At 46.0% G+C, this 288,358-nt stretch overlaps 2 protein-coding genes across 4 annotated transcripts; one reads left to right on the top strand and one right to left on the bottom strand.

Moving 5' to 3' along the window:
* Nucleotides 1-22,723: 22,723 nt before the first annotated feature.
* Nucleotides 22,724-168,982, top strand: SIDT1 (SID1 transmembrane family member 1). 2 transcript variants are annotated; one of them, XM_077479648.1, is made up of 27 exons: nt 22,724-22,925; nt 27,327-27,684; nt 96,387-96,508; nt 98,567-98,737; nt 103,860-103,905; nt 108,624-108,725; nt 127,917-128,000; nt 130,204-130,297; nt 133,110-133,175; nt 135,306-135,399; nt 138,259-138,302; nt 139,037-139,108; nt 141,014-141,153; nt 141,281-141,354; nt 142,486-142,552; nt 142,952-143,025; nt 143,115-143,238; nt 145,512-145,629; nt 148,168-148,304; nt 148,447-148,555; nt 149,861-149,875; nt 154,940-155,016; nt 155,832-155,878; nt 161,017-161,122; nt 161,438-161,548; nt 164,185-164,298; nt 167,239-168,982. In XM_077479648.1, the coding sequence occupies exons 2-27, from the start codon at nt 27,493-27,495 to the stop codon at nt 167,299-167,301; spliced, it is 2,463 nt and encodes an 820-aa protein (XP_077335774.1). In that variant the 5' UTR covers nt 22,724-22,925; nt 27,327-27,492; the 3' UTR covers nt 167,302-168,982. The 2 variants fall into 2 exon arrangements, with proteins under 2 accessions (XP_077335774.1, XP_077335775.1); XM_077479649.1 differs by lacking the exon at nt 149,861-149,875 and having other exon boundaries at nt 22,725-22,925.
* Nucleotides 168,983-207,405: 38,423 nt separating this feature from the next.
* On the bottom strand, nt 207,406-244,285 carry USF3 (upstream transcription factor family member 3). 2 transcript variants are annotated; one of them, XM_077479651.1, is made up of 7 exons: nt 244,155-244,285; nt 241,728-241,836; nt 236,525-236,593; nt 226,238-226,266; nt 220,556-220,638; nt 219,157-219,253; nt 207,406-214,951 (listed from the first exon to the last, which is right to left on the bottom strand). In XM_077479651.1, the coding sequence occupies exons 3-7, from the start codon at nt 236,569-236,571 to the stop codon at nt 208,725-208,727; spliced, it is 6,483 nt and encodes a 2,160-aa protein (XP_077335777.1). In that variant the 5' UTR covers nt 236,572-236,593; nt 241,728-241,836; nt 244,155-244,285; the 3' UTR covers nt 207,406-208,724. The 2 variants fall into 2 exon arrangements, with proteins under 2 accessions (XP_077335777.1, XP_077335776.1); XM_077479650.1 differs by having other exon boundaries at nt 241,720-241,836.
* Nucleotides 244,286-288,358: the final 44,073 nt, after the last annotated feature.

Below are 288,358 nucleotides of genomic sequence, written 5' to 3' on the forward strand. Positions count from 1 at the left end.
ACTGAAACGTGTCGCAGATGTGGGGGGAGGGGCATCCTTAAAAATAAGTTGCATCGCTGTGCAAAAGGGCAGCGCGTTTCTGTGCCAAGACATCGCATCATCGAGCGCATGATCCGGCAACACAGATGTGCGCTCTATGCATGAGGAACGCACAGAAGAACTCTCTCATCCTTCTGAGATATCGCACCAAAACACACCACGGTGCTGCAGTTCCAGAGCCAACCAGTGACAGCTCTAACCAGTGACACCTCTAACCAGTGACACCCCTAACCAGTGACACCTCTAACCAGTGACACCTCTAACCAGTGACACCCCTAACCAGTGACACCTCTAACCAGTGACACCCCTAACCAGTGACACCCCTAACCAGTGACACCTCTAAACAGTGGCACCCCTAACCAGTGACACCTCTAACCAGTGGCACCCCTAGCCAGTGACACCCCTAACCAGTGACACCTCTAACCAGTAACACCTCTAACCAGTGACACCTCTAACCAGTGGCACCCCTAGCCAGTGACACCCCTAACCAGTGACACCTCTAACCAGTAACACCTCTAACCAGTGACACCTCTAACCAGTGACACCTCTAACCAGTGACACCCCTAAACAGTGACACCTCTAACCAGTGACACCCCTAACCAGTGACACCTCTAACCAGTGACACCTCTAACCAGTGACACCCCTAACCAGTGACACCTCTAACCAGTGACACCCCTAACACCAACCAGCAACACCCCCCAAGGGCTGTACTGTCTTATTTCAGACACCGATCCTACTGTGCCTCCCCCTGCAATGCTACCACCTCCTCCTCCTCCTCCTCTCTCTTCCTCTGGCTGCACTGCAGGGGGATCGGTATCTGTGCCCCCCCCCCTACTCTGCTTCCCCCTGCTATGCTACACACTCCCCCTCTTCTCCCTTTCTCTGGCTACACTGCAGGGGGATCTGTATCTATTGTGCCCACCCCCCCCAACTGTGCCTCCCCCTGCAATGCTACCAGCTCCTCCTCCTCTCTCTTCCTCTGGCTGCACTGCAGGGGGATTTGTATCTGCATCCCCCACCCCCTACTGTGCCTCCCCCTGCTATGCTACAGGCTTGTCCTCCTCTCCCTTCCTCTGGCTACACTGCAGGGGGTCGGTATCTGTTGTGCCCACCCCCTCAACTGTGCCTCCCCCTGCAATGCTACCGGCTGCTCCTCCTCTCCTTCCCTCTGGCTACACTGCAGATGGATCAGTATCTGCACCCCCACCCCACCTACTGTGTCTCCCCCCTACAGCGCTACCAGCTTCTCCTCCTCTCCCTTCCTCTGGCTGCACTGCAAGAAGGTTGGGTTCTGCACCCCCCCCCCACTGTGCCTCCCCCTGCAATGCTACTGGTAACCAGTGACACCCCTAACACCAAGCAGCAACACCCCCAAGGGCTGTACTGTCTTATTTCAGACACCGATCCTACTGTGCCTCCCCCTGCAATGCTACCGGCTCCTCTTCCTCCTCTCCCTTTCTCTGGCTGCACTGCAGGGGGATCTGTATCCCCACCCCCTAATGAGCCTCCCCCTGCAACGCTACCAGCCCCTCCTCCTGTCCCTTACGCAGGCTGTATTGCAGTAGGATCAGTATTCTTCACCCCCCCCATCTGTGCCTCCCCCTGCAACAGCGCTACCAGCTTCTCCTCCTCTTCCTTCCTCTGACTGCACTGCAAGAAGAGCTGTATCTGCACCCCCTCCCCCCCACTGTGCCTCCCCCTACAATGCTACCGGCTTCTCCTCCTCTCCCTTCCTCTGGCTGCACTGTAGGGGGATCAGTATCAGCACCTGCCCCTGTCTGTGCCTCCCCCTGCAACGCTACCAAATTCTCCTCCTCTCTCTTCCTCTGGCTGTATTGCAGGAGATCGGCATCTGCCCCCATCCCCACTGTGCCTCCCCCTAAATGCTACAGGCTTGTCCTCCTCTCCCTTCCTCTGGCTGCACTGCAAGAAGATCTGTATGTGCACCCCCCCTCCCCCCCCCAACTATGCCTCCTCCTGCAACGCTACAGGCTTCTCCTCCTCTCTCTTCCTCTGGCTGTATTGCAGGGGGATCGGTATCTTCTCCCCCCCCCCCCCCACTGTGCCTCCCCCTGCAACACTACCGGCTTCTCCTCCTCTTCCTTCTTCTGGCTGTATTGCAGGGGGATAGGTATTTGCACCCCCCCCCCCCGGTTTCCCCCTCCCCCACAGAGATGCCTTCCCACCACCTCTCCTCTCCTGCTGGCAGCTACTTCGGGTACACAGGGGGAAGTTTCAAAATAAAGAGCAGGGAAAGGGGCCAGTAAATATGTCCTATGCCCTAACATAGTGAGCGATCGGTACCGATCATTCCTGTGTCCATTCACCACTGAAGCTTGGTAAACTGTGTTTATTATGCTTCAGTTTGTGAATGAACAGGAAGCCTCAGAGGACTTCCTGTTCAATCCTCTACAGTGAAGCTAAGGCTGCAGAGAAAGGAGCTGAGGAGTCCTCAGTCCTCAATGTCCACATTCCCTTTCCCTGTCTCAAATGAGACATCAGCGCTCTGATCCCTGATATCTCATCGAAACAACCCCAACAGAACACTTAAAAAAAGTTGTAAAAAATTTAATAAATACAAAAAAAATTCTGAAAAAAGTAGAAAAAAAAATAAAGTTAGAAAAAAGTGTAAAAAATAATTTTTAACCTCCTCACGCCCGCCCGCCGTCATATGACGTGACGGACTTTGAGCGGGTTTATATAAATGACGGGTGTAGCTACAGACATCATTCAGATACTGCCGTTTTCAGCCGGCAATTCCCTACACCAGGGATATGCAATTAGCGGACCTCCAGCTGTTGCAGAACTACAAGTCCCATGAGGCATAGCAAGACTCTGACAGCCACAACCATGACACCCAGAGGCAGAGGCATGATGGGACTTGTAGTTTTGCAACACCCGGAGGTCCGCCAATTGCATATCTCTGCCCTACACCATAAAAACGATCATAGCAGCTGTTCCGCCACTTGATCGGGGAGAGGGGACGTCCCCCCCGCCCTCCGGTGCTTCTACCGACTCACCACTACGATCGGTGAGTCGGACAGAGGATCCGTCGCCCCCCCCCGGATGTTGATCATAGAGACTTCCGGCGGACCAGATGGTCGCCGGAGTCTCTATGATCGTCGGAGGCCGGGCGCGATGTTATGACGTCACGCCCGGCATCTGCATTAAAAAAAAACAGCGCCACTTCAGCTGGGAAGCGGCGGTCGGTTTCTTTTTATTTTTATATTTCAGGCTTCCCAGCCTAGTGGTGAGATGCGGGGTCTTATTGACCCCCCCCCCATATCTCACTGTAAAGAGGACCTGTCACGCCATATTCTTATTACAAGGGATGTTCACATTCCTTGTAATAGGAATAAAAGTGATCAAAAAAACTTTTTTTTTTTTTCAAAAAAGTGTCAAAATAAAAAAAAGAAAGTATAATTAACAATAAAAAAAATGTTTTTTCTAAAGCGCCCCTGTCCCCGTGTGCTCGCACGCGGAAGCGAGCGCATACGTAAGTCCCGCCCACATATGAAAACAGTGTTCAAACCACACATGTGAGGTATCGATGCGAAAGTTAGAGCGAGAGCAATCATTTTGTCCCTAGACCTCCTCTGTAACTCCAAACATGTAACCAGTTAAAAAAATTCAAACGTTGCCTATGGGGATTTTTAAGTAGCGACGTTTGGCGCCATTCCACAAGTGCGTGCAATTTTTAAGTGTGACATGTTAGGTATCTATTTACTCGGTGTATCTTCATCTTTCACATTATGCAAAAAAATTGGGCTTACTTTACTGTTTTTTTGTTTTTTTTTTAAAAGCACAAAACTGTTTTTTTCTCAAAAAAAAAGCATTTGAAAAATGACTGCTCAAATACCGTGCAAGATAAAAAGTTTCAACAACCGCCATTGTACATATATAATGTTTGGGGGGTTCTATGTAATGTTCTAGCAAAAAAAAAAAAAAATGATGATTTTTACATGTAGGAGAGAAATGTCAGAATTGGCCTGGGTGGCAAGGAGTTAAAAAGTTTAAAAAATTTAATTAATATATACTTTTTATTAAAGTAGAAAAAAATAAAATAATAAAAAATAAATAAATACAATTATAAATAAATGTAGAAAAATATATAAATAATAATTCAAAGAAACGTATGGACTCGTTTAAATGTGCTTTGTGATGTATTCACCGGCGGTGAATGTTTGATGACTGCTATATAAATACCCCCCTCCCTCCCCCCGCACCGTATTTTCCCGGGCAGACAATGGCGGTGCTCTCAGTGTTTGTGCAGTGATATAGAACGATATAATGGAGGAGAAATCTGTGTTTACCTCCCAGTAACCTGAACATTCATCATTGTTATCCCCGTCCCCTACACAAAGCCCGGCCTATCGTGGACCCGGGCCGGGCTTGGCATTCATACAAATACCAAATCTCTGATTACATTGTACATTCGATGTTCTGTCGTTGTAACATTTTCTTATAATACAACAAGCTGTAATCACAGGGAAGAAAAATGGGTCTTGATATTTCCAGTGTGCTGCCTGTAATGTGAGATTTGGCAGGACACTATAAAAAAAAAAAAAAATCCCAAAGCTATTTGTCCTTTAAAATTTTATTTATGTTTGTTCTGTGCAAGATCGAATGTTACAAAGCTTTTTTCTCTCCGGGTCAGATGTTATTTATTCATAAGAATAGCGTGAATAAGGAAAATGCTGCATTATGGCCATTGACCATTAGGTGGAGTTGACAGTCATTGTAAATCTTTTGATCATCTGCTTCATCTACAGCAGGGGGTCTCCAAACTTACTTTCAAATCCAAGTGCCAACTTACTGTCCTTCAACCTTTAGGGCCGGACTGTAGCCAGCAGGAGTAGAAAATGTCAGTGGGAGGAATAGTGCCCCATCATTGGTGTCAGTGGGAGGAATAGTGCCCCATCATTGGTGTCAGTGGGAGGAATAGTGCCCCATCATTGGTGTCAGTGGGAGGAATAGTGCCCCGTCTTTGGTGTCAGTGGGAGGAATAGTGCCCCATCATTGGTGTCAGTGGGAGGAATAGTGCCCCGTCATTGGTGTCAGTGGGAGGAATAGTGCCCCGTCATTGGTGTCAGTGGGAGGAATAGTGCCCCGTCATTGGTGTCAGTGGGAGGAATAGTGCACCATCATTGGTATCAGTGGGAGGAATAGTGCCCTGTCTTTGGTGTCAGTGGGAGGAATAGTGCCCCATCATTGGTATCAGTGGGAGGAATAGTGCCCCATCTTTGGTGTCAGTGGGAGGAATAGTGCCCCATCATTGGTATCAGTGGGAGGAATAGTGTCCCGCCATTGGTGTCAGTGGGAGGAATAGTGCCCCGTCATTGGTGTCAGTGGGAGGAATAGTGCCCCATCATTTGTGTCAGTGGGAGGAATAGTGCACCATCATTGGTATCAGTGGGAGGAATAGTGCCCCATCACTGGTGTCAGTGGGAGGAATAGTGCACCATCATTGGTATCAGTGGGAGGAATAGTGCCCCGTCTTTGGTGTCAGTGGGAGGAATAGTGCCCCATCATTGGTATCAGTGGGAGGAATAGTGCCTCGTCATTGGTGTCAGTGGGAGTAATAGTGCCCCATCATTGGTGTCAGTGGGAGGAATAGTGCCCCGTCATTGGTGTCAGTGGGAGGAATAGTGCCCCGTCATTGGTGTCAGTGGGAGGAATAGTGCCCCATCATTGGTATCAGTGGGAGGAATAGTGCCCCGTGTTTGGTGTCAGTGGAAGGAATAGTGCCCCATCATTGGTGTCAGTGGGAGGAATATTGCCCCGTCATTGGTGTCAGTGGGAGGAATAGTGCCCCATCATTGGTATCAGTGGAAAGAATAGTGCCCCATCATTGGTATCAGTGGGAGGAATAGTCCCCCATTATTGGTGTCAGTGGGAGGAAAAGTGCCCCGTCATTGGTGTCAGTGGGAGGAATAGTGCCCCATCATTAGTATCAGTGGAAAGAATAGTGCCCCATCATTGGTATCAGTGGGAGGAATAGTGCCCCATCATTGGTGTCAGTGGGAAATGGAGGAGCTTGGGTTCAGTCTGAAACTGGGAATTAGATGTATTATTGGTCGGGGAATCTCCTGAATGGAGTTCCATCCATAGTGGGAAATCAGGGTGGCAGGTGGAGTGCCCCTTTAAAACCTAAAGGGGCAGTCCACACCACTGCCCCACTTTCCCATCATGCATTTGCCAGGCTGAAGCAGAGTCACATAGGAGGGCAGAGCAGTATTAGCAGTCTATGGTAAAGCTTACCTGTTACTTTGTAAACTATGGGCAAACCAAACTTTAACTGGTAAATGTGGGACTGACTACACTTTCCATCGCTCTGCTACAAAGTCTGACCGCATCCTATTTAAAGAGGAAGTAAACCCCTTCAAACCACTTTGACCTACAGGTAAGCCTAGATTAAGTGTAGATTAAGGCTTACGCGGGACTCCGCGTTTTTTTTTTTTTTTTAAAAGCCAGCAGCTACAAATACTGCAGCTGCTGACTTTTAAAATAGTGACACTTACCTGTCCAGCGCGCCCGCGATGTCGGCACCCGAAGCCGATCTCTCGATCGTCTCTCAGATGCTGCTGCCGCCATCTTGGGTATGGGAATCAGGAAGTGGAGCCTTGCGGCTTCATTTCCCGGTTCCCTACTGCGCATGCGCAAGTCGCGCTGCGCAATAAGGAGGGTCCCCGCTGTCTCTGGGATCCGTGTGTTTCCCAGCAGGCAGCGGGGGACTTTCGGAAAGGGGCGTAATCTACGCCCCTTTCCGCAGAGAGCTATCCCAGAAGTGGGTGCAGATACCTGTACTGTACAGGTATCTGCACCCCCCTCCCCCCTGAAAGGTGCCAATTGTGGCGCAGGAGGGGGGAGGGTTCCAATGAGCTGAAGGTCCACTTTAGGGTGGACCTCCGCTTTAAGTATATAAAACATTCCCAGGCAATGTAGCAAATACTCCAAACAATTACTGGTTCAGAGAGGTGTGGCGACATTGCGTGAGTCAGATGTGAGCAACCTTTACAGAACCTAAGACTATATTGTTCTCCTTATATTGCCAAATAAGCTTTGAAGTCCTGGCAACTCTTGAAGATGTCTTCATACTTTAAGTAGGTTCAGACTGTCATGCCAGACCTTGGGGGAAAAAGCAACTAAACAGGTTAAAAAAAATGCACTTGGCATGTGGTTCTGTCCATCATAAATTACTTTTTTTTTTATTGGTACCTACGACATATTCACTGTGGCCTATCAAGGGTGATCTGTGGTATCATGGACCTCCCATGGACCTCTCATGGTTCTCCCATGGATCTCTCAAGGACCTCTCATATACAGGGCCGTCTTTAATATTGATTGGACCCTGGGCAAAAAATTTCTTGCCCCCCCCCCCCCCCCCCCATGCAATTTCACTCTCCATCTGCTCTGAGACATACAATAAATAACAGCTAGACTTAATTCGACTTAGTTTACTGTATCAGATCAGGCAGAAATTGCGATTGTTTTTCAGAAGTTACAGCATATCATTACTGCTTACTGACTGGTTGCTAGAGGTTACAGCACACATTATGGCTCACTGATTCGTTGCTAGAGGTTACAGCACATCATCACCTCACTGCAGGGGAGCATGATATACATATGAATGCTGCCTTCATTTACATATCAATGCCGCCGGCCGCATCTATTTACTTACTAATGCTGCTGCTATTTACATATGAATGCCGGTTATTTACATGTAAACAAAGGGTCTACAGGTGAGTTACTTGTATACAACAATAGGGCAGAGCTGGGCAGCATTAGTACCAGATATCGGGACACAGCACAGGACTAAAACTTCAAGGGACAAGGGAATTTAAACTGGTACAGTTGGCAAGTATGAAGCAGCTGCTTTGGGCCCCCAACAATGACAGGGCCCAGGGCAGCTGCCCCTTTTGCCCTGCCTTAAAGACGGCCCTGCTCATGTACCTCTCATGGATCTCTCATAGATCTCTCATGGACCTCTCATGGATCTCTCATAGATCTCTCATGGACCTCTCATGGATCTCTCATGGACTTCTCAAGGATCTCTCATGAACCTCACATGGGTCTCACTTGGACCTCACATGGGTCTCACATGGACATCTCATGGGCCTCTCTTGGACCCCTCATGGACCTCTCCGCATTAAAATTTTTTTTTAATGAAGCCCAATGCATTATGGGCTTCAACCAAGAACTAATTGTTGGCAGCAGGAGGGGGGATGGCAGCAACTCAGAACCTCCTGGGATTGTCAATCCGCAGTGTGTAGGGTTTGCAGAGAAAGGTGCATTAAGCACACTGATCCTGCGGGAGATACCCCTGATGATATGGGGCCTATTGAGGAGAAGGATCTGACTGTGGGTCCAGGCCCTGCTGAGAACGTGGATGTCTACAGACAGAAGATCATTGATCGTTTTCGAGCAATTGGAAGAGCTGAGGAGAAACTTAAATGTTTAAAAGCTGAACATAAAAACTTCAGGGCCAAGTATTTCCAGGCCTGGAGTAAGAACCGTTTGGCCATGAAGCCAAAGTTACAGCAGTTGGAGGAGAAGGTAAAGAAACAATCTTTATTTTTGGAGAAATTGAAAGAAAGAAGTGGAGCTTTTTCAGAAAAGTTTAATATGAGAGGAGATTTGCCAGCCAGACATCGGTGAGTTCTGTGGATCAGAAGCCGCAGGTAACAGACAACCCGGCTTCATCTGTCTCTGCACCTCTCCCCCCATGTCGGGTCGGGAAATCGCCATCGGCAACCAGCCAAGGGGTTGAGAGTGAACATGGCACCCTGAAGTTCATCCAGCAGATGGAGTCACCACTAAGGGCAGACGGGTCTGTTGGTGAACCATCGGAAGTCCCTGAGGATGAGCAGAGGAGTTACAGACCGGCAAAGCCAGCACTGTTGGAGAAATCCCAGTGCACCGTGCTGCCTCCTTCCAACATGTCTGGCCCACCGGCTGTGGTGGAAGGTGTCCCGGTAGGGTTGTCACCTTTTCTTCAAGTCAAACCCGAACACTTAAGCGGTGCATAGAATTTTTTTTTTATAGTATAAACTATACATATATTTTACAATAAACTAACATTTCTAATCATATGAAATTAATCACAAGAATCCCCCTTTACATCAGAGTCCACATAGTTCCCCTTTTACATCTGAATCCACTTGCAGAGTTATCTTACATTGTAAGAGGGGACTCTGCAGACTCTGATGTAAGGGAGAACTCTGGGGACTCTAACATAAGGGATGCTCTGGAAACCCTGATTTAAGGGGAAACACTGAGAACTCTGATACATGGAGAGGACTCTGATGTAAGGGGGGACACTGTGGCCTCTGGTGTAAAGGGGAACTCTGATGTAAGGGGTGCTCTGAGAACCCTGAATTACCTTAGTGTACTCATTCAGAGGCAGGAGAGAGAAGGGGGGGAGACTTCAGTTACAGACAGGGATGGATGGTGAGCTCACTCACTCCTTGGCAGTCAGCAGCTGTCATCCAGATGTATCTGAGGCTGCTGGACTTCAAATTTCCGGCTACCACTTTCGTTTTCTGAGGCACGGTGTCAGGGACTGGAATGTGGGCAGACACAGAGGGGTAGGGGTGGGATGGAAGAGGAACAGATCAAGCCCTCTCTCCTCTCCCATCTGTGTGTGTGTTTGGGGGGGGGGGGGGGGGGGGTGTTGCGCTGGCTCTGTGCAGTGTGAAAGAGAGTGTAACAGACACTCTCGGCTTCGACAATTGCAGCCAGCAACCCTGCTGGGAAGCCATAGCCTAGTCTGAATAATGTGTCCGGGTTTCAGGCGGTTTGAAACCCAGACACATGATTCCAAACCCGAACTGTCCGGGTGAATCCTGGACAGGTGGCAACCCTATGTCCCGGGTGTAGTAAATGGTGTCCCGGCTGAGAAATAGAAAGGGAAGAAGCTCTGAGAACAGATGTCTGTTGGAGCTTCTGCTATAGAAAAACCCTCTGCAGACATGGAGGGAAAACCCCTGACAGAGGTGTCATCAGCCCACCAGTGCAATGTGGGTGGATCTGCATCATACAACCCGGACATGGATTTGGCTGCTCCTGCTGAGACCTGTAGTTCCACAAGCAAGATGGCTGCCAGTTCCAAAGAGCCTGGGCTGATTGATACAGGTGGGGGAGGGGATCAGCACAGTGCAGCATGTGAAGTGGAAGTCTCCTGCAGTGATTCACCTGTTGCTGTATTAGAACAACATTCACTCTGCTCAGCTGAAAGTTCTGTCCTGATGGAGGAGAAGAGTCTGCCTGGAGGTAAAATGTGTATGGGGACAGCAGTGCGTGAGGACACGGCAGGAACTATGCGCCAGAAAATAATGACAGCAATAATACTGATAAAGCAAAGGATGTGTTGGAGGTGGGTGGTGGTGAAAGGGTTAATGTGGCTACTCTAGGTAAAAATGATATTTCTCCTGCTCAGCAGAGTAAAGATTCATCAGGTGTGCAATCCAATCTCGAATCTGTGCCATCGTTATCTGCCAAAGTTGTTTTAGATTTTTCTAAACGCACAGATGGATCCTCTGCTGGGAGGAATGTGGGGAGTTGCACATTTGTTTTGGGGAATCGCACCAAGGACGGTGGGGGGACTTTTGTAAATATTGGTGGTCACAATTTGGGTAGTTTTGGTGGTGGGATGGTTGGTAGGTACAGGAGGAGGAATGTGGTTCAGTTGAAGTGGGAGGGGGAGGAGACCCCACCAGTAAGGGGGAGGGTGGCTGAGCTGGTTTTGAAAATGGGGCTAAGCCTCAGATACATTTGCTTTGATTTGCCCAGTGGGGAGTTATGAATTTGATTTGTCCTTTCTAAAGCCTGAGTGTCTGGATTTATTTTGGGAGAGGTATAGGAGGTGCTCACTATGCCAGGATTTGGGCCATTTGGCTAAGGATTGTACTGAGATTTGGTGCAATTTGTGCCAGAAGCTCGGTCATGCTTATAGTCAGTGCCCAGAGGCATTACATAACTTGCCAGGATTGGAGGCTGAGTTGCAGAGGCTTGATAAGGAGGACGAGGCTGCTAAAGTTAAGGAGGAAACTGTTATTGCCCCTCCTGTGTCTGTTACATCTGTTTCAGATTCTGTTTCCCCTAGTAATGTGGTCCCTGAGCCTGTCCCCCATGTGATAGTCCCTGGTCCTGCTGTACGTAGATCCTCCAGACTAGCAGAAGCTGCTGGGGGGGGCGGGTTTAGTTGATCTTCCCTCTCAGCCTCCATCGCTGTCCCTCAGCAGTGCAAACATGGTCAGGGGAATGTGGGGGTGCTGGGTGGGGGTGTGCCTGATGAAAGGGTTTTTATATCCCATGTCTCACCCTCTGTTGAGGGGGATTCGGATGATGAGGGGTGGGAGAAGTTTAGGAGGAAGAAAAAGAAGAAGAGGAAGCCAACTAAAGTGGTCATTTCTTCCTCAGAGTCGGACCCAGGAGGGGTTCCTCATGGCAACACTTTTTCAGTTATATCAGACATCTCATCACCTGACAAATCTTTCTATTTATCATCCATGGATGAGGGGGAGTCACATAGTTTGAAGAGAGCTGTTTCTGGTGATGAGAGTGTGGTAAAGGTTAAGAAACGACTACCCCAATCATCCTGATGGCCGTTCCCACTCCGATAAAGGTGGTGACCATTAATGTCGCCAGCATTAAATCTGCAAGAACTCGTGATATTGCCTTATTTTTGCTCAGCGATTTTGATGCAGAGATTTTAATTTTTGCAAGAGACCCGGCTCAATACTTTGGCCGATGTCCATCTAGCAAAAAGGGAGTGGAGATGCGGTCCCTCCTTTTGATCTCTTGCGGCTGAGCCCTGCAGCAGAGTTGCAGTGCTTTTTTAAAACCGATAGGGTAGCATGCCCATGGGTAATTGAGGTAGAGATTGGGAGATGCATGGTCTTGGACGTCTCTGTTAAGGGGCAGGACCTGCGCCCGATCAATATCTATGGACCGCAGTAAAAATGGGGCAGGAAATGCCTCCTCACGGAGATCAAGCCCTTCCTTTTTACGTCCCAGCAGGTTGTCTTTGGAGGAGACTTTAACACCATAATTTGGCCTGAAGACAGGAGAGGTTCCATAGACAGGCTGGGTTACGATAGGGTTTTTCTTAGAGATATGGTGGAACAAGCAGGCCTGGTAGATGTGCATATTACGGGATTCACAATTCAGAGAGGGAATAGTCACAGTAAAAATAGATAGTTTTTTTTTTTTTAAAGGAGAACTCCACTTTCTCGGCTCCTGAGTTGAGGGTGGTGGAGTTCTCTGACCACTGTTTGCTGTCTGTGACTCTGAATGCCTCGGACATTCCACCCAGGGGAAAGGGTACCTGGAAACCTGAATTTGGCTCTCCTGGAAGATGTAGAGGTAAGTCAATGCTTTTGAGGATTTTTTCAGGTTTCTATTCTAGACTTTTTCAGCAGTAAGTCAGAGTGGTGGGAACTTGTGAAACAAAGGGCAATTGGACTTTTCAAGGCCATAAGTGAGAAGAAGCAGCTTGGTATCTACATTGCCTACCAGCATTTGTGGAGGAAGCTTGATCGTCTTGTCTCGTATAGAGGAGATCCAGGGGAGATCTCTGAGGTGAAGTTTCTTCTTAGGAAGTGTCAATACGACCGGCATGCCTCCTTGGTTCTGGAGAGGGATTATGGAAAATATCACTTGCCTGATCCTTACCAGAACTGTAAGCAAGGCATAGCAGTTAAGACGGGCATAGCCCTGAGGGATAGTATGGGTTCCCTGGAGAAGTACAGATCAGGGATCCTGGAGATCTTCAGATCATATTACACATACCTTCTGGGAAGAAAGGACCTTTGTCGGGACAGGATGGAAAGCTTTTTGGATTCTACTCCAGGATTGGGAAATGGCGTGTTGCCTCTGATGGATTTGACAATTTCAGTGGATGAGGTAGTTCATGCTATAGAGAAGCTGGCTACCAAAAAATCGCCTGGGCCAGATGGGTTGACAGCTGAATTCTACAAGTGTTTTAAGTCCATTCTGGCTCCCCTTTTAGCAGAGGTTTCTAACAGCTGTCTAGAAGAGGGTTCGCTCCCTCCCTCCATGAGGCAATCCGCTGTGATTCTTCTGTCAAAAGGTAAAGGGCCCTCAATGATTGAGAACTGGCACCCCATCAGTCTTCTCAATGTTGATAGAAAGATCTTGGCGAAGATTCTTTTTCTTCTATGATAGAGCAGTACACAGTGGCTTCTGGCTCTAAAGTCAACCATGAAAAGAGTGAGGTTTTCTGGATGGGTGAGGAGGGTAAAAGCTTCAAACTTCCAGATGCCTTTCCAGCGGCCCAGCAGGAAATTAAAGTGTTGGGCATCAAATTTGGTCCTGGTGACTATGGTTATCGAAATTGGGAAAGCAGGTTGGTGTGTTCCAGTGCCAAAGTAGCAAGCTGGAATGGAAATGGAAGCTTTCCAAAACAAGTTTCAGGACAGCACCCGAGAGATCATGGCTCCTCCTCCCAAAGGAAACACCTCCTCCACCAGGACTTTAAAGGGAAAGCCTCCACTCAGCCTCCTCGGTTTTTTCGTGTTTCCTCCAGCTGGAGGAACACCTCCGGCGGGAGCCATGATCTCTCGGGCTGGTCCTGGGAAGGAGCTGGTTCTCACCCCTCTTTTCTTTTTCTTGGAGCTGACCCTCCCATCTACCTCCTACCGGAACAGTGCCATTGGCTCTCTATCCCCCTTCAGTGCTTGGGGAGAGCCCTATGTCCATTTTTTCCAGTCCCCTCGTTTTTTCTCCAGACCGGCGGCCGTGGTGTTTTATTTTCCCACGTGCAGCGCGTGCTGCATCACGGAACTCCATCGATCTGGTGGCCAGGAGAGCCCCTCGGCCACATCCTTCAGGGAAGGGCCGGGACTTCCGGGTCGGCGCGCAGCATCATTTCCAGCCGCAGAGCGCAGGGGGAGAGAGGAAGTTCATCTGGTGCCTTATTTCCGGGGCGCCATTTTTGAAACCCGGGATCAGCAGTAAACTACTACAACGCTTCTGCTGAGCTAAGGAATGGAGAGGGATGCAGATAAGGGGGCAAGCCAAGGCACCAGCAAGGTGAAGGTAAGGAGCTGAGCCTCTGTGATGTCCTGAGCCTTTTCTCCAGTGGGGGAGGGAAGTTGACTCGCCCTATCCCCCCCCCCCCCTGTTTTTCCCCGCACGTCTGAGGCTTAAGGTGTAGGGGCGGTGTTGGCTTGCTGGGCACTGGGAAGTGTGTGTTCTTTCCTAGATGCACCTGGGTGTCACCTGCTTTAAATTGCAGAGTTTTTTAAAAAAAGCTTGGTTTATTTTTTCTTGTCTCTTTTCTGTGTGTCCAGGCCAAAAGTGCTGCCCAACCAGTTAAGAGGAGGTGCCCTGTTTGTAAGGAAAAACTAAGTGAAACATGGGTCAAAACGCTCTGTGCGTCTTGTATTTCAAGCTTGGTTAGGGAAGAGTCCCCATCCATTAAGGATGAACTCAGGGCTACATTCCAAGCATTCAGATCTAATTTGACAGAGGATCCGGGAACGTCAGGAGAGCCTAGAACCCTGCATCCATCCCTGGAGTCCCAAGAGAGCTCTCAGTTGATGATGGGGGGTATGTTATCCCAGGACACTTCTCAGGAGTCCGTCTCTATGGCATTGGACGAGTCATATTCGGAGGAAGAGGAAAATGATTCGGAGGCCACCTCTAAGTATAAATTATCCTTAGAAGAGGTGGGGGGACTCCTTAAGGTGATCCATGCGACCTTAGGAATAGAGGAAGAAAAGAAAGAACTCTCCCTGCATGACTGTATGTATGCGGGGCTAGGGGATTCTAGAGGTCACACCTTCCCGGTCCATTCTTTAATTTCAGACGTGATCAAGAAAGAATGGTTGGAGCCCAAAAAATAAGCTATTTTTTTCCAGGGCACACAAAAGGAGGTTCCCTTTTGAAGACAATCCAGAATTTGTTTGGAACAAAGTCCCAAAATTAGATTCAGCCTTTTCTCAAGTCTCAATTAGCATTCGAGGATATGGGCACATTAAAAGAGCCCATGGACAAAAGGATGGACCTCCTTCTAAAGAGAGCCTGGCAGTCAGTAATGAATAATTTGAAGCCGGCAATGGCAACGACCTGTGTGGCAAGGAATCTAGACCATTGGGTTAACCAATTAAAAGCACACATTACGGCTAATTCCCCAAAACAGGAGGTATTACACTCCTTTTCTACCTTATCAGCAGCGATTGCCTATATTGCAGATGCCTCAGAGTTGGTTCGCATGACAGCCAGATCAGTAGCCCCAACTAATTCGGTAAGAAGGGCCTTGTGGCTGAAAACGTGGCCAGGGGATGCAGCATCTAAGAATAGGCTATGTAGTATCCCCTTTGCAGGGGATCTTTTGTTCAGCTCAGAGTTAGAGTCTATTCTTGACCGGACGGCGGACAAAAATAAATAGTTTCCGGTCAAGAAGAAACCAGTGCAAACCCATAGGCATTTTTTTCGGACCCCAAAAGGGCAACCCGAAGATAGATCGCAGAACAAGAGGAAGCTGGGGGCTGCACAGAAACCCAAGGGAAGTGGCGGAGTTCTCCTCAATCCTCCAGCGACCACCAGCAAACCACAATGACTCACCCCTCAAGATGGGAGGGAGGCTCCAGGAGTTTCTCCCTCAGTGGAGAGCCATCATTCAAAGCCAATTTATTTTGAACATGCTCTCCCAGGGTTATGTGATAGAATTTACGGAGGACCCTCCGAAAAGGTTTTTGGTTACAAACATCCCAAGGGATCCGGTTAAGGCTTTCGCCATGAAGTCCCTTATTCGGGAGCTGAAAAATCAGAAAGTCATTGTGCCAGTCCCGACAGGAGAATTAGGTCAGGGGTTTTACTCACGTTTTCCTGGTTCAGAAGCCTTCAGGAATGTTCAGCCTCATTTTAAACCTCAAGGTACTGAACAAATCGGTACAGTACAGGAGGTTTTGGATGGATTCTATCTTTTCTGTAAGGAACCTCCTGAATCAAGGGTGCTATATGGCATCAATAGATTTGCAGGATGCCTATCGCTATGTTCCTATTTCCGCCAGGTCACAGAAATACCTGAGATTAGCACTGAGGAAGGGGAGCAAGGTAGTACATCTACAGTTCAGAGCACTCCCTTTCGGCCTGTCTTCGTCCCCAAGGGTGTTCACCAAGATTATGGCCGAGGCATTGGCGCCCCTACGACTAGAGGGAATCTCAGTGATTCCTTATCTGGACGACCTGCTGTTTTTTGCCCAATCCAGGGAGGGTCTTCAAAAAGACCCGTACAGAGCCTGCACCCACCTAGAGGCTGGATTATAAATCTCCAAAAATCTAATTTGACCCCCGCTCAGGAAGTGATCTTCCTGGGATTTTGTATCGGCTCCCTGGATCAGAAGGTTTTCCTGCCAGAAACGGGAGAAGTTGATACAATTAGTTTCTCAGCTACAGTCCAATCAGCCTCTGGCCATCAGGAAGATTATGTCAGTGTTGGGAACGTTGACTTCTTCCATACTGGCGGTCCAGTGGGCGACGCTCCATTTCAGACCTCTGCAGACTTTTCTATTGAAGGGTTGGGACCACCAGCAGAGTTCGTTGGATTCTCTGGTAAGGATCCCCACCACAGTAAAAAGAAGTCTATGGTGGTGGAGGAACCGGGAGGTTCTTTCAGAGGATCTGTTTTGGTCCTTCCCAGTCCAGGTACGGCTAACGACAGATCCCAGCTCCTGGGGTTGGGGGGCTCACATGGGCAGTCAGTGGATTCAGGCAGGGAGGTCCTCAATTTGGAGTGAGCTGAAGGCAGTGGAAATGGCTGTATTAGCCTTTGCAGTTTGTGTCCAGGGACAACATGTTGAAGTCTTGTCCGGCAATGCCACGGCAGTGGCTTACATAAACAGGCAAGGGGGAGCCAGAAGCAGGGCACTACAGGTCTTGGCAAGAGGTATTCTGGCTTGGGCAGAGCGGCATACTCTATCCTTGTCTGCGGTCCACCTAAAGGGAACTCTAAATGGAATAGCAGATTTCCACAATGGCAATTGAATCCAGAGGTTGTCAAGTTGATCGCAAAAAGGTGGCGGCAGCCAAGAGTGGATCTATTTGCAACCCAGGGAAATGCCCAGGTCACTCTCTTCCTCTCCTTGAACATACGTGAGGTGTTACTGGGAGTGGATGCCTTCGTCCCCCCTTTTCAGTTGATACCTCGGGTCATAAGCAAAATCAGGAGAGAGAATACGACGATAATTCTGATCACTCTGCTTTGGCCCAAAAGGCCGTGGTTCTTGTCCTTGCTGCAGATGCAGCTAAAACCATACTGGTATCTTCAATTAAGGCAGGATCTCCTTTTGCAGGGCCAGGGCCGTCTTTAATATTGATTGGACCCTGGGCAAAACTTTATTTGGGGCCCCCCCCCCTTCCAGTTTCGCTCTCCACTTGCTCTAATAAATAATAAATAGCAGCTAGACTCAAAATCAGTTTACTGAATCAGATCAGGTAGCTATTGTGATTGGTTGCCAGAGGTTACAGTGTATCATTACCGCTCACTGACTGGTTGCTAGAGGTTACAATACACATTATGGCTCACTGACTAGTTGCTAAAGGTTACAGCACATGATTTCTGCTTGTTGATTGGCTGCTAGAAATTACTATGGATATAACATCAGGGAGGCATGATATACATATCAATGCCGCCGGCCACCGCTATTCACATATGAATGCCGGTAATTTGCATGTAAGCACAGGGTCTGCATGTGAGTCATCTGTACACAACAAAAGGGCAGAGCTGGGCAGCATTAGTAGCAGCACTTCACACTGAGATATCAGGACACAGCACGGGACTAAAACCTCAAGGAACAAGGGAATTTAAACCAGGATAGTTGGCAAGTATGAGGCAGCTGCTTTGGGCCCCACAACAATGATAGGGCCCATGGCAACTTCCCCTTTTGCCCTGCCTTAAAAACGGCCCTGTGCAGGGCCCTCTGGTTCATCAAGATCTAGCAAAACTAAGGCTCACAGCCTGGTTTCTGAGGAGCAGCTCTTGAAGAGAAAGGGTTTCTCAGATAAGTTGGTAGCTATACTGGTTTCCAGCAGGAAAAAGATAACCTCCTGGTGCGCAACATCTGCAAGATCACCAAAACAAATTTCTTCGGTGCTGGAGTTTCTGTAAGAAGGGGCAGATAATGACCTAGCGATCAGTACCGTCAAGGTTCAAGTGGCTGCGCTAGGGGTTTTCTTGGAAAGGCCTATTGCTTCAGACCCTTTAGTGACCAGATTTTTTAAGGCACTCTCTCGGTCTAGACCAGTCGTGACTAAAAATTGCCCAGTGTGGGACTTGACAATCGTTCTACAGGCCCTTACTTCAGCTCGCAGAGTCAGTGAGTTGCAGGCCTTGTCAATCAGGGAGCCATTTTTTTCCGTTTTTCCAGACAGGATTGCTCTAAAAATTGATCCTAATTTTTTTGCCTAAAGTGGCGTCAGTTCAGAACCGTTCTCAGGAGATAATTATTCCTACATTCTGCTCTAACCCATCGGGTAAGAAGGAAGAAGAGTTCCATACCTTGGATGTTAAGAGAGCAGTCCTTGGAAGCCACTAAAGACTTTAGACGTGCGGCTGCACTATTTATTTTATTTTCAGGCAATAAAAAGGCAAAGCAAGCTTCCAGAGGAACCATACTAAGATGGTTAAGGATGGCTATTGCGGAAGTCTATTCCTTTGGAGGCTAGAAGAGTCCAGTAAGAATCTGGGCTCATTCTGCAAGGGCTACAGCGGTGATTTGGGCAGAGAAAGCTGGCGCCACCCACGAGCAGATATGTAAGGGAGCTACTTGGACAAGTCTGACGACATTTGCCCACCATTACAGATTAGATCTCATGGCGGCTGGGGATCAGGCTTTTGGAAGGAAAGTCTTACAGGCTGTTGTCCTGCCCTGAATGGAGTAAGTCTCGGTAATCCTCTCGGGTGGCTGTCCTGAAAGTCGTTTTGGAAAATTTAAAGTTAGACTTAAAGGTAACTTGTTTTCCAATAGACTTTCAGGACAGCGATAACCCGCCCTGTTACTATTGCTGTAATACTGTGATATAACTGTCGCTTGTGTGTTGCAGCTGGGATTGGAGAGTCTGTACAAACAACCGAGGAGGCTGCGTGGAGGCTTTCCTTTTAAAGTCCTGATGGAGGAGGTGTTTCCTTTGGGAGGAGGAGCCATGATCTCTCGGGGGCTGTCGTGAAAGTCTATTGGAAAACAAGTTACCGGTAAGTTTAACTTGAGATTTTCTTTGAGGGAGAGGGTTGACTTGATCAAAACGTACCTAGACTCAATCCTTTTATATGTCAGCTTCGTCTGTATCTTGCCAGTATCTCTATATGCAAGGGTGTACAGCTGTTTTTCTTTTTTTTGTCCAACTGTTATGGGGAAATAGGCTGAACCTGATCAAACGCAATGTAACTTACCTGTCTAGGTGGGAGGGTGGCCTAGGAATGGTCAACCCAATCGTTTTCTTTTCGCTGCTCTTTTTAAAGTACAATCTTGGTAACATGCTAGCAGAGAACCCGCCGGGATGGGTGGGTATTTTTCAATCTTGTTTTAGGCCTTTTCTGTGATGCTGGGAAGATGGCGGGCCAGTGAAAAGTCTGAGAGTCCGACATGGCAAGCTCCCGGCTTATGTTGCCCCGTGTCTGAAAATACTTCGGCAGTGGCAGGTGACAGTGGAGGATATCAAGTCCCTCCCCAGGAAGCTTCTGGAGAAGAGGATTTTGAGCTCTGCTTTCAGTGTGTCACTGGCCTTAAGGGATTGCCCAGGCTCTGTAATGAGGGAGGGGTTGCGTTTAATCTACTTAGAAAGAATACCTTTGAAGTTTAGAGATCAAGCCTGGCTCGCCTTCCATGGAAGGCTCTATGTGAGAGGGAACTTGAAGCATCGCCCTGTGGATGATCGGGATTGTCCTAGAGCGGAGTGTGTTGGTAAAGTGGAGTCTATGGACCACTTTTTGCTGCAGTGTCCCTTTAACATAGAGGTGTATAAAAGGGTGGGGGGGCTTTAGGTATCCCCCTTTTCTATTGCATGAGTTATGCGGAGTGGGTGTATGGGGCATTCCCGACTCACTGGGATTTTGATTTGGATACACTGTTTTTAGTTAGTATAGTTGTCCGTTACTTCACATGGAATGCACGGTGCCAGATTACCCTGCAGAAGAAAGTCCTTTCTGTTGAGGTGGTGGTGCACGATATTCTGGGTGAGGTTGGGAAAATTCGGGGTCTTGAGAGGGGCAGGGAGCCTCAGGCAGTCTGGATAAGGGCGTGGAGGAATATCAGACCTGCCTTTGGTGAACTGCCCATCTCTGGGTGAGGAGCTCTTTTCTTTTTCTGTTTCTTTCACTCCCTTAGCTTTTGTTGGTTAGTATCTTCTTTTTGAAGAAGGGCTGCATGCATAATGGGTGCGGGTTTGTTTCTTAACCTCACAAGTTTGATGTCTGGTGTAATGTTGTGAGTCGTAATAGGATTTATGTTATTGCTGTAAAGTATTTTTTTTTTTTTTTTGGTTTGAGAGCAGATTTGCTATATTTATTTTAATTTATGTAAATATGTATATATTTATGTATATTTATATATTGTGATTTTATGCTTATTGATTGCAAGACTTTTAATAAAGAAAAATTGGGAAGAAAAATTGGGAAGAATGTTCCTTACATTGGTGATCAGTGGGAAGAATGTTCCTTACATTGGTGATCAGTGGGAAGAATGTTCCTTACATTGGTGATCAGTGGGAAGAATGTTCCTTACATTGGTGATCAGTGAGAAGAATGTTCCTTACATTGGTGATCAGTGAGAAGAATGTTCCTTACATTGGTGATCAGTGGGAAGAATGTTCCTTACATTGGTGATCAGTGAGAAGAATGTTCCTTACATTGGTGATCAGTGAGAAGAATGTTCCTTACATTGGTGGTCAGTGAGAAGAATGCTCCTTACATTGGTGATCAGTGAGAAGAATGTTCCTTACATTGGTGATCAGTGGGAAGAATGTTCCTTGCATTGGTGATCAGTGAGAAGAATGTTCCTTACATTGGTGATCAGTGGGAAGAATGTTCCTTACATTGGTGATCAGTGAGAAGAATGTTCCTTACATTGGTGATCAGTGGGAAGAATGTTCCTTACATTGGTGATCAGTGAGAAGAATGTTCCTTACATTGGTGATCAGTGAGAAGAATGTTCCTTACATTGGTGATCAGTGAGAAGAATGTTCCTTACATTGGTGATCAGTGGGGAGAATGTTCCTTACATTGGTGATCAGTGGGAAGAATGTTCCTTACATTGGTGATCAGTGAGAAGAATGTTCCTTACATTGGTGATCAGTGAGAAGAATGTTCCTTACATTGGTGGTCAGTGAGAAGAATGTTCCTTACATTGGTGATCAGTGGGAAGAATGTTCCTTACATTGGTGATCAGTGAGAAGAATGTTCCTTACATTGGTGATCAGTGAGAAGAATGTTCCTTACATTGGTGATCAGTGGGAAGAATGTTCCTTACATTGGTGATCAGTGAGAAGAATGTTCCTTACATTGGTGATCAGTGAGAAGAATGTTCCTTACATTGGTGATCAGTGGGAAGAATGTTCCTTGCATTGGTGATCAGTGAGAAGAATGTTCCTTACATTGGTGATCAGTGGGAAGAATGCTCCTTACATTGGTGATCAGTGGGAAGAATGTTCCTTGCATTGGTGATCAGTGGGAAGAATGTTCCTTACATTGGTGATCAGTGGGAAGAATGTTCCTTGCATTGGTGATCAGTGGGAAGAATGTTCCTTACATTGGTGATCAGTGAGAAGAATGTTCCTTACATTGGTGATCAGTGGGAAGAATGTTCCTTACATTGGTGGTCAGTGAGAAGAATGTTCCTTACATTGGTGATCAGTGAGAAGAATGTTCCTTACATTGGTGATCAGTGGGAAGAATGTTCCTTACATTGGTGATCAGTGAGAAGAATGTCCCTTACATTGGTGATCAGTGAGAAGAATGTTCCTTACATTGGTGATCAGTGGGAAGAATGTTCCTTACATTGGTGATCAGTGAGAAGAATGTTCCTTACATTGGTGATCAGTGGGAAGAATGTTCCTTACATTGGTGATCAGTGAGAAGAATGTTCCTTACATTGGTGATCAGTGAGAAGAATGTTCCTTACATTGGTGATCAGTGAGAAGAATGTTCGTTACATTGGTGGTCAGTGGGAAGAATGATGATGTGTATATTTATATATAGTGATTTTATGCTTATTGATTGCAAGACATTTAATAAAGAAAAATTGGGAAGAATGTTCCTTACATTGGTGGTCAGTGGGAAGAATGTTCCTTACATTGGTGATCAGTGAGAAGAATGTTCCTTACATTGGTGATCAGTGGGAAGAATGTTCCTTACATTGGTGATCAGTGAGAAGAATGTCCCTTACATTGGTGATCAGTGGGAAGAATGTCCCTTACATTGGTGATCAGTGGGAAGAATGCTCCTTACATTGGTGATCAGTGAGAAGAATGATCCTTACATTGGGGGTCACTCTCAGACATGATAATGGTTGGCTGCTCTTTGCTCATAGATGTCACAGCAGCACTCGGTATCCCATACGTCTCATGCTGCCTTGCCGTCTCTTCTTCCACCACTAGATGGCGGTGAAGTCCACCTGCAGCCCCTCCGCACCTGCCACCTTCTGCTTTCGCCCGATCTGAGAACAATGCCCGCAGCGTGATTGGTCACCTGTCGTGCAGCTCTGTCCCTTGCCTGGTCAGCCTAACCAATCAGCAGGCGGCAGGGTGTGAGCAGTGGTGGCTGGGGACTGAGCGCTGGGCTGGGAGACGATCCTGGGCTCTGGAGATGGGTGAGAGCAACACTGCTGGGGGCAGAAGAGGAGCATCCTAACCCCAGGACACCACAGGTACCTACCTGCACCCCCTCCCCCCCCCCCACACCCTCTCTATTAGTATTATGGGTGACACCTCACCTACAGCTCAGCACACTCCCTGCATTCCCAGTGTCACTGCATGGAACCAATCTGTGTACAGACACTGGGGGAAGGGGGCTGATAGATAGATAGATAGATAGATAGATAGATAGATAGATAGATAGATAGATAGATAGATAGATAGATAGATAGATAGATAGATAGATAGATATTGTATGTTGCAATGCTAAAATATATTGGACCTTTCCAATAAAGATTATTTGAATTTCTCTTTGCTGTATAGATAGATGGGTAATAGAGAAATTGATTTATAGATAATAGAGAAATATGGATACAGAGAAAGAAGGAAGGCTAGATAAATAAATAGAAAGATAGATAAATAGACATATTGATAGATTTTGTGTGTTGGCAATGCTAAAATATATTGGACTCTTCCGGTAAAGACCATTTGAATTTCAGTTTGCTGTATAGATAGAAGCACAAGAGAGACGTGTGGCAATAGATTGATTGACAGATAGAAGGATATATATATATATGTGTGTGTGTGTATATATATATATATATATTGACATAGATAGGATGGCTACATATATAAATAGATACATAGAAGGATAGAAACAATAGAGAAATGGATAGATACATAGATAGATAGATAGATAAAGAGACATTAAGGACAGCTAGATAAATAGATAGATAGATAGATAGATAGATAGATAGATAGATAGATAGATAGATAGATAGATAGATAGATAGATAGATGGATAATTTGTGTTGGCAATGCTAAAATATATTGAACCTTTCTAATAAAGATTATTTGAATTTCAGTTTGCTGTATAGATAGAAGTGTGAGAGAGATGTATGGCAATAGATAGATTGACAGATGGAGGGATATATTATATACATAGTTACATAGTTAGTCAGGTTGAAAAAAGACACCAGTCCATCCAGTTCAACCACCAAAAAAAAAAAAAAAAAATATATATATATTTAATTGAAAGATAAGATGGCTACATATATAAATAGATACATAGACAATAGAGAAATGGATAGATAGAGAAATAGATGGATAATTTGTGTTGACAATGCTTAAAGCGGTAGTAAACCCGCAATTTTTTTTTTTTTTTTTTTTTTAACACCTGCAAAGCAAAAGGCATAATGAGCTAGTATGCACCGCATACTAGCTCATTATGAAATACTTACCTTAGAACGAGGCCCCCGACATCTGGCCCGATCCACGCCGAGGGAGCTGACATGCTCCCTCGGTGTTTCTTCCGGGTATCGCGGCTCCGGCGCTGTGAGTGGCCGGAGCCGCGATATCGTCACTCCCGCGCATGCGCGCGGGAGATTTCTTGCCGGCCACTGCCGGATTTTCAGGCCAAGAATCCCCTTGTGCGCATGCGCCGCTGCAGTCAGCGGCGCATACCGAGGGGAATATCTCCTAAACCGTACAGGTTTAGGAGATATTTTTTTTACCTACAGGTAAGACTTATTATAGGCTTTCCTGTAGGTAAAAGTTACAAAAAAGAGTATACAACCGCTTTACTGTCTATTGGACTCTTCCAGTAAAGATTGTTTGAATGTCAGCTTGCTGTATAGATAGAAGCATGAGAGAGACGTATAGCGATAGATAGATAGATAGATGGGTAATAGAGAAATTGAGTTCTAGATAGATAATAGAGAAATATATGGATAAATAGAAAGAAAGAAGGACGGCTGGATAAATAAATAGATAGACTTATTGATAGATATTGTGTGTTGGCAATGCTAAAATTATATTGGACTCTTCCAGAAAAGACTATTTGAATTTCAGTTTGTTGTATAGATAGACGCAACAAGAGAGACATAAAGCAATAGATAGAAAGATAGATAGATAGAAGGATGGCTAGATATATAAATAGATAAATAGAAGGATAGATACATAGACAGACTATAGAGACACGGATAAATACATCGATAGATATTTATTTGTGTTGGCAATGCTAACATATATTGGACTCTTACCATAAAGATTTAGAATTTCAGTTTGCTGTATAGATAGAAGCGCAAGAGAGACGTATAGCAATAGCACACAGGCATACCCCACTTTTAAGTACATAATGGGGTTTATTTACTAAAGCTGGAAAGTGCAAAATCAGTCTCACTGATTCAATTTCTGCATAGAAACCAATGAGCTTCCAGCTTTTATTACCAAAGCTTAATTGAACAAGCTGGAGTTAGAAGCTGATTGGTTTCTATGCAGAGGTGAGCCTGCTTTTGCACTTTCCAGCTTTAGTAAATAAACCCCATTGTGTACTTAAAAGTGGGGTATGCCTGTAGATTGACAGATAGATAGATAGATAGATAGATAGATAGATAGATAGATAGATAGACGGGTGGCTATATATAGATATAGATATATAGATAGATAGATAGATAGATAGATAGATAGATAGATAGATAGATAGATAGATAGATAGATGATAAATAGAAGGATAGATATATAGATGGACAATAGAGAAATAGATAGATAGAGAAATAGATAAAATAGAGAAATAGATTAAATAGATAGAGAAATAGATAAAATAGAGAAATAGATAGAGAAATAGATTAAATAGAGAAATAGATAAAATAGAGAAATAGATGAAATAGATAGAGAAATAGATAGAGAAATAGATAAAATAGAGAAATAGATAGAGAAATAGATGAAATAGATAGAGAAATAGATAGAGAAATAGATAAAATAGAGAAATAGATAGAGAAATAGATGGAGAAATAGATGAAATAGATAGAGAAATAGATGGAGAAATAGATGGAGAAATAGATGAAATAGATAGAGAAATAGATAAAATAGAGAAATAGATAGAGAAATAGATGGAGAAATAGATGAAATAGATAGAGAAATAGATGGAGAAATAGATGAAATAGATAGAGAAATAGATAGAGAAATAGATGGAGAAATAGATAAAATAGATAGAGAAATAGAGAAATAGATGGAGAAATAGATAAAATAGATAGAGAAATAGATGGAGAAATAGATAAAATAGATAGAGAAATAGATAGAGAAATAGATGGAGAAATAGATAAAATAGATAGAGAAATAGATGGAGAAATAGATAGAGAAATAGATAAAATAGATAGAGAAATAGATGGAGAAATAGATAGAGAAATAGATAAAATAGATAGAGAAATAGAGAGAAAGAAAGGACAGCTAGATAAATAGATAGATTAATAGAGGGATAGATAGATAGATGGATGGATGGATGGATGGATAATTTGTGTTGGCAATGCTAAAAGATATTGAACCTGTCTAATAAAGACTATTTGAGTTTCAGTTTGCTGTATAGATAGAATCATGAGTAATGCCCCGTACACATGAGCGGATTTTCCATCGGAAAAAACTTGGATGTTTTCTTTGAATAAATGCATACACACGGGTCATACAAAAGTTCTCTGAACTTTCGACCGTCAAGAACGCGGTGACGTACAACACTACCACGAGCCAAGAAAACGAAGTTCAATGCTTCCAAACATGTGTCGAATTGTTTCCGAGCATGCGTAGGAATTTTTGCACGTCGGAATTTGTACAGACGATCGGAATTTCCGATCGGAACTCGAGAACCTGCTCTCAATCTTTTGCTGGCAGAAATTCCGCCACCAAAAGTCAGATGGAGCGTACACACAGTCGCATGTTCCGACCAAAAGCTCTCATCAGACTTTTGCTGGAGGAATTTCCGATCGTGTGTACGGGGCATAAGATATTTAGCAATAGATAGATAATAAATAGATAGATATTAGAGAAATGGATGGATAGATAGAAAGGCTCGGCCATTCATTATATCATTTTCTTTTAGATTTACCAAAAGCATATAATATGAGGTCGCACCTAAACGCTTTCAGTTTGCATGCAATCAGGCAGGCCCCTGTACTACATATTTGATGGTAAATCTAAAGGAAATTGAACAAGAAAAAATTGTATAATGTATTGCCAGCTTTAGATAGACTAAAAGAAGAAAGACGGATAGATAAATGCATAGATACCCTGTTTCCCCCAAAATAAGACATAGCGTGATTGTCGGTGATGGCTGCAATATAAGCCCTACCCAGTTTCCCCGAAAATAAGCCCTACCCTGAAAATAAGACCTACAATGACTTTAACTAGGGCTTATTTGGGGGGTAGGGCTTATATTGCAGCCATCACCGGCAATCACGCTAGGTCTTATTTTCGGGGAAACGGGGTAGATATACAATTTAGGATAATAGATCTGAGAAGCAGATGTGGAGTGGCAATAGAGGGACATTTAATTGATCGGTGGAATTATGGAAGGTGGTAGATGAAATCACACGGACTCGTTGGAATGTTCCATCTATCTCATCTCTTTTCTTCTCATCTCTTAGATCACATCCAATCTGGTCTGCACTCCCCACATGGAGACAATATAATTGATTGCTGATAAATGATCGCGACCCATCGGTATTGTCATCACACCTGTCTGATCGATGGAGAGAGCTCATTGGAGGGACTGAGGGCGTTCTCTAAGGTGGGATAAGACCCAGCAGGGAGATGAGGACCTCGGGGGCGGTGATCTGGCTCAGCCAATGGCTGCTGCTCTTTGTTACGGTGATTGAGCTCGTCGGTGGAGTGAGCCGGCCGACAGACATCAAGCCGGGGCAGTTAGGGTTGCGATACTTTGGCCAGATTGACAAGAACACAGAGGAGGTCTACGCCTTCAACTACACCAGCAGCCCAGGCAAGGTAGGGATCCCCACCCAGGGGGAACATTCTTTGTTTCCATTGATGTCGCACGTTTGAAGTTACTTTTGAAACCTTCCATCCTGCTGTCACTATTGATGCGACCCGCCCTTACATTTTTACATTTTTACATATTTCTTACACATCTTTATAATAGTTTGCCATATATAGGTTTTGTAAGGGAGGGGTAATAGGGTAGACAACGGGTGTTACCTCCTCCATGTTTTCCCTACGCACTGGGTGCCCAGTAAGGGTCACATGTGAGGCCTACTCTGGGCTGGGTTCTTCTGGGCTAACGCTGGGCACTTTGGGCAGGGTCACTGCCTTACACATGGGGTACCTTTTACTTGAACAGGCTGCTGAACTCTAAGAAAACTCTCTCCATGTAATATACACCACCACATAGATGCATTTAGGTGGGACATGCTGAGCCTAAGCCCTCTTCACCTGTCCAGCGTATATCACTGCTACCTCACTCCCAGTAATGGAATGGGGTCCCAGCACAGGTAGCAGTCCAAACATAAAGTGCAGTCCTTGCCTAATATCCCTAGTCCCTAACCTCAGGCTTGTTGCTGCCCCAGCATACCTGCATAGGATGAGAGTCCGTTAAATGCGGGAACTCCGATATTGGCATGACACTGGTGATCCAGACTCCGGCAATGGTGATGAGCAATACTTCTCTCTGGCTCTGAGCCCCTTTGGGTAAAAGGGATAAAAGGACCACTGTTCCTTTTATAATACACGCAACCAGTGGGTTGGACCCAGCAAAGCCCACCAAATTGAAAATTGGAGAATATAATTAACCCAACCATTCCCAAACCGGGGCAGCATTAACGTCTACCTGCCTACAAGTTTGTAGATTCTTTATCTAGCGCTTAACTTTGTATCAAAGAATGTGATTAGAAATTTTGCCACCTGTTGTTTTACATCATAGTGGCTCAGTGGTTAAAACAACATACATACATCATGTTGCATTGGTGGTCAGGGTTATATTAGGTTGGGTTAGTGGCTAGCATTATACCTCAGTGGCCCAGTGGTTATGTGAAGGTAGCTCCGTGGTTAGGATTAAATCATGGTGGTTCAGTAGTTAAGGTTATACTCTGGTGTCCCAGTGGTTATGGGTACATCATAGTAGCTCTGTGGTTAGGATGATATCCTGGTGGTTCAGTAGTTAAGGTTATCCCTCGACGTGCCAGTGGTTATGGTTATATTATGGAAGCTCTCTGGTTAGGATTATAAAGTGGTGGTTCAGTGGTTAAGATTATACCCCAGTGCCCCGGGAGTTATAGTTATCTCATGGCAGCTCTCTGGTTAGGATTAGATCATGGTGGTTCAGTGGTTATAGTTATACCCCAGTGCCCTGGGTGTTATGGTTAAATCATGGTAGCTCTGTGCCTAGGATTATATCATTATTTCATAATAACTCAGTGGTTAAGACTATGCCATGACGGTGCAGTGGCTAGGGTTATATCATGGTGGTTAAGGGTTTTTTTTTTTTTTTTTTGGGAGTTTCCATTTATACAGAAACATGAATGATACAGACATTGTGCAAATGTTATATCTAAAAGACCATAGAAGAATAAGACTAGTACAATGAAAGAAGGTTACATCATTTTGGATCAGTGGCTAAGGTTATTTATTGGTGGTTCACCAGTTAAGGTTACACCTCAGCGTCCCAGTGGTTATCGTTACACCATGGTACCTCAGTGGTTAAAATGTATATCATGATAAGTCAATCATGTTGGCTCAGTGGTTAGGGTTATATCATGATGATTCAGTGGTTAAGGTTACACCCCAGTGCCCCAGTGGCTATGGTTACATCATGGTAACTTAGTGGTTAGAATTACTGTTTGTCATGAGGTCAAAGGTTAAGACTACACTGTGGTGGTGGTGTAGTGCTTAGGATAACATCCAGGTGTCTTTAGGGTTACATCATGTTAGGTCAGTGGTTAGGGTTATATAATAGTGGTTCAGTGGATAAGGTTACACCCCGATGACCCAGTGGTTATTGTTAGATTGTAGTGTCTCAATGGTTAGGATTCTACCAGGGTGACTCAGTGGTTAAGGTGGTTATGGTTACATCATGGTAACTCAATGGTTAGAATTACTGTATATCATGATAAGTCAAAGATTAAGACTACACTGTGGTGGTTTAATGGGTTAAATGTTGGGTCAGCGGTTAGGTTGGGTCATGGTTAGGGTTATGTAATGGAGGTTCAGTGGTTAAGGATACACCCCAGTGCTCCAGTGGTTAGGTTTACATCATGGCAACTCAGTGGCTAGAATTTCATAATAAGTCAAAGGTTAGGGCTAGTGTAACGGTTAGGGTAATATCCTGGTGGCTTTGTGTTTAGATTTACATCATGTTAGGTCAGTGGTTAGGGTTATATAATAGTGGTTCAGTGGTTAAGGTTACACCCCAATGACCCAGTGTTTTTAGTTAGATTGTAGTGTCTCAGTGGTTAGGATTCTATCAGGGTGACTCAGTGGTTAAAGTTACATCATGGTAACTCAGTGGAATTACAGTATATCATGATAAGTCAAAGGTTAAGACTACACTGTGGTGGTTTAATGGGTTGCATCATGTTGGGTCAGTGGTTAGGGTTATGTAATTTGGATTTAGTGGTTAAGGATACACCCCAGTGGTTAGGTTTACATCATAGTAACTCAGTGGCTAGAATTATTTCACGATAAGTCAATGGTGGCTACACTGTGGTGGTGTAATGCTTAGGGTAACATCCTGGTTGGCTTTGTGTTTAGGGTTACATAAAGTTGAGTCAGTGGTTAAGGTTATATAATGGTGGTTCAGTGGAAAAAGTTATGCCCCAGTGGTTATGGTTACATCATCATAACTCAGTGGTTAAAATTATACCATAATAAGTCAGTGATTAGGGCTACACTGTGGTGGTGCAGTGCTTAGGGTAACATCTTGGTGGCTTCGTGTTTAGGGTTACATCAAGTTGAGTCATTGGTTGGGGTTATATAAATGGTAGTTCAATGGAAAAAGTTACCCCCCAGTGGTTATGGTTACATCATGGAAACTCAGTGGTAATTATATCACGATAGGTCATTGGTTAGGGCTACACTGTGGTGGAGCAGTGCTTAGGGTAACATCTTGGTGGCTTCGTGTTTAAGGTTATATCATGTTGGGTCAGTGGTTGGGGTTATATAAATGGTAGTTCAATGGAAAAAGTGATGCCCCAGTGGTTATGGTTACATCATGGAAACTCAGTGGTAAAATTATATCACGATAAGTCATTGGTTAGGGCTACACTGTGGTGGTGCAGTGCTTAGGGTAACATCTTGGTGGCTTCGTGTTTAGGGTTACATCAAGTTGAGTCAGTGGTTGGAGTTATATAAATGGTAGTTCAATGGAAAAAGTTGTGCCCCAGTGGTTATGGTTACATCATGGAAACTCAGTGGTAAAATTATATCACGATAAGTCATTGGTTAGGGCTACACTGTGGTGGTGCAGTGCTTAGGGTAACATCTTGGTGGATTCGTGTTTAGGGTTACATCAAGTTGAGTCAGTGGTTGGGGTTATATAAATGGTAGTTCAATGGAAAAAGTTATGCCCCAGTGGTTATGGTTACATCATGGAAACTCAGTGGTAATTATATCATGATAGGTCATTGGTTAGGGCTACACTGTGGTGGCGCAGTGCTTAGGGGGACATCCTGGTGGCTTTGTGTTTAAGGTTATATAATGGTGGTTCAGTGGTAAAGGTTACACCCCAGTGGTTATGGTTAGATCAATGTGCCTCAGTGGTAAGGATTCTATCAGGGTGACTCAGTTTTGAGGGCAACATCATGGCAGTTCAATGGTTTGGATGGCATCATGGTGGATCAGTCGTCACGGTCACACCATGGTGGCTTCTTGCCTTTATGCCGTATTTGTAACAGCATTGGCAGCATTTAAAGGTCTTGTTTTGACTTGATGAGAAGATTTCTCCAATCCCTTTTTTCGAGTCCTTTTGATAATACAGAATACACTTCTCAGAATGTTAGTTTTGGCACCTTGCACTCATACCGCCCAACCCTCACAGATGAAACCTCGGGACTTTTTTAGCACAAAATATGTAGGCAGAGGAAACATTAAGTGGACCAGGAAGAATGAATACTCCAAGAGCAAGTTCTTTCTTGACTTACCTACTTCTCCTTAATTCCGACTGTTTTAAAATGACGAATCAAATACTTTGGAGGTTACATGAAAGGTCAGAGTACATCTAAAGGCTCCGCCAACCCAAACCAAATCCAGTTACTACGTCATACACAACCAGGGCCGTCTTTAATAATAATTGAACCCTGGGCTGACATTTTCTTGGGCCCTCATGGATCCACTTATCAACTATTTGCAGGCAGTGGGTGCTCAAGCTTGCTTTGGGTCCCACAACAATGACTGGGCTCGGGGGGCAGCAGCCCCTTATGCCCTGTGTTAAAGACGGCCTTGTACACAACCCTTCATCTTCCTTGACCGAGCCAAATCCTCCTTCATTTGTGTCTCACAAACCCCCCCCCGGACACTGCAGCTCACAATAGGAGGGTTAGCCACGCCCCCTGCAACATCTTCTCCTCCTACTGTAGTGCAAACAGGCACAGCCTAGCTGAAAGTGACAACGCTGCTCTGAATTTAAGAGCAGTGCAGCATCGTTGCCCCCCTCCTCCCCATTACAGGACACTGCAAAAGTTTCACTTCACTGGCAGGATCACCAGGTATTTGTGGGGCTAAGAGAAAACCGAAAGTGCCGATGGACTTAAAATTAAGTGCTATTTTTTTTTTAAATGGGAGGCCACAGTTCTATATTAAAGGTCTATATTAAATAATAAACAGATATGAAGAAATTTGCATAGCAGTTTGTCCAGTGAAGGGGCATGTACATTCGTTCTGTGCGAATTGGGCAAAAACAATTGTTTATGATATTTTCTCTTCTCATTTTTTTTGTTTTGTTTTTATTATGGACACTAGTAAAAGAAATACAATGCAACAATTCTAGAGAATGCTGTAGGGAATAAGCAAATGATTGCAACCATTGATTATATTTATTTTCTAATTCCCTCTAGCGTTCTCTAGTAGTGCAGGTGTGGATAATTAGTGGTTACGTTAAGCCCTCGTTCAGACTGAACACGGCTTTGAAATCGTGCAACTTCATCTGAAATCGGTACCTATGGGCAACAGGTTGCGGGCCCCTACGGGCTCCTGTGGGTGGGTTTCAGGCTCTTGTGGGTGGGTTGCCGGCTCCTATGGGCAGCGGGTTGTGGTCTCCTATGGGCTGCGGGTTGCGGGCTCCTATGGGCGGGTTGCGGGCTCCTATGGCCGACGGGTTGCAGGCTCCTATGGGTGGTGGGTTGAAGGCTCCTATGGGCGGAGGGTTTCGGGCTCCTATGGGCGGCGGGTTGTGTGCCCCTACGGGCACCTGTAGGTGGGTTGCCAGCTCCTATGGGTGGCGGGTTTCGGGCTCTTATGAGCAATGGGTTGCGGGCCCCTAAGGGCTCCTGTGGGTGGGTTGCGGGTTCTTGTGGGTGGGTTGCGGGCTCCTATGGGCGGCTGGTTGCGGGCTCCTATGGGCGGCAGGTTGCGGGCTTCTATGGGCAGCGGGCAGCGGCTCCTGTGTCCTCTCTGCAGCACGGCGGCTTCTCCCACCTCCTCCTAGGCATCCAATAGGATTGTCCATCCTTTCAGCCAATCAGGTGACCGGTGTTAAAACCCGCTTCCCGATTGGCCGGGAAGAGAATCAGTGTTACAACAGGGAATATTGATTCGCTGTTGTAACACACCTGGGTGGGCTCGAAGCGCACTCTCTGCGACCCAAGCCCACCCTATATTGAAGCCTATTAGAGCCCCCGGCATTGGAATCCATGCGCCAGTGTCCTGAAAGGGGTCAGATGCATGGATAGGGGGGGGCGGTGATGGACGGGGGGGTTTCACCCGTGGGCCCTTAATGGACGGGCCGCCTATGATTGTGACCCTGGTAGTTCCGCTACTGGTGTTAGTAGATTTTTATTTTTATTTTATTTATTTGTTTTACCATTTTATTAAATGTTTAGGGGGTTAGGGGGCTTTATTGAGATTATCAGGGGTCTAGACAGACCTCTGATGTTTCACCTTTTGAGACAGAAAAAGGAGATTGATCACCAGAGCCACTGATAAGGCAGTACAGCTGGCCCTCCTGTATCAGGCCCGGGCCCCATCAGTTCAAAAGGGGGGCCCAGGCACATGCTGAATAGGAGGGCCAGCTGTACTGCCTTATGGAGGAAACCGATCCTCAAGTCTAGTATTTGTGCCCCCCCCAAACCCCTGCTGTCTGGGCCCCTCTGCTGCCCCCTTCACCTGCTGCACTTCCAGCGTCCCTCCTCTCCCGCTGGCAGCTGCTGCAGGCACACGGGGGATTTGTTTCAGGATGAGTGGGAGGGGGGAGGGTCTTGTCAGGTAGTCTCATGATTACGGGGTCCCATGATTTCTAAATTCAGCATTGTTAAGGACACAGCCCTCAATCTCCATCTCAGCACAGAATGAATGGACAGGAATATCTCTGTATGGAGCTTCATGTTCATTCATAAACTGAAGTATAGTAAACACAGTCTACCATGCTTCAGTTATGAATAGACCAAGTCCGTGATTGGTACCAGCTCCTGCCCCACCGCTGTCCATCCTGACACATCCCCCGCAGCAGATGATGGTAGAAGGGAGAGGAGGAGGATCAGGGGAGCACACAGGAGCCCGGGGACAGCAGGTTAGGAGGGGCATATAGAGGAACCAATCTCCTCCATTTTCCTCCTCCAGCCGCTGAATGCCCGCAGGAGGGAGAGGAGGAGAAGAGTGCTTTCAGTGGCTGCAGGGGAAAAAAGGAGGGCCTCCCCTCATATCCAGGTGTACAGGGGAGCAATTGTGACCCTATAATTACTCCCCTGAACCTCACCTTTTTTATTGTACCAAAAAATTGAGTAATACAGTATCTCACAAAAGTAAGTACACCCCTCACATTTTTGTAAATATTTTATTCTTTTCATGTGACAGCACTGAAGAAATGACACTTGTCTACAATGTAAAGTAGTGAGTGTACAGCTTGTATAACAGTGTCAATTTGCTGTCCCCTCAAAATAACTCAACACACAGCCATTAATGTCTAAACCGCTGGCAAGAAAAGTGAGTACACCTCTAAGTGAAAATGTCCAAATTGGGCCCAATTAGCCATTTTCCGTCCCCGGTGTCATGTGATTCGTTAGTGTTACAAGGTTCTCAGGTGTGAATGGGGAGCAGGTGTGTTAAATTTGGTGTTATCGCTCTCACTCTCTCATACTGGTCACTGGAAGTTCAACATGGCACCTCATGGCAAAGAACTCTCTGAGGATCTGAAAAAAAAGAATTGTTGCTCTACATAAAGATGGCCTAGGCCTGTGATGGCGAACCTTGGCACCCCAGATGTTTTGGAACTACATTTCCCATGATGCTCCACTACACTGCAGAGTGCATGAGCATCATGGGAAATGTAGTTCCAAAACATCTGGGGTGCCAAGGTTCGCCATCACTGGCCTAGACAATAAGAAGTTTGCCAAGACCCTGCGATTTAACAGGACAGGTTCCACTCAGAACAGGCCGCGCCATGGTCCACCAAAGAAGTTGAGATTACGTGCTCAGCGTCATATCCAGAGGTTGTCTTTGGGAAATAGAGGTATGAGTGCTGCCAGCATTGCTGCAGAGGTTGTAGGGGTGTGGGGTCAGCCTGTCAGTGCTCAGACCATACGCCGCACACTGCATCAAATTGGTCTGCATGGCTGTCGTCCCAGAAGGAAGTCTCTTCTAAAGATGATGCACAAGAAAGTCCACAAACAGTTTGCTGAAGACAAGCAGACTAAGGACATGGATTACTGGAACCATGTCCTGTGGTCTGATGAGACCAAGATAAACTTATTTGGTGTCAGATGGTGACAAGCGTGTGTGGGGGCAACCAGGTGAGGAGGACAAAGACAACTGTGTCTTGCCTACAGTGAAGCATGGTGGTGGGAGTGTCATGGTCTGGGGCTGCATGAGTGCTGCCGGCACTGGGGGGCTACAGATCATTGAGGGAACCATGAATGCCAACATGTACTGTGACATACTGAAGCAGAGCATGATCCCCTCCCTTCAGAGACTGGGCCGCAGGGCAGTATTCCAACATGATAACAACCCCAAACACACCTCCAAGATGACCAATGCCTTGCTAAAGAAGCTGAGGGTAAAGGTGATGGACTGGCCAAGCATGTCTCCAGACCTAAACCCTATTGATCGTCTGTGGGGCATCTTCAATAGGAAGGTGGAGGAGCGCAAAATCTCCAACATCCACCAGCCCTGTGATGTCATCATGGAGGAGGGGAAGAGGACTCCAGTGACAACCTGTGAAGCTCTGGTGACCTCCATGCCCAAGAGGGTTAAGGCAGTGCTGGAAAACAATGGCGGCTACACAAAAAATTGACACTTTGGGCCAGGGCTGGATTGGGACAGAAATTTGGCCCTGGACTTCATCCAGACCGGCCCACTTACATTTTGAGTGTCCCATCAGCACCACCTTACATCAGAGTGGCCCACTGAGCCATCGGCCCACCGGGAAACTCCCGGTAGTCTCGATGGCCAGTACATGCCTGCTTTGGGCCCAATTTGGACATTTTCACTTAGAGGTGTACTCACTTTTGTTGCCAGCGGTTTAGACATTAATGGCTGTGTGTTGAGTTATTTTGAGGGGACAGAAAATTGACACTGTTATACAAGCTGTACACTCACTACTTTACATTGTAGCCAAGTGTCATTTCTTCAGTGTTGTCACATGAAAAGATAGAAGAAAAGATTTACAAAAATGTGAAATATACAGTACTCACTTTTGTGAGATACGGTATATTGCATTTGTGTCCCCCAAAATTAACTTTAGTGATTTTTGCACTTGATAAACCGCTGCGCTAATATTGTCTAACATAAAAATTTGGAACAACCGCTATTTTATTCTCCAGGGTCTATTCATTCAGAAGATTTACATTTTTGGGTGGGTTTTAAGTAATATTCAGGCTTCACATGATTATTATTATTATTATTTTTTTAAACATGTACAAAAACCGCAATAAAAGACAATTGCAGTTGGAGTTTTGTGTATGGTACGGTTCTGGATAAAAATCAGATGCTATTTATGGTGTTCTCAGATATCTAGGAAGTCATCTATGACCAGGAAAATAACTTTCCTCCGGGCAAAGCTTTATCTTATCTTGTCAGCTCTGACTTTATCGCGTTACGTGGCAGCAGGATAAGAATACCTACCTCCGGGTAGGAGGGTTACTATATAACTATATAGTATAACTATATATATTTTTGCTATCATTAAGCATTAAGCCGAATAAATCGCAGGAGTGTGAATGGGCCACCCTTCCCCACCCCCCCACACCCCCCCTCGCAATGTTGGCTTGACCGGTAGTGCAGCTTTAACGCCGTGTTTCGAGCCGCACAGCCCGGGGTATATCCTGAAATCCCAGCTCTCCTCTAATCAATAATGTATCGTTAGTGATGGCTCGTTATCTGGAACGCTGTCTACGTATCCAGGCCAGTACGGGGGAGAGTGATTATTAGTATACGGGGTTCTTCCACTGACAGATGGCGAGCTCCCCGCTCAAGATGTTTATCTTCTCCTCAAACGTCTTTTATTATTTTATATTATATTTTATATTATTATATATTATTATTATATCTTATATTATATTATTATATATTATTATTATATCTTATATTATCTATTATTATTTTATTTTATTTTTTTATCAGTATTCCTCCAGGACAACCAAATCCAATACAAATTCATTCATTTCAAAAACGCCACAAAGAGAAAAAAAAGACAAAAAGATAATTTAATAACAAAAATATTATATATTCACTACAAACAAGACATTTCACGTGGGCGGCAGTAAAAACAGGCGGATGAGCTACTGTTATACTGGCCACGGACAACAAATAAATAAACAAATAAGTAATAAATAAATAATAAACAATAGATAAATAATACAATGCATAAATAACAAATACAACACAATGCAATAAATAATAAAAATAAATACATAATACAATAAATAATAATAATACAATACATAAATACAATAAACAGTAAATCAATAATACAATAAATAATAAATGTGATACAGTAAATAATAAACAATGAATAAATGATACAATAAATAATAAACAATAAATAAATAATACAATAAATAATAATACAATACAATACATAAATACAATACAATATATAAATACAATAAACAGTAAATCAATAATACAATAAATAATAAATGTGTTACAGTAAATAATAAACAATGAATAAATGATACAATAAATAACAATAAATTAATAATACAATAAATAATAATACAATACATAAATACAATAAACAATAAATCAATAATACAATAAATAATAAAACAATGCAATAAATAATCATAAACAATAAATAATACAATAAACTGTTTACAATACAGCCGGAGGGGGCTGGTTAAATAGCGCGGCCGCATGCTTCGCATCGTGACCATGGCAAATTTAAAGTGGTATGTCAAAATGACAGACGCCACTGCCTGCCAAATCCAGCCAATGAGGCCGTGCTGCAACTTTAAGCCAAATGCTCAGCTCACTGTTGTAGCTCATTGTACCCAACCATTTGGCTGGCCTCCACCCCCATTTTCTCCTCATTGGCTCACTGGCTGTGATTGACAGAAACGGGAGCAAATGGCTCATCCAATGAGGAGGGAGAGTCCCCCCAGAGAGCCGAGGCTTTCGTGCACATCGCTGGATCAAGATGGAGCTCAGGTAAGTATTAGGGGGGCTGCTGCTAAGAGGAGATTTTTTACCTTCATGCTTAGAATAAAAACCCTTGAGCCTTTTGAACTACTTTGAACTACTTTAACTGACTTCATATACAGATTGAAATTTTATCTTTTTTTGGATCTGCAGGTGAGTGAACAGAATGATATAAAAGTAACAATATGTTACACTGTATCTTTCTGTAGTGTCTGAGCATTGTTATTTATAAACATTGTCAGACTGTTTTTTTTTGTTTTGTTTTTTCACAGTTGAAAGATGCCGATCTCTGTGTACACAACAATGCCAGCTTTGATTAACCGCTTGCCGACCGTATAATGTATGTATACGGCGGCAAGACAGCTCTTCTGCACAGGATCACGTATCTAGTCTGTGACCCTGCACTTCTGGGTCTGGGGCACGTGCACGCCCCACTGGCGGCCCGCTCCCACTGTAATTAGACACAGTCAGAGATAATCGGTGGGAATGGCAGACATCGATGTCCACCTGCAACTGCCAATGCTTCGGTACACAGCTGTTCTGCCTATGTAAACAAGGCAGATCACTGTTTTGTCACTACAGAAGGCATGGATCCTGTAGCTCTGCTAAGCCGGGGGACCGATCCATGCCTTCTCCTAGTACAAGAACCTCCCCCACAGTAGTAAAGCACCGGTTAGGCATACAGTTAACCCTTTGACAGCCCATGATGTTGACCCCTTTCCCAGCATGTGTCCTTAGTACAGTGACAGTGCATATTTTTTTAGCAGTGATCACTGTATTAGTGTCACTGGTCCCCAAAAAAGTGTCAGTTAGTGTCCCGATTGTCTGCCTCAATATCACAGTACCGTTATAAGTCACTAATTGGTGCCATTACTAGTAAAAAAAAAATTAAATAAATATCCCATAGTTTGTAGACGCTATAACTTTTGCGCAAACCAATCAATATACGCTTTTTGGGGATTTTTTTACCAAAAATTAATAGCAGAATACATATTGGCCTAAATGTATGAAGAAATTAGATTTATTTTTTATTTTTTTATTTATATTTATTATTATTGGGATCCAGGTCTGGGCTCTGGCTGGACCATTCCAAAATTGTAACCTTCTTCTGGTGAAGCCATTCCTTTGTTGATTTGGATGTGTGCTTTGGGTCGTTATGCTAAAAGATGAAGCTCCTCTTCTTCGTGTTCAGCTTTCTAGCAGAAGCCTGAAGGTTTTTTTGCCAATATTGACCGGTATTTGGAACTGTTCATAACTCCCTCTACCTTGACTAAGGCCCCTGTTCCAGCTAAAGAAAAACAGCCCCAAAGCATGACACTGCCACCACCATGCTTCACGGTGGGTATGGTATTCTTTTGGTGATGTGCAATGTTGTTTTTGAGCCAAACATATCTTTCGGAATCATGACCAAAAAGTACAACCTCGGTTTCATCAGACCAGAACACATTTTCCTACATTCTTTTGGGAGACTTCGAGAAGTGTTTTTGCAGAATTTAGCCGGGCTTGGATGTTTTTCGTTGTAAGAAAAGTCTCCCGTCTTGCCACTCCACCCCATAGCCCAGACATATGAAGCTATATGGTTGTCACATGGACCACACAGCCAGGACCTACCAGATATTCCTGCATCTCCTTTAATGTTGCTGTAGGCCTCTTGGCAGCCTTCCAGACCAGTTTTCTTCTCGTCTTTTCATCAATTTTGGATCGACGACCAGTTCTTGGTAACGTCGCTGTTGTGGCATATTTTCTCCACTTGATGACGACTGTGTTCCTTGGTATATCTAATGCCTTGGAAATTCTTTTCTACCCTTCTCCTGACTGACACCTTTTAACAATGAGATCCCCCTGATGCTTTGGAAGCTCTCTGCGGACCATGGCTTGTGCTTTAGGGTGCGACTAAGAAAAATGTCAGGAAAGACCTACTAGAAAAGCAGAACTTTATTTGGGGTTAATCAGAGGCACTTTAAATTATGTCAGGTGTGTCCTGACTCTTTTTTTAACATTGAATGTTAATGAATGTGTTTTCTTAATTCTGAACACAGCTATATCCCCAGTTATAAGAGGGTGTGCACGCATATTCAACCACATTATTTTATTATTATTTTATTTTTTACCCCCCGCCCCCCAAAATATTTCAGCTTGTTTTTCAACTGAGTTGTACAGTTTAAAGGTCACATTAAAGGTGTTTAAGATGGAAAAAGTTCTGATTATTATTATTTATCTTTGTATAAATTTTACATCAAAGAAGCCTGGCATTTTAACAGGGGCGTGTAGACTTTTTATATCTACCGTACATACGTTGTTCACACGAACATTCGATCTAGTGTAAGTCCTTTGTAATGATCGAAACAGGAGAAAAACACGACCTGTTCTCTGATTCTTCACTTTCTGATATATCTATCTATCTATCTATCTATCTATCTATCTATCTATCTATCTATCTATCTATGTACAGTGCCTTGCCAAAGTATTCGGCCCCCTTGAACTTTTCAACCTTTTGCCACATTTCAGGCTTCAAACATAAAGATATAAAATTTTTATTTTTTGTGAAGAATCACCAACAAGTGGGACACAATTGTGAAGTGGAACGAAATCTATTGGATTTTTGAAACTTTTTTAACTAATAAAAAAATGAAAAGTGGGGCGTGCAAAATTATTCGGCCCCCTTGCGTTAATACTTTGTAGAGCCACCTTTTGCTGCGATTACAGCTGCAAGGCGCTTGGGGTGTCTCTATCAGTTTTGCACATCGAGAGACTGAAATTCTTGCCCATTCTTCCTTGCAAAACAGCTGGAGCTCAGTGAGGTTGGATGGAGAGCGTTTGTGAACAGCTCTTTCCACAGATTCTCGATTGGATTCAGGTCTGGACTTTGACTTGGCCATTCTAACACCTGGATACGTTTATTTGTGAACCATTCCTTTGTAGATTTTGCTGTATGTTTGGGATCATTGTCTTGTTGGAAGATAAATCTCTGTCCCAGTTTCAGGTCTTTTGCAGACTCCAACAGGTTTTCATCCAGAATGGTCCTGTATTTGGCTGCATCCATCTTCCCCTCAATTTTAACCATCTTCCCTGTCCCTGCTGAAGAAAATCAGGCCCAAACCATGATGCTGCCACCACCATGTGTGACAGTGGGGATGGTGTGTTGAGGGTGATGAGCTGTGTTGCTTTTACGCCAAACATATCGTTTTGCATTGTGGGCAAAAAGATTGATTTTGGTTTCATCTGACCAGAGCACCTTCTTCCACATGTTTGGTGTGTCTCCCAGGTGGCTTGTGGCAAACTTTAGACGAGACTTTTTATGGATATCTTTGAGAAATGGCTTTCTTCTTGCCACTCTTCCATAAAGGCCAGATTTGTGCAGTGTACGACTGATTGTTGTCCTATGGACAGACTCTCCCACCTCAGCTGTAGTTCTCTGCAGTTCATCCAGAGTGATCATGGGCCTCTTGGCTGCATCTCTGATCAGTCTTCTCCTTGTCTGAGCTAAAAGTTTAGAGGGACGGCCAGGTCTTGGTAGATTTGCAGTGGTCTGATACTCCTTCCATTTCAAAATGATCGCTTGCACAGTGCTCCTTGGGGTGTTTAAAGCTTGGGAAATCTTTTTGTATCCAAATCCGGCTTTAAACTTCTCCACAACAGTATTACGGACCTGCCTGGTGTGTTCCTTGGTCTTCATGATGCTCTCTGCGCTTTCAACAGAACCCTGAGACTATCACAGAGCAGGTACATTTATACAGAGACTTGATTACACACAGGTGGATTCTATTTATCACCATCAGTCATTTAGGACAACATTGGATCATTCAGAGATCCTCGCTGAACTTCTGGAGTGAGTTTGCTGCACTGAAAGTAAATAATTTTGCACGCACCACTTTTCAGTTTTTTATTTGCTAAAAAAGTTTAAAATATCCAATTGATTTCGTTCCACTTCACAATTGTGTCCCACTTGTTGGTGATTCTTCACAAAAAATTAAAATTTTATATCTTTATGTTTGAAGCCTGAAATGTGGCAAAAGGTTGAAAAGTTCAAGGGGGCCGAATACTTTCGCAAGGCACTGTATATGTATATATATATATATATATATATATATATATATATATATATATATATATATATATATATATATATATAGTTTATTGGCGATCTTTGTGAAGAATTTGCTTACTTCTTTTATGATCTTCCAGCTTGTATGTGTGTGGTGTACATTGTATACATAGCTGAGTCACTTGTGTTTTTTATATCATCTTGTTCAGCCCATCCTACACCTGAGACATTCAACTGGAGAATGTGCAATTAAAAAAAAAAAAAAAACAGAAGAAAAGGGAATGCGGAAAAACTTGTTTTAAAGTTATTAGCAGATCTGCAAAACTTTTTTATTTGAGTGCCGGCTCACACTACTGCGCTCTGCAAGATCGCATGTGATTCGCACCACCTCAGTGCAAATCGCATGCGATTTCAGCCATACAGATAGTATGGCTGATATCACATCGCATTTGGTCCAAACTCGCACAGGACCCCTTTTTTTTTGCACCGCACCAGAATTGGATCGCATGGGTGTGAACGTGTCCGAACTGACACTTAGCAGTGCGATATGCGAGCTGAAATGAGGGCGTCATTAACAATGTATTGATGCTCCCGGCTGGTCGCACATGGCAGTGTGAACTGCCGATGCGAGACAGGTGCGATGCGGGAACCCTGCATCGCACCTGGATTTGCAGGGTTCTCGCATCGCACAAGTGCTTCCAGATGGTGAGTGCTTGTTGGAAGTCTCCTGAGGAAGCCATTGCATGGCGAAACATGTTAGGCAAGAAGTCACTGCTGGTTACTCATATTATGGTTACTGTATGATGATACTGTGATGTCTTTTATACATTTTGTTTTAATAAATGTCTTCTTTTTTTTTTTTTTTTATATATTTGACTAGTAATTTTTCTTGGGCACCCTAAAAATCCCATATTTCTTCTTTTACCAATATTTAAAATAACGCTTTATCACTGATCAACATTATGAGCTGAAGCTCAGAAAATCGACAGAAAAGTATTTTCTAACCACGGAAGAATAAGAATATTCAAACCTTAGAATGCAGATGTGGGAACCAATTAGTAATAATGGAGGGTAGCTTAGCAGTAGGTGCTTCCAGACGGTTAGTAGATCTGAAGGCAGACTTTCCCAGAGGAAACGTCCAAGCAGTCAAGTATCCTAATCAACAACCGGCAAACATGAAAAAAGAGACATTCAAAACCAACCTGCTAACTTCCAATCGAAATAGTTCCTACAAAAGTCTAGACGTTTTTACCTTTCTCAGATTTGAAGCATCACATATCGCCTTGCCCTCGACTGAAAAAGGGGATCCTTTTATGTCCACTCCACGGCGTCCAATGGCGCCCATGAGGCGCGGATGCCAAGAAATCGCCACTGCGCATGCGCGAGTGGCGCCGGAAGTGACGCAACGCGCAAGCGTGAAAATCACCCGGCACCAGAAATTATGTCACGTGCAAGCGCGGCATCCACACAACGCCATGATGGAAAGTGTGCCCACAACTAGGTGCAACCTCTGGCATAAAGATGGGGTCTAAATTTTTCTCCATTGGGCAACAGTATTTGCAAAGCACTTAACGGGTACCTACAGAAATCTCAATTTCTGCAGTGTCTGGTCCCTGTTGTTTTTTTGAGCAAGGCTTTTAGATGTACTCGTTAGGTGACTATGTACAAGATGGTCTCTAATCGATTGGGATTGCCTATAGGTAATTTGAGAATATGGACCTATGTATGTTCAGACAGCATCGTCGGCGACTAATAGATGACAATATTTTTGAATGACATCCTGTATCTGACAGTGCTGTCCAGAAAATCTAGTTATAAATTGGACCTTTTGATCTGCGCTTTGAAATTTTTTGGAGCAAATGAAAGCGTCTCTTTCCTTTTGATTGGCCGTATGATAGGCCTTTTTAAGACATGACCAATCGTAACCTTTCAGTAAGAGATGGTCTCGTGGGTCTTTAGCCTCGACCTCAAAGTCTTCCTGTTGACTGCAATTCCTTTTCAGCTTGAGATACTGGCTATAAGGTATGCTAGGGACAAGAGATCTGGGATGGGTACTGCTAGAATGTAAAATAGTATTACCCGCTGAGGGTTTACAATACAGTGAAGAACCAAGACTTCCATCATCATTGATGAAAATCAAGATATCAAGAAAACTGATAGTTTTTTGATCATAATGCATCGTAAATCTGAGATTAATTTCATTTTAAAGTTTCCAAACAGGAGATCAACTCCTCCCTTAGATCCAGTCCATATTAAGGAGATATCGTCAATAAATCTTTACCAAATGAATTACAAGATAGCTTAGGCACTGGTGACATAGCCTTCCCAGGGGACACCTGAGAGATCTCCCTGATGTGCACTGGTAACATAGCCTTCCTAGGGGATACCTGAGAGATCTCCCTGATGTGCACTGGTAACATAGCCTTCCCAGGGAACACCTGAGAGATCTCCCTGATGTGCACTGGTAACATAGCCTTCCTAGAGGATACCTGAGAGATCTCCCTGATGTGCACTGGTAACATAGCCTTCCCAGGGAACACCTGAGAGATCTCCCTGATGTGCACTGGTAACATAGCCTTCCTAGAGGATACCTGAGAGATCTCCCTGATGTGCACTGGTAACATAGCCTTCCCAGGGAACACCTGAGAGATCTCCCTGATGTGCACTGGTAACATAGCCTTCCTAGAGGATACCTGAGAGATCTCCCTGATGTGCACTGGTAACATAGCCTTCCCAGGGAACACCTGAAAGATCTTCCTGATAGGCACCGGTGTCATAGCATTCTCAGGGGGCACCTGAGAGATCCCCCCGATGGGCACTAGTGATATAGCTTTTCCAGGGAGAACCTGAGAGATCTCTTTGATGGGCTCTGGTAACATAGCCTTCCTAGGGGATACCTGAGAGATCTTCCTGTTGGGCACTGGTATCATAGCATTCTCAGGGGGCACCTGAGAGATCCCCCTGATGGGCATTGGTGATATAGCTTTTCCAGGGGGAACCTGAGAGATCTCTCTGATGGGCATTGGTGACATAGCCTTCCCAGAGGTCACCTGAGAGATCTCCCTGATCAGAAGTAGTGACATAGCCTTCTCAGGGGAGACCTGAGATATCTCCTTTGAAGGAACTAGTGACATAGCGCTCCCAGGGGACACCTGAGAGATCTCCTTGATGAGCATCGGTGATGTAGCCTTCCCAGAGGGCACCTGAGAGATCTCCTTGATGAGCACTGGTGATGTAGCCATCCCAAGGGACACCTGGGAGATCTCCCTGATGGGCCCTGTTGATGTAGCCTCCCCAGGGGGCACCTCTAATATCTTGGAAAGCACTGGTGACATGTAGCCTTTACAGTGTGCACCTAATGCCGCATACACAGGAGCGGAATGTCTGACAGAAAAAGTCAGACGGCAGCTTTTCATCGTATATTTCAATCGTGTGTATGCCTCATCTGACTTTTTTTTAACAAAAATTCTGAAGGACCTAGAAATAGAACATGTTTTACATATTTCCAACAGAACCAATTTGTATCGGGAAAACCGCTTGTCTGTATGCTGTTCCGACGGACCAAAAACGACGCATGCTCTGAAGCAAGTACGAGATGGAAGCTATTGGCTACTGGCTATTGAACTTCCTTTTTCTAGTCCCGTCGAACGTGCTGTATGTCACGGCGTTCTTAATGATCAGACTTTGGTGTGATCGTGTGTACGCAAGACAGTTTCAGCGCAACTCTGTCAGAGTTTATTCCGATGGGAAAATAGGTTGTGTGTATGCGGCATAAGAGATCTCCCTGATAGGCACTGGTGACATTGCATTCCCGGGGGCACCTAGAGGTGCAGCCACCCATGGCACAGCATCCTCATAAGGGGACGGTTTTGTATGGTGAGCACTGCTTGCACACTCCAGATCCATGTTTATCAACTAGTGATTCATGGCCTCCCCAATACCAGGTTATGGCTTTCTGTCTGCTCTGAGAGATCACCCTCCAACACACCCGCTTCACCCAAATCGCCCACAGCTAACACAGAAACCACCCCATGCATGGACAACTAACTGCCCATGCACCCCCTGCTGCTCGGAAGCAATTGAATGGAAATACATGTGCTTTTCATTCTTCAAGTTAGCTATGGGCAGCTGAAGTCTGAGAGGCAGAAAGAAGGCACGCCAAAGCACACAGGGTGGTACACCCATCTACGCCACAGTTCCACACTCAGCACTGTATGACCCTGTCACAGCACTGATTGGCAGAGATCTTTCTAACCAATTTTTTGCTAAACATTAATACTTGGCTTGCCCAAACATCACATGCTTTGGCAGCCCATAGTTGTCGTGAAGGGTGCACAGTGGTATTGCCATTCATTTGCTTTCTACCAGCTGAGGGTGGATGGGCATGTTGAGTGAGCATGTTGGGTGAGCATGTTTGGTGGGCATGTTTATGCTGTACAAGTGAGAGGGATGGAGCGTAAATGCTTCTAAATGGAACGGTTGTAACCAGATGAGCTTCATAAGCCTGTAGGGTAGGCATGTTGGGTGGACATATTGGGTGAGCATGTAGGGTGGACATATTGGGTGAGCATTTAGGGTGGACATATTGGGTGAGCATGTAGGGTGGACATATTGGGTGAGCATGTAGGGTGGACATATTGGGTGAGCATGTAGGGTGGACATATTGGGTGAGCATGTAGGGTGGACATATTAAGAGAGCATGTAGGGTGGACATATTGGGTGAGCATGTAGGGTGGACATATTGGGTGAGAATGTAGGGGGGACATGTTGGGTGAGCATGTAGGGTGGACATATTGGGTGAGCATGTAGGGTGGACATATTGGGTGAGCATGTAGGGTGGACATATTGGGTGAGCATGTAGGGTGGACATATTGAGAGAGCATGTAGGGTGGACATATTGGGTGAGCATGTAGGGTGGACATATTGAATGAATGAATGAATGAAATACTTGTATAGCGCACAATGCAAACTGAATCGCTTCTAGGCGCTGTGGCGAGCTTTGATCATCTGCTAAAAGAGGAAGGTCTTGAGTTTTTTCCTAAAAGCCAGGTGATTTTCTTCCAGGCGGATGTTGATTGGTAGAGCATTCCATAGCCGAGGCCCTTGGACAGCGAATCTCTGATCCCCATTGGATTTATACCGGGCTTTGGGCACGAGGAGGAGGTTTTTGTTGGATGATCGAAGACTGCGGTTTGGTGTGTAATGATTTATTTTCTCCATTAGGTATTGCGGAGCTTCTCTATGCACGCATTTTCTGGGTGAGGCAAAGGGTTTTGAACGTGATCCGATTTTTTACGGGTAGCCAATGTAAGCTCCTCAGCGAAGGAGAGATGGATTCCCAGGGTTTTTTTCCTGTTATCAGCCTTGCCGCCGTGTTTTGGATCAGTTGTAATTGCGCAAGTTGGTATTGTGGTAATCCTTTGTAAAGCGAATTTGCGTAGTCCAGTCGTGAATTAATGATTGTTCCAATATTGGGTGAGCATGTAGGGTGGACATATTGGGTGAGCATGTAGGGTGGACATATTGGGTGAGCATGTAGGGTGGACATATTGGGTGAGAATGTAGGGTGGACATATTGGGTGAGCATGTAGGGTGGACATATTGGGTGAGAATGTAGGGTGGACATATTGGGTGAGAATGTAGGGGGGACATGTTGGGTGGACATGTTATGTATGCATTTTGGGTGAATATGTTGTTTGGCCATGTTGGGTGAACATGTTGTTTGGCCATGTTGGGTGGACATGTTGTTTGGCCATGTTGGGTGGACATGTTGTTTGGCCATGTTGGGTGGACATGTTGTGTAGGTATATTGGGTTGACATGTTGAGTGGGCACGTTGGGTGGCATGTTGAGTGGGCATGTTTATGCTGTACAGGTGGGAGGGGTGGAGAGAGGATATACCTCCAGAATGCAACTGTAGTAATCAGATGAGCTTTATAAGCCTGACTAATCTTCCTCCTTCATAGTGGATGTGTTTGAGTGGTGATGATTGAGGAACACAAGATAGTCAACGTGTCCACCAAAGTTGGTGCAACAATTATCTCCCATCCATGACGGTATTTGGTGGCTCTAAAGTTCACATAGATCATATAACACCAAGATTACACTTGACCAATAATTGCCCTTTACCAGTCTATATCCCGGTAAATTTCATGTTATTATGAGATTTCCTTCCATGTCTTGGTGAAAGGTTAGGTCAGCCATGATTGCAGGGTTAATATTACCGCTCATAATTCCATTATAACACATTGTAGCCGTGTCAGCCGTGGTTATGAAGAACATTATCTCTTGGCAAAGGTCCCGGAACAGCTATGGATATCGGTGTGAACATAAGCCGATGGATTGGTGCCATTTGTCTTACCTTTCTTTTATCTTCAGTAGCATTACTTTGGGTGACATTTATCAGGCTGTGCGTCAATCGGTACGAATATTGAATATATGATAATGTGACCGACAAAGGAGTCATAGAGGACTTATAGAATCGTCCACAATTATTTGATTAATTCATTTAATTTATTCATGGGAAAATTTTATTGTAAGCACTTAAACCTGATCTTCAGGATAAGCAAATATCATCTAAATCCATTTGTCATGTGCATGCTTGAATCTTGGCGTGCTTTGTGAATTTCCATACTCGGGACAGGGTTTTCCAGTGCCCAGGGCAAGGATCCGAAACTGCGCCCTCTTTCCCACTGTAAATATACGCTGTACAATGGTTGTAACATCCTGTCTCTATTCTTTGCCCCCCTGCTTCACCGCTCCTGGGGCAGCTGCCCCTCGTGCCCACCCCTTGTTCCCCCGGCCCTGTGTATTTCTTTCAGATATGTTGGGTAATCCATTGTGAGACTTCCTGTAGTAAAGATCTCCTTGTGCAGGGTGACTGGTCTTGTCTCCACCCCCTTCTATAGTTTTCTGCAGGCAGCTTCTATTGCGTGGAGCCTGCTGGGCCCCTCCCACAGCCTTGCTCAAGCTATGTACAGCACAGTGATGATGTAGTCTCTGTTACATTTGCAAGGTAATATCTGGGTTTGCAAGGGCATTTGGTTCACACACAGTGGAGTTGCAGCCTCTGTGCTTATTGAGGAATATATTTCAATGAATTTCACATGGGCGGCAGTGCTGGCGACTAGTGGTGTAGTAGCAGCTGGAGATTTTGTACTTGCCGCCTGCAATAGGTATATTGTGTATACGTCGTGGCTTGCAAGTGGTTTTCCTGGGTTATGGCTGAAGCTATCAGCCATAACCCCATGTTTTTTTTTTCTTGAAAGTGGTCCAAGTGACTAATTAGCCACTGGATTGCTTTCATATGCAGTGGAAAGGGGTCCCCCCCTCCCACTGGTGTTTCTCAGGCTTACCGTTTTTACGAGCGAGCCCGGTTCACGCAGCAGTTCGTCTCTGATTGCCTCTATGATTTTGGAGGACCATTTTATTCTCTAGGGTCTCTGCTAAAAAAAAAAAATTATATATATATATATACGCACACATATGTACACACATACATATATACATACACAGATACACAGTGCCTTGAAAAAGTATTCATACCCCTTGACATTTTTCCAAATTTTGTCATGTTACAACCAAAAATGTAAATGTATTTTATTGGGATTTTATGTGATAGACCAACACAAAGTTGCACATTGTTTACAAATAAATATGTGAAAAGTGTGGCATGCATTTGTATTCAGCCCCCTTTACTCTGATACCCCTAACTAAAATCTACTGGAACCAATTGCCTTCAGAAGTCACCTAATTAGTAAATAGAGTCCACCTGTGTGTAATTTCATCTCAGTATAAATACAGCTGTTCTGTGAGGCCCTCAGAGGTTTGTTAAAGAACCTTGGTGAACAAACAGCATCATGAAGGCCAAGGAACACACCATACAGGTCAGGGATAAAGTTGTGGAGAAGTATAAAGCAGGGTTAGGTTATAAAAAAATCTCCCAAGCTTTGAACATCCCACGGAGCTCTGTTCAACCCATCACCGGAAAATGGAAAGAGTATGGCACAACTGCAAACCTACCAAGACATGGCCGTCCACCTAAACTGACCGGGCCGGGCAAGGAGAGCATTCATCAGAGAAGAGCCAAGAGGTCCATGGTAACTCTGGAGGAGCTGCAGAGATCCACAGCTCAGGTGGGAGAATCTGTCCACAGGGCAACTATTAGTCGTGCTCTCCACATATCTGCCCTTTATAGAAGAGTGACAAGAAGAAGGACATTGGTGAAAGAAATCCATAAGAAGTCCTGTTTGTAGTTTGTGAGAAGCCATGTGGGGGAGGGGGCAGCAAACATGTGGAAGAAGGTGATCTGGTCAGATGAGACCAAAATTAAACTTTTTGACCTAAAAGCAAAACGCTATGTGTGGGGGAAACACTGCACATCACCCTGAACACACCATCCCCACCGTGAAGCATGGTGGTGGTAGCATCATGTTGTGGGAATGCTTTTCTTCAGCAGGGACAGGGAAGCTGGTCAGAGTTGATGGGAAGATGGATGGAGCCAAATACAGGGAAATCTTAGAAGAAAACCTGTTAGAGTCTGCAAAAGACTTGAGACCGGGGCGGATGTTCACCTTCCAGCAGGACAACGACTCGAAACATACAGCCAGAGCTACAATGGAATGGTTTACATCAAAGCATATTCATGTGTTAGAATGGTCCAGTCACAAACCAGACCTAAATCCCATTGAGAATCTGTGGCAAGACTTGAAAATTGCTGTTCACAGACGCTCTCCATCCAATCTGACAGAGCTTGAGATATTCTGCAAAGAAGAAGAATGGGCAAAAATGTCCCTTTCTAGATGGGCAAAGCTGGTAGAGACATCCCCAAGAACACTTGCAGCTGTAATGGCAGCGAAAGGCGGCTTTACAAAGTATTGACTAAGCCCCAGTTCACACAGGGGCGACTTGTCAGGCGACTTAGCCGCCTGACAAGTCGTGTTCCGTTCTGTACAATGGAACCGTTCTAATAGGAACAACTCAGGTCGCCCCGACTTAAAAAAAAGGTTCCTGTACTATTTCAGGATGACTTCAAGGCCACTTGCATTGACTTCTATACAGAAGTCATTTTGCAAGCCGCGGCTGAAGTCGCGTGCAGATCGCCTTACAGAGTCGCACTGCAAGTCGGGCTGCCCCTGTGTGAACCGGAGCAGCCCGGGGGGGGGGGGGGGGCATTCAAATGCACACCACACTTATCACATATTTACTTGTAAAAAAAATTGAAAACCATTTATCATTTTCCTTCCACTTCACAATTATGTGCCACTTTGTGTTGATCTGACAGATATCTCCAAACTACGGCACTCCAGCTGTTACGGAACTACACGTCCCATGAGGCAGTGTAAAACTCTGAAAAATTCACAGACATGACTAGGGCATGATGGGAATTGTAGTTCCTGAACAACTGGAAGGGCCATAGTTTGGAGACCTTTTCTATCACATAAAATCCCAATAAAATACATTTACGTTTTTGGTTGTAACATGACGACATGTGGAATATTTCAAGGGGTGTGAATACTTTTTCAAGGCACTGTGTATGTGTGTATGTATGTGTATATATATATATATATATATATATATATATATATATATATATATATTGTGGCAGCACGCAGGTAAAGTCACCTGGTTGTATCCAGGATGGGAAATATGTGTGCCCTAGATTCAGGCTTTACGCAGACTTGTACAACTAGAGGGGAAGAGTTAATGAGCCCAGCTGAAGTAAGTGGGCTCATTAAGACCTCTACAAAAAACCCCAGCATGCTTAGGGAGATGCTCCATCCTGGAACCAGTTTTGTGTTTGTATAGACTGGGGAGTGTGACACCTGTTCTGTGCGGTGAGTTAACGCCTGTGTGGCAAACCTCTACAACAGAGACAGGGACTGGTGCAGCACAAGGCCGCACTTAGTTGTTAGACAGGGAATCTAAGTGTGTAATTAGAGGTCAAGCTGACCAGGATTTATTTTCATGTTTTATTTTTTTGTTTGGCTGTTATATGTTTCACTGCATGTAGCATAAATAAACCGCATCTTTTGTTTTTTTGCACCTACAACGCTGTCTGCTGTGCCTGATTTTGTGTTGTGAACCCATCCAGGGGGTCACACACACGCGCTGCCGAGCTAACCCCTCACAATATATATATATATATATATATATATATATATATATATATATATATATATATTTTTTTTTTTTTTTAATTATATATATATTTATTTATTATATAATATTATGTATATATATATTTATTTATTATATTATATGTAATGTTTGGGGGTTCTAAGTAATTTTCAAGCAATAACTACTGATTTTTTACTTGTAGACAACAAGTACCAGAGAGGGCCTAGTCAGCAGGTGGTTATGATAATTAGGGGAGGCAGGGGCCACGGTGGGGCCCTTGGTCCCTGGGACTCAAGGGGCTTTTTTCTGCCTTCACACCTCAGCACAGTAGACAAGCAGTGTAGTTGCACCCTACATTCCTGACCCGGCCAGGGCTGATCAGGAGCGACAATAGTAGACAGACGGAGTATGCACAAAGGGCTTTCCCTCTACTGCACGCTGTTCAAACAAGTGACATCACAAGAATGAGATATAACAATGGTTCCCATAATAGCCCAGCTGTAATTCACACTTCAAATGCCAGCAGACTGAACCACACCCGGCATACTTCATAGAAGTGGCAGCTGTTACCATGGGGTGACAGCCATGTTTGCAGCTGGGCAGCACTTTCCTAAAAAGAAACCCATGCCAGGATGTGTATGAGGGCTTCTATGTGACCGGCCTCCTGAAGATGCCATCTGTCTGGCCTTTCCTGGTCAAAGAGCATGCAGCCAGTGAAGTCAAAACTCCTCATCTGAAAACTTTTTGACACCAGCCCAGTTAGAGTTTTAACCTTGGGCTGAGAACAACGTGCACACACACACCCCACGCATGCACAGGATTTCCGCTGGTCACTGCAAAGATTCTCCAAATGGGCGCAGTCCTGCAAGCTGCCTCCTGGGATTCCTACGCCATGCACCCTAGGAGGCAGACCGCATATGCCCAAAAAAAACAAAACGGCACACGTGTCTGCAGTGTCTTTGATGTGGGGGTGCGGACCACACCCGGTGACACCCAGCAGAGGGGTGACACCACCAAGGAGGAAGTGATTTCCGACCGCAACAATGTCACCCCCCCCCCCCCATCTGTGACAGCACATGGATCGGAGCGCCGGCACTGACCGTATCATTTACAGGGGCCGGTTTGGGGTGTGACCGTGCGCTTCTGGCCCCAAACTAGCCTGCCCATTCCTGCGTCACTCGTCCTAAGAGGTAGACCGCAGGATCTTGCGTATGTGCAAAAAACGGTATCTGCAGTGGTATTTCTATGGGGGGGGTGCAAAGCGCACCTGGGTGACACCCGCCAAAGGGGGTGACACCATCAAGTAGGAAGTGATATCCAACCGCGATTGTGTCACCCACATCTGTGATGGCGCACGAATCAGTGCACCAGAACCGAATGTATCATTTTACAGGGGCCGATTTGGGATGCGCACTGTGGGGAGGTGGGTGACACCATGTTTTACCACACCAGGTGCCACCAAACCTAGTGAGGCCACTGGGTGCCTGCCAGTCTACTGGCATGGGTCCATGATGAGTCCATGCTTGCGCAAGGGGTCTGGCGCATGTGCAGAAACGGCCAAGGTGATCCGGTCGGTCCCAGAGACCTGGGCTAAGATCCCTGTGGTGTGAGAGCCCCGCAGCACGTCTGCCTATGTGCCGTTTTTTTCCACCACCCACGCAGAAAATAAGTCTCTTGACCACAGACCATCACCAGGAGAGTCCCAAACCTTCCTTGTCTTTGCACATGCATGGAAAATCCCCTCAGTGCCAGGACAAGATTATCTGGAGCCCAGGACGAACATGCCTCACTGCCACACCGTGCCCCCCCCCCAAGATGTATGTGCATTAAGTGTGAGCAAAAAACCCCCCCTCCAAAAAAAAAAGAAGAAAACTGGGCACTAATCTGCGTGATTACCCCCTAAACATAAATTTCCCCTCCTAGCAGTCCAAATCCATTCAACTGCTGCAATTCCCTTTCCCAGAACACTTTGCCCCTGTCAGGGCTGGGCTCGGCCCTTCCTTCTATGAGCTGGCCGCTCAGCTGTCGGCTAATTGCCAGCTCCTATCTCTGCACAGTTACTCAGCTGTTGATGATATCCTGCTCGTCAGTCCTGCCTACTTAAGTCATCCAGTCCAGTGGATCTCGTCCTTCGCCTTGGTCAACATCACAAGAGACTATCTCCTGCATTCCTGTTTAAAGACTGGCTTTGCGGACATCCCTTCTGGCTCCAGATCTTGCTTCCTGTTCCACTACATTGATCCCCAACGTCTGGCTTGTCTGACTATCCGTTCCGGTTACTGAACTTTGGCTATGTTTTGACTACATTTGTTCTTTTTACTTTTATTATTAAACAAGTGTGATTTAACTGTACTTCTGTCTCTGTCTGATTTCATGGTTTCTGACAGCCCCCCATCCCACAAATCCCCCCCAGCACAAATTCCTCCCCCCTCCAAAAAAATAAATAAATCACCCCTCCTAACATAAATCCTTTGTCACTCTTTCCCCTCCAAGTACACATCCTTGCCCCCCTGCCAGCACCCAGCACAATCACCTCATCCCCAAATTCCCCCTCCTAGCATAAATCCCCCCCCAAACAGCCCCATTAGCACAATTCCCGCCCCCCCATCACCACCATATTCCATATAAACTCTTCTAGCACAACCCCCCCCCCCAATCCCCCCTTCTAGCACAAATCCTCTTTCCCCCTCCCAGCACAGATTCCCCCTAAATCACCACTCCTAGCACAACCCCCCGAACCCCCTTCCTAGAACAATACCACCTGCTGTCCTCCAAACCCCCCTTCCAAAATAAATCCCCCCCTCCAATTTTCTCACGGTGCCTTCCCACTTCAGATGATACCGCAGTGCCCCTCCTGCCCACCCCTTGCCCCGGCCCTGAATCCCCTGCATGTGTGCAGATGGTCTCTACCAGGACCCGAAGGCCAAGCAGAGCTCATGGGTATATTTGCGAATGCACAATAATTGCAGCTCTGAGGGGAGCAGAGTGTGTATGTATGTGAGATAGGGACCTTCGTAGAATGTAAGCTCCTTGGGGTAGGGACTGATGCGAATATACAATATATAAATCGGCACTATAGAAATACATGTAATAAATTTATTATTTTACATTATAGTACTATTAAAGAGGGTTTACTTCCTCTTTGATTCCCTGCAAAGGTAAGCATAATGGACTACTATGCATCGCATCGCATCGCATCGCATAGTAGTCCATTATGTGTCACTTACCTGACACAGGAGCCAGCGAAGTCACCGCTGCCCCCTGTAGTTCCGAGCGTCCATCTTTTTGGTGGGTCTCGCTGCTCCGGCGCTGTGATTCGCCGGAGCAGCGATGACGTCACTCCTGCGCATGCGCACGGGAGCCGACACTCGCGGGATGTCACCGCGATCTGCGGCTTGGTCAGTGCGCCTGTGCGCCGTAGACAGCGGTGGCTGTCTTCAGGTAAATATCTCCTAAACCGTATAGGTTTAGGAGATATTTCTTGGACCTACAGGTAAGCCTTAATCTAGGCTTACCTGTAGGTCAAAGTGGTTTGTAAGGGTTTACAACCATTTTAATGTATTATTGTACATTTTAGAAGATTATTGAAGAGTTGAAGTTTTATGGCCAGAATTGTCTTCTTCTGTTTTCCATATTTTGATATCAGACAAAAAAATAGTTTCCTCGTGTCTCCAATCGCCTTCTCTCATTGATTGTAGCAATCAATGAAAGCTCCTCGTTCCTGGAAAGCCGGTGTCCGTCTTCTGATTGGCCGTTCCCTGGCCGGCCCTGCAGGATGTATTGTAATTAGATTGTAGCGGTCGCAGCAATCTGATGGTGGCACCAGATGTAGGAAGTGTGATGGAAACAGATGAAATGAGGACATGAAGATCCCTCGTTCCCAGCGCCCCGGGGAGGGCGGCTCACCATCCCACCATTGTGGGAGATCTGTGAACACATAACACTTAGATCTGCAGCGATAAGAAGGAGACTGCACAGCTGCGGAGGAACAGGCCAGGGGGGGCAATGAGGGAGCAGATGGGGGACATCTGGTAGACAGCAGTCCTTGAGGTCATTCTGAACACACATGTACAGAGATAAATCTTCTGATAAAACAGTTATTCCCGCATAACGAATTTAAGGCTGCGTCCACTGTAACTGTTAGCGGGGGGAACATAATTATTTGATCCCTTGCAGATTTTGTACCTTTGCCCACTTATAGAGAAATGGAGGGTCTATAATTGTTATCATAGGTGTATTTTAAATGATAGAGAAAGAATATCAACCAAAAATCCAGAAAAAACACATGATAGAAATGTTATAAATTGAGTTGCAGTTCAGTGAGTAAAATAAGTATTTGATCCCCAAGCAAAACATGACTTAGTACTTGGTGGAGAAACCCTTGTTGGCAATCACAGAGGTCAGACGTTTCTTGGAGTTGGTGACCAGGTTTGCACACATCTCAGGAGGGATTTCGGTCCATTCTTAATACGGGTCTCCTCTAAATCCTTCAGGTTTCTTCGCTGTCGCTTGGCAACTCAAAGTTTCAGCTCCCTCTATAAATTGTCCATAGGATTAAGGTCTGGAAACCTGCCTGGCCACAATAAAGGCACAAGCTCTCCTTCCTCCTAAAACAGGGATCTCAAACTGGTGGCCCTCCAGCTGTTGCAAAACTACAAGTCCCATGAGGCATTGCAAGGCTGACAGTTGCAAGCATGACTCCCACAGGCAGAGGCATGATGGGACTTGTAGTTTTGCAACAGCTGGAGGGCCGCCAGTTTGAGACCTCTGTCCTAAAGGTTCTCTCATTTGCAGAGAGACGCGTGAAAACCCAAGTCTATAACTTTAATGTGCTTCTTCTTGAGCCACTCTTTTGTTGTCTTGGTGGTATGTTTTGGGTCATTGTGATGCTGGAAGACCCATCCACGCCCCATCTTCAGTGTTCTGGCTGAGGGAAGAAGGTTCTCACCCAAGATTTTACAATACACGGCCCCATCCATTGGCCCCTCAATGCGGCAAAGTCGGCCTGTACCTTTAGCAGAGAAACAGCCCCAAAGCATAATGTTTCCACCTCCGTGCTTGACTGTAGGGATGGTGTTCTTAGGGTCATAGTCAGCATTTTTCTTCTTCCAAACACGGCAAGTCCCCCGTCTCAAGAAGGCACATGTACAGTCCTGCCAATGACCATCTAAGGAGGATTGGGAGAAAGTGCTGTGTTCAGATGAGACCAAAATTGAGCTCTTTGGCATCAACTCAACTCGCCGTGTTTGGAGGAAGAAAACTGCTGGCTATGACCCTAAGAACAAACGTGATGCTTTCGGGCTGTATCTCTGCTTAAAGGTCCAGGCCAACTTTGCCGCATTGAGGGACCAATGGATGGAGCCATGTATTGTAAATTCTTGGACGAGAACCTTCTTCCCTCAACCAGAACACTGAAGATGGGTCATGGATGGGTCTTCCAGCATCACAGCAGGTGGACAGACCAGGGAACTCAGCACAGGGATGGTGGGAACCTCTCATAATGGGCACAGCAGGTGTGAAGACCCGGGAACTCAGCACACGGATGGTGAGAACCCCCCAAAATGGGCACAGCAGGTGTACAGACCCAGGAACTCAGGACAGGGATAATGTGAACCCCTCATAATGGGCACAACAGGTGAACCGACCCAGAACCTCAGCACACGGATGGTGGGAACCCCCCAAAATGGGCACAGCAGGTGTACAGACCCAGGAACTCAGGACAGGGATGGTGGGAACCCCACATAATGGGCACAACAGGTGGTCAGACCCGGAACCTCAGCACAGGGATAGTGGGAAAACCTCATAATGGGCACAACAGGTGTGAAGACCCAGGAACTCAGCACAGGGATGGTGGGAACCCCCCATAATGGGCACAACAGGTGTGAAGACCCAGGAACTCAGCACAGGGATGGTGGGAACTTCTCATAATGGGCACAACAGGTGTGAAGACCCAGGAACTCAGCACAGGGATGGTGGGAACCCCTCATAATGAGCACAACAGGTGTGAAGACCCAGGAACTCAGCACAGGGATAGTGGGAACCCCTCATAATGGACACAACAGGTGTGAAGACCCAGGAACTCAGCACAGGGATGGTGGGAACCCCTCATAATGGGCACAGCAGGTGTGCAGACCCAGGATCTCAGCACAGGGATGGTGGGAACCCCCCATAATGGGCACAACAGGTGTGCAGACCCAGGAACTCAGCACAGGGATGGTGGGAACCCCTCATAATGGGCACAACAGGTGTGAAGACCCAGGAACTCAGCACAGGGATGGTGGGAACCCCTCATAATGGGCACAACAGGTGTGAAGACCCAGGAACTCAGCACAGGGATGGTGGGAACCCCTCATAATGGGCACAGCAGGTGTGCAGACCCAGGATCTCAGCACAGGGATGGTGGGAACCCCTCATAATGGGCACAGCAGGTGTGCAGACCCAGGATCTCAGCACAGGGATGGTGGGAACCCCTCATAATGGACACAACAGGTGTGAAGACCCAGGAACTCAGCACAGGGATAGTGGGAACCCCTCATAATGGACACAACAGGTGTGAAGACCCAGGAACTCAGCACAGGGATGGTGGGAACCCCTCATAATGGGCACAGCAGGTGTGCAGACCCAGGATCTCAGCACAGGGATGGTGGGAACCCCTCATAATGGACACAACAGGTGTGAAGACCCAGGAACTCAGCACAGGGATGGTGGGAACCCCTCATAATGGGCACAACAGGTGTGCAGACCCAGGATCTCAGCACAGGGATGGTGGGAACCCTCCATAATGAGAACAGCAGGTGTACAGACCACTGAACTCAGTACAAGGATGGTGGAACCCCTCATAATGGGCAGAGCAGGTGTACAGACCCGGGATCTCAGCGCAGGGATGGTGGTAACCCTCCATAATGGGAACAGCAGGTGTACAGACCCGGGATCTCAGAACAGGGATGGTGGGAACCCTCCATAATGGAAACAGCGGGTGTACAGACCAGGGAACTCAGTACAAGGATGGTGGGAACCCCTCATAATGGGCACAGCGGGTGGACAGATCCGGGATCTCAGCACAGGGATATCACTCTCCCTGAGACAGAGAAGTGACTGTCAGAGTTTATTTGTCCAGCCAGGGGCAGTTTCGGGTGGGCTGACCTTTTAAGAAGTCCTCGTGCAGATCCAGGCATCTCTTGTGCAGCCTGGAGCGATGAAGATATACCCTGAAAATCCCATACTAAGACCCCATTCACACATAATATGAGGTCGAACCTTTAAGCCCCATACACACTATCAGTTTTTCTGCTGAGTTTTTCCTTCAGATTTACCAAAACCATATAATATGAGGTAAAACCTTAGGAGTTTCAATGTGTATGCAATCAGGCAAGCCCTTGCATTACGTGGTTTTGGTAAATCTGAAGACAAAAATCTGCAGAAAATCTAATAGTGTGTATGGGGTCTAACAGATCTTAATGACGCCCACGGATGGTGAATACAGACTTGTGATTTCTCTTGCTATGTTGGAGGGACAAGTCAAACTTTACACTACATGGAATGCAGAATTTCCAGCTCTTCTAGAGAAATTTGAATTTGTCTAGTAGTCAAACAATAAAAGTGACTGTAGAGAAATGAGGCTCTGTGATTCACATTCCAGGTATTACAATACACATAAAAGGGAAGTCCACACAAAACGGATCAAGAATATATATATATATGGTATGCTGAACCAAGTGGCGGCCAGGGTAATTTTTTTTTTGGGGGGGCAAACAGTGTACCCATCACCCCCCCTAATCCTCACAGAAGATTGGGTGCTGAATACAAGCAGGGTTCATCCTTGGCCTCATAGATTGAACAAATAGTGAACAAATACCAGGGAAAGGACCAGCTGCTGGCAACTGCACTCTCTGTGCTGCTTTCCTGAACTTCCAGTCTTCACAGGAAAGAGGACAGTGCAGTCTCCAGCCAGTCTGTTAGCTTGGAGAAGGGAGGAGCATAGTCTAGCCCTACAGGGCTGCTTGTTTCTATTGAGGTATTGAAGGTGTTCATTGCAGTATGTGGGATGCACAAATCTATGTTTAAAGAGGAACTGCAGTCTGCTCACATAATTTGTAATAAAAATAAATAAAAAATATGCCCTTCTGAAGCTTCCCCCCCCAACCACTTTGCATATTATTTTATGTATACTGGGATTCTGTACTTACCAAATACGCTGCAGAAATCTCCCCCACTGAGTCTGGCTGCAGCCATTTTAACTGTGGGCAGCTGAAGCTGCTGCCTGTTCACTTCCTGGATTTACACAGAGGCACACCTCCAGCTCTGCAGCTTTCATTAGCCGTCTTATGACTCCTCCCCCTCCCTTCCTGGCAAACTCTCATGAGAGAGAGAGCTGTGCATGATGTCATAAGCCTAGGCTAATGATCAAACAAGAAGTGGGCTGTATAAGGGATTTACTGGCAGAAAAGAAAAATGTTTTACTATCCAAAGTTCAAACAACAACAAGAGCAGAAGATTTAATAGATGGAAAGTTGAAGAAATTACTGTCCTCTTTAAGAACAAGAGTTGGAGAACACTACACAGCCACTACCTGCTACAATGTAAAACAACTGGCGTCTTGACATTTCAGAGACACTCACAGGGGGCTGTTTATCTGGATTCCAATTCTACAGCTCAGAAGAGGTGATCAAACCTGTTAGTGGTGATGATCCTTTTCATAGGAAACGAGAGGCATGGTGGATCCACGAGCTAGAAACTCGTGTACCGTGAGGGTTAAAAATCAATTATGGGACATTGGCTTGTTCCTTCAATAGGAGATATTGTTTGCTTGTGGACACCATGCCTCTCTTTGAAAGTTACATATTGTTGTGTTTTATATAGCAGTCTTGTTTTATAATTGGTGATATATTGCCATTGTTGAGTAAGGCTACATGCCGAAATGCGTAAGTATGTTGTAGCCTCGACTAATAAACAAATTTACTGTGTAAGCCCTTGTACACACGGTCGGACATTCTGACAACCAAATCCGTTGGATTTTGTCCGACGGATTTTGTCCGAAACTGTTGCATACACACTGTCGGACAAAGTTGTTGGAAAATCCGATTGTACATAACGTGATGATGTTATTTCGTTAGGACGGGACTACGTCCAGGCTAGTAGCCAATAGCTTTGGTCTAGGAATTTGATCTGAGCATGCGTGGCACTTTGTCTGTCGGAGTAGGCTACACATGATCGGAGTATGTCCGATCGGATCATGTTGTCGGAAAATTTTATAGACAAGTTGGAAAACTTGGTCTGTCGGATATTCCGACTGAAATAGTCAGATGGAGACCACACACAGTCGGATTATCCGACAATACGGTCCGATCGGACACATTCCGTCGGAATCTCCGACCGTGTGTACAAGGGCTAAGATCGAGCTCCCGGCTTTCTTTCATCTAGATAAATTGCCATTGTTTGTGTTCTGGTGGAACAGGGGTTAATTTGCACCTCCAATCCAAATCCTATTGGGTCTGGAGGTTTTATATGGGATGTTGACTTAGCGGTCTCACTCTGCTATGATTAAGACCCACTCTGGGGCTGAAACACGTAAGCTTTGGTAGCTACTTTGTAACCTTTTAACCTGCAACCAATAAAGTGAAACATTGATCTTAAAGCGGAGCTCCACCCAAAAGGGGAAGCTCCACTTGTTTGAACCCCTCCCCCGCCCACTGCCACATTTGTCACTTTTTTAGGGGGGAGAGCGGGTATCTTGTTTTGGCAGATAGCTGCTCCCACTTGCAGCTCAGATCAGTGAACTGAGCCGGAAGTTCAATCCCCTCCCCCTCCTTCCCCTGCAGTGTTCTGGGGCACATCAAAGGTCCCAGAAGACTACGGGACCATTTACATGGCGTAGCACGACTCGCGCATGCGCAATAGGGAACTGGCTCTGAAGCTGCAAGGCTTCACTTCCTGTTTCCCCTACTTCAGGTACTGGCACCTACACCCAAAGTCGGTTGAAGAATTGGCGCAGGTGAAGACATTACTGGATCCAGGGGCATGTAAGTGTCTGCCACGATAGCCACGTACCTGTTGTAAGACCGAAGTAGTGGGGAGGCCTCCCTTGCACCTCGGGTCCTTGAAGCCTCTGGAGATGGAGACAGAGACTTGGTGGACACCGAGTGGCATGGGGGCCAGGGGTGCAGAGCACATTGTAAGCCTTAGTCTGAGATCCGAGCTGAGGTCAAGTCCAGTTGGGCAACGAAGTATAAAAGGGTTAATCAGAAGAAGAATGGTCGAGATCCAAGCCGGGGTCGGTTCCAATCTGGCATCTGAGCACAAAAGGGGCAAAGAAGTAGAATGGTCAAGGTACAAATCCAAGGTCAAAGGCAAGCAGCAAACCAGAGTAGTCAAATAGGTTTCTGGGTCACAAGTTCAGACAGATCGCACACTATCACAGGAACAAGGGGGGACTGAAAATAATCCAGCAATTTGGCAGTGTCTGGGCTGGGCTTATATAGGGAAGTTTACGGTCACTTCCTGAGTTCCTGTGCGCCTCCTGGGCATTTTCCCGCCTTTTTCCATCAGGTTGAAGTCACTTCCTGTGCGCCTCCTGGGCATTTTCCAGCATTTTTCCATCTGGTTGAAGTCACTTCCTGTGCGCCTCCTGGGCATTTTCCTGCCTTTTTCCATCAGCTTGAAGTCACTTCCTGTGCGCCTCCAGGGTATTTTCCCGCCTTTTTCCATCAGCTTGAAGTCACTTCCTGTGCGCCTCCTGGGTATTTTCCCGCCTTTTTCCATCAGGTTGAATTCACTTCCTGTGCGCCTCCTGGGTATTTTCCCGCCTTTTTCCATCAGGTTGAAGTCACTTCCTGTGCGCCTCCAGGGTATTTTCCCGCCTTTTTCCATCAGTTTGAAGTCACTTCCTGTGCGCCTCCAGGGTATTTTCCCGCCTTTTTCCATCAGCTTGAAGTCACTTCCTGTGCGCCTCCAGGGTATTTTCCCGCCTTTTTCCATCATCTTGAAGTCACTTCCTGTGCGCCTCCAGGGTATTTTCCCGTCTTTTTCCATGAGGTTGAAGTCACTTCCTGTGCGCCTCCAGGGTATTTTTTTCCGCCTTTTTCCATCAGGTTGAAGTCACTTCCTGTGCGCCTCCTGGGCATTTTCCTGCCCTTTTCCATCATGTCTTCTGCGCAGGTGCGGGTTAGCGTACTGAGGCTTCTTTGGCGCATGCTCAGTTGGCACGGATTTCCTCTTGTGGCAGCGCGCCATTGGTGCATGCACAGTAAGCCGTGGACTCTTACAGTGGCCTTATACTAAAAGTCAGCAACTACATAATTTTTTGCTTTAATGTTTTGACGGTGCTGCTCAGGAAACCCCACTTTGAATGCAGTTTTACGCGCTGGAGGAACGACTCAGCTGTGGGGGGGGTTTCGGGGTCGGAGATGTTGCATGAAGATTTGGCCTTACGTCAGCCCTCTACTCATTTTTTTACAAAGCTCATGTGGGCCTGTTTAAGGACAGACACTTCTGATTGGCTACGGCTCCAAGTGACATCACTCTCCTTTTGTGATGCGGGTAATGTTGGATAAAATGGATTTAAAGGCAAAGACCCCATAATCCATTAATGACTTCTTAACTAGCTGGCGGAGTAGTTCTAGTAATCTCTTTGTTCAGATCTTATCAGTCCCATTTGTTGTATGATGACCCATCCTTGTCAGGATAGAGACGTCTCTTTGGCTCTGTGCAGATGAAATGCGTAGGTTGCTGCTGTAAACGGGTCCAGCAGGCTCACTGGGACTTTTTTTTAATTTTTTTTGCCTTTTTTGTTTTTCCCATATGAGAGGGAAGGCAGATTGACCTCCTGCTTTGATGACCGCTGTAAAATGATGGGTTTTCTCTCAATGGCGGCCAAGACAAATCACTTCTGCTCTCTATGCAGGGGGACTGGTCTTGTCTCCACCCCATCCTGTAGTTTTCTACAGTGGGTGGGGCCTGCTGAACCCCTCCCACAGCTCTGCTCTCTGCAGGGGCTATGCACAGCACAGTGATGATGTTACTGCTACTTTTACTAAGCAAAATCTGGGTTTGCAAAGGCATTTGGTGCAAACACAGTAGATTTTGTATCCTTTGTGGCTCTTGAGGAATATACAGTATCTCACAGAAGTGAGTGCACCCCTCACATTTTAGTAAATATTTTCTTCTCTCTTTTCATGTGACAACACTGAAGAAATGACACTTGTCTACAATGTAAAGTAGTGAGTGTACAGCTTGTATAACAGTGTAAATTTTCTGTCCCCTCAAAATAACTCAACACACAGCCATTAATGTCTAAACCGCTGGCAACAAAAATGAGTACACCCCTAAGTGAAAATGTCCAAATTGGGCCCAAAGTGTCAATATTTTGTGTGGCCACCATTATTTTCCAGCACTGCCTTAACCGTCTTGGGCATGGAGGTCACCAGAGCTTCACAGGTTGTCGCTGGAGTTCTCTTCCCCTCCTCCATGATGACATCACAGAGCTGGTGGATGTTGGAGACCTTGCGCTCCTCCACCTTCCGTTTGAGGATGTCCCACAGATGATCAATAGGGTTTAGGTCTGGAGACATGCTTGGCCAGTCCATCACCTTTACCCTCAGCTTCTTTAGCAAGGCAGTGGTCATCTTGGAGGTGTGTTTGGGGCGGTTATCATGTTGGAATACTGCCCTGCGGCCCAGTCTCTGAAGGGAGGGGATCATGCTCTGCTTCAGTATGTCACAGTACATGTTGGCATTCATGGTTCCCTCAATGAACTGTAGCCCCCCAGTGCCGGCAGCACTCATGCAGCCCCAGACCATGACACTCCCACCACCATGCCTGACTGTAGACAAGACACACTTGTCTTTGTCCTCCTCACCTGGTTGCCGTCACACACGCTTGTCACCATCTGAACCAAATACGCTTATCTTGATCTCATCAGACCACAGGACATGGTTCCAGTAATCCATGTCCTTAGTCTGCTTGTCTTCAGCAAACTGTTTGCGGTCTTTCTTGCACATTATCTTTAGAAGAGTCTTCCTTCTGGGATGACAGCCATGCAGACCAATTTGATGCAGTGTGCAGCGTATGGTCTGAGCACTGACAGGCTGACCCCCCCACCCCTTCAACCTCTGCAGCAATGCTGGCAGCACTCATACGTCTATTTTCCAAAGACAACCTCTGGATATGACGCTGAGCGCGTGACCTCAACTTCTTTGGTGGACCATGGCGAGGCCTGTTCTTAGTGGAACTTGTCCTGTTATACTGCTATATGGTCTTGGCCACCGTGCCTCAGCTCAGTTTCAGGGTCTTGGCAATCTTCTTATAGCCTAGGCCATCTTTATGTAGAGCAACAATTCTTTTATTCAGATCCCCAGAGAGTTCTTTGCCATGAGGTGCCATGTTGAACTTCCAGTGACCAGTATGAGAGAGTGAGAGCGATAACACCAAATTTAACACACCTGCTCCCCATTCACACCTGAGACCTTGTAACATTAACGAGTCACATGACACCGGGGAGGGGTGTACTCACTTTTGGTGCCCACGTTTAGACATTAATGGCTGTGTGTTGAGTTACCGGTATTTTGAGGGGACAGAAAATTTACACTGTTATACAAGCTGTACACTCACTACTTTACATTGTAGACAAGTGTCATTTCTTCAGTGTTGTCACATGAAAAGATAGAAGAAAATATTTACAGAAATGTGAGGGGTGTACTTACATTTGTGAGATACTGTATATAAAGGAAGTTTTCATGACCAGAGTTTAGCTTAGAATAATTTTGCTTATAGATATGCTTAAAACATTTTTTTAAGAATAATGATGAGATTAAGGGTATTTTCTTTTACCGCTTCCCACCCAAGTGCATCATATGACTTTCCGGACTTTGAGTGGTGATATCTGAATGATGGGTGCAGCTACAGGACTCATTCGGATATCTTCTTTTTTCAGCGGGCCATCCTCTCACATGTAAAGTCACCATAGCAGCTGTTTAGCCGCTGGATTGCTTGCACAGACGGAGGGGACGTCCACCCCCTCTCCCGCCGCCCTCCGGTGCTTCTCCGGGCTCACCCATGCGATCAGGGAGCAGGAAAATAAATCTGTGGTTTACCATAGAGCTGGTCGGGGACCAGCTGGTCCCCGGCAATCTCTATAGCCCATCTCAGGCTTTCCAGCATAGAGGAGAGATGTAGGGACTTATAAACTTCAGATCTCTCCATAAAGAAGACCTGTCATGCCCTAATCTTATTACAAGGGATGTTTACATTCCTTCTAATAGGAATAAAAGTGATAAAAAAATAAAAAATGAAAGGGAAAGTGTAAAAAATAAAAATAAATAACCAATACAAAAAAAAATGTAAAGCGCCCCTATCCTCTAATGCTTGCATAAAACGGTGTTCAAACCACACATGTGAGATATCGCCGCACATGTTGGAGAGCAATAATTCTAGCACAAGCCCTTCTCTGTAGCTCTAAACTGGTAACTTGTAAAAAAAATGAAAGCGTAACCTATGGAGATTTTTAAGTGCGGAAATTATATTGTGGTGTTGGGTAAATATTGTGTTTTTTATTTTTCTTTAATTCATAAAAGTGTCTTTTTTTTTTCTCCCCCCAAAAGAAAAATGTGTTTAAAAAAAATTCTGCGCAAAAAACACGTGACAGTAAAAAATTGCAACGGCCACCAATTTTTTTCCCTAGGGTCTCTGCTAAATATATATATATATATATAATGTTTGGGGGTTCTGAGTAATTTTCTAGAAAAAGAAGTGATAATTTTTACATGTAGGAGAGGAATGCCAGAATCGGCCCGGTATGGAAGTGGTTAATCATCACTGGGTTTTTAATTTGTTGCTAAATAAACAAATAAAGAGCGAAAATTTTAAATAAAATAAAAAACTTTCATTGTTTTTTATAAAAGTTTGCAAACAGGTCATTTTTCTCCTTCACTGATGTGTGCTGATGAGGAGGCACTGATGGGCACTGGTAGGCTGCATGGATAGTTGACACTGATGAGGAGGCACTGCTGGGCACTTATGAGGAGGCACTGATAGCCACTAGTAGGCGGCATGGATAGGTGACACTTAGGAGGCAATGATGGGCACTTATGAGGAGGCACAGATGGGTAGTTATGAGGAGGCACTGGTGGGCACTTATGAGGAGGCACTGATGGGCACTGGTAAGCTGTATGGATAGGTGACACTGATGAGGAGGCACTGATGGGTACTTATGAGGAGGCACTGATGGGCACTGGTAGGTGGCATGGATAGGTGACACTGATGAGGAGGCAATGATGGGTACTTATGAGGAGGCACTCATGGGTACTTATGAGGAGGCACTGATGGACACTTATGAGGAGACACTGATGGGCACTGGTAGGCAGCATGGATAAGTGACACTGATGAGCACTTATGAGAAGGCACTGATGGGCACTGGTAGGCTGCATGGATAGGTGACCCTGATGAGGAGGCACTGATGGGTACTTATGAGGGGGCACTGATGGACACTTATGAGGAGACACTGATGGGCACTGGTAGGCGGCATGGATAGGTGACACTGATGAGGAGGCATGGATGGGCACTGATAGGCTGCATGAATAGGTGACACTGATGAGGAGGCACTGATGGGCACTTATGAGGAGGAACTGATGGGCACTAGCAGGTGGCATGCATAGGTGACACTGATAAGGAGGCACTGTTTGACACTTATGAGGAGACACTGATGGGCACTGGTAGGCGGCATGGATAGGTGGCACTGATGAGGAGGCATGGATGGTCACTGGTAGGCTGCATAGATAGGTGACACTGATGAGGAGGCACTGATGGGTACTTATGAGGAGACACTGATGGACACTTATGAAGAGACACTGATGGGAACTGGTAGGCGGCATGGATAGGTGACACTGATGAGGAGGCACTCATGGGCACTTATGAGGAAGCACTTATGGGCACTGGTAGGCGGCATAGATTGGCAGCACTGTTGGGACTGAACTGATAATCATTACATTGTAGGGTCTGATTGTGATGTGTGTGGCCATATTTGCAATTCATTGATTCACATACGTGGAAGGCACACATTTCTTGGTCCCTCTACAAGTGTCCTGGGAGAAGTGACGATGGTATTTGGGTAGAAGTAGCCGGACACAGAGATTATAGTGTTATAGATTGTAGATCTGTCCTGCAGAGGATGTACGGCAAGAGAAAGTGGAGGAACAGGCTGCAATTATAATAGAGACACATCCTACTGACTTCCTGACTCCACACCAGAAGTACACAATGGTTCCTCCATCCAGAGAACGGCATGACATCTCCGACAAGACACGGCTCAGCCTTCCCGGGCACCCCGATGGTGGATATCTGGGTGTCGGATGGGGGGGGCACAGATAAAGCAATAATTATTCAGTGGCATGACAAAGAAAACAAAGCTAAACTTTTATCTTCGATGACCAATCAGATTTCACCTTTACTTCCCTGGGATGACAGAACAACAATCTGATTGGCTGCTGTGGGTGTCAGCTTCCCGAGTTTCAGTTCTGTATTCATGAACTGCAAATCTGTGCTTTTCCCACGGAGCATTGCAGTCCCGCGGTGTAAAGGATCGTGTCACCTAATGTTAAAGTGTTACTAAACCCACAACAGTAAAATCAGTCTGTATACGCAGTAAAGCAGGGATATGGAATTATTGGACCTCCGGCTGTTGCAGAACTACAAGTCCCATGAGGCATAGCAAGACTCCGACAGCCACAAGCATGACAGCCAGAGGCAGAGGCATCATGGGATTTGTAGTTTTGCAACAGCTGGAGGTCCGCTATTTGCATATCCCTGCAGTAAAGCATACTTGTTATAGTCACTGTGGAACCTAAGGGGTTAACCCTTGCATCATGTAAAAGGGCTGTTTGATCCTGACTTCTCTGATCCTCCCCTTCTTCCACTGTCCCCAACAGTGGTGGCAGTATTTTGGGGGGGTGACGGCAAACCAACAACCCCCCCCCCCCCGGAATGTGACGATCCCCCCAGGGAGACGGACGGGACTGTGCCAGCGATCAGAGGCCTCCTTACCTTAGGAAGGAGGCAGATTAGGCAAACATGGATCCGACTCACTCGGGGGCCATCGCTTCTCCTGCCGGCCAAACAGAAAGGGGGTCCTGACTAAGCCCCGATTGGCATAAGATTCCCAGGCCAATCGGGTCTCAGGAACTGCTTCCTGATTGGCTGGGAGGAGAATCAGGAAGACAATAGTGAATATTAATTCGCTATTGTCACACAAGTGGGTGGGCTCTGCTCCCCGAGCCCACTTTTTTTTTTAAGCCAATTAGAGCCTCAGGCTCTAATCATGTGCTTTAAAAAAAAAAAAAAGCCCCATTGAAATCCATGTGTCCGGTGCCCCGCATGTAGATTAGGGGGCCGGATGCATGGATAGGAGGGGCGGCACCTACTATGGGTGGGCCTCCACTGGTCCCCAATCCATCTTCTGATAGTACAGAGCCTTGGGGGCACTCTGCACATGCTCTGTTTGGTGTATATTGCCAGAGAGTTTTTTTTTTGGTGGGGGGGAGTGCATGTGATCAGCACAGGGCCAATCAACACTGTCTAGACAGAAGGTCAGGGGGGCCATACAGCCTCATAGAACAATCTGAGGAGAATGAAAACTCCTCCTACAAGCTTTAACCAGACACTGATAGAAGTCACAAGACTGCTGATAAAAAAAGTTATGTCGTCGTTTATATTTACTAAATGAATTGCACTTCCATGTGCTGTGTACTGTGGGAGACCAGATATAGTGAATGCAGAGTCCTGGGCTTAGTAACACTTTAATCATCTATAGGTAGAGGGTAGAAGAGCGTAAAAAGCCAATTTCAATTTCAAATTAAATCAGCTAAATGCATTCCAAAAAGAAAAGGTTCAGCGTTCTACAGTTTTTTTTTTTTCTTTAGAAAGCAGCCACAGCTTGAGTGGAAAAGCCTGTCCCCTGCCAGCATGCTGCAGAGAAGGACCCTTGCCCTTTCTGTGGAAGCAGTGGTCTCTCTGCAGAGGTCTGTTATGCTCCCCTGCTGAATCAGAGCTAGAGATTTTCAATTAGCAGGGACTTGAGAGCTCTAGCTATATAGATGGGGGGGGGGGGGGGCATGTCAAACCTCTACAGAGAGACCACACATAGTGCAAGGGTTCTTCACTGTAGCATGCTGGCAGCGGACAGGCCTTCTCACTCAGGTTGTGGCTGCTTTCTAAAGAAAGCTAACTGTAGAACATTGAAGATTTTTTGGATGATCCTAGGATGTATTTAGCTGATTGGTTCTCTGCTTCCATACAGAGAGCAAGGGGTCCCCCTCTGCCCAGGCTGGCGGAGGATAGACTTTTCTACTCTGTGGCTGTGGATGCTTTCTAAAAAAAAAAAGAACTGTAAGTCTTTTCACACCTTTTGTTTTGAGGCACCGGGAATTTCCCCGACTTGTTCATTCTCCGACTTAGTTGGGGTAGGCGGAACACTTTGTAGGGCGTGGGTCAGCCATGCCTCTTGACCTCTGGGGACACACCTATTGACCTTTGACCTTTTGAGCAGGTCCCTATTCCAATCCCTGAGTCCTAACCTTGTTCTTCAAGGGAAAACCCTAACCCCAACCCTAACCCCCCTAACCCTGACCTCAACCCCAACCCAAACCCTAACAGACTAACCCTAACCCTAACCTCAACCCTAACCCTAACCCTAACAGACTAGCCCTAACTCCTAACTTAATCCTAACTTAAACTCCAACCCTAACTAATAGACTAACCCCAACCCCAACCCTAACAGACTAACACTAACCTCAACCCCAACCCTAACAGACTAACACTAACCTCAACCCCAACCCTAACAGACTAACCCTAACGCTAAACGCAACCCCAACCGTAACCCTAATAGACTAACCCTAACCCCAACCCTAACCCTAACAGACTAACCCTAACCCCAACCCTAACCCCCTAACTCCAACCCCAACCGTAACCTTAACAGACTAACCCTAACCCCCTAATCCCAACCGTAGTCTTAACAGACTAACCCTAACCCCAACCCTAACCGACTAACCCCAACCGTAACCCTAACAGACTAACCCTAACCCCAACCGTAACCCTAACAGACTAACCCTAACCGACTAACCCTAACCCTAACCCTAACCCCAACCGTAACCCTAACAGACTAACCCTAACCGACTAACCCCAACCCTAACCCTAACAGACAACCCTAACCCTAACTCTAACAGACTAACCCCAACCGTAACCCTAACAGACTAACCCTAACCCCAACCGTAACCCTAACCCCAACCCTAACCGACTAACCCTAACCCCAACCGTAACCCTAACAGACTAACCCTAACCCCAACCGTAACCCTAACCCCAACCCTAACCGACTAACCCTAACCCCAACCGTAACCCTAACAGACTAACCCTAACCCCAACCGTAACCCTAACAGTCTAACCCTAACCCCAACCCTAACCCTAACAGACTAACCCTAACCCCAACCCTAACCCCCTAACTCCAACCCCAACCGTAACCTTAACAGACTAACCCTAACCCCCTAATCCCAACCGTAGTCTTAACAGACTAACCCTAACCCCAACCCTAACCGACTAACCCCAACCGTAACCCTAACAGACTAACCCTAACCCCAACCGTAACCCTAACAGACTAACCCTAACCGACTAACCCTAACCCTAACCCTAACCCCAACCGTAACCCTAACAGACTAACCCTAACCGACTAACCCCAACCCTAACCCTAACAGACAACCCTAACCCCTTAACCCTAACTCTAACAGACTAACCCCAACCGTAACCCTAACAGACTAACCCTAACCCCAACCGTAACCCTAACCCCAACCCTAACCGACTAACCCTAACCCCAACCGTAACCCTAACAGACTAACCCTAACCCCAACCGTAACCCTAACCCCAACCCTAACCGACTAACCCTAACCCCAACCGTAACCCTAACAGACTAACCCTAACCCCAACCGTAACCCTAACAGTCTAACCCTAACCCCAACCGTAAATCTTAACAGACTAACCCTAACCCAACCCTAACCCTAACTGACTAACTGTAACCCCAACCCAATCGTAACCCTAACCCTAACAGATTAACCCCAACCGTAACCCAAACCCCCTAACCCTAACCGTAACCCTAACAGCCTAACCCTAACCCCAACCGTAACCCTAACCCCAACCGTAACCCTAACCCCAACCCCAAAGTTTAGCTGATCTAAACTGAAATTTCCATTGGGTTTTTAAACCCTGACAGCTTTTGATATCTCAGAGATTCAGCTGTTGCAGTCGTTATGAGGGGGTCCTACTTACCCTGTTGGATTTTTTATTTTATTTTATTTTAAATATAAAATTAGAATTCCAAATTGAGATTATTTGTGTTTGGATGGAGCGGTGAGGGGTTAGAGCCCCTGTCAGGTTCTTATTGCTGCCTGTGTGCCCTGTGGGAGTTCCCTATAGTTTCTATCTCTGTATACACAGAATGTGCCTTGGCATGGAGCCTTGTTGTATATCTGCAGTGACTGTACACACATCAGCCTGTGTAATATTTGTAGATGAAGTGTACAGAGGTCACACAAGGCTCTCCCTGCCTGGGCGCCCACAGTGCACCAGCAGCAAGAATAAAGGTGCAGTTTGCATTACGTTTGTGTGACCTGCGCCGTATCAGAGCGCCACCTACTGCCAGAGTAACAACTACTCCTTTTAAACGTATTCGATACATTTCATGCAATACATCATGCTCGTCTCTCCGTGTTTTATCAATTTGAAAATGCTGAAAGTATTGAAAATACAGGGGAACCCAGCAAGCCCTTATCTCATGATACTGATCCATATACTCATCGCCATTGGTTTGAATGAAGAGGAAAATATAACGATATATACGCTATATTACCAAAAGTATTGGGACACCTACCTTTACACGCACATGAACTTTAATGACATCCCAGTCTTAGTCCGTAGGGTTCAATATTGAGTTGGCCCCTCTCTTTGCAGCTATAACAGCTTCAACTCTTCTGGGAAGGCCGTCCACAAGGTTTAGGAGGGTGTCTATGGGAAGGTTTGACCATTCTTCCAGAAGAGCATCTGTGAGGTCAGGCACTGATGTTGGATGAGAAAGCCTAGCTGGCAGTGTCCCCTCTAATTCATCCCAAAGGTGTTCTATCGGGTTGAGGTCAGGACTCTGTGCAGGTCAGTCAAGTTCCTTCACCCCAAACTCGCTCATCCATGTCTTTATGAACCTTGCTTTGTACACTGGTGTTCAGTCTTGTTGGAACAGGAAGGAACCGTCCCCAAACTGTTCCCACAAAGTTGGGAGCATGAAATTGTCCAAAATGTCTTGGTATGCTGATGCCTTAAGAGTTCCCTTCACTGGAACTAAGGAGCCAAGCCCAACCCCTGAAAGACAGCCCCACACCATAATCCCCCCTCCACCAAATGATTTGGACCAGTGCACAAAGCAAGGTCCATAAAGACATGGATGAGCATGTTTGGGGTGGAGGAACTTAACTGGCCTGCACAGAGTCCTGACCTCAACCTGATAGAACACCTTTGAGATGAATTAGAGTGGAGACTGCGAGTCAGGCCTTCTCCTCCAACATCAGTGCCTGACCTCACAAATGTGCTTCTGGAAGAATGGTCAAACATTCCCATAGACCAGTGATGGTGAACCTCGGCACCCCGGATGTTTTGGAACTGCATTTCCCATGATGCTCATCTACACTGCAGAGTGCATGAGCATCATGGGAAATGTAGTTCCAAAACATCCAGGGTGCCAAGGCTCACCATCACTGCACTAAACACACTCCTAAACCTTGTGGACGGCCTTCCCAGAAGAGTTGAAGCTGTTATAGCTGCAAAGGGTGGGCCAACTCAATATTGAACCCTACGGACTAACTGGGATGCCAATAAACAGGGCTGGTGCAAGGATTTTTGACACCCTAGGCCAGTGATGGCGAACCTTGGCACCCCAGATGTTTTGGAACTACATTTGCCATGATGCTCAACTACACTGCAGAGTGCAAGAGCACAGGGCCGGTGCTACCACTAGGCAAACTAGGCAGCCACCTAGGGTGCACTGCTACCTAGGGGCGCCTGGATGCTGGTTTCCCTCTGTGTCTGCATGCTCTGCAGGCTGCAGCTTGTAACTAACTCAGTCCGACCAGTAGTGTAATTAGAGGCGCAGCACTGGAGCCAGTGCTAGAGGAAGCAGAGCCTGATTCTTCCTGTATAGCGGCACCTTCTGTCAAATGGGCAGGGCAAAGGGGGTGGAGCCAATGGGGCAGCAAAATTAGGTTTTGCCTAGGGTGTCAAAAATCCTTGCACCAGCCCTGCAAGAGCATCATGGGTAATCCAAAACATCCGGGGTGCCAAGGTTTGTCATCACTGCCCTAGGCGAAACCTCATTTTGCTGCCCCATTGGCTCCACCCCTGACTCCACCCCCTTTGCCCTGCCCATGTGACAGAAGGCACCACTATACAGGAAGCATTGGCTCGGCTTCCTCTAGCGCTGGCTCCAGTGCTGCTCCTCTAATTACACTACTGGTTGGACTGAGTTAGTTACATGCTGCAGAGCATGCAGACGTATAGGGAAACCAGCGGCCCCTAGGCATCTGTGCGCCCTAGGCGGCTGCCTAGTTTGCCTAGTGGTAGCTCCGACCCTGCCATTAAAGTTCATGTCTGAGTAAAGACAGGCATCCCAATACTTTTGATAATATAGGGTGGAATTTAGAGACAGATTTGGGGTATAGAAGCTACGTTTGGACCTCTCCCGGCTCTGCCATCTCAGCACACCTATTGGGTTATCCATTAACCCGAGATCTGGAGGGGATCCGAGGTGACCAGCGTGTGACGTGGGATCACCAGGTGCAGCTTCTCATGCGGCAGGAAAGTGCCAGAAGTTTCACCTGGGAAGAGAACAAATAGAGCCGATTGTATTTTCCAAATCAATGATCGAGTCATTCATCTGGATTTACGAGAGCAGAGAGACGGCGGCAACGAGAGACGCTCGGCATCCCCCCTCCCCCCCCCCAGAGCTCCACTTCCTGGGAACATCGGATATATCATCCAGAGAATGTTATTGGATGGGGAAATTGATGAGGTTAATAAAGACCTGCAGATCATTCCTAATGCATTTACTCAATTTGATAGCCGGGTTTTCTTCCTCGGCCGTGTCTGGCGGTTTGTTCTTCTGCAGAATCCATGATTGGGCAAACCCCAAGAAAAGGAAAAAAAATTTTATCGCGGCGGGTTGTCTACTCACTAAAATGTTATGATGTCTCCCCAAAGATTATAACTTCATTTCCAGGCAAACTTAAAGCGGATCTGCAGTCTGATCACATCATTTGTAATAAAAACATCTTTGCCATTCTGAAGCTTCCCTCCGACTGCTTTTCATATTATTTTATATATACTGTGATTCTGTACTTGCTAAATACGCTGCAGAAATCTCCCTCCAATGCGTCTGGCTGCAGCCATTTTAACTGTGGGCAGCTGAAGCTGCTGCCTGTTCACTTCCTGGATTTACATAGAGGCACACCTCCAGCTCGGCAGCTCTCATTGGCCCTCTTATGACTCACCCCACCCTCCCTTCCTGGCAAACTGTCACGGGAGTGAGAGAGAGAGCTGTGCATGATGTCATAAGCCTAGGCTAATGACCAGACAGGAAACAGGAAGTGGGCTGTATAAGGGATTTACTGGCGGAAGAAAAATTCTTTACTATCCAAAGTTAAAACAAGAACAAGGGCAGGAGATTTAATAGAAGAAATAGAACGCTGGATAGCCGCACTCCAAAAAAGTTCACCTTTATTAAAAAATGGACATCAAAGCATCACAGGGCAATACAGAATAACTGCACAATCACTGACGCGTTTCACACCAGATATGGTGCTTAGTCATAGCTATCACCTGACTCGTTTCACACAGATATGATGCTGAGTCATAGCTATGACTAAGCACCACACACTGATGCGTTTCACACCAGATATGGTGCTTAGTCATAGCTATCATCTGACACGTTTCACACCAGATATGGTGCTGAGTCATAGCTATGACTAAGCACCAGACACTGATGCATTTCACACCAGATATGGTGCTTAGTCATAGCTATCAGCTGACTAGTTTCACACCAGATATGGTGCTTAGTCATAGCTATGACTAAGCACCAGATACTGACTCGTTTCACACCAGATATGGTGCTGAGTCATAGCTATGACTAAGAACCAGACACTGACGCGATTCAGCAGATATGGTGCTGAATCATAGCTATGACTAAGCACCAGACATCTGACTCGTTTCACACCAGATAAGGTGCTTAGCCATAGCTATCACTGACTCGTTTCACACCAGATATGGTGCTTAGTCATAGCTATCACTGACTCGTTTCACACCAGATATGGTGCTTAGTCATAGCTATGACTAAGCACCAGATACTGACTCGTTTCACACCAGATATGGTGCTGAGTCATAGCTATAACTAAGCACCAGACAACTGACTCGTTTCACACCAGATACGGTGCTTAGTCATAGCTATCATATGACTAAGCACCATATCTGGTGTGAAACGCGTCATAGGCTGTGCAGTTAGTCTGTATTGCCCTGTAATTCTTTGCTATCCATTTTTTAATAAATGTGAACTTTTTTGGAGTGCGGCTATCCAGCGTTCTATTTCTCCTGACTCGTTTTACACCAGATATGGTGCTGAATCATAGCTATGACTAAGCACCAGATACTGACTCGTTTCACACCAGATACGGTGCTGAGTCATAGCTATGACTAAGCACCAGACATCTGACTCATTTCACACCAGATACGGTGCTGAGTCATAGCTATGACTAAGCACCAGACATCTGACTCGTTTCACACCAGATAAGGTGCTTAGCCATAGCTATCACTGACTCGTTTCACACCAGATATGGTGCTTAGTCATAGCTATGACTAAGCACCAGATACTGACTCGTTTCACACCAGATATGGTGCTGAGTCATAGCTATGACTAAGCACCAAATACTGACTCGTTTCACACCAGATACGTTGCTGAGTCATAGCTATGACTAAGCACCAGACAGCTGACTCATTTCACACAAGATAAGGTGCTTAGTCATAGCTATCACTGACTCGTTTCACACCAGATATGGTGCTTAGTCATAGCTATGACTAAGCACCAGATACTCACTCATTTCACACCAGATACGGTGCTGAGTCATAGCTATAACTAAGCACCAGACAGCTGACTCGTTTCACACCAGATACGGTGCTTAGTCATAGCTATCATATGACTAAGCACCATATCTGGTGTGAAATGCGTCATAGGCTGTGCAGTTAGTCTGTATTGCCCTGTAATTCTTTGATATCCATTTTTTAATAAAGGTGAACTTTTTTGGAGTGCGGCTATCCAGCGTTCTATTTCTTCCATTATCTCTGTTGCAAACAGAGCCAGCACCCTGCCTGATTGCGGAGACAGCTGTTCTTAGGAGAGGTGATTACTTGGGAGCGGCGCACTCCCAGAAGATTTAATAGATGGAAAGATGAAAAAATGACTGAAGTTCCACTTTAACCACTTCCCGCCTGCCGTATGCAGAATGTCGGCCGGGAAGTGGTCCTGTTATCCTGACTGGGCGTCATATGACATCCAGCAGGATAACATGCCGGCGCGCCCTTTGGTGGCACGCATCGCGGTGGTCCACGCCACATCTCCGATCATGATAAGAAGCCTCTGTCAGAGGCTTCTTGCCACGTGATCAGCTGTGGGGTATGGGTATCCCCACATGCACTTCAGACGTATAGTGCATTTTAGAAACGCTGCTATATGAAAGCAGCTTTACTGCAGAGGCGGAGTATTTGATCACACTCAGTCCTGGATTGCGGTGTTAATTTGTCAACAAAAATTAACAAAATTAACACTATTTTAGTTGACTAAAATATGACTAAAACTAAAACAATTCAGATGACTAAAATATGACTAAAACTAAAACAATTCAGATGACTAAAATACGACTAAAACTAAAATGCCATTTTAGTCAAAAGACTAAGACTAAAACTAAATAGAAATTTGACGTTGAAATTAACACTGTTGCCCCGGAGGGCCATGGAAAAGCCCACAGTGATTGTGCCCCTGGAAGGGCAGTCCAGGAGTCTCAGGAAAATTTGCAGTGTGATATTTCACTATGATTTTAGTATGGCTCCTCGGTCACAGCACCCTGCCACACTTTATTTTGCAGCTCCTGGGCCTGGGCCTTTTGAATGGGACCAGTGGCGGCTGGTGGTTTTTTGTTTGGGGAGGGAGGGGCAGCAACAAGCACCCCCCACCGCTGTCTGCCAGTCCACTAGCACTTACCCCATTGGCAGTGGGGATCGGCGGGCACACAGCGGCGGGGTGCGGCGGGCACATCGGGCAGGGGATCAGGCTGAGGTGGGCATCTGGCAGTGTCTCCTGTGTCTTCTTCTCTTCTTAGATCATGGCGGCTTCCACCATCCGTCTCCTCCCCTCCTCCTAGGCATCCAATAGAATCACCCGAACTTTCAGTCAAACGGGAAACGATTCCTGATTGGCAGAGAGGCGAATCAGTGTTAGAAAAGCGAATATTCATTTGCTTTTCTAACACCCCTGGGGGGGGCTCCGAGCGCAATGCTCTGCGTTCCAAGTCCACCCTAATTTGAAGCATAGTAGAGCCTATGGCTGCAATCAGGTGCTTCAAAAAAACACCCCCCCCCTTCTGCCGCTGTAAGTCCTGAAAGGGGCCGGACACATGAATAGGGGGTGGGATAGATTAATGCTATGCATGAATATAGGGGGTAGCGTTGGATAGAGGGGGCGGCACCCGTGCCCCCTTAATCACTTGCAGACCGCCTCACGCCAACATATGTCGGCAGAAGCGCTCGTACAGGCAAACTAACATACCTGTATGTGGCCCTTTAAGAGGCGGCCAGCAGGCGCGTGCGCGGCAACCTCCGTGAGTCGCAATCGTCGAACGGGGAGATGCTAATGTAAACAAGCATCTCCCCGTTCTGCCTAGTGACAGTGTCACTGATCTCTGCTCCCTGTGATAGGAAGCAGAGATCAGTGACGTGTCATACACAGCCATGCCCCTCCCACAGTTAGAAACACGCCCCTAGGACACACTTAACCCCTACACTGCCCCCTAGTGGTTAAACCCTTCACTGCCAGTGTCATTTGCACAGGAATCAGTGCATTTGTATAGCACTGATTGCTGTATAAATGACAACGGTCCCAAAAATGTGTCCAAAATGTCAGATGTGTCCGCCATAATGTCGCAGCCACGATAAAAATCGCTGATCGCCGCCATTCCTAGTCAAAAAAAAAAAAAGGATTAATAAAATGAATAAAAATGGCATAAAACTATCCCCTGTATTGTAAACTCTATAACTTTATATTTTTTTGTGCAAACCAATCAATAAACGCTTATTTTTTTACCAAAATATGTAGAAGAATACGTATCGGCCTAAACTGAGGAAAAAAATGTTTTTTTTATATTTTTTTGGGGGATATTTATTATAGCAAAATGTAAAAAATAATGAGTTTTTTTCAAAATTTTCGCTCTTCTTTTTGTTTATAGCGCAAAAAATAAAAACCGGGTGATCAAATACCACCAAAAGAAAGCTCTATCTGTGGGGGGAAAAAAAGGACGTAGATTTTGTTTGGGAGCCACGTCGCGCGACCGCGCAATTGTCAGTTAAAGCGACGCAGTGCCGAATCGCAAAAAAGTGCTCTGGTCGGGAAGGGGGTCAATTCTTCCGGGGCTGAGGAAGAAGGAATTTTTCACTTTCTATCAATTTTTTGTTGAAACGTTTTAAAGAATGCAGCTTGTGACCGGCTGTCAGGTACACAGATAAACGCATAAGGTCGATGACTTGCAAGTCAAAAACGTACATCAAATAAAGAAGTCACAGCAAATGACGGAGATGTTGAAAAGTACATTGATCATATTGCAACAGATTGCAAACATTGCAGATAACAAGAGAGGTAATCAGGACAGGAGGAATTTGCATGCCAAATGTCTCCTTTCCCCCGTTCTTCTTTTTTATGTTCATATGTTTTTGCACAGCACTATATACCTTTACTCACTCCCAACTTGTAGGGTGTAGGTCCTCAGGCTTTCCCTGTAAGTCTTGGGGGGGGGGGGGGAAGGCATGTGTTCTTATAGGCATGTTTTCCCCCTCCCATGGGGTCTCCTTTCGGGGGAGCCCCAAGTAGAACTTTGGTGGACCTTGCCACGGCATGTACCCTGAAGAATGGGGTTCACCTGGCATATCAGCTAGGTAAACCACAAATACCCCCATCAGAAGTCCCGCCCCCCCCCCCAGGGAATCAGGACCAGGGTCCTTTCTCTTTCTCTTCTCTTCACCCTGTGCACTTTTTTTTGGTGCTTCAATTTTTATTTTATTTTTTGCATCTGGAGTTATGAGTTTTGAGTATAAACATGGAACGTGATAGGTCAAATTATGACGTATACAGTGCCTTGCAAAAATATTCACCCCCCCCTTGGCATTTTTCGTGTTTTGTTGCCTCACAACCTGGAATTAATGCGGGAGTCCGCCGGGACTCCGCATTTTTTTTTTTTTTTTTTTTTTAAAGCCAGCAGCTACAAATACTGCAGCTGCTGACTTTTAAAATAGTGACACTTACCTGTCCAGCGCGCCCGCGATGTCGGCACCCGAAGCCGATCTCTAGATCGTCTTGTCGGGTGCTGCCGCCGCCATCTTGGGTATGGGAATCAGGAACTGGAGCCTTTCGGCTTCATTTCCCGGTTCCCTACTGCGCATGCGCGAATCGCGCTGCGCAATAAGGATGGTCCCCGCTGCCTCTGGGATCTGTGTGTTTCCCAGCAGGCAGCGGGGCACTTGCGGAAAGGGGCGTAATCTACGCCCCTTTCCGCAGAGAGCTATCCCGGAAGTGGGTGCAGAATACCTGTACTGTACAGGTATCTGCACCCCCCTCCCCCCTGAAAGGTGCCAATTGTGGCGCCGGAGGGGGGGGGGGGGTTCCGATGAGCGGAGGTCCACTTTAGGGTGGACCTCCACTTTAACATGGATTGTTTGAGGATTTGCATCATTTAATTTACAGAACATGTCCACAACTTTGAAGATTTTTTTTTATTATTGTGAAGGAAACAACAAATAGGACAAAATAACAGAAAAAGTCAATGTGCATAACTATTCACCCCCCTATAGTCAATACCTTGTAGAGTCACCTATCACAGCTCCAAGTCACTTTGGATAAGTCTCTATGATCTTGCCACATCGTACCACTTGGGATTTTTGCCCATTCCTCCTTGCAAAACTGCTCCAGCTCCTTCAAGTTGGATGGTTTGCGCTTGTGAACAGCAATCTTTAAGTCTGACCATAGGTTTTCTATTGGATTGAGGTCTGGACTTTGACTAGGCCATTCCAACACATTTTCATGTTTTCCCCTTAAACCACTCAAGTGTTGGTTTAGCAGTGTGTTTGGGGTCATTGTCCTGCTGGAAGGTGAACCTCCTTCCTAGCCTCAAATCACACACAGAGTGGTACAGGTTTTGCTCAAGAATATCCCTGTATTTAACACCATCCATCTTTCCCTCAACTCTTTCCCAGTCCCGACTGCTGAAAAAAATCCCCACAGCATGATGCTGCCACCACCATGTTTCACAGTGGGGATGGGGTTGTTTGGGTGATGTGATGTGTTGGGTTTGCGCCAGAGATAGCTTTTTCTTTGATGGCCAAAAAGTTCAATTTTAGTCTCATCAGACCAGAGCACCTTCCTCCATGCATTTTGGGAGTCTCCCACATGCCTTTTCCCAAACTGAAAAGTGAAAACTCAAACTCAAAACCTGCCATTTTGTTTTTTGCTGAAAGTAATGTCTTTCTTCTGGCCACTCTGCCATAAAACCCAACTCTATGGAGCGTACGGCTTATTATCGTCCTATGTACAGATACTCCAGTCTCTGCTGTGGAACTCTGCAGCTCCTCCAGGGTTACCTTAGGTCTCTGTGCTGCCTCTCGGATTAATGCCCTCCTTGCCCGGTCCATGAGTTTTGGTGTGCGGCCGTCTCTTGGCAGGTTTGCTGTTGTGATTGTAGATTTGATGGTGCTCCTAGGGATCATCAAAGATTTGGATATTTTTTTTATAACTGAACCCTGACTTGTACTTCTCAACCACATTGTCCCTTACTTGTTTGGAGAGTTCCTTGGTCTTCATGGCAGTGTTTGGTTAGTGGTGCCTCTTGCTTAGGTGTTGCAGCCTCTGGGGCCTTTCAAAAAGGTGTGTCTATGTAATGACAGATCATGTGACACTTAGATTGCACACAGGTGGACATCATTCCACTATTATGTGACTTCTGAAGGTAATTGGTTGCACCAGAGCTTTTTATGGGCTTTATAACAAAGGGGGTGAATAAATATGCACATGCCAATTATTATTTTTTTTATTTCTGAAAAAATAGTTTTATGTATATATTTTTCTAATTTTACTTCACCAACTTAGACTATTGTGCTCTGATCCATCACATATAATTCAGATAAAAAAAAAATTGAACTAAATAAAGGCTGTAATGGGAAAAAATTGGTAAAAAGCCAAGGGGGGTGAATACTTTTGCAAGGCACTGTAGATGACTTAGTGCCCACCCCGACTACTCGGGACCAAGTCCACCACCCTAAATACAAAGTACAATACACATTATTGTAAGCATAACCATTCCACAATGGTTCTATAACAAGGTAGAGTGGTCACAAAATCAACCACCTCTGCAAGAGATGATCAGATAGACAGAAACAATGGGTGGCTTAATAAGCACAATTAATGATGGGGGGAAAGACACCTAGGAGGCACGCTACCTGAGATTACATGAGATCGAAAGCCCCCGCAGCGGTCCTCGTTCACCGCTCCGGCGACCAACATCTCTCCGGGGGGTTACTTCCAGGTAACCGAGTATGATGGCACAGTACAACTGAAGCAACGGCATGTACGTGCCGTTGGTTCAGTTTGCTTAAGTTCGCATGTGCCGATGACGTCGGCAGATGCAAATACAGGGGAAATCTCCTGAACCGTGCAGGTTTAGGAGATATCCTGGGTAGCTACAGGTAAGCCTAATATAGCCTTGCCCAGGACCGTTTTTAAGGCAGGGCATCATTTTTGTGGGGCCCAAAGCAGCTGCCTCATACTTGCCAACTATCCCAGTTAAAATTCCCTTATCCCTTGAAGTTTTAGTCCCGTGCTGTGCCCCGATATCTCAGTGTGAAGATCTGTTACTAATGCTGCCGAGCTTTGCTCTAGATGATTCAGAATTTGCCACATTGTACTGCCTCCTAACTAATCCCACCCCACTGCCACTGATCCAAATGCCCCCTCCCCCAGCGCTGCCAGTGATCCCAGAAGTTCTAGGATTCCTAGGAGTTTTCTGTCTATTGATGTGTCCCCTCACCTCCCCAGTCCATGGTGTGCATGGAGTGGGGAAATGATGTGCTGTAACCTCTAGCAACCAGTCATTGAGCGGTAAGGATATGCAGTAACCTCTAGGAACCAATCAGTGGGTGGTATAGATGTCCAGTAACCTCTAGCAACCAAGCAGTGAGCAGCATTGATGCACAGTAATCTCTAGAAACCAATCAACAAGCAGAAGTCATGTGCTGTAACCTCTATAAAATAAACAGTGACCCATAATGTGTGCTGTAACCTCTAGCAGCCAGTCAGTGAGCGGTAATGATACACTGTAACCTCTGGCAACAAATAGCAATCGTTGCCTGATCTCATTCAGTAAACTGATTTTGAGTCTAGCTGCTATTTATTGTATGTCTCAATGTGGAGAGTGAAATTGCATGTAGGGGGCCCAAGAAAATGTTTGCCCAGGGTCCAATCAATATTAAAGACGGCCCTGGCCTTGCCTGTCATATAAAGTGGTTGTAGGCAGTGATGGGACAAGGTCTTCTAGAGCCCAGGGCGAACATGCCAAACTGCGCCCCCCCCCCCCCCCCCCCCCCCACAGGATGTATGAGTATTATGTGGCAACAAAAATCCTCCTCAACAAAAAACTGAGCACTAATCCTTTTCACTCCCCCAAGCATAATTTTCCCTCCTCCCAGTACAAATCATTCCCCCTGCTGAAATCTCCCCTCCCAGCCCAAATCTTTGCCCCCCATCCACCAAACCCCCCAGCACAAATGCCCCCCCCCCCCCAAGAAAAAAAAATCACCCCTCCTAGCAAAAATTCTCTACCCCAAGAAATTCTCAATTTTTCCTCCCAGTACACATCTTCTCTCCCTCCCCCCCACTGGAACCCCCCCCCCCCCAAATCCTCCCTCTAAGCACAAATCTTCTTCTCTCATTCCCCTTCCCAACACAAAGCCCCCTAAATTAACACTCTTAGCATACCCCCACAAAATTCCCTTCCTAGGACAATACTTACCCTCTTCCACCCTCCAAGTTCCCCCTTCCAACAAAAATCCCCTCCCCCCAATCTCCTTGTGGTGCCCCCACTCACCTCACATGATACCACAGTGCCCAGGGCAGCCGTTCCTTCTGCCCACCCCTTGTCCCGGCCCTGGTTGTAGGTTTACAACCACCTTAAGGAAAGAAGGAAACTGAGACAGAGATAAAGAAAAGGTTGTTAGTACATCCAATATGTACATTAATTGTCAACACATTTGGTTCATACAATAAATTATTTTAATGTTTAAAGTAGTAATAGAAATGACGGGAAGGCCTTTTCTATCTAAAGATGTGGAGCTCAGCTCTGCTCCGGCTCGTTAGGCTCCGTAGAAGGGATCACATTTGACATACTGGTTTGGCCTGAACTGGCACAGTTATTAGAATAAAGCATTGAGGATTATACCGAGTTGGAGGCTGAGACTTAATTACAGCAAATAGTACATCTGTGCAGGTCCGGGAGGATCATTGTTTGCTCTGTTTACCTAAATGTAACCTTCGCTTTCCAAATGTAATTACAGCCTAAAATAGTTGGAAGTGTGCCAACCGTCCTGTCATGGAGGACCTTCATTCATTTTCTTCAGTCACGTGACATAAATACAGAGCCTTGAAAAAGTATTCATACGTTTTCCACATTTTGTCATGTTACAACCAAAAACTTAAATTTATTTTATTGGGATTTTATCTGATAGACAAAGTGGCACATAATTGGGAAATGGAAGGAAAATGATAAATGGTTTTCAAATTTTTTTACAAATAAATATGTGAAAAGTGTGGGGGGTACATTTGTATGGCGCCCCCCGGAGTCAATTCTTTGTAGAACCGCCTTTCGCTGCCATTACAGCTGCAAGTGTTCTTGGGGATGTCTCTACCAGCTTTGCCCATCTAGAAAGGGACATTTTTGCTCATTCTTCTTTGCAAAATATCTCAAGCTCTTTCAGATTGGATGGAGAGCGTCTGTGAACAGCAATTTTCAAGTCTTGGCACAGATTCTCAATGTGATTTAGGTCTGGACTGTGACTGGGCTATTGTAGCATGGAATATGCTTTGATGTAAACCATTCCATTGTAGCTCTGGCTGTATGTTTCGGGTCGTTGTCCTGCTGGAAGGTGAACCTTTACCAGACTCTAAGGCCGCGTACACACGCGGGGACTGTTCGCTCAACTTTGTCCGCTGAACAGTGTTTCAGCGGACAGTCCGCTCGTGTGTGGGCTTCAGCGGACAGTTTCAGCGGACAGTTTGACGAACAAAGTTTTTCGGAAATCCCGAAAAACTGTCCGCTGAAACTTGGTTTGAGCGGACAGTCCGCTCGTGTGTAGGCTTGTTCGTCAAACAAAGTTCCGCGCATGCTCAGAAAGAATTTATACACCGAAGGTTGCATTGCAGTGTATAGGACGTCGTTTTCTAGTCCCGACGTACGTGCCGTTCACGTCATCGCGCACGGTTTCAGCGGACTGTTCATCGTGTGTGGCCATGTCCGTCCATGCTAATTTTGAACGGACTGTCCGCTGAAACTGTTTGACGAACAAAGTTGAGCGAACAGTCCCCGCGTGTGTACGCGGCCTTAGCCCTTGTACACACGGTCGGAGAATCCTTTGGAATGTGTCCTATCGGACCGTGTTGTCGGATAATCCGACTGTGTGTGGTATGCATCGGACTGTTCCCGTCGGAATATCCGTCGGACCAAATTTTCCAACATGTTGGAAATATTTTCCGACCAACTGGTTCGATCGGACATACTCCGATCATGTGTAGAGAATTTCGATCGGACAAAGTGCCACGCATGCTCAGATCAAATTCCTACATCAAAGCTATTGGCTACTAGCCTGAACGTAGTCCCATCGTAACTAAATTACGTCATCACGTTGTGAAAGATCGGATTTTTCGACAACTTTGTCCGACCGTGTGTATGCAACAGTTTCGGACAAGATCCGACGGACAAAATCCGACAGACAAAAAAAGGACGGACAAAATCCGACGGATTTGGTTGTCGAAATCTCCGACCGTGTGTACAGGGGCTAAGAGGTTTTCTTCTAAGATTGCCCTGTATTTGGTTCCATCCATCTTCCCAATCAACTCTGACAAGCTTCCCTGTCCCTGCTGAAGAAAAGTGTCCCCACCACATGATGCTGCCACCACCATGATGGTGTGTTCAGGGTGATGTGCAGTGTTAGTTTTCCCCCACACACAGCGTTTTTGCTTTTAGGCCAAAAAGTTCAATTTTGGTCTCATCTGACCAGAGCACCTTCTTCCCCATGTTTGTTGCAAACAGGACTTCTTAAGCCCCGTACACACGAGAGGACTTATGTCCAACAGACTTCCGAAGGAGTTCTGCCGGAGTTCCGACAGAGTTCTGATGGACTTTTCGAATGAACGGACTTGGCCACACACAATCACACCAAACTCCGACGGATTCGAACGTGATGACGTACGACTGGACTCGAATAAGGAAGTTCATAGCCAGTAGCCAATAGCTGCCCTAGCGTCGGTTTTAGTCCGTCGGAATAGCATACACACGAGCAAATTTTTCGGTAGGAACTGGGTCCGGCGGAGTTCCGTCTGAAAAATTTGAAGCATGTTCCATTTCTAAAGTCTGTCAGACTTTTGCGAATCAAAAGTCCGTTGCAGCCCACACACGATCGCATAGTCTGACGGAATCATTCCGTCGGACTTTGGATGTTGAAAAGTCCGCTCGTGTGTACGCGGCATTATGGATTTCTTTCACCAATGTCTTTCTTCTTGTCACCCTTCCATAACGGGCAGATTTGTGGAGAGAACCACTAATAGTTGTCCACCTGAGCTGTGGATCTCTGCAGCTCCTCCACAGTTACCATGGACCTCTTGGCCGCTTCTCTGATTAACAATCTCCTCCCCTAGTCTATCAGTTTAGGTGGACGGCCATGTCTTGGTAGGTTTGTAGTTGTACCATACTCTTTCCATTTTGAGATGATGGATTGAACAGAGCTCTGTGAGATGTTCAAAGCTTGGGATATTTTTTTATAACCTAACCCTGCTTTACACTTCTCCACAACTTTATCCCTGACCTGTCTGGTGTGTTCCTTGGCCTTCATGATGCTGTTTGTTCACTAGGGTTCTCTAATAAACCTCTGAGGGCTTCACAGAATAGCTGTATTTATACTGAGATTAAAATACACACAGGTGGACTCTATTTACTAATTGGGTGACTTCTGAAGGCAATTGGTTTCGCAAGATTTTAGTTAGCGGTATCAGACTAAAGGGGGCTGAATACAAATGCATGCCACACTTTTCAGATATTTATTTGTAAAAAATGTGAAAAGCATTTATCATTTTCCTTCTACTTTACAATTATGTGCCACTTTGTGTTGGTCTATCACATAAAATCCCAATTAAATACATGTAAGTTTTTGGTTGTAACATGATAAAATGTGGAAAATGTCAAGGGGTATGAATACTTTTTCAAGGCACTGTATATGTTTAGTATTGGGACGCCTGCCTTTACACGCACATTAATTTTAATGGCATCCCAGTCTTAGTCCGTAGGTTTCAATATTGAGCTGTCCTGCCCTTTGCAGCTATAACAGCTTCAACTCTTCTGGGAAGGCCGTCCACAAGGTTTAGGAGTGTGTCTATGGGAATGTTTGACCATTCTTCCAGAAGAGCATTTGTGAGGTCAGACACTGATTTTGGATGAGAAGGCCTGGCTTGCAGTGTCTGCTCTTAATTCATCCCAAAGGTGTTTTATCAGGTTGAGGTCAGGACTCCGTGCAGGCTAGTCAAGTTTCTCCACACCAAACTCGCTCATCCATGTCTTTATGGACTTTGCTTTGTGCACTGGTCATGTTGGTACAGGAAGGGACCATCCCCAGACTGTTCCCACAAAGTTGGGAGCATGAAGTTTTCCAAAATGTCTTGGTATGCAGATGCCGTTAAAAGTTCCCTTCACTGGAACTAAGGTGCCAAGCCCAACCCCTGAAAAACAACCCCACACCATAATCCCTTCTCTACTAAATGATTTGGACCGGTGCACAAAGCAAGGTCCATAACGACACAGATGAGCTACTTTCCATCATTTTCTTTTACCAGGACAAATGGGGAGGATGAATCTCCCCAGCAGGGACCCCAAAAACAAAAAGAGAGGCTAGAAATACGTGAGTGCTGATAAATTCTTTCTGGTGAGTGTTTTGGCACACCACATGGTTGTGATTGATCTTTTGGAACCTTTCTACTTAATAGGATTGATTGGACATGGGACTATTATTTAATATATAGACATTCAGGATATTTTATGTAGCACTGCCTTTTTTTTGTTATTCTGGTAAAAAAGAGAGGCTTACAAGGACCAGGAACTGTGGCTAGTGGACTTTTGAAGACTAAAAGAAGGTCTTATGGGCGGAGGAATCAAAATTTTGAATCTTTGGTTCATCACACGTTTTTTGTACACTAGGCAAAAAGTTGGCGAAAAGATGGTTCCTCCATGTGTGACACTAATGCCGCGTAAACACTATCGGAATTTTAGTCGGAAAATCTCTGATGGTTATTCTGACGGGATTTCGCTCAAGCTGTTTTGCATACACATGGTCACACCAAATTCCGACCGTCAAGAACGCGGTGACGTACAACACGTACGACAGGACTAGAAAAAGGAAGTTCAATAGCCAGTAGCCAATAGCTTCCGTCTCGTAGTTGAATCTGAGCATGCATGAGTTTCTGTGCGTTGGAATTGCATACACACAAACGCATTTTCAAATAGGAACTTTTTCCGTCTGAAAAATTGAGAACCTCCTCTCAATCTTTTGCTGGCCGAAATTCGGCCAGCAAAAGTCCGATGGAGCATACTCACGATCGCATTTTCCGACCAAAAGCTCTCATCGTTTTTTTGCTGGCCGAATTTCCGATAGCGTGTACGTGGCATAACTGAAAAACGCAGAGTAGCAAACATGAAGGTCTGGAGCTCAATCAAGGATCCAGAATTGGGGACTTGTACAGAGTGGCCTGCACCCTAAGGGCCGGTTCACACTGGGGGCGATGCGAGGCGACACGACTTGCCTCGCCGCGACCTGCCGCGACCTCAGCGGCGACTTGCAAATGACTTCTGTATAGAAGTCAATGCAAGTCGCCCCGAGGTCGCCCAAAAGTAGTACAGGAACCTTTTTTCTAAGACGGAGCGACTCGAGTCGCTCCTCTTAGAACGGTTCCATTGTACAGAACGGGGGCGACTTGTCAGATCGCGGCACGGCAAGTCGTGTCGCCTCGTGTCGCCCCCTGTGTGAACCGGCCCTAAACCAAAAGGCCTCCTACAGAAAGAGAAATCACCAGATAAGGTCTTCTTCAGAAACCGACACTTCCAGTAGTGGGAGTCTGCTGATACCCTTTGGGTTGGTTCACACTGGGACGACTTGTCAGGCGACTTAGCCGCCTGACAAGTCGCGCCCCGTTCTGTACAATGGAACCGTTCGAATTGGAGCGACACAAGTCGCTCCGACTTAGAAAAAGGTTCCTGTACGTCTTAGGGGGCGACTTGAGGCAACTTGCATTGACTTCTATAGAGAAGTTGTTTTGCAAGTCGCCGCATCGGTCGTGTCCGAGTCGCCTGAGGCGGTCACGCTGCAAGTCGTGCTGAAGCAGTGTGAACCGGAACTTTGAGTGATCATTGATTCCTCTCGCTGACCTCCACATCACTACAGGAAACTGTGCAGGACACAGTAGTGATGTAGGGTCCACCAGGACAAACCATGGCCCAGGGCAAGGGATCAGGAGATCAGCACTCCCAGATGTCCCACTGAAAGTGTTCCCCTCACATCCTGCTTTGGTGACACATGTCAAATTTTCCTCACTCCATTCAAACAAAAAATGTTGGCTTTTGATACACTTTAATCTTCGTTCTCACTGGCCAAGACATGCAAGAAGGACCTGATTTTCCAAACAAAAAAAACTCCTCGGCGTAAGCGGATGGCCTCTCATTCATATGTCTGTCATCCATCCCTCCTCCTTCCAGTTTCCTCGGGTTCCTCCCTCTCATTGTGATGGTTCAATGCCTATCCGCTGGCAGCCGATAGATAAACCCAAGATCAATAGGAAGCCATTATCCTCAGGAAGCCTGTGATCTCTGGGCTCTCTTCTCATTAGAAAGCAATTAAACTGATGGAGATGGAGCCTTGGCTGCAGGCCTGAGCTGCCAGTGCCAGGGGCCATTGATGAGCAGCATTAGGCAGCTCTGTGCATCACGAGAAGGAAATACCAGAAGCTTCTGCATCATCATATCATGGAGGTCCCGAGTCAGAATACCTCAGCCATTATAAAGTCTGGGCAGGGGGTCTCGCTCCTTGGTAGTGTGCAGCAGCTGCGGGCCCTGTGTATGAGTCCTAAAAGATGTTCATACTTTCCAGATCACTTCATGTAGCAGGAGTTCCAGTGTGAGCAAGACATAAGGATGTCAGAATGGGCCATGTAGTGGTCAGAATTAAGTTTGTTGATACTGAAAGAGAAGAGTACAGCAGTGTGGGGCCATGATTTTTTCTTTTGTTTATATCTGCTTAGGACGGATTCTACTTCACTTCCTGTTCCAGTGATCATACAGGAAGTGAGGGAAAATCTCTCCCATAGGGTGATGTGAGGTCTTTTGATTTGTTTATGTTTGCTTTGCTCAGATTCTACCTCACTTCCTGTCCTGGTGAACATACAGGAAGTAAGAGGAAATCTCTCTACGGGGTCCTGTGGGGTCATTTGTTTTGTTTATGTCTGCATCGGACGGATTCTACCTGACTTCCTGTCCCAGTGATCATACAGGAAGTGAGGGGAAATCTATCCACATGGTCATGTGGGGGTCTTTTATTTTGTTTATGTCGGAGTTGGATGGATTCTACTTTACTTCCTGTCCCAGTGATCATACAGGAAGTAGGGACAAATCCCTTCAGTGGGGTCTTTTGTTTTGTTTATGTCTGTGTTGGACGGATTCTACCTCACTTCTTGTCCCAGTGATAATACAGGAATTAGAGGGAAATCTCTCTAGTGGGATCATGTGGGGACCTCTGTTTGTTTATGCCTGCATTGGATGGGTTCTACTTCACTTCCTGTCCCAGCGACCATACAGGAATTGGGGGGGGGGGGGGGAATCTCTCCAGTGGGGTGTTTTGTTTATGTCCTCGTTGGATGGATGCTACCTAGGGTTGCCACTTTTTATTCAAGGAAAACCCAAACACTTTAGCGGCACACAGCAAATATTATTTTTTTTTTTTCATATACACTATAGGACAGTGATGGCGAACCTTGGCACCCCAGATGTTTTGAAACTACATTTCCCATGATGCTCCTGCACTCTGCAGTGTAGTTGAGCATCATGGGAAATGTAGTTCCAAAACATCTGGGGTGCCAAGGTTCGCCATCACTGCTATAGGATAACAGACCTGGGACACCTTTGGGTGCTCCAAAGAGAATAGTAATGTGGCTCCCATAGTGCCCCCTCACCCTCCTGTCAGGCTCTGTTCCAAGCTGAATTAATGTGTGAATAATATGTCTGGATTCAGGGGGACTGAAACCCGGTCACATGATTCAAAACTCAGACTGTCCGTGTGAATACCAGATAGGTGGCAACCCTAATGCTACCCCACTTCCTGTCCCAGTAATCATACAGGAAATGAGGGGAAATTCTATCCAGTGGGGTCATGTAGAGTCTTGTTTTGTTTATGCCTGTGTTGACCAGATTCTACCTCACTTCCTAGCCCAGTGATCATACAGGAAATGAGGGGAAATCTCTCCTGTGGGGTAATTTCCCAGTGATGATTCAGGAAGTGGGCGAAATCTCCTCAGTGGGGTATTTTGTTTTGTTTATGTCTGTGATGGTGATGGATGGATTCTACCTCACTTCCTGTTCCAAAGATCATACAGGATGTGGGGAGAATTGTCTCCAGTAGGGTCTTTTGTTTTCTTTATGTCTGCGATGGATGGATTCTACCTCACTTCCTGTTCCAAAGATCATACAGGAAGTGGGGAGAAATCTCTCCAGTAGGGACTTTTGTTTTGTTTATGTTTGCGTTAAAGGGATTATACCTCACATTAGGGTTGCCACCTCATCCTTTTAAACCTGAACATATATCAATTACACAGGTTCTGGGGCTAATTTAATGCAGATAAGGCACCAAGTGAGTTTAATTACCACCTTAATCAGCCACAGAAACTGTGGAATTCATAGGTGTTCGGTTTTAAAGGGATGAGGTGGCAATTCTACCTCACTTCCAAAAGATTCCAAAGATCATACAGGAAGGGGGGAGAAATCTCTCCAATATGGTCTTTTGTTTTGTTTATGTCTGTGTTGGGTGGATTCTACCTCACACATCCTGTCCCACTGATCATACAGGAAGTTAGGGAAATCTCTTCAGCGGGGTCTTTTGTTTTGTTTATGTCTGGATTGGATGGATTCTACCTCACATCCTGTCCCAATGATCATACAGGATGTTGGGGGGAAATCTCTTCAGTGGGGTCTTTTGTTTTTTTTTATGTCTGCGTTGGACAAATGCTACCTTACATTTAGTCCCAATGATCATTCAAGAAGTGAGGGGAAATCTCTTCAGTGGGGTCTTTTGTTTTTTTTTATGTCTGGGTTGGACGGATTCTACCTCATATTCTGTCCCAATGATCATACAGGAAGTGGGGGGAAATCTCTCCAATGTGGTCTTTTGTTTTGTTTATGTCTGTGTTGGATGGATTCTACCTCACATCCTGTCCCAATGAGCATACAGAAAGTGAGGGAAATCTCTCCAGTAGGGTCTTTTGTTTTGTTTATGTCTGGGTTGGATGGATTCTACCTCACTTCCTGTCCCAATGATCATACAGGAAGTGAGGGGAAATCTTTCCAGTGAGGTCTTTTGTTTTGTTTATGTCTACGTTGCACAGATTCTACCTCACATCCTGTCCCAATGATCATTCAAGACGTGAGGGGAAATCTCTCCAGTGGGGTCTTTTGTTTTGTTTATGTCTGGGTTGGACGGATTCTACCTCACATCCTGTCCCAATGATCATTCAAGACGTGAGGGGAAATCTCTCCAGTGGGGTCTTTTGTTTTGTTTATGTCTGGGTTGGATGGATTCTACCTCACATCCTGTCCCAATGCTCATAGAGGAAGTGAGGGGAACTCTCTCTCCAGTGGGCTCTTTTGTTTATGTCTGCTGCTTAGGACTTATACTACCTCACTTAATGTCCCAATGACAATAGAGGAAGTGGGGGGAAATCTCTAGTGGAAGTGGGGGTCATGGACCACCGTAAAACGTGACAGAGGTCCACACCCATCTCCACTTCATCCATATCTAACAAAAAAATGGAGCTTTTGTGAACATGAAAATGTACATCATCATCCGGACTATATTTTGAACACAAGTTCCGCTATGAATCTTTCATCGGCTGGAATATGTGTTTGAGGCCATACAGAACTTTGGTTGCCGTGCCCCCATCATGGCTGCCATTGCACCTCCCCCTCCCTTTTTTCTGTCACCTTTTCGTATTTCTGACATTAATAAGCCGTAGATGGATGATGTGATCGGGGGGCGTGTGGTAGAAACGTACACACAGTTCAGTGCCAGGCCTTGGTTGCCATGGCAACACAGGAGGGAATCATGAGCCGTTCCTGGAGATCCATCCACAGGGGCGGTTGCCAGGCTGCGGCGTGGAAAGCAGGACATGAGCGAGATGCAACCCGGCGCACCGATTAACCCTGCGAATACCCTGTCAGACTCCGCGCTGATGGCGGTATATCACTGAGAATTATTCCAGATGAGCTCAGCTGGGAGCGCCGGGGAGGAACGCGTTACGTAATCCCTGCCGCCCCAGTGATGTGTAAATATGAATTATTCAGACAGTGCGAACTGTTTCAACCCATTAACGCAGGAGATAAAAGTATTTTCTGATACGGGAGCTGCTTCAACGCTAATAATTCAAAAGCTGCATACTTTTGAGAATGGTGAAACAAGCAAAATTACGTTTTGGATGGATTGTCATAGACGCGGGGCTGGATTCATCATTAACATTTGTGTGTTGCGGGAAACGCACGCAGAATTGCGAGCTTTCAGAAATGCTCAGACATTGCGGCAGTGTCATTAATTCTTGATGGCATCCCCATCCATCTAGCAACATGCATGCTTTCGCAAAAATGCATGGTAAGAAATTGCCAAGCGTTTTAGCGTGGGGCAATTTTCAATTTTTTTGATGCATTGGGCAGCCCATGAAATCAATGAGCTGCCCTAAGTTTGACGCACATGTGTGTGTGGTCCATCACACCTGTATAGGTGCGAACGGAGCCTTATGCCCCGTACACACAAACGGAATTTCCGTCTGAAAAATCTTGGATGGTTTTTCCGCCGGAATTTCGCTCAAGCTTGGCTTGCATACACACGGTCACACAAAAGTTCTCTGAACTTTCGACCCTCAAGACCACAGTGATGTACAACACTACGACGAGCCGAGAAAATGAAGTTCAAAGTTTCCGAGCGTGCGTTGAATTGTTTCTGAGCATGCGTAGGAATTTTGCGTGTCGGAATTGCTACAGACGATCGGAATTCTGACAGGAACTTTTTCCGCCAGCAAAAATCCAGTGGAGTATACACACGGTCGGAATTTCCGACAAAAAGCTCACATCGGATGTTTGCTGTCAGAATTTCAGATCGTGTGTACGGGGCATTAGGGTTCATTTACACATGCAGTCAGGGGGTAATAAAACCTTGTGGTTTTACTGCCCCCACCCCAACCACGTGACCTATACAGGTCTATGGGGTCACCCTGCAACCATGTGCAATGCGCGCAATTGCGGCATGTTAGTGGGGTATTTACAGGGTTAATTCAGGTGGTGATGAAGCAACATATCACCTCCTCACCACCTATCAATCTGTAGATTGCTTTTCTGAGGTATGGAAAAGCTATAAAGGTATGAAAAAGAAGAAAGTAAAAAAAAAGAGAGGCGGGGGGTTCGTATAAAGAGATGACCCCGGCAGATGGGTGTTGGGTGGGTGGTGGAAATCTGGCTTGGTATAGAAGGGCGGCCAGATCGTTCACCTGATTCTAACAGCAGGGATTGCAGAAACCCGTGGCAGCCAATCAGAATTCACTGTTCGTTTTTGGCCTCCAATTAACTAAAAGAAGTTTTGTTTCTTTTTGGATGCGCATTGCACTTTGCCTTGCTAGATAATGCATATAATATATAACAGATGTTTTATTTCAGATTCGCTTAATAGACGTCAGTCAATTAAAAGTTCCAATTTTTATTTAAAGTTTTTTTTCATGAAAACGATAGATCCCGTAATAAAGGTTACTTTGTGATATAATGATATAAAAGTGCAGCTTGCTCTGCATTCATCATTGCTCCGCTCTCTTCCTCCAGGTGGACGCTCTCCGGGTTTTTGTCCGCTCCGATTCCGATGATCTGGAGTTCCCCGTCCTCTTCGTAGTTCGCCAGCAGAAGGCGGTACTGTCATGGCAGGTCCCGCTCGCCTTCAGAGGATAGTAAGTGTCTTCTCTTAGAGGAACGCTCCACATAACGTGAGCTTCCTATCCTGGGATGTTTCACTTGATGCAGACCCCTCCATCCCCCCATACTCCCCGGTCCCACTGCAACCGCTTCCCCCACCCCCCCAGGCTCCCTGTACTACCTGCAGTTTTCCCTGCAGCCTCTTGTCACACAGGAATTATACTACTTTCCCAAGCTTCCTGTCCCCCCGACCCCTGGAAGCCTCCTCTCCCAGATCACTGTCCCTCCTGTAGCTTCCTCTTCCAGATCCCTGTCCTCCTGCAACCTCCTCCTCCAGATCGCTGTCCCCCTGCAACCTCCTCCTCCAGATCGCTGTCCCCCTGCAACCTCCTCCTCCAGATCGCTGTCCCCCTGCAACCTCCTCCTCCAGATCGCTGTCCCCCTGCAACCTCCTCCTCCAGATTGCTGTCCCCTTGCAACCTCCTCCTCCAGATCGCTGTCCTCCTGCAACCTCCTTCTCCAGATCGCTGTCCTCCTGTAACCTCCTTCTCCAGATCGCTGTCCCCCTGTAACCTCCTCCTCCTGATCGCTGTCCCCCTGTAACCTCCTCCTCCAGATCGCTGTCCCCCTGTAACCTCCTCCTCCAGATCGCTGTCCCCCTGTAACCTCCTCCTCCAGATCGCTGTCCCCCGTAACATCCTTCTCCAGATCGCTGTCCCCCTGTAACCTCCTCCTCCAGATCGCTTTCCCCCTGTAACCTCCTCCACCAGATCGCTGTCCCCCTGTAACCTCCTCCTCCAGATTGCTGTCCCCCTGCAGTCTCCTCCCCCAGTTCCCTGTCCCCCTGCAGACTTTTCCCCCAGATCGCTATCCCCCTGTAACCTCCTCCTCCAGATCTCTGTCCCCCTGTAACCTCCTCTTCCAGATCCCTGTCCCCCTGCAGTCTCCTCCCCCAGATGCTTGTCCCCCCCCGCAGCCTCCTCCCCCAGATCCCTGTCCCCCTGCAGTCTCCTCCCCCAGATGCTTGTCCCCCCCCGCAGCCTCCTCCCCCAGATCCCTGTCCCCCCCCTGCAGCCTCCCCACCCCCAGATTCCTGTCTACCTGTAGCCTCCTCTCCCAAATCCCCACCCCCCTCTGCAGCTTCCCCACCCCCAGATCCCTGTCCCCCCTGAAGCGTCCCCCCCGCAGCCTCCCCACCTCCCAGATCCCTGTTCCCCTGCAGCCTCCCCATCCAGATCCCTTTCCCCCTGAAGTCTCCTACCCCAAATCCCTATCCCCCTGCAGGCTCCACTCCCATATCCCTGTCCCCCCTGCAGCCTCCACTCCCAGATTCCTATTCCCCGTGCAGCCTCCACTCCCAGATCCCTATCCCCCCTGCAGCCTCCACTCCCAGATCCCTATCCCCCCTGCAGCCTCCACTCCCAGATCCCTATCCCCCCTGCAGCCTCCACTCCCAGATCCCTGTCCCCTCTGCAGCCTCCTCCCCCAGATCCCTGTCCCCCCTGCAGCCTCCTCCCCCAGATCCCTGTCCCCCCTGCAGCCTCCACTCCCAGATCCCTGTCCCCCCTGCAGCCTCCACTCCCAGATCCCTGTCCCCTCTGCAGCCTCCTCCCCAGATCCCTGTCCCCCCTGCAGCCTCCACTCCCAGATCCCTGTCCCCTCTGCAGCCTCCTCCCCAGATCCCTGTCCCCCCTGCAGCCTCCACTCCCAGATCCCTTTACCCTCTGCAGCCTCCTCCCCCAGATCCCTGTCTCCAATGCAGCCCCTTCCCCCCGCCTAAGTGTTCTGTTCAACCCAATTTACTCTGTAACACTGAAAATGTTTCCTCAGTCATCCAAGTGTCTTTGTCATATTCTAATGAATGTTGGGAATAAACTCTGTATAGACCAGTTAACCCACCAATCACAATACAGGACCTCTAAAAAGAGTGGGCGGGATCAAAATTGACACTTACAGGAGAAGTCAAGATTTGCATATAACTTCAGCTTCCTTTATCTCTGAGCATTATGTCGTCACACCCCCCCCCCCCCCCCAGGTTTGTACATCCCCGGTTTCAGTTGCATGTATCTGTGACATTTCATCTCTCTCTCTAGTTATCAGATGACGTACACCTACCAGGACGTCAGCCGCACGCTGTGCCCCCACGACCCCGAGGGCCAGGCTCCGCCCTCCGAACAGCTTATGTACATCGACATTGCCTCAATGGCGCCCTCCAGAGTGCAGTACGAGCTCATCGTCACCCGGCTGCTCAACTTCGAACTACTGTAAGTAGTAGATTGCGTTACATTCAGCTCAATGCGCATGGCCGCCATTATAGGTGGATACTGCCAACCAATCAGCTGAAACTAAAGATTTGTTAAAGCCCAACACCACTCTTTTTTTTTTATATAGTTTTGTACAGGGAGCAGAACAGGGTGAATAAAAATCGATGATTTTTTTTTTAAATGTTTTTTTTTTTTTTAATCTGATTTCTTTTAATATAACTTTTTAATTTATCAAATTTATTTTAATAAAATGCTTTTGGAGTAAACCTCTAAAGATAGTTTTCTATTTAAGATACATTAATAATTTAGTTAATTCAGCATGAAATTGAGCTTAGTTAAATAGCATGAGGCCGTATATTCTGCAATATTTACATTTTTGGTAAACTCATTCAATGAATCCAAGCTCTGCAAGCTGAGATAACATGCACTGCATTGATGCATTCACACAATTTCACATTAACTATGAGCTAAAACAAAGTTCAGGGATATTCCTTTATCCCATTGTTTTGCAAATCTATGTACACTACAAACTGTATGATTGAAGAAAAATGCATGTGTACCATGTGTACCAGGGCAAGCAGTAAAAATAAAACTAAAGAGTCTAACTACCAGCAATAATAAGTCCTTACATTTAAAGAGCACCTGTCATTTCAGATCCATCATGGCAGCGCCTGTTAGCGGGCAGCCACTCACCTGCTGCTGCCACGTCCCTCACCTTGTTGTGTCACTGCCGCATCACCAGCCGTCCCATTAACGTGAATGGGACTGTCAGTGAGCCAACAGCGGGTCAGAGGAGGAGCCTCTGCGGGACAGAGATGACAGTTGCTCTTTAAAAATGATGATTTGAATGGGGTTGATTTAAATCAAATCCACCCTGGAGGAGGTTATAATATATATTTCAGTTTTTATTTTTTATTGCTCTCTGTGTCCTCCTGTCCAGGTGACAAACTGAACTCTCTCATTTCCTGCCTTGGCATTTCAGTCCAGGAAGGAGAGTGTGACCGTTGCATTTGTTGCACGAATGTCAAAAACATTTGTGCAAGCTGAGTCAAATGTCCCCAGATGTTTTCTAATAGAATAATGCCTGTATCTTCAGGGAATCAACGAGAAAAAAAGGTGTACTAGAACAGTAAACCTAGGTCGGACTTTAAAGGTACAGGAAACAACGAAGAGGTATGAAAATAAACACTATTGAAAAATACACAACATGAATAGAACAGTACAGAAAAATTTGAAATTGTGTATACTAATACATAATGTGCAGTGAGCCCTTTGTATCTACGCGTTTCACCCTTAGGCTTCTTCAGGATCCAGTCAAGGTTCTACAGATAGCAAATAAGGAGAACAGACCTCACTGTCTCCTTATTTGCCATCTGTAGAACCTTGACTGGATCCCGAAGAAGCCTAACGGTGAAACGCGTAGATACACAAGGGGCTCACTGCGAGTTATGTATTAGTATACATAATTTTTCTGTACTTTTCTATTCATGTTGTGTATTTTTCAATAAACAGTGTTTATTTTCATACCTCTTCGTTGTTTCCTATGCCTTTAAAGTCTGACCTAGGTTTACTGTTATAGTACACCCTTTTTTTTTTTATTCCCTCAATTTACGGATGTGGCGTGAGTGCGCTTCTTTTTTGTTTATTACTGCCTGTATCTTCAGCTCCCACTAGTGGCCAAGAATGCATTATGCCACATACACACGGCCGGACTTTCCGGCAGACTAGGTCCGACGGTCTTCCCGACTGACTTTCGGCAGAGTACCGACGGACTTTCCGAGTGAACGGACTTGGCCACACACAAGCACACTAAGGTCCGACAGATTTGAACGTGATGACGTACGACCGGACTAGAATAAGGAAGTTCATAGCCAGTAGCCAATAGCTGCCCTAGCGTCTGTTTTCGTCCATCGGACCTGCATACAGACGAGCGGATTTCTCCATAGGAACTGGGTCCACTAGGTGGAGCTGTTGATACAGGCATTAATCTTTTAGAAAACATACAGTGACATTTTGTTTAGCATGCACAAATGTTTCTGACAGTGTTGCTAAACCCACAACAGTAAAATCAGTCTGTATATTCAACATAGCATGCTTGGCATACGCAATGTGGAACTTTAAGGGGTTAATCCTCTGCATTGTGTTTTAAAAGGCTGTTTGATCCTGTATGCACAGATCCTCCCCTTCCCTGCAAAGCTAACACAAGCAGGGTAGCCAACCTGCACATGCTCAGTTGTGTCTTTTTATGCTAGAGAGAACATTTACTTGTTCTTAGAGCTAGCCAGGTCACATGATATTGACATAACACCATGTGGGCGTGTGTACGGGCTGTAGTGGAAGGCTCCTCCTACCTGAACTCTCAGCACTGGAGAAACTGTGCAGTATATCATGTAAGCGTGGTATACAGATCATCCAAAAAGGTATATAGTGGCACCTATAGAAAGTATGTCCGGCTAAGGTAGAACACCCAAGTGATTGGCGCCTCATCCCAAATAATTAATAGAGGGAAGAGGGAGAAGGGGGAATTGTTGCGGTGCTTACAGACAATAATAGAAACCATTTATTTAACCACTTACAGACCGGACCATTTTGCTGGTCAAAGACCAGACCACTTTTTGCGATTCGGCACTGCGTCGCTTTAACTGACAATTGCGCGGTCGTGCGACGTGGCTCCCAAACAAAATTGGCGTCCTTTTTTTCCCACAAATAGAGCTTTCTTTTGGTGGTATTTGATCACCTCTGAGGTTTTTATTTTTTGCGCTATAAACAAAAATAGAGCGACAATTTTGAAAAAAGCGCATTATTTTTTACTTTTTCTTATAATAAATATCCCCCAAAAATATATAACAAAAAAATGTTTCCCTCAGTTTAGGCCGATACATATTCTTTGGTAAAAAAAATCGCAATAAGCGATTATTGATTGGTTTGCGCAAAAGTTATAGCGTTTACAAAATAGGGGATAGTTTTATGGCATTTTTATTAATATTTTTTTTTTTACTAGTAATGGCGACGATCAGCGATTTTTATTGTGACTGCGACATTATGGCGGACACATAGGACATTTTTGACACATTTTTGGGACCATTGTCATTTATACAGCAATCACTGCTATATAAATGCAGTGATTCCTGTGTAAATGACACTGGCAGTGAAGGGGTTAACCAGTGGGTGGCAGTGTAGGGGTTAAGTGTTCCTAGGGGTATGTTACTAACTGTTGGGGGCTGGACTTTCATTTAGTGAACACTGATCTCTGCTCCAATCACATGGAACAGAGATCAGCGTCACTAGTTGCTAGGCAGAATGGAGAAATGCTGTTTACAACGGCATTTCCTCCATTCAGCCGTCCCGTGAGACGATCGCGGGTATGCCCACGGCGATCGAGTCCGCGGGACCCAGCGACCGGACTCACGGGGGTCCCGACCAGCACGGGAGCGCGCTGCCGGCAATTTAAAGGGACGTACAGGTACGCCCATTTGCCTGCCCATGCCATTCTGCCGACGTACACCGCCGTGCGCTGGTCGGGAACTGGTTAAAAGGATATTATAATTTAGATGAGAATAAAGTTAAAACAGAACAAGGCCACTTTGTTCACAGGTAGTGAACATTTCACAGTGATGGTGGTCATTTGGCGAATAATCAGTACTGACAAAGGTTGTCTTTTCATTTATTAGCCCAACATGTTTCGCCTATTAGCTTCATCAGGGGGATATACGAATCATGAAAAAAGCGTGAAACTATACAAAAAATGGCAGTAAAAAGAAGATTTCTAAGCTGTGGGCACTGGGGGGGGGGGGGGTGAACTATTTTAATATTGCTGGGTTTAGTAACACTTTAATGAATGTTTTATAAACTGACTTCCGGACCAGTGACTTTTCTCAGGCTGAGATGATATGGTCAGTCTGCTGCAGGCAGGAGATAGCGTTACCTCAGTCTCCCCTCCCCTCCAGTGATCCGACTGAAACATTGTAACTTTGTGACAAGTCACAAGTTGGGAGGCGTGAAAGCAGACTAGAGCGGGAGTATTGTGATCCCTGTAAGCAGTAATAAATATATGGAAGTCAAACACCGACACATTGCTGAACATGCTGCACTTAAAGCCGACCTTCAGTCATTTTTTTCATCTTTCCTTCTATTAAATCTTCTGCCCTTTTTTGTTGTTTTAACTTTGGATAGTAAAACATTTATTTTCTGCAAGTAAATCCCTTATACAGCCCACTTCCTGTTTCTTGCCTGGCCATTAGCCTAGGCTTATGACATCATACATTTCTCTCTCTCTCTCTCTCTCTCTCTCTCTCTCTCCCCTTGTACACACGGTCGGACATTCCGACAACAAAATCCGTCGGATTTTGTCTGACGGGTTTTGTCCGAAACTTGTGTTGCATACACACGGTTGGACAAAGTTGTCGGAAAATCCGATTGTACATAACGTCATGACGTTATTTCGTTACGACGGGACTACGTTCAGGCTAGTAGCCAATAGTTTTGGTCTAGGAATTTGATCTGAGCATGCGTGGCACTTTGTCATGTTGTCGGAAAATTTTTATATCCAGCTCTCAAACTTTGTTGGTCGGACATTCTGAAGAAAAAAGTCAGATGGAGCCCACACACGGTCGGATTATCCGACAACACGGTCCGATCGGACATTTTCTGTCGGAATGTCCGACTGTGTGTACAAGGGCTTAGAGAGAGAGAGAGCTGTACGTGCTTACAGACAATGACCAGACTCAGAAGAGGGCTGAGTCATAAGAGGGCCAATGAGAGCTGTGTCTGTGTAAATGCAGGAAGTGAACAGGCAGCAGCTTCAGATGCCCACAGTTAAAATGGCTGCAGCCAGACTCAGTGGAGGGAGACTTCTGCAGCATATTTGGCAAGTACAGAATCACAGTATATATAAAATAAAATAAAATAATATGCAAAGTGGTCGGAGGGAAGCTTCAGAAGGGCAAAAATGTTTTCATTACAAACGATGTGAGCAGACTGCAGTTCCTCTTTAATAGCTATAAGGTGACAGGTCCACTTTAACAGATGGTGTCACCATATTGCAATGTGTATGGGCCAGTTACCTGCAGTTGTGTTGTTCTATCGGTTGACCACGTCTCTCTTTTTCTTGGCTCTCTTCCAGGACCGGAGTTTCTATGAATTTCAGCGCCTCGCCGTCCCAGCCTCAGGTAAGATCACCCTGGCCGTGTCCTGCCCTCTTATCAGATATGCTGTGCGTTTACCTTCTGGGTGGATGAAATAAATGCTGGAGAGTGCCGGGCGGGCTCCATACGTGTCAATAATGATTCAGCCAGAGCCGCCCGGGGAAAAAAAGCGCAGATCGAAATCCGATATCGTCATCGGGAGAGCAAATAGACATCTAGGGAAGGAGGACGGCCGGGGCCCATCGTTGTCCGTAGACTTTAACCCCCCGCAAGAGCTAGAGCGTTTTTATTTTGTTTTATTTCGGCGCCATATCTTCTGCGCATTATATATTTTAGTGTTTATAGTCCAAACGTACAGTATTATACATCGTATTTTGTTACATATATTTATATTTTCTAGTTGTAATAATTAGTAAAGTTAATTAATAATAATAATTAATTGTAATTAGCAAATAATAATTCATTGTTAATTCATTATAATTAGTAATTAACCTGATAAGAAATTAAAAGTAAATGTTTTTAACTAGAAAGACATGATTGAAATTAAATGTTAATTAATGAATTATAATTAGTAAATAATTAATTGTTAATAATTAATTATAATTAGTAATTAACCTGTTGATAACAAATGAAAAGTAAATGTTTTTAACTGGAAGACACGGTTGAAATTAAATGTTAATTAATGAATTATAATTAGTAAATAATAATTAATTGTTAATTAATAATTAACTATAATTAGTAATTAACCTGTTGATAATAAATTTAAAAGTAAATGTTTTTAACCGGAAGGCATGATTGAAATTAAATGTTAATTAATGAATTATAATTAGTAAATAATAATTGTTAATTAATAATTAACTATAATTAGTAATTAACCTGTTGATAATAAATTTAAAAGTAAATGTTTTTAACTGGAAGGCATGTTTGAAATTAAATGTTAATTAATGAATTATAATGAGTAAATAATTGTTAATAATTAATTATAATTAGTAATTAACCTGTTGATAACAAATGAAAAGTAAATGTTTTTAACTGGAAGACACTGTTGAAATTAAGTGTTAATTAATGAATTATAATTAGTAAATAATAATTAATTGTTCATTAATAATTAACTATAATTAGTAATTAACCTGTTGATAATACATTTAAAAGTAAATGTTTTTAACTGGAAGGCATGATTGAAATTAAATGTTGATTAATGAATTATAATTAGTAAATAATAATTGTTAATTAATAATTAACTATAATTTGTAATTAACCTGTTGATAATAAATTTAAAAGTAAATGTTTTTAACTGGAAGGCATGATTGAAATTACATGTTAATTAATGAATTATAATTAGTAAATAATTGTTAATAATTAATTATAATTAGTAATTAACCTGTTGATAATAAATTACAAGTAAATGTTTTTAACTAGAAAGACATGATTGAAATTAAATGTTAATTAATGAATTATAATTAGTAAATAATTGTTAATAATTAATTATAATTAGTAATTAACCTGTTGATAAGAAATGAAAAGTAAAGGTTTTTAACTGGAATGCACGGTTGAAAATAAATGTTAATAGTAATTATCTGGAAGACGCAGTTGAAATTCAATATTAATTAATAATTCATTATAATTATAATTAGTAAAGAATTAAAAAAAAAAAGAATCCTTAACATTTTTTCCTCAATGCAATCCTAATTTGTGCACCGCCATATATTTTCTGCAGTTTTCTGTGCTGAGAGCGCACTCACATCCTGCTCCCAGCACAGCGATCGACCTGTCATAGACAGCCAATCATCCTCCCCCCCCCCCCCCCCCCCCAGGCCTACAGACTCACTTAAAGGGATGCCAGGGCTGGGCAGGAAAGGGTTGAAAAGCCGGTCTGTTCACTTTTTTTTTTTGTAAAGTTCTACTTTAACCACTTGACCCCCCCCCAGGCCAGTTCTGACATTTGCATGTAAAAAGCTGCATTTTTTTGCTGGAAAATAGCTTGGAACTCCCAAATATTAACGACCGGCCGCAGTAAATATACGTCATTACTTTGGCATTAACCACTTAAGGACCGGGCCTATTTTTCAGACTCGGTATTTACAAGTTAAAATCATTTTTTTGGGGGGTTTTGTTGCTAGAAAATTACTTAGAACCCCCAAACATTATATATATATATATATATATATATATATATATATATATATATAAAAAATTTCAGATACCCTAGAAAATAAAATGGCGGTCATTGCAATACTTTATGTCACACCGTATTTGCGCAGCGGTCTTACAAGCGCAATTTTTTGGGGGAAAAAAAATTAATTTTTTATTTAAAAAAATAAGACCGCATATTGTGAAAGATGAAAAAAAAAAAAATTGATACCCGACATGTCACGCTTTCAAAGTTGCGCCCGCTCGTTGAATGGCGACAAATTTTGACCCTTAAAAAATTTCCATAGGCGACGTTTAGAAATTTCTACAGGTTGCGAGTTCTGAGTTACAGAGGAGGTCTTTTGCTAGAAGTATTGCTCGCGGCGATACCTCACATGTGTGGTTCCAACACTGCTTTCATATGTGGGTGCGACTCACGTAGGCATTTTGCTTCTGCGCACGAGCTCAGCAGGATGGGGCGCTTTAAAAAAAAAAAAAATAATAATTTTTTTTTTTTTTATTTTTACACTGTCCTTTTTAAAAAAAAAAATAATTTTGGGGTCACTTTTATTTCTATTACAAGGAATATAAACATCACTTGTAAAAAAAAAAAAAAAAAAAAAACAGGACCTCTTGAATGTGAGATCAGGGGTCAAAAAGTCCTAAGATCTTATAGTTACACTTAAAAGCAATAGAATTTTATATATATAGATATATCTATATATATATATATATATCTATATCTATATATATAAAAATTAAAAAAAAAGATATATATATATATATATATATATATATATATATTATCTTTTTTTTTTTTCTTTCTTTTTTTTTATTCCCTTTAAGACTATTGGGCGGAAGTAACGTTTGACGTCGCTTCCATCATCCAATGTTATGGAGCCGAGCGGGGTGGGGGGGGATTTAGGGGCGCATCTTTCCCTCACTCGGCTCCATGCCTCAGAGGGGGAGAGGACAGCTCCCTATAAAAGTGATTTTTGCAGCGAATCCGGCGCGGAGACCACTTTTATCAGAAAGAGGATGGTAGAGGTGCGGCTGATGGCTAGGCAGGAAGCCTTGTGAGGCCAAGGTGGCCCCCCACTCGGCTCTATGCCCTTGGAGGACTGCAGCAACCTCTGACATCACTTAGCTGATAGCTGGCAGCAGGTTTGTCTCGTCATTGTCCCTGCTCTTTAAAACGCCAACGCTGAAAAAAATGCTTAACTACTTTAATACCCGCCCATTGTCATAGGACATCCGCAGATGGGATCTCCCATTCTGGGCTGGCGTCGTATGACGTCCTGGGCTTCCCGGCCGTCTGGGGTCACTCAGGACCCGATGAGCGTACCCGGTGGCCACGATGCCCGCCGGGCACCCGCGATTGCCCGTTAACTGAGCAGGACGGAACACACAGATCCATGTCCTGTCAGAGGAGAGGAGACCCATCGTGTGATCCTAGCACAGAGGAACAGCGATCGGTGTCCTCCCCTTGTGAGTCCCCTTCCCCCTACAGTTAGAATCGCTCCCTAGGAGACACAGTTAACCCCTTTATCAACCCCTAGTGTATACCCCTTCCCTGCCAGTGACAATTATACAGTACAGTAATCAATGCATTTTTATAGCACTGATCACTGTATAAATGTCACTGGTCCCAAAATGGTGTCAAAAGTGTCCGATTTGTGCCCGCCGCAATATCACAGTCATGATAAAAATCGCAGATCGCCGCCATTACTAGTTAAAAAAATAAATAAATAATAAAATGCCATAAAACTATCCCCTATTTTGTAGACGCTATAACTTTTGCACAAACCAATCAATATACGCTTATTGCGTTTTTTATTTTTTTTTAACAAAAATATGTAGAAGAATATGTATCGGCCTAAACTGAGGATTTTTCGATTTATTTTTTATTTTTATTTTTTTTAATTTTGTGATATTTATTATAGTAAAAAATATTGTGGTTTTTTTTTTTTTTAAACTTATCGCTAGTCTTTTGTTTATAGCGCAAAAAATAAAAACCGCAGAGGTGATCAAATACCACCAAAAGAAAGCTCTATTTATGGGGAAAAAATTACAAAAAATGTGTAATTTGGGTAAAGCATCGCATGACCGCGCCATTGTCATTCAAATTGCGACAGCACTGAAAACTGAAAATTGGCTTGGGCAGGAAGGGGGTGAAAATGCCCGGCATTGAAGTGGTTAAAAACACTCACGCTCATATTTATAGTGCTTAATTATTATAAAACCAATTACCCGTTGGTCCTGACAATTCTGTTTTGCTAAGTTCTGGTATTATTATGCAATGGGGAAAGGTTATAAAGCTCTTTTTTTTTTTCTGGTTTTATTGCTGCCTTGGCCTCCTTCAGGGAGATTTTACTTCACTTCCTGTTCTCTGAGACAGGAAGTGAAGGGTGAATCTCCCCAATAGGGGATACTACAATGACAACCCAACAAAGAGTTCCTACTCCTCCTGAACTCCTCCCCCCCCCCCCCCCCCCCAAAAAATACACACAAGAGAGAATCTACAGATTGGGTATTGGAAATATGGAACAGCAAGACCATTAGTGGGATATTTTTCCCTGCTTGTTGTATTTATTTATTAATGTTTTTTGCAGTATTTCCTGTACACGTTCCCGGAAGGAGTGGACTCCGTGGTGATCAAGGTTCGCTCACCAAACACCTATCCCTGCACTGTGGTGTCTGTCCAGGATATTGCGGTAAGCAGCTGATAGGCTTAGGTGGGGGTGATCTCGTCTGTATACAGTACATGTATTTGATTCGTCTGTTTGACGTTATTCCTGTCACTTTTTTTTTTTTTTATGTGTGTGATTATAAATAAAACAAAAAATAACATCTGTTTGCAAAGCCCACAATCGCTAAAGCTCAGATTACACACACAGCTGAAAAGGTCTGGCTCGTTCTTTTAACAATCCAAATGCAGCTAAATTTTTTTCATCTTTCCATCTATTAAATCTTCTGCTCTTGTTGTTGTTTTAACTTTGGATAGTAAAACATTTTTTTTCTGCCAGTAAATACCCTATACCGGTGATGGCGAACCTTGGCACCCCAGATGTTTTGGAACTACATTTCCCATGATGCTCCACTACACTGCAGAGTGCAGGAGCATCATGGGAAATGTAGTTCCAAAACATCTGGGGTGCCAAGGTTCGCCATCACTGCCCTATACCAATGATGGTGAACCTTGGCACCCCAGATGTTTTGGCACACCTCTAGCTCTGCAGCTCTCATTGACCCTCTTATGACTCACCCCCCCCCTCTTGGCAAACTCTCACAAGAGTGAGTGTGTGTGTGAGTGTGAGTGTGAGTGAGAGAGAGAGAGAGATACATGATGTCATAAGCCTAGGCCAGTGATGGTGAACCTTGGCACTTGCTCAACTACACTGCAGAGAATATGAGCATCATGGGAAATGGAGTTCCAAAACATCTGGGGTGCCAAGGTTCACCATCACTGGCCTAGGCTTATGACACCATGTATAGCGCTCTCTCTCTCTCGTGAGAGTTTGCCAGGAGGGGGGGGGTGACTCATAAGAGGGTCAATGAGAGCTGAAGAGCTGTAGGTGTGCCTCCCTGTGTCTGTATAAATCCAGGAAGTCAACAGGCAGCAGCTGCCCACAGTTAAAATGGCTGCAGCCAGACTCAGCGGAGGGAGATTTCTGCAGCACATTCGGCAAGTACAGAATCACAGTATATATATACAATAATATGCAAAGTGGTTGGAGGGAAGCTTCAGAAGGGCAAAGATTTTTTTTTTTATTACAAATTATGTGAGCAGACTGCAGTTCCTCTTTAAGCTCCCAGTGCTAAGTTAATCCTTTCTCTTCTTATATAGTCTATTTGAATCCCAGAGTTGCATAGAAACACTGAAGGCAAGAAGAACATCAAGTGGTTGGGTCATTCCCAAGCATAATTAACCACTTAATAACCGCCCTATAGCCGAATGACGGCTTCAGGGCGGTTTCTTAACTCTGGGAGGCCGTCATATGACGTCCTCCCAGAATTCCTCTCTCACGCGCCCCCTGGGGCGCGCACTCGAGAGCATCCGTGACCGCCGGGTGCACAGGACCCGGCGCATCACGGTAAACGGCCGCTCGTCGCGGCCGTTTACCACATGATCGCTCCGTCAAATGACGGAGTGATCACTTGTAAACAAACCGGCATCATGTTATGACGCCGGTTCCTCCCTCCCCCTCTCTGTACCAATCGAAACAGCGGAGGGGGAAGAGATCGGTGTCAGCAGCGATGTGGGCTGCATCTGCAGTGCCCACATCGCTGCTCACCGAAAATTAACCCCTCAATTCCCTGCAAATACTCTGCAATACCCTGCAATACTCTGCATTACTCTGCAATACCCTGCAATACCCTGCAATACTCTGCATTACTCTGCAATACCCTGCAATACTCTGCATTACACTGCAATACTCTGCAATACTCTGCATTACACTGCAATACTCTGCAATACTCTGCATTACCCTGCCATTACTCTGCAATACCCTGCCATTACTCTGCAATACCCTGCAATACCCTGCCATTACTCTGCATTACCCTGCAATACCCTGCAATACTCTGCAATACTCTGCAATACTCTGCAATACCCTGCAATACCCTGCAATACTCTGCATTACCCTGCAATACCCTGCAATACTCTGCAATACTCTGCATTACACTGCAATACCCTGCAATACTCTGCAACACTCTGCAATACCCTGCAACGCTCTGCAACACCCGCCAATACCCTGCAACACTCTGCAATGCTCTGCAACACTCTGCAATGCTCTGCAACACCCACCAATACTCTGCAATGCTCTGCAACACCCGCCAATACCGTGCAACACTCTGCAATGCTCTGCAACACCCTCCAATATCTTGCAATGCTCTGCAACGCAATACTCTGCAATGCCATACTCTGAGATACCCAGCCATACTCTGATATACCCAGCCATAGTCGGTGATACCCTGCAATTTATTTATTTATTTATTTATTTTTTTCAGGCTTCCCAGGTTAGAGGTGAGATGCAGGGTCTTATTGACCCCACATCTCACTGTAAAGAGGACCTGTCATGCCATATTCCTATTACAAGGGATGTTTACATTCCTTGTAATAGGAATAAAAGTGATCAAAAAATTTATTTTTGGGGAAAAAAATGTCAAACTAAAATAAATAAAGTAAAATGAACAATAAATTTTTTTTTTTTTTTTTAAAGCGCCCCTGTCCCCATGTGCTCGCATGCAGAAGCGAACGCATACGTAAGTCCCGCCCACATATGAAAACGGTGTTCAAACCACACATGTGAGGTATCGCTGCGTACGTTGGAGCGAGAGCAATAATTCTAGCCCTAGACCTCCTCAGTAACTCAAAACATATAACCAGTAAAAAAAAAAATTTAATCGTCGCCTATGGGGATTTTTAAGTAGCGACGTTTGGCGCCATTCCACGAGCGTGTGCAATTTTGAAGAGTGACATGTTAGGTATCGATTTACTCGGTGTAACTTCATCTTTCACATTATGCAAAAATTGGGCTAACTTTACTGTGTTTTTTTTTTTTTTTTTGTAAGCACAAAACTGTTTTTTTTCCAAAAAAAAAGCATTCGAAAAATTGCTGCGCAAATACCGTGCGAGATAAAAAGTTGCAACAACCACCATTGTATTCTCCAGGGTGTTTGCTAAAAAATATATAATGTTTTGGGATTCGATGTAATTTTCTAGCAAATAAATGATGATTTTTACATGTAGGAGAGAAATGTCAGAATTGTCCTGGATGCTCCAGAACGCCTGATGGCGCTCCCTGCATGTTGGGTCTCTGTATGTGGCCACACTATGTAAAAGTCTCACACATGTGGTATCGCCGTACACGGGAGTAATAGCAGAATGTGTTTTGGGGTGTAATTTGTGGTATGCATATGCTGTGTGTGAGAAATAAACTGATAATATGACAATTTTGTGAAAAAATTAAAAAAAAAGTAAAAAAAATCTTGATTTTGCAAAGAATTGTGGGAAAAAATGACAACTTCAAAAAACTCATCATGCCTCTTACTAAATACCTTGGAATGTCTTCTTTCCAAAAAGGGGTCATTTGGGGGGTATTTGTACTTTTCTGGCATGTTAGGGTCTCAAGAATTGAAATAGGCCGTCAGTACTTCAGGTGTGATCAATTTTCGGATATTGGCACCACAGCTTGTGGACTCTATAAATTTCACAAAGACCAAATAATATCCACCAATTTGTACTTATTTTTACCAAAGATATGTAGTAGTATGAATTTTGGCCAAAATTTATGAAGAAAAAATTACTAATCTGCTAAATTTTATAACAGAAATGAAGAAAAATTCATTTTTTTACAGAATTTTCTGTATTTTTTCTTTTATAGCACAAAAAATAAAAAACCCAGCGGTGATTAAATACCACCAAAAGAAAGCTCCATTTGTGTGAAAAAAAGGACAAAAATTTCCTATAGGTCCAGTGTTGCATGACTGAGTAATTGTCATTCAAAATGTGAGAGCACCGAAAGCTGAAAATTGGTCTGGTTATTAAGGGTGTTTAAGTGCCCAGTGGTCAAGTGGTTAAAGAGGAACAGCAGTCTGCTCACAAAATTTTGTAATAAAAACATTTTTGCCATTCTGAAGCTTCCCTCCAACCACTCTGCATATTATTTTTATATATATATTGGGATTCTGTACTTGCCGAATATACTGCAGAAATCTCCCCCCATTGAGTCTCCCTACAGCCATTTTAACTGTGGGCAGCTGAAGTTGCTGCCTGTTCACTTCCTGGATATACACAGAGGCACAACTCCAGCTCTGCAGCTCTCATTGGCCCTCTTTTGACTCACCCCCCCCCCCCCCCCTTCCTGGCAAACTCTCAGGAGAGTGAGAGTGTATGAGCTGTGTATGATGTCATAAGCCTAGGCTAATGACAAGAAACAGGAAGTGGGCAGTATTTACAGCCCACTTCCCGTTTCTTGTCTGGTCATTAGCCTAGGCTTATGACATCATACACAGCTCTCTCTCTCACTTCCCTGAGAGTTATATTTTTTTTTTTTAGAGCGGAGACTGACAGCCAGGCCTTCTCGTACAACATCAGTGCCTGACCTCACAAATCCGCTTCTGGAAGAATGGTCAAACATTCCCATAGACACACTCCTAAACCTTGTGGACGGCCTTCCCAGAAGAGTTGAAGCTGTTATAGTTGCAAAGGGTGGGCCAACTCAGTATTGAACCCTACGGACTAAGACTGGGATGTCATTAAAGGTCATGTGTGTAAAGGCAGGTGTCCCAATACTTTTGGTAATATAGTGTAGTACATAGAATGTTACATTGTGATAGAAGACGTAAGCTGGGGAGGAGTTAAAGTTTTTTTCAACGCATTTGGTTGACATCCTTCTTCTGGAAAGAGGTGTTCTAATGATAGAAGCGAAAAAAATAAAAAAACAGAAAGCAAAATCAGCCCACTGGATGTATAACAACTCAATATATTACATAGAATGTTACAACGTGATAGAAGACATAAGCTGTGGAGGAGTTACAGTTTCTAAACGCGTTTCACCCGCATGCTTGTTTAGGAGAGGGGGGGTGTTCTAGTAATAGAAGCATAAACATACTGTAAACAACACATATATACGTACATATAATGGTCTAATGCCGCATACACACGATCAAACAAGCGGGTGGAAAAGTCCGGCAAACTCAAGTCCGCCAAACAATCCCCCCGTGTGTAGCCTCCGGCATACTTATTTGACCCGAAAGTACGGCGGACTTAAAATGTAGTTTTACACTCCAATCTTCCCGCCGGACTCGCATTTTGGCGGACAATCCGGCCGTGTGTCCGCCGTACTTTTGAAATGAACGGACTTTTCCCGCCGTACCAGGCCACGTGCTCTCAACATGGGGGGTGCCTTGGGGAAGGGGGGGCCGCGCGGCCCCCCCACCCCAAAGCACCTTGTCCCCATGTTGATGAGGACAAGGGCCTCTTCCCGACAACCCTGGCCGTTGGTTGTCGGGGTCTGCGGGCGGGGGGCTTATCGGAATCCAGGAGCCCCCTTTAACAACCCATGTGACATCAACCGAAGACCCCGCCCCTTGTCCCTATATAAGTCACCGCGTGCCCGCTCCCCGTCATTGTGAGCGGAGGACTCGGCGAGGCAACATCTGAAGAAGAAGAAGAACAGAAGAACGCAAGGCGGCGGCGGCAACAGAAGACCGGGCCACCGCCTGTAAAAGAGCTGGAAGAAGGCGCGGTGGCCCGGCAGAAGAACCGAAGAGGGGGACAAGACCCCCAAAGTCGGAAGAAGAGGCCGGCGGCGAGGAAGAAAGCCGGGCTCCTCCGCTAGCAAAAGAGCTACAAGAAGATAGAGGAGGAGTCCAGCGAGAAGACCCCCGAAGACAGAAGACCCCCGGAGCTGTGCAATAAACTATTTTATCTCGTGTGTTGTGTTTTTTTTGTACTTTTATTTTACAGGTGAATGGGTAGGGGTACATTGTACCCCATACTCATTCACATAGGGTAGGGTGGCCGGTATCCGGGGGCCCCCTTATTAAAGGGGGCTCCCGGATTCCAATAAGCCCCCGCCCGCAGACCCCGACAACCAACGGCCAGGGTTGTCGGGAAGAGGCCCTTGTCCTTATCAACATGGGGACAAGGTGCTTTGGGGTGAGGGGCCGCGCGGCCCCCCCTTCCCCAAGGCACCCCCCATGTTGAGGGCACGCGGCCTGGTACCGCTCAGGAGGGGGGGGGGCGCTCGCTTTCCCCCTTTCCTGGCCGGCCGGGTAGCGTGCTCGGACAAGGGTCTGATGTGGACCTGAGGGGGACCCCCACGCCGATTTTTTTCAGCGTTGGGGTTCCCCTTTAATTCCATACCAGGCGGCGGGGCCAGCGACGTCTCCTTCGCAGGCCCCGCCTATCTGGAGACGCGCTCGAAATGAGCGGACTTTCCTCCGCGTGTGTCATGAGACGGCATCCCATCCATCTATGGCGAGGTAACAAACGAAACACCGTCACCTAAAGGAACGACAAGATATAATTACTTTCAATAAAATACGTTTACCAGAAAACTATCTTGCATACTTTTCTTGCATAAAAGTAATGAGCAAAGGTCACCGCCGGGGAGCGAGGAAAGGCCATCACGCAGCCTGCGCAGGATCTTTAAAGAAAGCAGAAGAAGAAAACAAAACAATATACTTCCTCAACCTTTTCCTAGAAATTTGACTATCCTTTACCTGCCACGTACCTCAACCTATGGATAGAAACTTCATTATCCTTGCCTGCCACCTGCCTCAACCTCTGCCTAGAAACTTGACTATGCTTGCCTGATGTCTTCCCCCAATCTTTTCCTAGAAACTTGACTATCCTTTACCTGCCACCTACCTAAACCTATGCCTAGAAACTTGATTATCCTTGCCTAACGCCTTCCTCAACCTCTGCCAAGAAACTTGACTATGCTTGCCCAGTGGCGTATCTAAGGTATGGCAGCCATGGCAAGTGCCATGGGCGCCATTGGGGGGAAGGGGCAGTAAAAAGCCGCCCTCCGTATGAAAACCCCCCTCCTCCCCACCCGTCCTCCCGGACTAACATAGCCCCTGGCGCCGGCCAGCCTGCTGTATCGCGGCGCCGGCGTTCTAGAAGATAGCCGGCTGTTGGGCTCGGCTAATGCCGGCCATACACGGTTCGAATTTCGAAAGAATTTTCTTTCGAAAATCTTATCTAAGAATTTTCGTATGAATTTCACACCATTAGTGGGGCTGCAACAACAGCCGATTTTCGTGCGGAAATCAAATTTGAGGAATCGGACATGTTGGAAATTTTTGGAAAAACTAACGATATTCTAATCAATGATGGGAGAATCATGTGAGAAATGTAATAAGAAAAGAACATTTACGGAGAGAAAAGAAGATTCCTGGCCATGAAAACTCTTTTCTGTAGCAACAGAAAAGGCTTGGTCGGCCGAATTTTTAAAATCAATGGTGGCGCCATCGGATCAGGGAGGCTGTGTCAGCAGGGAGGGGGGGGGCAGGGAGCTCCACTGGCGCTCTGACCCCCTAGTCACATTCGCAGTCTCTGGTCATCTCCTGTAGTCGCATTCTCAGTCTGGCAATCTCCTGTAGTCGCATTTGCAGTCTCTAGTCATCTGCTGAAGTCTCATTTGCAGTCTCTGGTCATCTGCTGTAGCCGCATTTGCAGTCTCTGGTCATCTCCTGCAGTCGCATTCGCAGTCTGGTCATCTCCTGTAGTCGCATTTGCAATCTGGTCATCTGCTGTAGTCGCATTCGCAGTCTCTGGTCATCTGCTGTAGTCGCATCCGCAGTCTCTAGTCATCTGCTGTAGTTGCATTTGCAGTCTCTGGTCATCTCCTGTAGTCGCATTTGCAGTCTCTGGTCATCTCCTGTAGTCGCATTTGCAATCTGGTCATCTGCTGTAGTCGCATTTGCAGTCTCTGATCATCTGCTGTAGTCGCATTTGCAGTCTCTGGTCATCTACTGTAGTCGCATTTGCAGTCTCTGGTCATCTGCTGTAGTCGCATTTGCAGTCTCTGTTCATCTGCTGTAGTCGCATTCGCAATCTCTGGTCATCTACTGTAGTCGCATTTGCAATCTGGTCATCTGCTGTAGTCGCATTCACAGTCTCTGGTCATCTGCTGTAGTCGCATCCGCAGTCTCTAGTCATCTGCTGTAGTTGCATTTGCAGTCTCTGGTCATCTCCTGTAGTCGCATTTGCAGTCTCTGGTCATCTCCTGTAGTCGCATTTGCAATCTGGTCATCTGCTGTAGTCGCATTTGCAGTCTCTGATCATCTGCTGTAGTCGCATTTGCAGTCTCTGGTCATCTACTGTAGTCGCATTTGCAGTCTCTGGTCATCTGCTGTAGTCGCATTTGCAGTCTCTGGTCATCTGCTGTAGTCGCATTCGCAATCTCTGGTCATCTGCTGTAGTCGCATTCGCAGTCTCTGGTCATCTGCTGTAGTCGCATTTGCAGTCTCTGGTCATCTACTGTAGTCGCATTTGCAGTCTCTGGTCATCTGCTGTAGTCGCATTTGCAGTCTCTGGTCATCTGCTGTAGTCGCATTCGCAGTCTCTGGTCATCTTCTGTAGTCGCATTTGCAGTCTCTGGTCATCTCCTGTAGTTGCATTCGCAATCTCTGGTCATCTCCTGTAGTCGCATTCGCAGTCTGGTCATCTCCTGTAGTCGCATTTGCAGTCTCTGGTCATCTGCTGTAGTCGCATTCACAGTCTGGTCATCTCCTGTAGTCGCATTTGCAATCTGGTCATCTGCTGTAGTCGCATTTGCAGTCTCTGGTCATCTCCTGTAGTCGCATTTGCAATCTGGTCATCTGCTGTAGTCGCATCTACAGTCCATTTAAAAGTAGCACCTGCTGTTGCGCAAATCACTTTATTGCACTTTTATTTCTGATATTTATGGCTATGGATATTTATTTAATCCATATCGAGCACTATATGGGATTGGCTGCTTCTGCTTGGCACACACAATCAAATCGTGCCCAATAAGGATTAAATAAATAGATATAAAGTTTAATAAAGTGATTTGTGCAACAAGCTCATTAAACATTCTACATTCAGTGAAAGGTCGTGTAGTGCAAACTTTGCAGGATATGAACTTTCACTGAATGTAGAATGTTTAATGATCGGGGCGGACTGACCCATCGGGCACTTTATGTACTGCCAATCCATCATTTAATTGAAAGATTAAAGAGCTTCACTTGTAGTTTTGTTAGCATTTTTTTTTTGGTTAGTTTGTTTTGACAGGGGCGCAGTTTCAGTGCTTGCCATAGGCGCCATTTTCACTAGATACGCCTCTGTTGCCTGCCACCTTCCTCTACCTTTGCCTAGGAACTTGACTATGCTTTACCTGCCACCTACCTCAACCTTTTCCTAGAAACTTGATTGTCCTTTACCTGCCACCTACCTCAACCTTTTCTCAGAAACATGCTTATCATTGCATGCCACCTACCTCAACCCCTGCCTAGAAACTTGACTATGCTTGCTTGCTACTCCTAGAAACTTGTCTGCTGCCTGCCTGACCTTTTCCTAGAAACTTAACTATCCTTGCCTGCCACCTGCCTCAACCTCTGTCTAAAAATGTGACTTTTACCTGCCACCTACGTCAACCTGCCTAGAAACTTGACTAACCTTGAACTATGCTTAGACGTGTCAAACCTCTTACTAGAAACATGACTATCCTTTACCTGCAACCTACCTCTACCTAGAACCTTTGTTATTCTTGCCTGCCACCTGCCTCACCCACTGCCTAGAATCTTGACTATCCTTTACCTGACACCTTTCAACCTCTGCCTAGAAAGTTGACTATGCTTGCCTGCTGCCTTCCTCGACCTTTTCCTAGAAACTTGACTATCCTTTACCAGCCACCTACCTCAACCTTTTCCTAGAAACTTGATTATCCTTGCCTACCGCCTTTCTCACCCTCTGCCTGGAAACTTGACTATCCTTGCCTGCTGCCTTCCTCAACCTTTGCTTAGGAACATGACTATCCTTTACTTGCCACCTACCTCAACCTTTTTCTAGAAACTTGATTATCCTTGCATTCCACCTTCCTCAACCCCTGCCCAGAAACGTGACTATGCTTGGCTGCTGCCTGCCTCAATCACTTCAACTTGACTATGCTTGCCTGCCGCCTTCCTCAACTTCTGCCTAGGAACTTGACTATCTTTCCCTGCCACCTAACTCAACTTCTTCATAGAAACTTGACTATGCTTGCCTGCTGCTCCTAGAAACTTGCCTGCTGCCTGCCTGACCTTTTGCCTAGAAACTTGACTATCCTTTCCTGCCTCAACTTCTGTCTAGAAATTTTACTATCCTTTACCTGCCACCTACCTCTGCCTAGAAACTTTACTATCTTTGCCCGCTGCCCCTAAAAAAACATGAGCATCGTTGCTACCTGCCTCAACCTCTGTCTAGAAACCTGACCACTCTTTACCTGCCACCTACGTCAACCTGCCTAGAAACTTGAACATCCTTGCCTGCCTTCCTTAACCTATGTCTAGATATGTGACAATGCTTGCTGCCACTTCCTGCAACCTCTGCCTAGAAATTTGATAATTTTGTCCTGCTGCCTGCCTCGACTCCTGCCTCGAAATTTGACTATCCTCTACCTGCCACCTACCTAGGGCGGCACAGTGGTGTAGTGGTTAGCACTCTCACCTAGCAGTTAAAAGGGTCGCTGGTTCGAATCCCAAACCACGACACTACCTGCCTGGAGTTTGCATGTTCTCCCTGTGCCTGCGTGGGTTTCCTCCCACACTCCAAAGACATGCAGGTAGGTTAATTGGCTTCTGTCCAAAATTGGCCCTCGTATATGAATGGGGACCTTAGATTGTGGGCTCCTTGAGGGTAGGGACCAATGTGAGTGTGCAATGTACAGGGATAGGGGTAGACACTCACTCAGGTTGAACTGGATGGACTGGTGTCTTTATTCAACCTTACTAACTATGAAACTACCTCTGCCTAGAAGCTATACTGTTCTTTCCTGCTGTAACCTGACAATCCTTGCCTGCTGCCTGCCTCAACCCTTGTCTAGAAACTTGACTATACTTTACCAGCCACCCGACTTGACCTCTGCCGAAAACATAAGACAATCCATGCCTGTCGGTTGCCTCAACCTCTGCCTGGAAACTTGACTATTCTTGTATACTGCCTGCCTTTGCCTCAAGCTATGCTTGATGTTGCCTTCCCGGACCTGAACCTGGCCATTGTAACCTCCCTGTTCTTGCTATCCACCGGTGGGGCAATCCTGCGGGCCGCAACCTGGTGGCATCTAGTAGCAAAGTAGCCTAGCGGTCACTAGGATTACCGACCCATTATCCTTTGCAGGGAGCACTGGTGAAGACCAAGAAGCCAATTATGCCCCGTACACACGATCTGAATATTATCGTACGACCGAACGTACATCCGTTTTTGGTTAATAATCGCAAGTAGAAATTGAATAGTTAAATAAAGTCACGAAAATTCTCGTACGATAGAAAAAAAAAATCGGAAGTGATGTCATGTGTTGTAATGCATTTGTATTGTACTTTCGGACGACAACTATACTGACTAAAACGAAAATCGTACGATCTGGAATCGTACGAGGAAAATTTCCGTGCATGTCCGATCGAATAATATCGGATGAACGGTCGTGATCGGCTGTCGAAAGTAGTGTACACACGATTCCTCGGATGACCGTTTTCGTACGATATTCGGATCGTGTGTACGGGCCATTAGACTCCTCTCTGGTGAACCAGTGCCACTTGTCCATTGGTCAACTCATAACTGATCGTTTTGACAATTTGTGGTTGCAGTTCTTTATTCATTCTTTGTTTCATACCTTCCCCTTTTGCCTTTTTTATTTTTTCATTTCAGTCTTTTTACAAACCATGTTAAAAATAACCTTCCCTTCAGCTTTCTACTGAAAACATAAGACCGTCTCACCATCATGTGACCTCATGGTGTTAATTGGAGACGTGATCCAGCGTGCGGCTTTTTTGCTCTTGGCCAGCAAAACAGAACAGCCCATCGCTCAGCAGGCAGACTTGGCTCCAGCAGCCGTCAGGAAATTAGAGAGTCAGCGGGAAGACAGGAATTGTTGGATGGCCTGCGGATTCTGCAGTAATGATGAGGAAATCGTCGGCGGCGGGGGGTGATAAACTGCTGGCCTCCAGGACCCGGGGTCACTTGTAGTTCAGTACCTGCAGAGCGCTGCAATACTCCATTCCGATTTAGAAACTGAATAAAGCATTTGTTATGTTATTTCTGAAAAAAAAAAGGATCCATATGCAGGGGCGGACTGACCATTGGGCCACTGCCCGAGGGCCCCATGCCACTAGGGGGCCCCTTCGGGGTTGCCAGCCTCAGTAAAACCATGTAAAAATTTGTGTTTTTTTTTTTTTTTTTACATCTGTCTCTGTCTCTTACCGACATCATTTTGGTCTAAAAATCCTGAGATTATAGCTGCCCCACCTCTCCAGTACCTGCTTAGCCAATAGAAACATGTCTGCATATACTGTGTGATTGTATACTGTGCGTGTGTGTTTATGTCTACTGTGTGGCCCCATAATCTCTGATTGCCCGGGGGCCCCATAAGTTGTCAGTCCGCCCCTGTCCATATGCCCAGGGGGGAAAGCATTTGATCCCCTGCTGAATTTTTATGCTTGCCCGCTGACAAAGAAATGATCAGTCTATAATTTTAATGGTCGAAAACGCATTTCAAAAAAGTTATAAACTGATTTGCATGTTAATGAGTGAAATAAGTATTTGACCCCCTTCGCAAAATATGACTTAGTACTAGCAAAACCCTTGTTGGCAATCACAGAGGTCAACTTAGTCGCATCAAAGGGAGGATGGACGGGGCCATGCACCATCAAATCTTGGGTGAGAACCTCCTTCCCACAGCCAGGGCATTGAAAATGGGTCGTGGATGGGTATTCCAGCATGACAATGACCCAAAACACACAGCCAAGGCAACAAAGGAAAGGCTCAAGAAGAAGCACATTAAGGCCCTGGAGTGGCCTAGCTAGTCTCCAGACCTTAATCCCATAGAAAATATGTGGAAGGGGCTGCAGGTTCTAGTTACCAAACATCAGCCTTGAAAGCTTAATGTCTTGGAGAGGATCTGCACAGAGGAGTGGGACAAAATCCTTCCTGAGATGTGTGCCAACCTGGTGGACAACTACAAGACACTTATTGCCATGCTGGAATACCCATCCATGACCCATTTTCAATGCCCTGGCTGAAGGAAGGAGGTTCTCGGCCAAGAGTTGACGGTACGTGGCCCCGTCCATCGTCCCTTTGATGCGATGAAGTTGTCCTGTCCCATTAGCAGGAAAACACCCCAAAGCATAATGTTTCCACCTCCATGTATGATGGTGGGGATGGTGTTCTTAGGGTCATAGACAATCTTCTTCCTCCTCCAAACACAGCAAGTTGAGTTGATGCCAAAGAGATTGATTTTGATCTCAAAACAACACTTTTTCCCAGATCTCCTCTGAATCATTGAGATGTTCAGTAGCAAACTTCAGATGGGCCTGTACATGTGCTTTCTTGAGCAGGGGGACCTTGCGGGCGCTGTAGGATTTTATTCCTTCAGGGTGTAGTGTGTTACCAATTGTTTTCTTGGTGATTATGGTTCCAGTTGCCTTGATCATTGACAAGATTCTCCTGTGTAGTTCTGGGCTGATTCCTCACCGTTCTCATGATCATTGAAATTCCACAACGTGAGATCTTGCATGGAGCCCCAGACTGAGGAAGAGTGACAGTTATTTTGTGTTCCTTTCATTTGCGAATAATCGCACCAACTGTTGTCACCCTCTCACCAAGCTACTTGGCGATGGTTTTGTAGCCCACTCCAGCCTTGTGTAGGTCTACAATCTTCTCCCTGATATCCCTGGACAGCTCTTTGGTCTTGGCCATGGTGGGTCCTCGGGCCAACCCTGAAAGTCTTGTGGGAGGGTGAACATAGGCCTTCTGGCTTGGTTCGCCCTCTCTTTGGGGGTCTCCCTTCAGGGGAGCCTCTACCCTAGTACCTGGGTGGGTCTGTTTCGGCAGTCCTTCCAGAGAAAGGCGGTCGTCTGGTTTCGGCCAGATGGGCCGTGTATGGTACCTCAGTCCCCGTCTGGAGCCTAACGCCCCGGGGGATCAGGGTAAGGTCCTTCCTAGTGGAGGACAGTCGGACACCCTTTGCATGTTTTTGTGTTTACTCTTGATGTGTGTGCACTTATTTTGGCACCGGGTGGAAGTTTTTGGGTGTGTTTTGCACGCAACAGGCTTTTCAATAGAAAAAAGATGGTGGAGAGATTGGAATCTGATTGATTTCTCCTATGGACAGGTGTCTTTTATACAAGTAACAAGCTGAGATTAGGAGCACTCCCTTTAAGAGAGTGCTCCAAATCTCGGCTCGTTACCTGTATAGAAGACACCTGGGAGCCAGAAATCTTGCTGATTGATAGGGGATCAAATACTTATTTCACTAATTAAAATGCAAATCAATTTATAACTTTTTTTAAATGCGTTTTTCTGGATATTTTTGTTGTTCTTCTGTCTCTCACTGTTAAAATTAACCGACCATTAAAATTATAGACTGATCATTTCTTTGTTAGTGGAGCAAATGTACAAAAATCAGCAGCGGATCAAATACCTTTTTCCTTCACTGTACAATGAAATTGTTCGATCCATCCAATCACTCAGGCCGCGTACACACGCGCGGACTGTTCGCCCAACCTTGTTCGGCAAACAGTTTGTCAAACAGTCCGCTCAAAATTTGCATGAGCGGACTTGCCCACACACGAGCGGACTGTTTCAGCGAACTGTTTGCCAAACAGTTCGCTCAACTTTTGAAATGAACGGACTCGCCCACGTAAGGCGGAGCCAAGTCCGCCCATTTCGAGCGCGTGTACAGGTAGGCGGGGCCCATGAGGGAGACGTCGCGGGCTCCGCCGCCTGGAATGGGCTTAAAGGGGGACCCCAACGCCGAAAAAAATCGGCGTGGGGGTTCCCCCAAAGTCCACACCAGACCCTTGTCCGAGCACGCTACCCGGCCGGCCAGGAAAGGGGGGCGAGCGAGCGCGCCCCCCCTCCTGAGCCGTACCAGGCCGCGTGCCCTCAACATGGGGGGTGCCTTGGGGAAGGGGGGGCCGCGCGGCCCCCCCACCCCAAAGCACCTTGTCCCCATGTTGATGAGGACAAGGGCCTCTTCCCGACAACCCTGGCCGTTGGTTGTCGGGGTCTGCGGGCGGGGGGCTTATCGGAATCCGGGAGCCCCCTTTAAGAAGGGGGCCCCCGGATACCGGCCCCCCACCCTATGTGAATGAGTATGGGGTACAATGTACCCCTACCCATTCACCTGTGAAATAAAGTACAAAAAAAAACACAACACATGGAAAAAGTATTTTATTGCACAGCTCCGGGGGTCTTCTGTCTTCGGGGGTCTTCTCGCCGGACTCCTCTGCTATGTGTGTGTAGCTCTTTTGCTAGCGGAGGAGTCCGGCTTTCTTCCTCCCCGCCGCCGGCCTCTTCTCCCGACTTCGGGGGTCTTGTCCCCCTCTTCGGTTCTTCTGCCGGGCCACCGCGCCTTCTTGTAGCTCTTTTACAGGCGGTGGCCCGGTCTTCTGTCGCCGCTGTCGTCGCCGCCGCCGCCGCCTTCCGTTCTTGTTCTTCTTCTTCTTCTTCTTCTTCTCCTGGAGATGTTGACTCGACGAGCTCTCCGGCCGGAATGCCAGGGACACGCTCCGCTGCCACTTATATAGTGACAATGGGGCGGTGTCACATGGTATATGTCACATGGGTTGGTCACATGGGTTGATGTCACATGGGGACTATGACATCGTAAGGGGGCGGGGTCACCATGTGACCAAACCATGTGACATATACCATGTGACCCCGCCCCATTGTCACTATATAAGTGACCGCACAGCGCGGCTCTGGCATTCCGGCCGGAGAGCTCGTCGAGTCAACATCTCCAGGAGAAGAAGAAGAAGAAGAAGAAGAACAAGAACGGAAGGCGGCGGCGGCGACGACAGCGGCGACAGAAGACCGGGCCACCGCCTGTAAAAGAGCTACAAGAAGGCGCGGTGGCCCGGCAGAAGAACCGAAGAGGGGGACAAGACCCCCGAAGTCGGGAGAAGAGGCCGGCGGCGGGGAGGAAGAAAGCCGGACTCCTCCGCTAGCAAAAGAGCTACACACACATAGCGGAGGAGTCCGGCGAGAAGACCCCCGAAGACGGAAGACCCCCGGAGCTGTGTAATAAAATACTTTTTCCATGTGTTGTGGTTTTTTTTGTACTTTATTTCACAGGTGAATGGGTAGGGGTACATTGTACCCCATACTCATTCACATAGGGTGGGGGGCCGGTATCCGGGGGCCCCCTTCTTAAAGGGGGCTCCCGGATTCCGATAAGCCCCCCGCCCGCAGACCCCGACAACCAACGGCCAGGGTTGTCGGGAAGAGGCCCTTGTCCTCATCAACATGGGGACAAGGTGCTTTGGGGTGGGGGGGCCGCGCGGCCCCCCTTCCCCAAGGCACCCCCCCATGTTGAGGGCACGCGGCCTGGTACGGCTCAGGAGGGGGGCGCGCTCGCTCGCCCCCCTTTCCTGGCCGGCCGGGTAGCGTGCTCGGACAAGGGTCTGGTGTGGACTTTGGGGGAACCCCCACGCCGATTTTTTTCGGCGTTGGGGGTTCCCCTTTAAGCCCATTCCAGGCGGCGGAGCCCGCGACGTCTCCTTCGCGGGCCCCGCCTACCTGTACACGCGCTCGAAATGGGCGGACTTTCCGAGCGGGAACAGTCCGCTCATTTCGAAAGTACAGCGGACAGGCCCACACATGGGCGGACTGTTCGTTCAAACACAGTTTCAGCGGACAGTTTTTCGGAATTTCCGAAAGACTTTGTCCGTCCAACTGTCCGCTGAAACTGTCCGCTGAAAGCCCACACACGAGCGGACTGTCCGCCCAAACACTGTTCAGCGGACAGGGTTGGGCGAACAGTCCGCCCGTGTGTACGCGGCCTCACTCTTCCAATAAAAAAAAAAATGTCCCCGGTGGAATCATTCTCAATCTCTTTTGATCAATTCTGTTAGAAAAAAAGTGAAAGGACAAGCGGAGAAATTTCAGATTTTGATAAGAAGGTCTATTTATAAATCTGGGAAGATGATTCTCTTCCCTGGATTTGTCCCAATTTACTGACCTTTGCTGGGCAGCGGCCCCAAATGTCAGCAAAGTCTTCAAAAAAAAGCAACTAAGGCCAACGCACAGCTGGTAGCACAATGGATCTTCAACCAGAGTGCAGGTATGGACCAAAAACATTTCCAAAGGATGGTGTAGATAAGGGTTGTCCAACCCACAGTCCACATGCATCCCGGCATGCCTCGTGGGGGGCTCTATGCAAGCGTAGAAGCCACAGTGGCTGGCAGGGACAAGCTAGGCTTGTATGGAGGGATGCTGGGGATGCCATGCAAACATAGCAGCATCAGTGCCCCACACTGAGAGTCCAGGCACAGGCACGACTGGAGGGATGCCCGGGCTGCCGTTTTTGTAATAGTACCGGCCACAGTGAAAACAGAGACTCCCGATAGCGCTGGGCAAGTAAATGATACATGGCTGTATCTAGGGGGTGCTGGGGAGGGCTGTGAGGTTGTGGGCGGGGCACTTTGGGGGGGGGTGCAAAATTTGATATGACAAAAAGGTAATCAGCTGGTGATTTTCAGACACCTTCCAAAAAATATGCTTTAATTAAGATGTCTTGTTAGTCCATCAAAAGACACCAGTGTGGTCATACACGTTATTGTCAAAAGTATTGGGACACCTGCCTCTACACACACACGTGAACTTTAATGGCATCCCAGTCTTAGCCCTTGTACACACGGTCGCAGATTCCGACAACCAAATCCGTCGGATTTTGTCCATCGGATCTTGTCCGAAACTGTTGCATACACACGGTCGGACAAAGTTGTCGGAAAATCCGATCTTTCAGAACATGATGACGTAATTTCGTTACGATGGGACTACGCTCAGGCTAGTAGTCAATAGCTTTGATGTAGGAATTTGATCTGAGCATGCGTGGCACTTAGTCCGATCATGTGTAGAGAATTCCAATCGGACAATGTCCTATCGGACCAGTTTGTCGGAAAATATTTCCAGCAAGTTGGAAAATTAACAGTCTGATGCAAACCACACACAGTCGGATTATCCAACAACACGGTCCAATAGGACACATTCTGACGGATTCTCCGATCCTGTGTACAAGGGCTTAGTCCGTAGGGTTCAATATTGAGTTGTCCCACCCATTGCAGCTACAACTCTTCTGGGAAGGCTGTTGACAAAGTTTATGAGTGTCTTGAGGTACCACATCCAGCATGGTGGACATACACTATATTACCAAAAGCATTGGGACGCCTGTCCTTACACGCACATGAACTTTAATGGCATCCCAGTTTGAGTCCGTAGGGTTCAATATTGAGTTGGCCCACCCTTTGCAGCTATAACAGCTTCAACTCTTCTGGGAAGGCCGTCCACAAGGTTTAGGAGTGTGTCTATGGGAATGTTTGACCATTCTTCCAGAAGCGCATTTGTGAGGTCAGGCACCGATGTTGGATAAGAAGGCCTGGCTTTCATTCTCCACTCTAATTCATCCCAACGGTGTTCTATCAGGTTGAGGTCAGGACTCTGTGCTGCCCAGTCAAGTTCCTCCAACCCAAAACTCGTTCATCCATGTCTTTATGGACCTTGCTTTGTGCACTGCTCCAAATCATTTGGTGGAGGGGGGGGGGGGGGGATTATGGTGTGGGTTTTTTTTTTGCAGGGGTTGGGCTTGGCCCTTTAGTTCCAGAGAAAGGAACTCATAAGGTGTCAGCCCAGACCTTTTGGACAATTTCATGCTCCCAACTTTGTGGGAACAGTTTGCAGATGGCCCCTTCCTGTTCCAACATGACTGTACACCAGTGTACAAAGCAAGGTCCATAAAGACATGGATGAGCGAGTTTGGGGTGGAGGAACTTGACTGGCCTGCAGAGAGTCCTGACCTCAACCTGATAGAACACCTTTGGGATGAATTTGAGCGTAGACTGGGAGCCTGACCTTCTCATCCAATATCAGTGTCTGACCTCACAAATGCTCTTCTGGAAGAATGGCCAAACATTCCCATAGACACACTCTTAAACCTTGTGGACGGCTTTCACAGAAGAATTGAAGCTGTTATAGCTACAAAGGGTGGGCCAACTCAATATTGAGCGCTACGGACTAAGACTGGGATTCCATTAAAGTTCTTGTGCGTGTAAAGGCAGGCGTCCCAATACTTTTGGTAATATAGTGTATGTCCACCATGCTGGATATGGTGCTTCAAGAGGTGCTGGAGCTCAGTTTGCACACAGACCATCTCCTGATAATCTTCTCTGTTCTCTTACAGTGTCCTGTCTATGATCAGGACCATAACGTGGAATTCAATGGCATCTACCAGTCTATGACAAAGAAGGCGGCTATTACCATCCGGGTAAGGGGTCCTTTGGTTCTATACATGACTTTCTACCTCGGTGACCACACCGGAAGACCAAGAGGACAATGAAGACCCGATTGAAGCTCAGCCCCTTCTCCAGTCTGTCCAACCAAAGGGTTTTGACTAGAATTTTTCTTTAAAGTATAACTAGGGAGGGGCAAACCTGTCTGGGTTCAGTTTTTATGATGAACCCCATGAAGTCAATGGGGTGTGAATCTTGTCAAACAAAAGGCATGCGATCCTGTGGTGCCATGCAATTTTGCAGGCGCAAACGCACGTTCATTTGCTGGATGCGTGGGGGTGTCATTAGGAATTAATGCCACTCACACACATCTGCAAAAGGCAAATCCCCCCCCCCCACCTAGCACAAAATCCCCTCTTCTAGCACTAGCACTCCCCCAAATTCCCCCTTCTAGCACAAAGCCCACCAAATCCCCCCTCCTAGCACAAACCCCCCCACTCCCAAATCCCCCCTCCTAGCACAAACCCCCCCACTCCCAAATCCCCCCTCCTAGCACGACCCCCCCCCCCCACATAGCACAAATCCCCTCTCCTAGCACAAATCCCCCACTCTCAAATCCCCCTCCTAGCATGACCCCCCGCCCCACATAGCACAAATCCCCCCTCCTAGCATGACCCCCCCACATAGCACAAATCCCCCACTCTCAAATCCCCCCTCCTAGCACGACCCCCCCCCCCACATAGCACAAATCTCCCCTCCTAGCACAAATTCCCCCCTCCTAGCACAAAATCCCCTCTTCTAGCACGAAAGCCCCCTAAATTCCCCCTTCTAGCACAAAGCCCACCAAATCCTCCCTTCTAGCACAAACCCCCCTCCTAAATCCCCCCCTCCTAGCACATGCCCCCCCACTTAGCACAAATACCCCCTCCTAGCTGGGAGGGGGTGTGGGCTGTGCTCCCGCCCCCCCCCCCCCCATCTCCTCTCCCTTCTGTCTGTATACAGGAGGAGTCAACACATGATTGATGTCAGATCCCACTGTAAAGGGTTTGACTACCTCTCTCCCACCAACCATTTTTGCTGCCTTGACAGGAGCAGTGTAGGGAGGAGATAGGGGGGTGGAGTAATCCATCCCTGTACATTTGGATGTGAGAGTGATCCTATGTTAACTCCCGTGCACAGAGAGGAGAGAGAGAGCACAGCCCGCACCTCCTACCGGCTCCCTGCTGCTATCTGTACTATTGCAAAACCTCTTTAGCAACTGACATCCCTAGCAAACCGACGACTTCATTGGTTGGTAGGATGCAGGGAGGCGGCCCGCACAGCTTTCAGTTTTGCTGGCAGTAATACAGATAGCACCAGGGAGGAAGAGAGAGCTGGGAGGAGGTGCGGGCTGTGCGCTCTCTCTCTCTCTCTCTCACCTCTCTGTTCTTGGGAGTTAACAAAGGATTGCACTCAGACCGGACTGTTGTTGTGGCACCCCTGAGGACTCTTTGCGGCACCCCAGTTAAAAAACATTGGTCTATGCACACATAGGTGTTTATAGAAGTTTAGAAGCAGAAAAAACCCCCCACCAAATTCGCATTCAGGAGAATGTTATGTGAGAGTGATCCCATGTTAACACAAAGAGGGGAGAGAGCACAGCCCGCACCTCCTCCCAGCTCTCTCCTCCTCCCGGCTCTCTCCTCCTCCCTATCTGTACTATTTGCCAGCAAATGTTTTATCCCAAAAGAAAAGAATACCAATTTAAGAATACATACTTTTGACCATATAGCATAGGTGTGCGCAGCCTATTGCATTCGGGTGTACACCCCCAAAGCTCAAACACACACCCCTTTCTCTGCAGCCTCAGTGAATGAAGGGGAAGTGCTCTGTGCGGAGCGGCTTCCTGTTCATTCACAAACTGAAGCATAGAAAACACAGTTTACTATGCTTCGGTAATGAATGTACACAGTGAGCGAGTGTGTTCATTTAGAAAAGAAAAGCGGCAGTAAATTACACATTTACTAGCCCCTTCCGCCAACTCTCCATCCTGAAACATACACACGTAAACGTGCACACCTGGCGCACTCCCTGCGCATGCCTATGTCATATAGTATATGGTATATATTTGCATAGGCCATTTATTTTTTTATCTGATGGCAACTTTTATGTTGTAGAATAAAGTCTTATGGGGACGGGAATCTTTGTTGTTCACTTTGATGTTTGGCTGACATTTGTTCTTCATGTTCCCGGTACCAGAGGAAGGACTTCCCTAAAGGACAATTCTATGTCGTGTTTGTCATCAAACCGGAGGATTATGCCTGCGGAGGGTCAATCCCGGCAGCCACAGTCGGTAAGATGCTGCACTCTGCTGGGCAAACTCAGGAACTGCAGTTGTGGTTCCATCATCCCTATTCCTCCATACTGAAATCGGAGCGGTGGAGACTTCTTATACCATTCCATCTCTTATCCTGCAAATGAAGAGATCGTTCCTCATTTCAGGGCAGTGGGTGGAAACATACACGGCATTCCTTTTTGCCCTTTTTGGCCAACTGTATGTGCAGAACGGCTGGTGTATAGTACATATAGCCTGACATTACACCATTTATTCCAAACGACATACAACACTTTCAGGTTTTTTGGCCATCAGTTCTTATAACTGCCGATTCGGTGGAGGCCTCTTGTTTCCTTTTATCCCCTCTCACTATAACCGACCTGGTTATGCTTCATTGTAGGAGTGAAAATATAAGTTGTCTCAGTTATAAGGCTGCATTCACACGACAGCGTTTTCAAACGTAAATTGACAGCGCCGATGTGTGAATGACAATACCCAGAACTCGTATTTAAGATGCCATTCATTTTGAATGACGCCTCAAATCGTGGTGCGGGTCTGCTGCGGTTGTCGCATGATAAAACGTACCGTACCGGTGTTCAGGAGCTACCCGCATGTGCGCCCACGAATGCTAGTGGACGATTTGCCATACCTGAGTTCAGGAGCTACCTGCATGCATGCCCAGGAATGCTAGTGCACGAACCGCCACACCGGAGTTCAGGAGCTACCCACATGCGCGCCCACGAATGCTAGTGCACGAACCGCCACACCGGAGTTCAGGAGCTACTCGCAACGCTTGCCCACAAATGCTAGTGCACAAATCGCTGTACCTGAGTTCAGGAGCTACCTGCACGCATGCCCACGAATGCTAGTGCACGAACCGCCACACCGGAGTTCAGGAGCTACCTACATGCACGCCCACGAATGCTAGTGCACGAACCGCCACACCGGAGTTCAGGAGCTACTCGCAACGCTTGCCCACAAATGCTAGTGCACAAATCGCTGTACCTGAGTTCAGGAGCTACCTGCACGCATGCCCACGAATGCTAGTGCACGAACCGCCACACCGGAGTTCAGGAGCTACCTACATGCACGCCCACGAATGCTAGTGCACGAACCGCCACACCGGAGTTCAGGAGCTACTCGCAACGCTTGCCCACAAATGCTAGTGCACAAATCGCTGTACCTGAGTTCAGGAGCTACCTGCACGCATGCCCACGAATGCTAGTGCACGAACCGCCACACCGGAGTTCAGGAGCTACCTACATGCACGCCCACGAATGCTAGTGCACGAACCGCCACACCGGAGTTCAGGAGCTAGCAAAAAATAGATAAGATTGCGCTATGGACAAATTCCACCCGTTCACCACACAGGCAAGGGAAAAGAATATATATATAGTGAAATAAAGATAAATTAAAAAAATGAACTTAAGGGGTTAAAGCTGCCTGTGCTTGAGACCTGTCCCTAAGAATAGGAATAGGTTAGAAATCTAAAATATAAATTAAGCTTTGGCGCTAAAACCTTTTTGTGCACTGTGAGTACTAAAATCATATATGAGTGTGAGATGATCTATTATCTCTGCTGGTGCTCTGGAGAATTTAAAACAAATTGCGGTGGAAACCTCTTAAAACCACTATATACGTGATGTTAAAATGCGTGAAAAAAGAGAAAAGAGGATGTATGTCTGTTGATTTACACCTCAAAAATGCACATATGTATTGGAAAAGTAGTGGATCAATCACCTAAAAACAATTAAGAATACTACTGTGCTCGGTAAAAAAACATACATAAACCAATATCTGAAAAATCATATGCAATATGTTCAAAGTGATAATCAAAAAGCGTTTTGTGAAAGTACCCAGAAAAAATAATAATAATAGTGACAAAAAATCTTATAATGTCCAACGGAAATTTTCAAAGTCGCATCAACTGGTTGCTGGAAAAACGCATGGAACTTTCATCAAATGAGGAAGGTAGAGTAAAGTGACTAGTGCAGAAGGGTTAAATGCATTCCTCTCCGGTGCGCCACTCTGTGTTAGGAAAAAGGGATCTATATGTGCTCACCAGACAAAAAACCCTCAATGGGTTAATCGAGCAGCCACAGTATGAGCCACTGTGCAGCTTTCTTTGGGCTCTGCTTCTGTTATGCTGGGGAGATGCTTTACACTTTTCCTTCCACAGGTAGTCCGTTTAGCAATTATGCATGAAGGGAAACAGAAGTACAAACATAGTGCAATACTGTTGTTTGAACGTTTTTTTGTTTATTAAGAAGTCAGGTTACTCACAATATCCAAAGAGACAAGATCGCTTTAAAATTAGCCGCGCCGGCGTTGCTGCTTGTATGCCAGTGTAAGGTGCACGTTCTAGATGACGTCGCTCTGACGAAACGCGTAGGGCGTGGCGTAGAACGTGCACCTTACACTGGCATACAAGCAGCAACGCCGGCGCGGCTGCCCACGATAATTCTCCGCAGAGACAGAACGGGGATCTGCTGAAGTAAAAACAAGGCAGATCTCCGTTCTGTCTGGGGATGACACAGATCTGTCTTCCTGCTAAGCAGGAAGATGGCTCTGTGTGTTTCTCCAGTCACACCGTCCCCCATACAGTTAGTAATCACAAACAGGGAACACATTTAAGGACAGTCAAGCTGGGGAGGGAAGGGCTAGATGATGCTGTATGTGCTCCAGCCAGGAAATAAGACATGCTCTCTCTGCAGCTTCTAAAGTGCGAAGCTCACAGTGTGCGGTGAAATCTCAATTTCAGTATGCATTGGAGTACATCCATACACACGCTTTTACATTATAATCGCTGTTTTTCTCCTCTGCCGGACAGGAAATCACACCTGGAACTTGAAGCGTGTGAAGCACATTGAAGTCACCATCACTCCGTCCATTAATGGTAAGAGATGAGGCCTCCATGTTCTGTTCTTCTGTACACAGCCGGAGAATGTGAGGCCAATGTATGGCGACTGGCACAGTTATGGTTCTCTCCATGCTCTCCGGTGAGATCAGTCAGGCCCTGGCTGCAGAGTGCTGAATTACTTAGGTGTCTGTTTAGAAAACATTTGTTGCACGAATGTCAGAAGCATTCGTCCAAGTTGAATGGAACGTCCTGTATTTTTTTTCTAAAATACTTCAATGAAAAGGCTATACCACATTTTGGCCACTAGGCGGAGCAGAAGATACAGGTAGAATCTATGCAGGCTTTTTATATTAGGGCAGCAAACCAAGGTATACATACATACATGCATACCGCCCCCTATAGACATGGAGGATAGCTTACAGACATATTCCCTAATCACAGACTCTGTACGCTATATACAGCTTTGTGGGACTAGTGCTGCATATCCATGTACACCCATTAATGTCTTTGGGCGGCTGTGTTTACTCTTTTTAAATCGTAATCACAACAGAAACTACCCAAATGACCCTGATCAAAAGTTTACATACCCTGGTGATTTTGGCCTAATAACATGCACACAAGTTGACGCAAAAGGGTTTGAATGGCTTTTAAAGGTGACCCTCCTCACCTGTGATCTGTTTGCTTGTAATTAGTGTGTGTGTATAAAAGGTCAATGAGTTTCTGGACTCCTGGCAGACCCTTGCATCTTTCATCCAGTGCTGCACTGACGTTTCTGGATTCTGAGTCATGGGGAAAGCAAAAGAATTGTCAAAGGATCTGCGGGAAAAGGTAGTTGAACTGTATAAGACAGGAAAGGGATATATAAAGGTATCCAAGGAATTGAGAATGCCAATCAGCAGTGTTCACACTCTAACCAAGAAGTGGAAAATGAGGGGTTCTGTTGAAACCAAACCACGGTCAGGTAGACCAACTAAAATTTCAGCCACAACTGCCAGGAAAATAGTTCGGAATGCAAAGAAAAACCCACAAATAATTTCAGATGAAATACAGGACTCTGTGAAAACATGTGATGTGGCTGTTTCAAGATGCACAATAAGGAGGCACTTGAAGAAGGATGGGCTGCATGGTCGAGTCGCCAGAAGAAAGTCATTACTATGCAAATGCCACAAAGTATCCCACTAACAATACGCCAAACAGCACGACAGAGACAAGACTCAAACCTTCCGGCCCAAAGTCATTTGGAGTGATGAGACCAAAATTGAGCTTTTTGGCCACAACCATAAACATTACATTTGGAGAGGAGTCAACAAGGCCTATGATGAAAGGTCCACCATCCCTACTGTGAAACACGGCGGTGGATCGCTGATGCCTTGGGGATGTGAGAGCTACAAAGACACAGGGAATGTGGTCAGAATTGATGGCAAGATGAATGCCATCAATGGAGGAACATTTGCATTCATCAGCCAGGAAGCTGCGCATGGGACGTACTTGGACATTCCAATAAGACAATGATCCAAAACACAAGACCAAGTTGACCTGTCATTGGCTACAGCAGAATAAAGTGAAGGTTCTGGAGTGGCCATCTCAGTCTCCTGACCTCAATATCATTGAGCCCCTCTGGGGAGATCTCAGACGTGCCGTTCATACAACACAGCCCAAGAATTTACAGGAACTGGAGGCATTTTGCCAAGGGGAATGGGCAGCTTTACCACCTGAGAAGATAAAGAGCCTCATCCACAAATACCACAAAAGACTTCAAGCTGTCATTGATGGTAAAGGGGGCAATACACGGTATTAAGAACCGGGGGTATGTAAACTTTTGATCATTTGGGTAGTTTCTGTTGTGATTATGATTTAAAAAGAGTAAACACAGTTGATTGATAATAAATGGCTTCAGCCAAACACTAACCATGAGTGAAAGAAAAGTTTTTGTGTTATCATTCATATTCTCTGAAAAATGGGCAAGAAATCATAAATTCTGCCAGGGTATGTAAACTTATGAGCACAACTGTCTGTTGATACATGTGATAGATTGTTGTGATCTTCCTCATCATGGAGCACAGATCAGGTTCTGGTGATCAGCGTTCTGCTATAGATGGGTGTAGTAATGATGACAATTCTGGAAGTCGGTGACGTCAGGAAACGTTCTCCTTATTTCCCCCTCAGGGTCGGTGTATCTCCACGCCACACTGCTGTGCCTCCTCTTCTTCTTCATCTTCTATCTCGGAGCTTTCCTGGTCTTCTTCATCCACCACTTCAGGTACGTCATTCAGTCTTCTCTATAATGTCTCTTGTAAGATTACGCTTGAAAATGTTTCATTTTAGGAACATTCGTTCCATTTTGTAATCATTAGTGGGTCAAATCAGCATTCGTTTTCTAGAAAATTCGAAGGAGCAGGACTGAAAACGTATCAAGTGATCAAATTAGGAGTTTTTCATTCAGGAAAGTCAGGAAAGTCCATTCACCCGCTATTTTCTCTCCATGGTGAAAGTTCTTCATACAGTGAATCAAGAAAACATGCAGTTAGAGCCACTGGATGGAGCCCCTATAGTACTTGCTATAATCATCAGCTCCATCTAGTGGCCATAATGTGGTATTTAACTGATTCACTCTAATTCTGTACGAATGAAGATCATAGAGAGAAAATAGACTAGTAGCATTCAACTTTGCCCTCATTCACACAGATTGAATGTACATGCAGTTTTGTAGGACTTATCGCTCTTCAATTATACTCCCCATAATATGTATATGGTTTACTGACCCAGGCTGGTGTCATCCAGGGCTCTATTGAGTTCCCTGGTGGATGATTACATTAGGAAGGTACTTGGTGTACTTTGTTTTTTATATACCATTTTATATCTTATATACTATTTTATTTCTATACTATTTTATATCATGTATACCATTTTTTTTATCTCTATACTATTTTACATCCTGTATGCCATTTTTATTTCTATACTATTTTATATCATGTATGCCATTTTTATTTCTATACTATTTTATATCATGTATGCCATTTTTTAATTTCTATACTATTTTATATCATGTATACCATTTTTATTTCTATGCTATTTTATATCATGTATACCATTTTTTTTTTAATATCATGTATACCATTTTTTTTATCTCTATACTATTTTATATCATGTATACCATTTTTTAATTTCTATACTATTTTATATCATGTATACCATTTTTATTTCTATGCTATTTTATATCATGTATACCATTTTTTTTTAATATCATGTATACCATTTTTTTTATCTCTATACTATTTTATATCATGTATACCATTTTTTATTTCTATACTATTTTATATCCTATATGCCACTTTTTATCTCTATACTATTTTATATCATGTATACCATTTTTTATCTCTATACTATTTTATATCATGTATACCATTTTTATTTCTATACTATTTTATATCATGTATACCATTTTTTTTTAATATCATGTATACCATTTTTTATCTCTATACTATTTTATATCATGTATACCATTTTTTATCTCTATACTATTTTATATCATATATACCATTTTTTATTTCTATACTATTTTATATCATGTATACCATTTTTTTTTAATATCATGTATACCATTTTTTATCTCTATACTATTTTATATCATGTATACCATTTTTTATCTCTATACTATTTTATATCATATATACCATTTTTTATTTCTATGCTATTTTATATCATGTATACCATTTTTTTATCTCTATACTATTTTATATCGTGTGTACCATTTTTTATTTCTATACTATTTTATATCATGTATACCATTTTTATTTCTATACTATTTTATATCATGTATACCATTTTTATTTCTATGCTATTTTATATTCTATATACCACTTTTTAATTCTATGCTATTATATATCTTGTATACCATTTTCTTATCTTTATACTATTTTATATCTTGTATAGCAATTTATATCTTGTATACCATTTTATATTTCTACACTATTTTATATCTTGTATAACATTTATTTATTTCTATACAATTTTATATCTTTTATACCATTTTTTAATTTCTATACTATTTTATATCATGTATGCCATTTTTATTTCTATACTATTTTATATCATGTATGCCATTTTTATTTCTATACTATTTTATATCATGTATACCATTTTTTAATTTCTATACTATTTTATATCATGTATACCATTTTTATTTCTATGCTATTTTATATCATGTATACCTTTTTTTTTTAATATCATGTATACCATTTTTTTTATCTCTATACTATTTTATATCATGTATACCATTTTTTATTTCTATACTATTTTATATCCTATATGCCACTTTTTATTTCTATACTATTTTATATCATGTATACCATTTTTTATCTCTATACTATTTTATATCATGTATACCATTTTTTAATTTCTATACTATGTTATATCATGTATACCATTTTTATTTCTATACTATTTTATATCATGTATACCATTTTTTTTTAATATCATGTATACCATTTTTTATCTCTATACTATTTTATATCATACTGTATATACCATTTTTTATTTCTATACTATTTTATATCATGTATACCATTTTTTATTTCTATGCTATTTTATATCATGTATACCATTTTTTATTTCTATGCTATTTTATATCATGTATACCATTTTTTTTATCTCTATACTATTTTATATCGTGTGTACCATTTTTTATTTCTATACTATTTTATATCATGTATACCATTTTTATTTCTATACTATTTTATATCATATATACCATTTTTTATTTCTATACTATTTTATATCATGTATACCATTTTTATTTCTATACTATTTTTTATATCATGTATACCATTTTTATTTCTATGCTATTTTATATTCTATATACCACTTTTTAATTCTATGCTATTATATATCTTGTATACCATTTTCTTATCTTTATACTATTTTATATCTTGTATAGCAATTTATATCTTGTATACCATTTTATATTTCTACACTATTTTATATCTTGTATAACATTTATTTATTTCTATACAATTTTATATCTTTTATACCATTTTTTTATTTCTATAATATTTTATATCTCGTATACCATTTTTATATTATACCAATCTATACCATTTTATATTTTCCTTTCTTACAGGGTTCAGTCGAAAGGGCACGACTTGGCGGCCAGTCCGGATGAAGGTACTCCTCCTCCTGATCTCTGTGTAATATCAAACTGATTCTGTTGCAAAAAATCTGTCCAGGCCATGCCCCGTCATGAGTGTGTGTGGGGATCTGTTGGATCTGGGAGCTGCAGAGAGCAAAGCTGTGCCTTGTAAACACAGAAGGTGGGGAGTGGAAAGTGTGAGCTGGAGGTGGCGGAGTAGAGCTCCTTCACATTCTGGCTGCAAAACTGGGCCACATGACAAGACCTGGTGGGCTGCATTCCACCCGCAGGCCTTGTGTTTGACATATGTGAGTTAAACTAGTACTACAGCATTGGATTAGTGCACTCTGCTACAAACTGCTCTCTTTCAGTGATTTGTAGAGATGAATTCAGAATAATTTCCGCTGATGAGCTGATCGCTGACACGAAATACTGCATCTAGAATTCTTATGAGTGAAGGTTGCCTTATAATGCAAGTGGTTATGGTCAGTAGAAGGGATCTTGTTGCCACCTGATGGTCAAAAGTGGTACTACAAAGTTTTACTTTGCATATCTTTGCTGTATTCTTTATTTCTGGTTTGTATTTATTGCTATTTTATTGCAGCTATTTCCTGCCTGTAGTAGATTACTGGCACGACCCCATACTAATCCTTGGCATGTCTCTGATCAGAGTTCTTATGAGTAGTGAAAGTTGCCTTATAATGCAGGTGATTCTTACAAGTGTGACGGCTGATTTCATGGACATTAACAGGATACATTGTGCTTGTAGGTGAAGGAACGGTGGCGGCATCTCACCCCATCACTACCAGCACCCCTGAGGGCAGCAGCTACGGGGCTATAGGTAGGACAAGTCTAATTGTTAGAAAAGTGTTGTCACCTTCACTAATACTAAATGTGATCGCTAAATACACTGCATTGTCATTTACTGCATGCTTAACCTCTGATCTCCTTCCCCTTCTGCCGGTCTCTTCCTATGCTTCTTCCCACACTCTGTCTCCCTCTCCTCGTTATTTCTCCCTCTGTCTCCCCAATTCTCTCTATTCCCCCCCATTCTCTCCCTTCCCTCCCTTCCCCGTGCCCCATTCTTGTTCTCTTTCTATGACTCTCCTTTTCCTGCACTCTCTCTCTCTCTCTCTCTCTCTCTCTCTCTCTCTCTCTATCTCCCCTCTTCTTTCTTTCCTTCTCTCTCTTTCCCTCTCCCCTATTCTTTCTCTCTCTTCACTTTTCCTACACTCTCTCTGACTCCCCCACACCTTCTTTCGCTCTCTCTCTCTCTTCTCTATTCCCACACACTCTTCCTCTCCCCCATTATCTCATTCTCTCTCTCTCTTCCTCTGTCTCCCCCATTCTCTCTTTTCCCTCCCTTACCACGCACTCTTTTCTTCTTCCCCATCCTCTATTTCTCTCCATCTTCCTCATTCTCTCTCTCTCCCAACTTTTCCTACATGCTCTCTCTCTTTCCCTCCCCCTTCCTTTCTTTTCTTTTCTCCCTCTCTCCCCCTTCCCACACTCTCTCTACTTGTCCCTCTCCCCCCCCCCCCCCCATTTTTCTTTCCCTCACATGCTCCCTTTCCCCATTCTCTCTCTCTCTCCCATGTTTTTTCTCTCTTTTTTTTTTTTTTCCTTATCCCACACCCTCTCCCTCCCCCCCACTCTTTCTCTTCACCCCTCCTTCCCCCCCCCCCCCATCCTTCTTTAAATCTCCCTCTCTCTCCCCTCCCCTTTCTTTCTGTGCTCTCTCCCTCTGTCTCCCGCATTCTCTCTCTCCCCTCCCTTACCATGTTCTCATTCCCTGTGCCCCATTCTTTCTCTATTGCTCCCCCTTTGCCACGCCCCCATTCCTTTCAATCTCTCTCTCTCTCTCTGCCCCCTTCCCTCCTCTTTATTTATCTCTCTCTGTCTCCTTCATTCTCTTCCCTTCCTTACCATGTGCTTATTCCCTGTGCCCCATTCTTTCATGTCTTCTCTCTTTTTTCCCCCCTTATCCCACACTCTCTCTCTCACCTCCATTCTCTCTCTCTCTCTCTCTCTCTCTCTCTCTCTCTCTCTCTCTCTCTCTCTCTCTCTCCTTGTTCTTTCTCTCCCCCTCTTTCTGCCCTCTGTCTCTCTCTCTCTCTCTCTCTCTCCCCCCTCTCTCTCTCTATGTCCTCTTTCTTTCTCTCTCTCTCTCTGTCCTCTCTCTCTCTCGTCCTCTCTCTCTCTCTGCCCCCCCCCCCATCTCTCTATGTCCTCTTTCTTTCTTTCTCTCTCTCTCTCCCTCCCTCTCTCTCTGTCCCTCTCTCTCTCTCTCTCTATCTCTCTCCTCTCTCCTCTCTCTCTCTCCTATATCTCTCTCTCTCTCTCCTCGTTCTTTCTCTCTCTCTCTCTCTGTCCTCTCTCTCTCTGTCCTCGTTCTTTCTCTCTCTCTCTCTCCTCTCTCTCTCTCTCCTCTTTCTTTCCCTTTCTCTCTCTCTCTCTCTCTTTGTCCTCTCTCTCTCTGTTCTCTCTCTCGCTCTCTCTCTCGCTCTCTCTCTCTCTCTTTCTTATTTTGTCATGGTCTTCACTTCTTTTCCTCTCTCTATCTCTTGCCTCTTCCCCATTATTTCTCTCTCTCTGTTCCTCCTCCACTCTCTCCCTCATTCTTTCTCCTTCTTATTCCATTACCGTCCCCCTCCCCCCTCTCTCCCTCTTGTCCTCTCCCCCTATTCCTTTCTCTCTCTCCCCACCTTCCCTTTTTATCCCCTTTATCTTCCCTCCAACACCATAGATGAGTCCCGCCAGAGGCGCGGAAAATCTGTTCCGCCCATTCCCCGCCCCCGAGCATATTCCGACAGCTCTGCGGATGAAGAGAGCGATTTTGATGGCATCCCAGAAATGGATAGCGATAAAAACGTAATCCATACCAAGGTATGTGTGATAAACACAGCAAGTGTCTTGTATTGGATGCATTAAGCCACCAGTCGCTGATTTGACAGCATACACCTGCCATTGTTGTGATGATTATCAGTCTAAATAATCATCATCCTTGTTCCAGACCTTCCTGTACGTGTCTGACCTCGCCGTCAAAGACCGCCGAACCATCAGTAAGAAATACAAGATTTACTTCTGGTAAGTATGAATCGACTTCCAGATTATCGACCACAAATATCTCCAACAGGTGTCAGCAATTGAAGAACGCAGAGTCCTGGCATGCAGCGAGAAGGACATGCTAGGAGTTGTAGTTATTAAAAAAAAGAAAACTGCATATTACCCAACCCCCGATCTATGGGATCCTATGGCACCACCAGCAAGGACCAGAGAACCGGCGGTACAGCTACAGGGCAACCTAGTAGTGCTAAGTGCTTACCTGGGGTTGGGCGGTGCAGCCACAAGGCGCCTAATCAGTGCTTAGTATTTACTTGTTGGACGGTGCAGCCACAAGGTGGGCTAGGTGGCACTTAGTGCTTACCTGGTGTTGGGCAGTGCAGCCAGAAGGTGGCCTAGTTGGCGCTTAGTGCCTACCCTGTGTCGGGCAGTGCAACCACAAGGTGGTCTAGTCAGTACTTAGTGCTTACCTGGTGTTGGGCGATGCATCCACAAGACTGCCTAGTTGGCACTTAGTGCATACCTGGTGTTGGGCGGCGCAGCCAAAAGGTGGCCTAGGTGGCACTTAGTACTTACATGGTGTTGGGCAGTGCAGCCAGAAGATGGCCTAGTTGGTGCTTAGTGCTTACCTGGTGTTTGGCGGTGCAGCCACAAGGCGGTCTAGTCGGCTCTTAGTGCCTACCTGGTGTTGAGCGGTGAAACCACAAGGCGACCCAGTTGGTACTTAGTACTTGTTGTTGGATGGTGCAGCCATGGTGCAGGGGGCCTGGGCGGCACTTAGTGTTTACCCGGCGATGCGTGGTACAGGCACAAGGTGGCTTAGTTGGTGCTTAGTGCTTACCTGGTGTTGGGTAGTGCAGCCACAAGGTGGCCTAGTCGGCGCTTAGTGTGTACCTGATGTTGGGCAGTGCATCCACAAGGCTGCCTAGTTGGTACTTAGTGCCTACCTGGTGTTGGGCGGCGCAGCCAAAAGGTGGCCTAGTTGGTGCTTAGTACGTGTTGTTGCTTAGTGCTTACATAGTGTTAGGTGGTGCAGCCACAAGGTGGCCTAGTTGGTGTTTGGTCCCGGGACACCCCTAAGATAACATGTCACACTGCGTTTGCCCCTATGGGGATCATATACCTGTCTCACTCTCTGATGACTCTCTTCTGCAGGAACATAATCACCATCGCTGTGTTCTACGCACTTCCCGTCGTCCAGCTGGTCATCACCTACCAAACGGTACGTGTCTGTTGAAAGAACACTTAAGCAAACTGATACAATTTAAACTTATATTATAGTTCTGCATAGTTTAGAAGGGTTAGGACCTCAGGCAAGCTTTTATTGATGTCTTTGTCCCCGTTTGTTAGTGATTTGCTCTCACTTCCTGTTCTGGGGAACCCAGGGCAACTCCCATTTCCCATTTCTGTAGACTATTCTCCATCAGTATATTTATGGAATTCATTAGGGGATGGGATGTTTTCCAGGAGAAAAGTGAGGAGATATCTCTCTAGTGTGCTCACCGATAAAAGCCTTCCATAGTTTCAGGATTTGTACTCTTCCCCCCGCTCTTGGCCATTGCTCTTGCACAGCGGGTGAATTGAACCATTATAACGGGTACATTGTGTGTTTTTCTCCCAGGTGGTAAATGTGACCGGAAACCAAGATATCTGCTACTACAACTTCCTGTGCGCCCACCCACTTGGATTGCTCAGGTCAGTCACCTTGTGGTGGTGGCGGGGAGTCCCTTACCTTCTTTTTATTCACATTTATCTCCTCAAACATTATATATTTTTTATTTCAGCTCTTTTAATAACATTCTGAGTAACATGGGCCATGTTATGCTGGGATTCCTCTTCCTCCTGATCGTTCTGCGCAGAGATCTCCTTCACCTTAGTTTGCTGGAGGCCAAAGATGTCTATGCCCTGGTATGTTCCCCAGCACCGTCCTGTCATGGGATGGCAAAGGACCGGTATACTCAAAAGTGGCATTTCTGTTATAGGTGGAGCCCGATGAGCTGAGTCTGGCTTCTATGTCCTGGATGCTCCAACAGTGAGATCTCCCGGCCATAATTCCCAACTCCTGTCCACCTGGGAGTTTTGGGTGTCCTCTCACACCTCTCTGTGTCCTTGCCAATTCATTTCTAAGACTGCTTAACCTGGGGCCAGGCTGAAGCAAAGAAAGAGAAGAGGCGCCTGCTTTACTTGCGTACAGTGCAAATGTACCCTACTGCCTGCTGCCGCTGCTGCTGCTGCCGCTGCCCAGGGCCGACATGTAAAGTAAACAATGTGTAATCTGTGGCACCTGTCACACTATTGATAGGCCCTGCTGTCTAGCATCCTTGGTTGCTAGAATGCAGACAGCCCCGCCACTCGGTGTCCTTAGTTACTAGGATGTAGGCAGCCCCTGCTACCTAGAATCCTTGGTTGCTAGGGCGCAGACAACTCCTGTGACGCCTCTTAGTATGTTTGGTTGCTAGGATGCAGATGCCCCTTGCCTCTTAGTGTCCTTGGTAGCTAGGACACAGACATCCCCAGCTGACTAGAATCCTTGGTTTCTAGGACACAGGCAACTCCTGTCGATTAGAGTTCTTGGTTGCTGGGACGCAAACAGCCCTTGCCTTGTAGTATCCTTGGTTGCTAGGACTAAGGCAGTTTCTGCTACCTAGCAACCTTCATTGCTAGGACACAGGCAACTCCTGTCACTTAGTGTCTTTGGGTGCTAGGATGCAGGTGGTCTTGTCTCTTAGTGTCCTTGGTAGCTAGGATGCAAGCAGCCCCTGTCACCTAGAGTCCTTGGTTGCTAGGACACAGACAATTCCTGTCACCTTGGTTGCTGAGCACAGGCAACCCTTTTCACCTAATATCCATGGCTCCAAGAATGCAGGTGGTCCTTGGGGGGGGCAAGATAAAAAAAATCAAAAGTGTGTAGTCAGCGGTGCAGGTGCTGCTGATTATAAATTGTTGACATTCACATGCCGACCCCGAGCAGCAGTGGCAGCCAATAGGATACATTTGCACCTTACACTGGGCGTATGTAAATGTTAGCAGAAACATTAATATGCAAAGCGTGTAAAATACTCTCCATACGCCTGTCTTCGGATGCAGATTTTTGTTTTGCACAGCTTAAGGCTTGAGCCACACGTGTACATTTTTAGTCAGATAGAGCCCACACACGATCAGATTTTCCAACAACATAATCCAATCTGACTTTTTCCATCGGATTTTCCGACCGCGTGTATGGGGCATAAGACTGGGAGGCCATTAAAGTTCATGTGTGTGTAAAGGCAGGTGTCACAATACTTTTGACAATATAGTTTAGATGAAATGGATGATTCAGGTAGACCCAACCTAAAAAGTCATAGCCCTTGTACACACGGTCAGACATTCCGATGGAAAATGTCCGAGCGGACCGTGTTGTCGGATAATCCGACCGCGTGTGGGCTTCATCGGACTGTTTCCGTCGGAATATCCGACCGACAAAGTTTTAGAGCTGGGCTATAAAACTTTTCGACAACATGATCCGATCGGACCTTGTCCGATCATGTGTAGAGAAAATTTCAGATCGGACAAAGTGCCACGCATGCTCAGATCAAATTCCTAGACCAAAGCTATTGGCTACTAGCCTGAACGTAGTCCCGTCGTAACGAAATAACGTCATCACGTTACGAACGATCGGATTTTCCGACAACTTTGTCAGACTGTGTGTATGCAACACCAGTTTCAGACAAAATCCGTCTGCCAAAATCCTACGGATTTTGTTGTCGGAATGTCCGACTGTGTGTACAAGGGCATAGTCTGGAAATGTAAAGATGAATATAGACCTCACAATCTGACTGTGCAATCTTTGTGCTATCAATTTAGGATTTGCCAAAGCTATGCAATATTAGGATCTATCCAATCAGGCAGGCCCCAGCGCTACATAGGTGTTGGTAAATCTAAAGGAGATTGTACAGTGAGACTGTAGGGTGTGTAATGAGCTGTATGTATACCTACCAATGACTATATAACCCAAGGATGATTGGATACAAATTGAGTTGATGATTTCGGCCCCACATTACAAAGCTTTGTTAGATCTAAAGGAGATTGTAGAGCAATTGGACTGTAAATGGCCAATTATGGGCAGCTCCGCACCTCTCTAGTGGTCGTTAAGATTCTCTGCATGATATCAGATGCATTTGCTGATCATTTTCCCTTTGCAGGAATATGGCATCCCCAAGCATTTTGGCCTGTTCTACACTATGGGCATCGCTCTGACCATGGAGGGGGTACTCAGCGCTTGTTACCACGTCTGCCCCAACTATTCCAACTTCCAGTTCGGTAAGAGCTGCCATCACTGACTCACTCAATTTGTATGTTCAGGCCTTTTTTTTGGGCAAATTGATGGAGTGTGATAAGGGTTACGATCCTGGTCAAGTTTTTTTGTTGCTGTCTGTGGGCAGATTCACCTTCTCCATTGTCTGGGGAAGAACTCAAAATAAACTATACGTCTGTATTATCTGTGTGCAAGCAGTGGTCTCTCTAAAGAGGTCCAACACATCCCTTGCAGAGTCCAAGCTAGAGTTCTTTGCTCCTGCAAACCTCATGCTCCTTGCTAAGTAGTCTACCTTTAGCTCTAATTCAGAGGAGGGTGTATTGGACCTCTGCAGAGAGACCACTACTTCCACAAAGAGAACGAGGGCCCCACTTAGCATGCTGGCAGGGGACAGGCTTTTCTACTAGGGTGGTTACTTCTTTCTAAAGAGAACCAACCAGTGGCGTCACTAGGGTTGGTGTCACCTGGTGCAGTAAAAAAAATTATGTCGCCCACCCCGAGCAAATAACAAACAAAACAATACATGGAGTGCAACATTCAGGATGAGTGCCACGTTCACATCAGAGTCCTCCATTTCACCAAAGTCCCCAGCATACATCAGAGTTCCCCCTTATATCAGTGCCACCACCTTACATCAGAGTCTGCAGAGTCCCCCTTTACATCAGAGGAAGGAAAATGCCCCCCTTACATCAGAGGCCGTAAAATGCCCCCTTACATCTGAAGCCGTAAAATGCCCCCTTACATCAGAGGCCGGAAACTGCCCCTTTACATCAGAGGCCGGAAACTGCCCCTTTACATCAGAGGCCGGAAAAAATGCCCCTTTACATCAGAGGCTGGAAAACGCCCCCTTACATCAGAGTTCCACCTTACAGCACAGTGACCCGTTACATAAGAGCCTGGCAGAGTTCCCCCTTTTATCAGAATCCAGCAGAGTTCCCCCTTTTATCAGAATCCAGCAGAGTTCCCCCTTTTATCAGAATCCAGCAGAGTTCCCCCTTTTATCAGAATCCAGCAGAGTTCCCCCTTTTATCAGAATCCAGCAGAGTTCCCCCTTTTATCAGAATCCAGCAGAGTTCCCCCTTTTATCAGAATCCAGCAGAGTTCCCCCTTTTATCAGAATCCAGCAGAGTTCCTCCTTTTATCAGAATCCAGCAGAGTTCCCCCTTTTATCAGAATCCAGCAGAGTTCCCCCTTTTATCAGAATCCAGCAGAGTTCCCCCTTTTATCAGAATCCAGCAGAGTTCCCCCTTTTATCAGAATCCAGCAGAGTTCCCCCTTTTATCAGAATCCAGCAGAGTCCACTGAGTTCTTCTTTACACCAGACTCTTCAGGGTTCTCCCTTACAGTGTAAAGGGGAATGCTGCAGACCATGATGTATGGGGGAATGCTGCAGACCCTGGTGTAAAGGGGAACTGTGATGTAAAGGGGAACACTGTGGACCATGATGTAAGGGGGAATGCTGCAGACCCTGGTGTAAAGGAGAACTTTAATGTAAGTTGATCTTTGGTTACCAGAGACCACCTTACCCCCCTCCCGCTTACATCAACGTCTGAAGAGTTACCCTTTACATCAGGGCAGAGGAAACACAGCAAATGGGCTCAGCCAACCTGCCAACAGACATCGGGGAGGGTGAGTGTGATCTGGATACATTCAGAGAATGGGGAAATCACCTGAGATCTGTGAGTCCCTGCCCCCAGACAAGGTCACCTGGCAGAATAATTGAGCAGTCAGGATTTCCCACCAAATTATTTCACCTGCCTCCCAGGCACCAGCACACCTCTAAAGCTCCCACCATGTGTGTACACCATCCGGGGGCTGCCTGCACGGCCACTAGACTTTGTGTGGAAGCAAACAGCGAGCCAGACAACACAGTGCTGCCAGAGAAGACTATGCAGTGTATAACAGTAATGAGCGCCGTCCTCACACTCACCCACAGTCTCTCTTGCTCGCTCCTAGACTCACTCTCCCGCTGTTTGAATCCAGCACCAGCTCCCTCCCCACAGCCGCTGCTCACCGCCCATTGGCTGTCTCGGCTTCCTAACTCTCTCTGGGCTGGAGAGGCGGAGGTCAGGGTGCTCGGTATTTGGGGAACAGCCTGGGAGCTGGAGGGTTACGAGAGGAGGGCGGAGTAACAATCTCGGACACATAGGGAGTCTCATGTCTGCAAAGATGGGGGTGCTAGCAATACTTGTGGGGTTGCTATAGCACTCCCAAGCATCCACCTTGTGTCGCCCCTGGTTTGGAAGTATGTACAACCGATCCCTCTGCAGAGCAGCCGGAGGGAGAAAGCCGACAGCGTTGCAGGGGGATCCACAGCCTTATCTGTCGCCCCTGATGTCACCCCTCTGATGGGTGTCACCCAGGTGCACCCCCTTAGCGACGCAGCGGGAACCAACTGTAAGACTTTGCACACCTTTTGTTTTGATGCTCCTGGAATGTATTTAACCAGAAAGATCAGTTGAGCTGTAATTGGATAGAGACTAAATAAGATATTGTTGAACAGTTGTAGTAACGGGCTTCTGGTGTTTCTCTGTTCTCCCCAGACACGTCCTTCATGTATATGATTGCCGGGCTTTGCATGCTGAAACTGTACCAGACCCGGCACCCTGACATCAACGCCAGCGCCTATGCAGCCTATGCATCCTTTGCACTCGTCATCTTCCTGGCAGTCCTTGGAGTGGTATGTATGATTACTATGTACATATCAGACAGATAAAACATGTCCTGTGTATGATTACTTCCTAATATTGAGGATTTTCTTGGTATATTTGAGCCATCGGGTCACTTTTTATGGTCACGGGTCATCTCTCTCTGCTCCTCAGGTCTTCGGGAAGGACCATTGGTGGTTCTGGGTGTTCTTCTCCATCATCCATGTAGTGGGGACACTGGCGCTCAGCACACACATCTACTACATGGGGCGATTCAAGATTGGTGAGACGTAAATCTGACCTCCTGACAGTTTCCTATGTGTTCCTCTTACTCGCTGTGTCATTATAATTTACAGAACTTATCAGAATTTTAAAGACTTAGTCAACCCAAAAATGATGTTTGGGGGATGCTGGAGAGATATGTGCCCTGACAGTCTCTTCTATCTCGGGGACTCTATTAGTGAGATCCCTGCGCTGAAGTTTTAAATCTGCACATCTGATGCGTCCATTATGAGGGGTTCCCACCTTCCCTGTGCTGAGTTCCCGGGTCTGTACATCTGCTGTTTCCATTATGAGGGTCTCCCACCATCCCTGTGCTCAGTTACTGGATCTTTACATCTGCTGTTTCCATTATGAGTGGCTCCCACTATTCATGTGCTGAGCTCCCAAGTCTGTATACCTGCTGTTTCCATTATGAGAGGTTCCCACTATCCCTGTGCTGAGCTCCTGGGTCTGTACACCTTCTGTGTCCAGTATGAGGGGCTCCTACCATCCCTGTGCTGAGTTTCTGGGTCTATACGCTTGCTGTGCCCATTCTGAAAGGCTCCTACCATCCCTGTGCTGAGTTCCCAGGTCTGTACACCTGCTGTGTCCATTATGAGGGTCTCCCATCATCCACGTGTGAGTTCCCAGGTCAGGTATGAGGGGCTCCCACCTTCCCTGTGCTAAGTTTCTGGAGCTGTATGCTTGTTGTGCTCATTCTGGGGGGCTCCCACCATCCTTTCACTGAGTCCCTGGGTTTGTACACCTGCTGTCCCAATTATGAGGCTTTCCCACTATCCCTGCTGTGCCCATTATGAGGGGCTCCCACCATTCCTCCTTTGAGTTCCCAGGTCTCTGCACTTGCTGTGCCCCTTATAAGAGGTTCCCACCATCCCTGCCCTGAGCTCCTGCGTCTGTACACCTGCTGTACCCAACTTGAGGTGTTTCCACCATCCTGGGTTGAAGCTGCTTGAACACACAGAAGGGGTGGTAACACCCAAACTTCCCAGGTACACAGAAACAGAGCCAGGAATTTCGTCAGGTAGATCTCAGTCTTGGAGAATCCAGGTCACCTAAGAATCCAGAGGCTGGCTGAGCCCACCAGGCCTCACCAAAAACTAAAATATCATTTTTGGGTGGGCTGGTCCTTTATTGACTTTTGGTTGGTTTTGGAAATGTTGTAATATTGTGCTCTCCAGTGTGTGCTATATACAGTGATCTGAGTCTTGTGTATTGGGGGGGGGGGGGGGGGTTGTATCCTAATGTCTGTATGGGCTGGCTTGGTCTCTCACTGTTTTCTTTCTCTTTCCTTTGCTGTCTCTATCAGATGTATCTAATGCAGGTAATGTCGCTCTTCTTTGTATGTGTATCGAATCCTATATCATAATACTTTTTAAATGCCTTAGACCAGGGGTAGGCAACCCCTGACACTGGTGCTGCAAGCAGCACGCAAAACATCTCTTGCCGGCAGCTGACTCCCCATCAGCAGAACAGTGCAGGGAAGTGTCAGTGAGACACTAATGCATTCCAGTCTCACAATTCCCCACGCCGCACCTGTACTGGGGGGAAGGCACTGCGCCCCTACACATTGTAAACAATGGGGAGCACCACCGGCAGCCTGGGTGGAATGGGAGTCCTTCTGCCAGCGATCACAGTGGAGAAGAAAGAGAGAGAGAGAGAGAGAGAGAGAGAGAGAGAGCTGCCCAGGTAATCAGAGCGCAGCACAGGGAACACAGCACTAACAGTTTTCATTTCAATTGTTGTGTTCCCCACCGCTCACTGTCAGATACAGACCCTCCTCTTGGTCCCGGGACTTTGATAGACAGATCACCTGTCCAATCCCAGCGATGGTTGATATGTCAATCAAAGTTCCCAGGCCAGGGGGCGGGGCTGTATATGATGTTGATCGGCGGAAACACGACAATTGAAATGAAAGCTGTGATCGCTGTGTTCCCTTCGCTCTGATCACCCGGGCTGCTCTCCTGTTTCTCTCCTCCCCTGCACAGGCAGGCTGCATAGTGGACACAGGTTGCATGGTGGGCACACGGTTGCATGGTGGGCACACGGTTGCATGGTGGGCACACGTCTGCATTGGTGGACACAGGGCTGCATTGGTGGACATTGGTGTACACAGCCTGCATTGGTGAGCACAGATAAAGTTGTTGTTGTTGTTAATATTTATTTTTATATCTTAATTCTGCATAAAACATTTATGTGTCATTTCATGAGAATTTATGAGAGAGTGTTTAGGGGGGGAATTAGTGGCGGAGCGGGGTGGGGCAGGCTGGGGCAACTGGTGGCGAGTAACCCTTGAGGCCTGGCTAGTAGCTCAGGACTTGACATTTTGAGCCCTGATTTAGCCTATTCCTCTGCAGCCTGACTGTCCCTGGCCTGTAGCTTTAAATGATAGAAATGGCTAGAATGTAGAGATTTTTCACAGGGCTACAGACAAGAGATTGGTCAAATCAGGTAGAAGTCTTGGCACATGGAAGTCAAGGAACTAGTCAGTTGCAGGCAGGGGTTGAGGCAGGTGGTAGGCAAGAGAGTAGTCAGGTCTAGGCTGGGGTAGAGGTAGATGGCAGGCAAATGAAAATTCATGTCCAGGCAGGGGATGAGGCAGGCAAGAACATAGTCAGGTCCAGGCTGGGGTAGCTGTAAGTGGCAGGCAAGAGAATATTCATGTCCAGGTAGGGGATGAGGCAGGCAAGAGAGTAGCCAGGTCCAGGCAGCGGCCTTGGCAGGTGAGAGATTAATTAGGTCCAGGCAGGGGATAAGACAGGTGGCAGGCAAGAGAGTAGTCAGGTCCAGGCAAGGGATGAGGCAGGCAAGAGAGTAGTCAGGTCCAGGCAAGGGATGAGGCAGGCAAGAGAGTAGTCAGGTCCAGGCAAGGGATGAGGCAGGCAAGAGAGTAATCAGGTCCAGGCAAGGGATGAGGCAGGCAAGAGAGTAGTCAGGTCCAGGCACGTTCCAAGGCAGGTGAGAGATTAATTAGCTCCAGGCAGGGGATAGGACAGGTGGCAGGTAAGAGAGTAGTCAAGTCCAGGCCGGGATAGAGGCAGATGGCAGGCAAAAGAGTAGTCAGGTCCAAGCAGGGGCCAAGGCAGGCAGAACAGTAATCAGGTAATAGCAGGGGTTGAGGCAGGTGGAAGGCAAGATAGTAATCAGTTCCAGGCAGGCAGCAGGCAAGGAAGTAGTCAAGTCAATCTGGACTGGCAGCGGACAGACCAAAATACCCTTCTGCTCAGAGGACATGCCCTGCATCCTCTCAGGGAACTCTGGAAGTCCTGTAGGTAGTGGGTACCATGGAAGGCCCTACAGGGATCCTGAGGGTACTGTAACTGTAGACTAACAGAATGAACCATGCCCCTGGTTGTACATACACAGATCCCAAAGCTACAATACATTCTGGAGAGCATGGAGCATGGAGCACTTTGGCTCTCAGCTTGCAAACTCTTGTAATATGTTGTTTAAAGTTGTGAGAGTGGTTTGCAAGCTTTCGACCCAGAGGAAAGCTGTTAAACTGTGTGTGTCTTGGTGTTCCTCCTGGCAGGTGAGCCCTGAACCTGTGGTATGGCCATCCTGTTTTGAATTGCGGATTCTCTGAGAGGAGCGTGTGAGTTTCTTTCGGAGATGAAACTCAGGCTTGGTTCACAGAAGTCCTGGAGAAGGGCTGTAGAACACCAAAATTGCTCCATAGTGAATGCGACTGGAAAGCTAAGGGCCCATACACCTTTGGGTTGGTGGAACATGAGGCAACACATTACATGGTTTTCTATATTACCATTCATTTACAGATCACCATAATGGGTTGCAAATATTTAATGTCATGTCCAATTTTGGAGACGTTTTGGTACTTCGGTGACCCTAATATTTTCAAAGGGTTGCCTTAAAGTGTTACTAAACCCTCATTTTTTTTTTTTTTTACGTAACAAACATGTCATACCTCCTCTGTGCAATTGGTTGTGCACAGAGTGGCCCCAATCCTCCCCTTCTGAGGTCCCTCAGTGACGCTCGTGGCTCTTCCTCTTCTCGAGTGCCCCGTTGGAGGAGTGCTCTCCTTCGGCGCACTCCCGTGTCCTGCTGCTGCGTCTATTGACACAGACAGCAGGACTCGGCCCAACCCCCATAGCCCCAAACCCCCCCCCCCGGCGCCTCCATGATTGGATTTGATTGACAGCAGCGGGAGCCAATGGCTGCACTGCTATCAATCTATTGAATCAGGACACAAGACACTGGCAAGAGCTGGTGTGCTCGTCCCTGGGGAAAGAAAGAACTTGTTCAGGTAAGTAAAACGGGGGTTCTGGGGGGCTGCTGCATAACAGAAGGTTTTTCACCTTAACGCATAAGATGCATGAAGGTGAAAAAATACGAGGGTTAATGCAACGCAGTTTAATGCGCAACATAAAGTGTGTTAGCGCACAGCACAAATGTAAATGGGTCTGACTCCTAAATGAAATTCGATATAATGTCTGGTGAAACTTTGTAACTTGTTGGATCCCAGAAGAGGTACTTTGTATCTTTTTTGGAGTGGAACTATTGGGGAGAAGGAGCGTTTACATACTCCCTTGTAACTATTTTACTTGAAATTTCCCCGTTGGGGACACAGCAACAAAGTTCCAAAAGAGCTTCTAACAAATTCTATCCAAAACAAAGATAAATTGGAAGGGGTCAACTTTCACTGCCAAACGCTGCCTCTCCATCTTATCTCCATTAAACACAGTGTAGTTATTGCCATTCCACAAGAGGCTGGACATGTGTTTTCTGGGTAGTGATAATACTACATCATACAAAGACATTATACACAATTGTGCTCTTCCAACCTTGTGGTAACAGTTTGGTGAAGACCCTTTTCTGTTCCAACATGACTGTACCCCTGTGTACAAAGCCAGATCCATAAAGACATGGCGTGGCCAGTTTGGTGTGGAGGAACTTGAGTGTCCTCCATAGACCCCTAACATCAACCCTACTGGACAGCTTTGGGATGAACTGGAAAACCAATTATAAGCAAGGTCTTCTTATGCAACAACAAACAGATGGCCCCTGCCCCCACCTATAACTGGCCTTCACAGCTAGGAGCACATGGAAGGGCACACATAAGAAAGACAAAACCAGAGAAAATTCCCAGCTCAACTCACCAACCAGTCTGCTTACCAACCAAATTAACCTGTCCAACAGTATACGTTTAAAAACAGGGGTTTAGTTAGCACACATTTGCAAACCCATACGTAAGCTGCAAGGCCCCTTCATGGCACCATATATTACTTGCAGTCCTAACCCTTCTAAATTTATGAGTCTCCACAGTGGGAGCACATGCATTCTAATGGATAGATAAGGGGTAGGTGGGCCTGGAAGTAGCCCAATCCTCCTCAAAGGCACATGGGCACATTGGACACCCAGTGCATAGCACAATGGCAGCAAAGGTGCCCAGTGTGTCCCCCTCACCAAATTTACACCAGTAACAAACAGATGGCCTCTGCCCCCACCTATAACTGGCCTTGACAGCAGGGAGCACATGGAAGGTCAAACGCATGAAAGGCAAAACCAGTGAAAATTCCCAGCTCAACTAACCAACCAGGCTGCTTACCAACCAAATTGACCAGTCCAACAGTATCAGTTAAAACAGGCCCAACTGCCCCTTAGCTATCCATTTGAATGCATGTACTCCCACTGTGGAGACTGTCATAAATTTAGAAGGGTTAGGACTGAAAGGGTGCCATGAAGGGGCCTTGCAGCTTACGAATACATTTGCAAATGTGTGATAACTAAACCCCTGTTTTTAACGCATACTGTTGGACAGGTTAATTCGGTTGGTAAGCAGATTGGTTGGCCAGTTGAGTTTTCTCTGGTTTTGTCCTTCTTATCCAACGCCATTACTTGACCTCACTAATGGGACAATCCCCCACAGACACACAAAATGGCGTTCCAGTTAATCCCCAAGGTGTTCAGAAGGGTCAGGGCTCCATGGAGGACACTGGAAAGCCTTCCCAGAAAATTGGCAGCTTATATAGTCACAAGGGGGGCAACTCCATAACGGTGTCTATGGTATTTAAATGGGATGTCCAACAGACTCATATAGGTGTGATGAACGGAAGGTCGCTGGCAACAGTCAACTGTCTGTGGTGTATACACCGATGTCTTCATAAAGCTGACGTCTTGCTGCACTTGACGTCGGCAATCTTATTTTCTGGCTTGTCAACCACGGATGTTTAATTAAGGAGCTAGAATTAAGGAGCTAGAAGCGCTGCTTTTTGTTTCCATAGAGGTGTGATGGTCAGTTTTCCGCAAGCATTGGACCATATAGTGTAATACATTTTCTCCTATATTGAGAATGACAATGGCTGTGTTTATTAAGTCTGGGTCTTCAATGGTGTGTTTATTATCCATCATCTACATCCTTTATCCACAGACTTTGGGATTTTCCGACGCATCTTTCAGATCATCTATACAGACTGTATGCAGCAGTGCAGCCGCCCTATGTACATGGTAGGTAACGTCCATCTTCTTTCACTTTATATGAAAGTTGTTTAAAGACACAGTGGGGCCAAGATTGCTCCTGTGTGTCTCCAGTTTCATTATGAAACAGCATTTAAAGGGGTCTCCTCATCCAGAAGTTTTATTTCAGTTATAGATGGTGTCTTGTGAACTCAACCCACTACAGTCACATACCACTTGGGGATGCCGGTGAATAGATCTCCCTGATGTAGTGTGTCTAACCCCCCCAAAAAAGGAATATATTGAAGCTTACTAGTCCTTAGTTGCTGCATCCTTACTGAAAGACAAGGATCTCCGTACATCCAGAGTGTCTGCATCTGCTTTGCTTTTGCTGCTTTTCTCTCCAGAAGCCATCTTTGTTCAGGCATCATCCAAGGTCACCATCTACTTCCTGGACTGAGATGCTTGCTCATTATAAATCATGTAAATACTGAAGCCTGTGCAGTTGTTGGCTGCTGCAGCTTCTTACCTTGTGACTGGGGGGGGGGGGGGGGGGGAACTGAGGAAATGCTTCCACCTTGCTGCAGCAGATTGATGGCACTGACTGGAGCTCAAAGATGGCTTTTTAATGATAAAAGGTGGAGAGAATTTCTGGTACTGTATATTGTGACATTAGGAATTTATTTTGTAGACTTGTGAAGTTACCGAGAGGTCTACTTTAAGACGTAGACCATAGACCTTATTTCTTCTTATTCCGATATCATTTATATCAGCCATCTGATCTATGTGAAGTACATGAGAGCAGGATTACTGATCACCAGATCCCCGGCTCACCATCTCATTGTTTCTTCTCTGTCTATTCTCAGGATCGTATGATTCTCCTTATAGTCGCGAACATTGTCAACTGGTTCTTGTAAGTACCAAGACAGAATCAAACTACCAAAAAGAAGTTGGGACTTTTTCCGGAACTATATCAATACAATTGATGTGAATAAAATACGTTGTTGGTTCCTGAATCACCTGCGGGTGGAGCTGTGTTTCCCAGAGTGGGAAGTTGTAGTTCTGTTATCCATCAGCGGATATCCCCCAGCAGCTAGCAGTTTCTAGTAATTAGTCTCCACTTGATGCTGGTTGCTGGGAGGGTATTTAGTCTCTCCTTTGCTAGTGCACTTTGCAACACTATTTTTCTTTCCTCACTGCCAGATACTGTGTGCCCTTTATCCTACTCCTGTTCTTGCTCTTGCCCTACATCCTGTACCCTGCTGCCTTATATCTGCTCCCCTTGTTCCTCATCCTAGTCTTGGTTCCCCACTTCCTTGCATCTCTGGTTTTCCCCATGACCTGTGTTCCTCATCTTGTATATATTGTATTATAGATATTTTGGTTATATGATTGTAGTTCACTTTTATCTTCAGGGTTGCTTGTTTGCTGGTGTGTGCATTTTGTTTTACTACTATTAATTAACGTTAATTTAGCGTATGTATTCTTTGGTCTCAGTTTATAAGTGTAGTCATGCAGTTCTGGCCATCTCTGTTGCTGATTCCGGACATACATATAGCTGTTATTTGTGCAAAGTCACAAAAACAGAATAAAATCACAGGCTGACTAAACAGTAGACCACGTCACTAATGACATTCGCTCCATTCTCACACGTGACAGGATATTAAATTATTTACAAAACTACGAATGTTGTAATACCATGTTTTGGATTTTTCCTACGCTTTCGAGCTCTTCTTCAGGGGTAAGAACACATCTTTATGTACAAGAGAATGTAGATTAACAAAATGACATCCCAATACATCAATTGTTAACAAGTTCATACCTAAATAAGCCCATACACCGATCAGCCATAACATTATGACCATTGACAGGTGAATATCTCATTACAATGGCACCTTAAAGTCAGTGGGATATATTAGGCAGCAAGTTAAAGCGGGAGTCCGCCGGGAGTCCGCCGTTTTTTTTTTTTTTTAAGCCAGCAGCTACAAATACTGCAGCTGCTGACTTTTAAAATAATGACACTTACCCGCCCAGCACGCCCGCGATGTCGGCATCCGAAGCCGATCTCTCGATCGTCTCTCGGGTGCTGCCGCCGCCATCTTGGGTATGGGAATCAGGAAGTGGAGCCTTGCGGCTTCATTTCCCGGTTCCCTACTGCGCATGCGCGAGTCGCGCTGCGCAATAAGGATGGTCCCCGCTGCCTCTGGGATCCGTGTGTTTCCCAGCAGACAGCGGGGGACCTTCGGAAAGGGGCGTAGATTCTGCAGATATCTATGCCGGAAGTGGGTGAAGATACCTGTACTGTACAGGTACCTGCACCTCCCTCCCCCCTGAAAGGTGCCAATTGTGGCGCCGGAGAGGGGGAGGGTTCCAATGAGCGGAAGCTCCACTTTAGGGTGGAGCTCAGCTTTAACGTGTTATCGCTAAGGTTGATATATTGAAAGCATAAACAAAGGGGCAAGTGTAAGGATTTAAGTGACTTTGACAGTAACCAAATTGTAATGACTAGATGACTGGGTTAGAGCAACTCCAAAACTGCAGATCTTGTGGGATGTTCCCGGTCTGCAGTGGTCAGGACCTAGCACAAGTGGTCAAAGGAAGGAAAACCAGGGAACGGGCCATGGGCAGCCAAGGCTGGCCCTCGTGGTCTGATCCAGTAGAAGAGGTACTGTAGCTTCAGAGCTGCAGGTCTGGGTGTCCATGCTGACCCATGTTCACAGAAAAAAGTACCTACAATGGACACATGAGTATCAGAGCACGGACCATCATCATGGCCACAGCATCATGGACCAAGAAGGAATAGAAGAAGGTGGCCTGGTCTAATCAATCAGGTTTTTTTTTTTTTACATCATGTGGATGGCCACAGGGCCATCTTTAACACAGGGAAAATGGGGCATCTGCCCAGGGCCCATTAATTGTTGGAGGGCCCCAAACACTGATAAGTCAAGTGCATTCGTTTTCTTCTCCTTTCTATCTAGGTTAAGTGAAGTCACATCCCCGCAGTGTCTCTTCTACTTGCCTACCCCTTCCCCTTGCCCCAGTCCGAATGAACTGAGTCTCTTCCCCGACATGCTGCATTCCGCCCCTCTCACCCCTCCCCTGCGGGCTCCTGGACTACATGGTTATGCACAGTGAGTAGATTGTCTCCCTTAGAGACACTGTGTGCTGTCCTGAGCCGGGCCCCCTTCCCACCATCTCTGATAACTTTTCAGGGAGTCTCAGCTGCTGCAGAACTTCTTGGGGGGGGGGGGGGGCTGCTGGGTGTTGTAGTGCAGGGTAGTGATTGACAGCTGTGGGCTCAACAATAACCCCCCTCTCCGCTTCTCCACCCTTAATAATAACCCCCTCCCCGTTTCACCCTTAATAATAACCCCCCTCTCTGCTTCTCCACCCTTAATAATAACCCCCTCCCCGTTTCACCCTTAATAATAACCACCCTCTCTGCTTCTCCACCCTCAACAATAACCCCCTCCCCGCTTCTCCACCTTTAATAATAACCCCCCTCTCCACTCCTCCACCCTTAATAATAACCCCCCTCTATGCTTCTCCTTCCTTAATAACCCCCCCTCTCCACTTCTCCTTCCTAAGGCTCCATTGCACACTGAAGCTCAAAAAAGCTTTTTCTGGACGACAGATTGCTGGCAGAAAACGCTGGTTGAAAAACTTGCTTTTAACAGCGTTTTGTACTAGCGTTTATTAGCGTTTATGGGCGTTTTCAATAAAAATACACAGAGGACACTCCAAAAATCCCACAGTGCATTCCAAACTCCCACAATGCATTGAAAAAATAGAATGCTGAACACTAATTAACGCGCGTTTATGAGCGTTTATCGGCGTTTGTCGCTTTTTGGCGGTGAAAAACTGCACTTTGAACGCGAATTTCTGGCGTTCAGAAAAAAGCCCATAAACTCCACTGCTCATTAAAGCTAAAAAAAACGTCCATGTGTGTATGGACACATAGGCTAACATAGAGTGGAGTTTATGGGCTTTTAAAAAAAATGCCCAAACTCAAATAAACTGCAGTTTATGAGCTCCAGTGTGCATTGAGCCTTAATAATAACCCCCCTCCGCTTCTCCACCCTCAACAATAACAACCTCCCCGCTTCTCCATCCTCAGTTATAAACCCCCTTCCCGCATCTTCACCTTCAACAATAACCCCTCCCCGCTTCTCCACCCTCAATTATAAATCCCCTTCCCGCATCTTCACCTTCAACAATAACCCCTCCCCGCTTCTCCATCCTCAATTATAAACCCCCTTCCCGCATCTTCACCTTCAACAATAACCCCTCCCCGCTTCTCCACCCTCAATTATAAATCCCCTTCCCGCATCTTCACCTTCAACAATAACCCCTCCCCGCTTCTCCATCCTCAATTATAAATCCCCTTCCCGCATCTTCACCTTCAACAATAACCCCTCCCCGCTTCTCCACCCTCAATTATAAATCCCCTTCCCGCATCTTCACCTTCAACAATAACCCCTCCCCGCTTCTCCATCCTCAATTATAACCCCCCTTCCCGCATCTTCACCTTCAACAATAACCCCTCCCCGCTTCTCCATCCTCAATTATAACCCCCCTTCCCGCATCTTCACCTTCAACAATAACCCCTCCCCGCTTCTCCATCCTCAATTATAACCCCCCTTCCCGCATCTTCACCTTCAACAATAACCCCTCCCCGCTTCTCCATCCTCAATTATAACCCCCCTTCCCACATCTTCACCTTCAACAATAACCCCTCCCCACTTCTCCATCCTCAATTATAACCCCCCTTCCCGCATCTTCACCTTCAACAATAACCCCTCCCCGCTTCTCCACCCTCAATTATAACCCCCCTTCCCGCATCTTCACCTTCAACAATAACCCCTCCCCACTTCTCCATGCTCAATTATAACCCCCCCTCTGCACTTCTCCACCCTCAGCAATAACCCTCCTTTCTGCAGAAACATCACCTCACTGATGGTTAATAAGTGGCAATGTAGTATGGAGCCCCCCTCCATACTACACTGTGTAATCAGGGGTATTATGGGGGAGTCATCCTGTGTAATAATGGGGGGTGGTATGGGGGAGGGGGTACAAAAAGGGGACCCACTCAATATTAGGTGGGTGGCCATTTTATGGAAGGTGGTCGTAATGTTATGGTTAATCACTGCACATCACACACATGATGGTAAGATAGCATGCCAGCCAGTATAAGCATCCTCACCTTGGGACCCAGGACTGCCAATCCAATCAAGGACCTAGGGGAGCCATAGGGTGCTTTATGCCAGAGCTCCATATCTACCAAATTGGAAAAAAAAACATAAGGTCCATACTGTGAACCCACCTGAATGGAACCCTCAGAATGTCAAAAGAGACTAGATGCCCAGTGGCTATATCACAGAAACCCCACATTAGGATCTACATTTGTATGCCATATCCAAAGAATAATACCTGTGTATCTAAGAGCATCCTCTGTGTGTTCAGAGCCTGTAAGAATGAGAACCCTCACAGATACACTATGTTTCCAAAAGTATTGGGACGACTGCCTTTATACGCACATGAAATTTAATGGCATCCCAGTCTTAATCCGTAGGGTTTAATATTGAGTTGGCCCACCTCTTGCAGCTATAACAGCTTCAACTCTTCTGGGAAGGCCGTCCACAAGGTTTAGGAGTGTGTCTATGGGAATGTTTGATCATTCTTCCAGAAGAGCATTTGTGAGGTCAGGCACTGATGTTGGATGACAAGGTCTGGCTCACAGTCTCCGCTCTAATTCATCCCAAAGGTGTTCTATCAGGTTGAGGACAGGACTCTGTGCAGGCCAGTCAAGTTCCTCCACCCCAAACTCGCTCATCCATGTCTTTATGAACCTTGCTTTGTGCACTGGTCCAAATCATTTGTGTATGTCAGAACTCTAGAAATGTTACTCAAACTAATAAATACAATTTCTTTTCTTCCAGAAGTTGTCACTGTAATCTATGAATGGGGTTTTCTCATTCTCGTCTTACAGTCTTTGTTTCGTTTTTTTTTCCCTGATCACGACCCTTAACCTTTTTCCTTCTTCCCTCTCAGCGCCATCTTCGGACTGGTCTTCCGTCCCCGGGATTTCGCCTCCTATCTGCTGGGCATTTTCATCTGTAACTTGCTGCTCTATCTGGCCTTCTACATCATCATGAAGGTAACTCTCATCTCAGCATTCTCCTACCTGTCCAGAGCCTTCTTGGTTCTCTAGAAAGAAAAGTTATATATTTTGAGTGCAGTTGGGTTTGAAATTAAAAGCCAGTGTTTAATAGCAACACAGCATTGAGGGAGGGGGCAGCAGTGTCAACTAGAGACTATTGCATATTATTTTAAGAACAACCGTAGAGTACACTAACTAGCTCTTTCATGTATGAGGGCCTCTGGTGGCGAAGAGGAGTCACAGTAGACTGTTAGAAGTGTAATGCTGTCCATACCATGTAATATGTAGCACTCACATCTTCTTCGTTCACAGCTACGCAGTGCAGAGAGGATTCGCCCACTACCGCTCTTCTGCATCATTGCCACCGCTGGAGTCTGGGCTGCAGCTTTGTACTTCTTCTTCCAGAACCTGAGCAGTTGGGAGGTAATGTCCACTAAATAATTAAATACAAAATGTCCTCTTGGCATCTCATCCAGAGCATTTCTTTGGCTGGTGACATCAGGACTGGGTCGAGGGGTAGTTAGAAAAAGGTGGCTGCCTTGGGTGCTTCAGCAGTAGTTGGTGCTGGAAGGTGCCCATGGTGAGGGGGCGCACTTTGGACTTTTTTGCTGAAGGACCTTGTCCCAGCCACGAGTGACGTCATCTGGCCAAAACTTCTATCTATTCTGGCCTCTGGAGGAGGGCTCTACAGCTCGCTCTATGTCACATCCTGTGTACATAGCAGCGCACCCTGCAGGCCATTACTATATCAGCATGGTGAAAGTAAAACACCATTGCGTATGTGCACTTTCTATTCCCTGATGAAGCAGCAATTTGTAGCAAAACATGTAGGGAAAGGGATAACGTTGTTGACATTTCGGACGGTATGCAAAAAAAACACCCTGATCCCGTCCCCCGGGCCTCTCACCCCGCTAGACCAAAACCCAGAATTCCCTCCCAGCCTTAGGGTTAACGACCCTACCAGCCTAAGCTGTAGATCGGTAATTAAGGCAGGACAATTTTTTCTTAATGACCAGCTGATACCGTTTCAGAACATCGCCTCACGATTTCCTAATCGCACCATCTTATTCTATCACTATTTACAAATCAGACACTTTCTTAATAAGATAAGACCCCTCTTTAAATGGTACAGAGACTACTCCCCCTTTAAAGCACTATGTACCAGCACAGTGCCGCTAAGACACTTGATCTCGGTTGTATCCTCGCTCCTTTTCAATGACTATGATCCCAAGGTGAAGAAAATAAGCCAGCAATGGGAAAGGGAGCTCGCCCTGGACCTATCTAGGGATGAGTGGGAGCGAATGTACGACCACATTCATAAGGGATCAATTAACGTTTCGGCACAAGAAAATGGTTGTAAAATATACTCTAGATGTTATAGGATGCCCGACAACAGGGGCGGTGAAAGGATTTTTGACACCCTAGGTGAAAACCTAATTTTGCCGCCCCCCTTTTCTCTGCCCATGTATTCCTCACCTTTTTAATGAAGCGCCCATCAAATGCAGCCTCACCAGTGCCCATCAAATGCAGCCTCACCAGCGCCCATCAGTGCAGACTACCGGTGCCCATCAATGCAGCCTACCAGTGCCCATCAATGCAGCCTACCAGTGCCCATCAATGCAGCCTACCAGTGCCCATAAATGCAGCCTACCAGCGCCCATTAGTGCAGCCTCACCAGGGCCCATTAGTGTAGCCTCCCCAGCGCCCATCAAATGCAGCCTCACTAGCGCCCATCAAATGCAGCCTACCAGCGCTCCCATCCAGGCAGCCTCACCAGCGCCCATCAAATGCAGCCTCACCAGCGCCCATCAATGCAGCCTACCAGTGTCCATCAGTGAATGTTTGCTTGCTTCTATTCATTCAGGAGTCGGGACACAGACACGGTCCTCTACCAGTGCTGCGCCTCTGACACTATGTGTGAACGGAGCAGCGGCTGCTTGCTGCAGAGAGAAGAGAGTAGTAACAGCAGTGGCCGAGTGCCCTAGGCAGGAGTGTGCCCTAGGCGGCTGCCTCGTTTGCCTAGTCATAGCACAAGCCCTGCCTGACAGGATTCACAAGTTTCACCCTCAGGCCTCCCCGCTATGCTGGAGATGCGACTCGGCTCTAGGCTCCCTGTTACATATTTGGTGGGACTGCACAATCTTACAACCCTTTTGGCAAGAAGTCCACCCTCTGACAGCAAGTATAACGACTTTCACCCCAGACTTTACCCCGGCCCAGTATCTGCTCCACCACACATCCATACCCCACTCAGCCTACAAAAAAATCCCTTACCCTCCACCTCATCAATGTGGCCAAACAATGTACACTGGAAAAGTCCTAATCCCCCCCACTATTGTGAATTGGTTCCAGCCGCATTGAGCGAATAGCAGAAATGGAAAATGTAATCCACCAAGCAAAAGATACGCCAACAAAATACCAAAATACCGGGGCATGCTGGCACCACTTTAGAGAATCCATGGAATTTCAAGCCATTCTCCAAGCTACACAAACACCAGACCCCCAGGCTCAGCCTTAACACAATACACATGTCTGTTCTTTTTGCACACAAACGCATACCCCACCCCCCGCTTGCCTCTCCCTTACACCCCCCCCCCCCCCCCCCATCTATCAATTATATAAAAAAAAACAATTCTTATATCTCTCCGTTTCTAATGGATCATAGGGCCAACAAACATCTATGTCTCTTGCCCCCACCCATGCACAGTACAGCACCCAATAGGGGTGTTTGGGTCCAAGGGTGGCACTGGGGTGCCTTTTTCATTTCCCGTGTAGGTCGCCTCAATCTAAACATCTTGTTGAATCCCTTTTGATATGTCACCTGTACAATCTCTTATACGCATTTAACAATACTGCATCTTTTGTTCAGACTTAAGTGTTTAACCATTTTCATGTTGCAAAGTGCCCTCCTTTCAGTCTGCACCCATGTATTTATTACACCGAGATATGTATTCTGATCATCCTTACTTTAGTTTAATTTCAGGCAGAGCGGATGTTAGCGGTGCCTGAATTACTTTTGGTGTTTCGGTATTCATTAGCTGCCATTTGTATTGTTGCAGGAGACCCCGGCGCAGTCCCGGGAGAAGAATCGGGAGTGTATTATCATGCATTTCTTCGATGACCATGATATCTGGCACTTCCTGTCAGCCACTGCCATGTTCTTCTCATTCTTGGTGAGTAAGCACCGCCAACAGCAGATACATGTGCACAGTGCAGTGCACCAATAATGGCCAGAACGCTTGCCCACGCTGCCGGTTGGGCATACCGGTCCACAAATGAACTACCTGCTGCCAGACCACTGGGTGACGTCACACCACATACTCCGGAGCTGGGAGATGTTTTTTTTTTAAATCAGGCAGTTGATTGGTCAGCCCTCTGGGGACCTCTGACCATGTGTCTGGACAGCAGCTCCATAAGGCACAGCAGGGAAGATAGGAGCCTGGAGGGTTTGAGGAAATTTGGCACTCAGTACATGAAACAAACCAGCTACCCTTAGATATAATTATATAGCAGCAGAAGGGGAAGTTGGTTATTGCAGTGGATATGAATTATTATCCTCAGGAGATAAATGCATGGCCTAAAAGGTTGGTCCATATTGGAAAATGTCCATAGTCTACAGTTATTATCTTCTACAGGAGCACACAGAACCATAGAGGACGGCTGAGTATACTGAAAAATTCACAATTGCTCATGCGTTCCGAGACAAATGGGCCCCATAAGATTTTTTTGTAGCTGAAGTAGATATTCAGTTTTGACTTAAATATTTTATAGATAGGCAACTCCTGTCCTCATATTGATTAGTGGTTCCAAATGAATAATAACTACTGCAGTAGGGAACAGACACAAAAGATATACGCTCAGCATCTTTCCAAATAACTGTTCTCCTTTATTATGACGCATTTGAAGGTTTTTATACAGATGATTACGTAGGTATCACATTAATATTACAATTGTGCATTTATGGTAACAAGGGGCGTTACATAGGCAGGGTAATTCTAATCAGGACTCGAAAGAATGCAAAACATGTACTGAAAACATTATTAGTGCCGTGTGCACAGTGAGGGCCGTGTGCAATACATATAAAATAGAATACAATTATATACAGAACTTACAAATTTCCATTACAGTTTGATAGACATTGTACAAATAGCTTAAATTTTTCCTAATTTTACCTCCACTTTCCTGTAGCAGTTGAGCAGCGTGAATTAAGTAGGACTGTGCAGTGCAATGAGGTGACAGAGTCTGACCAATACCGCCTTGTGCAATCTGTAATTCAACAGACCTGGTCAAACACATTAGAGATGGACTCTGTCTTCCTTAGATGTGAATCGGTGTGAAGACATCTGTAATGAGAGGGTGTGGCCACCAATCAGCTCTGCCACTCTAGAGCACTGGAAGGAGAGGGGAGGGAGCACATTTCCAGACTTCAGTTGGGTTTAAAAAAAAAAAAAAAAAAGGCTTCAGCCTGCAGATTCCACTGTAGTCTCTGGGTGGCAGTGTTTAATACTGTAATCATCAGCTACAATTACAGCATTAAAAAAAAGAATTAATTTTGGGCATTTGTTAACATATTAAAAAACAGTTTTTTTTGTTTTAAACAATGTATGAAATACAAGCCCTATATGTCTTTTTAAAAATATAACAATTATTTAGTTAGTAAAATTAGTCATAGAGCAGGGAACTTTGTGTTTAAATCTGACCTCCAGCCTTCCCTTTATGCCGTGTACACACGGTCGGACTTTCCGGCAGAAAAAGTCAGACAGAATCATTTCATCGGATATTCCGATCGTGTGTGGGCCTCGTCTGACTTTTCTTTTCGAAAATTTTGACGGACCTAGAAATAGAACATGTTTTAAATCTTTCAGACGGAATCAATTCCTATCGGGAAAACCGCTCGTCTGTATGCTGTTCCGACGGACCAAAAAAACGACGCATGGGCAGCTATTGGCTACTGGCTATTGAACTTCCTTTTTCTAGTCCCGTTGTACGTGTTGTAGGTCATCACGTTCTAGACGGTCGGACTTTGGTGTGATCGTGTGTAGGCAAGAAAGTTTCAACGGAACTCTGTCGGAACTCCGTCGGAAAGACCGTCCGAGTTTATTCCGACAGAAAAACAGGTTGTGTGTACACAGCATCAGTCATGCACAGTTGTACCGGCTCCTCTTCTATACTAAAATGACTTACTCTGATTTCACTGCACACTGTGAGCGTTTCACAATGTGCATTAGAAGCTGCAGCAAGTCAGATAGAGCCCCGCCTCATTTTCTGGCTGGAGGATGTCCATCATCATCATCATAAAGCCCTTTCCTTCCCAGTCTGACTGTCCCTGGCCTGGCTCTTTCATTCTTTGGATTTCAGGTCCTTCAATTATGGAGGCTCAGCATCACACGTGAGCATTACCTAGGGCAGTGATGGCGAACCTTGGCACCCCAGATGTTTTGGAACTACATTTCCCATGATGCTCAACTACACTGCAGAGTGGATGAGCATCATGGGAAATGTAGTTCCAAAACATCTGGAGTGCCAAGGTTCGCCATCACTGACCTAGGGTATCCTGCATTCAAATACAGCCTGCCTAGGAATGTCCACTCCTTTAAACAGACATCTGCCCATCAAGGCATTTTGATTTTGCATAACTTCTCCCAAGAGGCAGCCCACTGTTTCCATCAGGGCAGAGGACTCTGTAGTGGAGTACCAAGGCACCCTGCTGGCCCTTCCCTCGGGCTCAGGTGAGTATAAGGAGGGATGTGGGGGGGGGGGGGCGCACACAGAAGATTTTTTACCTTAATGCAAAGACTGAAAACCTTCTGCCTTTAGAACAACTTAAACTAGAAGGAATATAGTCATAGAGCAGTGATGGCGAACCTTGGCACCCCAGATGTTTTGGAACTACATTTCCCATGATGCTCTAGCACTCTGCAGTGTAGTGGAGCATCATGGGAAATGTAGTTCCAAAACATCTGGGGTGCCAAGGTTCGCCATCACTGTCATAGAGTGATTGGCAAGTTAACCAACCCATGCTAATGCTGCTAACTTTGGTCTGGGTATCTGAGTTTCCATGTCTTCTGGTCATGACCAGTTTAAACAGCTGTGTTATGTGGTTCTATCTCCAGGTTCTGCTCACGTTGGATGACGATCTGGATGAGGTTCGGAGAGACAAAATTCCAGTCTTTTAGGGAGAAACGGCATCGTCTCCTTTCTTCCTTCGGTTGCCATCGGCATGCAGTGAAGCCTGCGTCCAAGACCGCAGAAAATTATCACCCCCTCCAGCGGAAGAGGAAAGTGGAAGAGCGGAACCAGGAGAGGTGGACTTCAGCGTCCTCTCAGCCCACCAGTTCAGAAGAACAAAACCAATCAAATGCTGCCTGATAATGCCACACTGTTCCCGTGTTGGTATAGTGCCATCTTTAAGTCAGACTGGGCCACCACAGTCTTCGTGCACAACTCATGTACTGAACACCACTGCCTCCCACCAAAAAACTCTAAACGTGAGCCCAGTGGAGCATTCGCCATCCAACCGGAAATAAGCGAACTTCCAAAGAAATGATCGCATTTGGCAATTTTTTATTTTTAAATTGCAGTGATCACGTGGCTCCTTGCTTACGTTGATTCTCAACACCCTCCAGCTGCTGAAGATGGCCGGTCAATTGGAGTCTCAAAGAAGCTGCCAGGACTGCAGCTCGTGAAAGTAGTATATTTATTTCCCCAACTGGCAAAACAAGCCAGAAAAAAGGTTGGCTATTTCAATACCAGGAACTCTGGAAAGGACCATTGGCCCTTTTTGCCAGGAATAGTTTTTTTTTTTTTAAATCTATTTTATTGTAATGTGTATTTGTCTTACAAGATCTGTGATCTCCAATGCACGTCGGTCAGTTTTGCATTAATTCTCCAGTGCCATGCTGCTACTGCTGCTGCTGCTGTTGCTGCTGCTGCTGCCAACTATGAATTTGTTGTTGTCTAAGTAATTTATTCAAATGTGATTTGTATATTTTTCAACAAGGCCTCAAAATCCGTTGTATCTTGCCAAGGAACTGGAATCTGAAAACCTGATGTTTTTTTTTTACTTCTTTGGTTGCAGAATTGTGCCAATATAGTGATAGCTAAGCCAGTTCAAGTGAATGGCATTGTAAGAAATGTAGAAAGGAGCACTACAGAACTAATAAAAAAAATTTTTTGTAAATGGGAAGAAAAAAAAAAAAAGTTGTGGACTCAAAGCTCCTTCAGCAGGGCTTAAAAAGCCAGCAATGAAAGGAGCAGAAACCGCTTCTTTCTCCTTTTTAAATCCAGCTCTCAAAACACATCAGGTGCTGTCGACTAGGGGCCCCAAGAACCCAAAAAGCCAAGATCTCTACTATGCTACTTGCAAAGGAAGTCCAGTTTTATCCTCGATCACTGCCGGCATTTCAGCTGCTGATGAAGCGGGTGTTTTAGGGCCACAAAACTGGCTTTTTCTAGTCTACTTGACTACTACCAATTCTGTGGCACTCTTATCTTTTCTACATTTCTCAGACTGGTTTGGGGAACTCCTGAGGATACCCCAGTTACCTTCCAAGTTTGAATCTCAAGGTTTCTAGGCCCGGTGCTCTACTAACACATTTACTGATGAACTTTTTGAGCTGATGGCATTTGTGGAAAAAAAAAAAGAAGCACAGTATATGGACCCAGGGTGTTCTAGTGCAGGCTGTGGAGCTGTGTGCTCCAGCATGCTAACGTTTCAGGTAGTTCCACAGCTGCTAGAGAGCCGCAGGTTGCCTACGCTTGTTGTACCAGATAGTGTCAATATAACAGCACTTTTATCAATTCTGAATGCATTATAATTATTATCAATGATGTTACATAAAGACAGAAAAAATATCAGCTTTGTATCTTTGTCATTACTGACTTATTTAGCAAAATAACACATCAGGGACTCCAAATATATCAGTGCCTTGCTCTGGAATACCAAGTATTATTGTGTCACTGTTGAGGGATACAAACTGACAAGGGTCAAGGTTGGGGAATCCAAATATCATGACGTCACTGATTTGGGAATGAAAACTAACAGTTTGTTATAATTTTGTAAGGACAAAAGTACGTGGGCCTTCTCCATTGCACGAGTTCTAACTACAACATACAAAGACATCTTAGACAGTTGCACACTTCCAACCTCGTGGTACCAGTTTGGGGAAGACCTTTTTTTTTTTTTAATTGTGATTCACAGGACGCAGGAGGGTTAATTCTTAAGACTACTGGGTTAAGGACCACCTCCAAGTGATAGGACACTGGCAAATAGCAAAGCTTGATACCACCCAACATAACCCCTCCCATTTCTGAGCTTTGCCTCAGTTTTTTGCTAGTGTCTACCATGAGTTATATGATGGGGTGCTTTACAAGTCCAGGGCCGTCGTCTGCTGCGGCAAGGCCCAGTTCCTAAAGATCCTGAGGCCGCGTACACACGGGCGGACTGTCCGCCCAACTTTGTCCGCTGAACAGTGTTTCAGCGGACAGTCCACTCGTGTTTGGGCTTCAGCGGACAGTTTCAGCGGACAGTCTGACGAACAAAGTTTTTCGGAATTCCCGTAAGACAGTCCGCTCGTGTGTAGGCTTGTTCGTCAAACTAAGTTCCGCGCATGCTCAGAAAGGATTTACACGCCGAAGGTTGCATTGCAGTGTATAGGACGTCGTTTTTCTAGTCCAGTCGTACGTGCCGTTCACGTCATCGCGCACGCTTTCAGCGGACTGTTCGTTCATCGTGTGTGGTCAAGTCCGCTCATGCAAATTTTGAGCGGACTGTTTGTCGGATTGTTTGACAAACTAAGTTGGGCGAACAGTCCGCCCGTGTGTACGCGGCCTCAGGGTTATGCTTACTCTAAAGCCTCATACACGCGGTACGATTGTTGGCAAGGGATTGTCTGTTGATAGACTGTTGTCCTAAAATCTTACCATTAGTACGCTCTTTCTGACAATTGTTGTCCAATTTTAGGCCAACAAATGTTGGATGACAGGCTAGTAAATTTTCAGTGGACAACGCCTTGACGTCAGATTTTCGTATGGTCAATACACAAATCCGGCACACAAAAGTCGAAAGTACAAAACAGGCATGTTCAAAAACAGTGCTCACCAAACACAAAATTAGCAGAAGGGGCCCAAAGGGTGGCGCTCAACAGCTGAAATTCCTTGTAGTACATCACTATGTTCGTGTTTGTGGCACGATAATTGTGTACCGTTAGTATGCAAGACAAGATCCTGGCACACAGCCTTTTGACAAAAATCAGACGCTCGGTTGGACAACAATCGTACCGTGTGTACGAGGCTTAAGACCCCATACACACTATCCAACTTTTTGTTGTTCCGATTTCCTTTAGATTTACCAAAACCATGTACTACAAGGGCCTGCCTGATTGCATACAAATTGAAACTCTTAGCCCTTGTACACACGGTCGGAGATTCAGAAGGAGTGTGTCCTATCGGACTGTTTTGTCGGATATTCCGACTGTGTGTGGTCTCCATCGGACTGTTTGCGTCGGAATATCCGACGGACCAACTTTTCCAACTTGCCGGTAAAATTTTCCGACAAAATGCTCCGATCGGACATACTCCGATCATGTGTAGCCTACTCCGATGGACAAAGTGCCACACATGCTAAGATCAAATTCCTAGACCAAAGCTATTGGCTACTAGCCTGAACGTAGTCCCGTCGTAACGAAATAACGTCATCACGTTATGTACAATCGGATTTTCCGACAACTTTGTCCGACCGTGTGTATGCAACAGTTTCGGACAAAATCCAACGGATTTGGTTGTCAGAATGTCTGACCGTGTGTACAAGGGCTCTAGGTTTGACCTCATATTATATGTTTTTGGTAAATCTGAAGGAAACAAATCTACAGAAAATTGTAGTGTGTATACTTTATACTTTATACTTTAAGGTAAACATTGAGTCAGTTTTCATCTCTGCTGCGTGTCTGTAAGTGTTCTTATTTTGTGAGTTGGTCCCAGCCACCCCGCAGGAGATGTGGGTCCAGGCTGGTTCAGCACAACTAGATTGTGCAATTGGCTACTTGATGGGACACTCTGTCAGATGCACTACAGACGCTGATTCTTTAGGGCTTGACCAATACTTCTGTACCCCTTCTTTGCTTAGGATACCAGCTGAGAAGGACATATATTGCAGAGCTCCTACACCACAGGCCACGGTGCAACAAGGGGTCCCAAAGCCCACAGGTAATTGGACACTGGGAGACTACCCCTCTCTTCTTATTGGTGCTTTTACTCAGTAATTTAAGGATTGTGCTCCCTTGTGGACTTTGCAGGCATGGCAGATCAAGAGCAGGCGAACTACACGCTCTTATATCAGGAGAAAGTCTTCCATCCACAATTTCTCTTGAAGGGCAGCATACCAGCTCTGGGACTCGGGCAACATCCAGTTTCTCACCAACTCCTTCAGGGGTTCTGACCTTGGGGAACTTAGTGTCAAGGAAGGAATTCTCAGCTGATTTTTCCAGTGTTGGTACAGCTAGCAGATATCCGTAAGAACCTGCAGAGAGATCACCAGTAGTGATGGACGAACTTCCGACGGGACGTTTCGCGAACGCGAAACGCGAACGGACACAAACGTTCGCGAAAACGACCGTTCGCCGCGGGCTCCATTGACTTCAATGGGAGGCGAATTTCGCAAACCTTTAGGTCGAATTTGCGGCCACGGGGTAATTATTAGGGGGTAGCACGTAGTCCCACCACCTGGACAATAGCATAATACATGTATGAGGTGAATTTGGGATCGATAACTACAAGCATTTTTTTTTTATTTGGGAAATTGTTCTGACAATTCAGGACTATGGAGCTAATGAAGGCAATGGAGGAGAGGGAAGGTCAGGGACCAGGGTAGGCAAACAAGAGGGTGCAGGAGATACAGAGCACTGACAGCAGCACCGTAATACAGAGCACTGACATCAGCACCGTGACATACAGCGCTGACAGCAGCTCCGTGACATACAGCGCTGACAGCAGCTCCGTGACATACAGCGCTGACAGCAGCTCCGTGACATACAGCGCTGACAGCAGCTCCGTGACATACAGCGCTGACAGCAGCTCCGTGACATACAGCGCTGACAGCAGCACCGTGACATACAGCGCTGACAGCAGCTCCGTGACATACAGCGCTGACAGCAGCTCCGTGACATACAGCGCTGACAGCAGCTCCGTGACATACAGCACTGACAGCAGCTCCGTGACATACAGCGCTGACAGCAGCTCCGTGACATACAGCGCTGACAGCAGCACCGTGACATACAGCGCTGACAGCAGCTCCGTGACATACAGCGCTGACAGCAGCTCCGTGACATACAGCGCTGACAGCAGCTCCGTGACATACAGCGCTGACAGCAGCTCCGTGACATACAGCGCTGACAGCAGCTCCGTGACATACAGCGCTGACAGCAGCTCCGTGACATACAGCGCTGACAGCAGCTCCGTGACATACAGCGCTGACAGCAGCTCCGTGACATACAGCGCTGACAGCAGCTCCGTGACATACAGCGCTGACAGCAGCTCCGTGACATACAGCGCTGACAGCAGCACCGTAAGCAGCCCCAGGAGGAAGTCAGCACAGCACAGGGATGGTGTGATCCCCTCATAATAAGAACCCCCAGGAGGAAGTCAGCACAGCACAGGGATGGTGGGAGCCCCTCATAATAAGAACACCCAGGAGGAAGTCAGCACAGCACAGGGATGGTGGGAACCCCTCATAATAAGCAGCCCCAGTAGAAATATGACACCGCTCAACCTCTTCAAAGAGGAGGGTAGGGGCATATAGTACGGTGTGCTTTTTTGGGTCAGGGAAGTGAGCCAAATGAATTAAGAAGGTCTGTGTGCTTGATTCCAAAAATTGTTTATAGACATATACATGGTCTACTGATCACATGTGTTGAATTCCTCCGAGATCCATGCCTCATTCATTTTTAGAAATGTGAGGTAGTTAACACTGTGGTGAGCTAGGCGAGTACGCTTATCGGTCACAATCCCCCCTGCTGCGCTGAACGTCCTTTCGGACAGGACACTGGATGAGGGGCAAGCCAACAGTTCGATTGCAAATTGGGCAAGCTCTGGCCAGAGGTCAAGCCTGCCCACCCAGTAGTCTAGGGGTTCATCACTCCTCAGAGCGTCCACATCGGCCGTTAACCCAATGTAGTCGGACACCTGACGGTCTAGGCGTTCCCTGATGCTGGATCCGGATGACACCTGTCGATGGGTCGGCTGAAAGAATGACCTCATATCCGAAGTCACCAACACATCTTCAAACCGGCCTCTTCTTGCAGGCGCTGTTGGATTGGTACCCGCAAATCCTTCTCTGGGAGTGGGAATTGCTCCTCTGCCAGCGCACGCAAAAGCAGAATGCAGCATTTCTCGAAGCAAGGCCTGGAAGTGCTGCATTCTGACAGCCCTCTGCGACGGCGGTAACATTTCCGCCATTTTGTGTTTGTACCGGGGGTCTAAGTACGTTGCCACCCAGTACTGGTCCTTGACCCTCATGCTTTTTATACGGGGGTCCCTATTAAAACACTGGAGCATGAAGGCCCCCATTTGCACTAAAGTGGAAGCGGTGTGGTGGCCTGGCTCCTGCTCATCATCCAGGATAATGTCGTCCTCTTCATTCTCCTCTCCCCATCCTCGCACAACAGGGATCCCAGAAAGGTTTAAAGCATGCTCTTCTTGCTCCTGCTCATCCGCCCCGGCACCATCCTCCTCTGACTCCTCATCAGACTCCTGTTGTTGACTTGTCTCAGATAGAGTAGCCCCCCCTGGGAATTCATCCAGCATTGCGACTTCCTCATCTTCCCGCTCCTGCTCCTCCACAGCCTGATCAATGACACGACGCAATGCACGCTCCAGAAAGAAGGCATAAGGTACCATGTCACTGATGGCGCCATGGCTGCGACTGACCAGTTTGGTGATCTCCTCAAATGGCCGCAGAAGTCTGCATGTGTCGCGCATGAGCAGCCACTGGCGCGGTGAAAAAAAACCCAGCTCCCCAGAACCGTTTCTTTCGCAGAGTTCATACAGGTAGACGTTAACTGCACGTTTCTGCTGGAGCAGCCTATCAAGCATATAGAAGGTTGAGTTCCATCGCGTCGGGCAATCGCAAATAAGACGTCTGACCGGCAGATGGTGTCGCCGCTGAATGTCAGCAAGGCGAGCCATGGCCGTGTAAGATCTTCTGAAATGGGCCGAGATTTTCCTTGCCTGCCGCAAGATGTCCTGGACCCCAGGGTATTTGACAAGGAATCGCTGCACGACCAAGTTTAAGACGTGTGCCATGCACGGCACGTGCGTGATTTTGCCCTGTTTCAATGCGCTAAGCAGATTGGCACCGTTGTCACACACCACTTTACCAACTGTCAAATTGAGCGGTGTTAGCCACTCATCTGCCTGTGAACGCAAAGCTGAAAGGAGTGCCGGGCCAGTGTGGCTCTTTGCTTCCAGGCACAACAGACGCAGCACGGCATGGCAACGTCTCACCTGGCATGTGGAATAGGTTCTGGGGAGCTTGGGCGGTGCAGTGGAAGAGACGCTAGCAGCGGAAAAGGAGGAGGCAGCTGAGGAGGAGAGGGAGGAGGATGGAGTAGGAGGAGGAGAAGAAGAGTCAGGCCTGCATGCAATCCGTGGCGGTAAAACCAAATCTACACGGGTGCCACGGGTTACATGCTTGACGGCCGTCAGAAGGTTCACCCAGTGGGCAGTAAAACTGATATACCTTCCCTGCCCGTGTTTGCTAGACCACGTGTCTGTGGTCAGATGTATCTTGGCACCGACACTGTGTGCCAGAGATACATTCACTTGCCGCTGAACATGGCCATATAGCTCTGGGATGCCCTTCTCTGAGAAATACTTCCTTCCTGGGACCTTCCATTGTGGTGTTCCAATGGCCACAAATTTGCGAAAGGCCTCCGAGTCCACCAGTTTATATGGCAGTAGTTGGCGGGCTATGAGTTCTGACAAGCCAGCCGCCAACCGTTGGGCAAGAGGGTTATCCGGCGTCATCATTTTTTTACGCTCAAACATTAGGCCCACGGAAGCCTGCCTTTTTGCAGAAAAATGTGAGCTTGGCGTGATGGAAGGTGGAGTGGAGGACAATTGTGAGGAGAGAGGAGAAGGAGAAGTAGAAGACGAGGCTGGACGGTGAGAGCCTGCAGTGTGGCTTTGTGTGTTCCGTTGCTCCCACTGGGCTCGGTGATGGCTGCTCATGTGCCTTCTTAAGGCGGTCGTCCCTAGGTGAGTATTGGGCTTACCGCGACTAACGCGTTGACTGCAAAGATTGCAGATGGCAACGCTATTGTCAGCAGCGGACACGTTAAAAAAAGCCCACACTGCGGAGCCATGTGCCGGTGTCCTGGGAGCGCCAGATGTGACCGTACATGGTCGATGACTCGCTCCTGATACATTTGCAGTCTGCTTTGTCCCTGCTGTGCAATGTAAGTCATTGCTGCTTCTCCTCCCTATCTGCTGGTCCATATCTCCCTCTGAACTCCCCTCCTCTTCCTCTCTTGTGGGCACCCACGTGACATCACTAGACACGTCATCATCAACGTCACCTTCCCCACCGCTATAAGTAGAGTAGGCAGCAACACCGGGGACCAACCTCCTCCTTGGGCTGATCTGGGTACTGGCGTCAGACTGCTGAGTAGCGCTTGTTGCTACCTCCTCTTCCTGATCCAATACCAAGAGTGGCTGCGCATCAGAAATGTCCTCTTGATATGGATCGGAAAATAATTCCAGTGACTCAAGCGGAAGGTATGTGGTGGTGGTGGTGGTGGTCGTGTTGTTGGTGGTAGTGTCTTTGGGGGTGCACATAGCAGAGAGTGAAGAAGAGGGTGCAGATCGAGAGGATGAGGAGGGTGCAGAAGAGTAAGGCTGAGCGAGCCACTCAACCAAGTCTGGTGCATCCTTTAAAGTAATTGAACGCACCTTCTGCAACTTCCCACTTTGGCTCAAGCCTGTTGCTCCTGCCCTACCCCTACCACCCCTGCGGAAGGGCCTGCCTCTTCCTCTGCATGTCATTTTTTAAATGACCCTGTGACAAAACTCTTAGTCCCTATACCGCTGAAGGACTGCTGCAGTATAGGTGAGCGGTCAGCAGTGGTGCACGTCAACCCTATCTATTGTGGACCGATAGCGGTCCTTACAGAACAGCAGACTGTACCGCACTCAAGCCTATGTACCGTAGCACCCTATACCAAGTTACCAGTCCTTATAAGAACTTTTGTGGACCAAGCAGGTTGTGTATTAGTGTTTAGCAGACTGTACGTCAGTCCCTATACCGCTGAAGGACTGCTGCAGTATAGGGCAGCGGTCAGCAGTGGTGCACGTCAACCCTATCTATTGTGGACCGATAGCGGTCCTTACAGAACAGCAGACTGTACCGCACTCAAGCCTATGTACCGTAGCACCCTATACCAAGTTACCAGTCCTTATAAGAACTTTTGTGGACCAAGCAGGTTGTGTATTAGTGTTTAGCAGACTGTACGTCAGTCCCTATACCGCTGAAGGACTGCTGCAGTATAGGGCAGCGGTCAGCAGTGGTGCACGTCAACCCTATCTATTGTGGACCGATAGCGGTCCTTACAGAACAGCAGACTGTACCGCACTCAAGCCTATGTACCGTAGCACCCTATACCAAGTTACCAGTCCTTATAAGAACTTTTGTGGAACAAGCAGGTTGTGTGTTAGTGATTAGCAGACTGTACGTCAGTCCCTATACCGCTGAAGGACTGCTGCAGTATAGGTGAGCGGTCAGCAGTGGTGCACGTCAACCCTATCTATTGTGGACCGATAGCGGTCCTTACAGAACAGCAGACTGTACCGCACTCAAGCCTATGTACCGTAGCACCCTATACCAAGTTACCAGTCCTTATAAGAACTTTTGTGGACCAAGCAGGTTGTGTATTAGTGTTTAGCAGACTGTACGTCAGTCCCTATACCGCTGAAGGACTGCTGCAGTATAGGGCAGCGGTCAGCAGTGGTGCACGTCAACCCTATCTATTGTGGACCGATAGCGGTCCTTACAGAACAGCAGACTGTACCGCACTCAAGCCTATGTACCGTAGCACCCTATACCAAGTTACCAGTCCTTATAAGAACTTTTGTGGACCAAGCAGGTTGTGTATTAGTGTTTAGCAGACTGTACGTCAGTCCCTATACCGCTGAAGGACTGCTGCAGTATAGGGCAGCGGTCAGCAGTGGTGCACGTCAACCCTATCTATTGTGGACCGATAGCGGTCCTTACAGAACAGCAGACTGTACCGCACTCAAGCCTATGTACCGTAGCACCCTATACCAAGTTACCAGTCCTTATAAGAACTTTTGTGGACCAAGCAGGTTGTGTATTAGTGTTTAGCAGACTGTACGTCAGTCCCTATACCGCTGAAGGACTGCTGCAGTATAGGGCAGCGGTCAGCAGTGGTGCACGTCAACCCTATCTATTGTGGACCGATAGCGGTCCTTACAGAACAGCAGACTGTACCGCACTCAAGCCTATGTACCGTAGCACCCTATACCAAGTTACCAGTCCTTATAAGAACTTTTGTGGAACAAGCAGGTTGTGTGTTAGTGATTAGCAGACTGTACGTCAGTCCCTATACCAATGAAGGACTGCTGCAGTATAGGGCAGCGGTCAGCAGTAGTGCACGGCAACCCTATGTATTGTGGACCGATAGCGGTCCTTACAGAACAGCAGACTGTAACGCACTCAGGCCTATGTACCGTAGCACCCTATACCAAGTTACCAGTCCTTATAAGAACTTTTGTGGACCAAGCAGGTTGTGTGTTAGTGATTAGCAGACTGTACGTCAGTCCCTATACCAATGAAGGACTGCTGCAGTATAGGGCAGCGGTCAGCAGTAGTGCACGGCAACCCTATGTATTGTGGACCGATAGCGGTCCTTACAGAACAGCAGACTGTACTGCACTCAGGCCTATGTACCGTAGCACCCTATACCAAGTTACCAGTCCTTATAAAAACTTTTGTGGACCAAGCAGGTTGTGTGTTAGTGTTTAGCAGACTGTGCGTCAGTCCCTATACCGCTGAAGGACTGCTGCAGTATAGGGCAGCGGTCAGCAGTAGTGCACGGCAACCCTATGTATTGTGGACCGATAGCGGTCCTTACAGAACAGCAGACTGTAACGCACTCAGGCCTATGTACCGTAGCACCCTATACCAAGTTACCAGTCCTTATAAGAACTTTTGTGGACCAAGCAGGTTGTGTGTTAGTGATTAGCAGACTGTACGTCAGTCCCTATACCAATGAAGGACTGCTGCAGTATAGGGCAGCGGTCAGCAGTAGTGCACGGCAACCCTATGTATTGTGGACCGATAGCGGTCCTTACAGAACAGCAGACTGTACTGCACTCAGGCCTATGTACCGTAGCACCCTATACCAAGTTACCAGTCCTTATAAGAACTTTTGTGGACCAAGCAGGTTGTGTGTTAGTGATTAGCAGACTGTACGTCAGTCCCTATACCAATGAAGGACTGCTGCAGTATAGGGCAGCGGTCAGCAGTAGTGCACGGCAACCCTATGTATTGTGGACCGATAGCGGTCCTTACAGAACAGCAGACTGTACTGCACTCAGGCCTATGTACCGTAGCACCCTATACCAAGTTACCAGTCCTTATAAGAACTTTTGTGGACCAAGCAGGTTGTGTATTAGTGTTTAGCAGACTGTGCGTCAGTCCCTATACCGCTGAAGGACTGCTGCAGTATAGGGCAGCGGTCAGCAGTAGTGCACGGCAACCCTATGTATTGTGGACCGATAGCGGTCCTTACAGAACAGCAGACTGTACCGCACCCAAGCCTATGTACCGTAGCACCCTAGACAGACCAAGTTACCAGTCCTGATAAAGAGCTTTGTGGAACAAGTGAGTTGTGAATGATTAGCAGACTGCAGCAGAAGGGCAGCAGTCAAGTATAATATTCTTTCTATATTTGGAAGAAAGAATATTATACGTGTACAAGCCTATTACCGTACCACTGATACCAGTCCTGAAAAGAACCTTTGTGGAACTAATAGTAACAGCAAGTCTTTAAAATTATCCTCACTGCCTGACACACTGCTTCCTGCCTGTCCCTATACAAATTGGCAAAAAAGAGTAGGCTGGAACGATTAGCTGGAACAGCTCTTTTGTGGACCTGATAGTAACAGCTAATGATGATGATGATGATGATGATGAAGAAAGACTAATCTGGCTGAGCTGTCCCTAAAATAGCAGCATACAGCGCTCTGTCCCTTTATCTAAACTGACAAAAGAAACTCAGGCTGCTGACCTAACACCTATACCAGTCCTGAAAAGAACTTTTGTGTACCAAATAGCTAGCGTTTTCTCTGTCCCTACTCCACACAGGATCCTTTCCCTACAGTGACAGAAGAAAGAATGTAAAATGGCCACCGGATCGGGTGTATTTATAGGTTAGGGGGAATGTCCAAGTGTCCATGAGCTGTCATGTCTCAATTGGTTGTCCTGTAACACATGATAAACGTGTCACGAAAGGTTAAAGTTCTTGTATACATTAAACACGTAAGTCCGCCGGGGCGAACGACGGAAAAAGGCGTTCGAACCCGCGGACGGCGAAAGTCGGAAATTCGCCGCGAAACGACCGCCGGGCGAACCGTTCGGCCATCACTAATCACCAGAAGAGGTTTAGGTCTTGGTCTCTACCTGAGCTAAATTTGGCCCAGGAGAGCATTATCCTTGGACATAGTTACTCCTAGTAGACTGTGGGCTCAACCAGACTTTTTCTCTCAAGGTCCTGTGTTACACCCTGCTTCAACGGTCACTGCATTTGACAGCTTTGCTTTTGAAGCCCAAGTCCTGAGGGACAGGAGTCTTGCAGATTCTTCTGATTGGGGTTTGCCACTGCACGTGGAAAATGCAATTGATGAAACGAGGGAAATCTTTATCCCAGCAAATACTTTGTGCCATGGGTGTTATCCTTTCTTCAGTTAGGACTAGACAAGCCCCTAGCCCTGAGTGCTATAAGTAGAGGTTTCTGCTTTGGCAGTGCTCTGTTAGAGACTGTTGGCTTTGAATTCCTTAATCAGAGCATTTGTGCAAGGGGTGGCTCACATTGTTCCACGAGTACGCTGCCCGCTATCTCTTTGGGACCTCAGGTTTTGTCGGATGTCACAGGCCACCGTTTGAATAATGTACGATTAGGTAAATGGGATTGGGTTCACTCTAATACTGCTTTCTCACAAAACGGAGGCAGTGCTGGGAGTGGGAGGATTTTTGGTGGGTGGTGCCATGCTTTGCTATTTGCACCTGGAGGGGGTGCATAACCCAGTAGTCTGAGAATTAACTCCCCTGTTTCCTGTAATGTACTCCAAGAAAGGGATTTTACAGGAAAGTAAAAAAAAAAAAAAATTTTTGTTCCAGCATGACTGTGCCTCGGTGCACATAGCCATCTCCATAAATGCCTGTGATCATTTCCAGAAGCTCCCTCGGCTCACCGAGTGCAAATGCCAAACAGGGGCTTGTCCTCTCCTCAAATGTCAACAAATCTTGAAAAAAAACAAAGAAAAAAACACAGTTGGCAACACACCTACAGGTGCATCTCAAAAAATGTGAACATCATCAAAAAGTTTATTTCAGTAATTCAGTTTAAAAAGTGAAACTCAAATTTTATTTAAACACTTAAGGACCAGGCCTATTTCTGACGTTTGTTTTTTACAAGTTAAAATCAGTATTTTTTGCTAGAAAATTACTTAGAACCTCCAAACACTATAGTGGTGTGAAAAAGTGTTTGCCCCCTTCCTCATTTCCTGTTCCTTTGCATGTTTGTCACACTTAAGTGTTTCGGAACATCAAACCAATTTAAACAATAGTCAAGGACAACACAAGTAAACACAAAATGCAATTTGTAAATGAAGGTGTTTATTATTAAAGGTGAAAAAAAATCCAAACCATCATGGCCCTGTGTGAAAAAGTGATTGCCCCCTAAACCTAATAACTGGTTGGGCCACCCTTAGCAGCAACAACTGCAACCAAGTGTTTGCGATAACGTGCAATGAGGCTTTTACAGCGTCCTGGAGGAATTTTGGCCCACTCATCTTTGCAGAATTGTCCTAATTCAGTTACATTAGAGGGTTTTCGAGCATGAACGGCCTTTTTAAGGTCATACCACAACATCTCAATAGGATTCAGGTCAGGACTTTGGCTAGGCCACTCCAAAGTCTTCATTTTGTTTTTCTTCAGCCATTCGGTGGTGGACTTGCTGGTGTGTTTAGGATCATTGTCCTGCTGCAAAACCCAAGTTCGTTTCAGCTTGAGTACACGAACAGATGGTCGGACATTCTCCTTCAGGATCTCTTGGTAGACAGCAGAATTCATAGTTCCTTTTGTCACGGCAAGTCTTCCAGGTCCTGAAGCAGCAAAACAGCCCAGACCATCACACTATCACCACCATATTTTACTGTTGGTATAATGTTCTTTTTATGAAATGCAGTGTTCCTTCTACGCCAGATATACTTGGACACACACCTTCCAAAGAGTTCCACTTTTGTCTCATCGGTCCACAGAATGTTGTCCCAAAAGTCTTGGGGATCATCAAGATGTGTTGTGGAGAAATTGAGACGAGCTTTGATGTTCTTTTTGCTCAGCAGTGGTTTTCTCCTTGGAACTCTGCCATGCAGGCCATTTTTGCCCAGTCTTTTCCTGATGGTGGAGGCATGAACGCTGACCTTAACTGAGGCAAGTGAGGCCTGCAGTTCCTTGGACGTTGTTGTGGGGTCTTTTGTGACCTCTTGGATGAGTCGTCGCTGTGCTCTTGGGGTAATTTTGGGCGGCCGGCCACTCCTGGGAAGGTTCACCACTGTTCCATGTCTTCGCCATTTGTGGATAATGGCTCTCACTGTGGTTCGCTGGATTCCCAAAGCTTTGGAAATGGCTTTATAACCCTTTCCAGACTGATAGATCTCAATTACTTTCTTTCTCAATTGTTCCTGAATTTCTTTGGGTCTCGGCATGATGTGTAGCTTTTAAGGATCTTCTGGTGGACCTTACTGTGTCAAGCAGCTCCTATTTAAGTGATGCCTTGATTGTGAACAGGTGTGGCAATAATCAGGCCTGGGTGTGGCTAGAGAAATTGAACTCAGGTGTGGACAACCACAGTTATAGTATGTTTTAACAAGGGGGGCAATCACTTTTTCACACAGGGCCATGATGGTTTGGATTTTTTTTCACCTTTAATAATAAACACCTTCATTTACAAATTGCATTTTGTGTTTACTTGTGTTGTCCTTGACTATTGTTTAAATTGGTTTGATGTTCCGAAACACTTAAGTGTGACAAACATGCAAAGGAACAGGAAATGAGGAAGGGGGCAAACACTTTTTCACACCACTGTATATATATCTATATATATTTAGCAGAGACCTTAGAGAATAAAATGCTGATCGTTACAAATACTTTTTGTCACACCGTATTTGCGCAGCGGTCTTGCAAAATGCAATTTTTTGGAATCAGTACACTTTTTTTTTTAATTAAAAAATAAGAAAACAGCAAAGTTAGCCCAATTTTTTCTATAATGTGAAAGATTATGTTACGCCGAGTAAATTGATACCTAATGCCCCGTACACACGAGCGGACTTTTCAACATCCAAAGTCCGACGGACTGATTCCGTCAGACTATTCGATCGTGTGTGGGCTGCAACAGAATTTTGATTCACCAAAGTCTGACAGACTTTAGAATGTGGAACATGCTTCAAATTTTTCCGACGGAACTCCGCCGGACCCGGTCCCTTCGAAAAATTTGCTCGTGTGTATGCTATTCCGACGGACTAAAACCGATGCTAGGGCAGCTATTGGCTACTGGCTATGAACTTCCTTATTCAAATCCAGTCGTACGTCATCACGTTCGAATCCGTCGGAGTTTAGTGTGATTGTGTGTGGCCAAGTCCGCTCAGTCGAAAAGTCCGTCAGAACTCCGGCAGAACTCCTTCGGAAGTCTGTCGGACATAAGTCCTCTCGTGTGTACGGGGCTTTACATGTCATGCTTTAAAATTGCACACGCGCGTGAAATGGCGACAAACTATACTACTTAAAATCTCCATAGGCGACTTTACATTTTTTTTTTTTTTTACAGGTTACCTATTTAGAGTTACAGAAGTGGGCACGACTTGCATATGCGTTCGCTTCTGCGCACGAATGCGGAGCTTTACATTTTTTTTTTCTTATTTATTTTACTTTTTATTTTGACACTGTCCCTTTAATTTATTTTTTTTAATCACTGTTATTCCTATTACAAGTAATGTAAACATTCTTTATATAAATAAGCAGTACATGACCTCTTTAATGTGAGATCTGGGGTCAAAAAGGCCTCAGATCCCACATTTACACAAAAAAAAAAAAAAAAAAGTAATTTTACGTTTACACAAAAAAAAAAAGTATTTCAAGCATTTCTTTCTCTTGATTATGGCTTACGGCTACTGAAAACCCAAGACTCGGTATCTCAGAAAATTGGAATATTACATAAGACTAATAAAAAAAAGTGATTTTTAATACAGAAATGTTGGTTTACTGAAAAAGTATGTCCATTTACAGTATAGTATGCATTCAATAACTTGGTTGGGGCTCCTTTTGCACGAATTACTGTAGCGTGGTATGGAGGCGATCAGCCTGTGGCACTGCTGAGGTGTTATAGAAGCTCGGATTGCTGAGTGGCCTTGTGGCCTTCAGCTCGTCTGTATTGTTGGGTCTTGGGTCTCTCATCTTCCTCTTGACAATACCTCACAGATTCTCTATTGGGGTTTAGGTCAGGAGAGTTTGCTGGCCAATAAAGCACAGAGATACCATGACCATTAAACCAGGTATTGGTACTTTTGGCAGTGTGGGAGGTGACAAGTCCTGCTGGAAAATGAAATCGGCATCTCCATAAAGCCGGTCAGCAGAGGGAAGCATGAAAGACTCTAGAATTTCCTGGCAGAGGGCTGCACCGACTTTGGACTTGAACACCAGCAGACGACAAGGCTCCCCCCATCATCAGGCACTGTGGAAACTTCACACTGGACCTCATGCAACTTGGATTCTGTGCCTCTTCACTTTTCCTCCAGACTGTGGGACCTTGATTTCCAAATAAAATGCAAAATTTGCTTTCATCCAAAAAGAGGACTTTGGACCACTGAGCAACAATCCAGTGCTTTTTTGCCTTAGCCCAGGTAAGACACTTCTGACTTTGTCTCCAGTTCAGGAGTGGCTTGACACAAGGAATACAACAGTTGCAGCCCATGTCCTGGAAACATATGTGTGTGGTGGCTCTTGAAGCACTGACACCAGCCATAGTCTGCTCCTTGTGAATATCCCCCAACTTCTTGAAGGAGAACAGGGAGGAGGCAGTGGGACAGGAAGTCCCACTAAAAAAGAAGGTAAACATCACTCCCCCCCCCAAAAAAAATTGGATTTTTATAACAGCTTACCTGTAAAATCCTTTTGTTGGAGTACATCACGGGACACAGAGCACCATAGTAATTACTATGTAGGTTATAGGCCACCTTCGGGTGATGGACACTGGCACACCCAAAACAGGAAGTTGCCTCTCTATATAACCCCTCCCATATGGAGAACACCTCAGTTTTTGAGCAAAGCAATATACATATATGCCAGAAGAAGAGGGGTGGGACCTCTGTGTCCCGTGATCTACTCCAAGAAAAGGATTTTACAGGTAAGCTGATATAAAAATCCTATTTTCTTTATCATACATGTAGCACTAACCCCCGAAGGAGATGCTGAATTTTTCTGGGCTTACCGATTACCTCCTCCAGCCCGTACTCGTTGTCTTTGTCTAGGGGTTCCCAGGGTTGATAACCCAGTAACTGTAGAGACCGACACTTATATTCCTTGTTAGGATTTTTATTTTGCATAAAACAGTTGAACAAACTCAGTCTCTAAGTTGGGAATAGAGGGTATCAGGATAAAGTTTAGCGCAGGTGCTCGGAACTGCTGACTTCAATAAAAGTCTCTCTGTACATAATCCAGGGAATAGCCACTCGCAACTGGATTCTTTAACTGTTGGAGAAATAATTAAGCTTGAGTTTAGCTGCCAACAGGTAATTCTAGCTTTTCAAAGTCTCTCACACAAACTTGGTTAGAAACTTAGTTATAGCTGGAAGGATAGAAGTAGGAACCTTTATTACTGTACCAGAATCTTACAGCTGGTCCGGCGATACTGTAAGAATTGTGGATTCAGTCAATGTCCATGGCAGCTCAGATTCCAGGCTCTTAAAGAGCAGCCAGCCTTGCGCGCGGCTCTCTTACTGAAGAGTCCTCCCCTGGTCGCATGTAGAGTTGCTGGGCCTCTCCAAACCTGAGACGGCACCGGAACACCTTAGAATCCTCCTTCCAGTTACTGTGCCTCGAACTAGCCCGTTCTGAGGCTTGGAAAACAGATGGATCCCCACCCCAGGCCATCAGGGCCCCTGGTGGCTGGTCAGGAGGACCAGGACCATGGAGTCAGCAACAACTTCTGGACCGGAACCCAGAACCACGTGACTTCGGCACATTAAGTACCCTCTCCCGGATTATGCAGTGAGACAAACGCGCCCACTGATTGGCTCCGAGATGAAGATTGGTACCCAATGCGTCCAGACTGCGTTCTAAAGCCTCCCACAGGTGTACAACCCCACCTATGACCAGGCAGAACTTCTATACAGCCCAGCCAAACTGATGCCAAAGTACAATTCAGCACAATTAACCCCAAAACTTACTACAGTTTTGAGCAAAAATGAAATTTAAATACATAGCGCATACTCGTTAGGAGTACCGGCGCTACATACATCACCGGACACAGAGCACCATAGTAATTACTACATGGGATGTGTCTCCCTCCCCTCAAATGCTATTTGAGGGGAGGGAGACACAACCCATAGGGCAGCAACCGACTTGAGGACCTATACTGCTGCCTGCAGCACACTGCGCCCAAAGGCGATATCCTATGCCCTTTTTTACATCCACTTGATAAAACCTGGTGAATGTATGGACTGCAGACCAAAGTTGCGGCCTTGCAGATCTGAGCCATGGAGGCTTGTGATGCACTGCCCCAGAAGCACTAACCGCTCTAGTAGAGTGTACTTTGACATGAAAAGGTGAAATCTTACCTTTTAACCATTAGGCCTGAATTATAACTTGGCGAATCCACTTAGCAATAGTGGGTTTCGACGCTGCCTGTCCATTCCTAGGACCCTCTGGCAGCATAATAAAACATCAGTCTTTCAGACCTGAGGTAAATAGACCTTGACCGCTCTCACTACATTAAGGCAATGTAGGGAGTTCTCTACCCTAGAACCTGGTTTTAGAGAAATAAAAAAGACGATGGTAGGACAATATCTTGGTTTAGGTGAAAACCTAAAACCACCTTAACCACTTAAAGACCAGCCTCGTTTTGAGATTTTGGTGTTTACATGTTTAAAAGTTTTTTTTTTGCTAGAAAATTACTTTGAAAAAAAAAAACACTATATATAATGTTTGGGGGTTCTAAAACCCTAGAGAATAAAAAGGCGGTCATTGCAATACTTTTTTTTCACACCGTATTTGCGCAGCGGTCTTACAATCGCACTTTTTGGGAAAAAAACAACAACACTTTTTTGAATAAAAAAAAAAAATAAGAAAACAGTCAAATCAGCCCAATTTTTTACATTGTGAAAGATAATGTTACGCCAAGTAAATTGATACCCAACATGTCACACTTCAAAACTGCGCCCGCTCGTGGGATGGCGTCAAACTTTTACCCTCAAAAATCTCCATAGGAGATGTTTAAAAAATTCTACAGGTTGCATATTTTGCGTTGAGGAGGTCTAGGACTAGAATTATTGCTCTCGCTCTACCAATCGTGGCGATACCTCACATGTGTGGTTTGACCACCATTTTTATATGCAGGCACTACTCATGTATGCGTTTTGCTTCTGCGCGCGAAAATAAATTGGGTCACTTTTATTCCTATTACAAGGAATGTAAACATCCCTTGTAATAGAAAAAAAGCATGACAGGTCCTCTTAAATATGAGATCTGGGGACAAAAAGTCTTCAGATATCATATTTGGACTTAAGTGCAATAAAAAAAAAAAAAATTTTGTCATTTGAAAAAAATTACATTGAAAAAATGTGCCTTTAAGAGGTATGGGCAGAAGTGAAGTTTTGACGTCGCTTTCGCCCTGCTATGGTATGGAGATGAGTGGGGGCCCATCTTGCCCTCACTCGTATCCATACCAAGCAGGAGAAAGGACCCGATCGCCTCCGACGGCTCCAATAATTGGCGGAGGGCCGGGAGCGGCTCCTCTCCCGCCGTCGATGATCTCACGGCGATTCTGCCACGGAGACCACCATTATCGCAAACACGACCGGCGCCTGAAGAGATGGATACTTCAGTTGTGGCAGCAGCTGCTGCCGTTACCGAGATAGCCCTCTTCAAAAAAGGAACGTACATTGTCGTGCGCTGGTTGTGAAGTGGTTAATAATTAAATATGGCTTCTTTACAGAAAAGAGCAGCCAACTTCGATACCCTTTAGCAGAGGGTATAGCAACCCGAATGTCAGGAAAGGTTCCCTCCGCTGGTAATATCAATCATTTGGCATGCAGTACTGCGATCCACCAGCAGGTGTCTCCTGCTGGAATTATGTAATCTTTGGTCCGCAGTACTGGTGTCCACCAGCGGAGGGATCCTGGCAGTGTGGAGCAGGTTTTGCCTTCTACAGTCAGGCGTCACATGACTGACAGCAGCCATTATAAATACCCGGAAGGTGCACACACACCTCGCCTTGGTATTGTTCCTTGTGCCCTGACCTGCTGCTGGTGATCCTGATTCTGAACCTATTCCTGTACCCTGAACCTGTGACCCGTGGTTCTGATCCTGTTTCCCTGTCCTGGTCCCTAACCTGTCCCACCTGTTACCATTATCCCTGTCCTGCAGTCTGATCCGTCCATCCTCTCCCTGTCCTGTGTTCCTTACCCCATTTGCTGATCTCCCCGTGTATGACCTTGGCCTGGCTTGTGTCTCTGATTCTGGACTGCCCTTGTTATTTGCTGATCCTCTGTGTATGACCCTGGCCTGCCTATTGTTTACGATTCTGGTATTTCCCATTTATTGTACATATCTGTCTGTTGTTGTTTGGGGGTCTTGTTGGTTGGTTTATTGCACTGTGTGGTTGTATTTATATTATTCACTTTCTTTAATAAATCATATTTCACTTATACACGTTTGGGTTTCCTCTGTTGCAGTCCACACAGTTCTGGTCTTATCTGATACGTGACAGAATACCAAGGCCATCCCTGACCAGAAGTGGCTACACAGAGGAACCATCTTGGTTCATGTTGCTTCTGAAATGAATTTAGAAGTGATTCATTATTATGCTTTGTTGGCGTCTGAGAGTGGTGACTATCTCCGCCAGACACTGAAAGGGTGGACCAGTGATCAGCTGTTGGAAACCATTCGTTTAGCTCACTCCTGGGTTGATCAGGGCTGTATGTTGTTTGGGGATGTTCAGCCGTTAATTCAAATCTGCATCCCAGGGGGCCAGGATGATTTTTCTCCCCCCTAGAGTATTAATCAAGTCACATCACTGGTATGGCTTCTGGAAGATGATTCCCCTTACTTTTTTGAGCATTACACAGCCTGTTCCCAACAGATGATAATAGAATGTGTTGATTCCATACAATCCCTTGTCAGACAGGCAGTATGTAATCCGCAGTTTGTACAACCACTACTTTTAGCATGGTCTGGTATTTTGCAATCAGCCACAGCCAGCCCTCAACAAACCATCTCTGCTACCAAACACCTGCCTGCCCAAGAGTCTCTTCCTCCATCACCTATGGCAACCCCAGATTCAGCCCAATATACTCTACTCCCCACCAAATATCAATACCCTGTTTCTTCCTGCTGCACATATCCTGCCTTTAATCCAACTGCCTCTTTCCCGTGGCCCACTATCCCTCAAGATCTTCCCCCAGCCACTGTTACCTCTTCCCTGCCATATTCCAACCCTTCTCTCCAGTCTGCTTCATCCCCTACCTATAGATCTGCAGCTACCTACAGGCCTTCAGTAGCTAAATCTAAAAAGAGACGGAAATTTGATCCTGCCAGTAACGCAACCTGCCTCCACATCAACCAACCTGCTCCAGTCTGCCTGCATGCCAGCTGAACCTGATCACCCACCTGATTCTGCCAATCATCTGCCTGCTATCCAGCCAGACGCCTTGCAGCCTGATGTCCCGGCCTTCCAGCCAGACGCCTTGCAGCCTGATGTCCCGGCCTTCCAGCCAGACGCCTTGCAGCCTGATGTCCCGGCCTTCCAGCCAGACGCCTTGCAGCCTGATGTCCCGGCCTTCCAGCCAGACGCCTTGCAGCCTGATGTCCCGGCCTTCCAGCCAGACGCCTTGCAGCCTGATGTCCCGGCCTTCCAGCCAGACGCCTCGCGGTCTGATGTCCCGGCCTTGCAGTCCGATTCCTTCCAGTCTGATGTCCCGGCCTTGCAGTCCGATGCCTTCCAGTCTGATGTGCCTGCTGTCCAGCCTGATGTGCCTGACGTCCCAGTGCCCGCCTTCCAGCCTGACGTCCCAGTGCCCGCCTTCCAGCCTGACGTCCCAGTGCCCGCCTTCCAGCCTGACGTGCCGCTGCCCGCCTTCCAGCCTGACGTGCCGCTGCCCGCCTTCCAGCCTGATGTGCCGCTGCCCGCCTTCCAGCCTGACGTGCCGCTGCCCGCCTTCCAGCCTGACGTGCCGCTGCCCGCCTTCCAGCCTGATGTGCCGGCTTCCCGGTCCGATGTGCTTCTGTCTGCTGCCCTGCTTGAAGCGCCCATTACCCAACCTGATGTGACTTTGCTCATAGCCCAGCTTGACGCAATGGACTTTCCCCAGCAACTGCTAGTTGGAGCGTCCGGAGGTCGCTCCTTTGAGGGGGGTACTGTCAGGAAAGGTTCCCTCCGCTGGTAATATCAATCATTTGGCATGCAGTACTGCGATCCACCAGCAGGTGTCTCCTGCTGGAATTATGTAATCTTTGGTCCGCAGTACTGGTGTCCACCAGCAGAGGGATCCTGGCAGTGTGGAGCAGGTTTTGCCTTCTACAGTCAGGCGTCACATGACTGACAGCAGCCATTATAAATACCCGGCAGGTGCACACACACCTCGCCTTGGTATTGTTCCTTGTGCCCTGACCTGCTGCTGGTGATCCTGATTCTGAACCTATTCCTGTGCCCTGAACCTGTGACCCGTGGTTCTGATCCTGTTTCCCTGTCCTGGTCCCTAACCTGTCCCACCTGTTACCATTATCCCTGTCCTGCAGTCTGATCCGTCCATCCTCTCCCTGTCCTGTGTTCCTTACCCCATCTGCTGATCTCCCCATGTATGACCTTGGCCTGGCTTTTGACTCTGATTCTGGACTGCCCTTGTTTATTTGCTGATCCTCTGTGTATGACCCTGGCCTGCCTATCGTTTACGATCCTTGCATTTCTCATTTATTGTACATATCTGTCTGTTGTTGTTTGGGGGTCTTTGTTGGTTGGTTTATTGCACTGTGTGGTTGTATTTGTATTATTCACTTTCTTTAATAAATCATATTTCACTTATACACGTTTGGGTTTCCTCTGTTGCAGTCCACACAGTTCTGGTCTTATCTGATACGTGACACCGAAACACTATTTCCCTTGTCAGAAGGACCAAGGGAGTATGCTGTAACGGTTCAAAGGGCTGTTTTTGCAATACCGACAAAAAACCAAGTTCAAGTCCCAAGGGTTCAAGGGTGGTCTAACCGCATTACCCTTTGTATAAAAAAAACCCTGGACCAAAGAATGCAAAGCAAGCGGTCTTTGAAATAAGCCCAGACTTGGCCCTTAATAGTACTCAAGGCCAGCTTCATTTGTACTTGTAGAAAAAAACTGGAGTTAGTACTCACCGGTAACTCCTTTTCCAGTGGTCTTCCAGGACAGCCCTTGAGAGATGGAGTCCCTCCCATCGCCACAGGAAACACATTGCCAATCAGTTCAAAAGGCGGACCTTCAGGTCCCTGGTCAGTCATTTACCAAGAACCGAAGGATGGAACTGTAAAACACAACAACATAACCACAACAAACAACATCGTTATTGTATTAAGCTTGTGAAAAAAATAAAGGGTGGGATCGTGCTGTCCTGGAAGACCACTGGAAAAGGAGTTACCGGTGAGTACTAACTCCAGTTTTCCCCAGTTGTCTTCCAGGACAGCCCTTGAGAGGATCCCTAAGTACTCACCAGATTAGGGTGGGACCACGGCCTGGAGGACTTTCTTCCCAAAAGCCTGATCCTGACTGGACATTAGATCCAGTCGATAATGTTTTGTAAAGGTGGAAAAGCTTGACCACGTGGCCGCCTTACAAATTTGCTCCGGGGTAGCACCAGCCCTTTCTGCCCAGGAAGCCGCCAATGCCCTTGTGGAATGGGCCCTAACACCCCCAGGAGGATCTTTGTCCATTGCTCTATAACCCTCTGCTATAGCTAACCTGATCCACCTAGCTATGGTGGCTTTTGAGGCCTTCTGTCCTTTGCGTTGACCTGAAAAAAGGACGAAAAGGAAATCTGAGATTCTAAACGGACTTGTCACTTTAAGGTATTCTAAAATACAACGTTTAACATCCAACAAATGAAAGGTTTCCTCCTTCTTATTTGATGCATTCTGACAGAAGGAAGGAAGGACAATGTCCTGCGTCCTGTGAAATTTAGATGCCACTTTTGGCAAGAACCCAGGGTTTGTCTTTAGAATTACTCTGTCTTCCAAGATCTGTAGGACCGGTTCTCTTATAGAAAAAGCTTGCATCTCACTAACCCTACGGGCTGAAGTGATTGCTACCAACAGGACTGTCTTGAATGTGACCAATCTTAGAGAGGACTCTGATATAGGTTCGAAATGAGATCCTAAGAAAGCTTTCAGAAGGACAGCTAAATCCCAGGAAGGAGTTTGGTTGACTCTGACTGATTTACGTCTAGAGATTGCCTTACAAAACCTAGAAATGAAGGGATCTTCCTGCAAACGTCTTTCTAAGTACACGCTTAAGGCCGCTATCTGAACCTCGATAGTACTAGGGGTTAACCCCTTGTCTACCCCCTCTTGTAAGAACTGAAGGATATCAGCTGTGTGCATGCCCTTCCTCCCACAGTTGTCCAACCAACTATTGAATTTTCTCCAGACTTTCCTATATATAGCCCTGGTAGTTGGTTTTCTACTCTGTAACAAGGTCTGAATCACCCTATCCATCAGACCCTTACTTCTCAAGATTTCCTCCTCAGTAACCACGCCGAGAGGTTCAACAAGGTTACCTGAGGGTGAAAAAGAGGTCCCTGCGACAGGAGATCTCGTCTGCAGGGGAGTCTCAGTGGAGGCTGGTCCGACAGCTGTAGCAGCGTTGTAAACCATGGCCTTTTGGGCCAGTATGGTGCCACCAGGATTAAGCAAGTCTCCTCCGCAAGGAACTTTGCTAGAACCCTTGGGATAAGGTGGAGAGGCGGAAACGCATATGCCAGGCTGAACGACCATGGAGTTTGAAAAGCATCTACTGCCAAGGGACGATCCCCTGGGCATAGAGAGCAAAAATTTTGGACTTTTGCATTCGACCTGTTTGCAAAAAGGTCCACTACTGGCCTTCCCCAGTGAATTAGCAAGAAACCCTGGAGGTCTCTTTGATGGAACCTGGCCCATTGCACAGCTGGAATGGCTGCCGTCATGAGGCCTAGCACTGACATGATCTCTCTGACTGTGCACTTGGAAGAGGTTTGGAGAAAAGAGATTCTGCGCCAAAGGTTCAAAATCTTTTCCTCCGGCAGAACTATCGTTTTCTCCACTGAGCTGACTTTGTAGCCTAGGTATAGGATCTCCTGAGTAGGAACAGTCTTGGATTTTTCCTGACTGATAATCCATCCCAGCTGTCCTAAACTGAGCTGTGTTAACTGTAAGTCCTGAGAGAGCTTTTTCTCCGAGTGGGCCGTCAGTAGTAAGTCGTCTAGATATGGAATGATCGAGACCGACTGATGTCTTAACGGAACTAATGCTTCCCCGAGAAATTTGGTAAAGATTCTCGGGGAGGCCGACAGTCCGAATGGAAGAGCTCTGCACTGAAAATGATAAATCTTTGCATCTATCTGAATAGCCATGCGAAGAAATTTCTGGCATTCCTTCCTTATAGGTATATGCAGATAGGCGTCCCTTAAATCCAGGGTAGCCATAAATACTCCCTCTTGGAGAAGATTCCTTATTGAATAGATCGATTCCATCCGAAACTTCTTGTATCGGATGGAGAGATTCAGAGGGCGGAGGTTCATAATCAGTCTGAACTTCCCGGACGGCTTTTTTACCACAAATATATGAGAGTAAAAACCGTCCCCCTGCTCCTGAACGGGGACTGGTGTCAATACCTCTTGATCCACCATTTCCCCTATCAACAAAGGTAAAGCCCCGGCCTTCTCTGAATGGCTCGGGAGTTTTGTTAACAGAAACTTTGAGGGTGGGCAGCTGTGAAACTCTAGTGCATACCCTTTCTTTATTATGTTTAAAACAAACTTGTTTGAGGTTATCTTCTCCCATTGTGGAAGAAAGCTCGATAACCTTCCCCCCACAGGGAGCCTGACGTCACTGGGGCTTAGGGGCCTGGCTGGGGCGGCTAAAAAGTAAGCCCCCTTTTCCCTTTCCTTTTTGACCTGTCCAGTGCTTTTTAGGCTTGAACTCCTCCCCTTTGGAGGGTTCCTTAAAGGGACGGAACATTTTTCTTTGAAAATTTTTCTTTTTGATGGGAAAAGTCTTCTTTCTGTCTGCCGTCCTTTCTAAGGTGGTATCTAATTCAGGACCAAAGACCAAATCCCCTGTAAAAGGGACACTACACAAACGAGATTTGGATGCCGTGTCCCCACCCCATGTCTTCATCCACACCGCTCTCCTAGTTGCCACTGAAAGTGCGGCTGTTTTAGCCGTAAATTTCACTGAATCAGTGGAGGCATCAGAGATAAAACTCGTGGCCTTAAAGAGCATAGGAAAGGTCTTTAATAGCTCAGCCCTAGGAGTGCCTGCTTTTAGATGTTCTTGCAGCTAAGATAGCCAGAACTCCAAATTTCTAGCCACACAAGATGTGGCTAGAGCCGGTTTTAACCCGGCCATGGAGGCATCCCAGGCCCTCTTTAGGACCACATCTGTCCTTCTATCCATTGGATCCTTTAGGTGACCCATGTCTTCGAAGGCGAAGTCAGATTGCTTTGAGACCTTGGAAAGAGGTGCGTCTAGTTTTGGATTCTTATTCCAGACCGCCTCTGGCCTCTCGTCAAAAGGGAACCTTCTTTTTAAGGAATTTGGAAAGAAAACTTTCCTGTCTGGTTCAGACCACTCCTTAAGAACCAGATCAGAAAGTACTTTATGTATGGGAAAAACCTTCGCCTTCCTTTTCCCCAGAGCCTCATACATTAGATCATGCCTGGATAATTGAGTCTCCTTTTCATCAATTTCCAGCGTATCATAAATAGCGCTCAAAAGCTCCTCTACCTCCTCAAGAGAAAGCTTATACTTTGCGCCTTTGTTAGCTACAGCCTGATCCTCATCTTGATCCGAATCAACGTCAGAGGATTCAGGACTAACTAACGCGGGGCTATGCTCCCTGACTATACGGGGCTCCCCGGAACTAGGTGTCGTAAGGCATGGTGAGGAGGAGATTGTGGTTGCCTTAGTGGTGGCAACAGCTGTACCTACGTCCGTAATCAAATCACGAAGTGATTTAAAAGTTGAAGCCATTTCCTCTTTAAAGGAGCCCAGAAACTTAGCCAAGGGGGAATCTGCCTCTGTTTTGAGAATGCCTGCAATACACTGTTTGCATAAGGCTTTACCAGAACCCGAAGATAACCTATTTCCACAGTTTGGACATTTTTTGCGGCCAGATTTATCTTCCCTTGGGGCTTCCTTAGTCTGAAACAAGAAAGAGGGAATCCTTAGTAATTAGACTTAATACGCTAGGAACACCTGTGCTGTACCACCACCACACACAATCACCCGACCTGTTAAGTGAACACCGCCCTGGTGTACTACAAGTCCCAGCCTTAGCACTACCACCAACCACCAGTGTAACGACGTGCCCAGCAGCCTACCTGGTTTTGACTGGTGCCTGCCTCCACCGGAGCGTCCTGGGGATTAGCCTCCATGGTCCCCCTTGAGATTCGGATCCCGCCGCTAATCCGGTGCAGCTGGACGCTGGCGGGATCGAACAGGCACAGCGTGGGCTTTCCTCTTCCTCCCTGTGCGTTTCAGAGACCCGGAACCGGAAGCCTCGGCACACAGGGATGACGCGGTTCCGCCCGAAATGACGCGACGGCGTCTCCGACCCCCACCGCTATCAGCGCAGAGGAGGACACAGGCTGCCCCACTGCTCTCAGGGGGAACTCGCATCAGCCTGACGCTGGCCACCTGGGCAATGGAGAGAGGAAGGGAGCGGGTCAGCTCCTACAATGCTGGATGGTAACCGAGCCCTAAAAAGAGAAAAAATATGGACTATCAGAGAACCTGCCGGACAGGACCCAGTCCTCTAGCGCAGGTTCACCCTCTTCAGGCAGCCCCTGAGAGATGTAGTCCTCCTGGTTACTTCTAGCAACGTGTTCCTCCGACGGAGGAAACACAAATGACTGACCAGGGACCTGAAGGTCCGCCTTTTGAACTGATTGGCAATGTGTTTCCTGTGGCGATGGGAGGGACTCCATCTCTCAAGGGCTGTCCTGGAAGACAACTGGGGAAACAAGAATTCTACCAATGTTATATTTCCGAGGGTGGCAACTCTTGGATTCACACCAGGAAATCTAAGCCCTCCAGTGTCTATTATCCGACTTCATTAATAAAAGGTAGAAATCATTGACCTGAATGTGGGCTTCAATAACCAAACCATCAAATTTTGAGTTTGTAAGGTAGGATGGAGTATCGGCCCCTGTGAGAGTAGGTCTGGCCATAGTGGAAGGGACCATGGATCCTCCACCGCCATCTTTACGATTTCTGCATACCAGGACCTTCTGGGCCATGCTGGGGCTACAATAATTAGCGGCTTTCTTTCCAGCTTGATCCTGGAAGAAGCCGTGGCAGCAACTGAATAGGGAATATAGCGTAACTCAGTGAAAACTGACCCCATGGGGTCACCACGCATCTGTCTCGCATGCGAGTGGATCCCTTTTCCTTGACATAAAGTTGACCAACTACATGTTGAACCTGGATGCCAAAATATCTAAGTCCGGGATCTCCCAGACGATTTCGGGGTGAAGGGTCCACTCCCCCGGGAACAAATGCTGGCGACTTCCTGACAATTCTCTATTCCTGGAATGAAGACTGCGGATAGGCAAGGAACATCCTTTTCCGCCCATGCTAGAATATGGTCCACCACTCTCTGAGCTGCGTGACCCTTAGTGCCCCCTTGGCGATTGATAATAGCCACAGCCGAGACATTATCGGATTGGATCCTGGCAGGACAATCCCGTAGCCTGAATGTTCAGGGCTTCAGAGCCAGCTGCACTGCCCGAATTCTCTAGGATATTTATGGGCAAGGCATTTTCGGTTCTGGACCACTGTCCCTGGACAGTTGTCTTTTCCAGTACTGCTCCCCAACGTGAAAGGTTGGCATCTGCCATTACCACTTTCCAGGTAACTGCTATGAAGGTTTTTTTCCTTCTGCAGATTCCCGGATACCGAGCACCAACGGAGGCTCTGGAACACCTTTGGGGACAGCTGCCTTGGCAAGTCTAAAGCTTGAATCGTTTTGTTGCAAGCAGACAGGATACTGTTTTGCAACAGTCTCGAATGGAACTGGGCATAGGGGACTGCTTTGAATGAAGTCACCATCTTTCCTAACGACCTCATGCAAAGGCGAATGGAGGGATCTCTTTTTGACCTGATCATCTGCACCAGCTCTTATGGCATTGATTTTTGCCTGATGCAAGAACACCTTTTCCTGGGCTGTGTCTATCTTCAGACCCAAGTACTCCAGCCTTTTTAGCGGTTTTAAGGAAGACTTCCCTAGTTTGAGAATTCAACACAGATTTTTCAGGTATTTGATTGTAATGCGTACGCTTTGCTCCAAACGAGCCACCGACTGGTCTATTAGCAATAGATCATCTAGGTATGCCAATACTGTTATGACCTGTGGCTTTAACCTGGCTAGAGGTGGGGCCAGAACTCTTGTCCCAGGATGCTGTAGCTAGCTCAAAGGGGGCAAGGCTACTGACTGAAAATGCTGCTGTTCTTGTTCTACTTTGAACCGCAGAAACCCTTGGTGAGAGGGAAACATAGGGACATGCAGATATGCATCCCTGATGTCAATAGGCGCCAGAAGTTCTCCTTGTAGGAACTGATTTTGATTCTTTAGCTCTAGAATGGGTCTGACATCTCCATTCCGTTTTGGTACCGGTAAAGAGTTTTGAATAAAACCCCAAACCTTGCTCTTCTGTGGGGATTTGTATGATCACCCCCTGAGCCAGTAATCGGTCCAGTGCCCGCAACAGAGATTGTCTTTTCCCTGGATCTTTGGGAACGTTTGACCTCAGAAAAATGAGACGGTGGAAACTCCCGAAATTCTAGTTTGTATCCTAGAGACACCGTGAAGAGGACCCATCTGTCCTGAATTTCCTCTTGCCAGACTTCTGAGTATTGCAGAAGTCTTCCCCCCACTCTGGCAAGGTGTCCCTTCATAATGAGTCTTTAGAATTCTGTTTTGCAGGATTCCGCCTCCAGGACTTCTTTTGAGCCTGGGCCTGACCCTGAGGTTTTCCTTTAGAGTCTGATGGCGGAGGCCGCCGCCACTGCCTAGAGGCGGATGCCCCTGGCACAGGAGAAAGAGTCTGCTTAAATGAAGGGCGTATATACTGGCAAAAGAGTACTTTTCCACTGAAAGTTTTGATGTATTTGTCCAAATCATCCCCAAATAGCTGATCCTCATGAAAGGAAAACCAGTCAGGAGCTTTTTGCATGGTGCGCCAGATGACAACTTTTTTAACCACAAGATTCTACGCATATGCATTATCACAGCCGAAAGGCGGTATGCCTGGTGAATAGAATCTTTAATGGCGTCTATGGCAAAACATAATGCTCTTGGTAGTTTGGCCAAATCCCGGACTTACTGTACAGCAACCTCTTTAAGGGCCTGTCTAAATTGGTCCTTTAGGGACTGACAGATGCTTAATGCAACGACTGCGGACTGAGTAACCACACCTGCTAAAGACAAAGAGGATTTTAACAGGAATTCCAACCTTTTATCTGTTGGATCCTTAAGCATTTGTGCATTGTCTACTGGACAAGTTAGACTTTTACTCACACTGGAAATTGCAGCATCAACTGCTGGTAAATTCAATTTTTTGGTGAATTTCTCCTCCATGGGATAGAGAACTGAGAATCTCTTTGGAGGGAGAAAATGCTTATCTGGGTGATCCCATTCAGCATAAATGGGCTGTTCTAGTAATGCGTGGCCAGAAAACACATGCAAAGGCTCTGAAGGTTTCTAAGGACCCCAAGGAAGAAACCAAACATTCAGCAGACTCCGTTAGGGGTAGCATGAAAGTAGAATGAACCATCTCCGTAAGAGATTGTATCAGCAATTTCTCAGATTGTGAAGCTGAAAAGTGTTCATCTACTGTTTCCTCTGCAGAGGAGTAATCGGTTTGTTTTTCCTCTTGATAGTCTGAGGGTAACACCTCATCCTGTACCCACTGTTCCCTTTGCAAAGGTTCTAAGGTGGGGAGGGGGATCTAACATGCTTCCTATCCATTTGAATGCAGAATGCAGTTAAAGCCACTAATCTTCCTTCTAGGCCCTGCAGGGAGGAGGAAAAGGCATCTTCAGTCACATATACAGGGTCTGAGATGAGAAGCAGCTGCCCCACCAATTTTTCCCAATGACTCACCCTGGCTTGCCATATCTGGTATTTCAGGCGAGGATGACAGTGTGGAGACACGACTGGAGTGCCCAACACCTGGGGGGGTGGAATTTTTGGTACGCATAGTCCAAAGCACAAAAGTAGAGGCACTATTTAATTGCATTAAGTGCTGAACATAGTCTGACAGTATAAAGTCGCTATACAAGTTCAGTTCTAGTGCTGGGAAAAACATCCTCACCACATTAGGAATGCCACTTGCAGCCCTTATGTGCCCCAGCACTCCTGTGTTCCAACTGTAGCCTGCTTGCTCCTCCTCGCTATCAGCTGAGAAACTGCTACAACTGATCCTTAAGCCTGTGCCGTGCATCCTCGTGGATACTACATGGCGCCACGCCTAGGCCCCGACCCCCTTCGTTAACCCGCCCCCTCCTTTTCTTGTGAAAAAAGGTTCCCGTGCGGGCAGCTTTTGGGTCCGTGGTGGGGTATTGCAAGAGGGTACAACATCTGCTGATTCCCTGACCCTTCTGGTCCCTTCAGGGGGAGAAATGCATGACAGATCTCTTAACCTTAAGAGGAATCCCCCTGTGCAAGCTGCTGCGGCCACACACAGACTGACACTGAGCTGAAGTGAAGACAACAGATTAAGGTATGTGCATATACTCCCTCTAGTGGAGGCTTGAGGCATTTTTCCCTAAATAAGAAAACTCTAGGTGGACTTTAGTTCCTAGGTTTCTTTCCTTACCTTATCCCCGCCACATAATTTGCTGAATTAACAGAGAGATTCAACCTTCACCCATCACGGCGGGCTGCATTTAGCAAACCTTCAAGGACCGGGTCCCTTATTATCTGGGTTCCACTCCCTTGGACCTGTAATAGCACCCCGCCAGAAAAAAAACTTTAGGTAATGTAGAATAACCAAAGCTCTGGGTCCCGGGATCCAGCCCTGCAAAGAGAGACATTTCAGGCAAAACCTTGTGCTTTCGGATACGAGGCCCAGGTACCATCCACCTTTGGATGGATTCAGTCTGTGGAGGTTAAATCCAGCATGGATTCCTCCTGGAGCTCCTCAGAGCACATCTTCATTCGTGACCAACACCTTAGACACTGGCAAAAAAAAAAAAGTGTTCTCGGTATGTATGGGAGGGGTTATATAGGGAGGTAAGTTCCTGTTTAGAGTGTGCCAGTGTCCATCACCTGAAGGTGGCCTATAACCCACATGGTAATTACTATGGTGCTCTGTGTCCCGTGATGTACGATAAAAAGAAAATTACATGTCAAATGCGGCAAGTCAGGGGGCGAGGAGTGCTTAAAGTGGAATTTCCACTTTTGGGTGGAACTCTGCTTTAAATCCCCTTTCTTCCCCATTCTGATGTTCGGTTTGAACTTCGTCTTCCCCACACCTAGATGCCTAAATGCATCGAGTTGCTGCCATGTAATTGCCTGAGTAGCAATTTGTGTTACCAAGTGAACAGGTATAGCTAATAAAGTGGCTGGTGGGTAGGTTTTGAGGGGTTTAGCTAATCTTCAGACCCCAAATAAAATTTTTTTTTAAATGTGTGCAAAAAAAAAAAAAAAAAAGCTCTTTTGTCTTTATGGGGTTAACATTATTCTAACATCTCAATCATTATAACACCAGAGAGGAAGAAAATAAAAAGCAGACACAAAAAAGGAGGTGAAAACTTATTTTACTAATAAAAATATGTTCAGCTCTTTACAAAGAATTATTACAACCAGAGTTACATTAAATTAAAAAAAGAAATCATCTGAAATCAAATCTTAGCATGGAGATTCTCAAGACGTGAAGAACCAATTATAAAAATCAGACGAGAATCAGAATCCCTCCCCATCAGGTGGCGGCTTGTATCACCCCCCCCCTCCCCATCAGGTGGCAGCCTGTATCACCCGCCCTCACCATCAGGTGGCGGCCTGTATCACCCGCCCTCACCATCAGGTGGCGGCCTGTATCACCCGCCCTCACCATCAGGTGGCAGCCTGTATCACCCCCCCCCCCCCATCAGGTGGCGGCCTGTATCACCCCCCCCCCCCCATCAGGTGGCAGCCTGTATCACCCCCGCCTCCCCATCAGGTGGCGGCCTGTATCACCCCCGCCTCCCCATCAGGTGGCGGCCTGTATCACCCCCCCCCCCATCAGGTGGCGGCCTGTATCACACCTCCATCGGGTTCAGGTGGCAGGCTATATCACCCCCCCCCCCCCCCCAAATCAGGTGACGGCCCACTTAAACTCCAGGAGGATGGTGTACTATTCTGGTTTCTAAGAAAAAAAAAGTATAAAGAACTATACAAGGTATGTACATAGGAGACTGTATGAAAGACTCCCCTGTCATCTGCACATATGTACACTATCTACAAGCTCCATGAACATGTAAAAAATAGTACAGAACGTTCCGCTACGCTCTGCGGTAGCACATCTAGACCGCCAACACAGGATTGCGGAGTGCAAATTGCTAAACAGAGAAGAAAGGTAAATAATTCTGGAATTAGTCAGATCACATACTGGCATTGCCATGCTTTAAGGATGTGCAATTATAGCACACTAGGCAATTTATCTATGCTAGTCTTGAATATTCAAATCGATAATAGTGGGAGCAGAAATCTATATGAATCTTGGCAACCACACCACAGATCATTTTACATGCAATATGGGGAGCACCATCTAGTGGCCAATAGGGAGGAGCATAGCCCAATCTCTGTGGGTGGGATGCAGGGTATACCAGCACTATCTATTTTCCAATAGAGAGCAAAGTCCAATCTCTGTGGGTGGGATGCAAGGGATACCAACACTATCTAGTAACCAATAGGGAGGAGCATCATCCACCTTGCTTTGTACACTGGTACAAATCATTTGGTGGAGGGGGGATTATGGTGTGGGGTTGTTTTTCAGGGGTGGGGCTTGGCCCCTTAGTTCCAGTGAAGGGAATTCTTAAGGCATCAGCATACCAAGACACGTTGGACAATTTCATGCTCCCACCTTTGTGGGAACAGTTTGGGGATGGCCCCTTCCTGTTCCAACATGACTGAGCACCAGTGCACAAAGCAAGGTCCGTAAAGACATGGATGAGCGAGTTTGGAGTGGAGGAACTTGACTGACCCACACAGAGCCCCGAGCTCAACCCGATAGAACACCTTTGGGATGACTGAGCTGAGACTGACAGCCAGGCCTTCTTGTCCAACATCAGTGCCTGACCTCACAAATGCGCTTCTGGAAGAATGGTCAAATATTCCCATAGACACACTCCTAAACCTTGTGGACGGCCTTCCCAGAAAAGCTGAAGCTGTTATAAGCTTCCAAGGGTGGGCCAACTCAATATTGAACCCTACGGACTAAGACTGGGATGCCAATAAAGATCATGTGCGTGTAAAGGCAGGTGTCCCAATACTTTTGGTAATTTAGCGTATGTTGTTGGTACCATTAAAACAAGGGGGCCATTGATGCCCAGCAAAATGCCCAACAAAAGCGTTGAAACCAACAAGGACCATATAAATTACTGTGTAATTAAAACTTCCTGCATGATTAAACCTCGATTCCAACACAGCCAGACACCACAGTGGATCAAAAACTAAATGTATACACCACCTGTGCTTTTTCTACATACATAATTGCTACACAAACCATTTTGTGATGTATTCTAAAAAACATATGCAATCTGAATACAATTCCATGATTTTCTGTAAATGCCCAAAAAAAATGAAACAAGACAAAAAGTATTGTCCAAGCAAGCCAACATTACCAGCTTATTGGGCTTTTAAAGGAGGAAACCAAAAAGTAGGGTGGCCTTACTTATTTATGGGCAAACTTTCTACCGGCAACATCAAATCCTGGGCCTTGTTCCGCTATACAGCCTTGGCCAAAAGTTTTCAGAATGACACATTTATTAAATTTTCACAAAGTCTGTCGCCTCCGTTTTTATGATGGCAAATTTGCATATGCTCCAGAATGTTATGAAGAGCGATCAGATAAATTGCAACTAATTGCAAAGTCCCTCTTTGCCATGAAAATTAACTTAAAGGGGTTGTAAAGGTTCGTTTTTTATTTTCTAAATAGGTTCCTCTAAGCTAGTGCATTGTTGGTTCACTTACCTTTTCCTTCGATTTCCCTTCTAAATGTTTTTTTTCTTTGTCTGAATATCTCACTTCCTGTTTCTCCTCAGTAAACTTCTCACCATCATCCGAGCTGGTGGTTAGTCAGCCAGAACAGCTTACAGAGGAGGAACAGGAAGTGAGAAATTCAGACAAAGAAAACAAAGAAAAAAAAAAACATTTATAAAGGGAAATCGAAGGAAAAGGTAAGTGAACCAACAATGCACTAGCTTATAGGAACCTATTTAGAAAATAAAAAACAAACCTTTACAACCCCTTTAATTCCATAAAAAATACATTTCCACTGCATTTGTGAAGAAGGCTTCAGAGAGCCCAAGAAAGTCCAGCAAGCGCCGGGACCGTCTCCTACAGTTGATTCAGCTTCGGGATCGGGGTGCCACCGGTGCAGAGCCTGATCAGGAATGGCAGCAGGCAGGTGTGAGGACATCGGCACGCACAGTGAGGCGAAGACTTTTGGAGGATGGCCTGGTGTCAACAAGGGCAGCAAATAAGCCACTTGTCTACATGAAAAACATCGGGGACAGACTGATATTCTGCAAAGGTTACAGGGACTGGACTGCGGAGGACTCGGGTAAACTAATTTTCTCTGATGAATCCCCTTTCCGATTGTTTGAGGCATTCGGAAAAAAAAAAACCTTGTCCAGAGAAGAAAGGAAAGCGCTACCATCAGTCCTGTGTCATGCCAACAGAAAAGCATCCTGAGACCATTCATGCGTGAGGTTGCTTCTCAGCCAAGGGAGTGGACTCACTCACAATTGTGCCTAAGAACAGCCATGAATAAAGAATGGTACAAAAACATCCTCCGAGAGCAACTTCTCCCAACCATCCAAGAACAGTTTGGTGAGGAACAATGCCTTTTCCAGCTTGATGGAGCACCTTGCCATAAGGCAAAAGTCATAAGTGGCTTTAGGGTCCATGGCCAGGACCAGTGATGGCGAACCTTGGCACGCCAGATGTTTTGGAACTACATTTCCCATGATGCTCATGCATATTGCAGTTTAGTTGAGCATCATGCGAAATGTAGTTCCAAAGCATCTGGGGTGCCAAGGTTGGCCAGCACTGCCCTAGACCTTAATCCCATTGAGAACTTGTGGTCAATCCTCAAGAGGTGGGTGAACAAAAAAAAACAACAAATTCTGACCAACTCCAGGCATGGATTATGCAAGAATGGGGGGGGGGGGGTCGGCCATCAGTCAGGATGTGGCCTGGAAATTGATTGACAGCATACCAAGACGGATGGTCGAGGTCTTAAAAAAGAAGGATAAACACTACAAATCCTGAGCCTTTTTGCATAAACTTCATGTAATTGTCAATATAAAAGCCTTTGACGCTTATGAAATGCTCGGAATTATACTTCAGTATCCCATAGTAACATCTGACAAAAAGATCTAAAAACACTGAAGCAGCAGACTTTGTGAAAATTAGGATTTGTGTCATTCTCAAAACTTTTGGCCGCGGCTCTAGAGGATATCCTATTATTCTGCAGAGATAAACAACTGTACACCCAGAACTCACCAAGACCGGCCGCACACTCCTGATGCCAGCACCGGTACAGCTCAATATTAGAGCCATTTATTCTAATAAAGGTTAATTATTAAGAATCATTAACTAAAATAAATGATTAAAAAAATTGAATTTTTTATTATTTATATAGCTGCATACAGTATTGGATGTACAGAAAGCCATGTGTAAAGGATTGATTTTCACGTCTCTCCTATTTTTTGGTGGAATAAGATATATGAATACTTTATGTTCTAAGAAGCCTTTAACCACTTAAGGACCGAGCCTCTTTTTGAGATTCTTTGCATACAAAAATTACTTAGAACCCCCAAACATTATACATTTTTTTTTTGCTAACACCCTAGAGAATAAAATGGCGGTCGTTGCAATACATTCTGTTGCACCGTATTCGCACAGCGGTCTTACAAGTGCACTTTTTTTTGGAAACAATATACATTTTTGGATTACAAAATAAGACAACAGTAAAAGTTAGCCCAATTTATTTTTTATTTTTTGATATTGTGAAAGATAATGCAGAGTAACTTGATATCAAACACGTCACGCTTCAAAATTGCGCCCGCTTGTGGAATGGTGACAAACTTTTACCCTTAAAAATCTCCATAAGTGACGTTTAACAAAAAAAAAAAAAAAATTCTACAGGTTGCATGTTCTAAAGTTACAGAGGAGGTCTAGGGGCTAGAATTATTGCTCTCGCTCTACCGATCACGTCGATACCTCACGTGTGGTTTGAAAGTCGTTTTCATATGTGGGCGCTATTCACGTATGTGTTCGCTTCTGCACGCGAGCTTGTTGGGACGGGGCACGTTTAAAGAAATTTTTTTTTTTATTCTTATTTAAACTTTTATTTTTACACGGTTTAAAAAAAAAAAAAAAAAAAAATGGTGTCACTTTTATTCCTATTACAAGGAATGTAAACATCCTTTGAAATAGAAAAAAAGCATGACAGGTCCTCTTAAATATGAGATCTGGGGGTCAAAAAGACCTCACATCTCATATTTACACTAAAATGCAATAAAAAACAAAAAAATAAAAAAACAAATAATAAAAAAAAAAGGCCCTTTAAGAGCTATGGGCGGAAGTGAAGTTTTGATGTCGCTTCCGCCCTGCAATGATATGGACATGGGTGGGGGGGCCCCATCTTCCCCACTCGTCTCCATGTCAGGCCACAGGAAGGATCCAAATCACCCGGAGGGCACCGGATTGTTGCAGGAGGGGGATCCCCCCCCCCCTCTCCCGCCGCCGATAAAAGTGATCTTGCGGGCGAATCCGCCACAGAGACTACTTTTATCTTAAACCGGACTGCTCACTGAAGAAGAGGATACCAAGGTAATGGCAGCTATCTGCTGCCATAACGATATCCTCCTTCAAAGTGCCAACATATAACGACGGTGGGCGGTCCGGAAGTGGTTAAAGTGCTATGCTTTGTGTCTGAGTGGAGAGCTTTTTGGTTAACTTCTTGGGTTATACATAGTATTTTGCCATCCCTCTTCCCTACTGTCAAAAATTAACCCCTTCCCGCCGAGCATATGCAGATATGCGGCCTCGGCTTTCGGGGGTTATACCGGGATGATGCCTACAGCTGCAGGCATCATCCCGGTACCGTTGTTTAAAGCATGTGATCGGCTTTCCAGCCATAACAACCGAAGCGGCTAAAAGCCGCTCAGCTGTTATACTGGAAGAGCTCCTCCCAGGCCTCCCGTTCCACCGGAAGGCCCGATCGAACATCCACCGCTTCCGGCGGCTAGTGACAGGCTTGGATGAAGCCAGACACGGCTTTGTTCCAGTCTCCTGGATGTAAACACAGAAAAGACGTCACAACGTCACTTCCTGTTTACTCGGCTGCCAATGGCGCTGGATTAAAAAAAAAATAATAATCTACAGTATTCAGATACACTGTTTTCGGTGATCTGAATACTTTGAAGTGCAAAGGAGGGATCTGAGGTCTTTTAGACCCCCGATCCCTCCATAAAGAGTACCTGTCGCCACCTGTTACAAAAGAGGTTTACATTCCTTGTGACAGCAATAAAAGTGATCACATTTTTATTTTTTAAACACAATTTAATAATATAAAAATAAGAAAAAGCGTCCCCGTCACCACGAGCTCGCACAGCAAAGAAAAAACGCATACGGAAGTCGCGCCCGCATACATAAACGGTGTTCAAATCACAAATGTGAGGTATCGCCACGATCGTCAGAGCGAAAGCAATAACTCTCCTCTAACTCTAACCTGGTAACCGTAAAAAAAATTCAAAGCGTCGCCTATGGAGATTTTTTATTATTTATTTTTTTATTTTTTTTAAGGTACCAATGTTTGTCGCCATTCCACGAGCACGTGCAATTATAAAGCGTGACATGTTTGGTATCCATTTACTCGGTGTAAACATCTTTCACATTATACAACAAAATTGGGATAACTATATGGTTTTTCTTTTTCTTAATTCATGAAAGTGTCCCTTTTCCCAAAAAGTTGCGTTTAAAACACCGTCCGCACAAATACCGTGTGACATAAAATATTTCAACAATCGTCATTTTATTCTCTGCTTAAAAAAAAATATATAATGTTTGGGGGTTCTAAGTAATTTTCTAGCAAAAAATACGGATTTTAACTTGTAAACACCAAATGTCACAAATAGGCTTAGTCATGAAAGGGTTAAACTCATGGTGCAGCCAATCTAAAGGCTATCAAAAGGAAGTCTGATCAAATCTCAAGGCAATTTTTCAATAATATTAAAAATGTTAAATGGTTTGTGTAGCAATATGAAAAACTTGTTCACCCCAAAATTTTTATATCTTTTTATTTTTTTATTTAGTTTGACCAGAGAGAACCAACCAAGGTTTTAGTTGTCCATTGCTATGGGAGTACAATTTCCCCAATTATAAACCAGGGCCCTGCTGTGAGCTAAACCTTTTCGGGCCTTCAAACATATTCCAATATGAATTTCGTTGGTGTGATCAGCTCTAAGCAGTGAAGGGAGATTTTCCCACTGGGTTCCACAGGCTCCAATAGTAGGCTCTGACAGAGGAGGGAGGGGGTATGGGGAACTGCCTCCATTCACCAACAAGAAAAAACATCTTGGCTTGAGCTCCACTTAAGCAAAACCAATGAGAACCACAGTTAAAATACTCAAAAAAGCAAACATCTGAAAATGTTTTTTCGAGATGTTCTCTTTAGCCCAACTTAAAGAAGAACTGAGGTCAAGACATAAAACTCAACTGTAAGCCTACATAGTGAACTGTGCACACTTCAGATTGCAGGGAAGATAACTTTTTTTTCCCCCTTTACGGAGCTTGTGCACAAGATAGTAATTTGGTTTGGGACTTGCTTAGAGTGTCACACGGGAACCTTTAGATAACGTGTCAAACCGAAGGCCCACCAGGCCATTCCATGTGGCCCTCGCACCTCTCCTGTAACTGTGGCTCTCACCTTGTCTCAGCAGTCGGCAGCAGAAGACAGAATTTCTCCACCAGATCCTACACCTCTCCATGCAGTCATAGAGAGGCTTAGCCCAACAGTTGGCAGCAGAGAAGACAGAACTCATCCTACAGGTCCTGCAGCACCCCCTTTGTCTCTGCCTCATCTGGTCTCAGCATTCAGATGACTCCAGCCCTCTTTTGGTCCTCCGTGGTCAGATCCTGCACTTTCTGCTTCCCATCTCCACCCCCAGCTGCTTCCCAGCAACGTACCCACTGTGATATAAAGGGAGGGTGGAGGACATTTTAGTTCTGATGGTGAAGAGCTCTTGACATCCGATTTTGGGGGGAGGGGGGGGTCCTCTGCACATCTAGTCTTACAGATACAAGCGACCCTGTGAGGGCAACCAATATGCCTATGTGGCTGGCAAAGAAATGCAGTTTGACACACCTGATTTCGATTTATTTTAAAATGTATTTACTGCTCGTTAATAGTATGTAAATATTTGACCTGTCCATAGCCTGGCCACAGTTTTACTTTAAACCTCAAGTGAGAAACCTTTAGAAAAAACTCTTCGACATGACAAAAAAACCCAAAGACAAAGACATCGGCTTCAAAAAGACAAACACAAGTACAAATAAAAATTGATCTATTCTGCACTAGATCTGCAAACTTGATCTGCTCAACATTAAACAGCTGAACTCGAGTCATGACCCAGTATATGGCTTATGTTGTGTGCAGGCCGATTTGATGTCTGTTTAGAGGAGTCTGAAGCTGAGGGGTGCGATATGGACAGTAAAGGAGACATGGCAGATCCATCAGGGGGGAGAGCAGTGGCGATCTCCGGGAAAAGGGATGTCAAATTGAAGTTGGACAGGTGTGAGGGGTTGGCCATGTGCATTGGAGGCATGTCTGGAAGGAGGGGGAACGTGGTTTGGGAGAAGCCAACAGGTCGAGGTGGGGACAATATGGAACCAAACCGGTTGTTCAGGCCTGTACTGTTGGTCTTCTCTGTGTTGGGATTGGCGAACATCTGGTTAGAGAAATATGGCAATGTGAGGTCATTAGACAGGCTTGGGTGAGCTGGTGAATATGGTGGATAGAAAGATGGCAATGTGTTCTGTGGGTCAACAGGAATGAGAGCAGAAGTCCGGGTGGCAGTGGCCTGGGTGACTGGAGGAATAAAAGAGGCGTTTGCATTTATCGGTGGGTTCATTGTACCTTCTGGTATAAAGGGAAAAGGAAAGTTTTGGGTTAAAGTGTGTTGATCGTGGCCTGAATTGTCAGTGGGCACTTGAGGGGTGTCTGGCATGAAGCGAACAATACCAGGCCTTTTTTCTGTAACAGGTTGCTGGCGCCCAAGAATCATGCTGCTGGGACCACCCAGAGGAAGGTGAGGCAAGGCCGGGTCAAACATATTGCCATGTCTTTGGCTCCCAGACCTGCTCCTTTCAGACTGTCGGGCTTTGGAATCTGGTTCCTCCTGTAAAGGATGCCTTGAGCGCTGAGGAACTGGAGGGTTGACTTGCCTCACTGTTTGCCGTTGATCCACATTTCCATGGGAAATAGACTGGTGGGGAATGGGTGGGTGAACCACCCCATGCATGTTAATAGACACTTGGATATTAAGCTGGTTCTTGGCACCTTGACTATCGACTTGCCTAATTGAATTGGACCTCTGGTTTGTACTGTGAGGGCTGGTGTTCCTTCCCTGTACATCTCCAGAAGAGCTGGAGAAAGGAATATTTAAAGAATTATTTCTCGAAGTGACCTGTCCCATGACCAAGTCACAGCTTTCCCTGTTCTGGACTTCGCTATCTCTCCTTAAATGGAGAGCATCACGAGCCGGCGGGCAACCAAATTCAAGGTTAGAGGAAGAGTTGTACTGCGGACGTTGACCCGATATTGCCCGCTGACCTGAACCAATTTGCTCTCCAATATGTGGGGCTAAAAGACTCTGCATAAAGCTTTGATGGCAAGCATTTTCATTATCTCGAATCTGAAGTGTATTGGAGACAGGGACCTCTTGTACAGTCTGGTATGGCATATGCTTTTGCCGATCCATTGCTGAATTGAGATTCTGATTAAGTCTGTAGGCCTGGGATTGCAGACTTCTCATATTGGCTGTGGTGCCACCATCATTGTTTCTTGACGTCTGGACATCAAAGGAAGCTGGCTGTTGCTGCTGCTGGTTCAAACCACTTGGCTTAAAGGTTTGACAGTCGGCAAGTCTCTGGGAATCTGTATTCACAGAATGCTCTATGGTCATCCGGCTTTGAATATTGTGAGTCGACATAGCTTTATTCCTAGAAGCATCTAAATACTTTCTCATTTCCATTTGTTCTGATACCCTAGAAGCTTGGACTGAAATTCCTGTTCTCTGCTCTGAGTTTGAAGTGCTCTTACCAATAAGTGCCTCTGCTGAGTAGCTTGAAACTCGATTTCGTTCTTGCCGATGGGATGTACTCATGTTCATGTTTGCAGTCTGGGACACAACACTGGGTTGGGACACCAACTGTTGCTCTAAACTTCTGGAGGTTAGAAGTCTCTGGACTTGGCCAAGACCTGGCAGATGTTCTGAAGATACCACAGACCCCTGTGCCCTATTGTTGATATCCTGTTGATGCTGATGACGAATGTCCTGACTCATATGGCTTTGTTGATGAGAACTGTGAAGACCTCGGGCTGACGTATTATTTTCACAGGATTTTTCTGCCTGTGTGGACCCAAAATGAGCTGGCATCTGCTGCTGGATCTGTTGGTGGTGTGGGTGAGCTTGAGTTGTGTTTTGTCTGTTTTGCTCAGGCATCTGTTTCTGGTGTAGAGACAATCTTCCCACCTGGGCACCTTGAATCGGGGCTCGTTTCTTTTGCATCTGAACATCCTGCTGTATCATTCTTTGCTGTTGTACATTGTGGGACTGAGCACGAACAGAGCTGTCTGCGAGTGAAACATGGTGCTGTTGCTGCTGCTGCTGCTGTTGGTACAAGTGATGCTGTTCCCGCATGTGTCCAGTTTGTTGCTGCTTTATGTAAGGATTGCTGTTATGAAGAAGTGTCGCCTGCTGGTGTTGTTGCAAAGGCTGAAGGTGCAGGTTCCCCATCTGACTCTGCTCAGAGACTGGCGGCTGAGAATTGCAGCGCATGTCACTTTGCCTTAGATGTGGGGTAACAAAGTTGTTATTTGCTGGGAATAGACTAGAAATTCCCTCTCCGTGATTCTGAATACGTCCAGACAAAGAGGATGAGTCAGAAGGTAATGGACCACCCAACATTTCATGCCTTTCTCCTACACCGTCAGATGGTTGAATCCTTTCAATTCTCATGGGGCCTTGAAAGTGCTTTTGCCTCTTGGCAGCTGACAGCAACTCATCCCCATGCGCAGTGCGTTTTGTAGATTCTTTCCGAACGTCTAAGTTTTGCTTTAAAAGGGAATCTGTGGTTGATGAGGGGACCTGCATGACTCTAGTCTTCATAGAATTCAGTTCTTCTTGGTGGTACTCAGATAAGACCATCGTCCCTGCAGAATGGGCTTGGTAACTGCTTGAGGGCACTAGCAAATTAATAGACGTAGTCAAATGGGAATGCTCCGATGCCTGAGAAACATTTGCAGAGTTCGCAACAGAGTGCGTTATCCCACGTTGGTGTATCAAATTATTGATGCTCAAACTGGTCACGCTTTGAGACTGAGACGTTGAAATTTGCAGAGAGAGATTAGTGCTATTCATCCCTAGGGTACAATGATTTTTATCCACCAACCGATTTGAGGTTGATGGGGTATTGGTTTCAGAAGTACTGAAGGAGTGCGATATAGATGGGAGCCCAGAGGTTCCTTCTTTGGCTGAATGCGGCTTAAACGGGAGGTGACAATCCACCGGCAATACTACTTCTATGTTTTTAGAAGCTTCTCCAACTTCTGTTTGTGTTCTGTTCTTTTCCTTGGTAATATTTTCTGGATCAAATATAGTTCTTGCCGCAGTTGCAACGATTTCATTTTGCTCAGAAAAACCACATCCATTATAAGGTGGAACGGAGGAGTTAGCGGTGTCCTGTCTACTGGTATCTGGCAACATTGAGGCAACAGTAAAATTTCGACCGCTTACAGAACTATTAGACATAGGAGAATCAGTCTGCCGATTATTAGCACACGAACTAACAACTTCATGTTCGGGTGTACTAGACTGGTTCTGGGCAATGTGGACAACCGAAGTGGCCATGATTATGGAATCAGTCGTCAAGGCATCATTTGACTTAGTTTCACTGTACAATGATTTAGAGCTGTCGGAGACATCTGTGGTGGCTTTTTCAGGAGATCTGACATTCGGATCATCTGATAAAATCTGCACATCCAACAAGTCAGCAGCAGTTAGGCCTGCAGTATCCCCTTGAATTAGACAATCTTTGGAAGGTGAATTTGAATGTTCAGCAATAGTCACTACAGACTGGTCAACCGGCAGAGAATCCTGAACAGATTGCTCTTTTAAGGGGAGCATGGCTGCCACAACCTCAGCCTTAGGTGAGGCTGGTGCAACAGAGAGCAGTCTCTTCTCATTCTGAGTAGAACAAACCTCTTCAGCAACAAAATCTCTGGAGGCTGAAAATTCTGCTGGAACGTGCTCATGGGATTTAGATTCACCGAGAACGTCCCCTTCCATTCTCACATTCAGTGTCAAAGAAGCACAAGGCTCGGCACCTGCTGTCTCTTGAGTTTGGTCAATATTTTGGGACATGCCATCTGCAGCACTTGCTTTCTGTTGAGTTGTATTAAGAGCAGACAATTTTTCCACCTGGTTCTGTTCGTCACTGTGGGCCTGAATTTTTGAAGCTTCTGATGAATCATCAGGTATAACTGTTGGGGTGGTTTCTTTCCGCGAGGGACCGCCCTTCTTAACAGCCGGCTTCTTGATGGTCTTCTTTGGCTTTGAAGTGGGTGGAGTGCCACTAACTGGTTTGACAGATAAAGGCTTTGCCAGTACAGAAGAAACTGGTACAACAGATGTTTCAGCGGGTACAGTTGTCACACTGGACACAGGCACAGAAGCACAGTTTACTGGTAGGTTACTGGCTGCTAAAGAAGATGCAACGGAGGGGTTCAGAGTAAACTGTACACAGTTCTGTCCACCCATCTGAGATATGCTCTGGCTAAGGGTGGCCAATGCACCAAAGGTGTTAAGGGCTACATTTGTGTTGGGATCTTCGCTGGTTGTGGGCTGGATAATTTGCATTGGAGCTTGGCTTGAGGAGCCAGCTGAAGGAGTCACTGGCTGCAGTGCAAACAACTGACCATTTAAGGAAATTGTGGGGGGCTGTTGGCTGGAGATGGTAGTAGACGCTGACACATGCTGGGTGGAACCTGAAGGCTGTACAGGTGCAGGTCTGGGCAATATGTGCACAAGATGCTTAGCCCCAAATGTCTGTGGAGCCACTATACTTTGCACCGGGTTTGCAGGACAAACTACGGGATTGGGCGCATTTATAGGCATCACCACTGAGGGCGAGGGCTGTGCAGAAACCAGGGGTATGGGATTCTGGTTAGGTGCTGCCTGGATTATAACAATTTGTTGGCCCACTGTTGGTTTAGGAAGAGGCGGACAAGGAGCCGGTGCTGGAGGCTGAAGCAATATAATGTTCTGATTAGCTGGAACTGGATTTAGAGCTGCACCAAATGGCTGGGCAACCTGAATTACTTGCATCGGCTGATTAAGTGGAAGAATATTAGCTGTGCTTTGTGGCTGTGGTGGTGATTTAAAGGACTGGACTGCGACAGGTTGGCAAGAAGGCATTTGCACCATTACTGGCTCACCAGTCCTATTTTCTGAGGCTACTATGTTACTTATGTTTACACAAGCTGACATTTGCGGATTAACCTGCTCTTTAGATGCCACCACCTGTTCAACCAATAGAGTGGACGCTGAGCAGGAGGACGATTGAATCAACGGCTGCACGGTGTTCCCTGCAAGCTGCAACGTGGTCCAGGTAGTTTGTGTATTTCCATCTGAGGGGATTCTTGTTAAGCTGCCGATGCCTTTTAGCTCTGGCAAAGTGTTAGAAAGGGACCAGCTGCTCTCCAGACAAGAGGGGCCAGCAGAAGCTGTGTGAACTTCAACCGAGGGGTTTAAATCTCTCGAGGTGACCACCACCTCTGGGCTTGATTCAATATGAACACTGGGAAAAATCTCCTTAACCAAGTCTTTAACGGTTTCAGCAGCTCCTGATATTTTTCCGTGGATCGAGTTCGGAGACTCCTGAAGACTCATGACAGCTTGAGAAACCAAGAGAGATGGCTGGGATGGAAGATTACTGAAGGTGGTTACAGTCAGGGTTGCCGAGGAGTCCATGGGTTTCCCCCTTAACCCTTCTAGCTGTGCCGGCTGGCTGGAAGAATAAAGCTGTGAGCCCGCCGAGCAGGATGGCAGAGGAAAATTAGCTAAAGAGTTTGTGTGAAATAAGACAGTTTGAGTGCCTTTTGATGAGGCAAGGTCCGTTGCGGAAGGAGCCGACGTGGTGACAGGAAGACACAAAGAAACTTGCTGGCTCGTCGTCGTTGCATTTTGCTGCCAAGCTTTGTCCAGTGGAAACACACCAGAAATGGACACGGGTGTTACCAAATTGCAAGTTCTTTGCACCGGCACAACATTGGCTGTCTGTTTCTGAAGGCTCTGCCCCACGTTGAAAGTAATTCCCTGCACGGCGCTACCTTGGTTAGCAGAAGCCAGCTGATTGCTGTTCAGGCAGAGCGGGAGTTTCTGGTCGGCCGGAGCGATCAGAGAGGTCTTTGCACGCCTGGAGTTGCCTTTCCAGTGTAGCGTTGGGTCATCATACAGACAGATGTCATTGCTCTTCAAAAGTTCTATGTAGCGTGCGTTCTCCTTCTGAATGTCCGCCAGGTCTCTTCTGAGCTTCCGTATTTCACGGGCTGTGGAACAGGAGGAAGAAACTGTTAAAAAAGGCAACACACAGAAAAAAAAGAAAAGAACACAGACAGATAAAACACAAAACAGATGATAAAGTTATATTATTATTATTATTATACAGAATTCATATACAGTGCCTTGAAAAAGTATTCATATCCCCTGAAATCTCCCACATTTTGTCATGTTACAACCAAAAAACGTAAATGTATTTATGTGATAGACCAACACATAATTGTGAAGTGGAAGTAAAATGATAAATGGTTTTCAAATTTTTTTACAAATAAATATACCGTATATACTCGAGTATAGGTCAACTCGAATATAAGCCGAGGCCCCTAATTTACCACAAAAAAACTGGGAAAACGTATTGACTCGTGTATAAGCCGAAGATGAGACATGCAGCAGCTACTGGTACAGCTTAAAAGAGTGGAAAAGAGGGTCAACAATGCCCATCTGTAGCTGCATACCTTCCTGTGTACCTCCCTGTGTACCTCCCTGTGTCCATTGCAGCCTACCTGTGTCCTGTGCATGCCTCCGTGTGCCAATCTGCAGCCTCTGTGTCCTTCTGCAGCTCTGTGACCATCTGCAGCTCCGTGTGCCATTTTGCACCGATCAGCATGTATCAGCATGTCATAAAAACATACGGCGGCCATTCCAGGATTCAAAAGCTGCACCTCTCCTCCTCGTCTGTGACAGACGGCGGCCATTCCACTGTTCAAAAGCAGCGCCTCCCTGTCTGTGATAGGCGGAACACTCAATTTCCCAGCAGTCAGTGTTCCGCCCATCACGGACATCCTCTCATCCTCGTCCGTAGTACGAGGATGAGAGGATGTCCGTGATAGGCGGAACACTGACTGCTGGGAAATTGAGTGTTCCGCCTATCACAGACAGGGAGGCGCGGCTTTTGAACAGTGGAATGGCCGCCGTCTGTCTGCACGACACGCTGATCAGGTAGGCAGATGCCGGTGACTCAAATATAAGCCGAGGGGGGCACTTTCAGCCTAAAAAAAGGGGCTGAAAATCTTGGCTTATACGGTACCTGAAAAGTGTGGGGGGTACATTTGTATTCAGCCCCCTTTACTCTGATACCCCCAACTAAAATCTAGTGGAACCAATTGACTTCAGAAGTCACCTAATTAGTAAATAGAGTCCACCTGTGTGTAATTTAATCTCAGTATAAATACAGCTGTTCTGTGAAGTTCTCAGAGGTTTGTTAGAGAAGCTTAGTGAACAAACAGCATCATGAAGGCCAAGGAACACACCAGACAGGTCAGGGATAACGTTGTGGAGAAGTATAAAGCAGGGTTAGGTTATAAAAAAAAATATCCCAAGCTTTGAACATCTCACAGAGCTCTGTTCAATCCATCATGCGAAAATGGAAAGAGTATGGCACAACTGCAAAACTACCAAGACATGGCCGTCCACCTAAACTGACCGGGCCGGGCAAGGAGAGCATTCATCAGAGAAGTAGCCAAGAGGCCCATGGTAACTCTGGAGGAGCTGCAGAGATCCACAGCTCAGGGGGGGAGAATCTGTCCACAGGGCAACTATTAGTCGTGCTCTCCACAAATCTGACCTTTATGGAAGAGTGGGGAGAAGAAAGACATTTGGGGAAAAAAAGCCATAAGAAGTCCTGTTTGCAGTTTGTGAGAAGCCATGTGGGGGACACAGCAAACATGTAGAAGAAGGTGATCTGGCCAGATGAGACCAAAATTTTACTTTTTGGCGTAAAAGCAAAATGCTATGTGTGACAGAAAACTAACACTGCACATCACTCTGAACACACCATCCCCACCGTGAAACATGGTGGTGGCAGCATCATATTGTGGGGATGTTTTTCTTCAGCAGGGACAGGGAAGCTGGTCAGAGTTGATGGGAAGATGGATGGAGCCAAATACAAGACAATCTTAGAAGAAAACCTGCAAAAGACGAGACCGGGGCGGAGGTTCACCATCCAGCAGAACAACGACCCTAAACATACAGCCAGAGCTACAATGGAATGGTTTAGATCAAAGCATATTCATGTGTTAGAATGGCCCAGTCACAGTCCAGACCTAAATCTCATTGAGAATCTGTGGCAAGACCTGAAAATTGCTGTTCACAGACGCTCTCCATCCAATCTGACAGAGCTTGAGATATTTTGTAAAGAAGAAGAATGGGCAGAAATGTCCTCTCTAGATGTGCAAAGCCGGTAGAGACATCCCCAAAAAGAATTGCAGCTGTAATTGCAGTGAAAGGGGGTTCTACAAAGTATTGACTCCGGGGGGGCGCCATACAAATGTACCCCCCACACTTTTCACATATTTGTAAAAAAATATATTTATAAATTTTCCTTCCACTTCACAATTATGTGTCACTTTGTGTTGGTCTATCACATAAAATACATTTATGTTTTTGGTTGTCAAATGACAAAAACGTGGAAAATCTCAAGGGGTATGAATACTTTTTCAAGGCACTGTAGCACCAACAAGTTTGTGCAGCGCTTTACAATACGAGGTCAGACAGTACACTCACAACACAACACATATATTTTGTAACAATAAAACAACAAGCAGTTGTAAATGTTCAGATAGAGCTGCATATTGAAGCCGAATAAAATAAACTTCGTAATTCTGTTCAGCCACTTTTGTCATACATACGGCCTTGCTAGGAGGGTGACACCACTTCTTCCTACTGGAGTTAATGAATAGAGCGGTGTCACCTACTGGCCTATTGCCTTGGACAAGGAAGCAGTGGAAATACTCAAATCATAAATTGTCACATGACTGCAAAAGAAAAAAAAAAGAAAAAAAAAAAAAGAAGTAATCAGAACTGTTTTTTTTTTTTTTTTTTTTTTTTTTTTTTATATTATAACTAAGCTTCATCAGAGAATAAAGTGATTGTGTTTTTCTTTATAGAACATCATATTTATTTTATGCATCATCTGTTGGTCCCAGAAGGCTCCCACATAACATGTCTTATCGATAAGGGGGGGGGGTGGGCTTTGCTAATTGCATGAACAGATTGTAAAGCCAATTTTTTATTTAAAAACAGCAAACATGTCATACTTACCTGCTCTATGCAATGGTATTGGACAGAGCAGACCCAATCCTCCTGTTCCTGTGTCCCCCGCCAACGCTCTCGGCTCCTCCCATCAGTGGTGCCCTATAGGAAGCTTCCCATGCGGTACCATCTGCATGCTCGCTCCCGCGCTGCGCTGCCTGCGTCCATAGACACAGGCAGCGTTTCTCTCCTGGTTCCCCTGCTTTGCCTTTGTAGAGAATGAAAGAGGAAGAAAACTCATCAGGGTTTACTTCCACTTTAAGAGGACCTGCCATGTTTTTTTCTATTACAAGGGATGTTTACATTCCTTGCAATAGGAATAAAAGTGACAATATTTTATTTTATTTTTTTTAAACAGTTTAAAAATAAAAAGTAAAAATAAATAATTAAAATTTTTTTTTTTTTAAACGCGCCCGTCCCTCCAAGCTCTGGCGCAAAAACGAACTTGGAGTAGCGCCCGCATATGAAAACGGTGTTCAAACCACACATGTGAGGTATCACCGCGAAACATGTAACCTGTAGAATTTTTTAAACGTCGCCTGTGGAGATTTTTAAAGGGGAAACATTTGTCCCTTATTCCACGAGCGGGCGCAATTTTGAAGCGTGAAATGTTGGGTATCAATTTACTCAGCATAACATCATCTTTCACAATATATAAAAAAAAAAAAATTGGGCTAATTTTACTGCTGTCTTTTTTATTCAAAAAAGTGAATTTTTCCGGAAAAAAAAAAAAAAGTGCGCTTGCAAGACCGCTGTGCAAATACGGTGTGAAAAAAGTATACCGCTATTTTATTCTCTAGGGCAGGGGTGCTCAACCTGTGGCTCTCCAGCTGTTGCGGAACTACAAGTCCCATGAGGCATAGCAAGACTCCGACAGCCACAAGCATGACACCCAGAGGCAGAGGCATGATGGGACTTGTAGTTTTGCAACAGCTGGAGAGCCACAGGTTGAGCACCCCTGCTCTAGGGTGTTAGAAAAAAACAATATATAATGTTTGGGGGTGCTCAGTAATTTTCTAGCAAAAATAAATACAAAAAAAATACGGTTTTAAACTTGTAAACACCAAAATCTCAAAACGAGGCTGATCCTTAAGTGGTTAAGAAGCCAGAAACATCCAACTTTGCAAAATAAACATAGACTTGGCTCCTGCCTGCAAGGCCTCACCTTGTTCCTGGTCGCCTGCATTGAGCAAGAGTTCGTCATTCTGGCGCTTGAGCTCGGTGATGTACTTGTGGGCCTGATCCAGGATCATGTTCTTACTCTGAAGATAAAAAAAAAAAAGAAAAAATAGAAAATGAGAAGATGGATGTAAAAACAAATTTTCTTAAATGATGAACCAAATAAAGTGCTGGTTTATGTGCAAGAGTGAGGTGTAGCTCGTTCCCAGAATACTATTTCACACAAGAAAAGAGAGACTGCCCATTAGACTTTTAAAGCCGGTACGCCTTATAAAAAAATAAAAAAAAATAAAAATAAAAAATAAAATAAAAAAAATACAATATAAAATATTCTATATAAATTTTAATCAACATATAAAAATATTGATGCAAAATACAGACAGACAATCATTAAATACAATCGATGGTGCATAAATCAGCAATTAAAATAACTGACTGCTGTCCCATGGGCAGTTTCTTTTATGTATGAACTCCTCAATGATGAACTTTTTTCCCCAATATTTAAATTGTTTATTGTAATAGAATAAAAAAAAAAAAAAAAAAAAAAAAAAAAGGAACAATAATTTCTCACAATGCAATAGCTAAAGCATAAGAAAAGAAAAAAAAAGGCAAATATTCCAAAACAATACTCGGCACGTGTGAATTAAAGCAAATCTCTTGCACATAATAACCTCGCCTTCACTTGCCAGCTGTTCCAGTAGTAAAGAAGCCCTGTTAAGCTATGGAGGTTCTCCCATTAGAGCTTTCACAAGGCTGAAGGATGTTTCCCATGCAACAGCCAGGGCCGGCGCCCCCACTAGTCGAACTAGGCAGCCTCCCAGGGCACACTGCTGCCTAGGGTGGCGGAGCCACGGCCCGCTGACTTCCCCATTAGCCTGTCCGGGGAACACGAGGCAGAGGAGGGGAGGCAAGCATGAGGTCGGCGGAGGAGGCGGGCACAGCTGCGGAAGTGGAGGAGGCAGGGGGCATGAAGTCAGCAGGGGAGGCGCCAGGCATGAGGTCAGCGGAGCGAGTCCGCTTTCTGATCCCGTCACTTGCGCACCCCAACCACCGCCTCACCCCCTACCTGAATGCTATACAATGCAACAGTTGTTCATTTTAACTAGTCAAAGCCAAAGTCGTATCCAAGTGGCACCCACCCAAAGCTGCATCAAAGTCAGCACAACTTTGAAGTGTGAATGGAGCTTACAACCCCATCACCGAGTGGCAAATGACTGCATCTGGTGGCAAGCAATATTCCATCCCACCCCAGTTGCCCAACCGCACCCCGGTCCGTGGAAAAATAATCTTCCGCACAGCCGGTCCCTGGTGCCAGAAAAGGTTGCTTTAAGGTTCAGACCTCTTGGAGGGCCGACAAGCGAGGATGGCTTCAATAGAAAATATACCTGTTTTAGTGCTGGAGAACATGGGATCAGATCCCCGATCCGGTTGATTCCTGAGTTGATCTTCTTCTTCCTATGTCTCTCCACTGACGATATAAGAAAAAAAGAAAAAGAATCATTGAAGTGGAACTTCTCCATTTGGATGTGCCCAGCAATACAGGCCTTTTGGTCAAATTATACACATTTTTTTTTTACACGACCGGGTGGGCTCCCGTCTCCAACTAGACCCCAAGCCTTGCCTGCTTGGTCTTCTTCCCAATCCAGAAATGTTTTTTAACCAGATTTCCTCAGAAGACCACTTTTTAGTGTTAAAAAACGTATTGCACGCTCTTGGATTCCAGCAACCCCCCCCCCCCCCCCCAAGCGAGGTCAGTTCTACTCTTCTCTACAAAAATTTGGTTTAACTCCATAAAGGATGTCCTAAGTACAATAAAATATGGGACAGGTGGCTCTCATTGCCTGATATGTCTGAAGTTTTGTTACTGCGAGTACCTACCATATTACATTTTATTGAGCCTATCGGTCAATGATGGTGAACCTTGGCACCATAGATGTTTTGGAACTACATTTCCCATGATGGTCATGCCCTCTGCAGTGCAGTTGAGCATCATGGGAAATGTAGTTCCAAAACATCTGGGGTGCCAAGGTTCACCATCCCTGCTATAGGTGTACCTCTAGAGTTTACTTGATGTTAACCACCTAACAACTGCCCTATTGCAGATTTACTACTACAGTGCGGCCGTTCTGTGCAGAATCTATATCTCTCTATACAGTCAGGTCCATAAATATTGGGACATCGACACAATTATAATCTTTTTGGCTCTATACACCACCACAATGGATTTGAAATGAAATGAACAAGATGTGCTTTAACTGCAGACTTTCAGCTTTAATTTGAGGGTATTTACATCCAAATCAGGTGAACGGTGTAGGAATTACAACAGTTTGTATATGTGCCTCACACTTTTTAAGGGACCAAAAGTAATGGGACAGATTAACAATCATCCATCGAACTTTTACTTTTTAATACTTGGTTGCAAATCCTTCGCAGTCAATTACAGCCTGAAGTCTGGAAGGCATAGACATCACCAGACGGTGGGCTTCATCCCTGGTGATGCTCTGCCAGGCCTTTACTGCCACTGTCTTCAGTTCCTGCTTGTTCTTGGGGCATTTCCCTTCAGTTTTGTCTTCAGAAAGTGAAATACATGCTTCAGGTCAGGTGATTGACTTGGCCATTGCATAACATTCCACTTCTTTCCCTTAAAAAAAAAACTCTTTGGTTGCTTCCGCAGTATGCTTCGGGTCATTGTCCATCTGCGCTGTGAAGTGCCGTCCAATGAGTTCTGAAGCATTTTGCTGAATATGAGCAGATAATATTGCCCGAAACACTTCAGAATTCATCCTGCTGCTTTTGTCAGCAGTCACATGATCAATGAATACAAGAGAAGCAGTTCCATTGGCAGCCATACATGCCCACGCCATGACACTACCACCGCCAAACTTCACTGATGAGGTGGTATGCTTTGGATCATGAGCAATTCCTTTCCTCCTCCATACTCTTCTCTTCCCATCACTCTGGTACAAGTTGATCTCGGTCTACTCTGTCCATAGGATGTTGTTCCAGAACTGTGAAGGCTTTTTTAGATGTTGTTTGGTAAACTCTAATCTGGCCTTCCTGTTTTTGAGGCTCACCAATGGTTTACATCTTGTGGTGAACCCTCTGTATTCACTCTGGTGAAGTCTTCTCTTGATTGGTGACTTTGACACACATACACCTACCTCCTGGAGAGTGTTCTTGATCTGGCCAACTGTTGCGAAGGGTGTTTTCTTCACCAGGGAAAGAATTCTTCGGTCACCCACCACAGTTGTTTTCCGTGGTCTTCCGGGTCTTTCAGTGTTGCTGAGCTCAACGGTGCGTTCTCTCTTTTTTAAGGATGTTCCAAACAGTTGATTTAGCCACACCTAATTAATGTTTTTGCTATCTCTCTGATGGGTTTGTTTTGTTTTTTCAGTCTAATGATGGCTTCACTGATAGTGACAGCTCTTTGGATCTCATATTGAGAGTTGACAGCAACAGATTCCAAATGCAAACAGCACACTTGAAATGAACTCTGGACCTATTATCTGCTCCTTGTAAATGGGATAATGAGGGATTAACACACCTGGCCATGGAACAGCTGAGCAGCCAATTGTCCCATTACTTTTGGTCCCTTTAAAAGTGGGAGGCACATATACAAACTGTTGTAATTCCTACACCGTTCACCTGATTTGGATGTAAATACCCTCAAATTAAAGCTGAGAGTCTGCAGTTAAAGCACATCTTGTTTGTTTCATTTCAAATCCATTGTGGTGGTGTATAGAGCCAAAAAGATTAGAATTGTGTCGATGTCCCAATATTTATGGACCTGACTGTATAATGAGAGAGAGAGAGAGAGAGAGAGAGAGAGAGAGAGAGAGAGAGAGAGAGAGAGAGAGAGATGAGAGAGAGAGAGAGAGAGAGAGAGATGAGAGAGAGAGATGAGAGAGAGAGATGAGAGAGAGAGATGAGAGAGAGAGATGAGAGAGAGAGATGAGAGAGAGAGATGAGAGAGAGAGATGAGAGAGAGAGAGAGAGAGAGAGAGATGGAGATGATAGAGATAGAGATAATGTAGCAGTAGCATCGGGAAGAGAGGCTGGTCGGAGCTCTGCCTATGTAAACAAGGCAGAGCTCCTTTCTGACAAGGGGGAAGTGATGGATTTTCTTTCCCTGTCTGACTAAAATTACATTATATACCTTACAAAAAGCACCACACATAGTACACACAAACACTGGTTAGGCACACATTTAACCCTTTGATCACCCCCTTGATATTTAGCCCCTTCCCAGCCAGTGTTTTTAGTACAGTGACAGTGCATATTTTTTTAGCACTGATTACTGTATTGGCGTCACTGGTTCCCACAAAATGTCAAAAAAGTGTCAGTTACTGTCTGACTGTCCACCGCAATATCACAGTCCCGCTATAACTTGCTGATCGCCGTCATTACTAGCATTTAAAAAAAAAAAAAAAAATGCACATGATAACTTGAGCAACCAATCAATATTTTTTTTTTTATTAATTTTATTTAAAAAAAAATGTATTGAATATATTCTATAGCAGAAAGTAAAATAATTAAATTTTATTTTATGTTACATAAATCATCTGCCCTTACTCAAAGATGGCCACGGCCAGAAATGCTGGGGGGGGGGGGCTGGTCTTGGAGGAAGTTTGCTTTGAATATTAAAAAATTGTTAAGTAGCATTTTTTCTTTGTGGTGCTGAGATGCAGCATGACCGGACCGGAGCCGGCTGAGAATATGTAAGTATGTGCAACCTTTTTTTTTTTTTTTTTTTACACGGGTCAGTCAGCAAAGCTGTTAGGAGGGGAGAGGGGGACTTTTTTTTTATTTTTATTTTTTTAAGGCTAGTTAGGTTTAACCTGGAATTCTACTTTAATCACTTTAGTTCCAGAAGGATTTACCCCCTTCCTGACCAGAGCACTTTTTGCGATTCGGCACTGCGTCGCTTTAACTGACAATTGCGCGAAGCTGTACCCAAGCAAAATTTACGTCCTTTTTTCCCCCCACAAATAGAGCTTTCTTTTGGTGGTATTTGATCACCTCTGCGTTTTTTATTTTTTGCGCTATAAAAACATTTTTTTTTAAAAAGCCATAATTAAAAAAAAAATAGCAATATTTTTTACTTTTTGCTAATAAATATCCCCCAAAAATATATATAAAAAAAAAAAAAAGTTTCCCCCTCAGTTTAGGCCGATATGTATTCTTCTACATGTTTTTGATTAAAAAAATAAATAAATAAATAATAAAAAAAAAAAAAAATCGCAATAAGCATATGTCTATAAAATAGGGGATAGATTTATAGCATTTTTATGATTTAATTTTTTTGTATTAGTAATGGCGGCAATCTGCGATTTTTAACGTGACTGCGACATTGTTGGGGACACATCGGACACTTTGGAAACTATTTTGGGACCGTTGTCATTTATACAGCGATCGGTGCTATAAAAATGCACTGATTACTGTGTAAATTACACTGGCACGGAAGGGGTTAACACTAGGGGCAATGAAGGGGTTAAGTGTGTCCTAGGGAGTGATTCTAACTGTGGGGAGGGGGGGGTGCTACCTACAACATGACAGCGATCGCTGCTCCTGATGACAGGGGGCGCCGGCGTGCACGTCCACTAGCCTGCAAATTAAATGGGACATACCGGTACGCCCATTTGCCCACCGCTGCCATTGTGCCGACGTATATCGGCGTGCGGCGGTCAGCAAGGGGTTAAAGTGTCACAAAACTCACACCATAAAAAAAAATAAAAAAAAATAAATGGTGCATTACATGCTGTTCATAGTCAGTCACTATGAGATTCCTTTTCTGTAAAAAAAAAAAAACTGGTTGATCCTGCTGCTCTCCATCTCCCCCTTCTGTCCATGAACCCAATTCAGCTTGGGGATTTTGCAGCTGTGGTGGCAACTCTGCACATGCTCAGTTTTCAGCGAGATTCTATGCTGAGCATCTCCTCCCTATCACATCCGAGCAGCCCATGTGACTATAGAGTCACACATGTGGGGTGTATACACAGTGCGACAATGACAGCCCACCCTCTCCCTCCTCCTCCATGCCCACACTAACCAGCTAAAGACAATGAGGTCGGGATAATACATGTAAATTGGCGGAGGCTTTACCTCCCTCTTATTCTAAGACACAGGCTGGAGGGGCACGACAGCCTGCGACTGGCAGAAATCCGCCCACACCATGGTATTGCCAAAAAATAATAAAGATTTGATTTAGAATATATATTTGTATGCCAATTTAAAACAGCCTATTGATATTAGGTTGTTTTTTTTTTTTAACATGTGACCAGCAGCAGAGGACTAGAAGCTCCTCCTCCTTATGTTTGCCTGCAGACAGCCTGGGAGAGAGCCGGGTCATGTGACAGCTGGATATCCATTAGAAAATAGATTCTTAGATGTTTTTTTTTTTTTTTTTTATTAAACAAAATTACAGTGCCGTCATCCACAAGAAGGGAGAATATAAATTAAACAGTGTGGGTTTAGTACCACTTTCATCACAGACACCAATAATGGGGCACTATTCCTTCATCACAGACACCAATAATGGGGCACCATTCCTCCCGCTGGCACCAATGATGGGGCACTATTCCTCCCACTGACACCAATGATGGGGCACTATTCCTCCCACTGACACCAATGATGGGGCACTATTCCTCCCACTGACACCAATGATGGGGCACTATTCCTCCCACTGACACCAATGATGGGGCACTATTCCTCCCACTGACACCAATGATGGGGCACTATTCCTCCCACTGTTTAGAAAGCCTGGAGACCCATGCTTTATATTGTGAAAAAAAAGTGATTAAATTCCACACAAAAAAAAAACAAAATTATATATATATACACACACACACATAAAAAAAAATATTTTGGGTAGGGTCACATGACACATGGTAATAGGTAGTAATTTACACTAAAACAGGTTCTACCCGTCATCCCATAAGGATCTGCAGACCCTGCCCCCGAGTCCCTTCAGGGTGGAAGTCATACATTTATCTAAGATCTATATACAGGATTATTGGTTAGGACACCAAAGTTCCAAAGAACAAAAGCCTTCTGTAGATTACACTCACCCTCATTGTGGCTCTCCCGGTTTTTCTTCCTGTGATAACAAACACAGATAAATATGATCAGTAATGGACCAAAATAGCATAATAATAATAATAATAATAATAATAATTCCAAAAAAATAAAGTTTTATTTTTTTTAATCGGGTAGGTTTTGCCTAGAAGCCTGTCTGTTAAAGAGGTTCTAAAGCCTAAACATTTTTTTTTTTTTACCTTAAAAGTGATTGTAAAGTCTCGCTTTAAAAAAAATAAATAAAAAAATTGTCATACTTACCTGCTTTGTGCAGTTGGTTTTGCACACAGCAGCCCCAATCCTCCTCTTTGTGTGTCCCTCTTCTGTGATCCTGGCCCCTCCCTCCTGACGAGAGCCCCCACAGACCAGCAGCTTGCTATGGGGGCACCCGAACCAAGCTGCAGCCCTGGGTGTTCATTCAGACATGCACCTGCCGTTTGCCCCCCCCTCTCCCCCCCCCCCCCCCCCCCGATTGGCTAACTGACTTTGATTGACAGCCAGGGGAGCCAATGGCGCAGCGGTTGTGCCCCAGCCAATGAAGAGGGAGAGTCCCAGGTGGTCGAGGGAATTGTGAACATCGCTGGACAGAGAAGGGGCTCAGGGTAAATGTTGGGGGGGGGGGTGCTGGGGGGCACGCTACACACACAAGGTTTTTTTTTTTATCTTAATGCAAAGACTTAATTAAAGAGAAAAAAAAACTTTTTGCCTTTAGAACTCCTTTAATGGATTCCCTGCATTAACCATTTGTCTAAAAAAAAAAAAAAAGACCAAAAATTTTGATCAAACATTTTGCAAACAAGTACTTTTTCTCCTTCACTGATGGGCACTGTTGGGGCTGCACTGATAACCAAGACACTAATGACCAGTGCCGTGATTATCAGTGTAGATGTCCCCTTTCACATTGCCGATTGCCGGCTCTCCGCTCCTCATGCTGCACCAGAGCGTGCCAGGCGTGCAATTCTGGGGGGGACCTCAATAGAGACCCTCTCAGAACTGGACGACCCCAATTTAGCCATCATTTGGCTATAGCACTGTCAGCAAACGGTTCAGGTAAAAAAAAAAGGTTTGGGTACCAGTATCACCCCCTCGCTCCCCCGTACACTTACCCGAGTCCTCAATTGATCCAGCGTTGTGCCCCTCTGTAGCGTCTCTCTCCTCTTCTCCCCATTCTCACAGGTTTTTCTGAGGCATCGGAAACCATTGGCTCCCACTGCTGTCAGTAAAATCCTGTGATGAAGGAGTGGGGCGGGGCTGAGCTGATTGTGTCTATGGATGCAAACAGCGCAGCTCAGGATTGAGCAGACACATGATTCCCCCATAGGAAGTGGCACCCTTTGAGGGTACATTCAGAAGAGGGGGAAGCCAGAAGCACCAGTGGGGGACCTAAGAGGAGGCGGTTCGGGGCCACGATGTGCAAGACCACTGCACAGGGCAGGTAAGTATATCATGTTTGTTATTAGAAAAATAAGAAATTACATTTTACAAAATAACTTCAAATCTTTTGAACAGGTCCTGAAAAATGAGCGGTTAAAGTGTAAAGGCACTATGTTCTTTACCTATATGCATAAAAAAAAAAAAAGAAAAAAAACGAGTGCTGCTCCCCCCAGTTGCCCCCCCCCCAATAATATTTACCAGACCCCTCTTGATCCAGTGATCTACACAAGAGTCTCGGCTGTTCCAGGTCTCTCGCTCTCCTTATTGGCTGAGACAAAGCAGGGAGACCCATAGGCTCCCCCTGCTGTCAATCACAGCCAGTGAGCCAATGAGGAGAGAGCAGGGCTGAGCTGAAGCTTTACGTGTCTTATGAACGCATAGAGAAGGGTTTCGGGAGCGAGCGCCCCTTGTAATGCATTTTGTATTATACTGTATGTAGTGCCCAGCTCCCTGGTGCCCAGCCTGCACCCGCCTTTGATGTGGTCTGAGGACCCCAGCAGTCAGTAGAGGCAGTTTCACATAACATGCAATTTTATGCCAAAAGTGTACAACAAATAGCAGCACTTTAACCCCTTGTCTACCAACATCCTGGTAAACCAGGGGTTAAAGAAAGCTCATTGCCGGGTGGTTCCCGGGCTCTCCTGCTCCTCCGGAGGAGCTTGGGATCCATGGGAAATGACTGTGCTGTTGAGAGCGGGAGGTAAATGGGAGGAAGATAGGTTCTCCGCTCCCTCACATGACTAATGAACCCGGTATTAAAAGTGGTTGTAAACCCCTTACAACGACTTTAACCACTTCAGCCCTCGGACCAATTTGCAGCCAAAGGACCAGGCCCCTTTTTGCAATTCGGCGCTTTAACTGACAATTGTGCGTCGTGCGACGTGGCTCCCAAACAAAATTGGCGTCCTTTTTTTTCCTCACAAATAGAGCTTTCTTTTGGTGGTATTTGATCACCCCTGCGGTTTTTATTTTTTGCGCTATAAACAAAAATAGAGCGACAATTTTGAAAAAAAATGCAATTTTTTTTACTTTTTGCTATAATAAATATCCCCAAAAAATATATATATATATAAAAAAACATTTTTTTTCATCAGTTTAGGCCGATACGTATTCTTCTACATATTTTTGTTAAAAAAAAAAAAAAAAGAAAAAAAAAATTTGCAATTAGCGATTGATTGGTTTGCGCAAAAGTTATAATGTTTGCAAAATAGGGGATAGTTTTATAGCATTTTTATTCATTTTTACTAGTAATGGCAGCGATCTTTATTGTGACTGCGACATTATGGCGCACACATCGGACATTGTTTTTTTACACATTTTTGGAACCATTGTCATTTATACAGCAATGAGTGCTATTTAAATACATGGATTCCTGTGTAAAGGACACTGGCAGTGAAGGAGTTAACCACTAGGGGGCAGTGTAGGGGTTATGTATGACATTTTGTGTTTTTTTATTGTGGGGGGGGCGTGGCCTGGCTTGTGACGTCACTGATCGTCCTTCCCTATAAAAGGGAACAGACGATCGGAGACAGCCACACTAGGAAGCACAGGGAGAGGTTTGTTTACGCAGACCTCTCCTCGTTCTTCAGCTCTGTGACCTGGCGATCGGGTCCGCTGGTCCCGCGGCCATGGTCACAGAGCTCAGGACCGGGTCGGGATGCGACCCCTCAGGACCGGGTCGGGAGCGCGCCGGCGCGCTTCCGACCCACAGCTGGGCACTTAAAGAGCCACGTACAGATCATGATTGTGCCCAGCCGTGCCATTCTGCCGACGTATATCGCGTGAGGCGGTCCTTAAGTGGTTAACCTACAGGTAAGCCTAGATTAAGGGATAAGGCTTACCTGTAGGTGCATGAAATATCTCCCAAACCTAAAAGGTTTAGGAGATATTTGCAAGAATACTGGCACCGATGTCTATGGTGCATGGGCCGTAGACATCGAGCGCAGGCGCACTGAGCGTGCCGTTTCTAACGCCGATCATGCCGTTAGTGACAGCACCAGCGCACATGCAAAGGAGTGCCATCATCGGTCACCACCTCCGTCACCATGTTACTCGGAGTGACTCGCGGGTATCGCAGCGCCAGCAATGTGACTGGCCGGAGTCGTGATACCCAGAAGTCACTCCTTTTATCATGGCGGCAACGGAGGTGGTGACCGAGGACCGCTGCGGGGGCTTTGATCTCAGGTAAGTAATTCATAATGAGTTGGGATGCTACCACGTTTCCCCGAAAATAAGGCCTAGTGTAATTGTCGTTGATGGCTGCAATATAAACCCTACCCCCCAAATAAGCCCTAGTTAAAGTCCTTGTAGGTCTTATTTTCAGGGTAGGGCTTATTTTTGGGGAAACAGGGTAGGGCTTATATTGCAGCCATCACCGACAATCACGCTAGGTCTTATTTTTGGGGAAGCAGGGTACGCATGCCAGCTCATTATGCCTTTGCCTTGCAGGGTGTCTTTTTTTTTCCTGAAGAGCCTTACTTCCTCTTTAAAGAGTATTGTCACTCTGGGGTTCACAATCTGTGCTCATTTAGCTGCAGTGAAGGGCAAGAGAGAGTCTTAGACCCCCCCCCCACCGATGTTTTAAAAAAAAGAGAACCGGTCAGCTGCAAATGCCATTGCATAGGGGGAATTTATTAGCCCCCTTGTGATAGCAATAAAGCAAGCCCCAGTGCTGTTTTAAACAGTGCTGGAATGAAGGGCTTTTGATCCTGGTTCCTGTTAAGCTGAATACCGTATTTCCCCGAAAATAAGACTGGGTCTTATATTAAGTTTTGACTACAAAAAAAAAGTGCATTAGGGCTTATTTTCAAGGGATGTCTTATTTTTTTTCCCCCTGTCTTCTCTCCACTTCTCCCTCCCCGTCAGCTCAGGAGTCAGAATCTTTTTAATCCCTAAAATAAACCCTAGTTAAAGTGGTTGTAAACCCTTACAAACCACTTTGACCTACAGGTAAGCCTAGATGAAGGCTTACCTGTAGGTCCAAAAAATATCTCCTAAACCTATACGGTTTAGGAGATATTTACCTGAAGACGGCCACCGCTGTCTACGGAGCATGCGCCATGGGTAAGCCGCATGCGCGGGATTGATGTCATCGCTGCTCCGGCGAATCACAGCGCCGGAGCAGCAAGACCCACCAAGAAGATGGACGCTCGGAACTACAGGGGACAGCGGTGACTTCACTGGCTAGTAGTCCATTATGCTTTACCTTTGCAGGGAATCAAAGAGGCGCCCAGCGGTGCTGTATATAAGGTATTTTCTACAATAATGTAACAAAGACACACACTGGACATGACAGAATTCTTTTACAGCGTGGATTACATGATTTTACAAGGACTTTAACACGAAGGCTTATTTTCGGGGTAGGGCTTATATTGCAGCCATGCTAGAAAATAGAGATAGGTCTTATTTTTGGGGAAAGACGGTATTGGAAGTAATTTGGACACCTATGAAGCCACCCAATCAGTCCCAAAACGACCACAACATGTCACCACCCCATTCCCCCCCCCCCCAGCATCCCAGGTTCCATTATTTTACCTGGGCGCTTGGGGCAGCCATGGCGGTTGTCGCTTGGTAGGGCGGTGGGAGCTCCACAAACGTCTGTTCACTGATCTCCTCTACAGCGAATGAGCCAGGAAGCGTCATGTCGCTTCCCTTCCTGGTTCACAGCTGTCCTTCAGCAACTCTGGACGGGGGAAAGCAGCTAATAGAGCAAGCATGTTCTGTGCGGTGGACCACACAGGAGACATTAGGGGGTCTAACAGGCCCCTGATGTCTACATAAAGAGAACCTGTTACAACATATACAGTGGGGGAAATTATTATTTGATCCCCTGCAGATTTTGTAAATTTGCCCACTTAAGAAATTGAGGGTCTACCATTTTTATCATCTGTTCACAAATCTCCGAACTTGCACAGGAGCCCTGTGTGTCTTTTGGTCCGTTTCAGATCTAAATTCAGCCACAAATTTGGGCTGAAAAAAAAAATAAAATAAAAATGGACCTAAGGCCCCTTTCACACTGGGGTGGTTTTCAGCGCCTGAAAAAAAAAAACGTCCCATTTCACGGTGCGCTAGCAGGACGGTGAAAAAAGTTCTGCTAGCTGCATCTTTGGAGCGGTGTATTGAAATCAATGGGACAGCGAGGCCATACCGCCGGCGTTTGTGGGTGGTTTTAACCCTTTTTCGGGCCAAAATTGGGGGTTAAAAACACCCCGCTAACAGCCGCAGACCACCGCTAAAAATACCGCCAACGCCGCTCCCGCCCCAGTGTGAAAGGGGCCTAAAATGATGAATGGGGACGCACTGGACCCCTGCAGTGAGCCACATGTGAAGATAGTGTGAACCCAGCCTTACCCGAGCCCCATCTCTCTCTCTCCAGCAATGTCCACGAGTTCCTCGGCCATCTGGGACTCTCCTCCTGATTGGCTGAGACACAGCAGCGGTGCCATTTTCTTCTCCTGCTGTCCGTCAGTTAGACAATCAGGAGAAAGAGGGGGTCAGGCTGAAGCGGGGCTCTGTGTCTGAATGGACACAGGAAGCTGCCATTCGGCTCTGGTGCCCCCATGGCAAGCTGCTTGCTGTAGGGGGCACCTCACAGGAGGGGAGAGGCCAGGAGCACAGAAGAGGGACCCAAGAAGAGGAGCATCTGGGCTGCTCTGTGCTCCTGGCCTCTGTGTACTTTTTAGAGTAAAAAACAAAAAAAAACCATGAGACTTTACAATCACTTTAACCACTTAACAACCGCCCATTGCCGATTAACGGCATCAGGGCGGTTGTTTAACTCTAAGAGGCCGTTAATTAACGGCCTCCTAGAATTCTGCTCTACGCGCGCCCCCTGGGGCGCGCACACGAGAGCATCCGTGACCGCTGGGTCCAGTGGACCCGGCGCATCACGAATCACGGTAAACGGCCGCTCATCGCGGCCGTTTACCACGTGATCGCTCCGTCAAATGACGGAGTGATCACTTGTAAACAAGCCGGCGTCATGTTATGACGCCGGTTCCTCCCTCCCCCTCTCTGTACCGATCGGTACAGCGGAGGGGGAAGAGATCGGTGTCAGCAGCGATGTGGGCTGCATCTGCAGTGCCCACATCGCTGCTCACCGAAAATTAACCCCTCAAATCCCTGCAAATACTCTGCATTACTCTGCAATTCCCTGCAAATACTCTGCATTACTCTGCAATTCCCTGCAAATACTCTGCATTACTCTGCAATTCCCTGCAAATACTCTGCATTACTCTGCAATTCCCTGCAAATACTCTGCATTACTCTGCAATTCCCTGCAAATACTCTGCATTACTCTGCAATTCCCTGCAAATACTCTGCATTACTCTGCAATGCCCTGCAAATACTCTGCAATGCCCTGCAAATACTCTGCAATGCCCTGCAAATACTCTGCAATGCCCTGCAAATACTCTGCAATGCCCTGCAAATACTCTGCAATGCCCTGCAAATACTCTGCAATGCCCTGCAAATACTCTGCAATGCCCTGCAAATACTCTGCAATGCCCTGCAAATACTCTGCAATGCCCTGCAAATACTCTGCAATGCCCTGCAAATACTCTGCAATGCCCTGCAAATACTCTGCAATGCCCTGCAAATACTCTGCAATGCCCTGCAAATACTCTGCAATGCCCTGCAAATACTCTGCAATGCCCTGCAAATACTCTGCAATGCCCTGCAAATACTCTGCAATGCCCTGCAAATACTCTGCAATGCCCTGCAAATACTCTGCAATGCCCTGCAAATACTCTGCAATGCCCTGCAAATACTCTGCAATGCCCTGCAAATACTCTGCAATGCCCTGCAAATACTCTGCAATGCCCTGCAAATACTCTGCAATGCCCTGCAAATACTCTGCAATGCCCTGCAAATACTCTGCAATGCCCTGCAAATACTCTGCAATGCCCTGCAAATACTCTGCAATGCCCTGCAAATACTCTGCAATGCCCTGCAAATACTCTGCAATGCCCTGCAAATACTCTGCAATGCCCTGCAAATACTCTGCAATGCCCTGCAAATACTCTGCAATGCCCTGCAAATACTCTGCAATGCCCTGCAAATACTCTGCAATGCCCTGCAAATACTCTGCAATGCCCTGCAAATACTCTGCAATGCCCTGCAAATACTCTGCAATGCCCTGCAAATACTCTGCAATGCCCTGCAAATACTCTGCAATGCCCTGCAAATACTCTGCAATGCCCTGCAAATACTCTGCAATGCCCTGCAAATACTCTGCAATGCCCTGCAAATACTCTGCAATGCCCTGCAAACACTCTGCAATGCCCTGCAAACACTCTGCAATGCCCTGCAAACACTCTGCAATGCCCTGCAAACACTCTGCAATGCCCTGCAACACTCTGCAATGCCCTGCAACACTCTGCAATGCCCTGCAACACTCTGCAATGCCCTGCAACACTCTGCAATGCCCTGCAACACTCTGCAATGCCCTGCAACACTCTGCAATGCCCTGCAACACTCTGCAATGCCCTGCAACACTCTGCAATGCCCTGCAACACTCCGCAATGCCCTGCAACACTCCGCAATGCCCTGCAACACTCCGCAATGCCCTGCAACACTCCGCAATGCCCTGCAACACTCCGCAACGCTCTGCAATACCCTGCAACACTCTGCAACACCCGCCAATACCCTGCAACACTCTGCAATGCTCTGCAACCCCCGCCGATACCCTGCAACACTCTGCAATGCTCTGCAACCCCCGCCGATACCCTGCAACACTCTGCAATGCTCTGCAACCCCCGCCGATACCCTGCAACACTCTGCAATGCTCTGCAACCCCCGCCGATACCCTGCAACACTCTGCAATGCTCTGCAACACCCGCCAATACCCTGCAACACTCTGCAATGCTCTGCAACACCCGCCAATACCCTGCAATGCTCTGCAACGCAGTACTCTGCAACACCATGCTCTGAGATACCCAGCCATAGTCGGTGATACCCTGCAATACCCAGCCATAGACATCTCCCGCCGCCCTCCGCCCTCCGGTGCTTCTACCGAATCGCTAATACGATCAAAGCCAGAATCTTTTTTTTTTTCAGGCTTCCCAGCTTAGAGGTGAGATGTGGGTCTTATTGACCCCACATCTCACTGTAAAGAGGACCTGTCATGCCATATTCCTATTACAAGGGATGTTTACATTCCTTGTAATAGGAATAAAAGTGATCAAAAAAATTATTTTTGGGGAAAAAAATGTCAAACTAAAATAAATAAAGTAAAATGAACAATAAAAAAAAAAATGTTTTTTTTAAAGCGCCCCTGTCCCCATGTGCTCGCATGCAGAAGCGAACGCATGCGTAAGTCCCGCCCACATATGAAAACGGTGTTCAAACCACACATGTGAGGTATCGCTGCGAACGTTAGAGCGAGAGAAATAATTCTAGCCCTAGACCTCCTCTGTAACTCAAAACATATAACCAGTAAAAAAAATGTAAATCGTCGCCTATGGGGATTTTTAAGTAGCGACGTTTGCCGCCATTCCACGAGCGTGTGCAATTTTGAAGAGTGACATATTAGGTATCTATTTACTCAGCGTAACTTCATCTTTCACATTATGCAAAAATTGGGCTAACTTTACTGTGTTTTTTTTTTTTTTTAAGCACAAAACAGTTTTTTTTCCAAAAAAAAGCATTCGAAAAATTACTGCGCAAATACCGTGCGAGATAAAAAGTTGCAAAGACCACCATTGTATTCTCCAGGGTGTTTGCTAAAAAAACATATATAATGTTTTGGAGTTCTATGTAATTTTCTAGCAAATAAATGATGATTTTTACATGTAGGAGAGAAATGTCAGAATTGTCCTGGGTGCTCCAGAACGCCTGATGGCGCTCCCTGCATGTTGGGCCTCTGTATGCGGCCACGCTGTGTAAAAGTCTCACACATGTGGTATCACCATACTCGGGAGTAATAGCAGAATGTGTTTTGGGGTGTAATTTGTGGTATGCATATGCTGTGTGTGAGAAATAACCTGATAATATGACAATTTTGTGAAAAAAAAAAAAAAAGTAAAAAGAATCTTGATTTTGCAAAGAATTGTGGGAAAAAATGACAACTTCAAAAAACTCATCATGCCTCTTACTAAATACCTTGGAATGTCTTCTTTCCAAAAAGGGGTCATTTGGGGGGTATTTGTACTTTTCTGGCATGTTAGGGTCTCAAGAATTGAAATAGGCCGTCAGTCCTTCAGGTGTGATCAATTTTCAGATATTGGCACCATAGCTTGTGGACTCTATAACTTTCACAAAGACCAAATAATATCCACCAATTTGTACTTATTTTTACCAAAGATATGTAGTGGTATAAATTTTGGCCAAAATTTATGAAGAAAAAATTTCTAATCTGCTAAATTTTCTAACAGAAACAAAGAAAAATTCGTTTTTTTACAGAATTTTCGGTATTTTTTCTTTTATAGCACAAAAAAAAAAAAACCCAGCGGTGATTAAATACCACCAAAAGAAAGCTCTATTTGTGTGAAAAAAAGGACAAAAATTTCATATAGGTCCAGTGTTGCATGACTGAGTAATTGTCATTCAAAATGCGAGAGCACCGAAAGCTGAAAATTGGTCTGGTTATTAAGGGTGTTTAAGTGCCCAGTGGTCAAGTGGTTAATGATATTATAGCAGCTCAAATATTGAAAACTCGTTTGAATCCGGTCACATAAGATCACTGCCATGGAGGTGGGGGAAGGTGCTTTAGAAGACCGGGGGGGGTAATATTTTATAGAACCCCAGGAAGTCATTATTCAAGGTCATATTTCAGCCTCATCACTCAAAAGCTCAATATAAAAAAAACACGCAACTAAATTTTCACATCGCAAAAACTCCACTCTTACCTATGCTTGGCTTTATTAGGATTTGCACTCTGAGTCATCTCCGGCATGCTTAAATCCAGAGGATGTTCTCTGTAGGAACAAGGAAATACAGAAAGGTCATTCAATCACACACACGATTAAACATTTCTATAGCTCTGACATATACCGCAGTACTGTACAGAGAACACTGAGCCAGTCACATCAACCTCTGTACCAGAGGAGCTTACACTCTAATATCTCCCACAGTCACACACCATTATTATACATTTATATAGCGCTGATATAAACGCACTGGTCACTTTAGTAGGTACACCTATTCAATTGCTTGGTAACAAAATTTTCTAATCAGCCAATCACGTGGCAGCAACTCAACGCATTTAGGCACCTAGACATGGTGAAGACGACTTGGTGATGTTCATACCGAGCATCAGAATGGGGAAGAAATGGGATTGAAGTGACTTTGAACATGGAATGGTTGTTGGTGGCAGACGGCCCGGTCTGAGTATTTCTGGGATTTTTACACACAACCATCTCTCGGGTTTTACAGAGAATGAAGAGAAAATATCCAGTGAGCGACAGTTGTGTGGAGGAAAATGCCTTGTTGATGTCAGAGGAGAATGGTCAGACTGGTTGGAGATGATAGAACGGCACCAGTAACTCAAATAATCACTTTTTACATCCAGGGTATATGCAGAATACCATCTCTGAACGCACAACACATCCAACCTAGAAGCAGATGGGCTACAGCAGCAGAAGACCACACCGGGTGCCACTCCTGTCAGCTAAGAACAGGATACTGAGGCTAAAACTGGCACAGGATCACCAAAATTGGACAATAGAAGATTGGAAAAACGTTGGCTGGTCTGATGAGTCTCGATTTCAGCTACAACATTCAGATGGTGGGTTCAGGTGTAAACAACATGAAAGCATGGATCCATCCTGCCTTGTATCAACGGTTCGGGCTGGGAGTGTAATGGTGTGGGGGCGGGGGGGGATTTTCTTGGCACACTTTGGGCCCCTTAGTACCAATTGAGCATGGTTTAAACACCACAACCTACCTGAGTATAGTTTCTGACCATGTCCCCCCCTTTATGACTACAGTGTCCCCATCTTCTGATGGGTACACTGTAGTCATAAAGGGAGGGACATGGTCCTTCCAGCAGGATAATGCACCATGTCACAAAGCTCCAATCATCTCACCACTGGACAATGAGGTCCCTCCCTGTACCCCAATGGTCTCCACACTCACCAGATCTCACCACTGGACAAAGATCACTGTACTCCAATGGTCTCCTCATTGTCCAGTGGTGAGATCTGGTGAGTGTAGAGGCCATTGGAGTACAGTGACCTCATTGTCCAGTGGTGAGATCTGGTGAGTGTGGAGACCATTGGAGTACAGTGACCTCATTGTCCAGTGGTGAGATCTGGTGAGTGTGGAGACCATTGGAGTACAGTGACCTCATTGTCCAGTGGTGAGATCTGGTGAGTGTGGAGACCATTGGAGTACAGTGACCTCATTGTCCAGTGGTGAGATCTGGTGAGTGTGGAGACCATTGGAGTACAGTGACCTCATTGTCCAGTGGTGAGATCTGGTGAGTGTGGAGACCATTGGAGTACAGTGACCTCATTGTCCAGTGGTGAGATCTGGTGAGTGTGGAGACCATTGGAGTACAGTGACCACATTGTCCAGTGGTGAGATCTGGTGAGTGTGGAGACCATTGGAGTACAGTGACCTCATTGTCCAGTGGTGAGATCTGGTGAGTGTGGAGACCATTGGAGTACAGTGACCTCATTGTCCAGTGGTGAGATCTGGTGAGTGTGGAGGCCATTGGAGTACAGTGACCTCATTGTCCAGTGGTGAGATCTGGTGAGTGTGGAGGCCATTGGAGTACAGTGACCTCATTGTCCAGTGGTGAGATCTGGTGAGTGTGGAGACCATTGGAGTACAGTGACCTCATTGTCCAGTGGTGAGATCTGGTGAGTGTGGAGACCATTGGAGTACAGTGACCTCATCGTCCAGTGGTGAGATCTGGTGAGTGTGGAGACCATTGGAGTACAGTGACCTCATCGCCCAGTGGTGAGATCTGGTGAGTGTGGAGACCATTGGAGTACAGTGACCTCATCGCCCAGTGGTGAGATCTGGTGAGTGTGGAGACCATTGGAGTACAGTGACCTCATTGTCCAGTGGTGAGATCTGGTGAGAGTGTGGAGACCATTGGAGTACAGTGACCTCATTGTCCAGTGGTGAGATCTGGTGAGTGTGGTCACTGTACTCCAATGGTCTCCACACTCACCAGATCTCACCACTGGACAATGAGGGGGCCTTCACCCCAATTTTTGCTTTGCTTACATGTACATAAAACCCTGGTGAAAATACAGCTCAGCATCTCAACACAGCAATGCCTACTACACGTGACCAATCACAAAACTACCTTTGCTAGAAAGTAAACCTAAAAATTAAAGCAATGATCCCATAATTTAACCAGTTACACTGTGCTGGGATAACACAGAACAATTAACCCAGTGCGGCCAAACTGAAGGACAGTCTGTAAGTCTATCAGGCCCCTTTCACATGGGCGCCTCCGCTTGCTCAGCGGGGGAAGATTACTTCGCTGATCCCTGGATGACAGGTCTGTCTCTAATCACTGTGCAGAGCGGACACATACATCCTCCCACATAGGGTAATGGGGAAAAAATAAATAAAAAAAATCAGGTGAAAACCGACCGCCAATATCCGATCTGCCAGACGGATGGAAAATAGGACCACCATCTGTCTAGATTTGGCAGACATGATCATCGTCTTATCAGGTCTGACGGAAAAAACTGAAAAGGCGGAGCCCGTGTGAATAAGCCCTACAAAATAAATAAAAAAGGATGAGCTGCCGAAATATAAAAAACAAAAAACTATTTGGTAGGATATTGTCAGCAACACCACGAGACTCAGAAAAAAAGACAGTAAATTAGGATAGTGATTGAAATGGTTGGAAGCACGTTCAATATCATTATGTATGTTGTTGTCTGTGCTCTTGTAAACCCTAGGTTTCCACTATTGTGACCTGAAAGTCGCATGATTTTGATGAGACTTCAAGCAATGCCTGTGTATTTTTGAGGTCTATGGACCTCAAGTCGGACCAAAGTAGTGCAGGTACGACTTGTTATGCAACTTTGCAGTCCCAAGACACAGGACAATTTGCACAAGTGGAAATGGAGCCTTCCAGGAAGTCAGGGGAGAGGGGGGGAGAAAAGAAAGAGGAGGGGGGGGGGGGGAGAAAAGAGAGAGGTGGGGAGAGGGAAAGAGATACTCCATCTTATCAGTCGCGGACAGTATGGGGGAGCTTTAGCTTTGATACACATATATGCAATGTGGAAAAACGCAGCGAATCCTGCTGCGGGTGTCAATGTAACCTCATTTTGGATAGAACAAAGGAGGGTTATAACCCCTGCCAGAATTTTTTTTCTGCCATCTATGTCCCATTGGGGAGATTTCCCTTCACTTCCTGTCCCATAGACAAACAGGAAATGAGAGGAAATCCCTGTAATTTAGGGGAATCCCTTGAGGACCCCCATGTCACCAGAACTAGTGTCCCCATTGGAAGATTTCCTTTCTATTACTTTTCTGGGGACAACCTAAAATGTGGGCTTTTCTTTTAAAAGATCAGTAAAGAAAAAATGTTTTTTTTTGGTTATTTTTAAATAACAAACACGTTATACTTACCTCCACTGTGCAGCTAATTTTGCACAGAGTGGCCCCGAACCTGGTCTTCTGAGGTCCCTCGGCGGCTGTCTCGGCTCCTCCCCGCAAGGACTCCACACCTTAATGCAAGCTCACTCGCATAGTGCGGAGTGCTTGCGGGCGCGCTCCGGTGATACAATCGGCAGCCATAGCCACTCACTGTATCACTCGGCCCTGCCCCCCGGTGCGCCATGTCACTGGATGTGATTGACAGGAGCACGAGCCAATGGCTGCGTTGCTTTCAATCCATCAACTGTAACCAATCAACAGCCAGGCTGAGCGGCAAAGAGGATATCGGGGGCAAGCGCGAGACTTTTGAGGGGTCAGGTAAGTAGAACGGGCAGGCTGGGGGGGGTCTGTATTGTCGGATGTTTTTTCACCTTAATGCATTGAATGCATTAAGGTGAAAAAACTTTTACTTTTTTTTTTTTTTTAACATATTTATTTTATTAATTTTCGTATAAGGTTGTTTACAGGTACAAATACACAGGAACATTTGTAGATACGTTACTTTTACAAAGTAGATTCACTAGCCCAACATGGCTAGCTAGTGATTTTCCAATGTTATAGTTCCCAGTTCCTTAACGGAGGAAAAATTTTAACCGGTATGAGATAACAGGTTGCTAAAAACTTTTACCTTTACAACCCCTTTCATTTCTGGTATAAAACACATCCAATGAAAAAAAAAAATAATAATTTAAAAAAAATCTAAAATTTCTTCATCAATTTAGGCAAATATGTATTCTGCTACATATTTTGGTAAAAAAAAAAAAAATCCCAATATCCGTATATTGATTGGTTTGCGCAAGGTTATAGCATCTACAAACTATGGTATACATAATGGAATTTTTATTTTTTTATACTAGTAATGGCGGATATAAGCGACTTATAGCATATATTGCAGAGGACAATCTGACACTAACTGACACTTTTGACACTTTGTGGGAACCAGTGACCCTAATACAGTGATCAGTGCTAAAAACATGCACGGCCACTGTACTAATGACACTGGCTGGGAGGAGGTTAAACAACTAGGGCGATCAAAGGGTTAACCGTGTGCCTGGCCAGCGTTTACTCTGTTCTGCCTCTTCTTGACCATCGGCGGGTGCCAGCGGACAATCGATTGGCCGGCACCCACACATCGGCTTCTGCAGTAACCAATCACAGCAGAAGTCACGCCGCCCCCTAGGCGGAAGTGCCGGATCAGGTAAATATATGATCCTGCACAGGAGGGCCAACCTCTTGCAGTATATTTGCTATAGGGCAGTCCTTAAGTGTTTTTTAATAGACAACTGAGAAAAAAAAAAAAACATGAAGAAAAAAATTGCAATATTATTAAAATAAAGCAAAAAAATGTAGACAGAGGTTGATATTTTTTTCATGGAAAATGTAATACAAAGACTACCAATGATAAGACTGCCATTGGTGTACTGTGTTTAGTTGGCCAATGAGTAAAAAAAAAAAAAAAAAAAAAAAAACCTACCTTCACACCTTCAAAGTTACTCCTGAAAGTACCGTAGTCTCACTCTGGCTTCACCATCCCCATTTCCTCCAGGTTCTTGTGGCACCCAGCACCCGCCATCGGTCATGATATTGCACACTACAAAGAGAAAAATGTGAAAACATGAAAACAAGTGCTAAAGAATTCAAACAAATATTACTCAAAATAGATAATAAATTGCTGAACAAGTATCCTGAACCAGTGAACATACTGTATATCTCTGCAATTCTCACTAAATATTGCACATAGCGGAGGATATACAGAGTGACAGGGGAGTGTATTACCCGGTGATAGTGGAGGATACACAGGGTGACAGGGGAGTGTATTACCCAGTGATAGTGAGGGATATACAGGGTGACAGGGGAGTGTATTACCCAGTGATAGTGGGTAATACACAGGGTGACAGGGGAGTGTATTACCCGGTGATAGTGGAGGATACACAGGGTGACAGGGGAGTGTATTACCCAGTGATAGTGAGGGATATACAGGGTGACAGGGGAGTGTATTACCCGGTGATAGCGGAGGATATACAGAGTGGCAGGGGAGTGTATTACCCGGTGATAGTGAATGATATACAGAGTGACTGGGGAGTGTATTACCCAGTGATAGTGGAGGATATACAGGGTAACAGGGAAGTGTATTACCCAGTGATAGTAAATGACAGATATACAGAGTGACAGGGGAGTGTATTACCCAGTGATAGTGGGGGATATACAGAGTGACCGGGGAGTGTATTACCCAGTGATAGTGGGGGATATACAGAGTGACCGGGGAGTGTATTACCCAGTGATAGTGGGGGATATACAGAGTGACCGGGGAGTGTATTACCCGGTGATAGTTGAGGATATACAGAGTGACCGGGGAGTGTATTACCCAGTGATAGTGGGGGATATACAGAGTGACCGGGGAGTGTATTACCCAGTGATAGTGGGGGATATACAGAGTGACCGGGGAGTGTATTACCCGGTGATAGTGGGGGATATACAGGGTGACAGGGGAGTGTATTACCCAGTGATAGTGGATGATATACAGAGTGACAGGGGTATGTATTACCCGGTGACAGCGGGGGATATACAGGGTGACAGGGGAGTGTATTACCCAGCGATAGTGGGGGATACACAGGGTGACAGAGGAGTGTATTACCCAGTGATAGTAAATGACAGCTATACAGAGTGACAGGGGAGTGTATTACCCGGTGATAGTGGAGGATATACAGAGTGACAGGGGAGTGTATTACCCAGTGATTGTAAATGACAGATATACAGAGTGACAGGGGAGTGTATTACCCGGTGATAGTGGATGATATACAGAGTGACAGGGGAGTGTATTACCCAGTGATAGTGGGGGATATAAGGAGTGACAGGGGAGTGTATTACCCGGTGATAGTGGAGGATATACAGAGTGACCGGGGAGTGTATTACCAAGTGATAGTGGAGGATATACTGGGTAACAGGGAAGTTTATTACCCAGTGATAGTGGGGGATATACAGAGTGACCGGGGAGTGTATTACCCGGTGATAGCGGAGGATTTACAGAGTGACAGGGGAGTGTATTACCCAGTGATAGCGGAGGATATACAGAGTGACAGGGGAGTGTATTATCCGGTGATAGCGGAGGATATACAGAGTGACAGGGGAGTGTATTATCCGGTGATAGCGGAGGATATACAGAGTGACAGGGGAGTGTATTATCCGGTTATGGCGGAGGATATACAGAGTGACAGGGGAGTGTATTATCCGGTGATAGCGGAGGATATACAGAGTGACAGGGGAGTGTATTATCCGGTTATGGCGGAGGATATACAGAGTGACAGGGGAGTGTATTATCCGGTTATGGCGGAGGATATACAGAGTGACAGGGGAGTGTATTATCCGGTTATGGCGGAGGATATACAGAGTGACAGGGGAGTGTATTATCCGGTGATAGCGGAGGATATACAGAGTAACAGGGGAGTGTATTATCCGGTTATGGCGGAGGATATACAGAGTGACAGGGGAGTGTATTATCCGGTGATAGTGGGGGATATACAGAGTGACAGGGGAGTGCATTACCCGGTGATAGTGGGGGGATATACAGAGTGACAGGGGAGTGCATTACCCGGTGATAGTGGGGGGATATACAGAGTGACAGGGGAGTGTATTACCCGGTGATAGTGGGGGGATATACAGAGTGACAGGGGAGTGTATTACCCAGTGATAGTGGGGGGATATACAGAGTGACAGGGGAGTGCATTACCCGGTGATACTGGAGGGGATACAGAGTGACAGGGGAGTGTATTACCAGGTGATAGCGGAGGGGGGATGCACTCCCCTGTCACACTGTATGCCCCTCCATTACTCTCTGTGTTATTGGCCCCCTTTCTCCTCATTTCCCCCGCATGTCGGGTCATTATTCCCCGCCCGCCTTGTACCGGGTACCTCAGTCCAGGTAATTCGGTGTATCCTCCCTCACGGGCAGGTCCCCCCCCGGTGGGGCCTACATCCCCGCCAGCCAACCGAGCAAGCTACCGAAAGCCAGACTACAGCCTTACAGATACTGCAACCAATCCTAGACCGGACTCCTCCCCCATCGACCAATAGCGTACGCGATGATTGTATCATTCCTGAGTGGCGGTTTTGCCTGCCAATGCGAGACATTATCCTAGACGAAGGAGGGAGTGGGGCGTGGACTATGAGTGGAAGTGTAAAATCGAGGAAGTGTAAAGATTCGGCGATGTTTGATTGATAGGCCGTCCGGCCAATAGGTATTAAGAAGGGAGGGGCTTTTGTTAAAGGGACAGTGCGGGTGTATCGGTGTATGGAGGATTCCTGTGCAGGGAAGGTGTATGTAGAGCTGCGGATGTGGGAGAGACGGGATTAGTGGAGAACGGGAGTGATGTATAGAAATGTGCGGGAAATGAGACAATGTAACAATGTTTAAATTAATACTATCAATAATAAAACATTATAGAATATTTAATAGAAGTGGTGGCTGTATTTTCCTCCTAATATTATACACTTTAGGTTAGTTTTACCAGTTATAACTATGGGATTTTTCTATAAGTATTTTATTCTTATTGTTAATATTATTAATTGAGTAGCAACAGTGTTTTCTTTTTTATTATGTATAATATATATATATTTTTTTGTTATGTATAATATATATTTTTTATTACCGTATATACTCGAGTATAGGCCGACCCGAATATAAGCCGAGGCCCCCAATTTACCCCCAAAAAAACTGGCAAACTTATTGACTCGTGTATAAGCCGAGGGTGAGACATGCCTGTCCATCCCTGTGTGTCCGTCCATCCCTGTGTGTCCGTCCATCCCTGTGTGTCCGTCCATCCCTGTGTGTCCGTCCATCCCTGTGTGTCCGTCCATCCATCCCTGTGTGTGTGTGTGTCCATCCATCCATCCATCCCTGTGTGTGTGTGTGTCTCCATCCATCCATCCATCCATCCATCCCTGTGTGTCTCCATCCATCCATCCATCCCTGTGTGTGTGTGTATCCATCCATGTGTGTGTGTGTGTGTGTGTGTGTGTGTGTGTGTGTGTGTGTGTGTGTGTGTGTCCAGCCTACCTGTGTCCCGAGCCTTTGTCCCGAGCCTCCGTCCCGTGCCTTGCCTCCTTGCCTCCATGCCTTGCCGCCGTGCCTTGCCGCCGTGCCTTGCCGCCGCCGTCCCGTCCCGTGCCGTGCCTTGCCTTGCCTCCGTCCCGTGCCCTCTTCGTCGGCGGCCATTGTAAAATTCAAAAGCTGCGCCGCCGCCTTCGCCTGTGATAGGCGGAACACTGAATTTCCCAGCAGCCTGTGTTCCGCCTATCACGTACATCGTATCATCCTCGTCCGTAGTACGAGGATGATACGATGTCCGTGATAGGCGGAACACAGGCTGCTGGGAAATTCAGTGTTCCGCCTATCACAGGCGAAGGCGGAGCCGGAGGCGCGGCTTTTGAATTATAGAATGGCCGCTGTCTGTCTGCTCGACACGCTGATCGAGCGGGCAGACAGCGATGACTCGAGTATAAGCCGAGGGGGGCACTTTCAGCCTCAAAAAAGAGGCTGAAAATCTCGGCTTATACTCGAGTATATACGGTATGTATAATATATATATTTTTTTATTATGTATAATATATATTTTTTATTATGTATAATATATATATTTTTTTATTATGTATAATATATATTTTTTTTATTATGTATAATATATATTTTTTATTATGTATAATATATATATATATTTTTTATTATGTATAATATATATATTTTTTTATTATGTATAATATATATTTTTATTATGTATAACATATTTTTTTATTATGTATAACATATGTTTTTTTATTATGTATAATATATATATTTTTTATTATGTATAATATAACGGAAAATTTATGTCAAATACTTACCGTAATTTTCCTTTCCTGATGGACTCCATGGCAGCCTACGTGTGGGTTTAGTCCCGCCTCCATTACCCTATAGGACGACACTCCCATAAATCTTTGCTCCCTGCCAGAGGCCGTGTTCGGTAACTATCCTACTCCAGCCATTTGGGAGGGAACTCCTGCTGCCATGGAGTCCATCAGGAAAGGAAAATTACGGTAAGTATTTGACATAAATTTTCCGTTTTCCTGACAGACTCCATGGCAGCCTACGTGTGGGAAATAACTCGCCAAGACACACCCGGGTGGGCAAAAAGGCTGCTTAACAAAGATTTATTTGACACCTTCAACCGACAAAACTTTGACTCCAAAGTCAACTGAGGATAGAGCCGCCGGCTCAACACAATAATGAGACATAAAGGTGTGAATCGAAGACCACGAGGCCGCCCTGCAAATCACATCAGGAGCCACGTGGCGAGAGGCCGCCCACGAGATAGAAAGACTTCTGGTCGAATACGCCGACACCGCCTGAGGAGGGGCCAAGCCCCTTACTCTGTATGCCCACTGGATCCCTTGAACTATCCATGCCGCAATTGACCTGACTGATGCTCTAGTGCCCTTGTTCTTCCCACAGAACAGAACGAACAGGAAGTCCGACTGCCGGAATGGAGCTGTAGCTTCCAAATAGAGCTTTAATGAGCGCCCAACATCAAGAGGATGAATTTCCGAGGAATCCGAGGATCTGAATAAGGGTAGAGAGATTTCTTGATTTTCATGAAAAACCGAAGTGACCTTAGGGTTTGACCCCAACATTGGAACTGGGACCACTCTGTCCGGAAAAAAGTTAGAAAAGGCTCCTTGACTCCTAGAGCTTGAATCTCTGATACTCGTTTCGCCGAGGTGACCGCCACCAGGAATGCAGTTTTCAAGGTGAGTTCTCTGATGGAAAGAGCCTTACTGAGAAGAGAAAAGAAGTCCAGCACTAGAGGCAGATCCCATTTAAGGAATCTGGGCTTTCTCTGGGGTCTCAATCTTACTGCGCCTTTGAAGAACCGCTGGATAAGGGCATGCTTAGCCCACTGAACCCCTGTAAATGCGGAAATAGCCGAGACTTGAACCCGAAGGGAGCTAACTGATAAGGGTAAGCCCAAGCCTGATTGCAGGAAACCCAAAGCGTCTTGAACTGTGGGTAAAACGTAGGAACTGGTTCTGGAGGACACATAAGAAAAAAAATTTGGTCCAGATCCGTTCATACACCTTATTAGTACTTCTTCTCCTTGCACTTAAGAGGGTGGAAATGGCTTCCTTAGGACACCCCAGTGCTTCCAGCCTTCCCCTCTCAAGAACCAGACCCTCAACTGAAGGTGAGCCGGACATGGATGGAGAATCGACCCCTGGGAGAGCAGGTCCCCTCCGGACGGAAGAGGAACTGGGTCCCGAAAGCTGAGGAGGGATAGGAGAGGAAACCAAGGCCTGTTGGGCCAATGCGGAATTATTGCCAACACCTCCACTTCTTCCCATCTGAGTCTCTTCAGGAACTGAAAGATAATTGGAATTGGAGGGAAGGTGTATGCCTTGTGGAACCACCACTGCTCTGATAGGGCATCTATCCCGTAGGCCTGCTGATCCTTGAACCTTGGATAAAACCTTGTTAGCTTCCTGTTGAAACAGGAGGCAAAGAGATCCACTTCTGGAGACATCCCCAGGGATATAATCCACTGTAACACATCTTTGTGAAGGGTCCACTCGTTGTCCAAGTGGACTCGTGATAGAAAGTCCGCTTGGACATTGAGAACTCCAGGCACATAAGCTGCTGTTAGGTTGGCCAGATTCCTCTGGGCCCAACGCATTATTGGATCCACTTCCCTCAGCAGAGACCGACTTCTGGTGCCCCCTTTCTTCCTTACGTATGCGACCGCAGTCATATTGTCCAGCCTGAGGACTACGGATGCACTCATTACCAGATGCGGAAATGCCAACAGCGCTAGGAAGGGTGCTCGAAGTTCTAACACATTTGGCACTATTCCCCGAGAGGGAAAGACCCCAAATGCCCTGAGCCACTTCCGATAGACAATGTGCCCCCCAGCCCTTGTTGCTGGCATCTGACGTTACTGAGATCCATTTGATTGGAAAAAGAGAGTGGCAATTCAATAGATTCTCCCGACGAAGCCACCAGAGGAGGGAACCTCTCATGGTCTGAGTAATCTCGCTGGACTGGACCTTTTCTCCCGACCATTGGCGAAGAAAACCCATTTGAAAGGGGCGCATCCTCCACTGTGCCCCCTTCACCATCGGTATAGTAGACACCATGGTGCCTATGATCTTTAGGCAATGAAGAGCCCTGAGACGAGACGAAGAGAGAGCGAGGTGGATCCTGTCCCGTACTACTGCAATCTTCTCCTCGGGCAGAGAGATGGTACCTTTTGCCGTATTGAACAGGGCGCCGAGGAACACGAGAGACTGTGTAGGAACTAACTGGCTTTTCTCTAAATTCAGGAGCCACCCGAATTCCTTGAGGGATGCGATGACTTGATCCCTGTGTTTCAAGAGACAATCCTTGTCCTGAGCAAGAAGAAGCAAATCGTCCAGATAATGATGAATCCGGATTTTCCTGACTCTCAACAATGCTACGACTGCTAGAAGGACCTTCGAGAATGTGCGAGGAGAGGTTGACAGACCAAAAGGAAGGCAGGTAAACTGTAAATGAAGCTGGCCAATGGAGAAACAAATAAACTATTGGAACTCTGTGGCAACTGGGACGTGAAAATAGGCGTCTTTGAGGTCTATTGAGACAAGCCAGTCTCCTGGCTGCCCTGAATGTTGAATCGTGGACAGCGTTTCCATTTTGAATTTCTTATGAAGCGATTTAGACGCGTCAAGTCTATTACAGGTCTCCACGCACCGTTCTCATTCCCAAGCCGCGTTGATCGTCTGGAACAGGAATAGCGGCGCCTTGATCCAACAAAGATTTTATGTAGGTTAGAAGAATTTGTCTTTTTTCTTCCGACTCTGGAAAGGATGTGGGAACACACTTGAGTTTGGGGACACTGCTGAACGACCACGTGTGCCCGGAGGAAACCGTCTTGACGGTCCAAAAGTCCTGGATCAAGGCCGCCCAGACGTGCCGAAAGCAGAACAAACGAGCTCCTACCCGGACCACCTGGACGGGCACGATCTCAAAAGGACTTAGTAGGCTCCTTTTCCCCCATCGAACTGCCCTTTGCGGATTTTTTGAGAGATGTCTGTCTGGACCTCCAAGATCTGGAAAATTCCGTCCAGGCCTGTAAGTGCGTGCCTCCCTGGCACGATCTTGACCCTGCTTTCTTGGGAACAATCTCCTTTGATTCTGTAGGCGCCTATCCTGGGGGAGAAATCCCGAACTACCCCCAGTGGCTCGAGTCATAGCACTATCCAGTTTATTGCTGAAAAGGGAAAAACCATCAAAAGGAATACGGCACCAAACCTGCTTAGAAGCGGGATCGGCTAGCCAAGGACGGAGCCACAGGGCACGCTTGGCAATTACAGATGAGAGCATAACTCGAGCCACGATAATATCGATCGAGGCCTCTCCTAAGAAGGCTGAAGCCAGTCTTAGTTCTTGAATGGGAGAACTCTTGGCCAGATCTTCAGAAACATTCCTGAGTGTTTCATCAACACTATCGGACCAAACTTCCATCGCTCTAGACAGAGCCGCTAAGGCCAGGGTCAGCTTACAGGCCATGCCAGCCGTAAGATAGATCCTCTTCAGGTCAGAATCAAATCTCCTATCCAGAGTGTCCTTACCTTAGAAGGGTAAAGTCTCTGAATTTTAGATAGAAGAGAATTCTTTTTCTCTACCTTACTCCAATCATCCGAGATCACTTCTCCCAACTCTGAGAGGAAAGGGAAGCTAATACGCTCCTTCTTTAACTGCTTAAAAAACTCTCTATGTTTCGCCGGGGCCACTACCGGCTCCTCCCAGTTCAGTGTTTCCTTGATAGCTTTCACCAAGGGAGGGAGCAGGGCAAAGTCAAAACCCGAACCAGACTCTTCCTCCTCAGATTCACTCTCTGAGAGGACAGCAGACGGGTGGCTAGGCAACGAGGAATCCCATGTGTCCTGGGCCTGAGCATCCCTCCCCGGAGACCTTGGGGACTCTATGGGAGACAACTGGGGGGCTTCAAATTTCTTTAGACTGTCCTTGACCAATCTTTCCACCATAGACTTCAGCTGTTGGTCAGAGTCACTCCTTTCACTTGTCGCTTTAACATAACAGGCATCACAAAGGAACTTGTCAGCAGGAACCTGCGTCCTGCATCCCCAGCATAAACCTTCAGCTGCGTTACCTGGGCAGGCTGTTGAAGGGCGGGAAGATTCCCGGCTATGGAGACTGGTTCTCACAGGAGAATCATGTCGTCTGGATCTGGAAGAGGAATGCCGACGGTGGGATTTAGACGAATCACTTCCTCGGTGAGAACTCCGTCGCTGAGTAGACCTAGAAGGGCTGAAAAAGGGAAAAACCCAGCAGTGTTAGTGGAACATTCCCTAATGTTCCACTGTCGCCCCCCCCCGGCAGGTAACCCAAAAAAACAAGTACCTTCTCCGAGAGGGCTGGCCACTAGCAGGCGGTGAGGTATCCAAAGGATCCACCAGGGCTGGAGATAAAACAGCCTCAATTAAACCCAGAAAACAGCTGAGGAGGCAGAGATAAACTGACCTTAACAGAGACACATACCTAATGCTGAGAAACCAGGGCTCAGGAATGGCACTGCAGGCTTTACAAGTATCCCAGAATCACTGCAAGTTGTTTTCTATTTTTAAAACTGCCGCCTTAATGACGTCACGAATTTCGTCATAAAAATGCTAGTGCGCATGCGTGAAGCCCGCAACGCGCATGCGCGAACCAAGCCTCGTCCTCGCACTGGTCTCGCGCATGCGCAGAACGACAGAGCAGCGAACGAGGAAGTAACTGGGCGGCTGGAACGCAAGGAAACCAGCCGCCCAGCAAGCCAGATACAGCGCTGTGCGGTGTATGGGAAAAAAAAAGCCACTGCAAAACAGCAAAGAAACATACAGAACTGACACAGAAAGGCTGCCATGGAAAAAACAAACAGCTCACCACTCCTGTAGACGGACACCAGCCGAGGTAGGTTCCCACACATGCCGGACTTCTGGGAGGGGGGGGGGGGCGAAAGTCACCTGCTAGTAGCTAGGCTCACGACTAATCACGCGGCTTCACCTGTCAGTGACCAGGCATACACCTCTTCAGTGCCTCTTCCATATGCCCCTTTTCCATACTCCGCTAGTAGCTAGAGCTTATTGGAAATATGCGACTCCAAGTCGCTCGGCCGGTCCGTATCGCAGAAAAAAATGCAAGTCTTCAGGGTAAAAAGACACATGTTAGGTCCTATGGAGGAGGACAAAAAAAGAACACGGCCTCTGGCAGGGAGCAAAGATTTATGGGAGTGTCGTCCTATAGGGTAATGGAGGCGGGACTAAACCCACACGTAGGCTGCCATGGAGTCTGTCAGGAAATATTTTTTTTATTATGTATAATATATATTTTTATTATGTATAGCATATGTTTTTTATTATGTATAATATATATTTTTTATTATGTATAATATATATTTTTTTATTATGTATAATATATATTTTTTATTATGTATAACATATGTTTTTTACTATGTATAATATATATTTTTTTATTATGTATAATATATATTTTTTTATTATGTTTAATATATAGTTTTATTATGTATAGCATATGTTTTTTATTATGTATATTATATATATTTTTTTATTATGTATAATATATATTTTTATTATGTATAACATATTTTTTTATTATGTATAATATATATTTTTTATTATGTATAACATATGTTTTTTATTATGTATAATATATATATATATATATATATATATTTTATTATGTATAATATATATTTTTTATTATGTATAATATATATTTTTATTATGTATAACATATGTTTTTTATTATGTATAATATATATATTTTTTATTATGTATAATATATATTTTTATTATGTATAACATATGTTTTTTATTATGTATAATATATATTTTTTTATTATGTATAATATATATTTTTATTATGTATAACATATGTTTTTTATTATGTATAATATATATTTTTTTTATTATGTATAATATATTTTTTTATTATGTATAACATATGTTTTTTATTATGTATAATATATATTTTTTATTATGTGTAGCGATGACACTTGTGTAGTGTACAGTGAGGTGCACATGACATGCCAGAACCAGGCCTGGCTGGACGTTTTGGGTTTTGGGTATCAGCGTTCCACGGAGCCAATCAGTGGGTGTGTCGAGGAGTCTGGGGAAGGGTACTTAAGATGATGAAGTCACATGTTCCGGGTTCGTTCGTGAGGCCTTAGCGGTCTGTTCCTGATTCTGGACCGAGGTAGCCCCGCGAGGGGTCCCGGTCACGGGAGCGTTTGTCGCTCCGCAACATGCTTCGGTTGGCTAACCCCAATAGACCTGGTCTGGGGTAGGGATTCGTCTGTTCCCGAGTCTCGGAAACCGGCTGGTCCGAGGCGCATTAACTGAGGGAGGATTCAAGATGTCCAGGTGTGCTTGGAGGGGCACCGCAGCTCGTGTAGACAACTGGGGCAGGACTCTTTGGAGAAGTGCCTGGTTGCTGAGTTGTTAAGGACATTGACGAATCCATGCTTTTTCCAGTACTACCAAGGAGACAGAGAACGTTCCAGGTGCTGAGGGAAAAGGTTCCCGTTCACTTCTGTTACCAGTTACTCAAGGTCAAAGATATCACAAGTCCTGGATCAAAGTGGTGACTGCCATAATCTCTGGCTAGAGATTTGTTCGGCCTGGAAGCGCCCAGCTGCGAGTGGCTACTCTCTGGGTGCCTGAGTTTCTTCATCCTTGCCCTCTGTTCCCATACGAGACTGTGTTTATTGGATGTTACCCCTGCATTTAAAAACCTTTTCTAAAGGACTTTTATGGTGTCAGCGTCCAAAGTTGTTGGGTACTAACCCCAGGAACCCCTAGACGTGGAAGAACCAGCCAAGCGGAGGTAACCGGTAAGCCCAAAAGTTAAGGCCGCCCTGCCAAGGGTTATGGCCGCTACATATGTATAATATATATGTTTTATTATGTATAATATGTTTTGTTTTTCACCGGATAGGCCTCTCCCACTGACCTAGCAGCCAATGGGATGCTCAAACAAAGTCTCTGCCACAGACTTGTCAATTTAAATGAACTTCTTGAGAAATGAAAGAACTGTCCCACAGTACCAGTTTCCTTCAACCGACCCGGCGATACTGTATGGTTAGTCTCCTCCAGAGATACCAGCCTTGTTGCTCGGTCCTCTCCTGAAAAAGTCCCCCCCTGGATCCTCCAGCCGCTTGGCTTCTCCCTGCAGGCAAGACAGCACAGGACCACCCCTGGATCGGTAGGCCCCAAGACTTTTGGGCCCACCCTTTCAGTTACAAAGCCTCGAGCCAACTGGTCCTGAGACACAGGAACAAGAAGCACACAACCCAGGCCAGGAGGTCGGGATAGCGAACCCCGGGAAAGAACCCCTCAAAATGGCGTCAGTAACTTAAATACCCCCACTCAGAATGCACAGCAGGTGAACCACTCCCACTGGGCCATTTCCGAGTAAAAGTAGTATTCAATGCATCCAGCCTGTTGCATTTCCAACACTTACCGTTGGTGACAGCGACACCAAGTGGAAACTAGAACAACCCAGCTGAACTGGTACAGAAACCAGAACTTTGAAATAATTAGCCTGGGCTAAACTGCAGCTTCAGACAACTTAAATTAATAAAAAACAATAGCGTCTGCTCATTAGAAGCAGGGTGCTACATGTATAATATATATTTTTTATTATGTATAATATATGTTTTTTATTATCTATAATATATGTTGTTTTATTATGTATAACATATGTTTTTTATTATGTATAATATATGTTTTTTTAAATTTAAATTATTTTATTTTCTATTCTTGAAATAGTGTTGTTATAATATATATATATTTTTTTTTTTTGTGGTTGTTTTTTAGGCTAGTAGTATTTTTCAAAATATAACAATCAGTCGTACACTGCACAAATCTGGCCTTTATGGAAGAGTGGCAAGAAGAAAGCCATTTCTCAAAGATATCCATAAAAAGTCTCGTCTAAAGTTTGCCACAAGCCACCTGGGAGACACACCAAACATGTGGAAGAAGGTGCTCTGGTCAGATGAAACCAAAATCAAACTTTTTGCCCACAATGCAAAACAATATGTTTGGCGTAAAAGCAACACAGCTCATCACCCTCAACACACCATCCCCACTGTCAAACATGGTGGTGGCAGCATCATGGTTTGGGCCTGCTTTTCTTCAGCAGGGACAGGGAAGATGGTTAAAATTGAGGGGAAGATGGATGCAGCCAAATACAGGACCATTCTGGATGAAAACCTGTTGGAGTCTGCAAAAGACCTGAAACTGGGACGGAGATTTATCTTCCAACAAGACAATGATCCCAAACATACAGCAAAATCTACAAAGGAATGGTTCACAAATAAACGTATCCAGGTGTTAGAATGGCCAAGTCAAAGTCCAGACCTGAATCCAATCGAGAATCTGTGGAAAGAGCTGAAAACTGCTGTTCACAAACGCTCTCCATCCAACCTCACTGAGCTCCAGCTGTTTTGCAAGGAAGAATGGGCAAGAATTTCAGTGTCTCGATGTGCAAAACTGATAGAGACATACCCCAAGTGACTTGCAGCTGTAATCGCACCAAAAGGCGGCTCTACAAAGTATTAACGCAAGGGGGCCGAATCATTTTGCACGCCCCACTTTTCAGTTTTTTATTAGTTAAAAAAGTTTCAAAAATCCAATAGATTTCGTTCCACTTCACAATTGTGTCCCACTTGTTGGTGATTCTTCACAAAAAATAAAAATTTTATATCTTTATGTTTGAAGCCTGAAATGTGGCAAAAGGTTGAAAAGTTCAAGGGGGCCGAATACTTTCGCAAGGCACTGTATATGTGTAGCACTGACACATTTTCGCTTATTAAAGTGGGGTTCCACCCTAAAGTGGAACTTCCGCTGATCGGAACCCTCCCCCCCTCCGGTGTCACAATTGGCACCTTTCAGGGGGGAGGGGGGTGCAGATACCTGTCAAAGACAGGTATTTACACTCACTTCCGGGCATAGACCCCCACGGGAGTCTATGCCTCTTCCTGTCCCTGCGCACTGTCTGCTGGGACACACACGGGTCCCAGAGACAGCGCGGACAATTCCTATTGCGCTGCGTAACTCGCTCATGCGCAGTAGGGAACCGGGAAGTGAAGCCGCAGCGCTTCACTTCCTGATTCCCTCACCTAGAATGGTGACAGCAGCAGCCGAGAGCCGAGCGATCGATCGGCCTCAAATGCCGGCATCGCTGGACCCCGGGACAGGTGAGTGTCCATTTATTAAAAGTCAGCAGCTGCAGTATTTGTAGCTGCTGGCTTTTAATATTTTTTTCCACAGTGCAATCCCGCTTTAATGTGATGTAAATGTTCTACAATGCAAGCCTATGGACAATTCTATGGCTTAGTATTTGGCACCATCTAGCGGTCAAATACAGGCAGTGGACTGCGATAACTTTGGTTTTTCTTAAGTGTTGAACACAATACAGGAAGTGACTGTTGTTTTGTTTACAAGGTTGACCCTTTTACCCAGGAGGCTTGATGACCTACCCATGAACACTTTCTCTAGCAGTGCATGCTGGGTAGGACATAAAAGGAACCCGGCCATTTTGGGGCTCTTGGGATCACGTGGCCAGCCTGTGCGGATCTGTGCTGAGGCCTCCCGTTACAAGGGGCCCACAGCCATCACAGATCACAACTTCTACAGCTTGTGTGAGTGACCTGACGTTGCAGGAGACACAGTGACTGGATTGGAAACATCCAGAGACACTCGTTTGAGCATCAGAAGATCAGGTTCACCCAGCATAGCGGAACTGAGTGACGGAGCCAGTTGACGGAAGAGCAGGCTACAGTCACCAGACCGAGGCTACTACACGGAGTTCCGATCCAGTTGATGAGCGTGTCACAACCCACAGTTTGTTAACTTTTACACGCAGATAGACTCATACAAAGACCTCACCTGGGATTTATAGTTCCACAAAGGAGGAGTCGAGTAACTGACACTGACCAGGTTTGAGGCCTATCTACTCTGACATTTATAAAGTTTTGTAACATAGTTACTGAAGCTACACCAGGACCATCTTTACTTCAACTTAACCTACTTTAATCTGCTGATTACAAAGAGTTACTTTAGCTAGCGAAGACAAGAAGATCAAATACTAAGTACTTTAAGTGAGATCTCATGCATAGCTTTAAAAGTAGGGGGAGCTCCCAGGTATAAGTATATATCTATTGCTTGTAATTGTTTTATGTTGAAATTCATTGTACTGTCGTCCTATGTTGGGGTGACAGCACAATTACTGTAATCACCTTTGAAATATATTTACAGTAGAATATATCTGGTTAAGTATCCAGTTGTGTGGAGTGTTGTTTTCTCCCAGCAGGTGGAGCCAGCGAATCCTGAGGTTACAAGCAGGTATATTGCATTACATTATATTATATTGTGTTGCACCATAGCTGTGTCAAGGGGACTGAGTCAATTAGCAGAGTGTAGGCTTGAATCAAATTCAGCCGCTCCTTCGGGGGTAAGCGCTACATATATATATGTGTGGGGGGGGGGGGCGGACAGACGTGCAGGGGGGTACAGAGGGGGAACAGGTGTGTGTGTGTGTGTGTGTGTGTGGGGATAGATTTGCAGGGGGTACAAAGGGGTAACAGGTGTGTGTGTAGGGGGACTGATGTGCAGGGAGGTACAGAGTAATAACAGGTGTGTGTGGGGGGAGACAGACGTGCAGGGGGTACAGTGGGGTAACAGGTGTGTGGGGGGAAAACGTTCAGGGGGTACAGAGGGGTAACAGGTGTGTGTGTGGGGGGGGCAGACGTGCCTGGGGGTACAGAGGGGTAATAGGTGTGTGTGGGGGGGCACTGACATGCAGAGGGTACAGAGGGATAACAGGTGGGGGAGGAGGGGGGAGACAGACGTACAGAGGGGTAACAGATTGTGTGTGTGTGTGTGGGGGGGGGACAGACATGCAGGGGGGTACAGAGGGGTAGATTGTTTGTGTGTGAGAGGAACTGATATGTGTGTGGGGGAGTTTGAAGGGAACAGAGATGCAGAGGAGGGGTGCAGAGGGGAACAAGCATTCAGGGTGATGGAGTGATCTGGGGTGTGAAGATGGAAGAATTGTGGTGATCTGAAACTTGGAAAAAAAATAAATTGGGGTGATTTGAGGTGTGGAGGTTCAAGTCCGCCTTTGTAAAAAAAAAAGTATAAATGAACATCTTTTTGCATACAAAAAGGTACAAAAATGTGCATTTATTATTATTTTTAGTAGGTGCCTGTAAAGCATGGTCAGTGTATCTGTATGCTCGTACAGACAGGCAATTATACAGCTAGCCTGTCTGTATACTGCCCTAGCCTGTGGACCACAGCTAACATGATTAAGCGAGCCGGTGCCATCCACTATTTGTTTTCAGGCCGGGTCCAGAGGCACAGGTACAGGCCTGTGGACCACGGCTGAGGAAATGGGTGAAGAGGAGCCGCAAAAGTCTCAGTGAGGGCTTGAGCCGATGGGGGGCGGCATCACGGAGCTGTTGGAAGTTGGAGACCTTGCACTCCTCCACCTTCCGTTTGAGGATGTCCCACAGATGCTCAATAGGGTTTTAGGTCTGGAGACATGCTTGGCCAGTCCATCACCTTTACCCTCAGCTAATTTAGCAAGGCAGTGGTTGTCTTGGAGGTGTGTTTGGGGTCATTATCATGTTGGAATAATGCCCTGCAGCCCAGTCTCCGAAGGGGGCGGGGATCGTGCTCGGCTTCAGTATGTCACAGTACATGTTGGCATTCATGGTTCCCTCAATGAACTGTAGCTCCCCACTGTTGGCAGCACTCATGCAGCCCCAGACCATGACACTCCCACCACCATGCTTGACTGTAGGCAAGACACACTTGTCTTTGTACTTCTCAACTGGTTGCCGCCACACACGCTTGATACCATCTGAACCAAATTTTCAAGAATTCCTCTCCCCAGTGATCATATGGCAATGTTGTAACTTTTTAGCAAGGTGTGAGGCTGCAGCAGGGGCTGATCTGTGTTCAGACATTTGTCAGTCAACACTACCAAGAACTACATAGGCACCTGAATTTACATGAATGTATCATCTCCCCACGGCTGGCATATTGGGGAGGGTACTGTGGTGTGTAGACCTGTGAAAACAGAGATTTCACTAGCAGAGTCCACTTTAGGGCCCATTCACACCAGAAAATGCACATAACTGTGCATTTTTGACTTCATGTTTACATGCATATGAAGCATGCTTGAAGTGTGCTTGAATGCATTTTTAGTGCTATGTTTGCAGTGCATTTTTCTACACATTTTTGGCCATGGCTTTCCTTGGAGTGCAGTTCAAAATGCATTCAACTGCACCCAACTGCGTTCGATGTGAAAGTGTAGCTAAATCTATGCGCAGTGTAATATATTGTAGTTTACTAGTGCTTAGCTGTGGTTGCTGCATTGTTTTTCGTTTTCAAGCTTTTTTTTTTTTGTTATCTGCTGGCGGGGCACCCAGGAGATACAAATTGCCTTAGCGGAATGCACTGTGAATGGGAAGAGGAGACATCCTCCCCTGTAGGGCACACAGCCAAATCAACAGCCGAACCCAATGGGAATAGTGATGAAAAGGGTCGCCATGCCCTATCTCAAACAGTCCGTGAGGCCCAAAAAGGAAGTCGGAACTACAGAAGAAGGCCGTAGTAGACCAAAATACCCAAATCGCCCAGGCCACATGGCCAGAGCACTAGAGCCATGGAGAAGGAACAAGTAGGAGCACCCCAGAGCCTCGCACCAACCAATATCAGCCCACCATTCTGAAGAGATATCTCCTGAGAGGTAGACACATGTGCCCTTCAACATAAGGATCATAGATCTGACAACCTTCTGTCCCTCAGAACCTGGCTTTCATTAGCCATGCCATCCAGCCAGAGACAGGCATGCGGGGGGGGGGGGGGGGGCTTCTGTCCCTTGGGACAGAAGACCTTCCAAATAGGTAGTCGCTGGGCAGCATCCAAGAACAGAAGCACCTTTGGCATAGGCCAAACTGCAGGAAGACATTCGCACACAGGAACCACACTTTCCTTGGTTGAATTAGAAGGACTTGTGTCTTTTTTTCAACCTGACTAACTATGTAACTGATTGAGCTAGGGGCTGACAGCCAAAACAATTGGCCTGCCTGTCCTTGATACAGGGAATCTGTAACACAAAGAGCGCTGTCACCACTGGAGATACCACCAGAGCCGCTGCCGCATTCTCCCCCGGAGATCGACATAGGCCACCGCGTGGTGTTGTCTGATTAAGTTCGGACTGGAAGCCCCTAGAGACAGTCTGTCCAGGGCTCCAGGCATAATATAAAGGCTCGCAGTTCTAGAAACAGAAATGGACGGTCAAATGACCGCAGTTGTCAAACCTGAGCATAGGGTCCCTTGCCAACCAGAGAGGCTGGCCGCTATCGAGACTACCATCCCAAGGAGAGGGAGAAAAGACCTGGCGCAAAGCCCTGGAGACCAGGGTCACCAGAGGCAGAAAGCCCTCATCAATCGAAACCAAACAAAGCTGGAAGTACAGAGAAAGGAGACAGAATTGGCTGCCGCAGAGTCCATGTATGGAACCTGGTCAAGTGGATAGCAGCAGACCCAGACAACACCTGCAGAATGCATGGCAGACCACAGATGGAACCAAAGCAGACTGACTGCAGTTTGAAGCTCCCAGATACTCCGAATGCCTGGTTGGGAACAAGGCAGATCTCTGGAGGTCCAAGACCCAACCTGGATCCCATCAAGAACGCCAGGCAACCTGGACGCTGTCCAGCAGCCGCAACAGTCTCTGCTCGGGACAACAAATTATCCAGGCACCAGAGCACAGCAATCCCCTGTAGTCCACGCAAGACAAGTACCAGGGCCAAAACCGTGGTTAATACCCGCGATGCAGAGGCAGGGCCAAGAGGAGAACCACAATAAGCTTCTGCTAGCACAAAAAAAACACTGAAGCACTCTGCAGAAGGGGATGCGCAGGTATATGTCCCTGACATCTCTGAAGGCCAGGAAACCCCCCCCCCCCCCCCCCCGATGAGGGAAAGTAAGCATGAGCAATTAAAGTCCATCCTTAATTGTGAACTGGCACAAAGGTCTTGAGGTCCTGAATCGGTCAAACCATGCCTACCTGGGAGTCAGGTATACTTTGGAGGAAAAAAGCCCCAGAACCATGTTGGACCTGATACTGGAACCACTGATGCAGCAGGGCTCATGGCGCCTAATGCAGAGTCCAAAGGCACTGCAGTGAGAGGAGGTCGGAGGGAAAGTACTGGTGGAAAGGAATGAATCCCAACCTGTAACCGGACGTCACAGATCACGAACCCATACATCTGAAAACGAAAGAGGTCCCCAGACCTGTAAACCATCATAGGCAACCCTCCAGTCCAGAGACGGATGGGGGAAAAACTACAAGCAAGGACAGACTTATCTGTTGTTAGGAGAACTAATGGGCCCAGGAGTGCTAAGCACCACCCATGGAGTCCAAGACCCAGGAACGAAAAGTCCTCCTGTGACCCGGGGAAACCAGTGCAGCTCCTTTCCCTGTGTGGATTAAGGAAGGAAGGCAATCTTGCCACGTGTCAGATTGGTAAAAATGTCAACAATGGTAGAACCAGAGAGTTGTTTGCCTTGGAGGGGCAGGTCTACCAAGACCATATAGAGGTCTGGTCCACCGACCAACCCGCCAAGCCAAGGGGGTTAACCGAAGCACCGTCTTCACACTGAAAGAAGTGAAGGAGCATCCAGGGATGCATTACACATATATTTTAACCCTCAGACTGCCTGGTCCGCCAGTTCCATCTACGCCTGTCACCTGTGCTGCAACATCTTAGCCCATCCAGCCAATGCTGAGCTGAGACCCCAGGGTCGTGGCCAATCCACAACGCAGCACAGGCCCAGTGAGAGCGATGCAAATGGCTCCTACATACGGTCCGGAGGATCCAAAAAGGAAAAGGGATTGTGGCGGGTTGTGGCTCTGTGTCTGAATGGACACACGGAGCTGCGGCTCAGCTCGGGTGCCCCCATAGCATGCTGCTTGTTGTGGGGGCACCCCACAGGAAGGAGGGGGCCAGTGAGGGACCTGAGAAGGAGGAGGATCGGTGTTCCTCTGTGCAAAACCACCGCACAGAGCAGGTAAGTATAACATGAAAAAAAAAAACTAGACTTTAGTATCACTTTAATACCAGTTTAATCTAAAACAGGCAGAATAATAACAGGATTTTTATAACAGCTTACCTGTAAAATCCTTTTCTTCGAGTACATCACAGGGCCACAGTATTTACTGATAGTGTCTTAGGTGTTGGTCACTAGTGATGGCCGAACAGTTCGCCCGGCGGTCGTTTCGCGGCGAATTTCGGCTGTTCGCGGTCCGCCAGTTCGGTGGACTATTGGCGTCGTTCGCCCGGTGGACTTCCGTGTTTTTACTGTGTAAAGGAACTTTGACCTGATGACACATCCATCATGGGGTACAGGACAGCCAATTGAGACATTACAGCACAAGGTCACTTGGACATTCCCCCTAACCTATAAATACACCCGATCCGGTGGCCATTTTACATTCTTTCTTCTGTCACTATAGGGAAAGGTTGCTGTGCGGAGTAGGGAGAGATAAATCGCTAGCTATTTGGTAGACAAAAGTTCTTTTCAGGACTGGTATAGGTGTTAGGTGTATATAGGTTTGCTGTGCTACTGATTGTTGCAGCAGCCTGAGTGTCTTTTGTCAGTTTAGAGAAAGGGACAGAGCGCTGTGTCTGCTGCTATTTTAGGGACAGCCAGATTAGTCATCATCATCATCATCATCATTAGCTGTTACTATCAGGTCCACAAAAGAGCTATTCCAGTAACCAGTAATTTTTCCAGTCTCCTTTTTTGCCAGTTTGTATAGGGACAGGAAGGAAGCAGTGTGTCAGGCAGTGAGGGTCAGTTTAAAGAGTTGCTGTTACTATTAGTTCCACAAAGGTTCTTTTCAGGACTGGTATCAGTGGTGTGGTAATAGGCTTGTACACGTATAATATTCTTTCTTCCAAATATAGAAAGAATATTATACTTGACTGCTGCCCTTCTGCTGCAGTCTGCTAATCATTCACAACTCGCTTGTTCCACAAAGCTCTTTATCAGGACTGGTAACTTGGTCTGTGTAGGGTGCTACAGTACATAGGGTTGAGTGAGGTACAGTCTGCTGTTCTGTAAGGACCGCTATCGGTCCACAATAGATAGGGTTGAGGTGCACCACTGCTGACCGCTGCCCTATACTGCAGCAGTCCTTCATTGGTATAGGGACTGATGTAAAGTCTGCTAATCACTCACACACAACCTACTTGGTCCACAAAAGTCTTTGTAAGGGCTGGTAAGGTATATAGGGTGCTACAGTACATAGGGTTGAGTGAGGTACAGTCTGCTATTCTATAAGGACTGTTATCGGTCCACAATACATAGGGTTGAGGTGCACTACTGCTGACCGCTGCCCTATACTGCAGCAGTCCTTCATTGGTATAGGGACTGACGTACAGTCTGCTAATCACTAACACACAACCTGCTTGGTCCACAAAAGTCCTTGTAAGGGCTGGTAAGGTATATAGGGTGCTACAGTACATAGGGTTGAGTGCGGTACAGTCTGCTGTTCTGTAAGGACCGCTATCGGTCCACAATAGATAGGGTTGAGGTGCACCACTGCTGACCGCTGCCCTATACTGCAGCAGTCCTTCATTGGTATAGGGACTGACGTACAGTCTGCTAATCACTAACACACAACCTGCTTGGTCCACAAAAGTTCTTATAAGGACTGGTAACTTGGTCTAGGGTGCTACAGTACATAGGGTTGAGTGAGGTACAGTCTGCTATTCTATAAGGACTGTTATCGGTCCACAATACATAGGGTTGAGGTGCACTACTGCTGACTGCTGCCCTATACTGCAGCAGTCCTTCATTGGTATAGGGACTGATGTAAAGTCTTCTAATCAGTCACACACAACCTGCTTGGTCCACAAAAGTTCTTATAAGGACTGGTAACTTGGTCTAGGGTGCTACAGTACATAGGGTTGAGTGAGGTACAGTCTGCTATTCTATAAGGACTGTTATCGGTCCACAATACATAGGGTTGAGGTGCACTACTGCTGACTGCTGCCCTATACTGCAGCAGTCCTTCATTGGTATAGGGACTGACGTAAAGTCTTCTAATCAGTCACACACAACCTGCTTGGTCCACAAAAGTTCTTATAAGGACTGGTAACTTGGTCTAGGGTGCTACAGTACATAGGGTTGAGTGAGGTACAATCTGCTATTCTATAAGGACTGTTATCGGTCCACAATACATAGGGTTGAGGTGCACTACTGCTGACTGCTGCCCTATACTGCAGCAGTCCTTCATCGGTATAGGGACTGATGTAAAGTCTGCTAATCACTCACACACAACCTACTTGGTCCACAAAAGTCCTTGTAAGGGCTGGTAAGGTATATAGGGTGCTACAGTACATAGGGTCGTGCGCGGGTGCGCGCGTGCGGTCGTGCGCGCGTGTGTGCGCTCGTTGGCGCCAGGCGGGCTATTTAACTCAGTTGGTCACATCCAGTTCTTGCTGTCTGATCTACAGCGTGCGAGTACCCTGATTCTGAGAACCTGCCTTCTGTGACCTGTTGACCCGGCTTGTTTACCTACTGCTCCTGCTATCCGCCTGCATCTGACCTCGGCCTGCCTGACCTTCCTTCTGCTTGTTCCTTCGGTGCCTTGCTGCCTGCCCGTTTACCGACCCGGCTCGTCCGACCATCCACCTGCTTGATCCTTGGTACCTCTGCTGACCGCCTGACCTCCGACCCGGCTTGTCTGACTACTCTGCTTCCAGCCTTCTGTTCCGGTGCCGTCTGCTGCTCTATCTCCAGTAGTGGTTCCAGCACCTGCCTGAAGTCCTGCCTCTGCCAGAGTTCCTGCATTGGTGTCCTGGTTCAGCCTCTCTGCCTGCTGCTCTGCTTCAGCTTCCTGCACCTGCCTGCTGATCCAGTTTCCCTCCGATTCCAGCACTCCCTGATCCAGCTGTTGATCCTGCCAGACACTCGTGCCCCTCTTGACTCTTGTGTTACCTGTCTACACTACCAGGGCCCTTGAGTCTGAGCCGCAAGAGAGGTCTCCTTCTGCAAGTCGGGCTCTACCACCAGGTACGTGACAGTATCAGACAGCCATGTCCGAGCCCGCGCAGGGAGCCTCTCCCATGGACGAACTTTGTCTGCATCTGGCTGGCCTCACCCAGGCTGTTAAGAGTCTCCAGGAGGGATACACGTGTTTGGAGGAAAAGGTCCAAGCTCTCACTTCGCCCACAACCGCTCAGGGGCCTCTTCCGTCCACTGCCGTCTCTAGCACCTCTTCTCCGACAGTGGTAATGCTGCCTCCTGAACCCAGGGTTCCCACGCCTGAAAAGTTTTCTGGAGAGCGAAGCAAATTCAGAGCGTTCCGGAACTCTTGTGAACTGTACTTTGCCCTTCAGCCTCGCACCTTCTCACTTGAGGCCACCAAGGTGGGATTCGTGGTGTCCTTGCTCCTGGGAGATCCTCAAGCTTGGGCTCATCGTTTACTGGAACAGAAAGCAGAGGTCCTAACCAACCTGACCACCTTCTTCGATACGATGGCCCAGCTCTACGAGGACCCTCAACTCTCCGCTACGGCCGAAGCCGCCCTGCATACCCTTCAACAGGGGCGTAGGGCCGTAGAGGACTATGTCGCTGAGTTCCGCCGTTGGAGTACTGATACGGACTGGAACGATGCGGCCCTTCGCTACCAGTTTCGGATGGGGCTCTCAGACCCACTGAAAGATGAACTGGCTCGTGTGGGAGTCCCACAAACTCTGGATGCCTTGATTAATCTGGCCATTCAAATTGATCGACGGTTGAGGGAGCGAAGAGCTGAAAGAGGTGCTGGGCCTACTCGCCCCACCTGGATGCTGCCTCGGGTACCTAACTACTCTCATCCAGCTCCCATTCCTAGTCCTGTTCCAGCACCTGATACTTCTGAACCTATGCAGCTCGGAGTCCTTCGCCCTGCTCTCACGATGGAGGAGCGCCAACGCCGTCGGGTCAACAACTTGTGCCTTTACTGCGGGGAACCTGGGCACTACGTCAGGAACTGTCCTGCCAAGCTCCGTAAGTGCATGTCTGTCTCATCTGGCTCTACTACTGCTTGGCTTAAGACCTCTTCTCACCTCGCCCTTTCTGTCTCGTTGCAGCTCCCAGGAAAGACTTTGCAGGTCCCCGCTATCATTGACTCGGGGGCTTGTAGTTGTTTCATGGACTCTTCTTTTGCCAGTAAACACCAAATCCCTTTGCTGTACAAGGCTCAAGGACTCTCTATCCACCTGGCCGATGGCTCCACGATAAAATCTTGACCAGTTACGCAAGAGACTACCCCCCTTTCAGTTTCTGTCTCTAATCTGCATCAGGAACTGCTTCGCTTGGACATTATTCCATCTCCTTTGTTTCCAATAATCCTTGGCATGCCATGGTTGCAGGCCCATAACCCTGCTATAAACTGGGTGACCGGGGAGATCACATTTTTCTCTCCTTATTGCAAGCAGTACTGTCTCCTGAAGAATCCTGGCGAATCCTCTGCCTTACTATGTCTGGATTCTGATTCTGAGCTTCGCCAAGCAGTTCCCGAAGTATACCATGACTACCTAGATGTCTTCAGTAAGAAGGGGGCAGAAACTCTGCCGCCCCATCGGGCATATGACTGCCCCATTGAACTTCTCCCCGGGGCTGAAATTCCCTTTGGCAGGATCTTTCCACTGACCGAACTGGAACAGGAGACTCTGAAAATGTACATAGACGAAAACCTGAAGAAAGGCTTCATTCGACCCTCCACTTCCCCAGCGGGTGCAGGCATCTTCTTTGTGGAAAAGAAAGACCATACCCTCCGGCCCTGTGTTGACTACAGAGAGTTAAATAAGATAACAGTAAAGAATCGATACCCGCTTCCTCTGGTACCAGAATTATTATAGACTGGGAACTGCCTCTACCTTCACTAAGCTGGATCTCAGAGGGGCCTACAATCTGGTTCGTATCAGAAGTGGGGATGAGTGGAAGACAGCTTTTCGTACCCGCTTTGGCCATTTCGAATATCTGGTGATGCCCTTCGGATTGTGCAATGCTCCCGCTACCTTCCAGTATTTTATTAATGATGTCTTCCGGGACTATTTAGACTTGTTTGTCATTGTCTACCTTGACGATATCCTCATTTTTTCCCCTTCTCTAGACTCTCATCGCAAACATGTTAAATGTGTCCTGGACCGGCTCCGGCAACACGGGCTGTACGCCAAGGCTGAAAAATGTGCTTTTGAACAAGAAAGTATCTCATTTCTGGGCCTAGTTATCTCTGTTGAAGGAATAAGGATGGATCCACAAAAGATTTCTGCAATTCTTGACTGGCCAGCTCCCACTGACAAGAAAGGGGTCCAACGTTTTGTTGGCTTCGCCAATTTTTACAGGTAATTTATCAAGGGGTTCTCCGCTATAATCTGCCCAATCACGCAACTAACCAAGCAAGGAGTGCGTTTTCATTGGTCCCCGGAAGCTCAAGTCGCTTTCGAGTCCCTCAAGAGACTGTTTACCTCCGCGGATGTCTTAAAACATCCCGATTCTTCTCTACCATTTGTCCTGGAAGTAGACGCCTCTGAAATCGCTGTTGGAGCTGTTCTCTCCCAACGACAAGGTACCAAAGCTTCACTTTTTCCAGTTGCCTTCTTTTCCCGAAAGCTGTTCCCCGCGGAGAGAAATTATGACGTAGGCGATCGGGAATTACTGGCCATAAAATCTGCCCTGGAAGAATGGCGATATCTGTTAGAAGGAGCTGCTCATCCTATCCTAATCTACACAGATCACAAGAACTTGGAATACCTGAAGTCTGCAAAGAGGCTGAGACCGCGACAAGCTAGGTGGGCCTTGTTCTTTTCCAGGTTCTCATTCCATGTTACTTACCGGCCCGGCTCCAAGAACACGAAACCCGATGCCCTCTCTAGGATGTTTCACAAATCCGAAGAAACTTCTCCCCCTGACACTATCCTGGCCCCAGGGAACTTTCTCCTGCTACAGGAAGATCTGCTCTCGCGGTTGAAACAAGCTTCCATGGGGTCAACACCCACCGTTGGAACTGAGTTACAGGTCAGGGATGGACTGTTTTGGTACGGCAGCAAAATCTTTGTACCCGAATGCTTACGAGTGGCCATTCTCGAACTTTGCCATGATCATGCACTAGCAGGGCACTTTGGTGCCTATAAGACTGCTGATCTTGTTCAGCGTACTTTCTGGTGGCCCCAAGTACTTAAGGACTGTAGGAGTTACGTGGAGTCCTGCACCACCTCTGCCCGGAGCAAAACCCGTAGGTCCAGAGCCTGGGGGTTTCTGAAACCTCTGCCCATTCCAGATAGACCTTGGAAGATGTTGTCTATGGACTTCATCGTCGACCTGCCCCCTGCAGCTGGGCATACTGCCATCTTTGTGGTGGTAGATCGGCTGTCTAAAATGGCCCATTTCATTCCGATGAAGGGTACCCCCTCTGCTTCCGAGACTGCCCAGATGTTTATCAGGGAAATAATTAGACTTCATGGAATTCCGACCAATATAGTTTCTGACCGCAGAGTGCAATTTACCTCGCGGTTTTGGAAAGCGCTGTGTAAAGTCCTGGGAATTACGCTATCATTCTCCACCGCTTACCATCCTCAGACGAATGGTCAGACCGAGAGGACCAATCAGACCCTCGAGCAATACCTGCGTTGTTTTTCATCCTTTTCCCAAGATGACTGGGTCACACTGCTTCCGTTGGCCGAATTTGCTTATAATAATTCCATGCATTCTGTTACCAAGCAAAGTCCGTTTTTTGCTAATTATGGTTTTCATCCAGCTTTCCTTCCTAATTCCATTCCCGAATGTTCTGTGCCAGCAGTCTTGGAAACTATAAATTTCTTCTCTTCGAACAACCAATTATTACAGAAGACCATGGCAAGATCCCAGGAACAGAATAAGGAAGTGTTCGACAGGAAGAAGCGGGGTGAATTGTTGCTCGAACCAGGTGACCGTGTATGGTTATCCTCTGCGAACCTTAGATTGTCTTGTCCTTCCAAGAAATTGGGTCCTAAATTCCTGGGCCCTTTCCCTGTAAAGAGGAGAATTAACGAGGTGGCTTATGAGCTGGAGCTCCCGGATTCACTCAGAATCCACCCTGTCTTTCACGTCTCCCTGTTGAAACCCTTTGTCCCCAATCCTTTTCCTGACCGGAATGTGAACCCTCCAGACCCTGTAATGGTGAATGGGGAGGAAGAATTTGAAATTGAAGCTATCCTGGATTGTAGGAAAAGGAATAACCAAGCTCAATTTTTAATTAAATGGAAAGGTTATGGCCGGAGGAGAATTCTTGGGAGCCTGTGGAGAATATCCATGCAAAGACTTTAATCCAAGCTTTCAAGAGATTGCACCCTGAAAGATGGGCCCGGTTGGGCATCCGGAGGCTGCCCCTTGAGGGGGGGCAATGTCACGAGGATCCTGCCAGCAGTGGTCGGTCCGGACCTTCCGCCGCGCCCCTCTTGACTCTTGTGTTACCTGTATACACTACCAGGGCCCTTGAGTCTGAGCCGCAAGAGAGGTCTCCTTCTGCAAGTCGGGCTCTACCACCAGGTACATGACAGGTACAGTCTGCTATTCTATAAAGACTGTTATCGGTCCACAATACATAGGGTTGAGGTGCACTACTGCTGACCGCTGCCCTATACTGCAGCAGTCCTTCATTGGTATAGGGACTGACGTACAGTCTGCTAATCACTAACACACAACCTGCTTGGTCCACAAAAGTTCTTATAAGGACTGGTAACTTGGTCTAGGGTGCTACAGTACATAGGGTTGAGTGCGGTACAGTCTGCTGTTCTGTAAGGACTGCTATCGGTCCACAATAGATAGGGTTGAGGTGCACCACTGCTGACTGCTGCCCTATACTGCAGCAGTCCTTCATTGGTATAGGGACTGACGTAAAGTCTTCTAATCACTAACACACAACCTGCTTGGTCCACAAAAGTTCTTATAAGGACTGGTAACTTGGTCTAGGGTGCTACAGTACATAGGGTTGAGTGCGGTACAGTCTGCTGTTCTGTAAGGACTGTTATCGGTCCACAATACATAGGGTTGAGGTGCACTACTGCTGACTGCTGCCCTATACTGCAGCAGTCCTTCATTGGTATAGGGACTGACGTAAAGTCTTCTAATCAGTCACACACAACCTGCTTGGTCCACAAAAGTTCTTATAAGGACTGGTAACTTGGTCTAGGGTGCTACAGTACATAGGGTTGAGTGAGGTACAGTCTGCTATTCTATAAGGACTGTTATCGGTCCACAATACATAGGGTTGAGGTGCACTACTGCTGACTGCTGCCCTATACTGCAGCAGTCCTTTATCGGTATAGGGACTGATGTAAAGTCTGCTAATCACTCACACACAACCTACTTGGTCCACAAAAGTCCTTGTAAGGGCTGGTAAGGTATATAGGGGGCTACAGTACATAGGGTTGAGTGAGGTACAGTCTGCTGTTCTGTAAGGACCGCTATCGGTCCACAATAGATAGGGTTGAGGTGCACCACTGCTGACCGCTGCCCTATACTGCAGCAGTCCTTCAGCAGTATAGGGACTGACGTACAGTCTGCTAATCAGTCACACACAACCTACTTGGTCCACAAAGGTCCTTATAACGACTGGTAACTTGGTGAAGGGTGCTACAGTACATAGGGTTGAGTGAGGTACAGTCTGCTGTTCTGTAAGGACCGCTATCGGTCCACAATAGATAGGGTTGATTTCTAAAAATGAATGAGGCATGGATCTCGGAGGAATTCAACACATGTGACCAGTAGACCATGTATATGTCTATAAACTATTTTTTTAATCAAGCACACAGACCTTCTTTCTTCATTTGGCTCACTTCCTTGTCCCAAAAAAGCACACCGTACTATATGCCCCTACCCTCCTCTTTGAAGAGGTTGAGCGGTGTCATATTTCTACTGGGGCTGCTTATGAGGGGATCACACCATCCCTGTGCTGTGCTGACTTCCTCCTGGGGGTTCTTATTATGAGGGGATCACACCATCCCTGTGCTGTGCTGACTTACTCCTGGGGGTTCTTATTATGAGGGGATCACACCATCCCTGTGCTGTGCTGACTTACTCCTGGGCCTGCTTATTATGAGGGGATCACACCATCCCTGTGCTGTGCTGACTTCCTCCTGGGGGTTCTTATTATGAGGGGATCACACCATCCCTGTGCTGTGCTGACTTACTCCTGGGGGTTCTTATTATGAGGGGATCACACCATCCCTGTGCTGTGCTGAATTCCTCCTGGGGGTTCTTATTATGAGGGGATCACACCATCCCTGTGCTGTGCTGACTTACTCCTGGGGGTTCTTATTATGAGGGGATCACACCATCCCTGTGCTGTGCTGACTTACTCCTGGGGGTTCTTATTATGAGGGGATCACACCATCCCTGTGCTGTGCTGACTTACTCCTGGGCCTGCTTATTATGAGGGGATCACACCATCCCTGTGCTGTGCTGACTTCCTCCTGGGGGTTCTTATTATGAGGGGATCACACCATCCCTGTGCTGTGCTGACTTCCTCCTGGGGGTTCTTATTATGAGGGGATCACACCATCCCTGTGCTGTGCTGACTTACTCCTGGGGGTTCTTATTATGAGGGGATCACACCATCCCTGTGCTGTGCTGAGTTTCTCCTGGGCCTGCTTATTATGAGGGGATCACACCATCCCTGTGCTGTGCTGACTTACTCCTGGGGGTTCTTATTATGAGGGGATCACACCATCCCTGTGCTGTGCTGACTTACTCCTGGGGCTGCTTACGGTGCTGCTGTCAGTGCTGTATATCACGGTGCTGGTGTGAGTGCTTAATATCACGCTGCTGCTGTCAGTGCTGTATATCACGGTGCTGATGTCAGTGCTTAATGTCACGCTTCTGATGTCAGTGCTCTCTATCACGCTGCTGCTGTCAGTGCTGTATATCACGGTGCTGATGTCAGTGCTTAATGTCACGCTTCTGATGTCAGTGCTCTCTATCACGGTGCTGCTGTCAGTGCTGTATATCACGGTGCTGATGTCAGTGCTTAATGTCACGCTTCTGATGTCAGTGCTCTCTATCACGCTGCTGCTGTCAGTGCTGTATATCACGGTGCTGATGTCAGTGCTTAATGTCACGCTTCTGATGTCAGTGCTCTCTATCACGCTGCTGCTGTCAGTGCTGTATATCACGGTGCTGATGTCAGTGCTTAATGTCACGCTTCTGATGTCAGTGCTCTCTATCACGGTGCTGCTGTCAGTGCTGTATATCACGCTTCTGATGTCAGTGCATAATGTCACGCTTCTGATGTCAGTGCTCTCTATCACGCTGCTGCTGTCAGTGCTGTATATCACGGTGCTGATGTCAGTGCTTAATGTCACGCTTCTGATGTCAGTGCTCTCTATCACGCTGCTGCTGTCAGTGCTGTATATCATGGTGCTGATGTCAGTGCTTAATGTCACGCTTCTGATGTCAGTGCTCTCTATCACGCTGCTGCTGTCAGTGCTGTATATCACGGTGCTGATGTCAGTGCTTAATGTCACGCTTCTGATGTCAGTGCTCTCTATCACGCTGCTGCTGTCAGTGCTGTATATCATGGTGCTGATGTCAGTGCTTAATGTCACGCTTCTGATGTCAGTGCTCTCTATCACGCTGCTGCTGTCAGTGCTGTATATCACGGTGCTGATGTCAGTGCTTAATGTCACGCTTCTGATGTCAGTGCTCTCTATCACGGTGCTGCTGTCAGTGCTGTATATCACGGTGCTGATGTCAGTGCTCTCTATCATGGTGTTGCTGTCAATGCTGTATGTCACGGTGCTGGTGTTAATGCTATATGTCACGCTGCTGATGTCAGTGCCCTCTATCACGGTGCTGCTAGATGACTCTATCACGGTGCATGTGTCATTGCTGTATGTCACGCTGCTGGTGATCATCTCCTGCACCCTCTTCTTTGTCTACTCTGGTCCCTGACCTTTCGTCTCCTCCATTGCCTTCATGCGCTCCACAGTCCTGAATTGTCAGAACAATTTCCCATATAAAAAAAGAATGCTTGTAGTTATCGATCCCAAATTCACCTCATACATGTATTATGTCATTGGCCATGTGGTGGGACTATGTTTGCCCAGCTAATAATTATTTTGTGGCTGCAAATTTGACCTAGAGGTTTGCGAAGTTCGCCTCCCATTGAAGTCAATGGGGCCCGCCGCAAACTTTCTGTTTCGCGAACTATCGGCCGCGTTCGCGAAACGTCCCGTTGGAAGTTCGTCCATCACTATTGGTCACGAGTAAAGATGTGCTGTGCTGAGCGCCACTGGTATATCCTTACTTGGGTAAGCCATGCAACCGGATCCATTCAAAGTGCCTTTTCCAGGCCGAATTGAATGGTACCCGGGCCTTGTGTCTGAAGAAACGAGATTTTACCTGTAACGCTTCTCTTTATAGAGAGCTGGACCCTGGGATCCAGTATTTGTTTTTTTCAGCCATATTCCTGGCAGGGTGCTTTACAGGCCCAGGGCTGGGTTCCCCTGTTATATAGGCACCACTAGGTGATGGACACTGGCACACCCTAGACAGGAAGTTTAGCCCCCTATATAACCGCTCCCCTTACTGGGAGTACCTCAGTTTTTCTTTTTCGTACATCATGGGACACAGAGCCATAGTATTTACCAATGGGATGTCCCAGAGCAATTCTATCTGAGGGGAGGGAGACACAACAAAAGTAGGGTGCAATCAGACCTTATGACCTTGTACTGCTGCCTGCAGCACACTGCTCCCCTGACACTGTCCTGGTGCCATACTCACACAGGTGCTCATTGATGACCCTCTGCTGTGTGTGCAGCCGCTGCAGCATTGCCAACGTTCAGTTCCACCTGGTGGGCATGTCGCAAATGAGGCAGTTCTTGGGCAGGTTGCATTCTCTTTGAATGTCAGCCAGCCGAGCACTGGCATATATGACCAGCGGAAATTACCACAGACTTTGCCGGCCTGCCTCAGGAAATCCTGTAAGCCCAGGTACCTGCTCAAGAACTGCTACACCACCAAATTCAGGACGTAAGCCAAACAGGGGACATAGGTCAAGTGTCCCTGAGAGAGGAGGTTGGTGTCATTGTCATGTACAACCATTCCTTGCTGAAGCTGACGTGGCGTCAACCACCTCTGAGCCTGCCCCTGCAGAGCAGACAGAATCTCTGCCCCAGTGTGGCTCCTGTCCCCTAAGCAGACTAACTCAAGCACCACATGGCATCTTTTTGGCTGGGTGCTTGCGTAGGCCCTAGAACACCTACGGAGCACCACTGGTTGAGAGGAGAAATCTGCAGAGGAAGAGGCCATAGAGGGAGAAGAAGAGGAGGGGGTGGAGGAGAGAGCTGGGGCAGAATCACCACTACTAGCATTTTGGAGGTGTGCTGGCGGAACAAGCTCCAACAATAATGAACCCTGTCCTGCACCCTTCCCAGCTGCCAGCAGCGTTACCCAGTGCGCCATTAAAGAAAGGTAACGTCCCTGTCCATGCCTGCTGGATCATGAGTCAGCAGTAATATGCACCTTACTGCTGACCGCCCTGTCCAACGAGGCCAAGACATTGCCTTCCACATGCTGGTAGAGAGCCGGAATGGCCTTCCGTGAAAAGAAATGGCGTTTTGGAACCTGCCACTGAGGTACCACACATTCCACAAATTCAAGAAAGGGGGCAGAGTCTACCAACTGAAAAGGCAGCAGTTGCAGTGCTAGCAATTTGGCCAAGCTAGCATTCAGACGCCGAGCATGTGGATGGCTGGGACCAAATTTCTTTTGACAGTTTAGCAACTGGGGTAGGGAAATTTGCCTGCTAAAATCCAATGTTGGTGTACTGCTAGCAGATTGGCCACAAGTACTTGGGACACCTATTTCTATGCCTTTATTCCTCTCAGTGCAGGTTTCTGAGAGGACTGGAGGTATAGTGGGGTTGGAGATCCCAGCTGATGAGGAGCAAAGAGTGGTCTGCCTTGTTCTTTGATGTGGGTTGCAGTGTCAACGGACTACATGGGAGGTTGTTATATGTCTGGTCAAGCATGTGGTGCCCAAGCGGCTGCTGTTTTGGCCACGCTTGATCCGCATCAGACATGCGATCTGCTGCACGCGTGTCAAAAAGGCAAACACCAAAGAACTTTTCAAAACGTGGGGAGTCAGCAGTGCCCTGCACCTGCTTAGCTCTGTGGTGTGATGCAATAGAGTGGCTGCCCTTAAGCTGCCCCCTGGAGGGCATCCTGCCTCATTGGAGATGTGCCTCCTCCTCTCTTCTATCAGGCACCCAAGTAAAGTCAGTGACCTCATCATCCCCTCCCTCCTCGTCACTGGAGCAAACTCGGCAGTATGCTGCCTGTCCTTTTTTAGGACCTTCAGGCAACACAAACAAAACATCCGTTTTGTGAATCTGAGCAGTCGCTTCAAAAATTTTTTTACCGCTGTGCATCCTCCTGCAGCATGTACCCGACACTGTGGTCAAATGGACTCCTCCGTGCATGATGGTGGGGCTAGGGAAGGAGTGACTGTTGACATGGAGCCAATGGAATAGGCCGCTTTGGCAGATGCATTGGCAGACAAACTACTGTGAACCTGGGTGATAGAGGATGAGGAGGGCTTTGTTATCCATTCCACCAACTGTTCTGCATGTTGTGGCTCAATAAACCTGCCAGCTGCAAAAAAAAAAAAAAGGACAAGCATGCCCCATGGCCACGTGCTGAGGATGCACCTTGTCCACGACCAGCACTGTCGACTGTAGACACAGAGCCTGCCTTCCCCCTTTTAGTGGCCTGTGAGCATCTGCCTCTCCTTGGTGGCCTTCCGCACATGCTGTAAATTTTGTTTAGCAAAACCACGCTACACTGTATTGTGTACACCACCAGAAAAGTAGTAGCAACTGCAGTAAGGGTACACGGTACTGTGTACAGAAGTGTAATAACTATGGGTGCACTATATGTATTGTGTGCAACACCAGGAAAATAGTAGCAACTGCACTATGGGTGCACAGTACTGTATACTGAATATTAGAGTATACTCTAAGTATATTAGAAACAGTACACCAAGAACGTCCTGCAGTGAGATATAAAGCTAAACTGTATGCATTGGATATAGATATATATATATATATATATATATATATATACACACACACACACACACACACACACAAGACTATCTGTATATATAAATTAAATACACTGCAGCTAACTGAATCACCTGTCTGCCTGTTCAATCTAAATGAGACTGTGCATTGGTCCACGCCAACAACATACTACATGAGGCCGATATGCAGGCGGCCTTATATAGTGTGGGGCGAGGACTAAGTACCCCTGAGCCATGACTGGCGAAACGCACCCTGCCTTAGGCCAATTATGGCTCTCTTAGCTGAGGGCGCTGTGATTGGCCAAAGCATGCAGATCATGGTGCATGCTCTGGTCAATCATCATACAGCAATGCACTGCGCTCCCACAGTGCATTATGGGCCGTTACGCGCCGCTTGAATTTGGCACAAACTATTTGGTTTTCTACGAACGGGCAAACAGCCAATGTTCGACCCGAACAAAAAGCTCAACCCCAATGCTCAGTTGCTCTCTATTTTTCAGCAAGGTGTCAAAAATGTAGAGGCCGAACTTCTGACAGCCTAAAAGATATAGGCTGGGTTCACATATGGGTCCCCAGCATGGGGTCCAGTGCGTTCCTGTTCACCGGTTCAGGTGCAAATCCGATTAGAATTTTTGCCTGAATTCGCACCTGAACCGGACCCAAAAACACACACAGGAGCCTTTTGGAATGCGGCCACCCCTGGGGGCCTGCGTGAACCGGCTCCATGTTGAGCCGGTCACACTTGCATGTAATGCGAATCGGATACGACTGAAACCCACATCCAATTTGCCCATATGTGAAACCAGCCTTACTGCTTATAAAGGGGTTCTGGGCTTCAGCAAAATGGCAGCCGCAAACTAGGAAACAGGAACAATGCTGGAGGCAATTTACAGCACACACTAGTTTTGGTAGCATAATTATTAATGTATGTTTTTTTTTTTATCACATTGTTATGGGTAAAGTTCCACTTTAACCACTTCCCACCCAACGATGTCATCTGACATCGACAACTTTGAGTGGTGACATAGCTCCCAACTGTCCCGGATTTCTAACAAAGTCCCTCGGTACCTCTTTCCCCTTCATGTGTCCCTCATTTTGGTCTGATCCATATAGTTGTATATAAAATGCACTTTTTATCTTTCAAAAAGTGTTTCCCGGCGCTAAACCTTTCATCCAATTTCTAAATTGCTGCATTTGTAAATCTGAAAAGCCAATAAAAAAAAGAATAGTAGTGGTAAAAAAAAAAAAAAAAAAACCCCTTCTGCATTTAATGAACTTTTTTTTTGGTCAATTCTCCTTTAAGGGGGTGTGACAGGGGGCGTGTCCTATGCCTACATACGTTTGGTAGTAGGTGTCCCTCATTCCCATCCCAAAATGTTGGGAAGTATGCGGTGATATCTGAATGATGGGTGCAGCTACACAGGCATCATTCAGATATCATCTTTTAGAGCCAGGGATTCCCAGCACCGTTTAAACTATCATAGCAGCTGTTTGATCATTCTTACAGGCAACAGGAGCTTCTCCCGGCTCGCCCATACGATCGGCAAAAGGGAGAAGGAAAATCGGTCAATGCCAGAAGTTGACCATAGAGAATCCGACGGGCCAGATAGCCCCCCGGACATTTCTATGATCCGTCAGAGGTGGGGCGTTCTGTGTCAAAAAACAAAAACAACGCTGGCTTGCCTGCCAAGGCGGCACCATTTTTTCACGCCCGGCCACTGCATGTTTAATTTTTTTTATTTTTTTCAGGCTCCCCAGCCTAGAGGTGAGATGTGGGGACTTATTGACCCCCATATCTCACTGTAAAGAGGACCTGCCACGCACTATTCCTATTACAAGGAATGCTTACATTCCTTGTAATAGGAATAAAAGTGATTAAAAAAAAAAAAAAAAATACTAAAGTAAAAAGAAAGTGTCAAAATAGAAAAATAAAGTAAAATAAACAATAAAAAAAAATGTAATCGCCCCCACATGTTAGCACGCAGAAGTGAACGCATATGTAGGTCGCGCCCACATAAAGTAAACGACATTCAAACCACACGTGAGGTATCACAGCGAACGTGAGAGCGAGAGCAATATTTCTAGCGCTAGGCCTCCTAGGTAACCTGTAAAAAAAAATAAAAAAAAATAAAATAATAATAATAATTTAAAGCGTCGCCTATGAGGATTTTTAAGTACTGAAGTTGGGCGCCATTCCACAAGTGTGCGCAATTTCGAAGTGTGACATGTTAGGCATCTAGGCAGTCGGCGTAACTTCATCTTTAACATTATGCAAAAAAAAAAAAAAATTGGGCTAACTTCACCGATTTTTCTTTTTATTATTATTAATGCATGAAACAATTTCTTTTCCAAAAAAAAAAGTGTTTGAAAAGTTACTGCGCAAATACCATGCGAGCTAAAGAATTGCAACAACCACCATTTTATTTCCTAGATTCTAAACCAAGTAGGTTAAGGAGATATTGCAAGCACCTACAGGTAAGCCTTAATCTAAGCTTACCTGTAGGTGAACGTTTTCCTTCAGGGTTTACAACCACTTTAACATGGTTTTCTATGGATGTAATTCACATCTGTGCATTTTATGGAAAGGACCAGGTTTTTTTTTTTTTTTTTTTTTTTTTTTTTTTTTTCTTCCTGGTTTTTGGTTCCCCAGATTTCAATGATTTAAAGCTGTATATTGAAAAAAAAAAAAAAATAAAAAAAAATAAAAAAAAAATAAATAAAAATAAAAACGCAAACTGCACAAGTGTGAATCGGGCCCTAAGTGTCAGCTCCTGACTGTCCGCCACAATATCGCAGTCCCGATAAAAGTTGCTGATCACTGCCATGACTAGTAAAAAAAAAAAAAAAAAAGTCCCAGTTTGTAGATGCGATAGCTTTTTGTACAAACCAATCAATATACACGTATTCGGATTTTTTACCAAACATATATAGCAGAATACATATTGGCCTAAATTGATGAAGTTTTTTTTTTTCCATCTTTAATTATTATTATTGAATATGTTATATAGCAGAAAGTTAAAAAAAAAATCATAATTGGTAAGTTTTTTTTGTTTATAGTGCAAAAAAAAAAAAGAAAAATAGGATTTTTGTACTCACCGTAAAATCCTTTTCTCTGTAATTCACCGACCAACACAGCTCCTCTCTGTAACTAAATGGTTTGTATAGCCTGCCATTAGGAGAACTAGGCTAAATTGTTACACAATACACAGAACTTTAAATCCCGCTCCAGGGGGGGGACCCTGTGCTATCAACCCTCCTCACTGCTCCCAGCAGCTTCAGTACATCAACAAGCAGTATAACGTAGAAAAAAAAGAGGGGTGAGTGATGTGTCGGTCGGTGAATTACAGAGAAAAGGATTTTACGGTGAGTACAAAAATACTATTTTCTTATATTCACCGAGCGACACAGCTTCCCTCTAACAAAATGGGATGTCCCCAAGTAGTGCCAAACAAGGGGTGGGAAAAAACACAGCATAAAAACTTCATCAACCCTACAACAGGAGTGATCCAAGACCGCAACATTGCGGAAGTAATGCAACAGAGAATTAACAAAACAGTACTGCTTTTTTATCAAAAAAACTCAGTTGCAACTACACGGCCAACTGCAAAACTTTGCGGCCAAAACAGGCATCAGCCGATGCACTGACGTCTACCTTGTAGAACTTAGTAAACATATGGACAGACGACCAGATCGCCGCCTTACACACCTGAGCGGCAGACGCTTGGTGTCGGAAGGCCCAAGAAGTTCCGATTGCTCTTGTAGAGTGGGCCGTGACTGTAAAGGGGGGCACCTGCCCCTTCAAGGCATAGGCTTGGACTACAATCTGTCTGATCCACCTGGAAATGCCTTTCTTAGGCCTAGCCACCGAAACAGTGAGTCTGACTTCCGAAAGGGGGCTGTGGCAGACAAGTACACCTTCAGAGCCCAAACCGCATCGAGAGTGTGAAGGGCCACCTCCTTGGGGTGATCCGGTTTAGGACACAACGATGGTAATACAATGTCTTCATTGATCTGAAAAGCCGAAACCACCTTTGGTAGAAAGGATGGTTGCAGACGTAACACCACCTTATCCCTGTGAATGACCAGATAAGGCGACTTGCATGACAAGGCAGCCAATTCCAAAACCCTCCGGGCCGATATGTGATGGCCTCTAGAAAAAACACTTTCTGTGAAAGGATCAACAAGGGAATCTGCCTGATATTCTCAAACGGTGACTTCTGAAGCGCCGACAACATCAGGTTCAAATCCCACGGAAGACGCACCGGAGGGACTACATGTCTCACCCCCTGAACAAAGGTACTCACTAATGAATGAGACGCTAGGGAAAAAGACAGCCAGAGCTGAAATTTGCCCCTTGATGGTGCTCAACGCCAACTTCTGGTCTACACTCTGCTGAAGAAACAGCAGGATCCTGGATAAAGAGAAAGCCACCCTTTCTCCTCACACATGGAGATATAGGCCTTCCAAGTACAATGGTATATCTTCCTGGAAGAAGATTTCCACGCCCTCAGCATAGTTGGGATCACCGAGTCCAACAGACCCCTGTTCCTCAATACCTGGCTTTCAACAGCCAGGCCGTTAAAGCCAGCAATGGTAAAGCAGGGTGAGAGATTGGACCTTGAAACAGGAGGTCCTCTCGCAACGGCTGTCGTCAAGGAGCGTCTGCCACCAGGCGCACCAGGTCTGCATACCAGGCCCGCTGAGGCCAATCTGGGGCCATTAGGATTACTGGGATCCCCTCGGCTTCCACTCTGCGCAGCAGACGTGGCAACAGTTTTAGCGGAGGAAAGGCGTAGATCAGCTGGCACTGATCCCACAGCGCCACCAGCGCGTCTGCCCACGGATCTCTGGTCCTGGACACAAATCTCGGTACATTCCGATTGAGACAGGAAGCCAGTAGATCCACATCTGGTGTGCCCCACCTCAGGCACAGCAGCCTGAACACCTCCGGATGCAATGCTTACTACAGCATCTGTCGACTCAGATAGTCCACCTGACAAATTTTCCACCCCTGGAATGTAAATGGCCGATAGGGCCGGAACATGTCGCTCTGCCCACCCAAGTATGTCAGCTACCTCCCGAGCAGCGGCTGAGCTTCTTGTTCCTCTTTGGTGATTTATGTACGCCACAGCCGTGGCATTGTCTGACTGTATTCTGATCGGACGCCCTTGAGGAAGCATCGACCATGTGTGGAGGCACAGCCTGATCGATCAGCAACTTGGATTCCTCAGTCGACCAGAGGCCCTGAGCGGACTGAATCCCCCTCACTACACACCAGCCGGACAGACTGGCGTCTGTAGTGATCACCTTCCATGTCAGAGGAAGGAACGATTTTCCAGACAATCACCGGGGACCTCAACCACCAGATCAAGGAGCCCCTGACTGGTTGGCTCACCTGGATCTGCCGATCCAGGGACAACAGAGATTTGTCCCACTTTGTCAGAATCTCCTTCTGCAGGACTCTTGTGTGGAACTGGGCATAGGGGCCGCCTCGAAGGAGGCAACCATGAGCCCCAGTACTCGCATGCAAAAGTGGAGCGACGACCACTTGCGGCTCATCAGTAGATTTGAAGCCGATCTGAGAGTCCTCAAATTTGTCTGAGGGGAGAAAAACCCTAGCTTCCCTGGAGTTCAACAGTAACCCCAGGTACTCCAGATGCTGAGTCGGTACCACCACCGACTTCTTTAGGTTCAACAGCCACCCAAATTCTTGCAGGGTAAGCAAGGTGATTGCCACATCCTCCATTAATTCTGAGGCGGAAGAAGCTCTCAGGAGATCGTCTAGGTATCCCACAATCGCGATCCCACGTTGTCTCAACAACGCCAAAACTGGAGCCAGTACTTTGGTAAAGACTCGGGGGGCTGATGCCAGGCCAAAAGGAAGAGCCACAAACTGGTAGTGGGCTTCCCCGACTGCCAAAATGCAGAAATTTTTGATGCCAAAGGCATATGTGTATGTGCAGGTACGAATCCTGGATGTCCAAGGAGGCCAGGAAGTCCCCTTGATGGAGTGCAGCGACTACTGCGCGAACTGATTCCATTCTGAACCTCTGCACTTTCACAAAGTGATTGAGGGCCTTCAAGTCCAAGATTGTAATTCCCAAGAAGGAAGGGGTACGTCCAAACAGATTTGAGCAGAACCCCTGGAAGCGTTCCGATTCCAGAACTGGTACAATCACCCCCTGATTCAGCAAATCCCTCACTGCCCCTAACAGGGCCTCCTGGCGAACCGGGGATACTGGTATGCTGGAAGGGAAAAATCTGTTTGGTGGCCAAGAGAGAAACTATCTTGTAGCCCGTGGCAATCAGATCGCAGACCCATTGGTCAGATAACTGGGAGGTCCACCGGGCTGCAAACTCCCAAAGACGATTACCCACCCAAAAGGTGGGTGGGGGCAAACCTTCATGCGGTAGCACTTTTGTTCGCAGGCTTGCGGTTCCAGGGACGCTTCTGACCGTCCGTGGGCGTCCTGTTGGGCTGGGGGGCGTTTTGCCGAAGCACCGGGCGGACGAAAAAGCCACTTGTGAGTGGAAAAGGGGGCCCTTCCTGGCCTGTGGGAGTAGAGTAGTCTTACCACGCGTGGCATTCTTAATGTCATCCAACGAGGCTCCAAAGAGTCGGTCGCCAAGGAAGGGAAGATCCGTCAGGGCTTTCTTGGATGCCTGGTCAGCAGACCAGCATTTCAGCCAAATGAGGCGCCTTAGCACCACAGCTGACACTCAAGCCCTGGATAACAGGGGGAGAGTATCCAGGGCCACGTCACAAACGTATTTAAGGCCATGCACTAGTTGGTCTGCTAGCTCTACGCAGACAGGGGAGGCGTTCCGCTCTCCCAATTCGCAGTGCAACCGTTTTGCCCGCTCAGTCAGCATCTGCGACACCAGTGCGGATGCCAGTACAGGTCGCACGGCTGACCCCACAACCGGAAACAAGAACGAGCCACTGCCTCGGCCTTGCTGTCCGTGGGATCCTTGAATGCAGGAGTGCCCTCAACCGGGATCGTGGTTACTTTATTTAACCTAGATACTGGGGGGTCCACGACCGGAGGAGCTGACCAGTTTTTGAGAAGGCTTTCCTCAAAAGGGTAACACACCGCCAGAGTTTTGGGGACCGAATAGGAGTCAAGGATCGCCATCAGGGTGTCCATGCGCACAGCGCTAACTGCAGGTGACCCGGTTGCTATAGCCTGGATTTTGGGGGAAGAAATACCACTTTCTGAAGCCATGCTGACACTAGCCCGTCTGCCACCTGCAAGGGGACTTAGGACAGTGAAGGTCCCACCCTCCTGCCGTCACATGGGGGGGTACTTAGCGCTAGACTCACCACCCTGGGGCGTTCTGTGAAAGCCACAGCAGTGCCTGTAGTCCCTATGAGGTTCCCAGTAACAGAAGAGAAAACCTGTGTCAGCAGCAGCAGCTCCAACCAGTGGTGCAACGATCTGCAGAACAGCTTCAGCGTTCAGTAACAAGCCACCCAGCGTCCTGCACACACAGTGGACACAGGAAGCAGCAAGTGAAAGCACATGTAATGCTGCCACAAGAGGACAGCGGTGAAAAAAGCACTCAGGCTTTAATAAAATGGCCGCCAATCAATAGGAATCCTAAGGAAAATGGCTGCTGAAGCTCACCAGGGGAATTCATAGCTTTCCCAAATCCAAGATGGCTGTCGGAAGAGCGCCATGCGGTGACAGAGCAAAAAAAAATAAAAAACAAGCTGCCTGCTAACAGTCAGAACAACCTCCACAAACCTTGTCTATGGGACCCCCAGACCAGGACCAACGGCAGCCGCAGAGCCCCACAGGTGAGAAACAGCGACCCACACACTGCCTGCAGCTCATGCAGACACCCCCTTCAGAGGGGGGAAGGAGGGGTGATAGGGACTTGGGAGAGAAGAGGAGGTGAGGTGGCCCCCGAATCGACCCCCCAGGGAATGCCCAGCTGCTCACCCCACCGAAGCAGGGAGAGCCGTACTTACCAGTCCTGAAGAGCTGGGAGGCATTCCATCAGACCTACTCCTGCGCAATTACAGGGTAGCTGCTGGCCTCGGTATACTGTGATCCAGACATCAGTAGCCCGGTCATATATACCTCGGAGCAGTGAAGCTCACCGACCACCTCTGGAGCTAAGGCATGTCGTGGCCTGCCGAGCCTTAGCTGCGGCCTGCTCACACTCGATGGCCAGACTGGTGAGACTACAAGGATATCATTAACCAGCCTGTCCTCCAGCCGGCAGTTGATAGAAGATCTCAGATCTTGCGCAAAAATATGGACAGAGAGGCCCGCAGGGTTTCCTAGGTCATGCTCCTTGCTAGGCAAAACAACAACTGAAGCTGCTGGGAGCAGGAGGAGGGTTGATAGCACGGGGTCCGCCCCCCCTGGGGCGGGATTAAAGTTCTGTGTATTGCTTAACAATTTTGCCTAGTTTCTCCTAATAGAAGAAATAAAAGTGCAGCGCTTAGCCTCTAAAATATGAATGTGACTTAATAAGAAAATATATACATTTTAGTGAAAAACCTAAATAATGTGAATCTAAATAATGTGAAAGTCATTAATGAAAAATACTTTCAAAGATCAACTATCAAATAAAAGACGTTTGTCTGTAACTCAAAATGTCCAATGAAAATGAAAAACGAATTATAAAACCAAATAATCAAAAAAATATATAATGGTGCGACAGTGTAGATAATGTCCCATGTGAATATGCAACAAAGTGTAGTTAATCTTGTTTGTTCAAACAACAATAATGCTTGACCACGTGGACCCTTCACCTCAGTAAATCAATAATGAATGGAGGCTTACCAGATCACCGGTCGGTATGCGCAGATAAGAACACAGACGTTTCGATGCGGGAAGCCGGAACACGACCCACTCCTTCGAATATCTCGTAATCACCAAATCAGCTCGGATCCTCTCATAAGCCTGGAAGCGTCATATCACCAGAAAACAAAAATAGAAGTGCGCCAAATCGTGTAGTAAGGTTTGAACAAATTTTTATTCAACCGAATGGTTTAAGCGCTAAAAAATGACTCCGAGTCACACGAAAGTAAACGTATCGTAAAAAACAAATTGCTTGCAAAAATAAAAAATTCATGAATGCTAATGCACAAAGGGCCACGCTCACCCTTTGTGCATTAGCATTCATTCATTTTTTACGATACGTTTACTTTCGTGTGACTCGGTGGAGTCATTTTTTAGCGCTTAAACCATTCGGTTGAATAAAAATTTGTTCAAACCTTACTACACGATTTGGCGCACTTCTATTTTTGTTTTCCGGTGATATGACGCTTCGAGGCTTATGAGAGGATCGGAGCTGATTTGGTGATTACGAGATATTCGAAGGAGTGGGCTGTTTTCCGGCTTCCTGTATCGAAACGCCCACGTGTTCGTATCCGCGCAGACCGACTGGTGATCTGGCTTATGAGAGGATCTGAGCTGATTTGGAAACCAAGATATATCCGAAGGAGTGGGTCGTGTTCCGGCTTCCCGCATCGAAACGTCTATGTGTTCTTATCTGCGCATACCAACCGGTGATCTGGTAAGCCTCCATTCATTATTGATTTACTGAGGTGAAGGGTCCACGTGGTCAAGCATTATTGTTGTTTGAACAAACAAGATTAACTACACTTTGTTGCATATTCACATGGGACATTATCTACACTGTGTTGCATCATTATATATTTTTTTGATTATTTGGTTTTATAATTCGTTTTTCATTTTCATTGGACATTTTGAGTTACAGACAAACGTCTTATTTGATTAATGACTTTCACATTATTTAGATTCACAATATTTAGATTCACATTATTTAGGTTTTTCACTAAAATTTATATATTTTCTTATTAAGTCACATTCATATTTTAGAGGCTAAGCGCTGCACTTTTATTTCTTCTGTTTCGTTGTGCCCAGTATTCTGGTTATAGTGTTCAGCTGCTGATTTTTATCTTAATTTTATTATTAAGCGCAAATTTTCTATTTCTTTCTAGTTTCTCCTAATGGCATGCTATACAACCCATTTAGGTACGCAGTGTTTCTCAAATCCAGTCCTCAGGCGCCCCCCCCCCCCCCCCCCAACAGGTCATGTTTTCAGGAATTCCCTCAGATGAAACGGCTGTGGTAATTGCTAAGGCAGTGAAACTGATCAAATCACCTGTGAAAAATAATGGAAAACCTGAAAACATGACCTGTTGGGGGGGCCCCGAGGACTGAATTTGAGAAACACTGAGTTACAGAGAGGAGCTGTGTTGGTTGGTGAATATAAGAGAAAGTGGTCTGGTCTTTGGCCAGCCAAATGGTCCGGGGCTTAAGTGGTTAAACTTCCCTCATTTACAGACCAACGTTCATTCCTTTGATCTAAAGAACAAGTTACAAAGTTTATAGTTCGCTCAGGGAGGAATGTTGTGAAACTTGTGCCGCTCCACTTTCCACATGGATAGACAAAAAAAAATAAAGGGGGGGGGGAAGAGGGATTTCTACAGAATAACAGAAGGTATGAATCTGCAACAAAGTTCATTAAAATCCTTGCAATGTACAGAGTTCACCCAGAGGGGATTTTTTTTGCAACAAAAGTGGAGTTCGCAAACCAAGGTGACAGGGTCAGGTTTGCTTTAACTCACCGGCGTGCCTCAGGTGAAATGACTCTTGAATCCCACCATTGTAAAAAAAAAATAAAAAAAATAAAAAAATAATATATAAAAACATTTATAAATCACACAAACTATTTGCACATCAGTGAAAATAAACAGCAATGAAGTTAGAAAAAGAATGCTAAAAAGAAATTAGATTTTATTTAAAGACTATTCCAGACTGATAGAACCACGCACTCTCCCAAACAAAAACGGGGGCAAAGAAGTCGAAAAGCCAGAAAGAACATCCGTCACTCCCTGCGAGTCTCCATGAAAATACGTTAGAGTTCAACCAAACAATATATAATAATATGTGATAAGATTGTACAGCTCTCCGATGAAGCATTCAATTTTTTTTCTTTTTTAAAACCTTTTAATTTTTTTTTTCCTTTCAAGTGGAGAGGAAGTAGAGATATTAGAAGTGAACTGTCGGAGTAAAACTCAAAAACGGGTCTCTTTCCATATTTGGCGACAAGCAAGTGCAAGAAAAAAAAAAAAAAAAAAAAGGGTTCGTTCGTAAATTTTGCTTTTTAATTTTCGCTTTTTTGCACGTCTGCGTTCTGCGAGGCGGTGGAGGAGATTTTGAGGTTTTTCTGCAAGACGTGTGCGTCGGCCGGCTCTATCCTCTTGTAATAGTTCTTCTTTGTTTCGATGATTTCGAAGCCAAATTTCCTGTAGAAATCTATGGCTGACTCGTTACTGATCTGGACATGTCTGTGAAGAAGAAAAGAATGAATGGCGTTACTTCATTTGGGCAGCACAGTGACCAAGTTAACACTTCCAGCCTAGCAGCACTGGGGTTGTCGACCAAAGAGTAGATCCGCTTTGATCACCTCTATGGCCTTAGAGGACTAGAGCAACATCATGACGTCACTTCCAGTACAGGGTGGAAGTAAACAAGTCTTTTTTTTTTAAAGCAAAAAGCTAAAAATAGGGGTGCACCGAATGGGTTTTTTGGTGCCGAAACAGATACCAAAAATGAAAAATACACTAGGCCAAAAACCGAACCGATACAGAAAGCGACTCTTAAAAAATTTTTGCACAGGAGATGGCCCGCGACCGGGGACGTGGTCAGAGAGTCCGACTGCAGACGATACAAGAGATCAATACAGTCTCACCAGTGCCTGTCAGAGGAGAGCCGCCGCCTGTTTGATTACAGCGCCGGGAACATCTCAGCTTTCATTTCAATAGTTGCGTGTTCCCCGCTGTGCTCCGTCACATACAGCCCCTCCCCCTTGTCCGGGCACTTTGACAGATCACCTGTCCAATCCTGGGATGGGTGATCTGTCTATCAAAGCTCCCCAGACAAGGGGGAGGGGCTGTATGTGACGGGACGCAGCGGGGAACACACAGCTATAGCGGAGATGTTCCCGGTGCTGTAATCAAACAGGCGGCGGCTCTCCTCTCTTCTACGATATAGGAAGCCCCCCCGATAGGCAGCACTATTATTGGCCATTTGTTTCTTTTGGCAAAATGCCGAAAAGGCAATTTTCGGTGCATCCCTAGCTAAAAAACATTTTGTTTTGATCTTTTGCTTTAAAAAAAAAAGGTAAAAGAAGAGGTTTGGGGTCCTTTTGACCCTAGATCTCTTTATGAAGAGGATCTGTCAACCTTATTTCTATCACAGTGATGTTTACAAGTGATGGGGGGAAAAAAATAAAATAAATAAATAAATAAATAAAACAGTGCCCCCATCCCCTCATGCTTGCGCACAGAAGCGAACGCATACTTAAGACCCACGCGCACATGTAAATGGTGTGAGCACACACGTGAGACATCGCTGTTAGCATTAGAGCGTGAATAATAATTCTAGCACTAGACCTCCTCTACAACTCTAAACATGTAACCTGTAGAAGGAGTTTAAATCGCTGCCTATGAAGATTTTTCAGTATCGTAGTTTGTCGCCATTCCACGACCTCTGCGCAATTTTAAAGCGTGACATGCAAGTTATCCATATACTCGGCATAACATCTTTCATATTTTACAAACACATCAGGGTACATATTATGTTTTTTTTTTTAATTCATTAAAATGTATTTGCTTCAAAAAAAAAAAAAATTGCATTTGAAAAACTGCTGCACATAGCATATAGAAGAGAAAGAGGATTGTTTGGGGGTTAGAAGTAGTAATTTCTAGCAAAAAAAACCCCAAAACACTGGGATTTAAGATTGTAAACAACGCGCCAAAAACCCGGTCTTCAAGTGGTTAAAAGTCACCCTCCCCACAGACACCTTCCAAAAATTGCAGGCACCACAAGATGCATTATCACAAA

Source organism: Lithobates pipiens, unplaced genomic scaffold, assembly GCF_037356315.1.
Source record: "Lithobates pipiens isolate NorthernLeopardFrog02 unplaced genomic scaffold, aLitPip1_a1.2 Scaffold_16, whole genome shotgun sequence".
Classification (NCBI taxonomy): domain Eukaryota; kingdom Metazoa; phylum Chordata; class Amphibia; order Anura; family Ranidae; genus Lithobates; species Lithobates pipiens.

Excerpts from the sequence above, each read along its gene's own strand:
- USF3 (XM_077479651.1), bottom strand. The coding sequence starts at position 236,571 with ATGCCGGAGATGACTCAGAGTGCAAATCCTAATAAAGCCAAGCATAG. Across the intron at positions 219,254-220,555 it reads GTTCTCCAGCACTAAAACAG|AGTAAGAACATGATCCTGGA; the intron begins GTATATTTTCTA and ends TTTTATCTTCAG. Across the intron at positions 214,952-219,156 it reads TGCAGGCGACCAGGAACAAG|CCCGTGAAATACGGAAGCTC; the intron begins GTGAGGCCTTGC and ends CCTGTTCCACAG.
- SIDT1 (XM_077479648.1), top strand. The coding sequence starts at position 27,493 with ATGAGGACCTCGGGGGCGGTGATCTGGCTCAGCCAATGGCTGCTGCTC. Across the intron at positions 27,685-96,386 it reads ACACCAGCAGCCCAGGCAAG|GTGGACGCTCTCCGGGTTTT; the intron begins GTAGGGATCCCC and ends CTCTTCCTCCAG. Across the intron at positions 161,123-161,437 it reads CCTTCTACATCATCATGAAG|CTACGCAGTGCAGAGAGGAT; the intron begins GTAACTCTCATC and ends CTTCGTTCACAG.